We start from the raw sequence: 283,374 nt of genomic DNA on the forward strand, positions 1-283,374 counted from the left end.
CGAGCGCGCACGCGCACACACAGACACACAGACACACAGACACACACACACACACACACACACACACACACACACACACACACGCTTGAAGGGTCTGATAGTACAGAACTGAAGCTGCTACAACCTCCTCCTCTCCTCTCCCCCAGGCGCTGTGTGGCTGATTGAATCAAGTTGTCATTAGTAGCAGCTACCCATAGGTGTTAGGTACTGAGGCCTGACATGCTGCAGCCTGCTGCCTGGCACTAGTCTCCTTGTCCTCCATCTACGAATGAAGTGACTGAGACTTGGAGTGGTGTCAGTCACTGCCAGTGAGTAATCAGGGGATGTAGGAGTGTGGGCCCTGAGGGGTCGGGTGGGTGAGGTGTGGAAAATCCCTCCCTGCAGCCTTTGGCAGCTGGCTTTCCCCGCAGCCGTGACTTGCCTCTCACCCTAAGAGGGTTGCCCTGGCCCATACCCTCCCTCCAGCCAGTGCTGTTTGGAGTAGGAAGTATAGACCTAGGTAGCCCAGGAACAGCTACTTAGGAAAGGGAGAGCTTGAGGCGGACCTTGAAGCCAAGTTGATAATAAAGGGAACAGATAGGAAGACGACAAAAGCTGGGGATGGGCATCGAGGATGTGACAGGGGGACACTTGGAATAGGCAAGACCAGCCCTGGTAGCCGGAATAGAGGCCGGTGGGACCAGAAGCCAAGGCCAGGGAGAAGCCTGGCACAGATTCCTCCCCAGTCTGCCTTCCTTGGGACTCTCCATGTGACTCTGAGGCAGCTCCCGGGCGGGGATGGAGCTGGGCAGGGGTGGGTATTGAGGAAAAGAGACCCAAGCTGCACTTCCTTTGCCCCTGGAACTACCCTTCCTGGGGCTGTGGGGTGACCTAGCTACAAGCAAGCCCATCAATGATGGCAAAGAGGGCAGGGGCCAAAGAAGATGGGGACAGCATACAGAAGAGTCCTCGGCACCATCAGCCTCTCCTCGCGGCTGCCAGCAGACATGGAGGCCCCCCGGGGAGAGAAGCGCTGACTCTGACAGCCCTGGCCAGAGCTTACAGCCCAGCCTGGATCCCTAGCCCACCTCCCACTGCCTGGCGCAAGCCGCACGGCACCACTGGCCTTGAGCCAGGTTGTTGCCGATCAAGGAGCCCTGTGCTGCTTGCTGTGTGGCCTCAGGTGGCAGCTGTGGAGCAACCCCAAGCCTCTGAGCCCACTAAGAGGCTCACATGGCAGAGGGGGAGGTTAGCACCTCCCCAGACATGCCAGTACTACCTGACATGTTCACACAGCCTTTAAGAAAGTCGCAAGATGGGGTGTGTGTGGTGGGGTTTCTAGGCTCTCAACAGGAATGTTTTGGAATGCAGGCCATGAACCCTCTCAAGTGTCCCTCCAATGGTGACCTCCTAGCTACAATTTGGCACAGCCCATCTCCTCTTTGTTCCCTGTAAAGCCACTTTCAGTGTGTTGGCTGCATCCCTGGGCTTTGGAGACTGGACTATGTGACCCCGGGGAAGAAACACAAATGCTGTCATATTTCCAGGGCTCCCTGTGATGCCCTCAGCATGCAGGCTGTGGGGCAGGCCCCATCCTTTCTGAGGTACTGCCTGTAGGTTGCTTCCTCTGGGATGAGGGAGGCAGCACCTTCTCCAGAGGGCGCCAGGAAAGAGGATCAACCTCCAAGTTCCTGTCAACAGCCCCCAAGCACTTGGCAGGTCGCTCAGCCCCACCCCAGAGGCCTAATTACAGAAAACACTAACATGGCCTTCCTGTAGAAGGCTTGCCAGGGCGAGCACTCCTACCACCACCACAAATCTAGACAGACTAAGCCAGGAAAATATGAGCTGTTAGAACCCATGGTTCCGTGGGCAGGACCTTGGGTTCGAGCTCCCACCTTGCTACATAGCAGCCTGTGCTCTCAAACAAGTTGCTTAATCTCTCTGCTTCTGTTCACTCACCCAAACAGTGGGAATCCCAAACATGGTGTCTTTCTTTTTCCCAAGTTAGTTAGGCCCTCTACCAAAGCAAACAAACCGGGGCTGGAGAGACGGCTCAGCAGCGAAAAGTACTGGCTGTTCTTCCAGAGGACCCTAGTTCCGTTCCCAGCACCCACATCGAAGCCCACAACTGTCTGTAACTCCAGTCCCAGGGGATCCAGTGCCCTCTTCTGGCTTCGTGGGGCACCAGGCACACAGGTGGTGATAAACAGACATACATGCAGGCATGAAGAAAGAAAAGCTAGCAAATTGCTTTTGAAGAGCAGAGGGTGGGGCTGAGAAAAGGGCAAGGGGCCTGTTTAGACTGGACAGGAGGTAGCCGCCTCCTGGAACTCCATAGTAGTGAGGACCAGAGAGTCTGTGTGCACAGAGATGAAGAAATGACACTTTGTGGGGGATTGGAACAGCTTGAGAGGCAGCTGGGTGAGCTGGGTCTGACACGAGGACCTGTGCCCTGCAAAGGGAACGAGCATAACAGAGCCCGTGCGTTCTCGTTTGCTCTCTCATCCGTGCACTCAGTAGCTACTGGTCTGTCCTGGGTGCTGCCGAGACGCAGGCCTCCAAACCAGCTGTCCCCACGGGGCTGACATGCCACCTGGATTGCCCTTCGAGGTTAATACAAGGAAATGACAAAGGCCAGAGAGCATACCCAAGGAGCAGGTGAAGCATTCCTGGTGAACGACTCAGAAGGCGGGATCCAATTGGGTCCTCCTTAGATGGGACATGACCCAACTATACTGGTCAGGCTGGCTTCCTATACCGGTGTGGTGGGAGCATGCGCCGTCGAAGGAAGGCCCACCTCAGGCATGGGCTAAACAGCTGCACTTTACATTCTTCATAATTGCATCTCTGTAAGCAAAGTCCAGAGGAATCCTGAGCTTGCACTTGGGATGAGAGCTTGGCTCATAGCTGCCTTCTGTCCCCACTGCTCCCAGACTCCTGGGGGAGTTCTCTGCTGCTCCCCTGACAGCTGGCAGGTACCCCAGGCCCTATCATTTATATACGTCCCAGCACAGTACAGCCACTGATCCCACGGATGGGAACGTGGGCATGAGCTTGAAGGCCAGGGGCAGGCCTCTGTGCCCCCTGTCTTCTCAGGATAGGACTTGGCTGTCCTACCTCAAGCTGACAGAACAACATGGGGGCAGATGGGTACTTGGCAGACAAACACACCTGACCGACCTCCTGTCCAGACACTGAGAGCCCCCTGGAACAGGATGCCACCATGGGGTCACACATGAGATGGAGAGGCAGGCTTTCCTGCCCCAGAGGAGAGGTTCTTCACCCTGGAGTTTGTGCCTGTACCTTGGGTTCGGATCAAAGTTGTACACTCATGGCAAGCATGCAAGTGCCCTGAGAATATGTAGCATTGAACATTAAAAGCCATCAGGGTATGGGGACAGGGACACACTGTGCAAGAAAGGGAAACAGTTCATATTTCACTCCATTATGCTAAGTTTTCCCTCCTGCCTTTAAGTTATGTGGTACTGGGAACTGGCCCCAGGGCATTGTGACATGCTAGGCAATGTCACAAGCTAGACTGTATTACCTAGCTATAGCCTGGTCCATTCATTTTATTTCATTTTTAATCACATGTATTTACAGGGGGCATGTCAGGTCATATGTGGGAGATTGGGGGGCAACTTGTGGGAGTCAGTTCTCTCTTTCCACTCACACTTGGTAGCCAGTACCCTAACCCATTAAGGCATCTCACCAGGGCTCCATCCCTAAATTCGGAGAAAACGCCCCCTTAAGCTGCCTGTGCTGACCTTCATCTTGCCCTGTGAATGCTGGAATTACACATGTTCCCTATCATATCTGGTTTATGTGGGTTCTGAGGATTCATGCTTGTATGACAAGGGCTTAATGCAATGCACCATTGCCCCAGCCATCCCCACCTTTAAAAAGTTGTTATTATTTTTCAGATAGTCTCTCTGAATAGCTTTGGTTGCCCTTAAATGTGTGGCAGTCTTCCTACGTCTGCCTCTCAGGAGCCGGGATAACCAGCATGCACTGCCATGCCCAGCTCACATTCACCAGTTGAATGGACATCAGGTTATTTTCAATTTGAGATTATTATTATTATGGCCCAAGCAGCTATGAACCTATGAATCTGAGTGCAAATGGTTCATTTCTCAAGGGTTAATGAATATCAGTAGAGCCATATAGACAAGCACATAATTTAATATAAGAAAACACCTGACTGATTTTGACAGGGATGAACTATTTTGTGTTCCCATCCAGTGTCTAAGAGCTCCAGGGACTCGGCATCCTCACCAGCCTGTGATATCGACATCTTAATCATTGTGGCCTTTACTGCCGCAGTGAGGATGACAAACGATGACACTCTCATGTGCTTATTTGTCAGCTGAATCTCTGCTAGCACATGTTCAAGATTTTTTTTTTTTTGCTCATTTTTTATTGGGTTGTTTGTCTTATTATTGAGTTACAAGCGTTCGTTCTGTGCTCTGGGTACAAGTACTTTATTAGGTTTGTGTTTTTTGTCTTCGAAGGGCTGTAACCAGACCGCTAATAAAAACAACAACGATACCAATAAAAAAAAAAAAAAAACAAAAAAACGATAGCACAATCATTTCTCCTCGGGCATCAGCACCAATTACTGCAACTTCTGCCTTTTGAATAGCCAAGAGAGCCTTAGGGGCAGCTGCTTCCTCCTGGGCGATGGCAATGATGGAGATCTTTGTAGACATTTGCCTCTAAAACAACCAGTTTCACCAAGACTGCAGATACATGCTAGCCAGACATGGTGGCTCACTCCCCTAATCCCAGCATGCAGCAGGCTGAGGGGTGGGAGGACTACAAGGTCAGGGCCAGCCTGGATTTCATGGTAAGCATCCCATCCTAAAGCAAAAAAAAAAAAAAAAAAGCAACGAAAGCAACCACAAACAAAAAGTAGCTTTTTTTATTAATAAGAAAGCAGCTACAGGGCAGCTCGGCAGGTAAAGGCACTGGCTGCCAAGCCTGACAACCCGAGTTTGTTCCATAAGACCCACACAGTGGGAGAAAACAGACTCCCACAAGTTGTTCTCTGACTTCTACAAACATGCCCGGGCATGGGTGCCATTCCCACCTGTACCTCAACCCACACACAAGTAACTGAGTGTTTATATACATACATATATATGTGTGTGTGTGTGTGTGTGTGTGTGTGTGTATTGTTGTTGTTTTATCTTTAAAAAGGCTTTCTTGAGTTTCAGCTTGACTTTTGGGGGAGGGCCTTCATTTATTGCAAAGGCCCTCTTACTTTCTCAGTGTTGTTTTTTAGTCTATAGCCCAGGCAGCCTTGAACCCTAGGCAATCCACCCATTCTAGCTTCTCAAGTGCCAAGATTAAAGGCATGAGGCGCCATGGCCAGGAAGGCGTCTCTCTAGTTGTTGGGGTGTTTACTGCTGTGGGTTTTGAAACACAATGAATGAAACATTGGCCTTATACCCTGTTTACCAATCACCACGTGACCTGCCTGAACACACGCTTGCTATATCAAGAGAGTCTGTCCACAATTTGGACCAGCGGTCATTAGCGTTTACTGGGCAACAAAGGTCACTTTAACCAAACAGAAAGGGGTAAATATGTCTGTGGGAGAGAGCAAGTGAAAGGACCAAATCCTCACCTGCCACGACCAGGAGCCTGTCGACTGTATTCCCCACACCCAAGCACTGGGGTTAAACCTACAGCCTCACATTTCGTCTGCAGTCAGGATGCAGAGAGAGATGAAGAGTGGTGCTCGGGTTGTCTTCTCCTTTTTGTTCAGTTTGGAACTCTAGTCCATGAGGTAGCCAGCCTGATCTACATAGTGAGACCCTGTCTCAAAAGGAAAAAATAAGAAAGCAAAGTTGGGGGGGGCACAAAGCAAGTAATGCCCTGTAGTCTGCATCAGTGTGTGTGTGTGTGTGTGTGAGAGAGAGAGAGAGAGAGAGAGAGAGAGAGAGAGAGAGGGAGAGGGAGGAAGAGGAGAGAGAGGGAGAGAGAGAGAGAGAGAGGGAGAGAGGGAGAGAGGGAGGAGGGAGAGAGATAGAGAGAGAGAGAGAAGAGAGAGGGAGAGAGAGATGGGAAGAGAGAGAGGGAGAGAGAGGAGAGAGGGAGAGAGATGGGGAGAGAGAGAGGGAGTGAGGGAGAGAGGGAGAGAGAGAGGAAGAGAGGGAGAGAAAGAGAGAGAGGGGGAGAGAGGAAGAGAGAGATGGGGAGAGAGAGAGAGAGAGACAGAGAGAGAGAGGGAGAGAGGGGGGGAGAGGAGGGTGCTCTGTTATATCTGGTATACTGTTCAAGACCAGTAGATCAGTCCTCTCCATCAAAGCCTACATAGGGCATTGGCTACATTGCCCCTCATCCCTGGGCTGGCAAAGCTAAGGAGTGTGTGAGGCTTCCCTTTAGCATCCTTGGGAGGGCGGTGCTGTGCCCCTCTGGCTGGCTGCAGAGGCTCTTGCTGCTTCAGCCTTGCTTCTGCACAAGTACAAATTGCAGCAGTTGGTCTCAGTGCCTCAGACATCAGCAGGGCCAGCTGCCGTCTCTGGCATCGGCAAAGAGGACAGATCGCCTTGTTCCTGAGCGTGCTGTTTGTGCAGAGGAAGTGAGTGTGGGCGAGGAGGGAAGCAGACACTGTCAATCAGCCATCGGGCTGAGCACCCAAAGCTGCCAATCATGCATACATGCTGTGAGGTTGGAGATCCAGGACTTCCCTGCCGTGCAGGGACACAGCAAAAGCTGAAATCTCTTACCAAGGACTACACCTGCTATTTTATGTAATTCTGACCAAAAACTTCCCCGGGTTGATACTACTATTGCCCTACTTTACAGATGGGCACACTGAGGCAAAGAAAAAAATATATAAATGGATCAAAACTCTTTTTCTTGCAATTCTGAAATCTGGCCTTGCTATGTGAACCAGGCTGGCTCTACCCCTGTGATGCTCTTCCTAAGTGCTGGGATACAGATGCGGCCACCACATCCAGCTTGATAGCTTCTTGCTACAAGTTATTACAAAACAAATCCCAGGCCGAGCTGATGGAACAGACACACTCTGAGCTGGATTTTGGAACTTGACCTTCCGGCTCTGCTTCTTACCTCCCGAATACCCATCTCCTCTCTACTAAAGGGAAACACTGTCTCCCTCTTAGCGCCACAGTGACAGGTAAATGAGGCCAGAACTGTTCATCCACCTGGGGCCAACAAAATGACAACATTTTAACTCAATGTTGAATTTCAACATAAAAAAACAAATCAATCAAGAGGCACTCCGGTGGCCGTGATCCAACCATCTGAAAAGCACAAGGAGCCAGGGCATGAGGGGAGGTCCATGGAGCATCCAAAACCCTTTTCAACACAAGACAGAATGAAGTCAGCACTGTAGCTGGGATGGTGGAAGGCCAGCTGGGGCCCCAGAGCAGAGCTGGAAGCTGGTGTGCTGGCCTGCTTCTGTCTCCCTGGACCTCTACTTTCTCTTGAGCAGTGGGCACTTGTGACATGGAGAATTGTAGTCAGAATTGCAGGTGTCAGGAAGCGGGAAAAGCCGGCAGAGCATGGGTAGAAATGGGCTCTGGGGGCCCCATCCAGGCAGAGCCTGAACACTGCCAGGACACAGCAGGGGGTGGGATGGGGGGCACGCTGAGGACCCCAGGACAGCAGGGGGTGCGCTGAAGACAGGACACAGCAGGGGGGCAGGTTGAGGTCCAGCAAAGGTAGTCAGCTGGTATTAGCCGAACCCCCTTCATGGGCTTCTCCTTCACTCTTCTTTTTTTTTTTTTTTTTGCCTACTTGGGTGCAGGTGCTGGGGAAGCCCCAGCTGTCCCTGTCTGGCTGGCTCATACATTCATTCATTCATTCATTAATTCAAATCATTTACTGAACATCTTCTATCTTCTGGGTACAACTCTGAGGACTTGGGACAGAGACATCCTCACCCTCCTGCCATTTGCATCCTAACAGGGCACAAGGCAATGAACGATATATATATCATATATATATATTATATATATATGATATATATATTACATTTTTGAATAAAATATTATGTTATAAGTGTTGCGAAGAAGTAGGGCAAACCATCTCCCCACTCCCAGCAGCCCTTCTGAGGAGTTCCTGCTGTTCTCCCTCCCCTTGGGTGCTGCCGCATGGATGGGTCAGAGATACCTAGGGTGGTTCTCAGGCACCTGGGAACTTGCAAGAAATTCAGATTCTCTGGATGGAAGTTCTTGGATCAGACATCCAGCATCTTGATGCTTCTGAATGCTAAAGATGGGGAAAGATGGGCTTTGGGGACAAGGACACATGGATGCGTTCTACACAACATTTGAGGGATTAGACATGTGTGGGTGGGTCAATGGCTTATCCTAGTTCAGGCTGCTAAGATGAGCACCAAGCCAGGTGTGGTGGCTTATATCTCTGACACCCTAGTACTTGGGGGGCAGATATAGGAAATTAGGAGATCAAATCTAGCCTGGATTACATGAAAGCCTGTCTCAAAAGCAAAACAGTCAGATGTGGTGGTGCAAGCCTACAATCCCAACACTCAGGAGTTCAAGTCCAGTCTGGTCTAAATAGCAAATTCCAGTCCGGCTAGGACCATAAAGTAAGACTGCCTCAAATAAAATGCCCAACCACAAAAGCATGCACCACAACCTGGAACCTCAATCACAGCAGACATTTATTCTCATAGCTCTGCATTCTTCGAAGTTTAATATCAAGGTGCTGTGGGGTTAGTGTCTGGCAAGGGCCTCCTTTCTAGTTTGTAGACAACAGGTTTCTCTGCATACTCAGGCTACACAAGATCCCTTGGCTTCTCTCCTGTCTCTCCTGTAGGGACAATATTTCCACCTCCCCTGGGGTTGACAACCTAATCACGTCTAAAGCCTCACCCACAATGCCATGGGAGGGTCAGATTTCAACACATAACATTCGAGGGGACACAAATATTCAGTCCCTGCAGGAGGTGATGTTGAATATACTTCTCTATCAATGTGGGGCCATTCGGATCTGGAAGGCTCATGTGTTGAAGGCTTGGTCTTCGGCTGCAGGCGAGAGTGGGAGACAGTAGAAGCTTTAGGGAATTGGGCCTAGCTGGAGGAGGCGGTCATAGCCGTGGGCATGCTGATGAGCGAATATGGGGCCTTGGCCTGCTCCTCCTCCACGTCTCACTCCCTCCACTAAGCCCCCCTATTATGTTGCCTTACCACAGGTCTGAAAGTAGCTGGGCCAAGTGACTGTGGACTGAAACTGTTCATCACAATAAATGGCTGAGCTGTGTGTGGTTCATCCCAGCACGCAAGAGGCAGGCAGAGGCAGGTTGATTTCCAAGAGTTCAAGGTCAGCCTGGTCTACATATTGAGTTCCATATACTTTCAAATAAATAAATTAAAAATAAGCTGGGCGTTGGTGGTGCCTTTAATCCCAGCACACGGGAGGCAGAGGCAGGTGGATCTCTGTGAGTTCAAGGCCAGCCTGGTCTCCAGAGCTAGTTCCAGGATAGTCTCCAAAGCTACACAGAGAAACCCTGTCTCGAAAAAACCATAATAATAATAATAATAATAATAATAATAATAATAATAATAACAATAATAATAATAAATGACTACTTTAAGTCCGCTTTTCTGAGGTATTCTGTCACGTAACAGAAAATCTCACAGCCCAGTTTCAGTTAGGCACTCTGGGGGAGGGGTGGAGGTGGAGCGGGTGGACACTTGCGAAGAAAGCCCAGGCCACTGGACTAGGACCCTTTGAAAGAATCCTGCAGTCTGGCTTGAGGGGAGTGGGGCACTGAGGCAAGACTGCACATATGTGGGTCCTGCCTTGAGGCTACCAGAGGTGGCTACCTTGTGACAGATGCCCAGTGGCCGGCACAGATGATCCAATGGTCTTAACAAAGGGGTGATATATCTTTGAGCCTTGTACAAGCGCAAATGCTCTTATGAGGCAAAAAGACTGCCTTGAGGACCCACAAAGAGGAAAACACACAGAGGTCTCAAGTGCCTCCATCCTTCTGCTGGACTGCATCCTCAGGGTGCTGACCTCCAAATCCGGCATGAGTCTCCACTGAGCTGTCCCAGTGGCAGGTCAGAGAGGACTGGAAAGACCAGAAAATCAGTCTGCCTCTCCAGTGGGGTCACCTCAGCAGGGCTGTGTTGTTGGAGCAAATGTCGTTTCTTTTTTGGTTTTTCAAGACAGGGTTTCTCTGTATTGCTTTGGAGGTTGTCCTGGAACTCACTCTGTACTCCAGGCTGGCCTCAAACTCATGGAGATCCGCCTGCCTCTGCCTCCTGAGTGCTGGGATTAAAGGCGTGCGTCCGGCTAGCAAAAGTTGTTTCTTAATGACTCCCCTTCCATTCTCTGGAGACCCCGATGGGGACCCCTGCCCTCTCTCTTGGTCCCCACTTTTACCCTTTCTATGAGCCCTTCCTTTGTAAATAACACTCCTGGAATTTCCCTAGTTTTCAGGAAGCCATCTGTTTCCCACAGGGACCCTGACCGATGAGACAGCACCATGAATAACAGCGGAAACTAGAGGCCCTGACAGAAGCTGAGAGCTTGGGGCAGTGGGTGGTTAGGTGAAGGTGAAAAACAAAGTTAGGAAAAACCTGGAATGGAGGCAGTAGTGGAGGAGAAGGCCGGGCTGCCTGACACACCTGTAGGGCATAGCCCTGATGGAAAGACCCCTGAGACAGGGACTGCCACCTCCAGGTGATGGGATCTAACACAGGACAGGGCACAGAAGAGGTCAGGATTAGCCAAGGGATGAACTAGTGACTGCGGCATCCAGGCCTGGCTCTGGCCCCTCTTGCTGTTGGCACCTGGGAATGCCTAACCTGTGCAATGGCCCGTGGGGGTGGGGGTGGGTGGGGACTGAACCAGTCCTGGGCTGCAGGTTTGAGCCCTCCCTGTTCCAAGTAGGCATCTACTCTGCAGCCCTGAATGAGAGGCAGAGCCTTCCCAGCTCTGGAGGACAACTGGACCCCACGCCATCCAATCCAGGCCTTGCAAATATGAGGCGAGACTACGGAACACTTGCTAGGGCTTAGGTATTCAGACTTCATGCCTTATCCCAGAGGGACAGTATCAGGAGGCCTGCTTGCAGGCACATGACCTCTGGAGTCTAGAGCCTGTGTGCCATCTCCTGTCAGGAATACTCAGTTGACACTCAGTTGTAGTAGGACTTGCGGTTTTCCAATAGTGTCCTTTTGTTTGTTGCTTTCTGGTGGAGACAGCTGTTTGTTATGCTGTTTGTTAGTGAGTGCTGGAGTCAGCACTGGATACATGAGCATAGGCCCTTACAGAATGTTCAAGACAGTCATCTGTTGATGCCAACTTTTCATTCCATTTAAAATGAATATGTATTTTTACTATTTAAGAATTTTATTTACTTATTTATTTTGTTTGCCGAGACAGGGTTTCTTTGTGGCTTTGGAGGCTGTCCTGGCACTCACTCTGTAGACCAGGCTGGCCTCCAATTCACAGAGATCCGCCTGCCTCTGCCTCCCGAGTGCTGGGACTAAAGGCGTGCGTCACCAACGCCCGGCCGGGCCTGGTCTACAGAGTGAGTGCCAGGACAGCCTCCAAAGCCACAGAGAAACCCTGTCTCGAAAAAAACAAAAACAAACAAAAAAGAATTTTATACAATGTATTTTGATTACATTCACTCCATTCCTTCCCCAACTCCTCCCAACTCTACCCCTCCCTCACCAGCACTTGACAACTTTGTGTTCTGTCTGTCTGTCTGTCTGTCTATCTATCTATCTATCTATCTATCTATCTATCTATCTATCTATCTATCTATCTTAACCTACTGAGTCCAATTTGTGCTGCCTATATTGGTGGGTGTATGGAATCATCCAGGGGAGTAGGATTCTACACCTCAGAGGTACAACTTTAAAGAAGACTGTCTGTTGTGGAAGCCATCGTCCGTCAGTAGCACCTCAGAACTTGACTTGATCTTACATAGGTCTTGTGCAGGCAACTATAGGTGCTGTGACTTCATGAGTACAAGTGGCCCTGTGTGGCCAGAGGATACTGTTTCTGTCTAGTGCCAATCTGTGGCTCTTCCAAGGTGGTCACTAAGCAGTACGTGTCTGGTGTGTGCACATGTGTGTGGTATGTGGTGTGTGTGTGTGTGTGTGTGTAGTGTGTGTGTGTGTGTGTGGTGTGTGTGTGTGTGCGTGTGCACATGTGTGTGTGTGTGGTATGTGGTGTGTGTGTGTGAGTGTGTACGTGTGTGTGTGCGCGCGTGCACATGTGTGTATGTGTGTGTGTGTGTGTGTGGTATGTGGTGTGTGTGTGTGCACGTGTGTGTATGTGTGTGTGTGTGGTATGTGTGTGTGTGTGTGTGTGTGTGTGTGGTATGTGGTGTGTGTGGTGTGTGGTGTGTGTGTGTGTGTGTGTGGTGTGTGTGGTGTGTGTGTGTGTGTGTGTGTGCATGTGTGTGGTATGTGGTGTGTGTGTGAGTGTGTGTGTGTGAGTGTGTGTGTGTGTGTGTGTGTGTGTGTGGTATGTGGTGTGTGTGTGTGTGTGTGTGTGTGCATGTGTGTGGTATGTGGTGTGTGTGTGTGTGTGTGTGTGTGTGTGTGTGTGTGTGTGTGTGTGTGTGTGTGTGGTATGTGTGTGTGTGTGTGTGTGTGTGTGTGTGTGTGTGTGGTATGTGGTGTGTGTGTGTGTGTGTGTGTGTGTGTGTGTGTGTGTGGTATGTGGTGTGTGTGTGTGTGTGTGTGTGATGTGTGTGGTATGTGTGTGTGTGTGTGAGTGTGTGTGTGTGTGTGTGTGTGTGTGTGTGTGTGTGTGTGTGTGTGTGGTATGTGGTGTGTGTGTGTGTGTGTGTGTGTGTGTGTGTGATGTGGTGTGGTGTGTGTGTGTGTGTGTGTGTGTGGTGTGTTGTGTGTGTGTGTGTGTGTGTGTGTGTGTGTGTGTGTGTGTGTGTGTGTGTGTGTGTGTGTGTGCATGTGTGTGGTATGTGGTGTGTGTGTGTGTGAGTGTGTGTGTGTGTCTGTGTGTGTGTGTGTGTGTGGTGTGATGTGGATGCCCCGTGTGTAGCTGAGCACTTCACTAACATTTACTGTCTGCACTGTCATCAGTGGTGAGTTTCTTCATTAACCTCTCTGCTGCTCTAAGACACCTCTCTGGTGTGGTCTCAGATCTGTACTAATCTATGGGTCTAGAGATACAAGCTTAGAGGCCAGCTTGATACTGTGTTAGGGTCTTCATGGTTAGGCTTTGGTTTCCCGTTTAGAAGCCCACTTCTGATACAGAGAAGCTAAACTGGAGGTCAGAGGTGAGTGCTGAGAGGAGGTGGGGTGTGGAGTGGAACCCAGGCTGGCTCCGAGGTGAAGTGAGGATCCGACTGCAGGCTTGGGTGCAGACCCATGGAGACAAAGGAAGGAGAGGCCTGAAATGTAATCCTGGAAAGTAGCAAAGCTGTCGTCTCCCCACATGTGCTTACCCCAGACCCCAGCACTGCACAGAGGCTTAGGGGCCATCGTTTTGTTTCTTTCACCCTCCCTAAGTTCCATCATTCAAACCATACCCCAAACATAACCCCATTTCCCATCTCCACTCTCTCTACTTCAATACTTCTAAGTATTTATTATGTATACAACATTCTGCTTCCATGCATATCTGCACACCAGAAGAGGGCACCAGATCTCATAACGGATGGTTGTGAGCCACCATGTGGTTGCTGGGAATTGAACTCAGGACCTCTGGAAGGGCAGTCAGTGCTCTTAACCTCTGAGCCATCTCTCCAGCCCATAAGGTAATCAGCCAATGGAATCTCTCTCTCTCTCTCTCTCTCTCTCTCTCTCTCTCTCTCTCTCTCTCTCTTTGGTTTTTCGAGACAGGATTTCTCTGTGGCTTTGGAGGCTGTCCTGGAACTAGCTCTTGTAGACCAGGCAGGTCTCAAACTCACAGAGATCCACCTGCCTCTGCCTCCCAAGTGCTGGAATTAAAGGCGTGTGCCACCAACGCCCGGCATATCTTAAATTTTTTAAATGTTTTGTTTTAATATAGTTTGACTCAATTATCAAACAAAATGTCTTTATTGGACTCAAAATTCAAACAAAATGTAACAGGAGCCAACTGATAACAACATAATTTCGGATAAGTCTAAGTCCTGCTATGATGTGGAAAGAGTGGCATCCCCCTCTGGGACCTTCCTTTGAAATAAGCCCCTAAGTTCAGCCTAAGCATGAGAAAACCATCTCATACATCTCAACAAGGAACCTTCCAGAACATGTGTGGGCTGGTTTTTTGTTGACATGATGCAGCCAGGGTCATCTGGGAAGAACAAACTCCAACTGAGAAAACACCGTCAGGTTGGCCTTTGGACATTTTCTTCATAAGTGATTGATGTGGGAAGGAGGGCCCAGCCCACCATGGGTGGCCCTATCCTCCTGGGCAGGTTGGTCCTAGGTTCTATAAGAAAGTTGAGCAGGCCATGGGGAGCAAGCCCGTAGGCAGCACCCTCCATGGTCTCTACTTCAGCTCCTGCCTCCAGGCTACTCCTTGACTTTCCTTCACTACAAGATTTTTGTTTTGTTTTGTCTTTTTGTCTTGTTGGTTTTTTGGCACAGGTTTTCTCTGTGTAACATCTCTGGCTGTCCTGGAATTAGCTCTGTAGACCAGGCTGGCCTGAATGCACAGATTCCAAGTGCTGGGACAAAAGGCATGCACCACTGCCGCTGTCACCACCGCCCGGCTGTACTACAAGTTTTACACAGAAATAAACCCTTTCCTCCCAAGTTGTTTTTGGTCATGATGTTTATTGAAGTAGTAGAAAGCAAACTGGGACAGACCCCTTGACCAATACTTCTCAAAACCATCAAAGTCATAAAACAAGGAAAATGTTGAGAAACTGGCACCTAAAGAACATGCTGACTAAACAGAAAGTGGTGTCCTAGAACACACGTCATTAGGTAAAACTAGAAACCTGGGTGTGGAGGTGGTGACAAACACCTTTAATCCCAACACTGGGGAGGCAGAGGCAGGCGGATCTCTGAGTTAGAGGCCAGCCTGGTCTACAGAGGGAGTTCCAGGACAGCCAGGGCTACATAGAAAGATCATCATGTCTCAAAACAAAACCCCAAACTAGAGACCTGGAAAAAAGCTGTAAATGAACAGTGGTATTGTGATATGGGCTCATCAGGAGTAACAGATTGCCACAGTTAATTATTAGGTGTTAACAAGTAGAAGAGGGGCTGGGGAACGACCCATGTCTTAGTTAGGGTCTCTATCGCTGTGAAGAGACAACATGACCAAGGCAACTCTTATAAAGAAAACATTTAATTGAGGTGGTAGGTTACAGTTTCAGAGGTTTAGTTCATTATCACCATGGCAGGGAGCATGGTGGCTGGGAGTATGGCAGTGTATGGGCAGACATGGTGCTGGCTACATCTTCATCAGAAGGCAACAGGAAATGGTTTGTCTCACTGGGTGTGGTTTGAGCACATATGAGACCTCAAAGCCCACCTCCATAGTGACACACTTCCTCCAACACGACCACACCTACTCCAACAAGGCCACACCTCCTAATAGGACTACTCCCTGAGATTATGGGGGGCCAATTACATTCAAACTACCACACCCTGTAAATACCAGGACCCGAATTTGGATCGTAGACCCATGTAAAAACCTGGTACAGACCCACACACCTGCACTCTAGTGAGGGAGACAGAGACAGGCAGATCCTTGATGGCCAGCTAGTCTATCAGAATCACCGAGCTCCAGATTTAGTGACAGGCCTTGTCTCAAAAAGTAAGGTAGAAGAGCAAAGAGACTGCTCAGGAGTTACGAGCACCGCCTGTTCTTCCAAAGGACCTGGGTTCAACTCAAAGCACCCAAATGATGGCTCACATCCCCCTGTAACTCCTGTACCAGGGGATCTCATGCTCTCTTCTGGCTGCCATGGGCACAGGCACACATGTGGTGCACAGACAAACAGGCAGGCAAAACGCCCATGCACATACAATAAGATTTTAAAGTAACTAGAAACAGTAGGATGGAGAGCAACCGAGGCTAACACTCGGCGTCAACTCTGGACTTCACATGTGTGCGTACCATGTGCACACACACACAAACGTGTACACACAAACGCTCCTACACACACCCACAGTAAGAACAACAAAGATGATTAGAGGAAACTGGGCGGGAAAGTATACAGAGGGCCACACTTTACAGTGGCTCCACTGAAGAAGATTTTCACTTGATGTTGGTGCGAAGGGGATGTCACTCCAGTGGAAACGATATTTCACTTTTTGAGCTTTGAGCTTTTTGTGGACTATCCGTGTTCAGTTCAATACTCCAAGGCATTTCTGAACAGTGGGAGAGTCGGGACCCCGTCACCTGTGCCATCACCACGGGAAATGGGGGAAATGGCTCTCGTGTTCTGGGGATGGCAGGTCAACTAACTGCATCTCCCACAAATGCCGCTTCCCACATAGACATGCTTATTGGAAAACAACCCCAATAAGTGGAGGGGCGGCTGCAAAGGGGGCTCTAAATATTCAACTCTAAAACTGTTCTGAAAATGAGGTTTATTAAACAAACGAACAAAAAAATCAACACCTAATAGTGCAGTCTTACTCTGACTTGCCACTGTCCCTGGGGCACCGGGTTCCGGTCCCCACCTGCAGGTGTCTGGTGTTAGTGCTCAGTGGAACCCTCCCAGAAATTCCTTATGCAAATGTGAGTATATGCTGATCCCTTCCAAGAGCATTTTAATTTGCTTTGAAGGATATTTAATCACGTTTAATATACCATACTAGAAATGTACACAGACTCATCACCGACACCAACGATGACTGAGAATTTACCAGTTACTTCTCAGTGGTCCCTTCCCTCTGAAGCCAACTGTAGTCTAGACCTCTCACCTATTCTAGGATGCATCTCAGGACAACATGGGTATCCTATATAACCCTAATGCCTGCTTTATACCATTAATGAGATTCTGGTGGGTCTCTGATGAACTCTGGTGTAGATGATGGGAGATTTTGAGGGGTCTGTGGTGAATTTGTGTGTCTGTACTCCAGGAGCTGTTGGGAATGGTTGGGGCTTGAGGAAGTTAAAGCCTGGGGGGGGGCAATTATAAATGTGTTTGTTGAGTTACAAGGGGATGTGGCCTGATGCCTAGTGTGGCCTGTGGGATGGAGGAGAGCTACTGACCAGCCTGGCTTGGTATATACTGCCTGGAGGCGACCCTGGAAGGTAGAGGGTGCCACTGCAGAGGCCACTCTGTGCCCATGGGTCCTGCAGGTAAGAGTGTGAGGGGCTTGAGAGATGGTTCAGAGGTTAAGAGTACTTGCTGCTTTTCTAGAGGACCAAGGTTTCCAGCACTCATGTTAGGCAGCTCATAAGCACCTGTCACTTCAGCTCCAGACACCTGAAGCCTTCAAATGCATGTGTGTATAAATATACACAGGCCATATGCATAAAGTAAAGCTTTATATTTGTTTTTATTTTACATATGCGTTTTACTAGTATATATGCCTGTGTACCACATGTGTGTGTGCCCACCAGGACAAAAGAGGGGTGTCAGTTCACTGTAACTGGAGTTACAGTCAGTCATGGGTGGACATGTGGGTGCTGGAGATCAAATCTGGATCCTCTGGAAAGACAGTGCTCTTGGCCACTGAACTGTATCTCCAGTCCCTCAAATACATACATACATACACACACACACACACACACACACACACACACACACACACACACACACACAATGTTTTTTCAAGACAAGGTTTCTCTGTGTAGCCTTGGCTGTCCAGGAACCCTCTCTATAGACCAGGCTGATCTCGAACTCACAGAGATCCACCTGCCTCTGCCTCACGAGTGCTGGGATTAAAGGTGTGCACCACCAACGCGCAGCAACATTTTTTAAAGGTAAGACCTTGTGGTCAAGGTCCTTTTAGGAGAATGGGTGACATTTCTCTGGGCCTGTCTTTTGTTGGGCATGCGAGCTATCCCTTTACAACTCATGGACATTAGGTGCCAGGGCAGACTCTAACCCCCCACGTCTGCTTCAGATGGGGAATGCAAGGCTCAGAGAAGCGGCCCCGTGCCTGAGACCTTACAGGAAGTGGAGCAGAGCTGGACGTGGGGCCCAGGTCTCCTGACATTTAATCTAGTATCACTCATTTCCAAAACTTCCTCTTCTCCTAAAGCCCTGCTCCCAGAATGGATGTGTCACCGGCCATCCGTGGTCCGCATGAATTAAGTCTTAAAACCCTAGGGACATTTGTACACTGAACCTGCTTGCTAACGATAACGTAACTAAGGAATTCGCAGGGCAGCTGGCACATGCCACAAACTGCTAGGCGCATCTCACACATCACACCTGAGCTGCCCCAGAGAGGTGCGATTACCCTACCATATCCCATGACAGAGACGAGCGTGCCTAAGATCCCACAGAGAGGGTGTGTCAGCAGCGGGGTGAACCAAGTCTGTTCAACTGGAAAGTCCACGCTCTCATCACTAACCCCCGTGGCCTCTTAAGCACGGGCGTGGCTGCCCACGAAGGGGGCCGGTGTAACCCTGGCCTCCTCCCTCTCTCTCTCTGCCCCCACTTGGCAGCAACCTCCAGCCCGCCCGCCCGCCAGCCACTCAGAGAAACAGACGGGCTACAAGCTGCCCCTGACCAGCACCTGCTGCCCTCTCCAGCGGCTGGGTCCTTCCCAAGGCGATCTCCCCCTTTGTGTGGGGTCGGTCACCCACCGGTCTTCATGTTTCTGGAAGCCCATGGAAGTTTAAGTCCGGTGCAGTTCATCAGTCGCTGCGTCTCATCCGTCAGAGTCGAGGCGGATGGCCCAAGGTGGAGCAGCGCTGAGAAAGGGTGCCGGCCCGCCCGGCAGCCGCTGCTGACGGTCTGCTCTGGTCTCTGTCCCTCGGGCTCCCAGGCCGGAGGCCACAGTGGCGAGGCTGACAGAGCCCTAAAGGCAGACCCTGACGACGGAGGCTCGACGCTGGCCTGGGACGTCCCGGCGGGACCCCCGAGGATCCTGGCACAGGTGGGCACGGCTCGCATGCAGGGCTGAGGCTGAAACCTGTGTGCTGCGTCCGGGAAGGCCGAGCTGGCTCGGGCTGCGGCGGGCGCGGGGCGGAGACGCAGGTCCCGGGGGCGCATGGCACCGGGCGAGCGGGCGGGCGGGCGGGCGGGCAAGCAGTCTGCTATGTGGAGGGAGCGCCCCGCGCCCGCCTCAGCCGCTGCGGCCTGCAGCCTCCCTTACACGGCGCGGCACACCCCGGGGGGGGGGCAAGCTACGATCAGAGGTCGGCGGCCGGCTCGCCGCGGGCCTCCGGATCAGCGGTTCGAGTCCCCGGCGGTGGCGACACTGCGGGACCCACCCCCTCCCCTCCTCCCCCGGCTGCCCTTCCCTCTCCGCCCTTCCCTTTCTATGTGTCCGAGGTGACCCTGAGCCGAAGTCTCGCAGACTCGGGGGTCCGCTGGGGGGACCCTCGGCGCCCCAACACCCACTCGGCCTGCTGGCCCGGGAGGGGGCGGGGCCGGCGTCCGCAGCGCGCGCCCCTCCCCCGCCGCCTGGAGCGCGGACGCGCACGAGCGCGCTCTCACCTGGCGGCTGCGGAGACGCCCCGCCCCCTCATCTCGCCCCCACCATCGGACCAATCAGAGGCGGCGTAGGCGGGGGGGGGCGACGCGCGGGGCGGGGCCTACGCAGCCGCAGGGTGAGCCGAGCGGTGGCGGAAGGCGGCCGGCTTGAGCGGCGGCGGCGGCGCGGCAGGCGGCGGCTCTGTCGGCCGCAGCCGCCGCCGCCGCAGGCCGCAGGGCCGCCGCGGGTGCGCGGCCTGTGAGGCGGCCGGAGCGGCGTCCTGTCAGGCGGCGGCGCGGCGGGCGGCGCCGCGATGATGCCGGTGGGTGGGGCGGGCGCGCGGTTCCCCGGCCCGCGCGAGGCGGCTGGGCAGGGAGGAAGCGGGCGGGCGGGCGGGCCGAGGGGCAGGTGGGGGCGGCGGCTGTCAGCGGGCGGCGCGGGTGGCGGGCGGGACCCGGTGCGCGGCCTCCGCAGAGCTGCAGGCTGCGCGGGCTGCGGCGCGTCTGCCCCTCCTGGCGAGCGAGCGAGCGAGCCGTGCCTCGGTTTCCCCTCGGCGCGGTGCGAGCCGCGGCCACGGCACCCGGCACCCGGAGGCGGCGGCGGCGGCGTTCCCACGCTCGGATGCTCGTTTCCCTTGCACTGGCCGGGACGCACGCCGCGCGGGGACGCAGAGCCATCTTAGGAGTCCCCCGGCCGAGGCTCCCGGGGGTGCTTTTGCTCCACCTGGCGTGAGGTCCCTGTGACCCGAAGGTTGAGCCTTTGTCCTGCTCTCACGGATGCCTTTGGCATCTTCTTTGGGGTTGCCACCCTCCCTGCCTTTCCCTTTCCCTGCCATCCGAGCGGCGCTGGATGCTGGATTCTCCCTTTAATTTTTTTTTTTAAAATAGGCTTTTTGTGAAGGATAAGCGTCGTGATTAATGAAGAAAACGTGAGATGGATTGTACCCAGCTGGACGTGTTTTTTTTTTTTTTTTTTTTTTGAGTGTCTATTGAGTAAAAATCTCAGACATAAAGTAACACACAATCTTTTTTTGTTGTTGTTCGTTTGTTTTCAAAGTGCTGGGGATCAAACCTGAGCTTTACAGGCTAGGCTAGGCCAGTTTATATGTCTCCATATCCACCAAAAAAAAAAAAAATTAAGTCTGCGTGAAAGATCACGTTTCAGAGGGAGAGTGTAGTCTCTGCATATTTGCTTGGATACTGACGTTCTGCTATGCTTGCTCCCAAGCTCGTTAACTCATGTATCCCCGCCTCCTTTTCAAATAATTTCCTGTTTCTTGATGATCTATCCCCCCCCTTGAACTGATGTGTGTGGAGTTTTAGGATTTGACCTACTTGATCCTTAAATCCTTTGGCGTTAGGCTTGTTAATTCTAAACTTGTGTTTAAACGACTGTCTGGTAATAGAGCATTAAGTGAGCGTCGGAGAATCTGGGGTCAAGTAATTGTTCTAGTACTTTTTAGCAATATGACCTTGAAAGAGCTGAGGTCTGAGTCTGAAATTATCTCTAAAACAGGGATTTATAAAACCTGTCAGTATTGAGGTGTGATCCCAAAGATCAACCAGGATGTATTTCAAAAGTGTTAAACAGAATGTCATGCCTTATTTTTAATATTGTTTTGAGTTTTCAACTTGTAATTTTAATCTCTTCAAGATATACTTAAGCAATTAATTATTTCCTCCTATTTCTTACTGGCTGAATGTTGTGGAGGCATTGCATTTTGGTATTTAGAAAGCAATTTCAGCTAAGACTGGGTAGTTATGGTGATAATGCATTTGCACTATAATATTGAAGATTATCAAATATTTGGCAGGTTTTATCATTGTGTAGTGTTTAATTATAAATGCCCTGTTAGGAAACCTGGAATGCTTTTTCCATATGTTAGCTCAGACATTTTTGCTTATATCCTGGTGATTGGAGTTTCCAGTCAATGGTAACAGACTTTGTTTTTAGGAAGTTTGTCTAGCCTGGGGATTGGGATATTTATTTTAAAAACTCAAATAGTGTTTTTTTTAAAGCAGATCTTTTATGAATTTAACACTGCTTTTGTTTTTAAGACACTTTGAGAAACAGATGGTAGTCTTCTTATCCTTCGCTTGTGTCTTTTACTTATGTATTTCCTTCTTTATGTCTGAAAATATGACTTGTGGGATTGAGTACTCCCTATGTTAACACAGGTGGAGATGTCTATAACTTCAGTAGAACTTTTAAGAACATACCTTTCTTTCTTGATGGTATCTTACACTCTGTATCCAAAGTGGAGATGTGATTTCTTTTTCTAGCTTTACTGTGTATTTGGTGTCTGTCATCAAGGTGAATCATCAAAGATTCATTCTTATTTTGTGGTTGTACAAAGCAGCAGACTGTTAGAATGTAATGCACGCTAGGATCAAATGCAATTTAAAATATCCTAGCTAAGGCCGGGCGTGGTGTCTCACACTTTTAATCCCAGCACTCAGGAGGCAGAGGAAGGGGGATCTCTATTATTTCGAGGCCAGCCTGGTGAACGAATCGAATTCCAGGACAGCTAGGGCTGTTACACAGAGAAACCATGTCTCAAAAGCCACCCCTCAAAATAAATAAAATATCCCAGTTATTATAAAAATTAAAAAAACAAAGTATTTCTCTTCATATCTTTTTGTTAACTGAGTTTTTCTGAATTTTTATTTTTAAAATTACATTTATTTGTTGTATATGTACAATATATGCATACATATATTGTATGTATGCAGAGTACCACCATTAAGTATGCAGGTCAGAAGGGGACTTACAGAAGGTTCTCTCCCTCCACCAAGTGGGTCTCTGGGATCAAACTCAGGTTGTCAGGCTTAATGGAAAGTGACTTCACCCTCTGAGCCATCTCACTGGTCACTTGAACTATAATTTAAAAAAATATCCATCTCTAAAAAGAGTAACCAGTGTGATGGTGGCTTTCTGTTGTTGTTTCTCACAATGTTTCACAATTGCTTACATAATAGGCTATTATTTAGCTGTTAAGAAAAATGATATTCTGAAATTTTGCAGATAAATGGATGGAACTAGAAAAAAAATCATACCAAAAGAAGTAACCCAGGCCCCAAAAGACAAATATTGTGTGTTTTTTTCTTATCTGGATGTTAGCTTTAGTCTTTTGATATTTATGCTACAATCCACGGAAGTTAGGCACTGAGGGGGAGGAACAGATCTCCCAAAGAAGAGGACACAGAATATAGTTCTGTGGAAGAGGATTACATTGGGAGGGGAAGGCAGAAAAGTGTAAAGGAGGAACATGGAGAGTGACCACTAACACTAAAGGCCATCTGAGAAACCATATGGGAAAAATCCTACTACTCTAGAAGCTTCCTAAAACACAGACATATGAAAGGAACCTAAATGGAGTCACAAAGTAATAGGGGAGACGGTGCTCCAACTAGATGTCGTACGCCACCAAGTAAACCCTCATGTTACATCTTGTTGAGTTGTTGGCCAAAGGGACCCAGTGGAAATCCCCAAACATCACAGGCTATTGCCAAGGCTATTCAGTACTCTCCACAGTTTGATGGTAAGGCCCTATTGCTGAAGATAACACTTATGTCACAGAATGTGGAAAAGTTGAGCTGGCGCCCAACTAGAAGCTCAACCCCTATTGACAAACATTCATGGTACTGGGAAGTACTCCACATGCTATTGGAAGAGAAAGTAACTGAACGCATCCATCGCCTAGCTACAGTCCCTGAGACCTACAGCAGCAACCTGCCTGTGAGACATAGTAGCACATCAGTGGCACAAAGGTTATGAGAGTAACCACTCACTAGACCCCCTCCATGTTGAGTGAAACCCTTACCTGACCCTGCTAAAGTGACGAAGAGCCCAAGACTAGATAGGCCACAGGCCTAGGGGAAAATCTACTATTATTCTGTTAAAGGAACAGCAACATACTGACTTCTGATGATAAACTGCTATATGCATAGATCAATGCCTCACTCAACCCACATCAGAGGAGCCTCTGTTCGCAACTGGTGGGAATTAACATACAACTCGACAGTGTGCATCGAGAGATAGAGACACGAGAGCACTGGGTGCTAAATGGGATGTCTTCATCAAATCCTTCCACTCAGGGATCTATGCAAAAGAGGAGGCAGAGGTGATGGACAGCACCAAGGAATGGCTGTTTTCAGACACAGCAGGACTGATGCACATGTGAACTCACAGGGACAGGCAGCAGGCAGTAAGACCTCCATAAGTACACACCACACTGAGAGGGGAGAGTGAACGCATAGGGTTCTACCCCTAACCAAGAAGCCACCTGCAATTCATACCCACTGTCAAAGGGAAAATCAGGTTTTTACCAGTGGAGTCTCACTGGGTTATATCAACCACACTTCAGGGCCCATGCTCAGTAGTTAGCCAATTCAAAACAAAGTCTACTGTGTTCTTGTTTTTTTTTTTTTGTTTTTTTTTTTTGGAGGGGGGTTATTGGTCTTTTGCTTGATTTTTTTTTTTTTTCGAGACAGGGTTTCTCTGTAGCTTTGGAGCCTGTCCTGGCACTCACTCTGGAGAACAGGCTGGCCTCGAACTCACAGAGATCCGCCTGCCTCTGCCTCCGGAGTGCTGGGATTAAAGGGGTGCGCCACCAATGCCTGGCTTTGCTTGATGTTTGATCTTCGCTTTTTTTTTTTTTGTGGTGTGTGTGTGTGTGTGTGTGTGTGTGTGTGTGAGAGAGAGAGAGAGAGAGAGAGAGAGAGAGAGTGTTGATCATGCTTCTTTTGTTGTTGAAAGGGAAGAACAAAGCTGGGTGGACAGAGAGGTGGGAAGGACATAAGAGAAATTGGAGGAGGGGAAAACAATCAAAATGTATTTTTTTAAGATTTTATTTTTATTTCTTAATTATACAGTCTATACAGTCTTCTGCCTGCATGTCAGCTGAGGGCACCGGATCTCATTCAAGGTGGTTGTCAGCCACCATATGGTTGCTGGGAATTGAACTCAGGACCTTTGGAAGAACAGTCAGTGTTCTTAACCGCTGAGCCATCTCTCCAGCCCCAAAATGTATTTTTTAAAAAATTACTTTCAACAACAACAAAAAAATGCATTTCCTAACCCTGCCCCCAAAGATAGTTTGCCTGAGGGGCTGGAGCGATGGCTTATCTGTTAAAAGCACTGGCTGTTCCTCTAAAGGACCAGGTTTGATTCCCAGCACCCAAGTACCAGTTTCAGGAGATCTAACCCTTTTTCAGATCTCTGTGGTTGCCAGGCATGCATGTGGCACATAGACACGTATGCAGACAAGTACACACATAAATGAAAACAACAAGACTTTTGTTTGCCTAAGGGAAAGGAGATATTTAAAGAATACCCTAAAACCCAGTTAGGCCTGGTGGCATTTAGGCCGTACCTACACAACTTCAATAGAAATAAGAATATTTAGTTAAAAATGGAAGCCTTCTTTAGAGCATGGAGCAGATAAAAATGTGTTTGTGGAAAGAGTGGCATTTGGGAGCTGGTAAACCTTTTTAAAGGGAATGGGACTAGGTTGGTTATCCCCTTCCCAAAGGAGGCTAACAGGAAGAGTTACAGCTTTGAGAAGGATGCTTTGATAATGTTAGTCCTGGGCTCAACTATCCCTTCTGACTAGCTGGTTCTGTTGTATTTTCTCTTAGGAGCCCTTTCGCTTACTGTAAGGTATGGGTTATGCTCATTTGTAGTTATATTTAGCTCTCGTTAAACAAACATTTCAAGTTTTCAGTGAATGTTTTTCTTTTCCCAACAATGTAGAACTATTTTAAGGTACAGAGTAGGTATTTCTCCTTGTAAACTGTCCACTGTCACACAGGTGACAGAACCCTGAATGGAAAATACTAGAGACTTAGGTTTTAACTCCCTGCTTGGTAATTGTGTGACCTTTTGACCTCAGCTTCTCATCTGTCAAATGACTTGGACTTGGTAATTTCCAAGTATTTGTGGTTAGGCTGGTAGTTCTTTTAAAGGAGAAATATTCATGAAGGTGACATTCATTTTGGCAACATCAAAGACCAAAGCATCCTCTTGCATGGCAACCTAGTGTCAAGGAACTCTGTATAATGGGGCAGATAAGGAGAACTCAGATGTGTGATGCTGTTGTTAATTATTTAGTTGATTGCTCAATAAGCTTGACTTTATATACTAATGAGTAGAATCACACTCAGGATTGGACAGGACTTTTTATATTCTTGTTCCTTTCAAATTATACATATAAGATGACTTAAAAATATTGTATTTCTGGACTACTCACAAATACCTAAAATGAGAAGCGCCACCTCAGTGATCCAAAAGTGTTTTGTGTTAAAGTCTCCAATGCCATTTTTCTGAACATAAAATACTGTTAGGTGGAGAACTCTTCTTCGGGCTCCACTTGAGCCTAGAAGCTTTGCGGCTACAATTCAGTTTAGTGACAGTGGGCTCTCAGCAAATGGTGTTTGTCCTTGTGCTAAGGCAGTGTGGCAGGCTTTGTGCTGATGTCTGGAGAGCTGAGGTTAAGGAAACTTGGCCAACTTCTCCAGGCTAATAAGTGGTGAGGCGAGGTCTAACAACAAAGGATCTGACTCAGACACCTTTGCTTCTAGTCTTTGTGCCAATGACTGGGGAGTTCGCCATGGTCAAAGGATGTTGCCAGAGGTGCTGGTAAATGGAATTTGGCAAAAAGTTTTTTTCTTTTATGCTTGTGTTACGCAGACCTTAACATTAAAAAAATCCTAAGGCGAGTTTCTTGATAAGAAGTGATAGTTTTCTCTGCCATGCCTTATGTTTGTGTATGCTTCCTGTCTTAGCATCCTGCAGGGATGGCCGAATATATGCTTTGTAGTTACTGAAGATTTTAAACATGATAGGAGCTTAAAATATCACTGGGCTATTATGTTAAAGTTACATAACTGGTTGTCAACATGCATCTTTGTGTGTGTTTGCCCAGATGGAGAATGGTTTCTCAGCAAAGTGTGGTTGGATTTGGGTGCCATGAAGTGCTGTTGCCATAGTTATTTCACAAACTCTGCTTCTGTGGCCCAAGGACTAGTGTAATCAGGTTCTATTGTGACATTTTCTTGGCTTGGTTGCCTTGCTTTATTTTGCTGCAAAGATAGCTTTATGACTGTTATGCCTACTAATTGATAAGCAAAAGCTGCTGCTACTGGATTTTGTAAAATAAAAGCGCATGGTGACATCATGAAGAAAGTAAAAGACCTGAAAAATGAGAGGCAGTCTTGTTAGGATTAATATATGACATCTGAATTTTTGTCTCTGTGTAGCTGCTCTGGCTGTCCTGGAACTTGCTCTATAGACCAGACTGGCCTCAAACTCGGAGATCCACCTGTCTCTGCCTCCTGAGTGCTGGGATTAAAGGCGTGCACTGCCACCGCCCAGCTTAGACAAAAATGTTAATGGAAGGTTTGGCACAGACATGACTGATACCGAGTGCCATGGTTGTTGTCATCATGGCTCAAGCAGATGCAAAGACCATGTGGTAGGAGTGCCCTGTATGCCGGCCACATAGGGAGACATGTGACTAGAGCAGAGTGAGTGAGGGAATACTGGGAGCCTTGGTTAGAAAGGCTCCCAGTGTTTATGAAGGGTGAAGAGGAGGGGTAGATGATATTACTGGTGTACTAGGATCTTAAAGGGCAGTGGGGGGCGCATTTCTGTTTTAGGGAATGAAACCCAGTCCTTAATGCCCTTAAGTAGTTCTGAGCTGCAGGCATGGCTAAGGTGACTTCACTGGAGCAGGAAAGCATGTGGACGCTGGTGTTAGCATTTGTTGGCTCTGTGGTTTTGGGAAAACTTACTTGACTCCTTACTCCCTTTTTTAAAAATTTTCAGCTATTATATTTAGCTCTTGCTGTCCTGGAACATGCTATGTAGACCAGGCTGCCCTCAAACTCACAGAGATCTACCTGCCTCTGCCAGCCCAGTTCAGGGATCAAAGGTTCTTTATTTCCTAAGTTAAAGATAATAGTAACCTTTAGGGTTGTTAGGATCTCCTAACTTACATAAAAGGTACCTGGCATGTAGTAAAAGCTCAGAGGCATGCAGCTTGCTTTGTCCACGTGTATGTTTTTGTTGCTGTTATTTTTAAGTGTGTGTGTGTGTGTGTGTGTGTGTGTGAGAGAGAGAGAGAGAGAGAGAGAGAGAGAGAGAGAGAGAGAGAGAATGAGAATATGAGATTGTGTGACTGTGTATGTGCCACAATGTGCTTGTGGCATTCAGAGGACAGAGGACAGCTTTCCAGAGTCATTCTTTTCTTCCTCTGTGGGCTCCAGGTATCCCATTCATGTCTTAAGGCTTACAGAATGAGTGATTTTTACCTGCTATGCTAGTTAGGGTCGGCTGGGAGTCTCAGTTTAGAAAAATGCCTCCATCAGATTGGCCTGTAGGCAAGTCAGGAGGGCATTTTCTTGATGAATAATTGATACTGGAGGGCACAGCCACTGTGGGTGGTGCCAACCCAGGGCAGGTGGTCCTGAGAAAGCCATGGAAAGCCAGCCAGTGAGTAATATTTGTCCGTGATCTTCTGCTTCAGGTCCTGCCTACCTTGAGTTCTCTTCATGATGGACTCTAAACTCTAAGTTTAATAAATCATTTCCACCCTTGCTTTTGGTTACTGCGCTTTATCACAGCAATAGAAACCTGTGGAGCCATCTTGGTTGTGCAGGTGTTTTTCTTTTTTTAAATGAGAGAGACTTTAATTTACACACCATTTTTAACATGTATAATTCAGTGATTTTAGAGTATGAGAAGGTGGTACAGTGTGGCAGCTCTCGCTTTCAGAATATCTTACCTGGTGTGTCTTTGCACTGCAGTGAGAATCCCTTATCTGAAATGCTTCCGACCAGAGTTTCAAATCTGGCTTTCCTTCTTCTGGATTTTGGAACATTTCCACACATATAGATCTTGGGAATTGAGCTCATGCTTAACGAGATTTGTCGTTTCATATGCATCACACCTGTAGACTGTAGGTAATTCTATCCAATGTTTTTAATGCACCAGTATTTTGACAGATCTGTCACAAGTCAGATATGGAATTTTTCACTTGTAGCTTCATGCTGGTGTTCAGTTTTCAATTTTGGATAGGGTGCCCAACTTGTACCCGTTGCATTTGCAGCCTTAAACTTGTATGTGGTTCCATTTCTGCCTTCCAGGAGAGGAGAGTAGGGATACTTTCATTTTGTTTTCTGTTGTGCCTCTGCCTAATCCAGTGACTGACACATGTTGGTATGCACTAAACATTTGTTGGAGGAAGGAAGAAATGACATGTAGAGCATCAGGTCACGCCGTTGAGTGTGTATGGCTGCTTGCGTGCCTGTGAGAGCAGAGTTGGAGCCTGCACACAGTGCAATCAGATTTCTATGGTAGGAGATACATTCTATACTTGATCTTAGTCAAAAGGCTGAGAAACTATAGAGGACTAATTCTGGAGCCAGTGCAGGGTAGAAAGTGTGTGGAGAAAGAGACAAAGTGCCAAATAAGAGAGCACAGAGGGTAAAACACTTGCCGCCAAACTTAGACCTGAGTTTGGTCCCTAAGGCCCACATGGTGGAAGGAGAGAATCAGCTTCTGAAACTTGACTTCTGTAGCAGCACTGTGGCACTTACATGCAGCCCCTCTCCCATCTACAGCCCCAAAAATAGTAATAATAAATAAAATGTAATGATATATATTCTTAAAATGTACCTTGAGAAAAAAAAAGTAATAAGATCAGTTAAGAGAGCAGAGGACGAGAAGGGGTTAACAGCACAATAGCTGTACTAGAGTGTGCTGAGTCTGAGTGCTTGTGCGTGTGTGCACGCACGGTTGTGTGAAAGGAAGGAAGTACAGTGACTGGAGTGGAGGATAACGGGCTTATTGCTTCAGCAGCTGGATTTGCCCTTCCTTTAAGGTAGAGAGTAATCAAAGCAGTCATATAAAGGGCTGTGAGAACCAGAGTTTTGATTTGGCTGTTTGAGATGTGGGCTAATCCAGAAAGATGTTACTCTTAAATCTGAAGGTCAAATAAATGTATCAGGAAAACAAGTCTGTCCCTTTAGACGAAGTAGCTTTTCATTCTGTGTGTTTGGCATGAAGGGTTGCTGCCTGGGCATTGGTCTGTACACCTCATCTTGTACTTCCTAGTTTACACGGTCAGTTTCTTGGGATGACTAACCCGGGGTTCCAGATCATGGCTGGATAGGGCTCTTTCATCTTGGTATTGAAGCACCTAACAGTTCTGTTTGTTTTTTTTTTAAAGACAGGGTATCTCGAGCTAGTTTGGAACTTGAGATAGACACACACACACACACACACACACACACACACACCCCAGGCTGGGCTTGAACTTGAATCCCCTACCTCAGATTCTACTTGGGGAAATATTAATAATGTAAAGCCACACAGCACAGTAGTTAGCTGGGCTTCAGAGCCATAGTGGCTTCTGATTCTGGCTTTGCCACTCACTCTGCTGAGGCCTTGGATAGAATATGTAATGCTTTTGTGTCTTATCTGCCTCCTCTTTAGAATGGGTTTAATGGCATGTTTCCTGAGGCGTCAGGCAGTGAGGCTTCTCTGGTGCTGGAGTATCAATATTTGTTATAAGCACTCAGTAAACATCTGCTCTTATGTTTTCTGCTGCAACCAGGAACCTTTGTGGAGATAGACAGACACAGTTGAGATTCCACTTGCAGTGTGCTTCTGCTCTGTGTGCTGAGGGAAGCTACAATAACATTGTAAAGTCTACCTGGTTTGATAGGACGGGGAGAGCATAGTTTCCTTTTGTCAGAAGTTAAAGTTTGTCTTCCTTTTCTAGTATCTCTGTTAGTCAGACCCAGTGCAGAACCAGAGTAGTGCACTTCACCAGGGTTCTGATAGGAGCTGGTAGATGGCACCTCCCAGACGACCTCGCAGGAAATGCCCCTCCTTCGATGTGCTTTTTACTTCCTTTAGTGCAGTGCCTGCCTGCTGTTTATCTCTGGGCACTCCAGGAAAGCAGGGTTCTGTTTTCCTTTCCCATTGCAGTGTCCTTAGTGCTGAGGACATTGCAGGCCCCCAGTGGTGTGCAGTAAGTTCTTGTTTACAGAATGAGCTCAACAGCATTTGGGATGCATTAATTATATGCTGGGGCTGGCCCTGCTTGAAGTGAGCTCATCGTGTAGGATGCAAACAGAAATGCCATTTGAAAGATTCAGGCATCAAAGTAGCAATTGCTGCAGAGTAAGCAGCAGCAACTCTCTCCCTGCAGCTTTCCATGTTGACACGGGACATTCAGAGGAATTCCTGAAGGATGAGGAAAGAAGGTGGAGGTGATGGAGCAGGGTTGTCAGGTAGAAAGGCTACAAGTCAGAGAGAGAGGACTAAGATGACAATTGAATATGTAATAAAGGAAAGTGCCTGGAACCTGAGGCCAGGGCAGGTAGGAGAGGAGGGGATGAGAAAGCTAGGTGGAGGCTGGAGTTTTAGGGCCAAGTATAACCTGCATAAGAGGTCTTTTTGTTGTTTTGTTTGTTTGTCTGGTTTGGTTGATTGGTTGGGTTTTCAAGACAAGGTTTCTTCATGTAACAGCCCTAGCTGTCCTGGAACTAGATTTACAGATCAGGTTGGCCTCAAACTTACAGAGATCTGCCTCCTGAGTGCTGGGATTACAAGTGGGCACCACCACTGCATGGCTTGCGTAAGAGTTTGAATTGGCCCGCGTACGTGCGTGCGTGCGTGTATGTTTGTAAAATACAAGTTACCGTTTGATTGTCCAGTTCAGTGGCAGGGAATACATTTATTGTTCAACAACTATCACCACTGCCCATCCACAAAAACCTTAACTTTTCAAACTAAAACTACTGTTGAAGGGCTTTTAAGCTGAACTGAGGGTTCTCCAATTAAAGCTGGTATGATTGGAGTTAGAGAAAGGAGTCTCTTGTAGAAATACTAGGATCTCTGAGCCATCAACATTGTTGTCAGATCCTCAAACCCCCTTACAGGATCGTCATTCTTTTGTGTCACACCACTCCAGTGTACCTAGCTTCTCAGGCCTGGGTGCTGCAGCAAGGGAGCTGGAGACAGACCTTTGCAGGGCTCCATCTCATCCTGGAAGTCACACGATGGCATGGCTTCAGTACTCGGGGAGGCTGTAATCTGAGGTCTAAGGGGCAGCCTGGCTTGTTAGTACCTGAGGCATGATTACAGATCACACAGGGTGTAGTTAAAGCTCCTTATGGATGCCTGAGTCATCAGAAAAGAGTAAACCTTGTCAGTGATGTCTACCGCTGGTGCTTTTTAGATTACTGTGTGCAGTAGAACCTGATGGAGCTACAAGTATAATTTTATAGTGTCCAGGAGCTGAACAGAAAAGTAAAACGATTTGTTGTAATTAACCCTTTATAGCAATGCATTTCAACATGTAGTATCAAAGTATTAGTGACATATTACATCCTTAGACTGAGTCTCAAATTCCAGAACATATTTTACACATAAAACCCATCTTAATTCATGTTAACCACATTTTTAAGTTCCCAGTGGCCATTTTTAAGTGGTTAGTGGCTATCAGATGGCCAGTGTGGTTTCAGATTGTGGTTCAGGTAAAAGGGCCAAAGCTCTAACTGTAAAGAGAATGCTATCAGTCCTATAGCTGAATTCCTCAAAGATTTGATGGGAAGGGTTTTTTGTTTGTTTGTTTGTTTGTTTGTTTTTCAGACAGGGCCTGTTTATGTACCCTTGGCTGGCCTGAAAGTTGCTATGTAGACTAGGTTAGCCTAGAACTCACAGAGTTTCCTGAGTGTTGGGATTAAAAGTATACAGCATGTTCGGTCTGGAAGAGCTTTATTATAGTTGTTTTCAGTTGCTAACATCTGCTTTGATATTTGTAGACTGTCAGTCACGATAGTGCAGTAATGAGGGAACACACACTTGGGGGAGGCTCTCATTTCCTAGTAGTGTGATCTTGGATGGTTACTTAATTTCCTTTCGTCAGTTTCCTCATCTGTAGAATGAACAGCACAGGACTAACTTTGTTGTGTTTGGGGGTTAAGAGAGCTGCTGCTGTGTAAAGAACCAAGATCCGGCATTTGACAAGCACTAAAGATTTGCTCCACAGTGCTTAATGGTTTTGAGTCAGTTCGCTTCAGACACATTTTTGCTTTGGAGATTGCTTAGATAAGGACTTACAAGGCAAGTTTTCACAGGTGAAGAAAATGTTACATTATCCTTTTATAAGGATCTTTTTAATTGGTGTCTTTGGGTAACTAATTTTCTTGTTTGCTACAATATTTGAGTCTATCCAACAACTATAGGAATAGTATAATTAATGATTAAATGATTTAGGATCTAATTAAGGTATAGGAAAATTTTGAAGGGATGATTTAATCAACATTTTAATTGCCAGTACTGTAATAATTAAGCTGTTCTTTCTCTCTGAAATACTTTATTAGCCCTACTGTGTCTGGGGAGACTTCCTAGTTCTATTTTTCTCAATTAGTGTATTCTAACACACTGAATTATTTTGAGTTTTACTTTCTACTTTCTACTCTTTGTAAGTAAAATACAAAAGAGTGGCAGGAATACAATCACAGTGTATTAGCAGGAAGACAGGAGAAAAGGTCCTCAATTACTTTTCGGAATGAGACAGGCAGGGTGGATAACCATGTCATGGTGTGGCTGCTTGTCTGGTCAGTTTGTCCAGACTGCTGTGCCTAATAGGGCCGTCTTGGCAGACTCCTTGCCGCCTGGCGCTGCTGTTTGCTCTCTTCTCTGTCAACTGGAGCACTGCCTGTCCAATCCCCTGTTCCTGTCCACGGCTAACTCCTTTCCTGCCCTGCCTACTGTTGCTTCCTATGGGAAGTCCTTCCTGATCCTGCAGTCTGGAGCAGGGCTCCTTCCCATGGGATCTCCCGGCACTTGGCAACTCCATGTCATAGTTCTCTGTTCTTGTAGGTCTCAGATTCAGGGGGGCACTAAGACTTGGGCCAACCTTACTGACATTGTACCTCCAGAATCTGGCTCTGTGCCAGGTTGGACTCAATAAAATTTTCCTAAATGAATAGAGAGTGATCCTGAAAATACACCCCGTTTGTGTTACATACAAAGTAGCAGTTTGTTTTGTGTGGGTTTTGGTGTTTTCCTGCCTATTGTACTACAGGCCTTGCTATGAAGTGACAAGAAATGAAACTAGAGAGCTGAGTTTTAATCTTTTTATATGGGCGTTTGCTTGTAGAATTGAACACAATTCAAATATCCTTTTTATTAGGGAGAAGCTTGTGGTCCAGATTCTTTTGGAGAATTTCCAGGGATAGATATGTATGCCTATGGGAGTAACTTGGAGGGGACAGTGAGACTTTTAAAAATAACAATAGGGGTATAAATAAATGTGTATATATACATATACATATAACATATACATATATATGTGTGTATTGTATATACATATACATATAACATATACATATATACATATTCATATGCATATACATATACCATATGCATATATATGTGTGTATATACAGTAGCAGCTAAGTGTTGTGCTGCACATCTTTAATCCCAGCACTCAGGAGGCAGAAGCAGGAGGGTCTTCATGCGTTCAAGGCCAGCTTTAATTTACATAATAAGTTCCATACCAGCCAGAGCTACAAGTGAGACTCTGTCTTTAAAAAATAAAAAGTAGCAGTAGTAGTTGCTCATGTTTTGCTTTAAAATTACTTTTAAAAAGAAGTATTTGTGTATGTGGGGATGGGATGATGTGTTATGGAGCCCATGAAGCCCAGAAGAGCACTGGATCCCCTGGAGGTGGAATCACAGGTGCTGTGAGCTCAGGTGCTGAGAGCACATACTTGAAATTGCTGAGCCTTCTCTCCAGCCCCTACTCATGTTTTTAATGTTAAAGTCAAAAGAAATTACATCCCATGACTGAATTGAATAGAAAAGTGAACTATTCTGTATTGCCAGCTTTTTTTGTTTTTTTTTTTTTTTTTTAATGTGACAACATTTGTTAATTTCAAGAATTTGTTCCTGCCTGGTGGCGGTGGTGGTGGTGGTGGTGGTGGTGCACACCTTTAATCCCAGCACTTGGGAGGCAGAGGCAGGTGAATCTCTGAGTTTGAAGCCATTCTGGTCTACACAGTGAGTGCCAAGACAGCCAGGACTATGTAATGAGACTCTGTCTCAAAACAAAACAAAACAAAACAAAAAAGGTGTAAGAACATTTGCTGATGAGGCTTCTCTTGAGGTGGGGTCTCAGGCTAAGTTACATTGGTCCTAAAATCTGTGACTCATTGGCCCTGCCCTGGCCATGTACAAGGCAGTTCTATGCTAGTTGTTGGATACTTATTTTCCAGAATATGTTTGTGTCAACTTTTTCATAGGGCACTGAGAAGGGTGTGAATGGCCCATTAGAGAAGACGAATATAGTAACCCCAAAATGGTTTGCGCAATTTTACTGTGAGCACACACAATCGTAGGTACTAGTGCTTAGAGACACTATTGTCTTGAGGTGTTTTCAGTTCTGTAGTAGAATCATGCAAAACACATGCATGGCTGGGTAGGAGGAGTATTTGAGAATGTAGTCTTGAGAATCAGGTAATCCTGGTTTCAGACCTGGTTGTGCCACTTACTAGCCCTGTGACCTTTGGTTAACTTATATAACCTTCTGGTACCTATTTTCTAATTTGCAAAATAAAGTAATAGTGCCTGTCTCAATAAATTATGGCATGGTCATATAGAGAAAAAAATACATAGCCTAAAACAAAATATATATGTGTACTCCTGTGGGAGCATGCCCAAAGTGTTCCATTAGCTAAATGATAAACATTCTACTTACTGTACCCTTGTTATTAAAATACCAAGAACCTTTCTCATACAGAAAAAGGTATGAAAAATATATACTGACTGTGAAGTATAAGTTAAAAGGAATTTCATTTCCTCTGTTGTTTGTCACCTTCAAAAAATTATGTGTTCTGACTCCGGATTGACATCAGGGAAACCTACATAGGACCAAACTAGGCCCTCTGAATGTGGGTGACCGTTGTGTGGCTTGGGCAGTCTGTGGCCATTGACAGAGGGACCAGGATTTATCCCTAGTGCTTGAACTGGCTTTTTGGAGTCCATTCTCTTTGGAGGGTTACCTTGCTCAGCCTAGATATAGTGGGGAGGGCTTCATTCCTACCTTAAAGTGAAATGCCAGACTTCTTTGACTCCTCATGGGAAGCTTTACCCTCTCTGAGGAATGGATGGGGGGGTGGGTGTGGGGAGGAACAGGAGGAGGGGAGGGAGTGGGAACTGGGGATGGTATGTAAAATGAGGAAAGATTGTTTTAAAATTAAAAAGAATTATTTGTTGTCATTTAAAATTGGTATGCTTTTTGTTATTAGTTGATCATTTACATACTTATTTGTATATCTGGACATTAACACAGGATCTTGTACATGCTAGGCAACTACTCTACCACTGAGCTAAACCTCAGCCTTTGTTTTGAGACATTGTCTCAGTATAAAGCTAAGTTGGCCTCAAATCCATGATCTTTTTCTTACTCAGCCTCTTGAGTTTTGGAATTATGAGTATGTGCTACCACAGCTGGCTAAGTGAAAAGAAAAGAAAATCTTTTTTTTTTTTTTAATGTATTTGTTATGTATACACTTGTCAGAAGAGGACACCAGATCTCATTACAGATGGTTGTGAGCCACCATGTGGTTGCTGGGAATTGAACTCAGGACTTCTGGAAGAGCAATCAGTGCTCTTAACCTCTGAGCCATCTCTCCAGCTCCAAAAGAGAATCTTTTACCTCAGGCTTCTGACAGGGTTGAGACATTCTCTGTGGACAGTGCTCAGCAGTAGATCTGACACCCAGGAAACCAATGGATCAGGGTTAGTACAGGTTCTTGTTGGAGATGGCTGCTGAGGTAGAAGGCTCCTGGACAGTAGAAATGGTGCTGGTATGAATTTCTTAGGTCAGTTGGTTCCTCAAGTGTAGGATCTTGGTTATCAGGTGGGGACTAACAGACTGTGCGCCTTAGCTGCCTGTATGTGAAGTAGGCCACATGCAGACCTGAGCTCAGTTGAGCACACAAGAACACCCCCTTTCTTTGTCTCTCCATCCCTCCTACCCCGTTCTCTTTGGAGAACAACAGTGCCTATTTACTTTGGAGAGGCCTGCCAAGTTGTGCCAGTCTTAAAAGATTTTTGGGGTTAAAGAGATGGCTCAGCAGCTAAGGGCACTTGCTGCTCTTGCAGAGTGCCTTGTTCATTACCAATACCAACATGGTGGTTAAAAACTATCATGCCAGTGCCTCCCCTTCTTTTTACCCTCTGTGGGCATCAGTCATACACAAAGTACACATGCATACATCTGTGCAGGCAAAGCATTCATACACGGAAAAAAAAACTTTAAGCTGGGCGTTGGTGGCACACGCCTTCAATCCCAGCACTAGGGAGGCAGAGGCAGAAGAAACAATTTGTTGTTTTTGCTAATTTGGTTTGCTAGTTTGTGAATTCGAGGCCGGCCTGGTCTACAGAACCAGTGCCAAGATAGGCTCCAAAGCTACACAGAGAAACCCTGTCTCAAAAGAACAAAACAACAACAGCAACAACAACAACAACAACAACAAAAAACAAACTTTCAAGTATTTTAAAGATACTTGGGACCTAGTACCCCCATGAACAATGTCATAAGTAGGACTTCTGGAGCCATGTCTAGATTTAGCATCTGTTACAGGGTGAGGAATCGAGTCTGCATTTTCCTCCATTTAAAAAGGGTGGGTGCGGTTGATGAGCCAGGCAGTGTTTGTGAACATCTTTAATCCCAGCACTCTAGAGGCAGGCAAATCGCTTGAATTTGAGATCAGCCTGGTCTATAGAGTGAGTTCCAGGACAGCCAGGGCTACACAGAGAAACCCTGTCTTAGGAAAAAAGGTGCAGGAATTGATGTGATCTACCTCATTTACTTGCATGTCATAAGTAGTGCCTTGTTCCTTTCTCATTAAGGAAGGCCGGGAGAGGGTTTGTTTTTTTTTAATTATGTGTATGAAAGTGCAGGCATGTAAAGATCAGAGAATAATTTTCAGGAGTCAGTTATCTCTTTTCACTGTGAGATTTGGGAATCAAATTTAAGTTGTCAGCCTTGTGTAGTATGCACTTTACTAGCTGAGCCATTTCACTAGCCCGAGTGAAATTTCAGTCATGTCTGACTTTTAAAAGACTGGCAGGGGAATAACCAACTGTTTTAGTGCTCAAAGTTGTTGTTAGACATAGAAGTTAAAAGGGGAATGGTTTGAGAGAGCATGGAGTTAGGGTCTTGCTGTGTAGCCCAAAGTGGGCTTTAACTTTTTTTTTTTTTTTTTTTGAGACAGGGTTTCTCTGTGTAGTCCTGGCTGTCCTGCTCTGTAGACCAGTTTGAGGCTGGCCTCAAACTCACAGAGATCCACCTGCCTCCCAAGTACTGGGCTTAAAGGTATATGTCGCTGCCACCCAACAGCCTTTAACTTTTTAAATTATTTTTATGTGTATGGGTATTTTTCTTGCATGTACATTTGTATACAATATATATATATATATATATAATGACTGGAGGCCAGAAGAAGGTGCCAGATCCTTCAGAACTGGAGAAAGACCGTTGTGAGCTGCTGTATGGGTACTAGGAATCAAACCTAGGTCTTCTGGAGGAGCATCCTCCCACTTCCATTTTCCTTTCTTTCTTTCTTTCTTTCTTTCTTTCTTTCTTTCTTTCTTTCTTTCTTTTTTTAGTTAATTTAATTTTGAGATGAGCTCACTATATAACCCCGAGTGGTCTGGAACTCTCAGAGACCTGCTTCTGCCTCCCATAGTGCCTTAAATACACTTGTGTGCCACCAGCCCATCTTGACAGAATATTATCTGTCAGGGTTTGTGCTAAACATTGCTAGACTTTGGCATTTAAGAATTAAGCAATTGAAGTCTGTAAATGTGAAAAGGAGACAGCTTGTGCTGAGAATCAAGACATCTAGATTACAGTCTCGGTTTATTACTGAAAAGTTTATTGATCTCTGGGCTGCTTTCTGTTCCCTCACCTTTAACTGGGAGCAGGGTGTTGTCAGATTGTTGCCTGTCTGGCTCTGAGATTTCATGGCTGATCTAAGTGTTTAAATACTCCCAGTATTTCTTTGTTGAATTGAACACCTTTAAAAGGATTAAGATGAAACAATCACTTCCTTGATCACTAACTCAAATTAGCAAAAACAACAAATTGTTTCTTCTTTTACACTCACACAAACATTAGTTTTAAGAAATTGAAGAAGCAGCCGGGCTATGGTGGCGCATGCCTTTAATCCCAGCACTTGGGAAGCAGAGGCAGGCGGATCTCTGTGAGTTTGAGACCAGCGTGGTCTACAGAGCAAGTGCCAGGATAGGCTCCAAAGCCACACAGAGAAACCCTGTCTCGAAAAACAAACAATAACAAAAAAAAAGAAAGAAAGAAAGAAAGAAAGAAAGAAAGAAAGACAGAAAGAAAGAAACAGGCTAATTACAGTAGTTGGGAGGATCTCTGTGAGTTTGAGGCCAGCCTGATCTACAGAGGGAGTTCCAGGACATCCAGGGCTACACAGAGAAACACTTCTCAAAAACAAACAAACAAAACAAAAACAAAACAAAAAAAAAACCCAAACCAAACCAAAAGAAATTGAAGCATTTAGATACTGTAGTCTCATATTTGCTGCTTAAAACGAGTGCTTTTCTTTTAATGAACTAGTACGAAGGCTACCTTTTAGTTTTGTGTTTGAATATGGATTCTTATGAGGACATCCTGAGTGCTGAGCCAATAATAGCACATGGAGAAAACTATTCTGTGGTATAGAAAAATCTAAGACAAAGAGAAAGGTGGTCTGCCCTCAGTCTCTTTCCCTCTTTAGAAACAGCAGAGGTTTTCACAGTGGGCAGCAGGACTTCCCTGTGTTTATTGAACTGAGGAGTGGCTTGACCTTGGGCTGGTGGGAACGGAAGGGCGTTTTTACAATTGCTGTGCTTGCTTCTCTGGCCTGCCCCTTAGTGGGCTGACGCAGGGTTTGCTGTCCTCTTCCACTCCCTTCCCTAGTTAAACTCTACACTGCTGGCAGAGCAGATACAGGGCTTGTCACAGCCTGGAAGCAGTTGGCTTCAATGGAGCAAGGACAGTGTTGCGAGCTGTTACAGTTGCTGTGGTGCCTAGACTGAGCATTGAACCTTCATAAAAATGTTCTCAGATTTCTCTTTGTAAAATGATAATAATTTTAAATGTGGTTGTTCTCTGAGTGTGTGACACACATGCACATGTGCAGTTTTGCATGCTACAGCATATGTGTGTGGGTCAAAGGACAATCTGAAGAAGCTGTCAGTTCTCTCCTAGGGATGGAGCGAAAGTCCTCAGGCTTGGCAGCAAGCACCTTTACCTTCTGAGCAGCAGAAAAACTCAGGGTAAATCATTTGTTACAGCCCCACAGAGTGCGCGCATGTACACACTCATGCACACATGCGCGCGCATGCACACACACACACACACACACACACACACACACACACACACACACGAAAAGCCAGACAGCATGGTGTTTGGTTGGGGCAAGAAAGGGACAGCTCTGGAGACACTGGCAGCAGGGGTACTAAGGCCCTCTCTCGATAGTGTGCCCCTCTTTTGTTGTAATCTACACACCAGTTAGCAGACACAAGGGTGTCAGAACTTGCATCAGGGCCTCCCCAGCTTCCTTCTCTGACAACATCTCTGGCACTGTCTTGCACTCTTACACTAGCTCATCCCTAAGGGGTTTGTATCTGTGTCTCAGCACAGCAGCCAGAATGAGCTGGGAAATGGGTGTCACAATGTTCTGCCCTAGAACCCTTCGGGCTTCCTGTCAGCCTCTCAGGAAAGTCCTGACACATGTCTTACTGCCCTTCTCCTCCGCGCTAGCGGCTCCTGCAAAGCTGGGCTTCTTAGGGAGCCTCACTCAGGCCTGGCCACCGTCCCTCCTGAGGTCTCCCACTTCCTCCCTCACATGCTCTCCTTTCACACTGTGGTCAAGGCTGGCTCTGCCGCCTCCTGCAGGGAGGCATTTCATGTTTGTAGGGGTGGGGCAGGGTCCTGTGGAGCTGAGCTGAGCGTGGCTTTGAACTCTTTCCTCCTGCCTCTGTTTCCTGTGTGTTGGGTTATAGGCACACACTACCATACCTGGGTTTTGAGTTTCTCTCTAACTACCTTCTTTAACTGAAACTACTCTGTTGTCCATCAGGTTTACTTGCTCTATGTTTTTCCACAGTGCATGCATCACCTGCTATACTGTATGTTTTACAGTGTCTTTCCCTCACCTTAATACAACTGCACAATTCATCAGTGTAGTCCCCAGCACGTAGTAGGCACTCAGAATACCTGTGGTACAAAGAGCAGGTTTTGTTTTTTTTTTGTTTTTGTTTTTTGTTTTTTTTTTTTGAGTGAGCAGTGGTAAGAAGGATGCACCCCATACAACAATAAACATGCTTTCTGGAAGCTGAGTCCTGGAGCAGAGGGGATGAACTGACTGTGAAGGCATCTATCTCAGTTGATGTCACCAGGATTTCTGTGAGGAACAAATGCACATGTGTTTTATAGGCACTGAGAAAAAAAAAAATGCCTCTTTTTATCCACTGTGAAAAAGTAGGGCTGCCTGACTACCAGCATCCAACAGTTAACCATTCACAATACAGTAATTATAGCCATGTAATAATAGGACAACTCATATGTAGCTGTGTGTTTTATTAAGTTGGAATATAGAATTTTTTCTTTAAAAGGTATGGAATGGGAATAATTTCTACAAATCGTTTATGGATTTTTCTTGAACTCATAGCCATGTTCAACCCCTGCCTCCTGAGTGTGGGATTAAAAGCAACCGCCACCATGTCCAGTTATGCATGGGGTTTATGAGGACCTTTGCTACCTGAGCAGACCCAGACCTCAAGACTCAGGTCAGGTCTGTACATCAGCTTTGATGGGCACAGGCCTGTATTCCCAGCAACTTGGGAACCTGAAGCAGGAGTACAAGCTCAGGGCCAACTGGGCTACTGAGCAAGTTCAAGGCCAGGCTGGGCAGCTTAGTGGGACATTGACTTTAAATTTAAAATTTAAAATTTTAAAAGACTAGAAACAGTGGTAGAGGGCTTGCCTGCCTAGCATATATAATGTCCTAGGTTTAGTCCTCAGTACTGAATAAAATTGCATTCACAGAGTAAGAAGACATCAATGGCTTTCTCTCATTTTTATTCTTCAGTAGGAAGTTTCTCTGAAGCAGTGTGGGCTGTTGACTGTTTATAGTCATACTTTAAATTTTTTTTTCATAGCTACATGTATATTATGTATATGAAGTGAGTTCTTTAATTTATAGAAGTTTGGCTTTTTGTTCCTATCTGGTAACTTTTGTATAAAACTTACTGTACAGTTTCATGGAAATGAAGAACTTGTCTGGTTTGGTTTTGAAGTGATTGTGAATATTTTAGAACTAGCCAAGCAGAAGCGTGTGCTCTGAAGCCAACTTTGGGTCAGCCCTTACTTTATGATTCTTGCTCTTGTGACTTTGGACAGTCTGGCCTGCCTTTAGGATGGATCTCCTCAGACACTGGCCCACAGGCTGTTGTGACAGCTAAATGATATAGCAGTAATAAAAGAGGTCCTCCTGCCCCCTTCAGTAAGCACTAAAATGACAATAGCTTTTTAATACTAATAAATGACAGAAATCCTTTGGGGTTTTTGTTGTTGTTGTTTGGGCTTTGTTTTGTTTTGGAAGGGTGCTTTTTAAGACTGGGTTTCTCTGTGTAGCCCTGGCTGTCTTGGAACAAGCTCTGTAAACCAGTCTGGCCTCAAACTTAGAGATCTGACTGCCTATGCCACCACATCTGGTAGCTGTAAAAGGAGTTGTTAATTGGTCTAAATAATAAAAACCTGGAGTCAGATATAGAGGAAATGTTAAAATTTCATAGAATATGTCTTGTCAATATTATCAAAATTTGGGGAAAATTGTAATTCTGCTATACCTACTCCTAACACAAAAATAGTTTCTCTCTCTCTCTTTTTTTTGTCTTTGTTTTTTGAGACAGGGTTTCTCTGTGGCTTTGGAGTCTGTCCTGGAACTAGCTCTTGTAGACCAGTCTGGTCTCGAACTCACAGAGATCTGCCTGCCTCTGCCTCCTGAGTGCTGGGATTAAAGGCGTGCGCCACCAGCGCCCGGCCCACAGTGTATTCTTGATCCTATCCACAGTTGCTATTGAAAGTTGCTACCTCTTATGGAACACACCTAATTAGGGGAAACTCTATCCTGCCATTCTGTGGCAACAGTGGCATCTGTCTTGTTTCATGAGGTGTCTTATGGAGGTTCTGTCATCAGTGCCCAGTGGAGTGTATCAAGGCTTCCAGGTCGTCTGCTTAGGCATTTTCTCCGTGTAAACGGACAGTTTTCAGGCACTGGCTTGTGCTCCACATTGCACTCTTGCTTAATTTCTTATGAGAAATATTTAAAAACAATAGCTCACACCCTTATAAGCAAATTCAAAGTGTTATGACTTTCAAGAGTCAGTGTACACCTAAAAGACATTTCACAGTCTCTCATAAAATAAGAGAGGAGGTATTTGGGGGTTTACTTTCCTTTGGAAGCTGTGCTTTGGTTGTTGTGGATGCAAACCTGATTCTGTAAAAAGTTTCTTTAAGGGTACAGTTTTGGTAAGTGTCTTTTTGGTGCTAGGCCTGCATGCCTGCCAAGCGTGCATTCTGCCTCTGAGCTATAGAACCGTAGCCTAATTGTCTTTATTTTAAGCCCTGTTTTCCAACTACAAAAAAGAGTAGTGAATTTTTGTTTTTGCAGACATGACAAAATGGGATTAGTGTTACTGTAAATGTATATTATAGAAAGAAATATATATATATATATATATATATATATAAAGAAATAAACAATACAATTTGTTGTTGTTTGAGAAAAAGTCTAGCTATGTAGCCAAGACTGGCTTCAAACTCAGGATTCTCCTGTCTCAGACTCCTGATCACTGGGATCATGGGCCTTGATACCATGCCCTACTATCAATAACTGCTTCAGTGAAAAAAATTATTAATAGGTTTAATTGGTATAACTAGGTATGTTTAATAAGTCTTATTGATACGAATCATATACCATAAAATTTATCCTTTCAATATATTCACAGTTGTATAATCATTACCACTATCTAATTGTTTAATATCTTTATCTCTCAAAAGAAACCATGTTTTTACCAATGCTTGCTTGCCATTTCTCTTTCCCTGCAGCTCCTGGCAAGCCATATTCTGCTTCCTGTCTCCGTGGGTTGTTTTATTCCAGGCATTTCATATGAATAGAATAATTCATTTTGTGACTTCCTCATCTGACTTCATTTGCTCTCTTTCCAAGGGTTGTCTGTATTGTAACCTTCATTTCTTTTTCTGGTCAGATAATGTTCTAAGTTCTGAGCATATCACATGTTATTCAACCATTTTAAGTTTGAGCTATTGGGACTGGAGAAATGGCTCAGCAGTAAGAGTGTCTGCTGTCCTTTTTGAAGATGGTACCAACATGTGGCGATTCACAACTGCCTCCAGTCCCAGCTCCAGGGGATTAGTCAGTCCCTCTCTTCCGACTTCTATAGGCATGTATACACAGGTGCCAGACACAGAAACATAGGTAAATTTTTAAAAATATCACTCTTAAGTTTGAGCTCTTTCTAATTTTGGCTGTTAAAAATGATATTGTGAGTTTGAGTTTATATGTGATGTACATATGTAATTCGCTTGGGTATATATGTATATAGATAAAAATACATATGAGGCAAGAGTATAGTAAAATGATAGCACACTTGCTAGCATGATCCCTTGGTTTCATCCCCTGCACCACCAGAATAATCATATAGGGCTGGACATGGGGGTACTTGCCTGTGGTTCCTTCCTCTTGGAATGCCAAGGTAAGAGGATCACTGTTATGATAAGTCTTTCCGCCAGCCTCCCGAGCCCCACCGCCATGTGGGTGCCGAAATAAACACATAGAGATTAATATTATTTACAGTGCTGCTAGCCAATGACTAGGATTTCTTACTTGCTAGCTCAGTCTTAATTATCAGCCATAACTACTAATCTATATCTTTTATAAGGACTTACCTTATCGAGGACACCAGCTGTATGTGTCTTCTTCCTGGGATCCAATCACTTATGTCAGCCAGATGGAGACCAGCCTGAATGACAGAGAGAGGCCCAGTCTTAACACCAATAAAAACACTCAGTGGTTTCCTTTCTTCCTTCCTTCCCTTTTCTTCTTTTCGAGATAGGGTTTCTCTGTGTGGCTTTGGAGCCTGTCCTGGAACTCATTCTGTAGACCAGGCTGGCCTCGAACTCTGAGATCCGCCTGCCTCTGCCACCCAAGTGCTGGGATTAAAGGCGTGCACCACCATTGCCCAGCTCTTCTGTATTTATTTATTTATCTATTTATTTTTATAAATGAGTGCTCTGCATGTACACCTGCAGGCCAGAAGAGGGTATCAGATCTATTATGGATGGTTGTGAGCCACCACCATGTGGTTGTTGGGAATTGAACTCTTGAAAGAGCAGCCAGTGCTCTTAACCAGTGAGCCATCTTTCCAGCCCCTTCTGTTTTTGATTTTAAGGTACTGGAGAAGTGGTTTGGAGAATTGTTTCAGAGTGCCTTAGCTTTGGAGTCAGGCAGTGAGTTGAGTTTTCTCTCTAGTACTTGTTAGCGCTGTGACTTGGTTGTGTTATTTAACCTCTCTGAGCCCCTTTTCCTGGTCTGTGAAATGAAGAGTGTGGCTGTAGGGCAGGGTAAGTACGACATTGAGAATGTGTAAAGCCCACAGCACTGTACTAAGGAGACTGAAAACTAATAGAGGTAGTGATTTTCCTAGTGCTGTGACTCTTTAGTTTTATGCAAGTTCTGTTGTGTTTCATGAGACCATCCTAGCACTTTTTCAAAGTATTGTATTGTGGTCTTTACAAGGTAACTTAGTTATTATACATATATCTCCCCTCCACTTCTACATATGGTCACAATGTCTTCATGTATTCTTGACAGATGCAGTATACTGCCGTCTTTATTTTATAAAGACTGTTTTATAGCAATTTTAGGAATCCTGAGGTCCTTAGCTTATGCCAGGCTTTACTCATGATAGTGTACAGTTTTCTGGGTTTTGACAAGAGTGTGATGTGTCCACACTTCTTGTGTCATTCAGAACAGCTTTGTTGCCCTAGAAGCAAGCCCTGCAGTCTTGTTTAGTTCTCCCTTTCCCAGCCCTCTAGCCAGTCCTGGTTCTATTGTTTTGCTTTTCCAGAATCTCGTATAGCTGGAATCCCAAAGTATATAGCCTTTCAGACCAGTTGCATACAGTAGCTTATAGTTAGGGGTCTTCCTTGTCATTTTGTGGTTTAATGGTAATACCCTTTCATTGCTGAGTAATAATCCATTGTCTAAATGTGTCACAGTTTGTTAATACATTCATCTACTGAGGAAGGATAAATAATTATTTCCAAATTTTGACAATTCTGAGAACTGGTACAGGCATCTATGTGGAAATAAAATTTCAGTTTGTTTGAGTCAGTGCCACAAACATTTGTGCTAGATCATATGGGAAAAGTGTTTTTGAGGAGGGGTTTTGAGGCACTGTAGCTAGACAGGCCTGGAACTTAATTGTGTGATCCAGGCTGGTCTTGAACTGGCAGCACAATCTTCCTGCATCACCAACCTCCCAAGTGCTAGAATAGCAGGTGTGACCCTGTTGTCTTCTGAAGTGGCTATACCATTACTGTGGCTGAGCTCCTTCTGCTCCATGGCCTTAAGTGATGACTTGAGCAGAATTAATAGGACTGTCTTAGTTTGGGTTTTATTGCTGAGAAGAGACACTATGACCACTACAACTCTTTTTTTTTTAGGATTTATTTATTATGTATACACCATTCTTCTTCCATATATGCCTGCAGGCCAGAAGAGGGCACCAGATCTCATTACAGATGGCTGTGAGCCACACCATTTGGTTGTTGGGAATCGAACTCAGTACCTCTGGAAGAACAGCCAATGCTCTTAACCTCCGAGCCATGTCTCCAGCCCAAATTAATGGGTCATGCTTTTTGTTGTTGTTGTTTGTTGTTTGTTTTTTTTTGTTTTTGTTTTTGTTTTTCCGAGACAGGGTTTCTCTGTGGCTTTGGAGGCTGTTCTGGCACTCCCTCTGGAGACTAAGCTGGTCTGGAACTCACAGAGATCTGCCTGCCTCTGTCTCCCGAGTGCTGGGATTAAAGGCGTGCGTCACCAACACCCAGCCACTACAACTTTTATAAGAAAACATTTAATTTAGGGGGTTTGCTTACAGTTTCAGAGGTTCAGTCCATTATCATCATGGCGGGGAGCATGGTATGTGCAGGCAGACATGGTGCTGGAGAGAGAGCTGAAAGTCCTACATCTTGTAGGCAACAGGAAGTCAGCTGAGGCACTGGGCAGTACCCTGAGCACAGGAGACCTCAAAGCCTTCCCACATAGTGATGCATTTTTTCCAACAAGGCCATACCCACTCCAACAAAGCTGCACCTCTTAATAGTGCCACTCCCTATGAGATTGTGGGGGCCAATTATATTCAGATACCATAAGGACTATTGAGGATTTAGTGTTAGGGTCATTTAACAAACTGGTGTTTGTATGCCAGTGTTTTGGCATTGGCCATTCTGATAGGGGAGCAGTGAATCTCATTGTTTTAATAATAGTTCCCTTATGACCTGTGGTGATGAAATATTTATATATATGCATATATGGCATTTCTATGCTGTTTTTGCTCAGATGTCTGGTCACATCATTTGCCCCTTTGAAAAAGTGTGTTGTTTCAGTATTGAATTTTAAGACGTTTCTGTACACTTTGCAGATTATCTTCTCAGTCTGAGACCTGCCTTTTCATTTTCTTTTTAGGGTGTGTGTGTATTTGTTTTTGAGACAGGGTTTCTCTTTGTGCTCTGGCTGTCCTGGCACTCTCTCTGTAGACCTTTAATACAAAAGGAACTAAGTGAGGTGAAGGGAAGCTATTAGTGGTGTATTCTCAAGGATAATGTGTACCAGATTTTACCAGTTCAGATTGGTAAAGTGAAATTTTTATAGGATAGAGTGTGTGTATACATAAATGATGTATGTTAGAAAAAATCATGTAGCCCAGTCTGCCCTCAAACTCACTAAGTAGTCAAGGATGTGCTTAATCCTCCTACACCTACACCCAAGTGCTGGGATCACAGGTGTGCACCACCTATCTGGTATGGAATATATTTTAGCGTTCTATTCTTAAATAAAAACAGTGATTTTAGCTTAGTGATAGGGCTGTTGAGGACCTAATGTTAGAACCCTTTTATGGACTAGATGCTACTTGTGTTTAAATATACCTGTCTTTTCAAGATGTGAAATAGGCACCTCTCAGACTCAAGCTGATTTATTTTGAAAACTTTTCATCACTCTTATTAAGGCCGTTCTTCCTGTGAAACATGATCAATTTCCAGTAATAATTATATCTTTTTAAAAAATTGAAATGGGTCTCATGTAGCCTAGGCTGTACTCAGATTCTCTATGTAGCTTCCTAAGTACATTACCATACCTGACTTAACCTCATTTAGAGTTATTCCAAATATGGTATTGTTCCCCATTGCCATGCAGCGCCACCTTGTGGCAATATGGAATTTGTTCCAGACCTCCAGATGTCTATAACTAGACAAGAATTATAATCTTTTTTTTTTTTTTAAGATTTTATTTATTTAGGAATACTTTTGCTTCTGCCTCCAGAGTACTGGGATTAAAGAAAGGCATGTGCCAACACACTCGGCCCACCTTGGTTTATGAAACACTGTTGTTTGGCCAGCAAGTGCCAGTATTCTAGGAGTCATCACCTCCTTAGTGTTGGTATTACAAGTATGCTACTATGCCCTGGTTATTTATGTGGGTTCTGGGTATCTAATTCAGGTCCTTGTGTTTACAAGGCAAGCATTTTATTGACTCACCCATCTCCCCAAACCGGTTACTACTTTTTGGAGGGTATGTATATGTGAATGTGTTTGTTTATATACACACACATATATGTGCGAATGTGTTTGGAGACCAGAAGTTGACATCAGGATCTTCCTCTGTTACTGTTGTGTTTTGAGGCAGGCTCTGTCATTGAACCTGGGGTTGGCCCTATATTGCTAAGGTGGCTGGCTAGTGAGCTCCAGGGATCCTGCTGTCTCCATTCTTCCAGTGCTGAGATTCTGTTGCACTTAGGCCTTGGTTTTTGTTTCTGAGACAGAGTTTCACTATGTATCACTGGCTGGTCTAAAACATGCTGTTTAGACTGGTCTGGTCCCAAACTCACAGACATGCCTCTACCCAGATGGCTGGGATTAAATATGTGCACCACCATATCTGGCTGTCCTTATTTTTTACCTTTGATGAAAGAATAATGAAGGAACTTTGGATGCTCTCTGGAAAGCAGTTCTCAACCTGTGGGTTGTGACCCCTTTTGGGGTCACATATCAGATATCCTGCATATCAGATATTTACCTGATGGTTCATAACAGCAAAATTACAGTTATGAAGTAACAATGAAATAATCTTAGGGTTGGGCTCACCACAACATGAGGAACTGCATTAAAGGGTAGCAGCATTAGGAGAGTTGAGAACCACCGGATTAAAGGAAATCTTTAGTTTAAATTGTACCCAAAGAGCATTGCTGTTTAAAAATTATTTCCAATACTGTGTCTTAAGAATTATGTCAAAACAGCTGAATCCTTGTTCTAGATTAAAAAGAAAATAGGTCAGGCAGTCTTTATTTTTTCAAATGTATTAGGATGTATTTTTGCTTGGTATATTTAAGGCCATTTGTTTTTCTTTTGCTGTGATGCTTAAGTTTATTTCTGGGGGCCATTTTTTTAAATGAGTTGAATCTTTAGTGTTTGGTTGGCAATTTTAGGGGCTCTTTATAGATTTAGATTAGCCATTTATTTGTAATATGAGCTGCCAATATTTCCCCAGTTTGCTTTGTAAAAATTTTACATTTAATGTGCATGAATAACCAATCTTCTTGTGATTCTGGCTTTTGAATTATTAGTTAGAAAGGGCTTCTGTACCAAATAGGTATAAAAACAGATTTACTTAGGGTGTGTTCTAGAGTTTTCTTCTTTCTTGTTTGGTTTAGAACTTTTATGGTTTTAGGAGTTATATCTATGATAGGGCTGGAGAGATGATGACTTAGTGGTTAAGATCACTTTGTACTCTTGCAGAGGACCTGGGTTTGATTCCCAACACTTACGTGGTGCCTCACAGCCATCCATGACTCCAGTTCCAGGGAAGCCTTCTGACTTCTGCAGGAACCAGGTGTGCGTGTGGTACACATACATACATGCAGGCAAAGAATTTGTACACATAAAAATACTAATTTTAAAATACTTGATCTAGAAGCAACTTTTGCCAGTGTGTGAGATAGGGAGTGAGTTCAGTTTTTTTCAGATGGGGAACTTTCATTTATGAAATATCCTTCTTCCTACTTGGGTTTGAAGCGTTGTGTCATTTATAATTTTCCCCTTTGAGATGGGTCTGATTATGGGATGTCAGCTTGTCCCACTGATATCTTCGCATTGTGTTTTTTTTATTTTTCATTTATTATTTTGTATTGGGGGAGAGGTGTTGGTGTGGGCATGTGTGTCATGTGTGCATTGTCAGAGGACAGTTTCTGGGAGAATGTTCTTTCACCATGTGGTTCCCCCATCAAACGCAGGATTGAACTCAGGCCATTGCCCTTGGCAACAAGAGCCTTTACCACTGAGTCATCTCAGCAGCCTGGAATATGATTTTTTTTAAGAGTTTTAATTTTATTTTATGTGTAAGAGTGTATAAGTATGCTGCTTATATGTATGTCTGTGTACCACACACATGCTGTGCCCACAGAGGTATTGAATCTGTGTATCTGAAGTTATGGACAGTTGTAAGCTCACATGTGGGTGCTGGAAATCAAACTGTGTTTGCTAACATAAACAGTTAAAAATAGTAAGCTCTTTATATGAGGAATCTGAACTGTGATTCTAATCTTTTCTCTCACAGATGATATTAACCGTGTTCTTGAGCAACAACGAACAGATTTTAACAGAAGTTCCTATAACACCAGAAACCACCTGTCGAGATGTCGTAGAATTCTGCAAGGAACCTGGAGAGGGCAGTTGCCACCTGGCTGAAGTGTGGAGAGGAAGTGGTATGTTCAGCAATCCAGTGGTGTCTACATACAACTCAGTATGCTCAAGTGGAAACACTGCTGTGACTTCCAGTTACCTGTGGTAGAAAGGAGCTGAGTAACAAAAGAGAAACCGCTGTAGTATAGGGGATACGATTCTGTAATGTGTGACCACCTTAGTGGCTTAGTGGTCTGTGTGGACTCGTGTACCACGCACAGCATGGCTTCTGAGGTCAGAGGATGACTTTCAGCAGTGAGTTCTATCATTCTATGGATCAAACTGGCACCTTTACCAGCTGAGCCACCTCCTTGGCCCATCAGCAACTCCTTTTAATGTTTTTGTGTGTGTTATGTTGAATGTTACGGTTCTGGGGATGGAACCCAGGACCTTACAAATGCTCAGTACACACTTTATCACTGAGCTGTACCTTCAGCTCTTTTCCCATCTAATAATGTCAGGAAGACAACATGTGGTGTAAATAGTAAGTCCTCCTTGAGTAGTATTAAACTGAGAATAGTAAAACCCTATTCCTTATATTGAAAGACTTGTTAGCAATCAGGCAGAGGAAATTCTCAAATGTAATAACTGTAGAATTCAGGAAACTGCAAGTTTATACCCCAAAGAAGGAATTTAAACTGGGCATATGGGTGCAGACCTATTTCCTATAATTCTAGTACATAAGGTGAAGGATCAGGAGTTCAAGGTTACACTCTCCTACATAGTGAGTTTGAGGCCATCCCAGGCTACATGAGGACCTCCCCCCATCTCAAACAAAACAAAGCAACAACAACAACAACAAGTAAAAGCTAAAAGAAAATAAAGAAGTGGTTGAATTTAGAAAGAAGGTATCAGACCCCCTCTTGCAAGGCCCCAGTATCACAGAGAACTTTTCTAGCTCTCTGTGCATATTTTAATTGTTCATATTTTAAATAGGGAATGACATTATGAAAATAATGCTTAGAAGAAAAATACTTGGCCAGGTGTTGGTGGCCTTTAATCCCAGCACTCGGGAGGCAGAGGCGGATCTCTGTGAGTTCGAGGCCAGCCTGGTCTGCAGAGCGAGTGCCAGGATAAGGCTCCAAAAGCTACACAGAAAAACCCTGTCTCAAAAAACCAAAAAAAAAGAAAAAGAAAAAAATACTTGGTAACTGAGGTATGAATGGGTCTACATTGGATACTGAGAGAGTGATCAATTGAACCATGTTGGGTTTGAGGTGATAAAAAGATAGATGTACAAATGGAAATGTTTAAAGAACCCTTACAGACGATCAAGTATTATTATTATTATTATGTTGTTGTTGTTGTTGTTTGAGGCGGTGTTTCTCTGTGTAGCCCTGGCTGTTCTGGAACTTGCTTTGTAGACCAGACTGGCCTAAAACTTAGAGATCCGTCTGCCTCTGCCTCCCAAGTGCTGGAATTAAAAGCATGCACCACCATGCCCAGCTATGGGGCTATTATTCGAACTACCACAGACAGAAAACTCAGTACACAAAGGTATGGGGTTTCCCAAAATGTAAATATAAGTAAATAGGGCTTCAGGTAAAAATCCTACCTTTTGAAAAAAGATCTTGACCACTTGCTGATAAAATACATGTGAGAGCAAAGGGTCAAGAAACATAAGATGGGGCTGGAGAGATGGCTCAGTGGTTAAGAGCATTGGATGTTCTTCCAGAGGACCCGGGTTCTATTCCCAGCACCCACATGGCAGCTCACAACTGTCTGTAACTCTAGTTACAAGAGATCTAACACCTTCACACCAATGCACATAAAATAAACTAGTTTAAAAACACAAGAAATGTAAGATGGTTTTTTTGAAACCCAGCTTTGTGATGAGAATGGAATTTCTATACAGCACTAATAATAGTTGAGTGGTCTTGGGACGATTGATTATTCAAATAGGAAAAAAATAGTCACACCTTTATTCCATATATAGAAATCCACCATGAGCAAGACTTTCAAATTTTAGAAAGGACAGAAGAGAATCTGTTTTTTTTATCTTGTAAAAGAGAATGAATTATTATATTAAAAAACTGGTAGCCCTAGCTACTCAGGCCAAGGCAGGGGATGGGAGATAGGAATGCCTCTTGAGCCTATAAGTTCAAGACTAGTCCTGTCTCAAAAAAAAAAAAAAGTGTGAACTAAAATTGGAAAAGACTTATAAGTACTTATATTTTCATTAAAAAAAATTTTTGGCCTGGCCTGGCTCACGCCTTTAATCCCAGCACTCAGGAGGCAGAGGCAGGCGGATCTCTGTGAGTTCGAGGCCAGCCTGGTCTCCAGAGCGAGTGCCAGGATAGGCTCCAAAGCTACACAGAGAAACCCTGTTTCGAAAAAAAAAAATATTTTCATTTTTCAAGGCAAGGAGTGCGGAGATGGCAGAAGGGCACATATAGAAAGATTGATGTAGGTTTAAGACCATCCTGGTCTACACAGTGGTGGGCCACCCAGGGCTGTTCGTTCCAATAGAAAGAAAACAGTGAGACCCTGCTTCAGACAGACAAAACCAAAACCAAAATAACCAACCAAGCAACAACAACAACAATGGGCAAAGTCTGGTGTAATAGTTTGTGATTATGATCCCAGGGCTGAGGTGGTGGACATGGGTCCCTGACTCACTGGCTGACTAACGTAGCCTATTAGGCAAGCTCTATCAGGGAGTCACCCTATCTCAATAATAATAATAATAATAATAATAATAATAATAATAATAATAATAATAATAATAATAATAATAAATTCAGTGCCCAAAGAATGACACCCAAAGTTGTCCTCTGGGCTACATAGGCAAGCATGCACACAGGCACAGCAGTAGCCTAGCATATGTGAGGCTCTGGTTCAGTCTCCAGCACTGCAGAAATAATAATCTCAGCACTCAGAAGGCAGAGGCAGGCAGAATTTGGCTTTTTTGTTGTTTGGGTTTTTTTTTTTGTGTGTGTGTGTTTTGTTTGTTTGTTTGGTTTTGTTTGGTTTGGTTTTTTTCTCTGTGTAACCTTGGCTTTCCTGGAACTCAATCTGTATACCAGACTAACCTTGAACTCAGAGATCCACCTGCTTTTGCCTCTTAAGTGCTGTCTGTCAGCTTGAGGCAGGCAGATTTACGTAGTGAGTTTCAGGTCAGCCTAAGCTACATGGTGAGATCCTGTGTCCAAGTAAGTAAGTAAGTAAATACATTTTAAAAATCCAAAGATCAAAAGAAAAATGTGTACTCAGACTCCATTTGTTTTTTAGGAAGGTAAGGTTCATTGCTTCTGTTGTCTCAGAAATATCTGGAGTAGGCCACAGAGAAGGGAAACAAGAAAATGAAACAGCCACATTCGTGTTCTTTATCAATCAAATGATTGGTAAAAGAACATTCTGTTAATAGTTTTTGCTTCTTTAAAATATTTGGGGGGCTGGTAAGATGGTTTAGCACTTATGAGTACTGACTACTCTTCAAAAGGACCCAGTTCAATTCTCAACACTCACATGGTGGATCACAGATGCCAGGAAGTCCAATTCCAGGAGGTCTGATGCCCTCTTCTGACCTCTGGGGGCATGCACATATGTAGTACTCAGACATACATGAAGGCAAGACACTTACAATAAAATAAACCAACCCAATATTCTAAAAAAATATTTGAAATAGAGTTTAAACTGCCAGCACTTGCAGAGGCCGACATTTACCAAGTTAATAATCTGCCTGCCTCTGCAGGAAGTACTCTGGTGGACCTTTGGTCATCTATTGCCATGTGTAACATTTTAATTAATAAAAATGATATAGCTGGTTTGTTTCATTCCTCTGAAGGGTACAATATATACTGCTTTGTGATAGTAACTCTTTAAAGACGTGTTTTCATTGTTCCCTGTTAGACACTGGGAGTTTACTCTGACATGTATTATTGTGTTTGCGCGCGCGCGTGCGTGCGTGTGTGTGTGTGTGTGTGTGTGTGTGTGTGTGTGTGTGTGTGTGTGTGTGTGTGTGTTTGTGGTGTCACTGTCTCGTCTGTGGAGTAAAGTGTGGTCTTTCTCCTAGAGCGCCCCATCCCCTATGACCACATGATGTATGACCATCTGCAGAAGTGGGGACCTCGAAGGGAAGAAGTGAAATTCTTTCTTCGACATGAGGACTCTCCAGCTGAGAGCAGTGAACAAGGTGGATGACATGTTTTCTTCTTCAGTCCCTTGTGAACTTTTATCATACCAGTTAACTTTAGGAAAAATTATTCACACCTTGTCTTCCTTCACTCAAAATTGTTGGGAGAGAGAATGTGTATTCCATGTACCTTTGACCTCTGCAGTTGCAGATTTGAGTATGTCACAACCAGTAGGCACAGGCTCTTGCTTTCTTTTGGGTCACCAAGTTGTTAAGACAATACATTCAGATATGACAGTGTGTAAACATGCAGTATGCAAAAGAGATTAATTTTAATAAATACTACATAGGTCAAACATCTAGATTTTAAAATAAAACCTTGAAATAATAAGGGGAAAGGCTATGAGAAAAATTTCTAATTTTAGAGTGTACCAAGCCTTTGTCAGTGTAACATCGCACTATAAAAGACAAGACCAGTAAGTGTGCTATTTAAAACAAAAACATAGCCAAGAAGTGGTTACACATCTTTAATTCCAGCACTCAGGAGGCAGAAGCAGGTAGCTCTCTGAGCTCCAGGCAAGCCAATGCTACATAGGGAGTTCCTGCCTTAAAAACAAATAAAAACAGATAACAAAAAAGAAAAAAAAAAAAGAAAGAAAGGAAAGGGAAAACTGAAGACTGTAAGTACTCTGACATAATTAAAGTAATAGTCCACAACATAGACCCTCCTGGTTCTTCTGAATTTTAAACTGTGAAAACACACACCTGTTTTTAACTTAAATTTTCTGAAGATAAGGGAATTTTTTTTCCTGATACATAAACACTGTAAAGTTAAAAGATTTTATTGTATTATAGTGATTATAGGTGACCTTTGGTATTAATTATAAACTCAAAAAGAGGTAATTTTGTAAAGAAGGATTCCTTCACTACAAGTTACCCTTCTTTATTTATTCATCCACTCATTTGTCTATCCATATTGACACAGGTTCTCTCTATTGGCCCCTGGCTGTCCTGGAACCTCTCTGTAGACCAGGCTGGCCTCCCAAGTGCTTGGATTAAAAGCGAGTGCCACCATGCCTGGCTGCCCTTCTCTATTTGTATTCTGTATTAAAGGGAATTGCTCCTGATAGCTGAGCTGGTAATTTGATGTAAAATCATCTTTCTTTTTCTTTTTTTTTTTTGGAGACAGGGTCTCACTCTGTATCCTTAGCTTGCCTGGGACTCAATAGGTAGACCAGGCTGGCCTCAAACTCATAAAGATCTGCCTGCCCCCTACCTCTGAGTGTTGAAATTAAAGGTGTGTATCACCACACCTGGCAGTTAAAACACACTGTTTGTTTTTATATTTATTTTATGTATATGTGTGTTTTGCCTGTATGTCTGTGTGTGCACCACATATGTGCCTGGTGCCTTCATGTGTGTGTGTGTACCATATACATGCCTGGTGCCCTCAGAACCAGAAGAGTGTCAGAGTCCATGGGACTTGTAGTTACAGAAGGTTGTGAGCCACTGTAAGGATATTGGGGAATTGAACCCTGGGCCTCCAGAAGAGCAACCAGTGCTCATAACCACAGAGCCAGCTCTCCAGCCCCAAGTTCAAACACGTTTGAAAGCAAGTCAGTTTCTTGCTTGACTATAAATTTCATGTTTGAAATAGAGAGAGAGAGAGAGAGTGTGTGTGTGTGTGTAAATTAAAGTACAAGAAGCAACACATGAAAAGACCAATTGCAAAACATTTTTAACTGTACTGAGTCTGATATTTTTACATTATGCTCAATAAGTATGCAAATAAATGTCAAAAAGCGTAATTATAGTTGTTATTTTTCTCATTTCTGTGGTGAAAAAAAAAATAGCTGGGAGCTAAAGAGATGACTCAGCAATTAAAAGTGCTTACTCCTCTTCCAGAGGACCCGAGTTCAGTTCCCAGCATGAAGAAGATCAGGAGGCTCACAACCACTAGAAACTCCAGCTCCAAGGGATCAAATACCCTTTTCTGGCCTCTGTGGGCACACACACAAATAAGAAATAAAACATTTTTTAGAAGGCGAAGAGAGATCTTTTGGGGGCTGGAGAGACATCATCTTAGTGGTTAAGAGCACATACTGCTTTTACAGAGGACCTGAGTTAAGTTTCCAGACAACAGCCAACAGCTGTGTGTAACTCCACTTCCAGGGCATCCAGTGCTCTCTTAGGGCCTCTGTGAGTACTGTCCTGATTGCGTGAACCCACACAGACACTTACATATAAAATTAAAAGTGAAGAGGGATGACACCCAACTCTTCACTTTTCATTTGGGTTCACAGTTTAAGACCTAGTATATCCATCATGGTGGGAAGGCTGCTCTGTCTGCTGTGATGGCAGGAAGCCAAACATGAACACTCTCCATCTTTCTATTCAGTCCAGAACCCAGGCCCATGGCCTGTTGGTGCACACATTCAGGGTGGGTCTTCCCACAAACGGGGGTGTTTTCAGGCTGCTTCTAAACCCAGGTAACAGTGTGGATGAGCCATCACAGTAACCCTGATCCTCTCTTCTCTTCAGGTGGTCGTCAAACCCAAGAGCAGAGAACTCAGAGAAATGTAACGAGTGTACCTGGAGAAAAGCGCACTGAGAATGGGGTGAGTTATGTGAGCTAAACTGATTCTTTTTTGTTTTAGTATGTTTGCATACTGGTCACATACAGGAGTACTTGAGTTTGTGAGCCTGTAGAACAGTGGTTCTTACCCTGTGGGTCTCATACAGATTTTTACATTGCGATAACAATAGCAGAATTACAGTTTTGAAGTAGCAATGAAAATAACTTTATGGTTGGGGGCCACCACAACATGAGGAACTGTATTAAAGGGTTGCAGCATTAGGAAGGTTGAGAACCACTGCTGTAGAGGCCTAGGGACAACTGCAGTGTTGTCTCTCAGGACCTGGCCACCTTGTTTTTTCAGATGGGACCTCACTGGTCTGTAACTTTCCAAGTAGACTGGCCTGACTGGTCAGTAAGCACAGGAGTCTGCCTTTCCAGCCCTGAAACAGAGTTGACCAGACAGGCTGGTTTCATTTCTTCAATGTTGATGTTCTGATCATTCCATCAGGATTGAAGAACAGTGAGAGAAATTCCTTCAGCATTCTGTGTAGCATTGGAGAGTAGGTTCATATTATGGTCAAGGAGACATGGAAGGCATCCTTTTTAGGAATGCTGGCATGCTAGAAAAGACAACTAGATAGGGAAATTTTCAACTTGGTCTTTTTTGGAAATTTTAGTAATGATTTTTCTGAATAATTACAAGACTAGAGGATTAGTTTAGTTCTTTCTCACTCTGCAACTAGACATTTAACCTTGGGCAAGTGTTTGGCCTAGTTGGCTACTGGTAAGAATGTGGTGTCTGGAGGGAGAGGCTGTACACACTGGCTGCGTGACTCGAATACTGACTCTGTTTGCCTCTCAGCTTCCCAGCTTATCAGTGATGTGCTGGTTTTGTTTACATCTGTGAATGTACAGGGTGAGGATCGCTTATTCAGTGTGTTTCAGAGTTCATAGTTTTTCAGATTGGAAATACTATGTAGATGTCATTGGTTAACTATCCCTAATCCAAAAATAAGATTAGAACTCAAAAAGTGTTGGATTTTGAACTTTTGGATAAGGGAGACCTAGTCTGAATTGCCATTGCCACCACCACCACCTCCTTCTGAAGACTTATTTTTATTTATGTATATAAGTGATTTGCCTGCATGTAGGTATATATGTACACCATGTGCATGACCAGTGTCCATAGAGGCCAAAAGAGGGCTTCAGATCCCCTAAAACTCAAGTTTTAGACAGCTGATAGCTGTCATGTGGGTGCTAGGATCCAGGTTCTCTGAAAGAGCAACAAGTGCCCTTAACTGTGAGCCATCTCTCCAGCCCCAAATCTCTGCTTCTTTGAATTTGTTTAACCCACATGACCCCCATCTCTGCAAAAGGTACTAGCCTCCTACCCCTTCTTCTGTCTTTCCTCTTTCTAAATTGTAAGCATCATATAACTTACTTTGTCAAGGTTTACAATATTTATATACTTTATCTAGTTCTAATTAATTACCATTTTATACTTTGTCTGCAGAGTATTCAGTGTGTTTTCCCAGCATATATGGGGTTCCTTGTCCACCGCCTCACGAACCAAGAGTAGTGTCATATGCCTGTTAACTTCAGCATTGGGGGAGTGAAGACAGGCAGGGTCATTGGTTCAAGGTTCATCTTTGACAGTATCATGTGTTCAAGGTCATCTGGGGTAAATGAGACCCTGTCTTAAGAGAGAGAATTCAGGCATGGTGGTACATGCCTTTAACTCCAGCTTTTGAGAGGAAGAAATAGGTGGGTTTCTGTGAGTTTGAGGCCAGTATGGTCTCTGCATATTGAGACCCTGCCTGAGTCATAGAGGAGGGAAGGAGGGAGACAGAGTATAACCAAGTTAATAATAGTTTTCTTAAGTTTTATAGATAGCCACCATGGACCCTGTCTTAGTTACTTTTCTGTTGCTGTGAAGAGACACCATAATGAAGGCAACTTATAAAGAAAGTATTTAATTGAAGGCTTGCTTACAGTTTCAGAGGTTGAGCCCATCACCATCATGGTAGGGAGCATGGCAGGAGGCGACAGGCATGGTGCTGGAGCAGTAGCTAAATGCTTGCATCCTGGTCCACAAATTGGAGGCAGAGAGACTGGGACTGGGCTTGGCAATGCTTTTGAAACCTCAGAGCCCACCGGAAGTGCATGCCTTCACTAATAAGGCCACACCTCCTCCAACATGACCAAGACCAAACCTCCTAATCCTTCCCAAAACATTCACCAACTAGGACCAAGCTTCAAATAAATCAGCTACCACAGAGACATATGGATCATAATTTCTAATTGCTCTTACTAAAAAGCATTTGTGTGTGTGTGTGTGTGTGTGTGAGAGAGAGAGAGAGAGAGAGAGAAAGAGAGAGAGAGAATATGGTGTGTGCACATGCATATAAGTATTTGTCCCTGACTACAGGTCAGAAGACAGACTCAGGTGTTGGTCCTTCCAGTCCATCTTCCCTTTTGTTGTCCACTGCTGTGTACACCAAACTAGCATGCCTGCTGGTCCAGGACTCTCTGCCCCCATCTCTCTGTAGGAATCATGGGATTACAGCTAGCTCTACAAAGGCCAGCTTTATGTGGGTTCTGAGGATTCAGACTCAGGTCCCCACACTTTAGGGGTAAGTGCTTTCCCCACCCACAGCCATCTCCCCAGCCCCACGTCTTTCTTCCTGCTTGGTTTCAGTGTCATGTTCCTTGTACCCCTCAGAAATGCTGATGTTAGTTGGGTATTCCTCTTCATTCCATCCGGTCTCTAAAGAGTATTTCCTACATCCTCATCTGACAAATTTGTCCACTCTAAATCCACTGTCATGTAGAGGGCTCTAAACTGTTTCAGGAAATCTGTCTGTCTCTGTCTGTCTCTCTCATCCATCCTCATCCTGTGTCTGTGACAAGGCCTCACTGTTCAGGCTTACCTCAGACTTGCTGTATAGCCAAGGATGACCTGATCTTCCTGTCTCCACCTCTTAAACGCTGGTATTACAGGCCTGTCACACACCTGGCATCTCTTACTCTAAGGTTCCCTGACACAGCTAGATGTGGCAGCACTTGCCTATATTTCTACCACCTGGGGAGTAGAAGCAGGAGCATTGCTGTGAGTTCAAGGTCATCCTCGGCTATATAGTAAAGTTCTAAGCTACCTTGGGCTACAATAGTGAGACTGTTTCTAAATAAATAAATAATGTTTGGTGGAATATGTGATCGTGTAAATGTAATGGGATCTAAAGCAGTGCTCATGTGACTGTTCCTTTATCAGGCAGCATTACCTCCAGGGCACAGCCATAGACCACAGTAAGAATTCAGAATTAATAGCAGTTTTGAAATTCCTTTATTACTTTTTTTAGAGTGTGTGTGTGTGTGTGTGTGTGTGTGTGTGTGTGTGTGTGTGTGTGTGTTCATGTGTGTATTGTAGTGAGCATGTGGAGGCCAGAGGACAACTTGGGGAGTCAGTTTTCTGTGTCAACCATGTGGGTCTCAGGGATGGAACTCAGGTCGTCAGGCTTGGTGGCAAGTGTTCTTACCTGTTGAGATAGCTCAACAGCCCTGAAAACCTTTAGAGTTGTATGATTTACCATGACCTGGGCTTCAGGCGTTCTGACACAGATATACTGAGTAGATGATATATTAAGAGTGAGGAGGATGAATGACATATGGAGGGGATCAGAGCAGTATTCCTATGTGTAATAAAGGAAAAAGGCTAGTTTTTATAGGTCTTGTGATCTTCCTTGATCAATAACATTTAGACCTGAAACTAAAATTAAAAGTGTTTATGCAGCTGGAGTGATGGTTCAGCGGTTAAGGGCACTGGCTGCTCTTCCAGAGGACCCAGGTTCAATTCCCAGCACCTACACGGAGGGTAACAGCCATCTGTAACTCCAGTTCCAAGGGATCTGACACTCTTCTGGCCTCTGAGGGAACTGCATTCATGTGGTGCACAGATATACAGGCAGACAAAACACTCAGACACATAAAATAAACCTCTTTTTAAAAAGTGTGTTTGTGCCTTCTACAAGAGCTTGTAATTAGAGGGAAGCCTGAGATCCAGTCTAGAGGACTAATGCTGACAGCATCACATCAAAGATGTTTTAGTAAATTCTATAGCATGCACACCTGCCTTTCATTGCTTCTGCACTTTTACACACATTTTTTAATTAACCCGATGTTAAAAATATTTCCCATAATTCCTGTGTCTGTCCTGGCTAGAGCAGTTGCATAGTAAATGCTCTGCCTTGTGGGCTGAGACCAGAAGAGCACATCACACAGCCGCTGTGAGGAGAAAGGGTGTGGACTGGAATGGAGCGGATGCTGAACTGGTGTGAGTCAGGCCCATTGGCAGCTGCTCAAGCAGGTGCTGGGGAACTTCTGCTCTCTGCAGACTGCTGGTCCAGGTGGTGCCCTGCCTGGTATAGAGACACTTGCTTTAGTCTGTGGTGTATTCTGTGTGGGGTTCCAGAAACCCTAGGTTCTTTGATTTGATAGAAGTGCTCACAGAGATGACGTCTGTTTTGAAAGAACACAGTCCATCAAAACGTGTGTGTGCTTTGGTAGAGTCCCGGAGCCCTTTGTCCTGTTTATTGAGCCACCCTTGCTGAGAACACCAGTGCTCCTGCTGTACTGATACATGTCCAGCGTGTGGCCAAGGCCAGTAGATATACCTCATTTCTTCTAAATGTTACAGGTTTAGCTCATATTAAGGCCTATGATCTATTTTGAGTTAATTTTTGTGTGTGGTACTAGGTATAAATCTAGATTCATTCTTTTGCACGCAGGCAGAGACAGACAGACAGACAGACAGACACATACACACACACACATACACACACACACCTCCAGTTTTTCCAGTGTCATTTAATAAAATACACTATCCTCTCACCTGTTGAATTGCCCTGACACTTTTGATCAGTTGCATACAAATGTCAAGATTGACTTTTGGAAGTAATTACTAATGTGGTCACTCAGTCTTTATTTTTTTATGTGGTACCAAGGACTCAACTATGCTTGTCAGATAAACAGTCTAGGAAAAAATTCAGACTTTAGTTACTGTAGCAAGAACATGGAGGGCAGACACAAGCCAGGATTTCCCTGCTTCTGAAACAGCCTTTGCTTAGTCTGCCTTGTGTAGAAGCTTGTTATTTAGTTCCCTTGCCAGAAATTCATGTCACAAGTCCTTGTGATAACTCTGTATTGTGCCTGGGATGCTCATCCAGGGTCACTTCTGGCTCAGGCTTGTCTCAGATGCCATGTAGTTCCTTGCTATTTGTGCACAGTTGCTATGTGCTCCTGGACCTACTTTGTGTTGTGTGTTATATGAGGTCAGAAATTTCTGCTTTCAGTTAGTGGCATCTGGGATTGAATGAAACTTGGAATAAATAAACTTCCACTTATAAGTGAGGCTGTGCACATTTATTTTGGTTTTGTCAAACTCACTGATTCTGAGGATTAGTATATTTTATAATTTATATATTATATAATTTTATATTATTATAATTTTATTTATAATTATAATATTTTTATATTTATAATTCTAGGAAGTTCTCTGGGTATTTTATCTTCCTCTTTTTTTTGGGTCTTGATTGGATACCTGTTTTGTGTTGTGTTCTGCATCCTTTGATGAGGGTCATCTTTCAGCTGATGAATTTGGTTTCATTCATATCTGTTTGGTTGCTTAGTACATACAAGGCTGTCTTAATAATTAAGAAAAAAGGAGACAAAGTCTTGGAAGAAATACTTGAGAATCATATGCTTGATGAATAATTTATATAGAGAGTATATAAAGAACTCTGAAAACTGAGTAAGAAAACAAGGGGCTGGAGAGATGGCTCAGTGGTTAAGGGCACTGACTGCTCTTCCAGAGGTCCAAAACAAGGGGCTGGAGAGATGGCTCAGTGGTTAAGGGCACTGACTGCTCTTCCAGAGGTCCTGAATTCAGTTCCCAGCACCCATATGGCAGCTCACAGTTGTCTGTAACTCCAGCTCCAGGGCATCTGATACCCTCACACAGACATACATGGAAACAAAACACCATTGAACATGAAATAAAATAAATTATATATTTTAAAAAAGAAAAAACCCATGTTTTCTTTTGTATTTAAATTTTTCATACACTATTTTGATCATGTTTTCCTCTTCCTCCAACTCCTCCTAGATCCTACCCACTTAGTTTTGCGTTCTCTCTTAGAACAAAACACCCCACAAAACAAACAAACAAAAAACAGTAAGACCAGAAATCTCAAAGTGAAATGAAAAACAAAACAAAAAAGCACATAGCATTCATTTTGTATTTGCCAGCTGCTACTGGGCAGAGCCTGCCCTGGAGTATTGTCAATAAACCCAGTGAGACTCCATTGGAAAAAACTGATTTTCCCTTTGCTACTAGTGCTTACCAATTGTAGATAGCTCCTTGGTTTGTGGGAAATAACCCTATTTTTAGAAATTGGACATGCTTCACCAAAGGAGATACATGAATTCCCTGTTAAGTACGTGGAATTGTGTTCAGTATCATCAGTGTTCAGAATACACACTAAAATCATTGGAACACCTGTTGCTAAGAGATTGCTGCAGAGACGGCTGCTCTGAAAAGCCTTGTTCCCTGTTTCTGTTGTGTCCTCACTACCACCCTCGCTGCATGATGCTGCCTCCTCTTCCTCTTCTTTCTCCCCTCCGCCTGCCTTCCCCCACGGTGGGCAATTTCTCTCTGCATTGGATCACCGGTGTGCCCCCCCCCAGTGCCCCCCCTCATGTCAGATGCAGCTGTGGACAGGAGCTCCAAGATCCACCACCAAGGACTTGAAGGAGAAGGAGGAAGTTGTGGAGGAGGCAGAGAATGGAAGAGACGAACCTGCCAGTGGGATGCTAATGAGGAAAGTGAGGAGCAGGAGGCTGACAAGGTAGATGAGGAAGAGAAAGCAGGTGGGGGGAAAGGATGGAGACGAAGATGAAAGGCTGAGGCTCCCACGGGCAAGCGGGTGGCTGAAGATGGTGAGGACGATGATGCTGACACCAAGCAGCAGAAGGCGGATGGGCATGACTAGACAGCAGAAAGGAAAGGCTAAACTTAAGGCCACCGGGACCTCTTCACCCTCCCATCTCAGAATTTAAACGTGGTCACCTTTGAGCAGAGGAGCAGGCCCCACCCACCCACAGGGGGAGTGTCACTCACAGATGACATGTGCTGTCCACCACCCCACGAAAACCACACCATGAATTTGCAGAAGAACCAAAACTTCCAAGGCCCTGCATTTTTTCTTAAAAACACTTTAAAAGGAAAATTTGTTTGTATTTTTTATTTACATGTTTGTATTTTATTTACATTTTATATTTTTGTACATATTGTTAAGGGTCAGCCATTTTCAATTGATAACAGGTGACCAAACCAGCCTTCAGAGCGCTCTCTGTCCTATTTCTGACCTTACTTGTGGTGTGACCATGTTCATTATAATCTCAGAGGAGAAAAAAAAAAAAAACTTGTAAAAAACCAAGAACATAAATAATCTTATTCCAAGCATTCCAGTGGTTAAAAGGGCCAACATAGATAAAAGATTTCTCTTTTTTTTTTTTGTCTGTAAAGTCGCTGTTTGTTTATTTTTTTAGTTTGGCCTGTTTGATATGTGTGTGAAACAATGTCCAACAATAAACCAGAATTTTATTTTTCTGAGTTGTTCTTTTATAAAAAAAAAAAATGATATACTTCTGTCAGGGAGAGGAGAGGCAGAAACTCTGAGACGCTGCTAGGTAGGAGTGTAAACTCTATAATGTGCAAAGCAGTTTAGCAGCTTGGAACTGAAATGTCAATCTGCCATATAAACAATGCCAGAGAAAGAAGCAAATCTTTTGTAGACTTGTGTGTGAATGGCTACAGCAGCTGCCAGAGAGCCATATCCAAGATGGGCAAAGCCTGGAGGCAGATGGTAGCCATGGTGTTCTTTCATTGCCCAAGGTTCTGCCTTCTGTTGATTGCTCTCTTTGCTCAGTGAAGCTTTTAAGAATGGCAGAACACACATACACATAAAATAAATTAATAGAATTTTAAATGTTTTATCTTGCATTTAGATGGTTACCGTGAGTATAGCACAGGGTGTTCTGTCAGCCATGCTCTTGGAAACAGTCAAGCAATCACTCTGGTAATTTGCTTATGGTTCTCATTAGAATCTACATGTGCTGTTTTTTTGTTTGTTTGTTTGTTTTTTGCTTTTTTTTGAGGTCTCTCTATGTAGCTCTGGCTGTCCAGAATTCATTATGTAGCCCTGGGTAGCTTGAGACTCAGACATCTGCCTGCTGGGATTAAAGGTGTATGTCACTATGCCTGGCTTCTTGTGCGCTCGCTCGCTCTCTCTCTCTCTCTCTCTCTCTCTCTCTCTCTCTCTCTCTCTGTCTCTCTCTCTCTCTCCCTCTCTCTGAGTGTGTGTGTGTGTGTAATTCTGTATCTGAGTGCTTTGCATGCATACATGCCTGTGTGCCTGGTGCCCATGGGTGCCAGAGGAGGGCATCAGATCCTCTGGAGTTAAGACAGTTGTGAGCCATCATGTGGGTGTTGGGAACTGAATCCAGGTCTTTAAAGAACAAGTGCTCCCAACTTCTGAGCTATCTCTTCAGTCCCTTGTTTATTTCTTTTTTATTTTGAGCTATCCATACAGAAAGATGTATAAAATATGCAGTTTAAAAAAAGATACTCAGAATTATTTTTGGTTTTGGTGTTTTGGGGTTTTGTTGTTTTTGTTTGTTTTGACAGTATTTCTCTGCATTGCTTTGGAGCCTATCCTGGAACTCGATCTGTAGACCAGGCTGGCCTCGAACTCACAGAGATCTGCCTGCCTCTGCCTCCCGAGTGCTGGGATTAAAGTTGTGCACCACCACCACCTCATTTTTGTTTTTTGTTTGTTTTGTTTTGTTTTGTTTTGAGTTACTCAGAATTTTATCTTGGAAGAAATTTCATGAAGGAAGTCAACCTACCCTGTAAGAACAATAGTAGGACTTTGATAACCATGTGACTTTTATATGTGATCTTTAAAATACCATGTATGCCTCTAGTGAAATATTAAAAGCGCTGTGCTACCAAAAAAAAAAAAAAAAGTTACTCAGAGGCTCTTGGGGTTGCCAGTCAGGATTAGAATTTCTTGCTTTATTCTTTTAAAGCCAGTCCTATGTCGTTTGCTTTAGCATTACAGACATTAAGCAAGATGCTTGGTGAAGGTAAATTTTAAACTTCTGTTCAGATGTCACACGTTGTTTTTAGAGACAGAATTATAAACAAATCATAGTTCTGTAAAAAATGCAGCAAATGTAGAACAAGGTATCAAAATTAGCTGTGGTTCAGTTGACTGCAGCAGAGGCATCATTAGAGATCAGCAGAGGGAGCAACCAGAGATGGGGAACGAAGTGCAGGTGCACCAAGAGCTTGCCACTCTGAAAGCTTAGATCAGATCTCTTTTTGAGACAGCTGTCTGTTGTCTAGGGGTCTTGATTGGGTTTTTCTTCTCTGCAGTTGAAGATTAAAAAGTAGGAAAAGTCCCAAATGCAACAGGGTAATGGCAGGGGCGGCAGCAGGTCTCAGACACAGCCTACAGCAAGAGCTGAGGAAACACACACACAGCCAGGCACAGGGAAAGAAAGCCGAGGGGGACGTGGGAAGCTGAAGCCCAGGCTCTCCTTGAGGCCAGGGGTTTAAGGGTCTCCGAAGGAGGCCTTCCTTTCTCAGCTTAGGGTTGGTTGGTCAGTTTGAACCAGACAGGGAGGCTGGTAGATCCACAGCTTTGGGGTAAAGATGTAGGACCAGACAACAGGCAGAGGCTACAGGAAGCTCACTATTTTATTGTCTAAGCCTGGCCCTCTCCTTGTAGAGTAGAGCAGAAGCACTGAAGACCCACACTGCCAAAGGCCACTCGGAATTGCCCAGCTTGAAGGAACAATTGGTTTGAGTAAACTGATGCATTTTTCCTGCCTGAAATAATATTAGAATTTCACCTTTCTCCCCCCTCCTCTCCCATTATCTCCCACGCCTCTCTCTCTGTATCTCTTTCTTTCTTTAAATGGGACTTGTGAATGTAGCAAGATGATGCTTTGGGGACCTGTGTTAGTTACTTTTCTGTAGCCATGGAAGAATGCCCTGGCAAAAAAAACAACTTAATAGGAGAAAAAGTTTCTTTTTGGGTCGAGTTCATCATTATGGGGAAGGCATGTGGTGGGAACAGGAGGCTGGCTGGTTAGATTCATCTACACACAGGAAGCAGAGAGAAAACAGGAAGTGGGATCAAGCTATAAAACCTCAAAGCCAGTATAGTACTTCTTCCAGCAAGGTTCTGCCTCCTAAAGTTCCGTAACACCCCCAAGCAGCACCACAACCTGGGAACCAAGTGTTGAGACACAGAAGCCTATGGAGACATTCCTCATTGCAGTCAGTCACACAGGACAACGGGGCCATGTGGGGGCTGGAGTGGAGCTGAGGTCACCAGGTCAGCACAAATGTGCACTGCTCTGCTTTTTAGACAAGGTCTTCTTCCCACATCCCCTCTCTCTGTGGCGCTTAGCATCAAATCCCTGGCCTTGTGCATGCAAAACAAGCTTTCTACCAACTGAGCTATTCCTGGTCCCAGAAACAGGCTCTTGATCTAATTTTCCCTCCCCACCTCTGTCTCTTTTTGGGGGGGTTCAAAACAGGGTTTCTCTGTATAGTCCTGACTACCCTGGAACTCACTCTAGATCAGGTTGATCTAACTCACAAAGATCCAGCTTCTATATATTTTTTTTTAGATAAGGTCTTGCTTAGATAGCCTTAGCTGGCCTAGAACTCTGTGTAGCAGCTCACAGAGATCTGCCTGCCTCTGACTCCTGAGTGCTGGGATTAAAGGCTTGTGGCACCACTACCTGGTCAGAAACAGGATTTTAATAGCCCAAGCTAGACTTGAACGGATTCTGATCTTCCTGTCTTGGCTTCCCAAGCATGCGCACCATCAGGTTTCACATAGCAACACCTTTTTTTTTTTCCAATTTGTTTTGTTTTGAGAAAAGATCTCACAGTGTAGCCCTGACTAGCCTAAAAATCACTATGTAGACCAAGCCTTAAACCCACATCGATCCACCTTCAAGTGTTTGCACGAGCGCACACCAACACACGCGCGCGCGCGCGCACACACACACACACACACACACACACACACACACACACACCTAAACTTAGCACCTCCCAAGTGCTGAAGTTAAAGGTGTGAGACACCATGTCTAGCTTTGCCCGTTCTTGTCTTTCCATTGACTCACTTCCTTTTTCCATCTGGTCTCCCTTTTACTGTGATGTTTGTTTTGATGATCCAGTGAGTTTAATTAGATTTGCTCACATGATCACTAATGAGTTAATTCAGGAACATGGGCATTTACCAGTGGCTCCTGAGTCAGCCAACATTAACTGTCAGCAACTCTTCAGGAAGGCATGTAGTCTGGTGAACCCTTTCCATCCGTGACAGGATGCTGACAGGCCCAATTGTATGCAGTTCCCCTGTAAGTAATCACAGATGCTGTGAGACCGGAACACAGCAGCATATCACGCCCCCAGTCAGTGGTCTGTACACTCTTCCCAACCCTCCAGCCCTTACAGTCGTTATTCTTCTTCCAGGATATTCCCTGAGCCTTGAGAGGGGTAATAAAGATAGTCCATTATGGCCAAGCATTCGATTGTCACTATTCTCTACATTTGGGCCAGTTACAAGTCTCCATGGTCACCACTTACCACTGGGAAAGGAAGCTTCTGTAACTGAAACTGATAGCACTGATCTCTGGGCAGCCTGATGGTCACAGCATGCGCATTTAGCAAGACCAGTCTTAGCTTACCTCCTGGGCCTATCATCTCTAGTCATGGGCTTTTGACCAAGCTTAAAATACCAGGCATAAACTCCCTCCACAGAGCAGGCCTCAACTTCTGTCAGAAAGCAGTTGGTGACCCTGCTTATCTGACTTAGAGAGCAAAGGTACCTACTGCCGAACCCGAGGACCTGCATTCAGTCTACAGGATGGAAGGAGATCTGCCTCTAAATCATCCTCTGACTGCCACCATGTCATGTGTATTGACTAATTAATGCAAATACCTAACTTTTAAAAGAGGCAGGCTCCACATTGTTCTTTCAGGGTCTTTAGATAAAAGAATAATCTTCAGATAAGAATGTTGAACAAGTCTTGGTTTGTGTTTCCCTGGAGTTTAGAGTATGCTCAGGTAACCCTAGGAGTTGAGGAAGAGGCAGAGCTGGTGGTATGAGGGCTTCAGCTGGAGAGATGTACAGCAGTTAAGACCCAGATTCAATGCCAGCACCCACATGGGGGCTTGCGGCTGTGTCTGTAACTCTTCTTGCCTCTGTGAGCACCGGCTGTGACTGGGATGCACAGACATACATGCAGGCAAAATGTCCTTATACATACAATTAAATCCAGAAGGTAGGAAAATAAGGGTGCCAGACCTTAGGGGATCCTGAGTGTATGTGTAAAGGTAGGAGGAATACGGAGTGGGGATGTGAGGGGTGCCGTTACAATACAGCCTTCCGGTTAGAACTGAAGGGTTCAGAGGCAGAGAAGCCCATAGCATGGGACTCTCAAGCTGTTCTGAGCTTCCAAGCTGTTCTGAGCTTCCTCCTCTAGCTTGTCCCCCCGAGTCGTCGTGCCCCCCCACACACACACACATAGACACAATAAGTACATCACGCACATGATGGGGCTCACTGAGCCACACTCCGTGTGAACAGTTAAAAGCACAGGCTGTGTGCTTCTGCTTGGTGTCTCATCTGCGAGACTTGTATGGGAAGAGTCCATGGCCAGGTGTCTGTCACACTCTCTAGTATTTCTTTTTACGCAGCATTTTCTGTCGGGTAATAGGTGGGCCACACAGAGGGTTTTTAATGAACATTTGCATTTTAGATTCTATTTGTATTTCTCTTCTAGAGCAGGTGACAATGGAATGTTTTTTCTTGATTGTCACCTGCATATTTACTTTCTTGGTTGTTTGTCCTTAAATATTAGGCAACCCCATTTGATCAAATATACCTGTTAAATCCCTATTGAAAACAGAATAATTTCATTTATGCACATCTGCAAATGGTCACATAATGTTGAGTTCTTTATTAAATATACTATCTGATATTTATGCATTAGAAAAATACTTAGAAAAATTATACCTGTTACTTACCTTTAATAAAAGTGATCACCAGATAGAAGTTCTTGTAAAGAAAGAACTAAGTTTTATTCTTCTAACTCCTAGGGAACCTATGTGAAATTGAGCTTCATATGAATTCTTTTTCTCTGTGCAGCTTTGGAGCCTATCCTGGCACTTGCTTTGTAGACCAGGCTGGCCTCGAATTCACAGAGATCCACCTGCCTCTGCCTCCCGAGTGAGTGCTGGGATTAAAGGCGTGCGCCACCAACGCCTGGCGCTTCATATGAATTCTGGCAGTAGAGAAAGGTAATATGCAGAGCTAAATACAGACCGATGAGTGCTTTTTGTTCTCTTTAGGTTGGAAATCCACGAGTTGAACTCACCCTCTCAGAACTTCAAGATATGGCAGCCAGGCAACAGCAGCAAATTGAAAATCAACAGCAAATGTTGGTTGCTAAGGTAATTTCATAAGAAACATCATTCACAGTGTGTATTTTTTCAGCTGACCTTTCGGATTGAGGTTCCCTTCGTGGGTGGTCAGATGGGGCTGTGCTAGGAAAGTGCTGAGCAGTGGTTATGATGCGTTGTGCATCAAAGCAGAACCTTTGGTCCTCGGTACACATGCCCATCACAGAGTAGGAAATGGCTGTTCCTAACCAAATGGCAGACAGATGTGGAAAGAAAAGATATTTCCCATTGTTTGTTCCAGGTTCCCTAGGTGTGACCTTTGCCGTGTAGTTGTTTTACTATCCTAGAGAAGACAGGAAGTCTGACGAAAACTCAGGTGGGGCCCTGGAAGAGTGACGGCCAGTTAACATTAAGTGTGTTAGGGTTACTACAGCGTGGGGGAATGGTTAGGATTCCTCATACACACAAGTCCTGCGTTTGTAGGTAAACCCCCATAAAGTAGGTTTGGGAATTTTCTAAACCATGGTTTAGTTATGCTTGATGATCAACTAGAAAAGAACAGGGCCACTACCCATCCCTTAATGGGTTATTCGTGTGTGAATGTCTTAAAGTGTGCTGCATCCACTTTCAAGAGAGCCTCTGAACAGCCCAGCTTGGGTTGTCGTCCTCTTTTGTGATGTTTCTTTACTTGTGTGTGTTTAGATGTATATGTGTGGGTGGCATGTGTGCCGTGGCACAGGGTGGGGCAGAGGACAAGTTCTTGGAGTTGGTTCTCTCCTCCTACCATGTGGATCCCAGGAGATGAGCTCAGGTTCAGGCTTGGTGGCAAGTGCCTTTACCCATCTGGCTACCCTGATTGTCCTCTCTGTAGAGAGAGTGACTCAGTCACAAAGTGACCAGTCTTGTATTTTTCATTTGTTGTATGTAGTTCACTGTTCTGACTGCTTATATGTAAAAGAGAATTCATTGAACTTGTCTAGAAAACTGGTCTCATTAGGCCAACAAGATGGCTCATCCTGATGCCTGAGTTCCATTCCTGGGATTCATGTGGTGGAAGAAAAGAAAATTCCTGCAGGTTACCCTCTGACCTTCACACGCACACCATAGCACACTTATACTCATATTAAAAACAAACTTGTCTCGAAGCTTGTTGTACCTCAAGGATAAACAGTATTGTAGAGCTGGAGAGATGACTCAGCAGGAAGAAACTATTGTTACTTTTCCAGAGGACCCAAGTTCAGTTCCCAGTACCTGTATCAGACAGCTTACAAGGGCCTCCAGCTCCAGGAGATCTAACACACACACACACACACACACACACACACACACACCACACACACCACACCACACCACACCACACACAGACACAGCACACACACACACACACACACACACACACACCACACCACACCACACCACACCACACCGAGAGAGAGAGAGAGAGAGAGTAATGAAGAAGAAACTTTGTGGATATTTTTCACAATGTAAATCACAAATTATTATCCAACCTAAACTATTTGATCATGAATTTGTGTACCTTTGCAAAGTTTAGATTTTTTTGTTCTTCATTAGGAACAGCGGTTACACTTTCTAAAGCAGCAGGAGCGTCGCCAGCAGCAGTCTATCTCTGAAAATGAAAAGCTTCAGAAATTGAAAGAACGAGTTGAAGCCCAGGAAAACAAGCTGAAGAAGATCCGTGCCATGAGAGGACAAGTTGACTACAGCAAAATTATGAACGGCAATCTGTGTATGTGCCTGCAACCCATGTGCCCACACACCCAGGCACAAATCCACATGGCAGTTTGCATGTTCTAACAATTTACTCTCACCTGAAGTAAAGAGGATGGAATTAATTGGGTCAACTGACTTTTTAAAAATCATATAAATTCTCTGCAAAAAAAAAACCTCATGAAGTCTGAATAAGATTGTGTTCTAGTATGGTATTGTTTGAAATTAATTTCCTGTTTTAAATAGGAATTTTATTGTGCATTTTATAGGGCACAATATAATAATTTGAAGAATGTGTATTGTTTAATCAGGACATTCACATTTCTTTCTCCTTACATTTTACAAAAATGTAAAAAATTTTTGATAAGTGTATGGTGATTTTTGCATATTTATGACATGTAGTTTGTTTTAAAATAGTTCTGGCCCCTTCTGCTATGTTGGTGACATCAGCCCTTTAGACTGGTGTCAGGCTGCTCCAGGGACTATAATGAGTAGCCAATGGTCAGTTAAATCACCAGGTGCTTCTTGTACTTCTGTGTGAGTTCTGGTGTTTTGTTCTGTTCATTGGTTGGGTTTTTGTCAGTTTAGCGAATGCCTATTTAATGTTATAATGGGTAAGACTTTCACAACAAAGCTTTTATTTTGCTCTCTGAGATTCTGAAGTACCTTGGCCAAACTAGCTTTTCTATTAATTCCCTAAAGAATACTAATTAACTAATACAAGCATAATTATTGACTTTGTGAATAGTCACATCATGGATTTTGAAATCTGTTGATGTATTCTGAAGCTGGGTAAGCTAGAACACTGGCCTGGTAAATATGAGACTTGGGGTTTCTCCAACCGTAGCTTCTGGAAGGAAAAAATCTGTTTGGGTTATTCATACACTATCTTTTTTATTGTTTGCATATACTTCAATCTAAGGCTGGCATTATATAACACCAGAATTATATATAGAAATGAAGACAGAGTATGTCCCTTAAATGACCATTTTCCTTTTTTGGTAATTACAGCAGCTGAGATAGAAAGGTTCAGTGCCATGTTCCAGGAAAAGAAGCAGGAAGTTCAGACTGCAATCTTACGAGTTGATCAGCTCAGTCAGCAACTAGAAGACTTAAAGAAGGGAAAACTGAATGGGTTCCAGTCATACAATGGCAGGTTGACAGGACCAGCAGCGGTGGAGTTAAAACGACTATACCAAGAGCTACAGGTAATTGTCTGAGTCTGGGGCCTCGGCCTTACTTAGTGGGGACAAAACATTCAGATTTCAGTGTCTGGCTTGGAGAGATGGCTCAGAGCTCTTGTACAGGAGACCCGAATTCAGTTTCCAGCACCACATGGCTGTTCACAGATATCTGTAACCCTACTTGCAGAGGATCTGATGGCCTCTTCTGTTCTGCAGGCATTGCACACACATGATGCACATACATAAAAACAAAAACACTCATATACATTACCTAAAAAAATTTCCACTTCTCAAAAGCGGCCTGACATTCAGCAGGTTTTGTGATTTTTTTATTTTTTTTATTTTTTTATTTTTTTTAGCACTTGCTATAACAGGTACAGGGTCCTTTCCTGAGGACATTGCACTACAGACAAGACCTGAGCCACTGTCGGTGTCACCCTCATTACCTTACCAGTCCGTTACATTCTTAAGCAGCTGTTAAGTGTGTATGATTTTAAAGGCTATTTTTGGTGAGATATGTTGTGAGGCTGTTTTGGTGAGGGAGATTTGGGGCTGTATGTTAAGTGTTTAATGTGTTTTGCCTCCTGTCTTGTTTACATGCACAAATAGAAATGCATGAGTGTGCAAGCAGTGTGCTAGGGTTACAGCTTATGAGGAGTTTACCAAGATAATTGCCTCGTCTTCTACAAGAGATACATCTGCTTCATTTTTTTAAAAAGTATCAGCTACAGGGGATGGTGAAATTGCTCAGGGTTAAGAGCGCTTGCTGCTCTTCCAGAAGAGCATTTTGATTCCAGTACCCAGGTCAGGTGACTCACAGCGGCCTATAGTTCCAGCTCCAGGGAGCCAACACCTCCTCTTTTGGCATGGGCAGGAACCCACACACACATGGCATAAACTTGCACAGACACATACATACATAAATAAATAATAATAAAATAAATATTGGTTATAGCCCCCCCCCCCCCCCCCGTGAAGTGAGTGAGTGCTGTGGTTTAAATTTAGAGCTATCTTTGTAATCTTCCTGTTGCTTCTTCCATAGTTAAAATTCCTCATTTGGTGGTCTGGGGTTTGCCTCCTGGATTCTGAGGGCTGCTGCAGGAACTGCTTCCCAGGATTCTAGACTTGGCCTTATAGAGCACTGTTGGCCCTTGTCCTGTATGTGCTTTGAAGACGATGATTAGTTGAAGATGTGTATCCCGTCTTTGTTCCATAAGCACTCTGTTGAACATGAACTCAAGACCAACCTGTGTACATAGCAAGATCCTGTCTCCCAAAAAAAAAAAACAAAATAAGCTGGGCGCTGGTGGTGCATGCCTTTAATCCCAGCACTAGGGAAGCAGAGGCAGATGCAGGTGGTCTGCAGAGCGAGTCCAAAGCCACAGAGAAACCCTGTCTTGGATTAAAAAAACAAAAACAAAAAACCCTACAAAAACCAGCCAACCCTGGGATGTTGGTCAGTGGTAGAGTTCTTGCCTACCATTATTTATAAACTCCTGGGTTTAACACCTCCCACCCCCTCACCAAAACTCAAACAAAAGCTGCTTGTGTGCTGGACCTTGCTTCAAGGTGACAGGACATCTGTGCAAACACACCCACACTCAGCTGCATTTTCCTTGCTCCCTCCTTTCCCTTCTTTCTTTCATCTCCCTGGAAATGAGCTTTTGACACCTCCCTCCCTCCCTCCTCCCTCCCTCCCTTCCCTCCCTCCCTCCCTTCCTGTTTTGTTTGTTTTATTTTCTTTTGTTTTTTGTTTTTGTTATTTGAGACAGGTTTTCTTTGTGTAGTCCTGGCTGTTCTGAAACTCACTCTGTAGAGCAGGCTGGCCTGGAACTCAGAGATTCTCTTCTTCCTCTTTAATACTAGGACTAAAGGTGTGCACCACCATACCCAGCTAAAACTTTGACTTTTTAACTAATATAAATATATTTTTTGACTTTAGAAATTGTTCTACTTTATTAAAATAAAAGGCAAACATCCTATCCATAAATTCTGTTTTCTAAAACAACTTCAATGGGGTTGTCTTGTTGAGAAAACACATTAATATTAAAAGACAAAGAGTCTTACACTTCTAGGTCACTGCCAGGTTGTAGGGAGCTTGCTCTGCCAGAAATCAAAACCTAGAATTGAGTATTCTCCAAAGCAGAAATAACAAATTGTGATTTCAAGTAACTCTCTGCTCTAACATGCACAGCTGCCTATCAGAACAACTGACCTAAGTCAGAACTGCCCAGCAAGAAACAGAAAAGATAAGTCAAGACATCGGAGATTGTGGTATAAACTATTAGTTCCTTGCTGTCCTTCCTACACTCTTGTAGTTGGTGTTTTTACTCTTTGCTCACACACACACACACACACACACAATTTATTACTTTAGAATGTCTGGCCTTAGCTTGGCTTATTCTAGCCAGCTTTTCTAACTTAAATTATCTCATCTACCTTTTGCCCCTGGACTTTTATCTTTATTATTCTATATCTCTTTCTTTCCTTCTTGCCCTGTGGCTAGTTGTGCTGCTGGGTGGCTGGCCCCTGGTGTCCTGTCCTCCTTTCTGGATCCTCTTGTTCTCCTATTTATTCTCTCTGCCTACCAGTCTCCCCGCAACCCCATCCTTTTTCCTGCCTAGATACTAACTGTTCATCTCTTTATTAGACCAGTCAGGTGTTTTAGACAGGCACAGTAACACAGTTTCACAGTGTTAAACAAATGCAACATAAAAGACTGCAACACATTTGCATTAAACAAATGTTCCACAGCCTAAATGAATGTAGCACTTTTTTTGGGGGGGAGGGGGTTCTGAGACAGGGTTTCTCTATTGTTTTGGAGCCTGTCCTGGAACTCACTCTGTAGACCAGGGTGACCTTGAACTCACCCCCTGCCTCTCAAGTGCTGGGATTAAAGGCGTGCGCCACCAACACCCGGCAAATGAAACACATCTTAAATAACATTCCACAACATTCTATAATCCTATAAAGGGTCTACATTACTATAGCAAAAATATTTATCACTAGCCATGAATTTTGGAATCAGTTACTATCTATTTGTAACATAGGGCTATCATGTTACATGGCCTGGCCATCACATGTCCACAGTCCATTTCTGCATTTACAAATAGAACTTTCATGATCTGCATAAGTACACTTGTCAGTGAAGACATGACACTGAGATGCACCCTAACACCCAGGATCTGGTGTTTGGCAGACAGCACTGTAAGAGAAGTATTGTAGTCATTTTTATTTGAGTGACTTTATATAACAAAATCAATCCAGAGGAGACTTTGAAATGTACATTCAGAAATGGTTACAGACATTTGTTTGTAGAAACTGGGTTTCGTATGCTCCAAGTGGGCCTTGAACTCGGTATGCACATATCCAAGGGTAGCCTCAAATTCCAGAGCTCCCTGATTGCACCTCCCAAGTACTAGGGTTGTAGCTTATTTATTATCAGTCTAACTTGGTATTTCCATTTGATCTCAAAACTCTTCATGCATTAGCGATTTTATCACATGACTCTTCTGCTAGTTCACAGATCTAGTTCTAAGTTTTTGAAAAGCAAATGAGTTGTCTGCTAGGAGCTCTTGTGTCTTTTTTTTTTTTTTTTTGAGTCTCTCACTGTGTAGCCCTTGCTGGCCTGGCCTGGAACTCAAAGATGCACCTGCCTCTGCCTCCTGAGAGCTGGGGTTAAAGATGTGTGCCAGCCTACACAGTTACTGTGAGATCTTAGCCAACTGCTTTTTAGAATGCTTTAGTCCACTTTGTGGGGATTACACTTCTTAAAAGTGTTGTCGTTTGGATTTATGGAATCTTAACACTTACAGCTGTGTAGATGACCATCGTGCTGTGGCCAGAGCAGACTGGCCCTGAAGAGACATAATGCTTCTTTTTGGTTTTTTGAGACAGGGTTTCTCTGTGTAGCTTTGGAGCCTGTCCTGGCACTCGCTGTGGAGACCAGGCTGGCCTTGAACTCACAGAGATCTGCCTGCCTCTGCCTCCAGAGTGCTGGGATTAAAGGCGTGCACCACCACCACCACCACCACCACCACCACCTGGCTTGAGACATAATGCTTCTTGATTCACATGTGGAGCTCCTGTGGGACTTTGCCTACTAGACACCTGACAGGGTGTATTTAATGCAGCTGTTAAGTTATATTCTCTACTTTGCAGATTCGTAACCAGCTTAACCAGGAACAGAATTCCAAGCTCCAGCAGCAGAAGGAGCTCTTGAACAAGCGCAACATGGAGGTGGCCATGATGGATAAGCGGATCAGCGAGCTGCGTGAGCGCCTTTATGGCAAGAAAATCCAGGCATGTGAAAGAGTGGGCGACTGTGAGCTAAATCGCTCGCTATTAGTGTTTTATCTGCAAGTTGCCAGTTGTTGCTGCACTGCTGGTGTGTGCTGAATCCCAGTACTTAGGATATGGAAGCAGGAGATTTGGAAATTAGGGGCCAGCCTGGGCTACACAGGGGGAGTGTGTCTCAACAACAAAATGTTGAACAAAATGCTTTAGAGTTGTATTTTCAAAAATCCTTGCTATTCTAAATTTCACAGATAGAAAATACTATGAACAAAAACTGAAATAGTGCAGGAATATCCACAGGGAATATGGCAGTCTTTCCCCTATTCTCCAGAGCTCACTTAATTCAAACACAAAGGTAAAGAAAAGCGTAGGATTTCCAGTGGAAAGGGGATTACGTTAGTGTAGTCAGTCTGCGCCTTGCCTGAAGTCACTATCTCATTCCTTCAATATCTAACACTGTGCCATGGTTCAGGGTCTGCCTGTCCTTCACCACCCTCCTTGTCATGTGGCCTCCCAGTGTGAGTGGGAACCAGCACTACCCCTTGCGTCTGACTGGAGGCCCCATCCAACCTCTCTACCCCATCGGAATTTTGGGCCGATGTCTTCCCTGCCTGGATTCCCACACACATGCTTAGACAGTTTGGTGACAGAGATGCCCTCTTGTCAGCCTCAGTCGCCCTGAATGATGCTCTGAGGAGGCAGGTGTGGGTGTCATGGACTTTGCCCAGCTGAGGTGGGTTTGGAGGTTGGTGGAAGACGAGAACTGGATTTCAACAATCTGTTTCTCATAGAGAGTTTAAAGGTCAGTAATAGTTTCAGATGGTGTTTTTATCTCAAGATTAACAATACAGAGACCATGATGGACAAGATTCTGTGTGCTTATTTATATAGAGTAGTGAAGAGAGTTCTGACAGTCTCTCACTGAACTTAGTATTTAATCTTGACTCTGATTCATCCTCATTGCAGCTGAACCGTGTGAATGGCACATCATCACCACAGTCACCCCTGAGCACATCTGGTCGGGTCGCTGCTGTGGGTCCTTATATCCAGGTTCCCAGTACTGGGGGATTTCCTCTTCCCGGGGACCCCGTAAAGCCCCAGTCTCTCAGCATCGCCTCAAGTGCTGCCCATGGAAGATCCAAATCTGGTAAGTTGCCCCAGTCCTCTCCTCTGGGAAGAGAGTGGTGTGGAGGTGGCTGGCAGCCCCTGCCTCTATATTTAACCCAGGTTCTGCCCCCCCCCCACAGGTTTCTGGTCTCTACAAAAACAATGGCCCTAAAACAAGAACAAATTATCTTTACTGATCTGAAGGTCTCCACCGTGCTCCTCAAACTACAAATAATAAATTAGCAGGGCGCATATAGCATAGGCTTCTTTATCCCTGAGAACTATGACTCTGGGGTCTGAAGCTAGTTAAGAGCTGCCTTCCTATAGACAGTGCTATAGCCGTTCCATCTTCATCAGTCAGAAAATCCTCAAACTTGGGTTAGGTATGGGTTTGGCTCAAAGCCGTGGATTGGTTCCTCATGGAGCATGAGGTCAGGGCCAGGAGAGGAAAAGAAAAAATAATAATAATAATAATCCATAAATGCTTTGTTTGGTCTTTTTGGTTGACCACTGTGATGGCTCAGGCCTCCAGCACTATGCTCTGAGTGTATACACTGCATGTTGTTCACAGGCATGGGGGCTCTTATGTGGAGAGTGTGATTGTTTTTAAACCAGTAGAAGGGTGGTGACATGCTCCTGTGATCCCAGTATTCAGAAGGCAGAGGTGAAAAGATGGCTCCAAGTTCAAGGCCATCCTAGGCTGCACTAGGAGACCCTGTCTAAAAAAATCAAGGTTTCACGCTGAAGAGATGGCTCAGAGGTTAACAGCACTGGCTGCTCTTCCAGAGTCCTGAGTTCAGTTCCCAGCAACCACATGGTGTCTCACAGCCATCTGTAATGAGATCTGGTTCCTTCTTCTGGCCTACAGGGATACATGCAGGCAGAATACTGTATACATAATAAATAAGTAAATCCTTAAAAATAAAATCAGGGTTTCCTTACAATAAGACTTTATGACTAGGGTTGGCCTGTATACACAGAATCAAGAATCTGTATCGCATAGTAAATGTGCATATTAAATTTGTGAAAATATTGTTCTCCTGATTAAAGCCCATGTTTTGAGTCACCCCCCCCCAAGAATTAGTAGCTAGTTTATGGTAGTCTTTTGTGCTGCTTGCTTGCCTTTTTTGGGGGGCGGGGCGGATTGTGTTTGAGACAGGGTCTCACTGTGTAGCATAGCCTTGGCCGGCCTGGAACTCACTATGTAGAACAGCTGGCCTTGAGCTCACAGACTCTGCTTTGCTGGGAAAAATTCATCACACCAGGCATTTTTGCTTTCTGTTGCTTGGCACCTACTACGCACGGTAGTATCTGCCATTCTGGCTCCTTCTGACTGTAGCCAAGGGGGCTTCCCCCACCTTCATGGGCCAGAACCCCACTCAGATGGGTTCTGTGTTCAGGTAAGAGGTGTGTGAGTCTTGTACCCTGCTAAGTGTGTATGAATGTTTCAGTGGCGAAAGAGCTGTGTCCTCTTCTGCCCCACTCCCTACTTCAGTGTCGTGTAGCCTCATAAGGTGACTAGAAAATGCCTTTAACCTCAGTCTCTCCATTGTAGCTGAAAGCAGCTTGCACGGGTTTCCTGTGTGAAGCCAAGCTGGGCTCAGGACCTCAGCTGTGGAGCTAGGATGAGAAAGTCTCCTTAGGGGGACTCTGGTCCCTGGTTTGCTACCCTGGTTCTGTGTTACACAGATGGCTACAGTAGATGTAGAGCGATCAGCACATGGACAGTATCAGACCTGGACGTCGGGCCTGAGTGCAGCTCCTCACAGCACTTTGCAAGCCTGCTTGTAAACTGTATGTCATCTGATAGCCTTATCGGGGCACTTTTGATCTAGAACACAGACTGAATCAACAATCAGTTGTTTTTCCAAACTGACAAAGGACTGCTAACCGCCCCTGTACTTAGAAGCAATGCTGTGCCGATAATAAATACACCTGTCCCTTCTAATCCAGTTGTGGATTGTCATCCACAGTCAAGGTCGGGCACCAAGTGACAGTTGCTGGCATAGAAAGGGTTATATTATGGATGTGTGTGACAGGAGAATTAAGAGGAACTGCTGGGTGGAGTGGACAGAAGGAATTAAAGTTCTAGGCCAGGCTGGACACGTAATGAAATCTTATCTCAGAAAAAAAAGATTGAAGGAGATTTTCTGAGTTGCTTCTGAGACTTGTTTCTCATCATAATTGAAGGTCATTGGCTTTGTAATACAAAGCACTAAGTGGCTACCTGTGGTATTTACCTTGTCCTGAAGAAAATCTTTGTTTCTTGGCCTTCTCATGGCTGCTTCCCATAAAACTTCCCGTTGCTGTGGGATTTCTGAGGCTATTGGGCAGCCTCATATAATCCCATGACCCTGAGAGCAGAAAAAACACTCTCAGCCACCTACTACACCGTGGGCCTCTAACTGGCCTTGCTTTCCTAGTAAGTTTCTGAGTTTTTACCTGGGTGCCTCTGGTGAGTTTCAAACAGCACTACTCTAGTCACCCACCAAAAGGGAGTGAAAGGTCACATACTTGTCAGAAAGATGCTGACAGACTGCAGCAAAGTGATAGTTTGTGTTAGGGTTTGAAATGTCTCACCAGTGCTGGGCTAGCCCTGCCTTGGAGCTCTGAGACTTAGCACTGTAGTCACAGAATGGTGCAAACCAGCCAGAGAATGCAGAGCCACTGGTCCCCCAGGTCCTGCAGAGCATCCCAGAGCAGCTTACACTTAGGACTTGCAGCAGTTATGACAGATGAACCTCTTTGCTGCTGTTCATTTCTCCCCACCCCCACACCTGGCTAATTCCTGCCCACACCTGGCTGCTGTGGGATTAGAAGCCGGCAGCCAAAGCGCCCACACCTGTGCCTGTCAAAAGAGCAGAGGCCTAAGTCAGGGCATACAGCTGACTCACAGATTCAGGCCACTCGTATGCACCCCTTTTCAGTTTGGAAAATGCTCTATAATAAACATCTCTTCTGAATTTCCTGGAAGCTTGGGGTTGATGATATGCTTCCTAATCATTGCAACAAAATATTAGCTGCTGCTCCTGCTGCGGCCCAATCAAAGAATTTGAACTGGTCTCTTGTGGTCACAGATTGTTTTAGAAGGAAATAATCCCTCACATTAAAGGAGAAATTTTATTCTAATAACAGAAATCATACAAATCAAATTTGTTATGAAGTGAAATGATAAGTCTTTTCATGTTGCTGTATGTGGCTGTGTGTATAAGCAGTGCCTGATAGGTAAGTGCTGCTGTGTTCTGTTCTGTGGATGTATTCCAGGGTGAGGCAGCCCTTGCTGCAGTGTTGGTGAGTGGTGGCCACAGTGGCCAGATGAGAGCCAAGATCACGCCTTGGGCTTATGCAAATTAATTAAATTGTGGGCTTTTCAGCAAATTAATAAGCATGCGGGTATTGGTTGATTGGTTGGGTAATGGACGTCCCAGTGCTGAGCTCATTTCATCATCCTTTCCCTTAAATCCTATGCCCTTCTCAAGCTAATGATGGAAACTGGCCAACATTAAAGCAGAACCCTGCTTCAGCAAAGTCAACTCAGATGGCTGGTGGAGACTGGAAGGACTCAGGCATGGAGGGGGCCCTAAAGCAAGGTGCCATCTCAAGCCAGCCTTTGCCCTTGTCAGCGCTAGGAGCTACAGAAAAGCTGGTAGGTCATCTGGCTTTAATCTGCCCCAGTGAGTTTTCCTGCTCGAGGTCAGCTCTGTTACTGTCCACCGGACCAGCCACTGGGTCTTAGGGGCCCAGTGCAGACCGATGATGAGCCTGATAGTGTGTCTTTTGGCCTTCTGAAGGCTTATAAACCCTACTGTGTGCTGCTGTAAATGGAAATGTGCTTAACCTTCCAAAGAGTAACTTCATGTTTTCTTCTTATGAATTTAGGGCGTCGAGATTGGCAAAGGGCCACCTCCCATCCCTGGTGTAGGCAAGCCACTGCCCCCAAGTTATGGGACATATCCAAGTCCTGTGCCCCTGGGCCCAGGATCAACAAGTTCCCTGGAGAGGAGGAAAGAAGGCAGCTTGCCCAGACCTGGTGCAGGCCCACCAAGTCGGCAGAAACCCGCCCCACTGCCCCCAGCAAGCAGCGCTCCCCAGCCTGGCTCCTCGCAACAGATTCAGCAGAGAATCTCAGTGCCACCAAGTCCCACATATCCACCAGCAGGGCCGCCTGCCTTTCCAGCTGGAGATGGGAAAACTGAGCTTCCACTGACAGTGGCCATTAGGCCTTTTCTGGCTGATAAGGGGTCAAGGCCACAGTCTCCCAGGAAGGGACCTCAGACAGTAAATTCAAGTTCTATATACTCCATGTACCTCCAGCAAGCCACACCACCTAAGAATTACCAGCCACCAGTGCATGGCGCCTTAAATAAGTCAGTTAAAGCAGGTATGCTGGCTGTATACTCTCTGAAGTGAAGGAAGTTATCCCTTAATTAGGGTTCTTACATAAAGTACAGGGTGTCAGTTGGGGATGGAAATAAGGAGGCAAAATACAGAGTAATTTTGAAGGCAAATTATACTCTCTGACTTTCTGCCTGGGTATCTGCCTATCACTTAGTAGTAAATCCAGAAGGATAAGACTTCTGGATTTTCATTTTTCTCCTGCTTCAGGGTAACTTCTGCTGTTAGTTATCCAGTGATTAGGGGATGGACCTGCTGGCCACCACTAAATCAGCATCCTGGGCATGGGCAGTGTGAGGAGCTTCCAGCAGGGACAGCCTGGAGTGGATGACTGAACAGGGACCTTCTAGGAGGGCAAGTAGGAAGATTGAGCTCCGTGAAGTATGCAAAGCTGTGCTCTAAGAGTTTCCCCACCTAGCTGGAGGGTTCTATGGGCCAGGTCAGGGCTGCAGCATCCAAACTTGTAGTTTGATCCCTGGGTGTGTTTAGCCATCACCTGCCAAGGACCTCCCAAGTAGTGTGATATGTGGGCACGGTTCTGGCCATGGGAGAAGTTTTTGAGCCACAGGTCAGATATGTCCTGCTCCAAAGAGGTATGTATATTCATGTTGCCTGAGTCAGACCCAGGCTCAGATGCAGATTTAGTGGATTTGGTGTTTTTTCCTTGGCCAGATTAGGTCAGTAACCTTTTCTTTTTAAAGAGCCTAGTCTTGGAACCAAATATAAAACCCAATTTGAAGGGAGTGAGTGGTGGGTCTTGGAAAAGGTTTCTTGAGGATTCAAAAACCAGAACCCACCAACAATAGTAGCTTAAATGTCATCAAGTCAGTGCCAAGGGAGGAGATGCTGTCATAGCAGCCAGGATGAAATTGTTCTGTCCTCTGTTTCTCCTCCAGTGTATGGTAAGCCTGTTCTACCGTCAGGGTCAGCATCTCCATCACCTTTGCCATTTCTTCATGGGTCACTGGGCCCAGGCACGACACAGCCTCAGCCTCCTTCAGAGTGCGCTGAGAAAGAGCCAGAACAGGAAGGCCCTCCTGTACCTGGAGAAGGCAGTACTGTGGAAAGCCTGCCTCGGCCACTCAGTCCCACCAAACTCACACCCATTGTGCACTCGCCACTTCGTTATCAGAGTGATGCGGACCTGGAAGCTCTGCGCAGGAAGCTGGCCAATGCACCCCGACCCCTGAAGAAGCGCAGCTCTATCACAGAGCCAGAGGGCCCTGGGGGGCCCAACATCCAGAAGTTGCTATATCAACGCTTTAACACCCTGGCTGGTGGCATGGAGGGTACCCCTTTCTACCAGCCCAGCCCTTCACAGGACTTTGTTGGCACTTTAGCAGATGTGGACAATGGAAATACCAATGCCAATGGCAACTTAGATGAGGCTCTCCCTCCCCGGCCCACAGCCCCGGTTCCTGATGAGCTTGCCCCATCCTCAGATGCCAATGATAATGAGTTACCTTCCCCTGAGCCAGAGCTCATTTGCCCCCAAACGACTCATCAAACTGCTGAGCCTGCTGAGGACAACAACAACAATGTGGCCCCAGTACCCTCCACAGAGCAGATCCCAAGTCCTGTGGCTGAGGCTCCCTCGGAGGAAGAACAAGTCCCTCCAGCTCCACTTTCCCCCGTCGTCCATCCTCCAGCAACATCTGCGGTGGGTATCCTTGCTAGACCACAGCCAGGCATGCCCTTGCATGCAGAACTAATGTGGGGACAGGATAATCAGATGATCACAGACCAACAGTCCCTGGTAAACTCAAAGTTGGCATTGACACCAGAATAACAGACAGATGGAGAAGTAATGAGCCTCCATGAGGAGGTCAGTATTGACAGAGCACAGAGGGTTTGAGATCATCTCAGGGAGTCCACACAAGGCTTTTTTTTTTTTTTTTTTTCTTTTCTGAAACAGGGTTTCTCTATGTAGCTTTGTAGACCAGGCTGGCCTTGAACTCAACAGAGATCCACCTGCCTCTGCCTCCCCCATGCTGAGAATCATAGCTGTGTGCCACCACTGCCCAGCCCACACAAGGCTTTCTTAATGGGATCTGTAGAGATGAGCTGACTCCTTGGGCAGACTTCTGGTTCAACATTGCAGCTATCACTGTCTCCCACTAATCTTCCTAGGAGTAGCCAGCAGCCCCACCTGGCCATTAGGCCCTCAGAGGGCAGTCACCACCGTTGCTCCTGGGGAACTCCTGCCCTAGGTCCCTGCCACCCCTCCCCACAGCTGTGTCTTGGGTATGTCAACTGACACGAAAATGCTTCCTTCCCTGCAGAGCAAACGGACCAACCTGAAAAAGCCTAACTCGGAACGGACAGGGCATGGGCTGAGAGTGCGCTTCAATCCCCTGGCACTGCTTCTTGATGCGTCCCTGGAAGGCGAGTTTGATCTGGTGCAGAGGATCATCTATGAGGTGAGCCACGCTCCCACACATGCTGCTGGTGGTTTGAAGGGCTGGTTGTCATGTACTCTGTGTCCTAGGTGGAAGACCCTAGCAAACCCAACGACGAAGGGATCACCCCTCTGCACAATGCTGTCTGTGCTGGCCACCATCACATCGTGAAGTTTCTGCTGGACTTTGGTGTCAATGTAAACGCTGCTGACAGTGACGGATGGTGAGAACCCATGGTGGGTGGGGACTGGGAGGGCTCAGCTCGCTTTCCCCTATCTTACAAAAAGAAATGATACAGGTTTGAAAAAAGTGAGCAGGAGGTGGTGGCACACATCTCTTATCCCAGCACTCTGAATCGATCTGAGTTCAAGGCCGGCCTGGTCTAGAATGAGTTTCAGGACAGCTAGGGGTACACAGAGAAACCCTGTCTCAAAAGACAAACAGAAAACAAGTAGAAACTTGGGACTCCAGAGACAGGCGGATCTCTGTGAGTTTGAGAACAGCCTGGTCTTCAGAGCGAGTGCCAGGATAGGCTCCAAAGCTACAGAGAGACCTTGTCTCGAAAAACCAAAAAAAAGAAAGAAAGAAAGAAAGAAAGAAAGAAAGAAAGAAAGAAACTTGGGACTCCAGAGATGGAGTCATTGGATGCTCTTCCAAAGGACTCAGGCTTACTTCCCACACCTGCATGACAGCTCATAACCATCTGTACTCCAGTCCCAGGAGATCAGCTGACACCCTTGTCTGGCCTTTGCATGCAGGCAGAACACCCACACACATAAGATTAACAAACAAAATACCTAGACACTTGCCTGGCACACAGGTATGGTACCTTCATCAAAATTCTTGGAGGTTTGTGTCACACAGGGGCCAGGAAGCCCTGGGTGGTGCAGACTACACATTTCCCCCTCTGGTTTTAGGACACCGCTGCATTGTGCTGCCTCTTGCAACAGTGTCCACCTCTGCAAGCAACTGGTGGAAAGTGGGGCCGCTATCTTTGCCTCCACCATCAGTGACATTGAGACTGCTGCAGACAAGTGTGAAGAGATGGAAGAGGGTTACATCCAGTGCTCTCAGTTTCTGTATGGTATGTGGGAGCTTGTGGGCCTCAGTGAGCAGATATCTCATGCTTAAGTGCTCACTGCCTTTACACTCACCCCCAAACATCTGAAAACTCCATTTGTATCTGGCTGGGTAGTACACACCTACAATCCTAGCACTTGGAAAGCTTTACAGACCACAAGCCTGACCTATATAGTGAGACTCTGCCTTAAACAAAAGTCACATTAGGAGGATTCTGTTCTGATTGCTGAAGAGTAAGAACACCCTGGATTCAGGGGAACAGTGAGTACAGTGGTCCACACCTTTAATGCCAGCACTCGGGAGGCAGAGGCAGGTGGGTCTCTGCGTTCAAGGCCAGCCTGGTCTACAGAGTGACAGCCAGGGCCACACAGAGAAACCCTTTTTTTTTTTTTGGGGGGGGGGTGCCCTGGGGTCCCAGGAGTGGGGGCTGTGTCTAGCCACTGGTCTGTGACTGCACTGGTCTACACACTTGCTGCTGGGTCCATGCTTTTAAGCAGGGCTGCTCCACTTGTGTGCCAGCTTGGGGCCTTCTACACACCTCAAGCATCTAGCAGTGAAAGGCACGTCCTAACTAAGTTGCTGTATCCAGTGTCAGAAGTCTATGAGCTCAACCAATCCTCCATTAAGCAGGTACAAGTCACTGGTTCCACATAGAACTCTGAGAAGTTACTGTGTGTGGCCTGGTGGTACAAGCGATAACAGCCAAACTACAGTTGCTACTGAACTCCCACAACAAAGGCAGCCAACAAAGGTCTTGGGCATTAATGAAGCTGGGAAGGCCCAACGGCCCTGGCAAACCCATCCCATGTGAGGAAGAGGCTGCCATCACATAGGCTCCTGCTAAGAGAAAAAGGTTTCTCAGCAATGACAGCACAGGCCTGAAAACAGACCCTGTGTGATGTTCTGCTTACAACACCCAAGGTGGAAGCCACCATGTGCACGCATCGGGTTTGTTGTTGCTCGACATAGGCACTTTTACCTCTGTCACCACCCTCTGCTAATGCTGACATCTTTTTTTTGGTCCCAGGGGTCCAGGAGAAGCTGGGAGTGATGAACAAAGGCACTGTGTATGCTCTGTGGGACTACGAGGCCCAGAACAGTGATGAGCTGTCCTTCCATGAAGGGGACGCCATCACCATCCTGAGGCGCAAAGATGAAAATGAGACTGAGTGGTGGTGGGCTCGTCTTGGGGACCGGGAGGGCTATGTGCCCAAAAACTTGCTGGGGGTAAGCACTCGGCATACTCAGTGCTTAGACACTGGAAGTCAGCTGGCCTTGTGCCTGTACAAAAGTCACAGACTTTCAGGGCATAGGTTCCGTTCTGCTGGCAGCATAGAACAAAGCGCTGTTGTCCAAGCCCCCAGTCCCTGGAGTCTGGCTTTCCCACATGGCAGAGCATACGGAGGCTAGAGACCAAGACCATCAGGGCCACCTGGAGTTCTCCAGAGCTGGGTGTAGTAGCGCACACTGTAACCTAGTGCTTGGTTGTTTTTGAATTTGCTGTTTTTTTCATAACCCCTTCCTTCTCCTGAGCTGATGCCTGAACCCAGGGCCCGAGCAAGCACTCTTGCTGAGCTAAATCCCCAGCCTCTGTAATCCTAGCATTTGGAAGGCTGAGGATAGGAGGGTTCAAAAGTTAGGTGCCAGCCTGTAAAGTCAGCTGTGTGGGTTGTCAGCCAGGCTGCATCCATAATGGTGTCTGTCCTTTAACAGAAAGGCTGCCTCTGCTCTCAAGTGCTGTCATAAGCCTGGCAGATGCTTCTTGTTCACTTGGCAAACCTTCCCAGCTGCCAAGGCATGAACCAAGCACAGGTGCTTACATTGTCACAGATTTTCAGGTATAATAAAAAGAGGGCCAGGATCCTCAGGGTCTCGGTGGAGGGACAGCTGAGGTTAGGCCTGAGCAAGCACATTTTGCAGAGAATGCTGAGGTGACAGGAGAGGAATATAGAGGCCAATTCCTTCTCAGTCACCTTTTTGCCCTAACTCTTGTCTGTTGCTTCTCAGTTGTATCCACGGATCAAGCCCCGGCAGCGCACACTTGCCTGAACTTCCCCTGGAGTACCAGTCTCATTAGCTCCCAGGAGCTACTAGAGAGGGTTCCAGCTGCCCTGGAGGAACAGAAGCTAGGACGGCCTCACGGTGCTCACTTTAGCAGACGGACAGTATCCACAATGTGAATCCCAGCTTCCCAGCGCAGTAACTGTGACAGGTAGTGCTCTGGCCTTCAGAGGACTGCATTTTTTGCCAATTACTGTAAATCCAAGTAAATACCCAGCTTCCAAAACACCCACCCCTGTTGCCAGTAAGAAGTCCTGAAACTATGAACCTTGCCGGTTGCCAGTGAAGACAAAGCTCTGACTGACTCGGCCCAAAGGCCCCTTCTCATGTGTGACGTCTCTGCTCTTCAGCAGAAGCAAGCTGCTATCAGGTGGCATTGGCTACAGCCCTGCCCTCCTTGGAAAGTCTGAAAACATCACTCTTTCTCACATTCCTGCCCACAAAATTTTCTGTTACATTAACCTGATGACGACATGCTGCGGTGGGACTTGCAGGCCTTGGCACATGGGTCATCTTTAGCCCCTTTGTGGCAGGGAGTTCGTTCTGTTCCGAGTGCAGCTAATCACAGGAGTCTGGGCACTGCCCAGGGCAGGATAGTCAGCAGGCAAACTGGGATGCAGTCACTGCAGCTGCATTCCAAGTGATGCAAGCTCTATACTCTGGGGCTTCAACCCTGTAGACAGGCTTTTTATACACCAACATTATTTTTCAACTAGGCCATTGAAAACTACCAGAATTGTATTGGAAACATTTCTTCCTCATTGAAACACAAGCCCCAGGCTTTATTTTTCATGTGTCTTGTGCATAACTGCGTGTAAATCCGTGTGTAGGCTCTGGGAGCAGTGCTGTAGTCAGCTGCCAAGTAGTGACTGTGCAGGGCGGCGCCGAGAAGTGATGCCCTCCCTGTGTGCAGCCTCTGCCATCCCAACACCACTGACACTGTGTGACGTGCACAATAAACTGCTGTCTCACACCTGGCTGTGAGTCTTGTGTTCTGGATGCAGGACAGACGCACAAAGTGAGGCTGGAGCCTGCTGTGTACTTTCAAAATAAGTTTTAATCATATACTTTATATACAAATTACTGTACAGTCATTTAATAAAGTGAAAAGTAGAAAACACAAGGCTGATGCCTTCCCCTTAGTGACATAGAAAAGGATTGTTCATTGCCCCAAGTTAGCGACAAAATAGACGGAGAGTCATGAACAGGCTAAGGCATTGTAAACCGGCTATTGGAGATAGGCAGAGACCAATGCTAAACTAGAGGCCTGAGTGACCACCACCTGATTTGTTTCTGTGGGAACGGAGCCAAAAGTTTAATAAACCTGGGGATTTATAAACATGGTATATAGGTTATACTCAAACTGGTTTAGTACTGTAGTGCAGCCTCTCCCAACCCTAGTAAGTACCAACAATACAACACAAGTTCTCTAAAGCGTTAATCAGCTGTGTGCATATTGCACTAGGTAAGTGAGCACACACAGAGCAGAGCCCTGAGTGCCTCATCAGGCAGGGGCAAGCAGCTTGGACTTGGTAACCTGATGTGCTGAGTTCAGCTCCCTCGCAGTCACTGGTCTCGTGATTCATAGAGGAGCTTGGTTGCCTGCACAACACCATAAAAGCATGCTTGGTTCTGGGCCTGACCACACGTGAGTCACTAGGGGCACCTCAGCCTCCCCAACCCTGCCCATGGTACCTTGTGCATGGCTGCCAGCCACGCTGCTGCCTGTCTCTTGCTGCCATTTGCATCCTCTCCAGCCATCAGCCGCAGCTGTGTTGCAGCCTCTGCCCCTGGCACTGTGTACTGCAGGAACATGCCTGTGGCTCGAGTGCTGCCTGCTGGAGGAGGGAGACGAGGTGTCACATAGGACCATAATGCCCCATGTGCTGCTCAGGAAGCAGCCTTGCTGGAAACACACAGTGGTAAATGATACCCGAACCTGCTCTTGCAGAGACCCCATGTGCACAGAGAACGGGACCCCAGGACCAGGAGAAACTAAAGGCACCATATCATAAGCTTTTCATAGTCCCGTTCTCCAACAGTCTGGAAGCAGCCACGCCTTCTATATCCATGGCATTCTCCTCCCAACCTTCAGAGAAACCACGTGCATGCGTGTGTTCATTCCCATGTTCTCTCTCTCTCTCTCTCTCTCTCTCACACACACACACACACACACACACACACACACAGACAGAGAGAGAGAGAGAGACACACCCATCTACAGCCAGAGTAGAACAGTAAAGTACAGAAACTACTTTAGGAATGGCCTGGCCATCAGAAGATACGCCAAGCAGACAGTTACACCTGCCATGGCTTCACACTTAGGTTGGAGGGCACAGCTGAGTATACTGTTAACGCAGGAGCACAGACAGACTACCCTGTCAAGTGCTGTTCTTCCACAACTCACAGGATCCCCTGGAGAACACTGGGGGGTTCCATCTCTGGGCTATGACCAACTGCTCCAAGCATGATTTGAATTTAGGCTCTGTCCTAGGAACAAGCCTCTTAAGACAGATGAGTCCTGTCAGGCATGGTTACTAGACTTCTTTCTCGTGGTGACTAGGAGGAGAAAACACTGCGAAATGACCCACCTCTAATCAGACATTAATTCTAAGTCAGAGCAGCCTGAGCCCCGTGGGCATACAGTCCATAACCAAGAAGAAGCCTGACATCCTTGCCTCCAGTAGCTCTGGCCCAGCCAGAGGCTTTCTGCCTGACCCAAGCTGTTGCAGAACTTCCTAACCAGGCTATGTCTACCATCAGCTTTGTTTGGTTTTTCGAGACAGGGTTTCTCTATGGCTTTGGAGGCTGTCCTGGAACTAGCTCTTGTAGACCAGGCTGGTCTTGAACTCTCAGAGATCCACCTGCCTCTGCCTCCCGAGTGTTGGGATTAAAGGCATGCACCACCAACGCCCGGCTCAGGAACAAGCTTTTGTCCACAAAAATGTACTGCAATGTGGCCATGGTCACCGTTTTGTGCTTTGCATGGCCATCAAAATTTTTCTCCCCATGGGGGCTGGAGAGATGGCTTAACAGTTAAGAACACTTACTGCTCTTGCAGAACACTTACTGCTCTTGCAGAAGACCTAGGTTCAGTTCCCAGCACCTAAAAATAGTGGCTCCAACTATTTGTAACTAGGGGTCCAACACATTGCCCTGCTCTGTAAAGGCACTGGGCATGTGCATGGGACATAGACATACAGACATTCATGACCTTTAGACTGCCTGACCCTGCCCTTCGCACTAGGATATCTTCAACCAGCTTAATGCTCCATGCACTTCCTTGTATCCCATTAGCTGGGCCCCTCTTACCACTGCCTTCAGTAGACTGAGATGGAGGAACTGAGGGCCAGGGATCCCTGGAGGCAAGCTACTGGGTACAGCGATGAAAACTGTGGGCTGGCTTGTCAACTCTTTGGTAACTTCTCCTGGGAAAGGACTGGGCAAACTACTTTATGCTGTCAGGACACACTCACTCACACTTTATAGGTTCACATATTGGACCTAACACCTACTAATCAAAAGAGAGAAACCCAACTTTCAGAATCCACCCCAAGGGACAGAAGCAAAGTGGCCAAAGGAGGAGCCACAGCATGCTGGGAGGAGTGACCCAAGGAGGACGGAGGCTGACCTTCAGAGGCAAGCAGGCTCCCCAGGAGGCTGGTGTAAGTGTGAATGTCTTTTTCTACTTGAAGAAGGTAGGCAGCAGTGCAAAGAAGAAACAACCGAGAGTCAGTCAGAAAATGGAAAGCGAGCTGTGTTAAGTCATAAGTCAAATCTGCAGGTTCAGAATGCGATGAGCAGTCCAGTCAGTGGGGGCCAGCTAAGACTGAAGCTCACCAAGGACCATGGTGCACAGATGTCTGCAGGAGAGGCAATGACAGCAGTCCTGCAAGCAGGCTCCAGGTCAGCCCCCTGCATTTGGAGCCCATGGACAGTACATGAGATGATCGATGACCCCAGTGACAGGATACCATGGGCACATCAGGCCAATCTCCCTCGTTATCCCCTCTCCCCTCTGCATGAGTTCTAAAGTTACTGACTTAATACAAGCCCCAGTGAGGAGCATGGCAGGCCATCTTGGGACCAAGTGCAGTTCCTCCTGTTGCCCATATAGGTACTAGAGAGCCTCCTGCTCAGGAAAGGCATATACCTCCAGGAGTGAAGCCTTCTGTGAGAATCTGCACAGTACAGACATGCGCAATCTCAATTTCATGATGGCTGTCCCCGTCCAGAATCAAGCATCTACAACAAACAAGAGGGACAGTCATGAGACTGAGGCCTGAAGCCTGTGAAAACACTGCCCAGTACCAGCAGGACTTCACCTCTTACCTCTGGTTGTTGGAGAGACGACAAACCATGGTTTCAGGCTTCTCTGAGTCCCCAAAAGTAACAAGGAAGGTAGCTCCTTGGAAGACAAAACCAAACAGCTCACACAGGACCTACTGCTCCATCTCCCCGCCCCCACACCATATGCTCAGGACAAAAAAGCCTTCTTCCTCCATTACCAGATGGGAAAGCAAAGGCTGACACAAATACCAGCCTTGTGTAAAGTGTAAAGGATCCCTTCAGTTAGGCAAAAAGGCAATAATGAATTAAGGGTCTCAAAAGCTAAAAAGACAGTGCTTGGGGCTAGAGAGATGGCTCCAGGTAAAAACACTGATGTTCTCTCAGAGAACCAGATTCAATTCCCAGCGCACACATGGTGGCTCAGAACTGCCTGTAACTCCAGTTCCAGGTGAGCGGCTCACTCTTCTGATCTCTGCAGGCATGAGGCAGACACATGGTGCACAGACATCTTGTAGAAAAAATACCCATCCACATAAAACAGAGACAAAGGCACTGCCATGCACACAAAGCTGTAAATTTTGTTACAGCCTTCAAAGATGGCAAGTAGGGGAGTTCATCATCAAGGCCCAGTCAGATAACTCTGGAGCAGACTGGGCAAGACCACTCAGCAGAGCGGAGGCTGGCCCTTGCCTGTGGAGTGCACACAGGCCAGACCGGCGGCTCGGAGGCTATGCTGTTTGGCAGAGCTGTGGGAAGCAGGCCCCACCCCAAAAGAACTCCCTTCTCCCTCATGCTCCTGGGATGCTCCTCAGAACCTGCACCTGTTACAGTTTGTCTGCAGGCCTCTGAGGGCCACAGCCACACAGGCTTGACTATCAGTGACAGCCTGCCATCTGGGGAAGGTGCTGCTGAGCTAGGCTCCCTGGCCATCTGGTGGGTGGTAGCACCCAGTCAGTCAGGCGGACATCTTAGCACATTTTTGTCTCTGAAGTCCATCTCTAAGTAGGTCCAAAACAAAGTAGAGGATGAGGGCAAGACACCATCTTGGAGCAGACCCATTTTAAGCATGGTTGAGTGGACATGCTGTCACTTACCACTCAGGAGCACCTTGAGCTGCTTGTCGTAAAACTCAGCCTCGCGGTGAGACACCAGGGCACACTCGGCACACTGGCGCACTGGGTCCACAAAGCACATGCGCCGAAGTGGCACCTTCTGGCTGCAGCACCTGTCACAGAAGCACTTCCCACAGCGGCGGCAGTGGTGCTGAGGAGGGTGGAGGTTGGGCAGTGAGCACAGTCAACACAGAAGCACCAGGCCTGCCCCGCCCCGCTCGCCACAACTGTCAGGACCCCCGAATGCATCTGTAGCTGTGTGTGTCACCTCCACACACACCCAGTGTGAACACAGTGGAGCTCTGGCCTCACTTGGGAAAAATGGTCCAAAAGGGCCTCCTCGACCTGTGTGTGTGTTGCTAGGGTTTGAACCCAGGGTCTTGTACATTTGAGGTGAGCCATTCACTCACTCAGCTACAACCCAAGCCCATAACTGCCCAGCTCATGCTGCATCTGAGCCTCCTCTGGAGCTCCATACTGACTGCTGGGGAGCTACGCCAGTAACTGAAATAAGAGTATCAAAATGGCCTGCCTGTAAGATCTGCTCCTCTGGGGAACTGGGCTTTCCCCAGAAAGAACTGTGTCCTACTGGGCCCTGTCCTCCAAATACACACATACACCACCACCACAGCCTCAGCTCACCTTTCTGGTGATAAAGTCAAATTTGGCATCACACTGCATACATCTTGGACACTAGAAGAGAACATGGCACAGTATTATAACCCAGCTCGGTCACTTGGCAAACTGTTGAAGCAGAGCCAACAGGTGCTGGGAAAGGCTGCTAAGAAAGCCAACTTCCCGCAGTGGAAGCAGCCTGCAGGGGCAGACTATGGAGCAGCAAGGCAGGACAGCCCCAGCTCAGTATCCAGCTCAGAAGCCAGACAGGACTGGTCAGACCACGCCCAAGGCTCTGGGTTAGGAGAGTAGCTTTAAGGCTGCAGGCCCCCGCCTGAATGCCCAATAGCCAGTATTTAACGGGCGCAAAGGCATACAGTTTGACGTTTTTGCAGGAGTTCCGATTCAGAAGGGCTTGATTCCTGCAGACTCCAGGTGCAGGGGCAGCTCATTCTAGCTGCTTCACCCTCCTCCTGTTACAGGAGCCCAAGTTGAGTGCTGTGAAATGAACATGACATTCCACAGCAGTCAGTGACCTCCACTGGGGAAAGATGTGTCCACCCTGATGTACAAAGGAAAGTATGGGGATCTTAGGAAGGGGGACTCTGGACAGCTGGGATACAAGGCTGACTGAGAGCATACCTGATGGGCCTGTGAAGAAGCTAGAGCAGAACATAGGATGAAAGGTGACAAAGAGGCTTACGCACAGGAGAAGAAGGTTCTGAGACGGGACTGTCGAGAAAATGGTGTCCTGTGCACATGGGATTTGCACATACAGAGGCGGGAGAACGGTACAGACTAGGATGTCGTGAAAGGTACGGGGATAGTGGTGGCTGCACAGTGCACCTCCACAGGGAAGAGGGCCGAGTGCTCTCACAGATTCAGAAGCAAATAGGGTACGCCAACCCAACGAGTCTGCATCACACTTGGTTTCTCCCACTCTATAAACCCTCTTTAGGGGCTATTTCATAGCAAGACCCCAAACAAAAGTGTCCTCTCCAGATGACCCAGTGCCATCAAACCCAGGGGACACCAATGTCTTCAGATACTCTGGGGACCTCGATTCTGTGGCCACTAGCTGGTTATTTCAAGGGTCAGCACAACTTTAGGAAGTACATTCTCTTCAAAACCTCATAGCTCTGCCAGAGCCTGTGACAGGACACAGCCCGAGCTGCTCACTCCACACTAGAAGGCTGGATCACACAGCAGGCAAGGACAAATAATGCTAACTGTGCACATGGAGTTCACAAGCCCAAGACACAGGGTGAATAAGTCAGAAAGGCTGGTGGTGCTGGTGGGAGGCCTGCTCCAACCACACACAAGAACAGAAATGAGCTAATGCCTGTCCCTGGACAGCAGACCAACCAGGGGAGAACACTCATGCCCAGCCGAGCCCGCTCTGCAAACTGTCTGCTCAGTCAGTATTGGAAACACTCATGTTGGGAGCTGAAGAGATGGCTCAGCAGTTAGGAGCTCCAGCTGTTCTTCCAGAAGACCTGAGTTTAGTTCCTAACACTGAAACCAGACGGCTCACAACTGCGGATAATCCCAGCTCCAGGGAAATGGATCCCCTCTTCTGGCCTGTGGACACCTGCACTTGCACCCACATAATTAAAACTAAAAAGGTTTTAAAAGGCTCGTGTTTACCAAACCTGACAACCATACATGTGTAGGGCTATCTGCCCAGGTGGCCATGGGATTGAGGCTGTCTAGTCTCCACTGGGGGAGTGAGGGAGTGAGTACCCAGCAGCCCTGGGGCTCCTACTGAAGAGGCTGTGGGCACCTTGGAAGAACCAGCTGAGGACCAGAGCCCTGAAGGATGGTCATAGCATTTCTTCCCAAGTATCCCAGGTGAGAATGCTGCCTCATGAGCTTCCCACTCATGGACAGCCACTGTTGAGCTGTGTCTGCAGTGCCAGCTGAGAACATCGTGTTCCGTGTACAGGTGATCTTCCTGTACGGATGGCCAACTCCAAAGGCACCAACCCCCAGATCAGGGGAAGGCTCTGTCCTGAACTAGCCTCCTGCATGCTCTAGAGGGACATGAAGGTGACATGATATCACCACCGCCAGTGTCCCTCAGAGTATCCCCACTCACACCCAGGGGACGGTGTTTAAACCTGGTTCTAGAGGAGTAATTCCAGCCACAAACAGTCTGCTAACCCATGGAAGGAGACTTCCCCATGAGAATGAAGTCACCGATGTGATGAACTGTCATAGACTTGTCCTAAGTCCCATGCACCAAGACGCCCATAGTCCTGGAACTCAAGGCCTTCCAGCCTCAGAAGGTGCCAGTGAGGCTGGGCCAGGGCCCCTTTGTGTGCAAAGTGATGGGCACACCCACCATGAACAGAGATGCCAAAATCCCACCCCAGGGAGCATCAGCCATGGTGACAGATAGTTGTAAGGGTTCAGACATTCTGCTGGTCTACCCGTCACCTGCAGAATGCACCCAGGCAGTACCCTGGTCAGCCCAGGAGCAAAGGACCCATTTAAAAGAGACCTCCACCCACTCATGCTCTCTCTTTCTCCTCTCTTCCCTGCTGTTCCCCTGGGGCAGACAGGACTTTTCCTGTCTCCCTCTTCTTTTCTGTCCTCTCTGTCTCTGTGTGTCTTTACCTCTGTTCTCTTTCCTTCCCCCTTCCCTCCCCTTTCTAATAAGACTTCTCACTATGCTCTGTCTGCCTGGCATGTTTGTCCCCCACCTCAGTCAACTTCATCTGCCATGGAATCCACCAAGGTCCCCTGTGCGCTTTATCATAACAGTAGTTATGACCTGAAAACAAGGGACGAAACAGAAAAGTTTCCTGAGATGGGAACGAGGAACTGCTGAATATTGAGGGCACACAGTGAGGGAAGATTCCCAGTGTGGAGAACGTCCTTCTCCTCCAGTGAAGACAGTCAGAGAAGACACATCAAAAAAGACATGGGATCAGAAACGGCAGGTTAATGGGCTGGCAGGGGTAGCACACACCTTTAATCCCACACTTGGGACAGGTGGATCTGAGTGCAAGTCTAGCCTGGTTTACAGAGTGAGCTCCAAGATAGCCAGGGATACAAAGAAACCCTGTCTTGAGAGGAAAGAAGGGAGAGAGGGAGAGAGAAAAAGGGAGGGGGAACAGAGGGGGAGAAGGGGGAGACACGGGAGGGGGGGAGAGATATAGGAACCTAATGGGCCAGGAGTGGTGGTGCTCTCCTTTAATCCCAGCACTTGGGAGGCAGAGGCAGGCGGATCCCTGTGAGTCTGAGGCCAGCTTGTTCTACAGAGCGAGTTCCAGGATAGCCAGAACTACATAGTGAGACTCGCAAAAAAAAAAAAAAAAAAAAAAAAAAAAAGAGCATATCAGTATTATGGGATTAGAGATGGCTCACTAGCCTGCTCTTCCCAGGAAATATAAATATATATATATATTCAGCCGGGATGTGATGGCGCACGCCTTTAGTCCCAGCACTTGGGAGGCGAGGCAGGTGGATCTCTGTGAGTTTGAGACCAGCCTGGTCTACAAGAGCTAGTTCCAGGACAGGCTCCAAAGCCACAGAGAAACCCTGTCTCAAAACACACACCTTTTTTCCTAGAAAAAAAATGACAGAGTGGGCCATATTTGACCTTTTCATCTCATGGCTGTTTCAGAGGGCTGTGAGCCTGACAAAGCTTGGCATTCGGGCTACTCACGAGTCCCTGGCTATGCTGGTGAGCACACTGTGGCCTATCAGAGGCTTGCCCTGTGTGGCTGCAGCCCTACCAGCACAGGCCTGGCTTTCTGCCATGGCAACATGACAAGAGTGAGGCAAGGGACACAGGCTCTGAATGGCCACCAGGAGTCTTCTGCAGCACAGGCCAGCAGGTCTAGGTGGAGCTGGGACCACACAGAACAGAACCTCATCCTGAGTGCTTACCAGACGCCCACTGATCCCAGGTCCTTGCCACCCACACGTACTAGAAGCTCTTCACTGCTCTCCCTGGTGCATCAGCTAGGTGATGTCTGGAGGGTTCCTCCTCGGTCCACTGACAGCCTGACCTATCCCAGCTCTTGGCCTTGTCATAGGCAGATTCTGGAAGATGCCCACACAGAAAAATGGCACAGAGGCCGGGCGTTGGTGGCGCACACCTTTAATCCCAGCACTTGGGAGGCAGAGGCAGGAGGATCTCTGTGAGTTCGGGGCCAGCCTGGTCTCCAGAGCGAGTGCCAGGATAGGCTCCAAAGCTACACAGAGAAACCCTGTCTCGAAAAAACCAAAAAAAAAAAAACAAAAAAAAAAAGAAAGAAAGAAAGAAAGAAAAGAAAAAAATGGCACAGAACATGGACCATTACTAAAAGCCTGCAGCTTCTCCCTTCAGCCTGGACCTACAGATCATGTGTCAGCTCTAGGGTTGGCGTATGTGTGCTCCACAGAACACACAGATGAACGGCTGCTTGGAGGAAATGCCTCTCTGATGAGGAGGCCCACTTTCTCAACTGGTCCACCACAGAGGCCAACAGCACCCAGCCTTGGCAGGGGCATCTGAGGAATCCTTGGGACCATCCTCAATGTCCTTTCACTGTGGGAGAGCAGGGACCCTTTGGACACCACTGCAGCGAGGACAGAGGCACCAAGATTTCCCGAGGTCCTACCAGCCTTAGTGAGTGCCACTGGGCCAATCACTGAGCCACTCAGAGCTTCTACGTTTCTGACATCCATGGCTAGCATTTTATTTCCTTGTTGCTCTTGCACTGGTTTCTGGTCTTGGAAGCCATGCCTGGCACGTCCCAGCCTCTGGAGCTGTCCAAAGGCCAGGCAGCAGCTGTCGGGGACCTTTGCCCTCCGATTCTCATCTGTTCATTAGCACTCTGCAATCTGAATGGCAGCAACTCCCTGCTACAATGTGGTGTCTTCCTTGACTCAGATGTCTACAAGAACTACACGGTGGTCACAGTTTCATTAAACAAGGAAGCCACAGTACCACCGGAGTAACTATATTTTTATCATCCCTAGGCCACCCTGGCCTCAGTTACCCTGGCGAAACACGCAGCCATGACAGGAGAGCTTTGGCTTGGAACACAACACACACAACCATCAGAAAACAGCTTTCAAGGCATGGTAGAATGCTGTGTTCAGATCAGTTGGAGGTCAACGTGTGTGTGTGTGTGTGTGTGTGTGTGTGTGTGTGTGTGTGTGTGTGTGTGTGTACTCCCATGTGGAAACCAAAGGTATTTTTGGAGATAAGGACTCTTGTGAGTTTTTTTTTTTTTTTTTTAAGATTTATTTATTTATTATGTATACAGTGTTCTGTCTGCATGTAGGCCAGAAGAGGGCACCAAATCTCATTACAGATGGTCATGAGCCACCATGTGATTGCTGGGAATTGAACTGAGGACCTTTGGAAGAGCAGGCAGTGCTCTTAACTGCTGAGCCATCTCTCCAGCCTGTAAATGGAGTTTTGTTTTTGTTTTTGTTTTTTGGGGGGTTCTTTTTGTAAGTGGAGTTCTTAATTGGTCTAAGTAATAAAAACCCAGAGTCAGGTATAGAGGAAAATGCTGATCAGAGAGAAGGAGCAGGCCACGTCCACACCTTACCTCCTTAGCACCTCAGCAGACAAGACAGCAAGTTCCTGCTTCTCCCTGCTTATATCTGTTCCCTCCCAGCCACCTCACTTCCTGTCTGTCTGTATAGACCTCTATGGTCAGCTAGTGGCAAGCTCCATTCTCTGACCTTCAGACAGGCTTTATTTGTACAAGCAAGATGTCACCATCGCCTCTCAGTGGACTACAGTTTGCCAAGCAGGGTAGGCTAGCCGTGGTCAGTGAGCCCCAGGAGTCTGCCTATCTCGGCCTCCCTGGTGTGGAGGATCACAGGTGTACTCTGCCATACCCAGTGCTCCCCTACACACACACACACACACACACACACACACACACACACACACACACACACACTCTCTCTCTCTCTCACACTCTGTAGTGGAATATTTAGGATCCAGTGTGACACGTTCATTGCTGAGTGAGCAAACCCCTGGCCTGGGCGGTGATGCTCCCCACTACTTGTTAGCCCTGCCAGCTCTTCTGAACTGGTCCTCCAGCTGACACTGCCCCCACCATCCCTGATGCCTGTGGTTCTGCCCTGCGGGTACCGTACCACCTGTAGCTTCTGGAATCCCAGTTCCTCCCTCACAGTCCCACTTGTCTCTAGATGGCTTTGGTCCTAGGACCCAAAGGACCCCTGAGGTCTCCCTGGCACCCTCTTAATGCAGAGCTCCCTTTCCTGTCTTTGGCCTCTTCCACGCCTGAGGGTTGGAAAGGGCTAAAGGACCCTTTAGTCTTCATTCTCCACCATGGCTGTTTTTTCCTCTTAAAAAGTGGAGGTGGGAAAACAGCTAGAGGTGGGAAAAAAAAAAAAAAAAGGCAAAGAAATGTAAAAGCAAGAAGTAACAATGGCTGGTGATTCTAAGGGCCATCCTGCTCCTGAGTCTCCTCCCAGGCTGCTGTGCATACAATCTGGCTGTCCCCACCTCCCTCCTAAATCCACACTGTCTTCTCCCTCTGCCACCACCCTCACCCACACTCACAGGTCTTTCCTGTAACCCCCCCTCTGCTCCTGGCTCCCCTCCTCACACTCCCAGTGCAGGAGGATCACTGCAAGCCCAAAGTTACTCACTGCTTCATGGTGAGCTTGGGAACAGCTTTGAGATACATAGTGAGGGCATCTCAAAAAAAAACAAAAAACAAAAAACAAAAACACAAAAGAAACTGTGCTTATTCAGAAAATGGACAGACTTTTAAACAAAATAATTTTCCTCATTTCATTAATAAAAGAAATTTCAAATTATCAGCCCAGCAATTTAACATGAAAAGAGAATAAAGAACTAACAGTGGATAAAGCTATAAAAGTTAAAATCTTGCCACACAACCAGCCCTGAGTAAGTGAGGGGCCTGCCTGGGGCAAGCAAGGACGTCAGGGGAGCAGGCCAGCTCCTGCAGCTCCTCCCTTGTCTGGGCCTCTGTCGAGCATGACACAGCTATTTCAGTAGACAAGAGAATACACTGCACCAAACCCCCAAACTCACAGCCTCACTTCGGGCAGCGAGGCTGTCTGCAGCAGGTGTCTCACTCCACACCCGGTGTCAGACATCTGTTGCAGGTCACTGACAGGCAAACTCAGCCACCACACTGACCCCAGAACTGAGACCAAAGGAGCAGACTAGGCAACCCATACAGCCAGCACCTCAGGGACCCCACATGCATGGCCCAGGAACAGAGACCAAGGACAGACAGAGACAGAATTGGATTGAGCCTCTGGCCAAGGCTGGACAGACAAATTCACCAGGACAGACCCTACTCGTGGCATGGGCGGGACAGACTGCAGTGCAGTGACACCCACTCAGGGGGGTCTTCTGGCTAAGTGAGACAGCCTTGGGCAGCAAGAAACAAGAGAGGTCGAAGGCAAAACCAGACCTAGGCCAGGGTACTCAGAAGGTGGAGTGCCACGTCCCTCCATGGTGCACACTTTAGGGGCCCAACACCCCCAGCTCTTTGGAACTAGCCTTCCACCTATATCTTCAGGGACATCTGACAGCAGATAGGAACTCACAAGGCTAATGTAGTCTCAAAATACACTGCAGGCTTAAGTGGGTGTTTAAAGAAAGTAACTATAAAAAGAACAAGGTTTAAGGACTAGAGGGATGGCTCAGAGGTTAAGAGCACTTGTTACTCTTGCAGAGGACCTGGGTTCGAGTTTCAGCACCCACATGTTGACTGACAACCATTTGTAACTCCCTGTCTGCATGTATCCCTGCAGGCCAGAAAAGGGCACCAGATCTCATTACAGATGGTTGTGAGCCACCATGTGGTTGCTGGGAATTGAACTCAAGACCTCTGGAAGAGCAGCCAGTGCTGTGCTCTGAACTTGAGTCATCTCTCCTGCCCCAAAATAAATAACAAAAACAAACAAACAAACAAACAAACAAAAAACAACAGATTTTAAGACAAACAAACATCTGTCTTCCCCTGGGAAAGGAGAGATGAGACAACCCTGAACCCCCTGTCCTTTCTTCAGCGCTGTGTAAAAATTGCCACCATGGCCAGTGCCCCAGGCTCTGGGTCACAAAGATCAGTTAGTCTAGCTGGGCCTAGTGACTCATGCCTGTAGTCACAGCTTAGGAGATGAGCAGAAGGATCACAAACTCAAGGCCAGCCGGAACTACTGAGTGAAATCAAAGGCCAACTGGACAACTGTGGGCCTCTGTCTCAAAACACAAACAAACAAAACAACAATAGAAAGAGGGCCTAGCAAGATAGCCTCAAAGAGAAAAGTGCTTGCTGTCAGACCTGGGTTCAATCCCAGATCCCATGGGAAAAGGAAAAACTGACCCTCAAAAGCTGTCCTCTGACTGACTTCTACATGTGCGGGATGGTACACGCATGCCTGGAGGCAGGCGCCTGTGTCCACACGCACATACATATACCTACACACACACACACACACACACACACACACACACACACACACACACACACCATATTCACTTATACACAATGAGAAAAAACTAAAGTTAAAAGAAGGGGGTGCTGGAGCTGGGCGTTGGTGGCTCATGCCTTTAATCCCAGCACTTGGGAGGCAGAGGCAGGTGGATCTCTGTGAGTTTGAGACCAGCCTGGTCTATAACAGCGAGTTCCAGGACAGCCTCCAAAGCCACAGGGAAACCCTGTCTCGGAAAAAAAAAAAAGGGGGGGGTGCTGGGGAGCCAGCTCAGTTGGTAAACTACTAGCCACACAAGCATGAGGACTTGAGGTAAGACTCCCCAGAACCTAGGGAGCCCCAGAAGCGGGCACAGCCACATGCACCTAATATCCCAGCACTAGGCAGGTGGAAAAATGGAGATTCCTGGAGTTGACCAGGCTGCCAGTACAGCCAATAGGTGAGGAGATCCAGGGAGAGACCCTGTCTGAAAAAAGATAAGACAGTGAGTGACTGAAGAAAAGAACCTGAAGGCTGGCCTCTATTCACATATGCACACCCACACGAACGCCAAAGACAGTAGCCAATGGTTGTTTAAAAAAATCAAAACAGACAAAAAACAGTTCAGGAGCTAAAGAGATGGCTCAGCAGTTAAGAGCACCTGCTGCTCTTGTTCAGTACCCAGAACTTACACTCGGCTCATAATTCCAGTTCTAGGGGACCCAACACCCTCTTCTGACCTCTGCAGAAACCAAGCCTGCAGGGGGTGCACAGACAGACAAGAAAGCAAAGAGCAGACACACACACATAGGCAAGACACGAGGAAGACACGAAATGTCAGTGGGCTGAAAGAGGGCTGCCTGAGATTGTGGTTCCATCTCAGGGACTGCTCCCGAGTTTTCTAGTTTACAGAGCTGTCAAACAACTCAAAGAGATGAATGGAGACCTTCCTCCTGATGTTTATGCCGATCCCAGCCATGGGACTGAAGCCTCTGGCCAGCCCTGTCACAGGACTGCAGCTCCCAGAGCTGGGACACACAGGGAGGCTTCTGCAGCCTTTGGAAGAGTATGAGGTGAACTTTACACTGTAATCCTTGTAAAACAACTGTGAAACCCCAGTTCTTCCCAGTCAAGCCAAGAACCACCCTCCCCCAAACCAACTAAGATCACAGGCACAGGCCCCTGGGTTCAGCGCCAGGGCAGTTTGGCAGGCACTCCAAATCCCCATAAGGCTGAATTGGGTTCTGAAGCACCGAGCAGAGCTCAGGCCAGATTCCTGACTGGACTGTAGACTAGCCACTCTCCCTCCAGCAGGCCTGGGCAACCCCTCTCCACCCTACCTCCTGAGGGAGCCTGTCACCTATGCTTGTCCACGCCATCTCTTCCAGCCCTGGTCACCCAGCCAAGTCCTTTCTGCCTGACCTGAGACACTCGCAGAGGCCATGCCTCCTAGGTCACCTGTCAGAGAGCCTCCCCTCCCATCCTGGCATGGACATGGAGTTTCTGCCGGACCAGACTTTATGAGGATGCACCAGAAACAGTAAAATTTTCATCAGGTAAAAACACCTAACATAAAGGCTCCCTTGGAGCGCAACAGGGAAAATGTTGAGAAAGCTAGTCTATAGCCAGTGGTCTAGCAATAATGAAAACATTTTCCCAAGAGCCTCAGCTTCTGTTCCTCACAAGCACTGCTTCTCACCCCCAACTGGGCTCTCCTACCCCACACCCCCACGCCCTATTTTAAATCTGCGCTTTACTGGGCTCTCCTGCAAAGTTATATCTGCCCAGCTCTGGGTGTTACACTGAAACTCATTCACAACAAGCACTTCTGCCCACTAAACCATCTCCCCAGGAACTGATCTTTGTTGTTTTGAAACAGCTGTGTAGCCCAGGCTAGTCATAAAGTCTCTACTATCCCGAGTCAGCCTTCCAAGGGCTGCAGTTACAGAGTTCAGGCTGTGTCCCAACACTACCCCACGTCCACCCCTTACTTTTTTGGCGTTTTAAGACACTACTCACTGTATAGCCCTTGCTGGCCTGAACTCACTATGCAGACCAGGCTGGCCTTGAACCACACCTGACTTAACCTTACCATCATGCAGTTCAGGTGTGGTAAAAACACTCCGTGTTGGCTCAATTATCTTTACAGACATGAACGAAAGCAACAGTCTGTGTGCACAGATACCTAAGTGCAAAGATAAAGTGCAGAATTGGAATGGCACAACCCCGGAGGGCAGGGACAGCTCAGTGACACACTTAGCATACCCAGGAATAGTCTCCAGGGCTCTAAGAAGTGAGAACTGCCATGAGCCTTCTCTTGAGGGACTCTCAAGAGATTTCAGAGTGGGGGGGGGGGGCAAGGGCAGCCAGCGGCAGCTTCCAGCCCCCAAAGCCCACTGTTCTGAGAACAGTGGCCCTGGCTCTAAGAAGCTGCAGGCCTCGCCCACTTGTGAGCAGCTGATTAGAGCGATGGAGGCCAGGTGTGGAGCAGAGGGAGGAAGATCTCAGCGAGTTCAAGGCCACCTTAATCTACACAGCAACTGGTAGTGCACGTGTAACACCAGGCATAGGCAGGCAGATCTATTTGAGTTCTAGGCCAGTGTAGTGAGTTCCACAGTCAGGGTTACATAGTAAGGACCCACTTTAAGGAAAAGAATGAATGAAAGAATTTACAACAGCCACTGAGGTGGCTCACGAGGCAAAAGCACGTGCTGCCACACCTGAGACCTGAATTCCAGCCCTGGGACCCACATAGTGGAAGAAGGAAAACGATCTTCCAGGAACTGTCCTCTGAATCTACGCAAAGGCGCGCACACACACACACACAGGAATAAACCAATGTAAAAAGTTTTCTTCAGTTTTCGACAGTCACCAGCACTGACCGAGCGTGCCTTTTAAACATACTACGCGTACTCTGAAACAAACTCGCCTGGAGTGCCTGGAGTGCGCCCATTTTTTTCTCCCACTCCGAAGCCCGCAAACCCCCCCGGCGCCGCACCTCCTCGACCGGCTGGAGGCCGACTCCCTGCCCGTCGCTGCCCGCAGACTCACTCGGGCCGGCCGGCCGGGCCCTGGCGCCGCTCCACCGCCGCGGCTCGGCACCGCGCAGCCAATGACCGCCCCACGGCGGGACGGCGGGGACGGCGGGGACGGCGGGGACGGCGGGGACGGCGGGGACGGCGGCCGCGGCCGAGCGCCCGAGGGCGGGGGCGGGAGACGCCCAGGCTCCGGCCGGGACGCCGGGGTAGGACGCACCTCTTTGTCCGGGACCCACTGCGGCTCCTCCAAGCCGAACGGGCTTCCGAAGGCGCGGTGCTCCGGCACCATGCGCAGGCCGCTGGGCGAGCGCACAAGCTTCTTGGCGTCGCGACGCGCGGCCACCCCCGAGGACATGTCTCCGCCTGAGCCCCTCACCGCACCGCCCGCGCGGAGCCAATACAGGGCTGGGCCCCGCCCCGCCCCGCCCCGCCGGCACGATGACAGCGCCGCGGCCCAATCCGCAGCCGCAGCTCGGAACAGGAGTCAATCGGAGAGCGGCGTCCTCTTTGGCACCGCCCTACTCCAATCAGCTCAAGGTCCCCGCCCCTGCTGCCGGCCACCAATCGGCGGCGAGGGTCGGGGGCGCCCTCCGCCCCTCTCGAGGAAATTGCGACTTCCGATTGGCTAATTAATCAGCCACGTAGCCTACTCTTCGTTTCTGCTGGGTGGGGCCGACTCAGACTCCAGACGCTCATTGGAAGAGAAGCTTCAGATGGGCGGGGCTTCCGGAGCGGGCGGAGCGCGCGGGAGATCTCGCCAGGCGGCCGAGTCGGGACGGAGCCGATCGCGAGGGGCCGGTCGTGGGGCCACGCAAGAGGCCCGAGGACACGGTGGGTTTCGAGCAGCCCAGGCCGCGCCCAGAGAACGATCTTCCGCGGCCGGGCGTCCCTTCAGGCCGTAACAGGGCTCGGGGGAGTCGAACCCGCCCTCCCCGCCGGTGCCTCCAGTAACAGCATTAGGGAGCGCGCCTGTCCCAGGCCAGCCACGGCGTGACAGTCGCTGCAGACTTGACCTGTGACTTTCTTGGTGGCGTCCTTCTTTTATTTGTTTTAACGGTTTATTTATTTATCATGAAACAGTGTTCTGCATGTATTCCTGCAGGCCAGATCTCATTGCAGATGGTCGTGAGCCACCAGGTGGGTGCTGGGAGTCGAACTCAGGACCTCTGGAAGACCAGCCAGTGTTCTTAACCACTGAGCCATCTCTCCAGCCCCATATCCTTTTTTTTTTTTTCTATCGAGACAGGGTTTCTCTGTGTAGCCCTGGCTGTCCTGGAACTTTATATAGACCAGGCTGGTCTTGAACTCACAGAGATCTTCCTGCCTCTGCCTCCCCAGTGTTGGGATTAAAAGTGTGCGCTTCCGCAGCCACCACTACCGCCACCTCCCGGCGTTCTTAAGGACGGGATGTCACTGTGCTTGTAGCCTAGGCTGGCCTTGGACTCTCAGCTGCTCTACCTCAGCCTTCCTAGTGCTCCTGCAGGAGTGAAACACCACGCGCATCTAACCCTCTGGTTTCTTTGGGTAATTGACTTTGCTCCCAAAACAGCAACTTGTTCACTCTCTGTCACACGTGTTGTACACGCATATACACACTTAGATGCCTGTTTGGATGTTACTGATGTGTGCATGGGTGGCAGCCAGAAGCTGATGTCCGATGTGTTACTCAATCACTCGCCTTATATACTGAGGCAGGGTTTCTCTTGAAGCCCAGGTTCACAGATCGGCTGGTCAGCCTGCTCTGAGGATGCCCTATGGCTGCCTTCTGAGTGCTGGGATTACTGACAGGCCACCATGCCTGCCCAGTACCAAATCTCCACATCCTCAACATCCTCACACTTGCACAGCAAGACACACACACACACACACACACACACACACACACACACAGTGCTTCTTGGTATTACCATTTGAACCCATGCGTGAGATTGCAATGTATTGTTGGGCACATACTTTGTAACACTGGACTGGTCCTGCCTCTCTTGTTCTCTGAAGAGGTGTGGTCCCGGTCCCCCACCCCCACCCTTCACAATCCCAAACTCACAAAATGTTAGAGAATGCTGAGTGAGACGCATGCATGTAGACCTGGACCCATACATGCCCCAAGAAGTTAATTGGAGGTTGAGCACACGCGCGAGCTTTCTTCTCCCAAGTGAGCCTCAGGCACTACCACCTTCAGGATGTCAGGGACAAATTTGGTCTGTGCCAACCTCTAGAGTGAGTCTAGGCTTCTGAACTGCCCAATCCTTAGGATGATGGAGCAAACAGAAGCCTCATCCTGGGCTTTCATGGATGGTGTTCCCAGGACAGCGACACCTGAGCTCCACCCTCAGTGTAATACCTAACTACACTGATAACCATGGAGCTGAGCGCTGTCCCATTAGGCTCGAAGTGTCACTTTCTTTCTTTCTTTCTTTCTTTCTTTCTTTCTTTCTTTCTTTCTTTCTTCCCTTCTTTCCTTCTTTCTTTTCTTTCCGAGACAGGGTTTCTCTGTGGCTTTGGAGGCTGTCCTGGAACTTGCTCTTGTAGACCAGGCTGGTCTCGAACTCACAGAGATCTGCCTGCCTCTGCCTCCCGAGTGCTTGGATTAAAGGTGTGTGCTATCACCGCCCGGCTCTAAGTGTCACTTCCTAACATGCCCACTCCCACAGGTAATCCAAGTTGATAGCAAGCACCTTGAAATTTGTTGTCGTCACTGTGTCTCACTGGAAGTTTTTCATGCCCGTGGTGAGCCCATTGAGGAAATGGACTTGGATCAACTGGACCTAAATCCCAGAATTACTGCTGCAATTAAGAAGGGTATGTTTCTGAAGAGGACAGCTATTCTCGTGGGTAAAACAAGCTGTGGGAAGCTGCTGGCCATCTGTGCACTGCCACCACCCGGCCCGCTCTCTCCTTTTCAAAGACCATCTCAGGTCTTTAGTTATGCTGTGGGCCACTCTGTCTCTTAATGGGCACCATTCTCACCAGAGTTCCTGAAGGGCTGTGGCTGCTGTGGCCAGGCCGCAGCCCTCATCTTTATGGCAGGTCTTCCTGTCACTGTGTGAACCGGGTTAATACACCTGCAGTTATTTTTTCTTTTCTTTCTTTCTTTCTTTCTTTCTTTCTTTCTTTCTTCCTTCCTTCCTTCCTTCCTTCCTTTCTCTCTCTCTCTCTCTCTCTCTCTCTCTCTCTCTCTCTCTCTCTCTTTCTTTCTTTCTTTCTTTCTTTCTAATTGTATCTGGGTGTCACTGTATGGCTCTGTCTGGCCTGGAACACTGTGTCTGGCCTTGAATTCACAGACATCCTCCTGCCTGTCTCCCAATGCTGGGATTAATATTTTCTTCTTTCAACTGGTTTGAAAACAGAAAGTAAATCCAAGCCCAGAATTAATTTCTTTATCCTCCTCCCCAAGCAGCCGGGCCTTGGGTTGTTTAGCTGTGAGATGCCTTCCACTTCCTGCCCCACCCTGGCCTGTCTGCTTCCAGGCTCTGCTTGCCCTCCATCCCCCTTGTCTACCCTGGCCTGGCCTGGCGTGGCGGCTCTGAGTGGTTTTCACGTGGTCCTTTCTCCATTTATCAGTGTCAAGTCAACTCCAGGGCTTTGTGCTTGGTAACAAGCACTCTCCACATCACACCCCCAACTCTACATTCACGCTTTTTGTTTTGTTTTTAAAATACAGGGTCTTGCTGTGTAGCTCAAACTAGCCTTGAACTCCTTGACTCCAGCGATCTTCCTGTCTCAGCTCCCATGTAGCTGGGACTATGGACAAAGAGCGGGATGGGGTGACAGTCACATCCTCATAGCACCCAGGATTTGCCCTCACCTCTGGTTCCTGTTGCTGCTGACATGAAAGTCAGGGCCAAGTCACAAGGGTGCAGCAGCAGGCTCCCTTCAGTAGGCCCCTCCCTCCCTCTCCACCCACTGGTTACACTACCCAAGATTTCCTGGGTGAATCCAGTCACCATCACTGGTGTCCCCAGATCTGGAGGCCCAGCTTTCTCCTCGCCTCCCACCCTTGCTGAGTGCCCTGACTTACCGTGCTCTGCCTTTGCTGTGGTTTGTCTGTGTGGCTTCAGGGAGACTGAGGTCAGTGAAGGAGGTTCTGTGCTACTCGGGACCAGACCTGCAGAGGCTCACCAGCCTGTCCACCCACGATGTGCAGCACCTACTGAGAGTGGCCGCTCTGCACCTCCAGGGCAGCCGGGTCCTCACAGGTGAGCAGGAGAGCGTCAGCTGGCTGGGGTGAGGGGTGACACAGGCCTGAATGGGCTCCAGACTCTGTCTTGGGAATGACCTCGCAGCAGCTGCCCTAGCCCATCAGTGTCCCCTAAGACAGGTGGTCCAAATGACTTATCCAGAGCACACAGAGCAGCGTCCTCTACAGAGCCTTCCTGGAGTACTTGCACCCAGAGGAGGCCCTCACAGGAAAGGACCAAGTTGGGGCCCCAATGGTGTGAGAGGGCCTGCCACTTCAGGACATGTCATCCATGTGACAGCTTTGCCTCACTGATGTCTGGCCAACCTGAAGCTCATACTGCTCAGAACTGTCCCCATTCAGTGTCACAGGCTGCTGCTCATTTTCTCTTCATGCTGAAGCTGTGCAAGACTACACAGACCCAGAACAGTTAGCTGAGGGCACCCTGCCACACCATGGAGCTTAGACTGGCTTCCTTGCTTCCTTGCTTCCCCCCTGCCTCCCTTTCTTCATTCCTTCGGTCTCTCTATGTCATTCTGGCTGTCCTGGAACTCTCTTTGTAGCTCAGGCTAGGTTCAGATTCATGAAGATACATACCACTACACCTGGTCTGGGTTTGGATTTCTCTAGCAGCTTGTGCCCACTAGGGACAGGCTATATCTTAGAATATGTGTGGCACCCTGGGAAGTGTGACAGGGACAGACTCTTACGTACACATTGTACTCAGCCACACGGCCAGGCCGCCTGCCCTCCGACCGGCCCGTGTGCTTCGCCAGTCCTCCAGCCACACCACATCTGAGACCAGCACTTCCTTAAAGGCCTCATGCTCACAGGCCCTAGCAGGCGGGCTGTGGGCAGGGCACAGGCCAGGCAGGAAGCTGACCCCATGCTCCCCGCAGCACTGCAGCTGTTCCAGCAGAGGGAGAGCTTCCCCGAGCAGCATCAACGCCTGAGCCTGGGCTGCCCAGTCTTGGATCAGTTCCTGGGTGGCGGCCTGCCCCTGGAGGGCATCACTGACCTGGCTGGTCGAAGCTCTGCAGGGAAGACCCAGCTGGGGCTACAGCTCTGCTTGACTGTGCAGTTCCCACGACAATATGGAGGCCTGGAGGCTGGTGAGTGGGGAGTAGGGAAGGCAGGGGCTGAGGCAAGTGGCACTCAGGCACCTGTCCTGCTCAGGGGGACTGCTTTCCTCTGAGGGAACCAGTGCTGTCTCTTGGGTGATTTCCTATGGTTGACTCTCTTCTTCCTGAAGAGCAAGTGGAAGGTGAGGCTATACTTAGGCTGTGGGAAGAAGCAGGGGCACCAGCTGACCCTGCAGTCACCACACAGCTTAAACTGAAGCATCTCACCCCTGCGCTCAGGCCCGCAGAGCCAGAGGACATGTGGATGGCTCTGACACAGGGAGGCTCTCCAAACTACCTGCCTGGTCCCTTGTGGGCTGATGGTCACAGCTGCCTGCAAAACAGGCCAAGATCTCTGCCATTTGTGCTTTAGGTCCTATGCCCAGGATAGGGAGCAGGGCTAGGGATACCACAGCCCCACTTCACATTGCTTTCTGTCCCAAAAGCAATAACTGAAGGAAGGCTCCAGTGTCCCTGGTCCTCATCACAGCTTGTCTTGTACAATAGCTACTCCTGGAGGCAGTGGCAGTGGCATTTCCACTGAGTCTGTAGCAATTAGACATTAGCCTCTGATGTGCCTTCTTCCCAGACAAACCCGTTAGACCCAGAGCCATTTCAAAAGTACCTCTTGCCTTTAAAACTGTCACCCAGCTGTGGCACTCCACACCTGTAGCCCCAGCCCTCAGGAAGATCAATGCAAGTTGGAGGCCAGCCTGGCTCCACAGTGAGTCTGGCCTGGAGAGTGAGACCCTGCCTTAACAGAACAATTTCCATATTTCTATTTGTAGCCAGAATATTGTCAGCTGTGCATCTTCCTTTTGTGGGTGATCTTTACTTTCTTTGGTTTGGTTTTTTCAGACCTGGTTTCTCTGTGTAACAGCTCTGGCTGTCGTGGAACTCACTGTGTAGAGCAGGCTGGCCTCAAACTCAAAGATCTACCTGCCTCTGCTTCCCTCAAGTGCTGGGATTAATGACTTACGTCACCACCACTACCTGGCTGATCTTTGCTTTCTTAACTGGGTCCTTTGGAACATGAACAGTGTTATGAAAAACATTTTTTTTTTATTATCTGTGGTTTGATGCCTTTGGCGAGTTCTAGAACTAAGCATGTATGTTGCAAGAATCCCCGCACCGTCTATGGGAAAGACATTTCTCAGCTGAGGGACAGGTATCTTTGTTAAGAACCTGCTGCCCACAAACACAGGGTTTCCTGCTAGTAGCCCAGCTCTTTTCAGCTGCAGGATCTGGGTGGCCCTAGGCCCAATAGTGTACTACACAAGGACTGTTTGTGTTCTGGGTGACAGGTGTCTGTGCCTGGTCATCCACTCTCGTACTTACCATGGCATCAACAAGCAGACAGACAGGCAGGAGCATGAGTTGTCCTGCACCTAAGGAATATGTCCCAAAGTCCCTTAACCCTAGTGATCTCTGCTTTGCCCAACCCAGCAGGGAACTACAGAGCAGGAATAAGCTAGCAGGGTATCCAGGAACAAGGTGTGTGTGTGTGTGTGTGTGTGTGTGTGTGTGTGTGTGTACACTCAGGTATCAGGGTAGAGAGCTAGCCTGTATTCTAAGGGACCAGCAACATAGCCGTGAGTGGGATAAGAACCAAGTTGAGCCTGCTGCCCTTTGGGGTGAAAACTTTCAAGGGACAGAAATAGACACAGGCAGAGGCCACATGTGGTTTTGCAGCCACAGGCCCATTTCCAGTCCTTATGCACACCGGTGCTCTGGCTTCCCAGGGGCTGTCTACATCTGCACAGAGGATGCCTTCCCCAGCAAGCGGCTGTGGCAGCTCATTAAACAGCAACAGCAGCTGCGGACGGATGTTCCTGGGGAGGTGATCCAGAAGATCAGATTCAGCAACCACATCTTCATCGAGCATGCGGCCGACGTGGTGAGTGTCTGTTTCTGCTCACACATGGCCCAGTGTCTCGGCCTGTGGTGCAGAGACCAGGCTCAACTCAATATACCGCCAGGGTAGAGTCAGGAAGATATGTCCAGCGTTAAGAGTCTGGAGGATCAGGCTCCCATAGGGCTGAGTCATGGTGGAAGGGTTCTATCTAACCCAGCAGCTCTCAGCCTGTGGGCCACATATCAGATATTTACATTATGATTCATAACTGTAGCAAAATTACTGTTATGCAGTAGCAACAAAATAATTTTATGGCTGGGGGTCAGCACAACATGAGGAACTGTATTTAAGGATTGCAGCGTGAGGAAAGTTGAGAACCACTGCCAAGCTAAACACACTTAGCAGAGAGCCTGCCGCCCCGTCGTGCTGGGTTGATAAGTATGGTGAAGTCTGCTCCACAGTCCTACATGTAGGCAGCACTGTTACTCCTTAGCTGGAATTCAGACCTAACTGGCCCCTGAGCACTATCTGTCCATCTACCTAGGAAGAAGGTGGGGAGAAGTCCTTCCTGGGTGTGTAGCAAAGGCATCCTGTAGGTTGGGGGTCCAGGGCCCTCTCCCTGCTGCTGCTCACTGTTGAGGCTGCCTCAGTCTGGGGCTTACCTGCTGCCAGAGGAGAAACTGACCAGCTAGGCTTAGCAACAGGAAGCAGGGCCATGCCTAGCGTGGTTGCTCAATTACAGAAGCTCCTGTCTGCAGGGATGGGTGACAACCGAGGTTCATTGAGGAGTTTGGAGAAGGGACTAACTCTGTATCCCGAATACAGACGTGCAGAATGAGTACCCTCGGCATGCCCATCTAGGACATCACTGTGGCTCAGGGGAGTGTTCCGAGAGGACAGCAAGCTGGCTCACTGACCCCAGAGCTGCCCTTTTACCAAATGGCATGCACACAGATCACTCACACGATAGTAAAAAGTTTACATTTTAAAAAAATAGTTGCTGGATAGTGGTGGTGCACACCTTTAATCCCAGTGCACAGGAGGCAGAGGCAGGTAGGATCTCTGAGTTTGAGGCCAGCCTGGTCTCCAGAGCAAGTTCCAGGACAGCCAGGACTACTCAGAGAAACCTTGTCTTGGGGAAAAGCAGGGGAGGGAGATAGTTATGAACAGACATTCATTCTGGTAAACGATAAGGCATATAAACTTTTAATTTTAAAAAATGTACAATAAAAATACATTATCACACACAACACAGAGAACTAAACACATGAGGAGTGCCACAGGACGGCCAGGCAGAAGCAGCAGGAGCCAGATGTATCCTGTCCCGGGGCCTCCCAGGAAGGGACAGGGGCAGGTCACCGACCTTACTGAGTGAGAGCTGCTCTCCAAAACCCTCCTAGTGGTGTGGTTATTAGTGTGTGCTCCGCAGCACGAGGGCAGGGGGACTAAGTTAGCACTGGGCTCCCAGCCGCAGGCCCTCCCAGCCCCACCATGGCCTTCACAGGGCCAGCTCTGGAGCCATACTCAGCAGCATCATGGTGTTTAGAGCAGGCCAGGCTCAGGTCACTGCAAAAGAAAGCTGCAGGTCAGGCCACCACTGGGAGCTGCTCCATCCCCCCCCTGCCCTGGGGTCTGCCCAGCAATGGGCATGGTGTCAGCCTCCCTGGGGCTCAACAGGACCTGGACACAGAACCTCCCCTCTTCTGTGTGAGTCGAGCAATGAGGACCACACCTGTCCTCCCACACCTTCTAGCCATTCCCGAGGTACCCAGGCCCTGGCTGAAGGAAAGTGCAGTCACTCACGTTAGTGCTAGCGTCTTCTAGGCTGCTGCTGTCGTTTTCCACACAAAGAGGCTCTGCTGGGGACGCCCTAGAGAGAAGTACAAAGTTTCACTCTGGGCTGGATGAGGGAATCTGAGAGTTCCTCACAGTTGCTGTGAGTCAGTGTTGGCTACCTGCTTGGGCAGCCAGAACTGCTTATGACCCTGAACTAGGAACAGTATGGAGGTCCTGGCTGCTGTGGCCATCAGCAAGGCTGTCCTCTGACAACAGCCATCTACCCTCTCCATACAAGCCTATCCTGCCTGACCTGGGCCACTCAGCTAGTCGTAAGTCACCCAAGCCTAGTGCCAACAGGGCACAGTGGTTCCCTGCCTTGGGGAGATACAATTGTGCCCTTAGCCTAGGTTCCTGGAGTGGGCAGCAGGGGAGCTGACCCCAGTGTCCTCCCTGCTCTTCCCCACTGGAATATTCTCCAGGGTGTAGCTTTATGTGGCTGGTGCAGGGTTCCAATCCCTTTAGGAGCGGATGGTACCTCAGGAGTGCAGAACACACTACCAGACCACTAATCCACCCTACCACCAGCAGGTCTGACCTGCCCATCAGCACAAAGACTAGGAGGACACCTAGCCCTTCCCCCAGCACCCTACTCGAGTGGGGCCAAGCAGGGCTGCTCTCCAGACCAGTCTAGTGAGGTGATCGTGTCAGCCGTGGAGCCGTGGCTGGGTTGGGTGACCTCAGTATCTGCAGTGGAACCACTGGGAGGGACAGTCACTCTGATGATCACACCCCTCCACAGGACGCAGGGTGAGGGTCTGGGAGACAGTGGACGATACGCTTATGAGAAGAGACTAAGAGTGAAGGTGCAGGAATGAGTCATGTGTCCTGCCCCACCCCCACCCTGTGGGCGGGAGGCAGCCAGTGTCAAAAAGCTGCATGTCAGGGAGTCAAGAGCAGATGGAGGCCACTGCCAGGTGTGCCAGTGTCGGCCACCATGTATGTCCCTTACAGGACGCCTTGCTGGAGTGTGTGAGCAAGAGGGTTCCCATTCTGCTGTCAAGGGGGATGGCCCGCCTGGTAGTGGTTGACTCTGTTGCTGCCCCGTTCCGTTGTGAGTATGATGCTCAGGCCTTGGCCACCAGGGCCAAGCACCTGCAGTCTCTGGGAGCCGCGCTCCGCAGACTGAGCAGTACCTTCCGGAGCCCTGTGCTGTGCATCAACCAGGTAGGTGAGGCAGGGGAAACGGAACTGACTGGGAAGCAGCTGAGGTGGCTGCTGCCATTGACCCTCACTTGGGTTTTCCCAGGTGATGGAAACGGTGGAGGAGCAAGAGTCTATGCCCAGGCCACTGGGGTGAGTATGGGCACCTCAACATACTGGATACTGGAGTGGGGTTGGGATCTACAAACAGCAGTACCCACTTTGTGTCTCAGGGCCTGGGATGAGCACCTCTCTCCAGCCCTTGGCATCACCTGGGCCAACCAGATCCTGATGAGACTGATGGTTGACCGGGCACATGAGGACGATGCCTCCATGGGCTTACCCAGAAGCCCGGCACGGACCATACGGGTGCTCTCTGCCCCGCACCTGCCCCTCTCCTCCTGCTGCTACACGGTCAGTGCGGAAGGCATCAGAGGGATACCGGGAACCGAGTCCTGCTAACAGTAGCTCTGGTGGATTAGCCTGACCAGGTCCCAAGAACTCCTGACTCTGGTGAGTCCTTCCTGCTGTGGAAACCCTGTGGCATTTGGCCCCACACTGCCCTTTAGAGCAGGAGTTCTCAACTGTGGGTCAAGACCCCTTTGGGGGTCGAGTAAGTCACACGAGTCACCAAAGACCATTGGAAAACAGATTATTTTTACCTTACAATTGATAACAGTAGCAAAATTGCAGTTATGAAGCAGCAATGAAATAACTTTGTAGTCGGGGTCCCCACAGCATGAGGAACTGTATTTAAGGTCACATTAGGAAGGTTGAGAACCACTGACTTTGCTCAGGGCTCTGGCAGCCTGGGGGTGTCTGCTTGGGAACCCCAGAATGATAAGGCTCCACTCTTGCCTCCTCTGCTTTCTGCCTGGGGATGAGTCCGCAGTGGGCCTGGCAGGGTGCTCTCAACACACACAGCACAGCACACACACAGGCCACATGGGGCACACAGTAAGGACCTCCCTACTGTGAGAGAAGACAAGCAGGCCCTGACTCCAGAACAGTCTCAAGGAAAGGGGGTGGGACTGGCCTAACCCTGGTTGTCTCAGGTGCCTCAGGCGGAGCAGCTCCAAGCAACTTAAAAGGGACACAGGGAGGAAACAGGTTTGTGTGTCCTTGCTGAGGCCTGGCTACGTGTCCAGCAACTCTGGCTTGGCAGAGCATCCAGACTGGAGAGCACTACAGAGCACACAACAGCAACACACGTGCTCAGTGGAAGGCAGGCCTGGTAACATCTGCTCCACTTCTGGATTTGAGGCTCTACAGTCACCAAAGCCCCTGAAGACAGCGCTGTGGCTTTGAATCCATCCTGTGCTTCCAGATCCCTCCTGGCAGCACAGGCTTCCCCCAGCAAATGGGCCCACACAGAGGCACGGGCCTCAGCAAAGAATCCTGTGGCTCCAGTGGTGTGTGACTCTGCAAACCAGGACGTACAGTGTCATGGTCACGGTCCTCACTCAAACAGGTGTAACTTACGGTATATACCACCACGTCCCCAGGATGGCCCTACCCTGTACAGAGCTCATCAGACCATCGAAGCCACTTGTGGCCCCCAACCCTTTTTTGGCAGTTCTGGAGACGAGGGTCTCCTACCCCCAAGGCAAAGGCTCTCCACTGAGCTCTAGCCCAAACCCACCCAATACCCTGGAAGGTTTCAAACACCGGCATAAAGAATGGGGCACAGCTCCTTGGGGTGGGGGTAGTTAAGACAAAATGGCTTCTCTGCAAAACTGGAGGGCTTTATATCAGAAAATAAAACTTTATTTTGTAACAAAGTATTGACAATTCTAAGTTGTTTTCTAAGTAGATTGTATTGGAAATTAGAAAACACGGTTCCAAAACAGGCACACTTAGAAGACATGCCCAAAGGGTCCGAGGGCCGGTATTCAGCAGCCAGGTCAAGGGGCCCGCAGGTTCACCTGATAGATCAGAGTGTCTCCCGGGATCTGGAGCCATGCTTTCTCCAGCGCTGGGGACAGTATCTCTGCACTTGCTGCAGCCAGCTAGCTGCGCAAACCACTCCTGCCACCATGAGCTGGTGGACTGTGCCACCTGCCCCCCGGCATTCTGTGCCATGCGACTGCTCAAGTCCGCACCACAGGTCCAGTCAGCTCAAGAATGAGTGCAGGTGAATGCAGGAGACTCAAAAGAGGCTCCCGGGCCCGTGTAAACCGTCAGCGCACATCGCTAGCGATCATTTCATATACACCCTACACTGACTTCCTCAGGCGGAAGAGCTCAAAGGGTAAAGGCACCTGCAACACAAACTGGCAACCGGAAGGAGGAGCGAACAGGATGTGGTTATCCTGATGCCCGCATGCAGAGCCATGCTTGCACACACACTGACTTTCTTCCAGAAAATTCCCATCTGAACCCTTCCAACACTCCATGCCCAGGACCACACACCAATCTGGAAACATCTACCTGCATAGCTGCTGTGCCCGCCACCCATCAGCTTCCCTGCAATAATCACCGCGGGTTGTTGACCCCACCATAAAGCACGTGGTGAAAAGGGACACTGACCCCTGCTTGTCTCCTGAGAACATGAAGTGAAACAATCTTGACATTGTTGACTGCATACAAGTTCCCAGGGTGCGCCTCTGCAGGACTGTGTCTAACTAGTCAGGCCAGCCAGCTTGCTCCAGGACTCCCTACCTTCTGCAGGCTTGGATTCCAGAAGGCCCCATACCCACCAGGTTTTTACCTGTGTTCTGAGGGACTCTCACTCCTCACACTTGAGTGGTGGTGAGAGCTTTGCCTGCTTAGCCATCTCCCCAGCCCCAACCCTCGTGCCTTTCCCAGGACAGGGTCTCACTGCTGGAGCCCTGGCCTGAGTGTTGGGATTAAAGTGCATGGGCTAAGAAACCTATGCCCGGTTGTGATCAGTTAGTTCAACACCACTGTACTCAGACCAGCCTGGAAACCCATGTTTTCTAAGAACCATGCAGTCCAGTGTTAGGCTGAGTGAGACAGTGCCTGCGTCCTGCATCCTGCGCCCTGATGGAGAGTCACAGTCCACAGCCCCCGGCCCTGTGTCCTCTCAGCCTCAGGGTAGCCTCACACACTGACCTGAAACACTATCGCCAAAACACACCTGTGTGCTCAGCATCCAGGGATGCAAGCAGAGGGGCCTCCAGACCATGGGCACAGGGCCACCCCCAAAGCTGACCTGGCCGCAGCAGAGGGTCTAGAGCTCTGAGAAGCAGCTCCCCTGTGCACTGCTTCTCCATCTCCCTCCACACGCCAGACTCCCAGACAGACCACAGCGAGTCCTGGTCAGAAAGGGAAGTATTTTAAGCATCTGATTCTTGACAGTTCTTTCACAGTATTCAAATTTTAAATAGATCTAGGTGTCATGACGGGGTGGGTGGCAGAAGTCACACACGGCAGCTGATCTACACTGTGTGCCTAGGCCACCAGCTGCGGCCTAGCTTGCCTCCCTGGCCACCGTGCTGCTGGCTCTGGTCAGCAGCCCCAGGCATGGGTGCAGATCAAACAACAGAATTCTGGGGCATGGCTGCCAGGCAGTTTTTATGCAACAGCCTCCAGATGTTGGTGGATGTCCCCATCGAGAAAGAAAGCCCACTCCTGGGCAGACTGGAGGAGCCGCCAAGGTTTCAAGGGTGTCAGTGTTCCAGGCCTCTGAGGGATCCTATCTAGTTCAGCCCCAGCTCTCAGTGGGCTAGGCCAGTGTGGCCAGCACTCAGTGCTCTCAAGTCTGCCAGACAATTATTTCATTCCTGTGTGAAAAAGCAAATGGAAAAATTATATTTAACCAATACTTATAAGGAGGTCACCCTCAAACAATGTTATGCATATAAAACGCTGAGTATGTGGGTTTACAGGTATAGCTCAGCACTTGGGCGCAGCTCTATGGGTGTGTTTAATGAGCAAAAGGCCTCAGTATGTGCATCCCAGCACCAGACACCAATCGCTAGCTCCCAGGCCAGGTATACCTAGAACACACCGTTCCATGCCTTAGTGCCCTTCATCTTCTGCTTAGGGCTAGGGTGACAGCTACACTTCACTAGCTGAATTTGGGCCACTGAGAGAGCTGTGGATTTATCAGGTGAGATGACCATGGAGTCTGTCACCTTAGACTAAGCTCTATATGCCAGCACAGACATGTCCTTCACAATAAGTCCCAGCTGCTCCAGCTCTTGGGTATGCTCAGAGCACCCACGAAACAGGGCAGGTTCCAGGGTTGCTAAGGTAATGTCGACACCCAGTGGCCAATCCAGATGTCTAACAAAGAGGCAAAGCAGAAATGCTACTCTGGCTCAGAAGGAGACGAAGCTCTCGCCTGGTGCACGTGTGTGCAGCTGCACAGGGCTATGATCGTAAGCATCCGAATGACAATTACACACTTTTCCATCACACAAGGAGACTGATCCAGCTTTGACACTACTTGAGGTGACTATAGCTCTAATATTCTTAAAAATGACTACATCAGTCTAGTGGTATTCTGAGGGCATTCCCAGGGATGTGCCATGAGACACTCTACATAAAAGCCCATCACGGTGGAGCCTGCTCAGACCCAGTGGCTAGGGTACAAGCAGGGCAGGCTCCTTACCAGGAAGCAATCTTCTGTGGCTTTGCCGGGTGGCAGTGGTTCACACCTCTAAACCCAGCACTTGGAAGCAGAGGCAGGCAGAGCTCTGTGAGTTCAAAGCCAGCCTGGTCTACAAAGAAAATTCCAGAAAGGCCAAGGCAGCAAAGTGGCCCCTGCGTACCTTGTCTCTGTCCCATGACACTGGAAACTACTAGGGTCTGAGTGTTCCAGTACAGCCACGCATGAGTGCTGGGATTAAAGGCATAGATGCACACCTCAGTTTTACGTGTTGTGTGGCATATAACCCAAGTCACTGAGAAACAGCATGTAAACCACCCCACTCCATGAGGGATGGCCACACAAGGCTGCTGCTGTTCAAGGACGATTCCACGCACTCTCTCTTGAGCAGGGCATTCCAGAACTGACCGCACACTAAGAGTCAGTCTCCCGAAGAACAGAACCACCACTTGGATGGTGGGCCCAGCCCAGGCTTGCGGGTGCAGACCTGCAATCCCAGCTACTCAGGTGGCTGAGACAGGAGGATCACAAAGTCAAGGCTAGCCTGGGCTACAGAGTGAGTCCCTGCCTCAAAATCCAAATAAAAAGCTGGCAGCTGTTAGGTCTCAGAGTGTCCGTGTATCTACTAAGGAGCTGGACTACAGAAGGGTTTGTGGCCACTAGACAAAAGCCAGCATTCCTCGGGGACTCCAGAAATTGGTTCCGATCTGCCAAAAAGGAGTCATTTCCCTTACCTCTGGCTGAAGGGACACAGGGCTACCTGTGGCGCCCTCTGAGCACATCAAAGCCCATGCAGGTCTCCAGGCTCCACAAGTACCTGTCACACATTTCCCAGCAGCGCTGGTCTCCTTACCACACACTTGATTTGTCCACCACTGGACCCTCTCTCTCTTGCTATCTCCACCTTTCTCTCCTCTCCCAACTCCCTGGCCATGTCCAGTCTGCTCTCTTTTCTCCCTGCTCTAGATTCTTCCAGGTGTCTCTGGGTATTTCCTCTCTCGTTCACAATAAAAACCTTCCCTCTAGGAATGCAGCAGCGAAGCTGGCAGGTCTTTGCTCTGCGCCCTCACACACAAGCTCAACAGTGGGGCATTTGCCCAGCACAGGTCTGACCCTGGATTCTACCTGAGTACTCTGGCCAGCCTGAGAGAAACAGGCCAGCAGCCACCAAGCTCTCCCTCAATGCTTGAAGAAGTGCAAGTGTGTACCCTCTCAAGCTTCCTACAACAGACGCTGCCTTGCTGACCCTACAGACATCTAGAAGCGCTTCATCGCAGGGGCAGCTGGCACAGTTGCCCTCACAGCCAGAGGCCAGCACAAGGCAGTCCGCCTCACACACTTCCAGGCAGTGTTCAGAGAATGCATCTTCCAGGTGTTTACGATATCATGAACACTCAGACCCTCCAGGACACAGCTGGCCAGCACACAACTACTAATAAGAATCAAAGTGCGCCTCCTGCCTCAGGCCCACCTGTATCCCAGAATCCACTATGAACCCAAAGAGACTTCTGGAGGGACAGCAGCCAAGAGTGTAACACATGCACACGACGGGCTGCACCTATCGTAGCCCAATGCCCAGCTACGGGACCAGGCAGGGAGAGAAATACGGATCCTCATATAATGACACTGAGAATGATAGTGGACCTTTCAGAAAGCAAACACCAGCAGAGTGGTTTGGAAAACAACTCTAACTTCCAGCATGGTCTCCAAAGGCCTCTGCAAAACTCACAGCTCCAGAGTCCTAAGCACAGCGGTATCACAGACAGCTTGTAAAACTGCATTCCTAAGCATTTCTACGGAAGTCTGGGATATAGAAAATGGCTGACAAGGCTCCAGAGAATGTCCCCAAATGCGGGACAGCTGGCATCACAAAAGACAAGGCATGGGTAGTTTGTCATGGAGCAGCAGAAGCCCAAGAGCCCTGGCTGTGTGCCACCTTTTAGAAAACCCCTTTGACAGCGTAGATGCTACCGCCCGAAGCCATGACTTACGCACCTTTCCTTAAACTCAGGGAAGCCCAGAGTTTTTTTAAAAGCTACAGTTTTTGAAAAGCCTTATAACAAAATCACAAAACTCAAGCCTCATTAAAAACCTCAAAAAAACTCATTGTTTATCCCATAATCCCTGCCTGCATTAGGAAGATCATAGCTTCCATTCCGGAAGGTGAGTTGTAACGAAGTTAAGCCAATGTTAACTTAGAAACGATATCGGGGACTATGTCTGCTGACTAGTGGCTTTTGTAGGGCTGTGTGCGTGTGCGTGTGTGTGTGTGTGTGTGTGTGTGTGTGTGTGTGTGTGTGTGTGTGTGTGGTGTGTGTGTGTGTGTGTGTGTGTGTGTGTGTGAGTGTGTGTGTGTGTGTGTGTGTGTGTGTGTGTGTGTGTGTGTGTGTGTGTGTGTGTGTGTGTGTGGTGTGTGTGTGTGTGTGTGTGTGTGTGTGTGTGTGTGTGTGTGTGTGTGTGTGTGTGTGTGTGTGTGTGTGTGTGTGTGTGTGTGTGTGTGTGTGTGTGTGTGTGTGTGTGTGTGTGTGTGTGTGTGTGTGTGTGTGTGTGTGTGTGTGTGTGTGTGTGTGTGTGTGTGTGTGTGTGTGTGTGTGTGTGTGTGTGTGTGTGTGTGTGTGTGTGTGTGTGTGTGTGTGTGTGTGTGTGTGTGTGTGTGTGTGTGTATGTGTGTGTGTGTGTGTGTGTGTGTGTGTGTGTGTGTGTGTGTGTGTGTGTGTGTGTGTGTGTGTGTGTGTGTGTGTGTGTGTGTGTGTGTGTGTGTGTGTGTGTGTGTGTGTGTGTGTGTGTGTGTGTGTGTGTGTGTGTGTGTGTGTGTGTGTGTGTGTGTGTGTGTGTGTGTGTGTGTGTGTGTGTGTGTGTGTGTGTGTGTGTGTGTGTGTGTGTGTGTGTGTGTGTGTGCACATGAGTGTGGGTGCACTCTCCTTTGTGCACATGGGTGGAGTCCCAGGTCACCTTCAGGTGTCTTCCTCGCTCTCTTTCCACCTTATCTGAGACAGTCTTTGAACCTGGAGCGGGCCACTTTGGTGACTGGCTAGCCAGGACACCTCCAGCACCCAATTTTCTCTGCCTCCCACTTCGTGAATGCAGGGATCTGAACTCAGGTCCTCAGGCTTGAGCAGAAAGCACTTTACACACCATTTTCCCAGACTGGTTTTCTTTTTAAAGTATATGTGTGTGCCGCGTGCACGCGCACACACACACACACACACACACACACACATACACACACACACACCTGTGCCATGACGTATGGAGATCAGAGGGCAACCTGTAGGAGTCAGTTCTCTTCTACCGTATGGGTCCTGAGGGCTGACTGTCCTGGTGGCAAGTCCCTTTAACCCCGAATCCATTTCATGGGCCCCCCTTTTACTTTTTGAGTGTCACTGTACCCTATGCTGGGCTCTGGAACGCCGAGATTACGGGTGTGAACCACCATGCCTGGCTCACTTGTCACCAAGGAGGCTCTCTCTGAACAGAATCGAGGCACTCCACCAGTTCCCTCTGAGCCTGACCAGCCGGCTTCCCAGCTGCTTCTCAACCTGCCCTGGAAAGGTTGAGCACCCAACCCTCGGGACCAACTCTGAGCCCCAGGGAGGCAGCTCTGCGGCCGCGGTGCAGTACCGCATGCTGGCGGAAGAGGGCGCTGAGGAGATAGTTACCCAGGGTTCCTCGGCTCACTGTCCCGTGCACTTCCTCCCTTCAGCTTCCTAACCAGCTTCTCACTGCTGCGTCTAATGGAAGCCCGGAGTTTGCTAAAGGAGCCACTGCGCTTTAAAGATCCAGTGCCATCCTGAAAAACACGTGAACAAGTGTGAAGCCCTGGGTGTCCCCTCTTGCCCCACGCTCAGCCCGATGACCCCAGCTGCTGCCAGGCACGGGCTGGCAAGTGAGTCCTGCTGAAGCCACCAGACTGCGGTGTGCATGAGCACGTTAAAAACAACCCATGACCAGGAACCCTTTGAAAATGAAGGATCCCAGCAGAAGCAGCCATATTCCCAAGGAGAGCGAGCCCACTGCTGTCTTAGGACAAAGGATAGCACGGGGCCAGGAGAACTAAGGCCTCTCCCAGCACGGCCAGCCACGGGGATCCGTGTTGCACAAGCATGTGTGCACCGGGCAGGAAAGTGGCCAGGGCGCCACACCTCACGGAGACAAGGTCCTCCCAACAGACTCGCGCAGGGAATTAGATGCGTCAACTCTAAATGTGGCTCCAAGTTTTTAAATAAAACGCTCATTTTTAGGCAAATACTAAAAGTCCTGAGACACCTGTAGGGAGTGAAAGAGCAGCCAGCTGTCCCCATAGCCAACCAGACACTACAGAGACACCCGGCAGAGGCTGGACAGGAAGTCAAATGCAGAGTGGGAACCCCTCGCATAGCAGCGTTTATCTCAGAGCGGTCCCTCAGGGAATCTCAGGAGCCGCTGCTGCATCCCAGAAGACTGAGAGATGTACAGAGCAGACAGACGCAAGACACAGGTCAGTTGGAGTGAGTTTATTAGAAGTTAGAAAGACACAAATACACACATCACAGAGCACTTAAAGATTAGTAGAGAAAAGCAGAAATGCCAAAATCCCACACCAAGACTACACAGCAATCTACTTCAGTGTGTCCTGGGGAGGCCCTGGGCAGGGACACTGGCCAGGTCTGTAAGGACGACAGGGAGGTGCAGCACATGCCTCACTCTACAGCTCAGTGACTGCACAGGTCACTATCATGCCACTGTAATAGACCTGCGTGACACTAACACCTGTCATCAGGGTGAACGGCTACTCTCTCTTAACTGTTAAACTTGCGTGTTACACAGTAAATGGGTTTATTAACACAGCTGATATTTCTAAGTACATATCTGGCAAAGCTACATGTATCCAGAGATCAAGACCCCAAGGGACAGCAGCACCGAGAGGAATGGCCAGTCCCGGGGTGCAGCTGACAAGCTCCTAGGGGCTGCTAGACACAGCGGGCAGCACTGGAGGGGCCGGAGCAGGCGCTGCCCGTCATGCAGGAGCAGTGCGGGGGGCACCGGGCGGGCGGCTAGGCCTGTCAGACAGAAAGAGAGAAGCAGGTGAGGCTGGAGGAGACAGCGCCACAGGCCCCGCCCCACAAGATTGCTCTACAGTATTTCTAGGTCACAGATCTCAGCTGCTCGTACTCAGCGACCTGGCACTCCCTGCTCTACCAGGCTGGCACAGCAGGTGCTGGGTCCAGGGCATGTGAGGAAACTGAGGCCAGCTTTCCGTAACTGTTGAGCACGCACCAGCGTTGTGTTAGAAATCTCCTCAGTACTTACTATGGAGAGTTCCACAAGTTTGGACAGAAGGGAGATTTGGAGGTGAGGGACAGGAAAGGCCGAATGTGGAAGATGCCATTAAACTTCTCCTGTCTTGCTGCTTTCTCTAAACCATCATGGACTCCCCGCAGCCTGATGACTTTCAGTCTCTTAAAAACACTAACATCCTAGACATGTCGAAAACTTGAAGACCCAGTGGCTTTAAAAGTTGACAGCACATGTGAGACATGCAGATGCCTCCTGGGTCTCCCAGACTTTGGAAAGGCGCACAGACAGCTGGGCCTGGCCGCCCGCTCGCTCAGACTCACCATGGACGCTGAGCAACTCATTTAACCAGCCCGAGCTTCATCTTTCTCATCTTTAAACGGAAAAATAAAACTTGTTACCAATGCCTCCTGAATGCCAGGGGGACAGAACACATCAGTTCCCACTGTTTGTCAAGAGAAGATGCTGAATGGTCCACAGCTCCCCACACAGCAAGAGCCTCCTGCCCGCATGGTGCTGCGCCCGTAAATGCTGGCCTCCCTCCCTGGGTTCAAATGGATGACAGTGGACTCTTCCTCAGCCACCCCACCTTGCTCACTCAAGTGGCAGCAGGCACGTCTACTCCTGAGGCTCATTCCCTCCCATCCCATGGATGACCTGAGCACCTGCACCCAGGTGGGTGGGTAATGGGCCATGTAAAACTCAAGCAGACAAACACCATGAGCATGGTTCAGGCCTGGAGCCTCATGGGTTCTGACACTGCTTTATACAGCCACAGACATTCACACTGCATGAACCCTTTTTAAAAATCACACTTATTGTGTGTGTGCACTTACATGTAAAGTGCACGTGTGGAGTTCAGAGGATAATCTGTCCACCATGTGGGTCCTGAGGGTTAAATTCAGGTCACTTAAGTGACAAGTGTCTTTACCCACTGAGCGGTTTGCAAGCTCTTAAAGTGGGTTTCTGAATCACAGACTATACTGATTCTAGTATTATCTCTGTACAGTAGAATTGAGGGTGGCACTTTCATAACTTCTTTCAATATATTCTAGTTGCCTTCTTAGCATAACTTCATAAATAGAAATCTCTGCATTAACAGTTGTCTCATATATTAAAACTTGTAAAAGGCAAGCCAAGCCTGGTGGCACATATCTTTAATTCCAGAGCTCAGGAGTCAGAGGCAGCAGATCTGTGATTCCAGCCAACCAGGGCTACTGTAAAACCCTGTCTCAAAAAACAGAACTAAAAACAACAACAACAACAACAAAACAGGTGGCGCACACCTTTAATCCCAGCACTCGGGAGGCAGAGGCAGGTGACCTCTGTGAGTTCAAGGCCAGCCTGGTCTACAGAGAGAGTTCCAGGATAGCCAGGGCTACACAGAAAAGCCTTGTCTCAGAAACAAACAAACAACAACTTATAAAAGTCAGGCACTGTGGTACTGGTCTACAATTCCCACGGCTGGGGAAACTACCACAGGAAGGGCGTGAGTCTGACAGCACTGTCTCAAACAAAACAGTAAAACAGGCAGGGACACAGCTCAGTCAAAGAGCCCCTCCTTTACATGTGGATTGGATGGTTTAATCCCTAGTACTCAGCACACGCCCACACACACACACACACACACACACACACACACACACACACATGCCCACTCACTCACACACTCACACACTCACACACAGACTCTCATACACACTCACACACACACTCACCTACACTCACACACACCACACACACGCATGCACACAGAGACACACGCCCACTCACTCACACACTCACACACGTAGAAACAGCACAAGTGCAATGTGAAGTAAGCGGAGGCAGGCAAGAGGCTACTTCTGAAGGGCTTAGGAAAAAGGGCAGCAAAGATGGAGGCTGTCCTTGGGGGCTCAGGGCCCACAGAGAACTGAACATGTGTGCTGCATGTGTGACCGTCAGGACAACCGTCAGCAGAGTGATTTTACACAAGACAGCCCAGTGCTGCTCCACGCCGGCTGGGACGCAGTGCCCATGGCTGACACACACTTCACAACAGACACAGAATCCCACGGATAGAGGCTAAAACAAGGAAACTCACTTTTACCTAGAAAAGAGTGCATGGCCACAAAGCGCCTACTTTCTCAGAAATGCACTCTACTAAAGACCACCGCAATGGCAGTGCCTGCTAGAGCCCCAACTCATCCCTCAGGAAGCCTGAGGGAGCCCCGTTTTTTGTGGGGTGTCATCACCATCAGCACTATGCACACTGACGAGGGAGAGCTGTATTCCCAGACAGGTCCCAGGCAGACTCAGAATGCCCCATGTCTTCATGCCCTAGCTCTCCTCTGCTAGCACACAGGCCAGACCTTCCAGAGCCGTGGTTAATACCTAGCAAGCCATGTCTGTGACAAACATCATCCTGTTTTAAATGCGACTTCTGAACGCTGAGGAAAAGTTTTGAACCCCATATGAATGGTGCCCGTGATTCGGTCAATCACCACCTTGTTCCTGGGAACACACTCTGGCTGACTCTGTAACCACCAAGAGAACACAGGATGGAGCAGTTCAGTATTTTAAAGAGCATAGCCAGGCAGTGGCAATGCAAACTTTTAATTCCAGCACTTAGGAGTCAGAGGCAGGCTGATCTCTGAGATCAAGGCCAAACCAGTCTATACAGCAAGTTTCAAGCCAGCCAGGGCTATAGTAATAAAAAAAAAAAAAAAAAAAAAAAAAAAAAAAAAGAATGCATATGGGCAGGATATGATACAGCTCAGTGGAAGGAACTTGCTTAGCACATGTAAGGCCTTATATTCAATACCCAGTAGCACATAAATACAAAAGCAAAATGAAGTATGATTTTAAGCTAAGCATGTTGTGTGCAACCGTATTCCCAGCAGCCAGAAGGCTGGGGTAGGAGGAATCTATATTCAAGGACAACTTGGACTGTATACTGAAATTCCATAAACAAGCTATGGACACAGTTCAGTGATAGCACACTTGTCTAACATGCATGAAGCCCTGAGTTCAATCCCTAGAGCATACATGTATACACTCACATGCAAGCACAAGCACACTCATGCGCACACACACACACACACACACACACACACACACACACACTCCACTCTGAGAGGAACTGCTCCATCACAGCCTGGCAGGGAAAGTTCCAAGTACCCTCTCCTGCAAGAAAAAGCATCACCACTTCCTTCCCATGTGTCCTCCAGGCAGGTGTGGAACTCAGCTAGGTCACTGGCACTGGACGCACATACATACAGACCTAGAAATACTGTCTCAAGAGAGAGTTCCCCAGAACTTCACTCAGGAGTACTAAAATCTGTAAGCAAGCCACTGGCCACCAAGCAGGACAGGCTGTCTGGACAAAGCATGCAGGAACGGGAGAACCGTGTACGTACAGTACATGGCTCCCACAGGACAGGCATGGGCAGGCAGCCCCGGGCCTCTGCTGCAGATTGGGACCATTGCCCAACAAGGCTCAAATCAACGTGGATGCTGTTGGCTGTCTTGGCACAGAAAAATCCAAAACAAGAAAGCTGCTACACAGAGAGCGAATGTCCCTCCTGAATCTGGCTACTAACTTTTGCAAATGATGCATAATCAAGACGCTGGCTCCTCCCAAACTGCTACAACTCAGGAAATTCTAAAGACTCAGTCAGTCCAAGGAGGACTCTAAGAAAGTCCCAAGCTACAATTTGATAAAAACCACACACCGACAGCTAGCCATACCACCAGTGCAACTTCAGGCTATCAGGAATACCCCCAGCGAGCTGAATCTGCTCCCACTCTCCTTGAAAATAGGTCCAAAGACACCAGCTCACCATACGAGTCTTCACTCACGTCCCATGTGAAGGCCACACGCTGCCCACAACCCCAGGTAGAAAGCAGTGGTAAGGATGTCCCAGGGAAGGCCAGGAGAGCAGGCCCACACAACCCTCAGACACCGGCTAGTCTCATGGACCATGGAGGTGGAGTATACAACAACCCCTAACGCTGCTGCTGAGCTCTCTCTGGAAAACAGTTCCCACTGGACAGCATTTCCCCTCAAAGCTCTCTAACAGCCCCAGGGCAGCCTCCTCAGTGGCGTCAGGAGCGCTGAGTTAGCAAGGAAATGGACAGGTTAGGAAAGCTAGTTAGTTGTCAGCCATAGCCATCCCTAGGTTTGCACAGCCAGCATGCTCAGTCAGCAAGCACACATGCTCTACCAAAGGCCAGTCGGCTTCCATAGATTCCCGTGAGAACCACTGCAAGCAGCAGAGCTTCAGCATTAGCAGAAGTTAGGAACTTACAGAAAGCTTCCCTGATTAATTTGCAAAAAATGGAGAATCTAGCATGAGACAGAACAGCCAGCAAGTGCTGCTGGGGGCAGGCGGGCGGCAGCCCGAGCGCGTCAGCCGCGCGCTGTACTTACCCCGTTCCACTCTACGCTCATACTCACTTCCTCCCCGCCGTCAGGGCCACTCTCGTACTTGACCACGTCCGAGTGGAGACTCTCCCGGCTCCTCCGCTTCTCCATGTTCTCAGGGTCATTCAGCACTTCAGCCACTCTCTGTTTGTGAACAGTGTCAAGACCCTGTGAGCCAGGCAGGGGAGAGCGGTTTGACCTGTTAGCACTTACATCTCGGAAGACCTCTCAGACCTGGGACAAAGAGTCAGATTCCTTTACTTTTTGTTTGTTTGTTTTTGTTTCTCGAGACAGGGTTTCTCTGTGTAGCTTTGGAGCCCATCCTGGAACTCACTCTGGAGACCAGGCTGGCCTTGAACTCACAGAGATCTGCCCGCCTCTGCCTCCCGAGTGCTGGGATTAAAGGCGTGCGGCACCAACGCCGGCTCTACCTGCACTCTGAGCACTTTATTATCCTCTAATTATTTACTGTTGCCCGCCACAGAGCCATGCGGGAGAGGTCAGAGGGCATCACCGAGTCAGTAGGTTCTCTCCTTCCACCTTCATGTAAGTTTATGGGGCACAGAACTCAGGCTGTCAAGCCTGCACAGCAAGCACCTTCACCCAGTGAGCCCTCATTATCTCAGTGGCCCCAAAGATACCAATCCTTAAATTGCCAGAACAAACTCAGATCAGTGGTTCCTGGGGATGGGCTTTGGGCTTTCTATGGTCACAGTGAGAGGTGTGAGTTACGGGTCCCCAAAGCTCCTGAGCTTTGACACAGGACTGCACACTGTCCCCCACGTAGGCAAGTTGGTGTAATGAACCCCGGTACTTTCAGCACTTGGAGGGCAGAGAGGAGGATGAAGAGTTCAAGGCCAGCCTGGTTATGTTAGGCCTACATTTAAAACAAAACAAGTGCTGTAAGCAAATAGTGAGCTCCAGGTAACGATAGCCACACTAGAGCATCTGGACTAGAAACACAGCTAAGTGCTTGCCCAGAATGCACACTGGGCACTTGGGAGGGGTGGGCAGGAAGACCAGAGGCTCAAGGCTGACCAGTCTGTCTCAAATAATAACAAGTAACCCTGGCACCTTCCCATCTTTCCCTGTGATGTGTGACAGGATGCTTCTATGACAGGACCTGTCCTATCCCTGGTTGCTCTTCCAGAGGACCCGGGTTCAATTCCCAGCACCCACATGGCAACTCATAACTGTCTGTAACTCCAGTCCCGGGGATCTGACACCTTCACACCAATGCACATAAAATACAGTTAAAGGAAAAAACACTATGAGAGGGTGATGAGAGCATCCAATCAAAACACAGGACACAAGCGCATGAAAAGGCCACATTGATACCCAGGCTTTCCTTCTGGTTTGTCTTGGAGACAGGGTCTCTCTACGTAGCCCTGGCTGTGCTGGGATTCACTATGTAGGACAAGGCTGGACTCAGACTCACTGCCAGGTGCTGGGATTACAGGTATATGACACACCATGCCCAGCAAATCCATGTTCTTTTGTTTTTTTTGTCTTTTCTTTTGGGGTCTGTTTTTTTGTTTTGTTTTGTCTTTGAGACAGGGTCTCTCTATGTAGCCCTCACTGGCCTGGAATTCACTATTTATACCAGGCTGTCCATAAACTCACAGAGATCCTCCTGCTTCTGCCACTGAAATCCTAGGATTGAAGGCTTGCACTACCACGCCCAGAACCAGATGTTTTTACATTTAATTTTTTTTGTTTGTTTGTTTAAGATTTATTTATTATGTACAGTGTTCTGCCTGCATGTATGTCTTCACGCCAGAAGAGGGCACCAGATCTCACTACAGATGGTTGTGAGCCACCATGTGGTTGCTGGGAATTGAACTCAGGACCTTTGGAAGAGGAGGTAATGCTCTTAACCCCTGAGCCATCTCTCCAGCTCTATAGTTCATTTTTTTTTTATTTGTGTGTGTATATGTATGACCAATCAGGGTTACAACGCAAAACCTTGCCTCCCAAATAAATAAAAAAAAAAAAAAAAATAGGTAGGTAGGTAGATAGATAAGATAGACAGACAGACAGATCTTTTTTCCTGCAGTCAAGTCCATAGTCCTATGCATGTGACAAGTGTCCTCACAGAGCCTGAGCCAAAATCAAGCCTTCAATTACAACCACATAAAAGGTCATCATGTTCCAACACACGAGTCTGCAGAAGTGTCAAGCACACCTGTTTACGTGACCTCATGGCAGCTTCTTCCAATGTCTCTGCAGCTTCAAATTTCCCCTGCCGTCGGTAAAGTGCTCCAAGGTTTTTCAAAGTGGTTGTGACAGTAGGACTGTAAGGAATACACAAACACAGAACCATTATGTGCAATGCCCAGGACAGCTACTACCAACAGCATGTCTGAGCTGTGTGTTTTAGTGACAATGTGGTACCTCTCCAGGAATGCTTTGGTGCAGGACACTAAGGACAGTGATTTAACATTCTAAAATATGTTCTCTACTCCAGCAGCCTGGTGCTCAGTGCTGTTAGCCCCTACGGCTCTCTACAGAACCCCAGAGCATTCTCCCAGAGCCTGACCGTGCACAGTCTGCTGGCATGGCCACAGAAGTATGTGGCTAGTCTACCCAGTGGTCAGCACATTCCCCTGCAGGCAAAACTTGGTCTGTGCTGGGCATATCTCAGAGTCTCACCCCAACCTCCTGACCTGACAGCTATGGCAGACAGTTTGTAAAGGAAGCAGGGGCTGGGACACAGGACATGAGTGCGGCCTCATTAGACAGAGAAGTTTTGCTAAAAGATGGAAATAAGGGACCACGGACATGTTCAGTGGGTCAAGGGCTGCACAAGCATGAGGACCCGATTTTGGGTCCCCAGTGCTTACACCTTCACCCAGTGAGCCCTTGGACAGAGCCAAGCATGGAGATATGCCTGTACCCAGTGCTTACACAGAGCCAAGCATGGAGATATGCAGCACACACACACACACACACACACACACACACAGGGGCATACACACACACACACACACACACACAGGGGTACACACACACACACACAGGGGCACACACACACACATGGGCACACCCACAGGGGGGCACACACACACACATAGGGCACACACACACACACAGGGGCACACACAGGGGCACACACACACACAGGGGCACACAGACACACACACACAGGGGCGCACACACACACACAGGGGCAGGCACACACACACACACACACACACACACACACACACACACACACACACACACAGGGGCACACACACACATAGGGGCTAACAGCACTGAGCATCACAAGTAGCCTGACATGATGGTATGTATGCCTGTGTGATCCTGGCACTCAGGAAGCTGAGACAGGAAGATGAAGAGCTTAAGGCCAGTATAGATTACACAGCAAGACACCATCTCAAGATAAATAAAATCAGAAATAATACAAAGCTGTATTCTGAGAGGTACTGTCCCCTTGCTGATGATGCAGAAATAAAGATGGCACCCTGCAAGTTCCTCAGTCAAGTGCATGAGAGAAGGAAACATGAATCCCATCCATTGCAGTGAGTGTGAAGGGGACCCAAAGGAAGAATTTGTGACAAACTGGGGTCCGACAAGTTTGCCTGATGTAGGGCAGTAGGACACTAAAGGGAGCTAAGCAAGGGAATGTCCGCAGGGTTCTAGGCCAGCAGCAGGCATGGGTGGGGCACATGGCCCACAGTGGACCCCACCCTTTTCCCAGAGCATCAAGGGCACCCACACCACCCTGTGCAGACAGAGGCTGGACAAGGGCTGGCTGCCAGGCCCACAGCTGCTGAAGGCTCTTCATTAAGTGTCCCCTGCTCCTTCAGTTAAGTGTTTGTAGATAAAGAACATTGATGGCCCCACCCACCCAGCTGTAGTGAGTTGTGTCCAGGTAAATGCAAATGATCTCAGTGACAAAAAATAGGTGTTTATGTTACTTTAACCTCTTTTTTTTAAGGCAGGGTCTCACTTTGCAGCCCTGGCTAGTCTGAAACTCCCTATTCTAACCTCAGACTCACAAAGATCCCTCTGCATATGCCTCTCACACACTGACTTAAAGGTATGTGTTACCGTACCCAATTGCTTTTTTAACTTTTTACTAATTATTATTATTATTATCATCATGAGTAATACATGTGTGTAGGCACACATGAACATAACCCTCTGGAGCCTGGCTGGCAGACTTACCTATCCACTTTGCAGGCTTTGTACCAGCCACCGTACTCTCCAAAAGAAGTCCCGTCCCTCTGCTTTCCCTAATTGTAACAGAGAATGGAGTGAGTGGAGACTGGCTGCCGTGCATCCGGCTCAGAGGCCCCGCACACAGCCAAATCTTACTTTGCACTCTTCTCTCTCTTCCGCGTGCATCCAAATGGGCTTGTTTTCATCTAGGGAAGAAAAACAACATAGTACTTTATAAATTAAAGAATAAGAAAACTGGAGCCGGGCGGTGGTGGCTCATGCCTTTAGTCCCAGCACTCGGGAGGCAGAGGCAGGTGGATCTCTGTGAGTTCGAGACCAGCCTGGTCTACAAGAGCTAGTTCCAGGACAGCCTCCAAAGCCACAAAGAAGCCCTGTCTTCTCAGGAATTTTTTTTCGTGTGTGTGTGTGTGTGTGTGTGTACACATGTATGTTTTGCATGTATGTGGTCACACACGTGTGGGAGTATATTCGTGCATGGGTGGGCGTGCACACGGAGACCCCAGGTTGGCGTCTGGAGTCCTCCTATCACTCTTTCCGATTTGTTCAATGAGCAGGGTCTTTCAATAAACCCAGAACTCAGGATACAGTTTGTCTCTCTAGCCAACTTGCTCTAGAGATTTTGTTTTCTCTGCTGAGGCTGGCTACCAGACTGTCCAGAATCTCCACAGGGCCTGAAGATCTGAGCACAGCAAGCACTTGCTCACTCATCCTCTCCCTAGCCTAGTTTTGACTGGTCCAGTTCACCCTGGACACCAGAAGGAGATGGCTATAAATGTCTTGCACTGAGACTGTCACATAAAGAACGCATCCTTACGGGACAGATGTTGGACTCTGGAAAACATTCATGCATATAGAAGTAATTTGGTTTTTGGGGGGTTGGGGTTCCAGACAGGGTTTTTCTGTGTAGCCCTGGCTGGCCTTGAACTCGCAGAAATCCGCCTGCCTCTGCCTCCTGAGTGCTAGGATTAAAGGCGTACACCACCGCCTACCAAAATTTAAAATAAATAAGTACTAATTAATAGAAACTCCCTCTGGATCCATCCTGTGAACTTCCTGCACGCTCATAATTGCCTTCTGAATGTTTCATGTGACACTTTGTAAAGGAAATATTTAAACAAAAATTTTTTACGTCAGCTATTTAATGTGTATTTATGTATATGGGGCGCTGCCTGCATGTACACCTGCACACCAGAAGAGGGCGCCAGACCTCATTACAGGTGGTTGTGAGGCACTGTGTGCGTGCTGGGGATTGAACTCAGGACCTCTGGAAGAGCAGCCAGGGCTCTTAACTACTGAGTCATCTCTCCAGGGCCTGATTCAGCAATTTCAATTCTATAAAATACGTATTTCACTGCACATCCTTCCAGAGGTACAGGCAGAGGGTTAGCAGAGCAAGCAGAACTACCCCGGTCTCCTGAGGCACAGACTGGCACCAGCACAGCAACACTTCTTCCTCACACTGTAGGTTAAACACCTGCAGTGCCTGGAGGGTTATGAAGTAGACGGGGCCTTGTCTCCTGTGACAAACAGCTCAGCAAGTCTAGCGCACAGTGGGGAATCTGTATTTGTCACCAGTTCCCAGGGTGGCCGGAAAACTAGACAGGATGAATCCTGGAGTTGATGGCTTCAGCCGTGTCTGAAGCAAGCATAGATGCTGTAGAAATGGACTGTCACACAGCTGCTGACAGCACCCAGGCATGCTGCCATCAAGACCCCTCGCTAATGTTCATTCACTGAGCAATGCAACAGCAAGCAAGCTCCCAATGGCATGCCTTCTTTTATAAATTGTCTTGGCCATAGTGTCTCCTTCACAGCAATAGGACAACATAAAATATTATGTAAAACTTTTTGAAAAGGGGCAGTGAAATACTATGGGGACTGGGGCATTATCACCAATTTCCAGCTGGAAACACTCTTTTTAGTACATACAATTAACACATTCACTTAGAATACATCTTACCATCCACAGAACCAAACTCCCGTTCGTGTGCACGGGTGAGGATCTCCTTGTACAGCGTTTCTGCTTGTTTGAACTTCCCTTGTTTCAGATAACAGGAGGCCTTCAAATAAAACACAGCACTCAGTGCCTTCGCACAGAAACACGGCTAGAGGTTTATCTGCAGCTGCCTGTGGCCCATCTGGACATACCAGGTTATTCTTCGTCTTGGCCACATTGGGGTCATCGGGTCCTAGCTTTGTCTGGTAAATCTCCAGGGCCCTCTGGTAGTAATACTCCACCTCCTCATACTTGCCCTGGTTCTGGCACAGTAAGGCCAAGTTATTTAACTGCTTGGCTACATCCGGATGATCCTTTCCCAGAACCTGGGGTTAAAAACACAGTGATCAGAAACACCACCATCCATTCCACTGTCCACCCTCCTGCAGGCCAATCTTCTTCTGTTTTAAACATTTATTTATTATGTATACACTGTTCTGTCTGTCTGCATGTGCACCTGCACACCAGAAGAGGGGACCAGATCTCATTACAGATGGCTGTGAGCCACCATGTGGCTGCTGGGAATTGAATTCAGGACCTCTGGAAGAGCAGCCAGTGCTCTTAACCTCTGAGCCATCTGTCCAGCCCAGACGGATCTTCTAATGTATAACTTGCCATGCTCCACATGCAGGCTGGAAACCGCAGGGGACTCTCATACCACATCACAACAGAGTGGTTGGAATCTAACCTCAGCCTGAGGGGAGGGGAGGGGAGGGGAGGGGAGGGGAGGATGCTGCACTCACATCCTTAGCTCCTTTATTTTCAGGTGGGAAAACACAGCTGAAACAAGGTCTCATGATCCCCAGGCTGGGCTCGAACTCACTATGTAGACAGGGATGATCTAGAACTTTAGACTCTCCTGCCTCTGCCCACCAAGTGCTGGGATAACAGGCCTGAACCACTGGCTCTGTTTGTTTTTGTTTGTTTGTTTGTTTGTTTTGGGGGGTGGTCTCACTCTTTAGTGCATGCTAGCCTGGAACTCAATATTTAACCCAGGTTAGCCATGAACTCGTCAATCCTGCCTTGGCCTCTCAGGTGCTGGTATTACAGGGTTAAGCTTCCACACCCTTAGCTGGTTTGTCTACTTCATGGCAGGTGCCACCATGGAGCTAAGGAAGCTGGGTTGGTGAAGGCTTTGGTTACCTGCGTTACTATAAAGTCCCAGCTGACTGCCTTTCTCCAGTCAGCCCCTTCCCTACGTCTAACGCCAGAGTCTTCCCATCCTTCCCTAGCTACCTCATAAGCAAACCTGATACTCTTTTATGGCAAGTCTCACTGCCAAAAATCATCTTGCTAATCCTTTCCTTGCCTAATCCTTCCCCTAGAATACAAGGAGTGCAAGGGTTTTGTGTCTTTCCTACCCTCCTTTGAAAAGGTGCCTGGCACAAGAGGAAGAACAAACTCACACTTAATTCCCTCCAAACCCTGGTCAAGCACTAGGCAGTGGCGCATGCCTTTAATCCCAATGCTCGGAGACAGGCAGGTGAATCTGGGAGTTCCAGGCCAGCTTGGTCTACAAAGTGAGTTCCAGGACGGCCAGAGCTGTACAGAGACACCCTGTCTCAAAATCGCCGGCAAGCAAACTGGCCAAGCCCTGGTCTTCTCAGCACGATGCCTCAGTCATGCCCACACCTTTGCACGTGCCCTGCCAATCCCCGCTTCTGAAACTGTGAAGTCAGAAAGCCCAGACTCAGCCTGAACACAGCTTCCTGGAAAGCTGACTCAACACTCCAAGCCCGGGCTGGAGGAGCCCTGCCCCCTCCCCTCCTGAGGCCCCATCCTACAGGTGACACATCCTGGGACCTGACCGGTCAAGGGACTATGCTCTTGCCAAGCAAGCAGTTTTACATGAAGCACTTTAATAAATTTGGTATCTATCTATCTTCCCTTTCTTCCTTCCTTTCTTTCCTCTTTCTGCCCCAACCCTTTCTTTGAAACAGGACATTGCTGTTTTCTGCAGACTAGTATCCGGCTTCTGAACTTAACAGAGAACTCAGACCACAGTCATGTGCCAAGTACCCACCCAAGTGGCAGGTCACCTTCCAGGTCTTCTAGCCCTTGACCTCTCTTTGTGCTGACCCTGCTTCTGACCCCAGCCCACACAAATGTGACATTTTCATTTAATAAGTGTGCAGGTGACTAAACAATACAACACTGTCTAAGCAGGCTGGAGAGATGGCTCAGTGGTTAAGAGCACTTCATCTCTTGCAGAGGACCCAAGTTTCATTGTGTAGCATCTGCGTGGCAGTTCACAACCATCTGTAACTTCAGTTCCAGGGGGTCCAATATCATCCTCTGACCTCTGGGGAGGCTATCCATGCATGTGGTACGTGCCCATACACATAAAATAAAGTGAATAAATCTACTAACAATGAAATATCTATATATTTGATAAACCTTGCCATCTGGCTCAAAATTAAATGATCACTCCCCAGTATCACTGATAAACAACTTCTTCAAGAAAACCAAGCTGGGGCTGGAAAGATGGCACAGTGGTACTTGTCCAGAGGACCCAGGTTCGGTTCCCAGCATCCACATGGCAGCTCATAACTGGTGGGTAATTCCAGTTCCAAGGGATCTGGTGCCCTCTTGTGGCCTCTGTTGACACCAAGCACATATCTAGTATACATTAATGCTTGTAGGCAAAACACTCATACACAGAGAATAAAAAGAAATCTTAAAAAGAAAGAAAACCACCAAACTCAATTGTGACATTCAGTCCCCCAGACTATTCATCCTGTCTAGTTTTCTGTCCATCCTGGGAACCTGTGACAAATACAGATTCCCCACTGTGCGCTAGATTTGCTGAGCTGTTTGTCACAGGAGACAAGGCCCGTCTACTTTATTACCCTCCAGGCACTGCAGGTGTTTAACGGACAAAGTGTACAAAGTGTAACGAAAAAGTGTTGGTGTCCTGGTGCCAGTCTGTGCCTCAGGAGACCGGGGTAGTTCTGCTTGCTCTGCTAACCTTCTGCCTGTACCTCTGGAAGGATGTGTAGTGAAATAGGTATAGTTATTTAAGATGATTTATTTGCATGATTGTTTTGTCTGCATGCAAGTCTGTGCACCACATGTATCCTTGCTGCCTACTGAAGCCAGAGGAAAACTTTGGATGCCCCAGAACTGGAGTTAAAGATAGCTGTGAGCTACCATGTGGGTGCCAGGAATTGAACATGAGTCTTCTTTAAGAGCAGCCAGTGCTCTTAACCCCTAAACCATCTCAGTAAACTTATTCTTGTTTGTTTCTTTTAGACAGTCTCTCTATGTAGTCCTGACTGTCTTAACTCTGTAGACCAGCCTGGCCTTAGACTCAGAGATCCATCTGCTTTTGCCTCCTGAATGCTGGGATCAAAGGCGTGCCTGACAGTAAACTTATTTTGGGGAGCATGGGGGGGGGGGTTGAGACAGGGTTTCACTGTGTAACAGCTCTGAATGTCCTGGAACTCACTGTATAGACCAGGCTGGCCTCAAACTCACAGAGATCCACCTGCCTCTGCCTCCTGAGTGCAGAAATTACAAGTGTGTGCCACCACCGCCAGCTATAAAATTATTCTTAAACTGAAATATCTTTAATGACAACTGCACACTGTTAAGGAGGAAGTGTCACCCCAACCCTGGCATCCATATACCCAAAGATGTTATGGGATGTTATGGTGGGGCTCTACCCAAGCCCCCTCCCCCATCTCTCCAAACCCTGCTGCAGCTCAGAAAGCTCGCCCCAAATGATGACCCCTCCCTCAAATGCTCAAGACCACTGCCACAGGGTATGTAAACCACCCCCCAGAGAACAGACTCGTGGTTTTTCTGATTTCCCTTTCCCGTCTCCTCTCTGGGAGGCTGGAAGGCCACCAGAAATGTTGTTTCCATTAAACGTGGGCTTTTTCTAATGTGGTTTGATGTGGTCTGATTTGGATTGTTGATCAGCGGAGAGGCTTATCCGGTGTAGCAACTTTTCTCACACCACCACTGAAATGCAGAGAGGTTGCGATGCCCACCTCACACTCGGCACCTCACTTCCAGTCAACAGCAGGCACAGCAGGGCTACACATAGGAAGCTGCCATCTCTCTGCCTTTCCTCCTGAGTTACGGTGAACAGGAACACCGCCAGTGTTCTCAAACTGTAAAATGACCCCACCCCCACCCCGGAAAACTAAGAACCTCTGCTGCTTCATACCTTCTCTCTAATCTCCAAGGCTCGTTTACACAGCGGCTCCGCCTCCTTGTACTTCCCTCGTTTACCATACAGTACTGCGAGGTTGTTGAGAGTTGCTGCCACCTGCCAAGACAGAGGGAGGGCCCCATGGAGCTGCTGTGAGAGCTACCTCAGGAGGGGGAGGCCCAGACCCGCCCACATGCATGGTGTCACATCACAGGGATTTCCTACACAACCCATTACTGAAACCAATGACACAAAGCAACATGATCTTGATTTTTCAATTTTTCTCAAAGCCACAAAGCCAACCAAACAGACCTCTGTGCAAATCTAACCAGACTCTATAAAAAGACAACAGGAATCTTGAGAACAAATCTAGAAAAGGACATGCAACTTGATTTTGGATCAAAGTGAAGTGAGCCAGTGATCTGAGGAGGTGACTTCACAAATCAGAGTTGACCCGGTGTGTGAGCATGTGACTACCTGAGCAGGCCCTACTGGTGCCATCTGGGACAAGGTGGCTCTCAGGCCCTCCCTGCTGAACTCGACATTGGCATGAGGGGAAATAAAGTGTAAGCATCTGGAAGAAGCAGAGATACACACCGCGGGGTGATCTCTGCCCAGGGTTTTCTCACGGATAGCCAGGGCGTCGTTGAGCAGATTGGCTGCATCTTTGTACTTGTTCTGATCCCTAAACCAAAACACATGTCAGTCAGTGTTCAGCTGGAGGTCACTAAACCCACCCACCTGTTAGTCAGCAAGCCACTGATGAAGCCCCAGCCTTCAGGCATGCTAAGCCAGGTTCAATCTTTGTTTAACAATTTATCTTTACTTTATGTTCATTTGTGTTTTGTCTGTGCGAGGGTGTCAGAACCCCTAGAACTGGAGTTATAGACAGTTATGAGCTGCCATGTGGATGCTGGGAATTGAACCCAGGTCCTCTGGAAGAGCAGACAAAGCACTTGACCACTGAGCCATTTCCCCAGCCCAGAGCCTGACTCTTTCAAATGCAATTTTGAAACTCCCTGCAGTGTTGACCTAGGGAGGCAATCCAGAGCAGTGAAGAGAGCCTATGTGTGGACCAGACAAGGATTCTTTGCCAGAAGCAGTCAACCCAAGCCACAAGTTGGTAGAGACCCATACCTGCCCTAGTCCTGCTCAGTCAGTTGCTCAGAAATTAGCCCAACACAGTGAGACTGAAGCCTAATAGGAAATTCAGATTAAAAATGAAAAATTTGCCGGGCATTGGTGATGCCCGCCTTTAATCCCAGCACCCAGGAGGAAGGGGCAGGCAGATCTCTGGGAGTTCAAGACCAGCCTGGTCTACAAGAGCTAGTTCCAAGACAGCCTCCAAAGCCACAGAGAAACCCTGTCTCGAAAAACCAAAAAAAGAAAAAAGAAAAATTTATGGCCAGGCAGTGGTGGTGCACACTGTAATCCCAGCACTCAGGAGGCAGAGGCAGGACAATCTGTTTGAGTTCAAGGCCAGCCTGTTCTACAGATCAAGTTTCAGGACAGACAGCTGTTTCACAGAGAAACCCTGTCTCAAAAAACTGTGTGTGTGTGTGTGTGTTCTCAATGAAATACACACTGAAACAATACCTGACAATACTGATAAGAAGAAATGACCAACACTGCCCACACAGAAGCACTGTGGCAGTAGCAAAAGGGTGTAACACTCTCTAAAAAGCAGGTGGGCAAAGTATTAGGAATCAGCAAAGGGCGTCGGGCGTTGGTGGTGCACGCCTTTAGTCCCAGCACTCGGGAGGCAGAGGCAGGTAGATCTCTGTGAGTTCGAGGCCAACCTGGTCTACAAGAGCTAGTTCCAGGACAGTCTCCAAAGCCACAGAGAAACCCTGTCTCTTGGGTTGACTGCTGCTGGCAGAGGAAAAAAAAAAACAAAAAAAGGAAAAAAAGAATCGGCAAAGGTTTACAGGAGACCCTGTCAAGGAGGAAGAACATCTGAATCTCTGAACAATACTTAGAGAAATCCACCTGTATGTTACAGTGTCAGAAATGTACTGGAAAGATGGCTCAGTGGGTAAGAGAACTTGCTCTTGTAGAGGACCCAGGCTTGGTTCCCAGCACCACATGGTGGTTCAGTTCCAGGAGACCTAACAGCCTCTTCTGACTTCCAAGGGCACTGCAAGCACACGGTGCACAGATACGCACAGGCAAAACACTCACACATAAAATAAAATAATTTTTTAAAAAGTCAAAAATGGCCGAGTCGGTCAGTGAACGTGTGGCTATTCAGGAGGTGCTGGCCCAGTGGCTACAGGCAGCACCTTCTCAGGTCCTGACACGCAGCCAGTGAGCTGGCCGACTATTCTCAATGAACCCTGGCTGTCCGAAGTGGATGGAAGGCTGGAAAGCTGTTTCCCAGCCCGGTTCAAAGCTGCTTCTCACAGACTAGCACAGGAACCCAAGGACTAGCCTGTACACCAGGGCCAGGATGTTCAGCATGGTGGCCACATCGGGGTGGTCATGGCCGGAAGTCTTCTCCAGGTCCTCCAGGGCCTGCTTGCAGAGGGGCACGGCCACCTCGTAACGCCCCTGTGAAGCATACTGGATCACCAGGTTGTGGAGCGTGCGCAGCCGTGCCGGGATCTCGTAGCCCCCCTGCTGGGCGGCGGCCGCAGCGCTGCTGTGTTGCTGCTGGACTGCACAGAGAAGGGTGTGGCAGAGTGGTTAGGACACAGCCGCTCGCACTGACCCTCATCCTAGTTCCAAGTTAGCGCTGACGCCAATCCAAACTGTCCTGGGTAATCCCTGAGCAAGCCAAAAGAGAAGCAGTGTCTAGGGGATAGCACCCTGTAGACTGACAGCATGGGGTTTCTCCAGGTAAGAAATTAAAGGAAAGGTAGGCAGCTCTGATATCTTTCACCTTGCAAAGACCCATCCATCTACTCACTGTGGTCTAGCCCCTATACTAATATTGCAACACACACCACTTTAAAGTTTGGAAGACAGGCAATCTCCCATCATGGTGACACACACCTACGATGCCAGCACTGAGGAGGACTGAGGTCTGGGCTAGCAGATGGCTCAGTGGTGAAGAGCAGGCACTGGCTGCTCCTTCAAGGGACTAGGGTTCAGTTCCCAGCACCCACATGGCACTTCACAACCAGCTGCAGTTCCATTTCCAGGGGCTCTGCCCCCCTCTTCTGACCTCTGCGGGTACATATACAGACATGTGAATGAAACACCGTACACAGAAAATAAAAGTTTTCAACCTTAAAAACAGTACCAGGCGCTAGGCATGGTGGCGCAGTCCTTTAATCCCAGCACTCTGGAGGCAGAAGCAGGTGGATCTCTGTGAGTTCGAGGCCAGCCTGGTCTACAGAGTGAGTTCCAGGATATCCAGGGCTGTTAAATGGAGAAACCATGTCTTGAAGAAAAAACAAAGTCCCAGGCTAACCTGGGCTATCACAGTAGTCCTTGTGTAAGTAAACAGCAACCCCACAGGGTAAGTACAGGTGCTGAAAACTATTACAAGAATGTCCCCAGGGAGAAAGCAGCACCGCTGCACACACAACATGTCTGGTGGCTCAGCCACACACTGGCAACTCACTTCCTTGTCCTGGGTCATCCTCGTCATTTGGGAAGAGGTCATCCAATGGCTCTTTGGTAGAATCAGAGTCTTTGTCCTCCTGCAAGAGACCAGAGCATAGAGTCCACATGCTGCCTGGAAGTCCTCAACATACAAGTTATTTTTATTTACTACACACCACACAAAATAGCCAGTGTTTTAAGAATTAAATGTATGATCATCTGCAGCCTGGTTTATCCATCAGTTAGTAAGGAGCAGTAATTTTACTAAACTTGCCTACCTTGCACAAGGCCTGAGACTAGATACGCCCCCCCCCAAAAAAAAGTAAAGAAAAGAAGTAAAAGAGGGTTTGCTAGATTGAAACTGAGGAAACTTAACTATAGGCCGTGGTGTGATAAGACAGACCCTGCCTACATTCTAGACCTGAGACGCTTCTACTGTTTTCAGATACAGCTCTAGCAGAGAAGGAAAGTCTTGCTGGAAATCAAAACTTAGCAAGCAGGAAAAAAACAGTGCACTATATTTCCCAGAGTAATACAGGGGAGGAACTCCCTGTCCCATGCCTAGAGTGGAGTACACTAGGGGTCCCAAGAGGAACTAAAAACCTGTCAGTTTTACATAACTTCAGATTCCTGCATAATACACACGGCAAGAATAGTGGCGAGGCACGGAGGAGAAGGACAACCTGACCAGGTACGACGGGATCGTCAGCACCAGGGGCAGCATTGCCTCTGGAGGGATAAAGTGCTAAGCAAACCTCCCTTCTAGACAGCCCCATAGGGATGCCTTCTTCAAAGATACCACACCATGCAAAACAAACAACTGAGACTGCTCAAATGAAAGCTGGCCAGCAGGGCAAGAACCAGGGCCACATCAGAGGAAGAGCATTCGCTTATCTCATGCAAAGCCCGAATTCATCTCCATCACCAAAAACACAGACACCTACTCAGCTGCACCAGAATGCTACTAACAAATCCCCCACTCAATGGGGTAAAAAAAAGGGTCAAAGAAAGAAAAACAATGACATGGAAGCCTAGACACAGCAAACTGGAAAGCTGAGTCCACAGACCTGAGCACAAACATCAGTAACTAAAACTGTGATCAGAACTAAACAGCAAACTCCCTGGTTAGAAGCAAAGATTTCCTTTCATTACTGGTTTTTCCAGACAGGGTCTTGCTATGTAGTTCTGCTGGCCTGGTACTCACTATGTAGACCAGGCTAGCCTTGAACTTTTCTCCTGCCTCTGCCTCCCAAAGTCCTGGGATTACAGGCTTGAGTCACCACACCTGGCCAAGACTTGCTTTTAGATGGCCTATGGGCACTTCCTGAGCAGAGCATGGCCACCACACTTGGCCAGAGCCACTCACCGAGGGAGAGATGTCATCGTCATATTTCTTCAGCTGGTTCATGAACTCCAGGTGCTTCTTCTCTTCCTCCAGCTGAGCCACGGACTGTTCACTCTTCTGCAACTTCTGCTGCGTGTTGGCCAGTTCATCCCGAAGCCACTGGTTCTCCTGGCACAGACGGCGGACCTGAGCGCGCAGTTTCTGTTTCTCCGACTCCACGGCATTCAGGTGATTGGACAGGGCCATCATCACCTGACAAAAGATATTTACACACTGCAGCCTTTGGAGGAGCCTGGGCACACGTGTGGGCTTGCAGCTCCAACTCACATTCACAAAGCTTTCTCTGGGCACATGTGAACAAGACCTGCCATGAGTTCCTCCTCTTACCCTCGGCACACATTACACACTGAAGTATCTACTAATCTCAAATATTTGACATTGGTATGGATTTTTATATACTGATACAAATTTAAGGTTATTTTTGTTATACCATACCATATATATGTTTCTACTCTTGTTTAAGGTATTGTACCTATGTTAGCTAGGCAGTGGTGGCGCACGCCTTTAATCCCAGCACTCGGGAGGCAGAGGCAGGCGGATCTCTGTGAGTTCGAGACCAGCCTGGTCTACAAGACCTAGTTCCAGGACAGCCTCCAAAGCCACAGAGAAACCCTGTCTTGAACCCAACCCCAAAAAAGGTACTGTACCTATGCAACTCATTTAAAAATGTAAAGTTCTAGTCCTTGAAAGCTATTATTACAAACTATTTAGAATAATAAAGAAATGCAGGTTAGTAGTTAGTCATCTGTAACAATCAAACTTGTAGTCTTGATAGGTATGTTTTCAAGGCCAAATACAGGTATGTTTTTAGACAGATGGTCTTCAAATACTTCAGAGATCTACAGAATATGACATTTATGATGTTTTAATAACTGTTTTCATGACAGTTGAGACACATCTGCTCCTGACAGCACCAATCTACTTCAAAGAAGATGATGGGCATCAAAGAAACTCTATATGGAGTTTGCTTTCATTCGTGACAAAGCTAGCCACTGGGCAAGAAACTGCCCTGGCCTCGACTGCTGACAGTGGGCTGTTCAAACTGGACAAGCAGGACACAAAAGACAACTGCCAAACTCTGCCAAGACAAGGGGAGGCATTTCTTCAAAATCCCTGCTTTACAGGAAAGTCTGTCATATATTCTAGGCCTACAAGCCAAAGATGGATGTCCCAGCATTGCAGAGGAACCTTGGGTGGCTGTCCAGGCAGCCAACTGTCTCTCATTTCTGTAGTTTTGGAAGTTGCTTGCTCTACTCTTCCTGTTTACTCAGGTAATATTTTATCCTTCACGGGTCTCTGATGGGGTTGAAGACTAGATAGTTATATTTTTACAGTTTTCCTTGTTACCAAATTCAAAAAAGAAACTCACAAAAGAGATGCAAAGTTTATAAGGTTGAGAGACATAAAAGCTCAAGCTATTTCTCTAAGAAAACATTTTAAGGTTTAAAAAGATAATTTTAGGCTGTTAATACAAATTATGATACAAAGTGGTTTAGGTATAAAACTCTGGACTCATCAAGAGAGGATAGATAGTAAGAATAATTTCTCCAAACTTGTCAAATACATGGATTGGACATTGTTAAGTGTAACTCTTACCTGATAATTGCTCTTACTGTATATAGTTTTACTATGTTAAGAGCTAAAAACTTTCCTTGAGGTTTTGTTTTGTTTTTCAAGACAGGGTCTCTCTGGCTGTCCTGGATTTTACTCTGTAGTCCAGGCTATCCTTGAACTCATAGAGATCCATCTACCTCTACCTCCGGAGTGCTTGGATTAAAGGTGTGCACCACCACCACCACCTGGCAAAACTTTTCCTTTTTGTTTAGACAAAAAGGGTGAAATGTTGCAGGATATTGGGTTGCACTGTGGTATTCTGAGTCTGTTAATAAAGTTAAATCTTGAATCAAGGGAAAGAGGCCACGACTAGCTGACAGGAATTATTGACAGAGATTTTAGAGGGCACAAACAGACAGAAACAGGAAGTGATGGGGGGGGAACTTGGAGAGATTCTCTGTCTTTTTGATCTGGGAAGGAGGAGAGAGTTGGCTATTATTCCTCTGCTGCTTTCTTGAGCTACCAGGTTTATACCCCAATATCTGACTCCTGAGTTTTTATTAATAATAGAAAAATTGAGGTAAACACTTCACTGGGTGGTGACTTTCTTTATAAAAGACAAAACTGGTAATCCAGAAGCCTGGCTTCTGTTCATTCACTAACTGCACCAAGTGCCACTCCTCAGTGCACTGAATCTGAACTAGGCTTACTGACAGGGCCACACATATGTCTCCTCAGGAGAGACACACATGTTTGCACTGTCCTCATCTCTATGTCAGAGGTATTGGAACACTAGAAGCAACGTGGCCCTGGGTTGCTGTGTGCTGACAGGCCCACACCTATGCTCTAAGCACATTCAGCGCTCACTAAGTGGCGCCCACTGGTACCTGCGCCTCACTCAGGCCAAGCTCCAGCATCTCCAAGGACTTGCGGATCATGCTGGACTTCTCCTCCACCAAGTTGCTCTCATCATCCTTCTTCAAGCACTTCAGTGTCTCCAGCAAACTCTGCAGGATGGAGTTGTGCTCATTCTTCAGAGCTTCCAGCCCCTGGATCACCTGCTTCGTTTTAGAAATGATTTCATCTTGCGTAAGCTTCTCCAGCTTCTCTTCCTGTATGTACACCATTGTGGACATGCTGTCATACATTCTAGAAAGGAGAAAGAAAGTCAGTCTGTTATAATCTCTGGATGCTGCATCCTCAAACTCTGAGCAGTGGCAATTATAAATCACGGTTCACAGGGCTGGAGAGAGGGCGCAGCAGTAAAGAGCACTTGCTCTTAAAGAGGACCTGGGTTCAGTTCCCAGCACCCACATGGCAGCTCACAACTGCCTGTATCTCAGGGGATTCCATGCCCTCCCTGGCCTCTGCTGGCATAGACACACAGATACACACACACAGGCAAAATACCAATGCACATAAAATAAAAAGAAGTAGATCTTTAAAAACTGTAAACCAGGCGGTGGTGGTGTACACTTTTAATCTCACACTCAAGAGGCAGAGGCAGGCAGATCTCTGAGTTCCAGGCCAGCCTGGTCTACAGAGTGAGTTCCAGGACAGCCAGAGCTACACAGAGAAACCCTGTCTGGGTGAAGGGGGTCCTATAAAAATTTTCACATGTGAAAATTAACAATGTGCTTGTACTTTCATTCTTGAACATTCTATGATACAGTGGCTTTGCATACATGAATTATTCTGGTTTGTAACTGAATACTTTTATAGGTAAATCAACAATAACTGAAATTCATGCCAAATATAAAGTTGCAAAATACTTCAGTGGGCATGGCTTCTGAATGTTGACAAACGTTATTCCACAATGAGATGCAGAATGGATATTAAACTCTTCTAACATTTTTGTTTGCTTAAAATCAATTGCTATAAAATTATTCACATGTGCCAAGCAGTTGTGGCACACACCTTTAATCCCAGCACTGGGAGGCAGACGCAGGCAGATCTCTGTGAGTTCGAGACCAGTCTGGTCTACAGAGCGAATTCCAGGACAGCCAGGGCTACACAGAGAAGAGTCCTTACCAAGGCCATGTTCTTGTCAGTGTATTTACTGTGCACTTATTTAGCCATGTGGTTCCAAGGCCACTAGTACAAATTTGTACTGTGTGACAAGCTAGGAAGAGAGTATGCTGGCCAAAAAATGACTGAAGTTTGCTAAAAAAACAGGTGTGTTGTGTGTGCTCTTCACCTGGGCCCTAGTCCTGGTACATGGCGTGTTTTGCTAACAGAATGTGACATTTTAAGACCAGCTTTCAATGAAGATCAAACTGTAGGTGTAATCAGGTTCCCATGAGCTAAGAGGAGGGCAGGGGCCAGGGTGAAGGGTATAAAAATGTAGGCCTTCTCCCTTGGCTCCCGAGCCCTGACAGCAAAGCATTTACACATTATTTCTCAATAATAAACATGCATGTTTTATTTTTCCCATACAAAATGATTCAAGCATTATACCAAACTTACTCTCAGCTAGGCCCTAGAATACACACCACTTGGTAAGAACCTGCCCCTAGGGACACAGAGGCCACAGGACAAGCTACACAAACAGCCCTGAGATGGTGTCTAGACAGGGAGCACAGTGGGCTAAAGAGAAGCAGCCAATCCCTTGGGTGAGAGCCAGTCTTATCACAGAGCAATTCATGACAGGAAAACGTACCGGCAACAGAAGTTGAGCCTGAGCCTGAGCCTGACACGGACTGCTGGAGAACACAAGAGACCACGGACCTCCCTAAGGCTCAGGCTACACATCAAAGCCAGGCCAAGGCCTTGAGTTTCATCCCCCAATATGCGCACACACACACACACATACACACACAGAGAGAGAGAGAGAGAGAGAGAGAGAGAGAGAGAGAGAGAGAGAGAGAGAGCGCACAGAGGCAGACAGACAGACAGACAGACAGACAGACAGACAGACAGACAGACAGACAGGAGAGGGTGGGGGGAAGCAAGGAGAAAAGAATTCCAAAGTATCCAAATGCATTTGGAGGCGATAGCTTTCTTAAGAAGCCAGACAGGTGTGTTGGCAGATGGGCTGTGACTCCAGGGGGACAGGCACTCAACGGTCAGCTGACTCACTTGTGGGGCTGTTAGGAGCATGCTCTCAGAGGCACCAGACACAGGAGTCCCCAATAACCAGACCAATCTGCTAACCAGGCGAAAGGACGGAAGCATGTCCCTGGTAGGCAGCAGCCTGACTTCTGCAGACATGCTTCCCAAAATGAGACTCGATACTTTGAGTCCCTTCTTTGCCAGATTGCTCCAAATTTTATTAGACAGTCTTTTTCTGCCCCCTGAAGCAAAATTTCCCTCCTTGTAAATTCTACACATTGCGTTAATTTCATCCTTCTCAAATACACAATCAAGGCACAGTGGTTCACATCTGTAACCCTAACACAGAGGCTGAAACAAGGAGGTCGCTGTGAATCTCAGGCCAGACTGAACTACAGAGTTTTTAACATTGTCTCCACTAACCACAAGTAATTAATTTAAATAAACATGAAATGTCTTCTGCCTAACACACACGATACATCACACATAGCTCTTAGCTCACAGGACCCACAGGCACACCTTGGTCAGACCAATCCTGTGTTTCATGCCAGTCACCACAGTATAAGCACAGCCCCGGTGTCACTGTGGGGTGAGACATGGTGGCATATGTCCTTAGATGCCTACCTCTCCCTTGTAAGCTAAGTAAGCTGCTAGAAGCATTGCTAAAGCAACTGTCTATTAGGAAAGCATAAAGGTGACACTCCACCTTCAATACCCATGAAAACTAATTCCAGAGTAATGAGATAATTAAATGTGGGGAGTTTGTGTTTGTAGTGTTCAAACCAGAATCTGGGTCTTGTGCATGCTTGGTAAACAGTCCTCCACGCTAAATACGTTGTTGTGTTGATAAAGCTTTCCGCCAGCTGCCATGTTAAGATCTCAAGTAACACACAAAGACTTAAGTGTGGGTAGTGGGCGTCACCTGTGCCAGCCCCCACGTGGGCGTGGCCAGCGTTTCCCCCTACATGTTGTATTGGTTTAATTTGGGGGACATGGTCTCACAATGCAGCTATGGCTGACTTTAAACTCAAACCCTTCCGGGAGCATCCCTGCCCTCAGGCTGGCGTTAGAAGCATGCACCACTCTGCCCAGCTCATGCAATCAACCCAACCCAGGGCTGCGTGTACTCTACCAACTGAAATACACATCTAATGTGGGATTTCTTTCTGTATGCTGTGAATATGTGTTGCTCTCATTGGTTGACAAATAAAGCTGCTTTGGCCTATGGCAAGGCAGGATATAGCCAGGTAGGAAATGCAAGCAGAGATACAGGAGAGATGCCAGCAGCTACCCAAGGAGCAACATACCAGAGCACCAATGGTAAGCCACGGGCCACATGGTAATACACAGATTAGGAGGAATGGGTTCATTTGAATGTAAGAGCTAGCTAGTAATAAGCCTGTGCCATTGGCCAAACATTTATAATTAATACTAAGTTTCTGAGTGATTATTTAGAAATGGCTACAGGCCGGGTAGGATAGAAAAGTCTCTGGTTACAAACCCCCAAATCAAAAAAAGTTTTCTTTGCTTCACGCTGATTTCCTGACTGGAGATACTTCAAGGGCGACGCCTCAGGCTGTATCCAGCAGCTTTCAGCTACATCCCTCACTGCTTCTCAAGTTGTCCTTGGGGGGCTCAGCCAGGACCTTGATAAAATGTTGGTCCTGGGGGCTGGAAATTGTGTGGTTGGTAGAGTGCTTGCCTATCATGCACAAAGTCTCAATCCTTAGCCTTGCCAAAACAGGACATGGGGTAATTCCAGCACTTGGGAGGTGGAGGATATTTAGTATATTTAGTTCAAGGTTATCTTTGGCTACAAAACAAAGCTAGCCTGGGTTACATGAGCCCCTGTCTCACTCAGTAGCTAAAAATACTTGCCCATGCAGACGACCTGGGTTCAGTTCTACAAGACAGCTCAAAACCATTGCTAACTGCAGTTCCATGGGCTCCAACACCCTCTGCTGGTTTCCATGGGCACTGCATGCATGTGTACACACACAGGCAAACACACACACAAAACAAAACTGATCTTTAAAAGTTAAAATACAGACCTACAAGGTTTCCAGTGGAACCCACTACAAAGCCATCTGTGGTACCAGTGACTTTTAGCCCTAGCTCAGCCAGCCAGGGAGTTCTTGTCCTCAACAGTCAAGGCCAGCAGCCATGAGCCGTTGAAAATAGATCTCTCTCAATTCAACCCCTTAAGGTTAAGGGATGGAGACAAACAATAAAATCAAAATCATCCAGAACAGTAGGGGTGGAGCTCTGGAGAGACGGCCCAGCAGTTAAAAGCACTGGCAAAAGCCAGGTGTTGGTGGCACACACCTTTAATCCCAGCACTCGAGAGGCAGAGGTAGAGGATCTCTTGTGAGTTCAAGACCAGCCTGGTTTACAAGAGCTAGTTCCAGGACAGCCTCCAAAGCCACAGAGAAACCCTGTCTCAAAAAAAGAAAAAGAAAAAGAAAAAAAAAAAAAAACAAAAAAACGGGATCCCTGCCTTTATGTCCCTTAACTCTAGTCTTCCACTAAATGAGCTCCCAAGAAGCCCACAGCTACCCCTGGGTTTTCTGATTTGCTTTTTATTTTCTTTTTTGTATATGTGTACATTGTCTCTGTCTCTGCAGCATGTACCTGCAGCACCTTTGGAGGCCAGAAGAGGGTGGCTCGTCCCCTAGAACCAGGGTCCACTGCAAGAGCGGCGGTGCTCTAACCACTGAGCCACCTCTCCAGCCCCCACTATTCTCTTAAGCATGTCTCCCTCCATCCCTAAACCTGCACGGCAGCTTTTTTTAATTCAAGCTTTGCTTCAAAAAAAAAAAAAAAAAAAAAAACTTGAAAATAAAACAAAGTTGTAATAGAGAAACTGCACCTCCACCTCTGAGGGCACATAATATTTCTATTTTGTATGTGTGCACACGTGTGGACACGTGTGGGCACGCATTAATATGGAAGCCAGAGAACAGCCTACAGAAGTCAGTTCTCATCTGCTACTACCATGTAGATCCCAGGATTCAAACTCTGGTTGTCAGGATTGCCAGCAGACACCTTTACCCGATGGGCCATCTCGCTGCCCTTACTTGGTTTTGAACTGGATCTCACCATGGAGCCCTGGCTGGCCTGGAACTCTCGGTATAGACCAGGCTGTCCTTGCACTCACAGAGACCTGCCTGGCCTTGGCTCTCAAGTTCAGATATGAAAGGTGTGCCATAACCACCACCATAACCAGCTCAGGAGAAACGATTTCATACCACATCACGCTGAAGAGCTCAGAGGCAATGGCTCCCACTTAAAGACGAAGCCAGCTGAGTTATGCAAGACAAACTCGCAGAAGGCTAAGGCATGCAAACATGTCGCTGTGAGACTGTAAACCACAGTGTTCACACCCTCCCACTCGCACACGGAACCAGCCACGCCAGTGCCATGAAGTGTGTCCCATGCAGTCAGAAAGTACTGCAGAGCCATGCATTTTCCAGCAACTGCTGCGTGCTGCTGGAGCCTTGTGGCATCCTCTCTCCCCAGCCTGACAGTTCCACTGGTCATTTCTTGTCTGATGAAGAATTCAGTGTGTTCAGAGGGTCTATTCTTGGTCCCATGTGACAGTAGCCTATTTTTATTGAGACAGAAGGATCCTTCCTGTATCTAAAGGTTTAAGAAAAGTCTAGACCATCCGGTTAGATTTGGTGCTCACCTGTGAAAACAGTAAGCAGAATGAGTGTGTGTTAGCAATGCGTCTGTGTGGACTGGGCAGTATGCTGTTCAGAGTGGAGGGAGCTCACACTGTCTGTTCTATTGTGACCCGTCACAACAGCTTGTCCCAGCTCTTCATTGTAAGTGGGGACCACGTGAAATGATCTGCAGGTTTCTTATTTTCATAAAATGCAAGTAAGAAAATGCTCCAAAAAACTACATAGCCCATGGTGGCCTGCCAACTGTGAGACTGTAAACCAGTGTTCACATCCTCCAACCCGTACCCTGCATGCTCTTTCAGGTGGCACAGCTAAGGATGACCTTGAACTTCTTTTGAGAAAGCTTTTATCTACAACACACACACACACACACACACACACACACACACACACACACACACACACACGGCCAGAGGACAACTGCTGGAGTTGGTTCTCTCCTTCCTTCTACCATGGGTTGTGGGACAAACACCCAGTTAGAATTAGATTACAGTGTGCATCCACAGATGAGGTAAGTGTCAAAATTACAAAATTAAACAAAGACCTGGCAAGCCCATCTGATATACCTGACACAAACTGAAAACATATGTTCACACAAAAAGTTGCACACAAATGCTCCAAAAAAATAAAATGATGGACAGATAACAAAAAATAAATGCACAACTCATAACAGTAGGTGTGGAAACAACTCAAAAGTTCATCAATAAACAGACAAACAAAATGTGACCCATCCCTACAGAGAAATATTTCCTGTCTATAAAAAAGCAACAAGACAATGTATGGTGGTATATTGACTTCAAGGCCAACTAGGGCTACATAGTAAGACTGTATCTCAAAACAATAATAAAAAAATGTTAAAGGGGAACTTGAAACTAGGCAAAATGTTGTTAGGAAATACTGCATGATGAGTTAGGAGAGGCAAGAGGGGGAGGTAAGTAGGGGGCACAGAAGGCTTTGTTTGTTTGTTTGTTTGTTTTTCGAGACAGGGTGTCTCTGTGTAGCCCTGGCTGTCCTGGAGCTCCCTCTGTAGCCCAGGCCTCAAACCTGCTTTTGCCTCGTGAGTGCTGGGACTAAAGGTGTGCGCTACCACTGTCTGGCTAGATCTACTGATTTTTATTTTATGTGTATCAGTATTTTGCTTGTGTATGTGTATCTGTGTGTTTATGCACTACGTACGTACAGTGCCTCCCAAGTGCTGGGATCAAAGGCATGTGCGACCACCACCCAGCCTTTCTTTGCTTAAGGGGTAGGCAGGCTAGGCTGGCCTCAACCGCATGGTCCTTCTGATAGCCCCTTGAGCACCCCCTCCTGGTGAGAACCTCCTCAGCATCTTCCTTAAGAATAGGAATGTAGCTCAGTGATAAAGCACACCTAACATCCCTTGTTCATCCTCAGCACTGTTAAATATCAATCAACCAATCAACCAGTCAGTCAGTCAACCCCTGAATACTATCAGAGGCAAGAGTGCTCCACCTTCATGGCAGAGGGTCACCAGAATCCGGTAAGTCCGTTCGTAGCCCTCACAGACAGCATTTCCTCTATCTAACCTCTTTCTCTAATCTAATCTACCCTAACCCTTTAATCTCCTCTCCTAAATCTGAATCATAACAATGAGCAGAAGGAACTCAGTAGATAAGAGTAGCTTGCCTGGTGCCTGAGTTCAACCACTGCATAAAACTGGTGAGGTGACAGGTCTGTAACCCCAGTACTCAGAAGGTGAAGGCAGGAAGACCAGAAGTTCAAGGTCATTCATTCTTGGCCACACAGCAATTAAAAACCAGCCTGGGTTACATGAGAACTGTCACAAAACTCTCTCTCTCTCTCTCTCTCTCTCTCTCTCTCTCTCTCTCTCTCTCATCCCCAGAAATCCATGCTGACCAAAAATACACAGAAATCTATAAAGTAAAATGTGTATAAATGAAAGACCCATGATACAAGTCATTACAATGAGTTTCCAAGCTAGCACCAGACTGGTATGAAAAGATCATCCTCTTGCCTTCTGGGGTTTTGTATAGACAGGGTGCTGCACACTTTAGTCCCAGCACCTGGGCGGCAGCAGTAGGTGGATCTCTGAGTTCAAGGCCAGCCTGTCTCTGACAGCTAGAACTACAGAAAGAGGCCCTGTGTAGGTTCATCAGAATCACAGGTTTGGTTCCAGGCCCCTGATCTCTGCTGCACTATCAACACTGGGCCCTCTCTGGGACTCTTTAGACATCCCATTGTTTGCCCTTGTCATGGTCATGGAGATCCTATAGCCCTGGGTCCTCAGGACCGTGGTGGTGTGCGTGTCCTGTCCCCACCCAGTCCTCTCCTCTGTACACTGCCTGCCTCCTCCCGCCACAAACTCCAGCGAGTCACAGATAGGGCAGATGTTGAGGAGGGTGGGTTACACTGCAGCTTTCTTTGTTCTTTTTTTCCTTTCTTAAATTTTGTTTTACTTGGGGAGAGAGGTTGCAGGGGCAGAGGGTGAATGGGAGGGAACAGGAGATGATGGCATTGGGAAACGTGATGTGAAAGATACAAGAATAATTTTTTTAAGTTTTAAAAAGAGAGACTGTGTAAAAAGGCATTTTTTTTTTTAAACCAGGTATGGTGGGTCAAGTCTTTGATCCCAGCACTGGAGGCAGAGGGAGTGACTCTCTGTTAAAGGCCAGCCTGATCTACACAATAGGGTTTCAGGACAGCCACAGCTACATAGTGAAACCTTGTCTCCAAAAAAAAAAAAAAAAAAAGCCACACACAAAAGCAGCCCAACTGACTTTTCAATAAATGATCAGCAATGAAATCATAAAGGTTTTATTTATGTATTTAGGAACAAGCACACATACAAAGAATAGACGATGTGATTTGGAGAGACATGGGGAGGGTGCACAGAGGAAAGGCTAAAGGGGAAAAGGGGGAGGGAGAAAATGATGAAACTATAGTTTAGTTTTTTAAAAAAAACATTTTTGCCTGGGATGGTTGTACATGACTTTAATACCAGCTCTCAAGTGTCAGAGATCCGCCAGTCTCTGGAATTAAAGGCTGGTACCATCATGCCCAGCTTTCACTAGAAAGCTACAGGGGTCAGGATGCCCTGGCAGCAAGGCAGGCCAATGGCACTTTGGTCTCCTTCCATGAGGGGTAAGGGAGGATGAGGAGACCCAACAAAAACCTGAGTAAGCAGTAGTGACCTCCTGGAGGCCACTCCTCTTCCCCCAGGGTCTCAGGCTGCGCTCCCTTAGGCTCCCTTAGGGGCACTCCGCTGTGCTGGCTGCGGGAGGCGGGCAGTACCGCAATGCAATGCTGATTCACTCTCAGGTCCCCATCTCCAGGCTTGTCCTTTGTCTTCAGACCTGAGTCTGAAGCTAGTCCACTGGCCCCCACAAGCACCTGGAATTCACCATATCCAAAAGTAAACATCATCTTGTCCTCTCCTCATTCTCTCCAACATGGTGGGTGTCACCATCCAGTGAGTCACCAAAAACCAAAGAAGCTATTCTAAATGCATTCTTTCAACAAACACTCAGGAAGTGCTGATTGTCACCAGGCACTGACAAAGAAGACGGGGATGAAATCCCACCCTTGTGGAGATAGACAGTAAACAAAATCAGAAATGATAAACTGGGGAGTGGAGAGACAACTCAGCAGTTAAGAGCATTTGCTGCTCACAATCACTTAAACTTCCAAGGGATTGGCGCCCCTTTCCATTTGCCTTAGGCATCAGGCATGCAAAACACATTAAAAACAAATTAACCTTTTTTTAAAAAAATGATACAACAGTACTGGGGTAGGGGAGCAGCTCCAGCCACTGTCTGAATTCAGAAGCACAAGGCTAGGGCGGGTCCTCCTAAGAAGCTCACCCTGTCCCAGCGCCACCACACCCACACCGTGCTCACATGCTTACATGCCACCTGGCCCATCTCTCCCAGCTGCTGGAGCACCTCCTAGGGCTGCATTCACATTTCCTGCCCTCACCTTCCCTCACTCCACCCCCTGGGGCAGGCCTCATCCCACTCTCAGGCCTCATTTCCTCCCATCAGGGCCACACATGGCCCATCTGCACTTGCCTCTGAGTGTCCTCACCACTCATGCTGGGTCTACCCTCTTTGGAGAACTGCCCTTGCCAGGGTCCCTGACAGCACAACTCTGTGGAGTAATTTCCAGCAGCCAGCAGTCAAGAAGTCCACAATCTTGTTATTCTTTTTGTTCTTTACTTTGTTTGAGGCAGGGTCTTGCAGCCCAAGTTGGCCTCAAAACCCTCCTGTCTCACCCTCCAGGGTGCCGGGAACATTTTACTCCACACTGAATTTGACAGTCTTCAGGATGGTAGCAGTCATTTCTGTTGCATGGTCTGATTTCTGATAGTCACTCGACTAAGAACTAAGTCACTTCCGACTTCTCTGGCTAATTGTTTTAAGTCAATCATGTCTAAAGACTGCTTATGGCCATTCAGAGATTTTCTTTTTTTGGGGGGGAAGGGTTCGAGACAGGGTTTCTCTGTGGCTTTGGAGGCTGTCCTGGAACTAGCTCTTGTAGACCAGGCTGGTCTAGAACTCACAGAGATCCAACTGCCTCTGTCTCCTGAGTACTGGGATTAACGGCGTGCGCCACCAACGCCCAGCCAGAGATTTTCATTTTTCCCAACCTAAAAATACATGCTTTAAAATGTTTAATTTTTTAAAGATTTATTATTTATGTGTACTCTTGCATAATTTTCCTGTGCACCAGACTACCTGGAACTGGAGTTGGAGACAGTCTTAAGCTGGGTGTTGGGAACCAAACCTGTGTCCCTCTGAAAGTACAGTAATTGCTCTTAACAACTGAACCATCTCTCTAGTCCCAAGAATGTATTAATTTTTAAAAATAGAAACATTGAAATTGAGAGTACTATTGATTTGTTTGTTCTCGAACTGAGGAAACGGGACCTTTTCAATGTTAGGCTAGTACCCTACCCCCAGCAACATCTTCTGCCTGACTTTATTTACTATGGATTATTTAAGATGTATGTACCTCAGCTCTTCCATCTTTGCACCTGGAAAAATCCAGGACTGGCTTCCATGCATGTCTACACTTTGTTTTTGTTGATATGAGAAGGGACATATGTAGCAGGGACAGACTTTTTACTGGTGGCTCTCCTGCCCCAGCCTCCCGAGTGGAGGGGCAAGAGTTATTCCCTTCTTGATGATTGCTTTTAAAATGCACTGCCAAAGGCTGGGCGGTGGTGGCGCACGCCTTTAATCCCAGCACTCAGGAGGCAGAGGCAGGAGGATCTCTGTGAGTTTGAGACCAGTCTGGTCTACAGATCGAGTGCCAGGACAGCCTCCAAAGCTACACCAAAAGATAAATAGATAGATAAATAAATAAATAAATAAATAAATAAATAAAATGCACTGCCAAGCCAGGTGCTGTCGGGAGGTCACCACTAGGTTCCAGCCCTCTTGGTTCCACACAGGGCCAAGGCTGGATGATCTGGAGGTGGCCCACATAAACACCAACTCTTTAAATAGTGCCACTGCACTGTTACAAACACATAGAGCACAGAACAGTAAGTCAAATTTCCTACAACTGAGGCTAGTGGGCAGTCCATGTAGCAGGCTTAGGAGACTCCAGCTTGGTCCAGTTTCCCAGTGGGGTTTTCATAGTCCCATCACAACGCATTCCGGCTAATTCTGATCTGAGGCTTAGTCATGCTGTATAAAAAGCCTTGGAATTTAAGTAACGCAAAGAATCAAAAATGCAACTACCCCTCTACATAGCAGTTTAAATAGTACATAATTTTTTGTTCTCAGTCTCCCTGCACCCCCTGGTGTTTCTGTATAGCCCTGGCTGCCCTGAACTCCCTCTGGAGATCTACTGGCCTCAAAGGTTTTGGCCACCACCTCCCTGGCCTCTCTAAAGATATCATTTTTGCAAGTACACCAGATCACCACTTAATATGTAAATTTCCAACTGTTTAAATAATAAGACAGTAGCCGAAAGTGACAATTCCAACACAATACACCTGGAAATGGCCTGCAAAGTTCGTGGTCATGCCATCCACTCCATCACACACCAGTATTACTTTTTAAACGCTTTAATTTTTTTATGGGAGGGGGCTCCATATGTAACAAGGAAAAGCACCCCATGCTGGCCACCTTCAGGTCGCCAGGGAGATTCCACACCCGGCCACTGAAAGAAAAGGCAGGCTGGCCCCTGGCCACAGACCACAGCATGACAGCACGCCGCCCAGGGCGGTGCCGAGGAGAGGTGGGGGCTGGAAGGGCGGGGAGGCCTAAGACAAAGCCAGCCGGGTGACCCGGGACACACGCCACCGCCGTCTCCCCGGGACCTCAGCATCAACGCTTTGGGACCCTAAGCCCACAGCTGCCATTAAAAGGACGTCTGCACCGCGGGGCCTGAGTCAGGGCGGGGCCCTAACACAGATGGGACAGGAGTGGAGCGGAGGAGGGCGGAAGGGGCAGGGGCCCGAGCCCAAGGTGCAGCGGGGAGGACCGAGCCCCGAGCCTGGAGGGTCCGGGGCGGAGGGGACAGGCGCAGAGAGATGACAAAGATCGCGGACAGGGACAGGGACAGGGACAGGGCAGGAGCCCAAAGCAGGGGCGCAGGTAGCCGGGGACACGGGCCGCGTCCTGCAGGAGCTCGGGGAGCTGGAGAGGGGCCAGCGGAGGGGCGACAGGAACCCGGGAGGACGGGCACGGGGTGAGCGGGGCGGGGAGGGGACCGGGCACGGGGTGAGCAGGGAGGGGACCGGGCACGGGGTGAGCGGGGAGGGGACCCGGGCACGGGCGGAGCGAGGAGGGGACGGGCACGGGCAGCGGGACCCGGGAGCGAGGAGGGGACCCGGGCACGGGCGGAGCGAGGAGGGGACCCGGGCACGGGCGGAACGAGGAGGGGACCCGGGCACGGGGTGAGCAGGGAGGGGACCGGGCACGGGGTGAGCGGAGCGCGGACCGGGCACGGGGTGAGCAGGGAGGGGACCGGGCACGGGGTGAGCGGAGCGCGGACCGGGCACGGGTGGAGCGGGGAGGAGTCCGGGATGCAGCCCGGGAGGGCGGGGTGCGGATGCGGCTCTGCACGGCGCTGCACGGGGGGAACACGGGGAGGCCCGGGAGCCTCGGCCTGGAGGATGCGGGCGAGCGGGCGAGCGAGCGAGCGGGGCGGGGCGGGGGGGACGGGGCCGCGCACTCACCGTCCGGTCGGGAGCGCCGCGCTCGTCGCGCTGTCACGGGCCCAGGCCGCGCAGAGCCCCGGCCGCCTCAGCAGCAAGCAGCGCCTCCGCGGCCGCGCCCGCAGCATCCTCGCCCCGAGCCGCGCTCCGCAGCCTCGCGCCACCGCTCCGCCGCCGAAAATGGCGTCGCCGGCGCCGCGCCCGCCCCACAATGCCGCGCGCCGTGACGTCACCCGCCCTCCCCGCCGCCGGGCGGGGCTGCGGGGAAACTGAGGCGGGCGGGCGAGCCGGCGAGCGGCTGGGCAAGGGGTCGGCAATCCGGCTCTCTCCAGAAGCCTGTGGTCCCCCCCCACCCCCCGCGCGCTCCTCTGAGACTCGCCCCTCGAGGGACAGAGGACGGCAAGGATGCCAGGCGAGCGGGGGCGAGCCGCGCAGGGTGGCTCGCCCGTCGACCTCCAGCCTGGGCCGAAGGGCAAGCAAGCTGTCCAGCTCGGCTCCGGCGGCTCCCGGGCCGCACACAGCCGCCTGGCACGCAGCTGCAGGCCTGAGTCAGCGGCAGGCGGGAGGGCACGCTGAGTCAGGGCCAGGCCCGGCTCGCCTAGACCGGCTCGGGAGCCCTCCCGGTGCCCGCAGACGTCCCCGGGGAGCCCGGGGACATTACTGAGGGGTCTGGGCTGCCAACGCCAGCCTCCCCTCCGTGGGACCCGCCTCGGTTTCTGCTGGCATCGCCCGGCACCTGCTGTGCTCCGCAGCCCTGACTGACACCTGTCAGCATCAGGGAGGCACGTGCTTTCGGTCTGAACCGGCCGATCCAGTTACTTTGACATCCAAAAAAACAAACAAACAAAAAAAACACAAAAAATCAGACTGGTTAATAAGGGACAGCTCCTGTGGAGAACACAGCAGCTCAGATTGGCCTAAAGAGAGGCTGTGGGTCACGGTCAAGTAAAGCCCCGGCACACAAACTACTGCTTGGATGTTGTGTCGCCGCTTGTTCAGTCAAGACGCCTGCTCCTGGCCAGGTGCCCTAGGAAAGAAAGAACAGGCTAAGCAGGAGCCCACTTCCGTCCGCCCATCTGCCCCCTCAGAGCCCTGGATACCCGCACGCCTCTTTTTTTTTTTTTCTTCTGTCTCTTGCCGTCACTTTATTCATGCTTTAGCATCTCGTTCTTTTGCCCCTTCAACTGAAGTCCACTAAGCTCCCACGGTCCTCATGGGAAGACCCAGGTGTGTAAAGTGGCAGATGGTGTCTGCCATTCCAGTGAGGGTGCAGCAAGACTTGCCAAAACGGAAAAACAGGCAGGTGACGGGGAAAGGGTACACAGCCCAAACCCCAAGGTCGGAAAAGTGTGCTGACAGCGAAAATAGACGAAGGAATGGACCCACGAAGCCAGCACAGAACGCTGCAGGAAAATCCTGAGACAGGTTGATCCCTGTTGTGTTGTAGGGGGAGAAAAGACTTAGCTAGGTGTGGAAGTGGTGGCGCATGCCTTTCATTCCAGCACTAGGGAGGCTGAGGCAGGTGGATCTCTGTGAGTTTGAGACCAGCCTGGTCTACAAAGCAAGCTCCAAAACAACCACAGATGTTACACAGAGAAATCCTGTCTTGAAAAAACAAAAATAAAAGACCAACGCTGCCACAGCCACACACCCCTCTCAGCGCCAGGGTAAAACTCCTTAGCTTGGTCTATGGTCTACAAGGCCCACGGGACCTGGTTGTGCTATCACCCTGTCCATAGCTGCCCTCACCTATCCTGAGGTTGCCCCCACCACACCTAGTTTGGTGTCCACCTGCCTAGAATGTTACATGCCTCCTGGGGAGACAGAGACATCTGTTCAGGGCTGGAGAGATGGCTAAACAGTTAACAATGTTTGCACCCACACTTGGGAAATGCTCACAATTAGCTGTAACTCCAGCTCCAGGACATGTGTGGCCCTGTAGCCCTCTTCTGCACTCTGACACCTGCACACATGGACACACACACACACAAACACACACATAAATGAATATGAATCGTTGAAAAGTATATAAAAAACTGTTCGCCACCAAATAGTTTTCAACAGACCAAAGAAAGAACTCCGTCCTCATCCAGCTGAGCCAAAGAGCTTATTAGGGTTATTTACAGAAGCAAGAATGACTCACACACACCTATACCACCCAAAGTCCACCCAGCATGTGTGACAGCTCGGAAAAGGCGCAGGGATGGAGTCCCTAGCACCTCAATATACCCAATATCTCTCAAGACCATGGACAGCCAGGGGCTGGAAGGAGTGATCACTGGACTCTTGGGTGAGGGTCTGGCACCTCTCCCGGGAGTGGCAACAGCTCCTTCCCATGAATCTAGCCAGCAATGTATCATCTTGCTTCTCTCAGGACCATGCCTGCAGAGCCAAGGTATTCTGCAGGTCCCCATAGCAATCTCTGCTCCTCCATGGCCGTGGTCATGTTATTCCCACGGGAATAGTTAAACCACAACAAGTGTTCTTCTTTGTCCCCCAGTAACTCCAAGACTCAGGCAAGAGTCACTTCCTCAAGCCTTCTATGACCATGCCAGCCTGGCCAAGGCCTCCTCCAGGCTGCCACCTGTCCCTTCCCGTACTATGAAGTATGGTAGTTGACACAGCTGTTTGTCCCCTGACCTGACAGCATTAGAGCAGAAGGATCCTCACAGCCTGGCCTGGCACCTACCACAGACCTGCAGGGTATGCGGCTGGGCCAATGAAAGAGGAGGTCGAGCTGACTCTTTGCCTCACCGGCTCTGGCAGAAGAGACACCCAAGCCATTTGAGTCCTTGACGTCTGTCATGACTCTCAGAATTCCTGCCAGTTCTTAAAGCCATTAATGGCTGAGGTTGCCCCCCGAGGGAGGGGCTGACCAAGGCAAAAGGCAGAGATGCTGTGCCCTGCTGCCCAAATATTTGGCAGGACAGCTGCTGGCTGCTGGGGTGGAGCAAAGGAGTCTCTATAGTCGGCCTCTGAGACCAGCAGCCATCCTCGCTTCTTTTCTCATTTCCTCACTTGTCTTGTTTGTTTGCTTGCTTGTTTGTTTTTAATGTTTTGAGATAGTGTCTCATGTATCCCAAGAAGGCCTCAAACTCATCATGAGCTGAGGATGACCTTGAACTTACAAGCCTCTTGCCTCCACGTCCAAATTCCGGGACCTTGGACATGCACCACCACACCCAATTTATACAGTGCTGGGGATTAAAAACAGGGTTCTGTGCACACTAGGCAAACACTCTACAAACTGAGCTACATATCCAGCCCTGTACTGTGTCTGTTGACCCTCTGGCCCTCGGTGCTTCTAACTTGGAGGCTGGCAGAACAAAGGAGTCATGTCCCGCGTGAGCTCAGCCTTGGCAGTGAGAAAGCCTCTGTAGGCTGCTTTGGGCCAACAGACATTTCATCTGCCCATCCCAGTGAGCCTAGAAGAACAGGGCCCTGGGAACAAAGATGGGGTTACCAGCCAGGGCAAAGCCTTAACACCCCACTGGAGATCCCTGAGGCTCTGAGCATCCCTGGGACCAGCTGAAGGGGTGGGGGGCTGTGCCATCGTGGGGCATCAAGGGACCTGGCCAGCCCTGCTTCCTATTATATGATGCTCCCCACTGGGGTTGCTCCAGCTGCAGCCGGCTGGCTCAGCAAGGATAGGTACTGCTCATGGGTACTCTTCTTTGCAGTAAGGGCACAGCATGGGGGCACTACCTCTCTGCTTCTCCACCCTAACCCTTCCCAGGTGGAAATGTGTGGTCCCCTGCCCTCATTATTTCCACTCCTTCAGCCTCTGGCCCTTCTGCCCTGCTCCCAAGCCCAGACAGATCAATAAGCTGCTTGGAGATGTAAATCAAGGCTGGGGTTCAACTGGCAGATTTGATTTCTGTCCTAATTAGCATTACTATTGCTGTGATGAAACACCATAACCAAAAGCAAGCTGGGGAGGAAAGGGTTCATCTGGCTGACACTTCCATACTGCTGTTCATCACTGAAAGAGTCAGGACAGGAACTCAAACAGGGCAGGAGCCTGGAGGCAGAGATGATGCAGAGGCCATGGAGGGGAGCTGCTTACTGGCTTGCTCTCCATGGCTTGCTCAGTCTGCATTCTTATAATTTTATGCCAAGTTCCTGAGACCCCAAAAAACACCAAGGAGCCCACTCACTGATGCAAACACATAAGGTTTATTGTTAAGTTACAAGCCTCAGCAGGGACCCTGTCCAGTAAACTGGCACAGCAGCTGCAGGAAGAGGGTGCCTGGCCTCAATTGCAAGGGGTTTATAAAGGAAAACACCACAAGCAGGGTGGTACGTACCTTGGCTGTTCATGATTGGGTAAGAGTAGGTGACCTTTGGATTCATTGACGGGGTCTAGGGGAATTTCAAAATTGTTACTAACAGTTGCCCACAAGGACAGTTGTGACGAGAAGATGTTATTTACTAAAATTAGTCATTGCCTGACCACCTGGATGGGGTCATTTTGACCGGAGTGGGCACAGCTTGGGTGCTCCTTGGAACTGTTTATGGTTCCTTGGCTGGAGCTGAATCAGCCGTGTGCCACGCAGGGAATTTTTCCAGGTGGCTTTTTCTGAGGATGGAGTTAAGAAGGAGGAGGAGGAACAAGAAGAGGAAGAACTACCAGGTAGAAATAGAACAGGTTGCTAATTTGCTTTTTTTTTTTTTTAGTATTCTTTTTTTAATTTTATTTATTTATTATGTATACAACATTCTGCTTCCATGTATATCTGCACACCAGAAGAGGGCACCAGATCTCATAACGGATGATTGTGAGCCACCATGTGGTTGCTGGGAATTGAACTCAGGACCTCTGGAAGAGCAGTCGGTGCTCTTAACCTCTGAGCCATCTCTCCAGCCCCTGCTTTTGGTTTTTGAGGCAAGGTTTCTCTATTTAGCCTTGGTATCCTAGAATTCATTTTGTAGACCAGGCTGGCCTCAAACTCACAGAAATTTGCCTGCCTCTGCCTCCCGAGTGCTGGGATTAAAGGTATGTGCTACCATCCCACTAGGTTACTAATTTTTAAAAAAATCATATTTTCAACATAAATATGGACAGGTACCTGTCTTAAGAGACAAGAGGCTGAGGTTGTCCACAAATACCCAGGAAGAGAGGAAAAGAGAAGTAGGGAAAGAAGAGAGGGGAAGGGTGTAGGAGAAGGAAGACACAACAGGAAGAAACCAGGGGATGTTAGCAGCAAGGGTTCCATGGGACACTTCAGAGCTCAGTGCGTAGATGGACCTCAGGCTGGGAGGGAGCTGGAAGGCAAGAGAGGGAGTGGTGGTGACCAGCTGGAGGCATGCAGTCCTCTCCTGACCTAGGCATCTTGCTATGTGCAAAGCTCAGGGAAGAGTCACCAGGCACACCCATCCTGGTATCCGGCCCTGGGGCTAATCCAGCTCCTGCAGATCACACCCTTTCTAGTCTAAGGCTTTAATTCTAAAAATGGAACTTCCAGGCAGTTTTCCTTTTGCAGAGTCGGAACTGGCTAGCTCAAAGCTCCAGGGCTGTTGACTGCAGATCACCAGTGCTGGGCTGAGAACCAGCAACAGTGAGGCAGCCTGGCCAGCTCTGGGCCGGTGTGCACAATCCAGCTTCTCCACTGGGTGCCTGCATCCTCTGAGAGAATGGTACCTAAGGTTCCCCCAAGCTCCGCAGGCCACCACATCACTTCCTGCCTGTGACTCACATGATTCTGGAAACACAGGCCCTAAATATATGCATGTATGTCATGGAGGCCTGTCTGAATACAGCTGGGGAAGAAACCCCAACTTTAAGAGTGATACCGCCGGGCTGGAGAGATGGCTCAGAGGTTAAGAGCACTGACTGCTCTTCCAGGGGTCCTGAGTTCAATTCCCAGCAACCACATGGTGGCTCACAATCATCCGTTATGAGATCTGGTGCCCTCTTCTGGTGTGCAGATATACATGGAAGCAGAATGTTGTATACATAATAAATAAATAAAATCTTAAAAAAAAAAAAAGAGTGATACCGCCAGCTGAGGGTATCACTTTAGCCCCAGCACTCAGGAGGCAGAAGCAGGCAGGTCTCTGAGTTTGAGACCAGCCTGGTCAGCAAAGGAAGTGCTGGGAGAGGGCCCACTGCCTAGTACAAGGAAGGAGGTCCCCTGGGGCCACCATCTAGGGATGAGACAGATGACTGCCACACAGATAGGGCTGACTGCGTGTGCAACCTGAAGCTCCTTACACACTGTGTGCTCAGAGGCTGCCTCAAACTTGCTGGGGCTGATGGTGAACACCTGATCCTCTTGCCACCATACCCCAAACCTACCAACGTACGGATTACCATGCTGGTAAGCGCTATGACGTCCTCCTTTCTTGTCCTCCTTCTAAGGCAGGGTCACACTATGTAGCCCTGGTTAGCCTGGAACTCACTTTGTAGACCAGGATGCTCACAGAGCTCCTCCTCCTTGGGCCCCACACCGGGAGGGGGTTCCTTTTAAGCTCTAATCAACTGCCCTGTAGCTTAGGCTTCAGTGGACACTTTGTCCTCAAGCTTCCTTTAGTGTCCATTCTTTTTGTTTGTTTGTTTGAGACAGAGTTTCTCTGCAGTGCTTTGGAGGCTGTCCTGGAACTTGCTCTGTACACCAGGCTAGCCTTGAACTCACAGAGATTTGCCCACTTCTGCCTCCTATGTGTTGGGATTAAAGGCTTTCACCACCACCACTCTGCCTTGTAGCCAAACTTTCTCTGTCCTGCCAGCCAACTCCCAAATAACCACACAGAGACTTCTTACTAATTATAAGCTTAGATGATAGCTTAGGCTTGTTGCTAACTAGCTCTTACAACTTAAACGAACCCATTTTTGTCAATCTACACACAGCCACGTGACTCATGGCATTTAGCTGTCCTCTTGCATGTCTTGCTCCCTCTCAGTCTGGCTGGTGCTTCTACCCTTTTTCTTCCCAGAATTCTCTCTGTCTTGCTCTCCTCCTCCTGCCTAGCTATTGGCCATTTAGCTATTTATTTATTTAATTTTTTTTTTTTTTTGGTTTTTTCGAGACAGGGTTTCTCTGTGGCTTTGGAGGCTTTCCTGGAACTAGCTCTTGTAGACCAGGCTGGTCTCGAACTTACAGAGATCCACCTGCCTCTGCCTCCCAAGTGCTGGGATTAAAGGCATGCGCCACCACCGCCCAGCCATTTAGCTCTTTATTAAACCAATGAGAGCAACACATCTTCAGAGTATACAAAAAGATTATTCCACAACACATTGTATCTATTCTTAACTTATTTTTAGTTTTTTGCTTGTTTGTTTTATTTTGAGACAAAGCCTTACTATGGAGCTCTGGCTTCTGTTATTTGCTAGGTAGACCAAGCTGACCTCAAACTCATGGAGATCTGCCTGTCTCTGCCTGAGGTCTGGGATTGAAGGCATATACCACCATGCCTAGCAAATTCTATTATTAATGAGACTAAAAACCCTAAGAGGGGCCCCCAAATTCCCAAGTATATCAACTCCATTGAGACTCCCCAAAATTTCTAGCAATACCTCTTTCCTGCTGTCTAAGTCTTTAATTGGCTGAGAAATTAAACCAATCCCTACACCCTAGACAGGATCAAAATTCACAAAGACCCAAATGTTTCTGCCTCTCACAAGCTGGAGTTAAAGGCATGCGCCACCACACCTAGCTTTTCTGGTTTTTTGTTTGAGTGTTGAAACAGCATTTTATTCTGTAGCCCAAGCTATTCTCAAACTCATGGCAATCCTCCTGCCTCAGCCTCCCTAGCAGTTGGGATTACAGGTTTGTGTCATCAGAACCATTATCATCAGGCTGTATATCCTGCAAGTCTTGCCGCAAAGGTAGAGGCCTGAAGAGTCCTGAGGAAACTTCCAGCTGTGTAACTGAAAGCTCTACCAAGAAATGGCATTCCTGCTATGCTATGGTGGGTCTGGGTTTCTTTGCATCTTGTTCATTCTGCCTTTCCCAAAACTGTATCAATGGGATAGTGTTTAGTGGCATCAAAGTGGCACTGTCACATCTTTCATAATGACAGTCACCCATGTTACTCCTCTGTGGAGTCACCGTCTGCCTGTAGTTAGAGACTTGGCCTGCTCTGCTTGAATATGATTAGATCTTCTAAGACAACATCTGGTGGCCTCTGCTGGGCTTTCGTGAGTCATTCAAGTAAATGTGGTGCCTCAGAGTGTTTCATTTTTGTGTTGCTAAGGATTTTTAGTTTTTATTATTTTGATGTTTTGAGACAGAGTTTCTCTGTGTAGCCCTGGTCATACTGGAACTCACTGTGTAAACCAGGCTGGCCTCAGACTCACAAAGATCTGCCTGCCTCTGCCTCCTGAGTGCTGGGATCAAAGGTGTGCATCACCATTCCCAGCTTGTTGCTAGGGTGTGAACCCAGGGCCTCCCTCATGTCAGAACCAGGCCCCTCTTTGCAGTTTAAAATTGCATTTTCTTTTTTTTAAGATTTTATTTATCTATTATGTATACAACATTCTGCTTCCATATATATCCACACACCAGAAGAGGGCACCAGATCTCATAACGGATGGTTGTGAGCCACCATGTGGTTGCTGGGAATTGAACTCAGGACCTCTGGAAGAGCAGTCAGTGCTCTTAACCTCTGAGCCATCTCTCCAGCCCTAAAATTGCATTTTCTCCATGACTATGCTGAAAAGTTCACATGCTAACTGCACATTTGTATATCTACCTTAGGTTTGCTTATGAAACACAGGGTCTCGTGTAGCCAAGGCCTGACCTCCAAGTCGCTATGTAGCCAAGGGTGACCTTGAACTTCTTCTTGACTCCACGCCCACTAGATAGGATATGTGGTTGAATGGAACTTGGGGTTTCATGTATGCTGGGCAGGCCCTCTAGGAGCCAACACATCCCTAGCCCACATACCTATCTTGTGAAGCACAGACTCAACTCTTTGCCTTGTTTTTTTTTGGGGGGGGATGGGGCTCTTTTTGCCTTTATTTTTGGGCTCATTACATAAACCAAGCTCATTGTCTTCCTGCCTCAGCCTCCCGAGCACTAGGATTACAAGCCTCACCTATACGCCTGGCTTAACCGCCCCTATTTTTATTGCAGTAAACTACACCCAATGTGCAATTTACCATCTAAATCATTATGAGTATTTAGCATTATTCAACACATTAACAATTTATAACCGTCCTCATCCGCCTCCATGCTCCTTCTCATCTCGTAAGTCTGACTGTGAAGGCCCAGAGTGTGGCTCAGTGGCAGAGCACTTGCCAGCGTGTCCAAATCCCTGGGTCCAATGCCCAGCACTGAAAAAAGAAAGTTGGAATTTGAACTTGGAATAGACATCATGAAGACAGAGATCGTTTGCGGAGACCACAATTTAATGCTATGGACAGAAAAACAACAGCATCACAGAGGTTCTGAGGAGAGAAAAGCAGGGTCTACAATAAGTGTGTGGGGGGTGATCTCTTCTACCTTTTTTGAGGACAATGGAGGTGTCACAACACAAGACTGCAGTCAGGCGAGTTTCCTGGCAGGAGTCAGGGAGGAGGGAGCGAGAAGGACCAGTGGTCACTAATACCTCTTTTGATAAAAAGTCACTTCTCCTGGTGAGAGACCCTGATACCTGGAAGTCTGCTGGAGTCTGGTAATACGTCAGGATTTCTCAGTAGGGTACCAGTACAGTGTAAATTCTGCTCTGCAGCAGGGTTGAGCAGGGGCTGGAGTCTACACGGCACTCCCGGAATTCTGCTGAGGGTGTTCCTGGCAACTCTGATTCTGCCGTCTGCCACTATGACTTGGCTACTCTCATACATGGACTCATACAGCTTAGTGTGTGTGCTGCTAGGATTGAACCCAGGCCTTGTGCAGGCTGGGTAAGCTCCCACCCCTGAGCATCATATCCTCAAATATTTCTCTTTTCTTGGTGTGTTCGCAGCCGTCGCCTTGCCACCTCTCACTTGCCAAGCTCCAGCCGAAGGAGAAGGGGGGTAAGTGAGGAGGTGCTCTTACCATAGCTCTTACAAACAGACTGCCCGAAAATCCACCGGTGGTAAAGCACCCAGGAAACGACTGGCTACAAAAGCGGCTCGCAAGAGTGTGCCCTCTACTGGAGGGGTGAAAACACCTCATCGTTACAGGCCTGGTACTGTGGCACTCCGTGAAATCCACTGAACTTCTGATTCGCAAGCTCCCCTTCCAGCATCTGGTGTGAGAAATTGCTCAGGACTTCAAACAGATCTGTGCTTCCAGAGTGCAGCTATTGGTGCTTTCCAGAACGCAAGTGAGGCCTAGCTCGTTGGCCTTTTTGAAGATACCAACCTGTGTGCTATCCATGCCAAACGGGTAACAATTATGCCAAAAGATACCCAGCTAGCGGGGGCTGGAGAGATGGCTCAGAGGTTAAGAGCACTGACTGCTCTTCCAGAGGTCCTGAGTTCAATTCCCAGCAACTACATGTTCACAAACATCTGTTATTAGATCTGGTGCCCTCTTCTGGTGTGCAGATAGACATGGAAGCAGAATGTTGTAGACAAAATAAATAAATAAAATCTTAAAAAAAAAAAAAAAAAGATATCCAGCTAGCACACCGCATACTCGGAGAACGTGCTTAAGAGTCCACTATGAGGGGAAACATTTCATTCTCAAAAATTTTTTTCCTCTTCCTGTTATCAGTAGCTCTGAATGTTAGATATTTTTCCATGGAATCAAAAGGTACCTAAGTATATGATTGTGAGTGGAAAAATAGGGGACAGAAGTCAGGTATTGGCAGTTTTCCCATTTTCATTTGAATGTGAATTTTTAATATAAGTGCAAGATGCAAAGCATTAATGCAAGCAAAATGCTTCAGTGAACACATTTCAACAGCTCAACTTTATAACAATTATACATAAATCTGTTAAAATTTTCTCTGTGTAGCTTTGGAGCCTATCCTGGCACTCGCTCTGGAGACCAGGCTGGCTGGCCTCGAACTCACAGAGATCCACCTGCCTCTGCCTCCCAAGTGCTGGGATTAAAGGATTACTATGCCTTGGGAGGACATAGACTCTGGACTCTTCTCTTTGAGTTTCTTTCACGGGTTGAACCTGGAGCCTCCTTAAGTGGCTCTTGAGTGACAAAACACCAGAACTCCCGAATCTGGCTCCAAGAGCTATTGAAGTGTGTAGTGGCACAAGCTGAAAATGTCACTTGGAATGTGGGGGTTCAACACTCAGTTGAACTCCCAACGCCACATGCCAGTGAACACAAATCCACAGTGAGGCCAAAACTGGAATGCCACGTGTGTTTCCCACGAGGAAAAAGGGAGGAAAAACAGCAGCAGCAACCACAAAAACCAACAGTAGAGCTGGACGTGGGTCTCCGGTGTTTCAGCATCTCTGCCACCGTGTAGCCACTCCACGATGATCCGAACACTGCAGGCCCCTGAGAGTCTCTAGTGTGAGCTTCCTTATGCCTCCATCTTCACCCCAGGACCGGCCTCCTGTCTCCTCTGCAGGAGGCACCAGGAAGATCAGGAGTTCAAGGTCATCCTAGCTACACACAGCAAAGCCAGCCTGAGTTACATCAGACCTTGCCTCAAAAAACAAAAGGAGAAAGGCATCGGGTGCAGGTGGCTACAGCTAGGATGAAGGACCCTAACAGACACATACCTCCAGCCACTGCCACCCAGGCACAGATGGAGAAGACAGCCCACCTACACAGAGGCATAGTCAAAGTCCATGGACCAGTTGTTTGGCTCCACTGTCTGGCCCTTCAGGACACAACCTGCCAGGAGGGTGGAGCATACACTGAGTAACAGTAACCGTGGGGTTTGTTCTGCGCAGGCTAGCGTGGTGCACGCTGAATTTTCAGTGTGGAGATGGGGAGCTACTGTGGCCTGAACGCTCCAGCCCTCAGGATTCCCTCTGCAGAACCTTCCCTCAGCAACCATGGACAAGGCACAGTGCCTGTGCTGATCCAGTCTCCTTTCTCATGAGTGTCAGCCAGACAGAAAGCATCGCCCCATTTTACAAATGGAGAAACGGAGGCTTCAAGGACACTGGTGGTAAGGCCTCAACTCAGATGTGATTACTGGACCACTGTGATTGCCACATCACTCCAGGGACGTAAGCCTGAAGCTTCCAGAGTTCAGGTCCAAGTGGCCTTGGGCAATTTATTCTGGCCGTCTAGCCCATCTTGTCCCAAAGTCCCTGAGCATGCAGGCTCTGTTCCCACCCCTCCCACACAGGAAGCTCCACCTTTCTCTGGTCTGGCACCATCTGTCCCCTAGCACATGCCCAGAGCCCTCTTCTTGGCGACTCAGTGCTAATTATGGCAGTATGTGTCCTGGGGCTCGGGTCCCCTCAGCTGAGAATAGTAGGAGCCTCTCTCTCAGTTCTGAGGGCAAGAGGTTGCCACCAAGCAGCTGGGGAGTGGGGTCCCCTAAAGCAAGGCTCACCCTCTTCTCATGCTCCCTTCCTGAGCTTTTGTTGATATTTGAGACAGGGTCCCACTATGGAGCCCCAGAACTCACTCTGTAGGCCAGGTTGGCCTGGAAACTCACAGATCGACTGCCTCTGCCTCCTAAGTGCTGGGAATACAGGTGTGTACCACATCTGTCTTTAATTTTATTTGCTTATTCATTTGGGTGTGTGTAGTCATGGTCAGGCTATGTTGAGCGTGTGGAGGTCAGAGGACAACTTGTAGGAGTTATTTCCTTCTGCCTCTTGGATCCTGGGGATAGAATGGAAGCCGCCAGGCTAGGTGGCCAATGCATTCATCCACTGAGTCACTCGCCAGCCAGCAATCCTTTTCACAGTTGTTTAATAATATATTCTGGGGAGGGCGTGTTGCACAGCACTCAGAGGGCAGAGCCTCTCTGGGGCTTACCACACTGTCCTTGCCTTCTGGCAGCATGGCCACACCATGACTCTCAGATGCACAGACTCCCAGTGATTCCCAAAGTCTGTGGAATGACAGCTTGAGTCTAACCACCTGCCTGTCCACAAGGACCTCTCTCCTCTCTCCTCCCACAACACAATGGCCACCCTGCCCCAGGCCACTGCAGGACACAGCAGCTGTGCCTACTCATCGGTGTCCTCTGGAACTCCCTGCCCTTGCCATTTGTTGGCCCTGTACTCCCTAACCAAGTCGCCATTTTCCACAGCACTTAACATCCTGTGGCAATCTGTGTAATTTACATACCTGTTGCACACGATCCTCCTGCCCTGTCATCTCCCACCTGTTCTGTTGTTCACCTATGCTCTCCAGCGCCCGTAGCCATGACTCGGAGCCTGCCTGTCCTCTTGCTTGCACCAGACAGCAGCTATGGCTAGCTCTGGTTCCCAAAGTGCACCAGGGCACAGTTCAGTCTGAGCACTGAGACCCATGTCCTGCCTTGAGGCTATGAAGGAGACCCAGGAGCCTTCCCGGGTTGGCTCTGAGGGTGCCATGATCCACATGAATACAATTCTGACGACCCCTGACAGGTTCTCATACCTGCTTCCTATTACCACTGGGTGGAAGGATCCAGGCACTGAAACACCTACCACTTGACATGTACATTTGTTGAAGGCAACAACAGAGGAACAGGCTGGGGACCGAAACAGTCCTGGGTCTGCCTGACAAGATGATCAGATTCTGATAGCCACAGCCAGATGTGTTTCCAAGATGCCCTACTAACTGGATGGAAATAAGGCTAGCCACTGTGTGGGAGCTGACTGTGTGCAGGAGGTACCAACTATTTTTTTTTTGGGGGGGTTGACTTTTTGAGACTGGGTTTCTCTGTGGCATTGGAGGCTATCCTGGAACTCGCTCTTGTAGACCAGGCTGGTCTTGAACTCGAAAGAGATCCGCCTGCCTCTGTCTCCCGAGTGGTGGGATTAAAAGCGTGTGCCACCACTGCCCGGCTGAGGCAACAACTTCTGTCAGAATGGACACAGCATGCTAGACCCTGCTGCTGGATGGCTTGGCCATGGAACAAGCTCGGAAGGTCAAACGATATGTCGGACACAGTTTTTATTAAAAACAAAAATGAAAACAAAGGTTCCTTCACCTAGGACTGTACCCCCAATGACGATCCTCCCCAGACCAGCCCTTTGGCTGCACAAGCTCCTTGATGCAGATGTGGGGGTGGATGGGACAAAAGCAAACATATGCGTTCTCCAGGGCCTCTGGCAACATTTAGGCCTGCTTTGGGTTTTTTTCACCCCACAGTTGGCTGGAGCCTGTCTCAGTGGGCAGCTCCTCCCTGGGTGCCAGTGTGTGCTTGGGGCAGCAGACCGTCAGCCCGGTCCGGGAAAAGCCTCCTCTGGCCACCTACACTCTGTGTCCATTTCACCCTCCTCCAGCTGGGCCCCGTGTACTTTTCCACAGAGGACTGACTCAGGACCAAGTGGAGCCAAAGCCAACAATCAATAGCAAGCAGTTTGGAAGCAGCAGAGTGTTTCTAGACCAATCGATTATTTTGTGACAATGTAAAGTAAGGAAATAACATTCTTGGCAAATGACCACACTCAGTAGCAACTTAAGAGTCACCGGGAGTTAGGTTCTGTCTTTTCTGGAAATGGTTCTGGGGGCCCAAGCTCTTCTCAGGACCTGGTGGGGAGCCCTCACCACACTATCACTGCTTGGGGCTGTGGTGCCAGCTGCAAGCATTCGTCCCCTCACTGCAACATGGAGGGGACTTGGGGACACTTGGCTGTGAGGTCAGCCAGTCTCAGAAACTGGACACTGGACTGCACATGGGCGAGACCTCGGGAACCATCAGATCCATCGGACAAAGGCAGAGGCAGAGTGCGGCTGCCAGGGCAGAGTGACAGGCAAGGAAGTGGAATTTAGGAGGGGCAGTTTCTTTTGGGGGAAATGAACAAAATCTGGAGTTGGTGATGGGTGATGTTGCAGTCACGTGACAGCCACAACATGCGTGCGTGTGTGTGTGTGTGTGTGTGTGTGTGTGTGTGTGTGTGTGTGTGTGTGTAGTGCCTCAGAGCCCTGTCTTCAGACAGTGAGTTGGCTGCTGAAGGCAGGACAATCAGGAGTTCACGGTCAGAGGCTGGGTGTTGGTGGCCCACACGTTTGATCCCAGCACTCAGGAGACAGAGGCGGGCAGATCTCTGTGAGTTCGAGGTCAGCCTGGTCTACAGAGTGAGTTCTAGGATAGCAACAGCTACATGGTGCCACTCTGTGTCCAAACAACAACAAAAAGGGTTCAAGGTCATTGTGGGCTACAGGCTGAGTCAAAGCCAGCCTGGACTATATGAGCTCTTGATTTCAAAACAAAAAGTAGCAAGTGCTTAGACTCATTTTGTTTTTTTTTTTGTTTGTTTTTTTGAGAAAGGGTTTCTCTGTGTAGCTTTGGAGCCTATCCTGGCACTGGCTCTGTAGACCAGGCTGGCCTCGAACTCACAGAGATCTGATGCCTCTGCCTCCTGAGTGCTGGGATTAAAGGCGTGCTCCACCAATGCCCAGCGAGTCATTTTGTTTTCTACTTTTTGAAAAATGTACTGTCTGAATGGACTTTGGGAGCCCATTCCCATGGAGGGATACTCTCTCAGCCTAGACACACAGGGGAGGACCTAGGCCCTGCCCCAAATGCTGTGACAGACTCTGAGGATCCCTCATGAAAGGCCTCACCGTCCCTGGGGAGTGGAGGGGGTGGAATGGGGGCAATCATTAGAGGACATGGGAGGATGGGAGGGAGAGGGAAATGGGATTGGTTTGTAAAGTAAGATTGTTTCTAATTTAAATAAAAGTTTATAAAAAAATACAGTCATTTAGCTGACACCCCCCAAATGTATTGTCATTGTTGAGGAGTGAAAGAGACGGGGGAGAGAGAGGGCGAGCACACATGAGCACACCTGCCTCAGCACAGGTGTGGAGCTGAGAGGAGACTTTGAAGCCAGGCTCCCGCCCACCGTGAGGCTCTATCTGGCTGCTCTGGCCTTGCTCTGCACTCTAGGCTCGCCTGGCCTATGAGCTTCTGACTGACGTTGCACACTTCACTCCCTCTCAGCCTCCTGACATCTCTGAGGTGCTTCCCATCAACCTGGAGGCAGAAGAGAAGCATCAGGCTGCAGGAGAGGCCCTGGAGGAAGGGGACTTCCTCAGGACAACCAGAAAGGATTTAAGAGGGAGGTCTCTTGGAGGGGTCAGACGGACAGGCAGAAACTGGCCGTCCCCCTGGGGCACTCCCAGTGTCCCACAGCAGCTAGAGCACAGGCTACAGAGGTGCCAAGAACAGCTGACAAGGTCACCTGGGAGCTGGAGAGATGGCGCATAAATACAGAGCACTGGCTGCTCGGACCTGGGTTTGTTTCCCGGCACCCACGTGGCAGCTCACAATTGTCAGTAACTTCAGCTCAAGGGATCTGATGCCCTCTTCTGGTTTCCACAGGCACCAGGCATGCACATGGTACACAGACATACATGCAGGCAAAACACTCACAAGCATAAAATATCTTTTAAAAGGTCACCCAGGTGCTAAGTTGCAGTGACAGCTGTGGGTGTCCGAGTTTGTGCAGATTTTGGCAGCTGGCAAGGTGTGGGAGGCTGAGGGGAAGACAAGCCTACAGGAGAGTTGGGGTAGGAACACATAGGAACAAAGGGGTAGGATGAGGCTGTGACCCCTCAGGGTGTCTACACTGAGAAATGATGCTGGTTATGGATCAGGCTAGAAGCCAGAGAAAGGGGTACAGGCTGGACCTCTTGAATGTGACTTGACAAAAGTTCCAACTGCATCCTCCAGATCTCATGGTGCCCTTTTGTAATCCCTTTATTAAATCATAAACAATATGTCACCATGCTGAGGCCTGAGGATGGGGTATTTGAGTATACAGTGAGATTCTGTCTTAAAAACAAAAAAAAAAAAAAAACTTGTCTTTTTAAAAAAGTGTGAGAGGTGGTGCCAGAGTTAAATGGTGATATCCTGATTCAAAATAATAATAATAATAATAAAATTAAAGCCCCACCACCAGGAACAGTGATCTGTTGTTGGCCAATGGGATTCCATGGACCTTGAAGAATTACCATGAATACTCTTGGTTTCTTGGAGGGTATTCTTGGTTCCTCTCCAAGAACTCGATGGTAAGACCCTATTGCTAGAGACACTTCATATCTGAGCCTCAGAACACAGAGAAATCAAGCTGGTATTCACCTGGAAACCTCAGTCCTGCTGGCTGTTTTCAGTGTTGGAAAAAGGCAGCCAATTATCTCACTCAGCTGTGAGCCCTGTGAGCCGCTGTAAGGATGGCCTAAGGAGACGGGCCCGGTGGTGCGATAATGGCATCAACGGTGGCTCTCAGAGTGACTAAGCCCAGTGTGATTGGATTTAAGGCCTGCTCCATGAGCTGGCCTCCATACCAATACTATCCTGCTCCATGTACCTAGTATTAAAACGACTCCTAAGGACTTAATGGATACCCGTTGATCAGTGCATCTCTCGACCCTCATCAGAGAAGCTTCTATTTGCAACAGATGGCAGTTAACACAGAATCCTCAACTAGTCAACCTGTAGAGAATGAGAGGCTGTGCTCGGCCCTAAATGGGGCAGTAGATATCATACCCTTCCCCGAGTCTCAGGGATCTTTGAGGAAGAGGGAGAGGAAAGACTAACAGTCAGAGGCACCAGCTGTAGTGCAGCACTCGGGAGGCAGAAGCAGGCGGATCTCTGTGAGTTTGGGGCCAGCCTGGTCTACAGAGTGAGTTGCAGGACAGCCAGAGCTACTCAGAGAAACTCTATCAAATAAACAAATAAATCTTAGAGATTGTGGGTGACTTAAAGGAAATGGCATGTTCTGGATACATATGAACCCACAGTGACAGATGACAGCATGCACAACACCTGTGCAAACACAAATCTCCTGACAAGATGCCAGCACGGAGGGGAGCACAGGGCCCACCCAGCGGTGGAGCTCTTGGCACTTGACAGCTGCTAGGAGAGGGTGGATCAGTTCTCCTCAGTGATGTGACTCCCTGCTGGGTGCGTGACACCCCAGGGCAGGTCCTGCTCCTGGGAGCTGTTGGACAATAGGAACTTGGGAAGGAAAAAAGGAGACAACTCAAAGTTGGGTGGGAAGGGAGGGTGGACATCACCAATACAGTGTTTGAAATTCCCAGAGTTAAAAGTATATTTTTAAATTAAACAAGTTAACAGGCATTAATGGGAAACTAGCGGAGGGAAAGGGCTGGCAACACACGAGCCCCAGACACTGCAGGTTCCCGCTTCTATTGGAAAATGAACCCTCTTCATGAGACAAGCTGTTTCCTGTGGCCGCACCTTCCCGCTCTGCTTCCTAAGCAGAGGGTGTCACCGTGTGACTTAGAAACTGTCACGGGGGGGGGGTGGTTTTATATTCCTGTTTTAAAAAGCAAACCGGTAGCAAAATATACCAGCAAACACAAAACTTGGTCCTCCCACTTCCCATATCTGTTGCAAGTTTACGGGAACCATCAAGGACAGCAGACGGGGACTGTGCCTGGCTGCTCTCCTCTGGGCTGGAAGCTTCAGTACTTCAAAAGCTGTCCCTTCTCACACAGGTCTCGGCTTTCAGGGCGGTGGGAAGACTTGGCTTGACCTCAGGGACAAAGAGTTAAGGCTCAGAACAATGAGAAAAACCTGGATGCAAGCCTTCTCTGCATCCGGTCATGGGACGGAGAGTGTCCCTGGAAGGCATGCCAGAGACCTGTCATTCCACAGGGCTCCTCAAGCCTGCAGAGAGGTCCTTCGGGAAGACATCACTGTTAGTCACTGAAGCTTCAGCATTTTGGAAGAGACATTTCAGACACTGAAACCAGAGCCACCCTGAGGCCACACCAGGTTTTGCAACCTGTGTACTGTTGGTAGTCTAAGGCTCTGAGGCCTAGAAGCAGAACCAGGCTTCCTGCATAGCACCAACATTAAGTAAAGGCCTATGACCAGATTTCCTGTTATGAGTTATGTAAGCCAGCCAGGGCTCCTGTGTTTCTGAAGACCACACCAGTTTCCTTCCTGGGAGACGACGAGCAGATGAAACGCAGTGTCATGAAGCACAACCCAGCACAGAGGACAGTCATCGTTGTTTTTGAGACGGCCTTTTATTTATTTACTTTTGGTTTTTCAGGACAGGGTTTCTCTGTGTAGCTTTGGAGTCTGTCCTGGCACTCACTCTGGAGACCAGGCTGGCCTCGAACTCAGAGATCTGCCTGCCTCTGTCCTCCAAATTCTGGGATTAAAGGTATGCACCACTACCATGCAGAGATTGTTGTTTTGTTTTGTTTTGAGACAGGGTTTCTCTGTGTAGCTTGGGAGCCCATCCTGGCACTCGCTCTGTAAACCAGCCTCAAACTCACAGAATTCCACCTGCTTCTGTGCCTCCCGAGTGCTGGGATTAAAGGCGACAGCCACTACCACCCAGCTTGACATGACTTTTAAAATCAAAACAAATTTTATGGTCAAGATAACTGCAATTAAAATTTATTTGCAAGTATTTATGATCTTAGGAGGCAGATTTTAAGACCTATCTAGCCGGGTGGTGATAGTGTAATGTAAGCCTTTAATCCCAACACGCAGGAGGCACAGGCAGGTGGGTCTCTGTAAAACTGAGGACAGTCTGGTCTACAGAGGGAGTTCAGTTCCAGGACAGCTAGGGCTGTTATAGAGAGAGAGACTCTGTCTTGGAAAAAAACAAACAAACAAGACCCTGCCTTTAAAAAACAAAACAAAAAGTGTAACATTTCTCATGGAGGTATTCAGTGCACTTACCAGGATCAGCACAGGACAGTAGACAGACTTCTGAGACAAACTTCACACAGATCTTTCCGATGCTGGAACTCTCTCTCTCCTGTTAATCCCGGAGCACTTGTCATCCCATGACCCACAATAGGATAATCTCAAGGGACTTGACCCCCAAGGGCACATACTCCTGTCCATCCACAGTCCCTGGGGCTGCCTCTCTGTTGACAAAGCCAGTAAGGCCTTGGCCTGAGGAAAAGGCCTGTTTGCTTCTGCTCTGCTCCTGTATTCCTCCTCTTACGTAACTCTGAGAACACCTGACACAAACAACTTTGGTGAGGAAAGATTTATTCTGGTACAGGCTTTCAGAGGGTTCACACCCCATGGGGGAAGACACGGCACTGCAGAGAAGTGTGCCCCATGGTGACCGGAAGCCAAGAGTGAGAACAGAGATACTGTCAGACACAAGGCACCTCCAAGGATCTGCTCTTGGTGAGCTACTTCCAGCCTGGTCTCCCACATGTTCTAGAACCTCCCAAAACAGTACCAGCAGCGGGGACCAGGGATCTATCTGCTTACTAAGGTCAGATCCTAAGATCAAGGCCATGAGCGATGCCTTCCCACAAGCCTGAGTCCTCTGTGAAAGAGGCAGTTCCTAAGCTTAGTGCTTAACATCACCAAAAGGTCCAACCCAGAGGAGAGAGGCCAGCAGAGATGCCATCTGCCAGCCTTGGTAACAGATTAGTTTAGGCTTTCCGCCTGGCTCATGTGAAACCACTCTTCAGAGACAGTAGCGGCCCTTGGTCCTGTGAGATGGCTCCTCAGCGGCTAAAGGTTCTCACCACAACCTGCTAGCCTGAGCTCAGTCCCTGGGACCAATGTGATAGAAGACAGTGACTCCTGTAAGCTGTCCTTTGGTTATACACACACACACACACACACACACAAACAGACACACACACACACACACACACACACACACACACACACACACAAATACTCCCATACACTAATAACTAAAAAAGGAGGAGGAGGAGCTGGTAGCTTTGGCTTCAACCTGAGGGGCTGGGGTAATGAGTCTCAAGCCCCTGTTACCTGTTGCTGAGTCCTGTGCTTGTAGCTACTGCAAGCATCTGCACGAGGCCAGCAGCTTCTCCTCAGCTGCAGGGACCAGGAGTTTGTTTCCAAAGGTCCCTGGTTCCAATGCTACCACCCCTAAATGACTAAAGCTTGCTTTAGTTTCTCTTCCCTGAAACAAACAGCTTGGGATCAATGCCACCCTCACACAATGTATATACCTGGATGAGTCACCGAGTCACCAACTGAGGGGCAGAGCCCATCTGTCCAACAATGCCAATGTACCTGTTTCAGGGTGACAATTCCGGGACAAATGATCAGAGCACTGGTGACATGGGATCTGTGTGGGTGTGGCAAGGCCCATCAGTAGCAGCACACAGGGTGACAACATTAGCTTCCTGCTGCTGACTAATTTCCAGAGACATCAACATAGAGGAGGAAAGGGAGCGGTCTCAAGTCCAGGTCAATCGGCTCCCCAATGCCTTGGATGGCTGGTCAAGTACCACCTCATGTCAAGAAGCAAGGGGCAAAGGAGGCTGCTTACTTTGTGGCAGCCAAGAAGCAGAAAGAGAGAGAGAAGGGGCTGGACTCCTCCTAGCCCCTACCTACCGAGCCATTGGGAGACACCCAATGGGAGATACCACATCACCTCACACCTCTCTCTCTCTCTAACCAGGGTGATGGTGGCTGCCATGCAGTCTCTGGAAGCTGAGGGGTCACCTTACTTTAAATGATGACATCACTGTGATCACCAGTGACATTCCTGCATCGGGGCTTGGATCCCAGGCTCCCACCACCACCACAGCCAGCTGAAGGCCACTGGTCTAATTGTTTCAGTGAGACTTTATTCATAGTTTGACACCGCTGTATTCTGAATTGGTATAATCCACGACACAGACAGTAGGCATACAGTGTACCCACAAGAGCAAACCAGCTGGGATGCAGTCAGGAAAGGCCTGAGCATGTGCTCCCTTACAGCCTCCAGGGCCCTCACAAACGGGAGCTGGGTGCTGGCGGGTCAGGCCCAGGTGGGCTCCTAACTGCTTGTCTTCTTTTGCTTCTGTCTGAGCTTGTTCCACATCCTCTCGAGCGCCACTTTCCCCATGAAGAACGTGATGGCAAAATTACGCTTGTACCAGTCTCTACAGAGAAAGAGAGGCACCCAGTCAACCACAGGGACAATGCCTGACCAGACAGCAGCTCCCCTGAAGGGATGGTCTCCTGACTCCCTACCTCCACCCCAACCGGCCACACACGTCTATAGCCCAGTATCCTTGTATGGAGGACTCCAATCTTCCTCTGGCCCTTACTAAAAGATTCCTGAGACCCTCCCTGAATCCAGGGCCATTCTAGATAGACACTGTGGAACACAGCCTGGCAGGCATCCGAGGGACAGGAGGGTGTCCTGCCTTGGTCTAATTTATACACAGACACTGTGTTCCCCACTAGGAGGCTGTCTGGCCACAGGCCCCAAATCCCTTTTCCGGGGCAATAGGTCTCTATCCTCATACAAAGCCTGGTGGAATCTGTACAAGGAAGATGCGGCCCACAAGTCATTCCATGGAAGTCATTCACTAGTGGCAATTTCAGATCTAACAGTGAAGTCTGGAGGCTTAGTGGACAGAGGAAAGGCACATGTTAGCCCTAGTGCAAAGCCGCCCCCACCAGTTGTTCCCGGCCCTGAGCTACTGAACCACTTCAGCTAGGGCTGGATCCACTGAGTTCTTGGACTTCAGTAAGGAAGGTAAGAGAGGAACCAGAAGAGTCCTGAGAGTGACAGCACAGGTCACAGAGTGTAAGTCCCCCAGCTCCATCTACACGAGAAGCTAACACTCACTAGCTGAAGCAGCACTTTCAATGACAAGCAACACCCGGAGTAAAGAGGAAAAACTTGGAGAGCGAGAGGGCGCTCCCCCAGGTCTCAGGCCAAGGAGAGCCACGCTGTCTGGTGATGCAGATGACCTGACCTGGCCATGTAGGTGAAGAGCCTCCTGAGAGCAGCTGTACACACAGAGCCTGTAGGGGGCAGCCTGGCTCTGTGTGCACAGCCTCCTGTGGCTGAGTGACTTGTTCACAGACGGGGGGACACTGACACTCATCCTGCCTTCACTGTCACCCGTGTTCTCTGAGGTCTTAACTCTGGCCACAACCAGTCCTGTCATTGCTATAAATCTCAAGTTGCATCTTAACTTTTAACAGATACAACCAAAGGCTAAGACGATTATTTAAAAATCAGATTTATGAGGCCAATCATGGTGGCCCATTGATGTGGGAGGTCCTTCTGTATGCTGTGAATATGTGTGGCTTTTATTGGTTGATAAATAAACCTGATCTGGCCAACAGCCAAACAGAATACAGCTGGGTGGGAAATCCAAACAGAGCTACAAACAAAAAGAAGGCAGTGTCAGGAAGATGCCATGTAGCCACCAAAGAAATAACATGCCAGAACATTACCGGTAAGTCATGGCATGTGGTGATACACAGATTAGTAAAAATGGGTTAATTTATATGTAAAGCTAGTTAGTAATATAACTGAGCCATTGGCCAAACAATTATAATTAATATTAAACCTCAGAGTGATTATTTTATAAGAGGCTACCGGGACTGGACAGAACAAACAAAAGCTTCAATGTACAGCCTACACCTTTAATCTCAGCACTTGGGAAATGGAGGTAGGCAGACTCAGTGAGTTTGAGGCCAGCGTGGTATACACAGTGAGTGAGACCCTTTCTCAAAACACAAAATCAACAAACCAAACAATAATAGTAACAAAAGAGCCACATAGCAGAGGCCTGGTCCACATAGCAAGTTTTAAGCCAATCAGGCTTATACATGAGACCTTGTCTCAAATTAAATAAATAGATAAAACAGGGGCAAAAAAGTCACCCCACCTTTAGATACCCTGTCCAGATATCTCAGGACTCTGTGGAACTCCCAATATTCGGGGCTGAGCTGACATCATCAGGCTACTGTTTCAAAGGTCTTCAGCCCCTCCCCATACACATGTAGCCTTCATAGCCAGAAGAGACCCATGAGCTTTCGTGAGTACTAGCACAGACACGAGTGTGCACTGACATTTGCTGTCCTCCGCATGTACGTTTGGGGAAGGCTGTCTGACTCTGCCTTAGGTTGCATAGCCTTGCTGGTCCCTGCACGGCTCTCCTGTGGCCTTTGGCCTCTGCTGAACTCCTTGTTTCCATGCAGGCCATGTCCTGACTGACCTCACAGCTCCAAGGAATGACACTTGCTGACCTAAGGGCCAGGGGTGCCATGGGTGCTGTGCACACAGGAAGGGTGACAAGTTTAGCTAAAAAGGCAAAAAGTGAAGATCACAAAATCATGTGACCTCCACCTCTACTGAACACACGGAAGCTTTAAACTAAGGTAGGAAGATAAGCAACTGCAGGTGTGCTAGCTGAGCTTTCGGGAAGCCGCAAACACTCACCGGTTATAAGACATGTGCTTCCGGAAATTCTTACTCAGAAACTCCTTATAAAAGTCAGCCATCTCCTCTGCATCCAGTGTTGCTCTTTGACCTGGAAGTAAATCACAACTTAATGTAAGACTCGAGGAGAAGCCGCCTGTGATGGTGTGCATCTGTAACCCCAGAACACAGGTACAAGTCAAGGTCAGAGGTCATAGGCCAGCCTATCTCAGAACTACAAACACCAGGGGCCTGTGAAATGGCTCAGTGGGTAAAGGTACTTGCTGCCAAGTCTGAAGACCTGAGTTGAATCCCTGGGACCCAGAAGGTAAAAGGAGAAAACTGACCCCCACTGATTGTCCTCTGATCTCCACCTGCAGGCTACGGGATGTGCACCCCCCACACACACAAAGTAGAAGGTTTCAAAGATTCTATTTTCTTTTCTTTTTTTTTTTGGTTTTTCGAGACAGGGTTTCTCTGTGTAGCTTTGGAGCCTATCCTGGCACTCGCTCTGAAGACCAGGCTGGCCTCGAACTCAGAGATCCGCCTGCCTCTGCTGGGATTAAAGGCATGCACCACCAACGCCCAGCTCTATTTTCTTTTTTAATTATGTATATATTTGTGTATCTATTTGTAGGTCTGTGCACAGTGAGTAGGCAGAGTACTTGCATAGGCCAGTAGGTGTTAGATGACCTGGGCTACAGTCAAGGTAGCTGTGAGCCACTTAACATGGTTGCTGGAAACCAAACTGAGTCCTCTACTAGAACAGTAAGAGCTCTTAAGCACTGAGCCACGGCTCCAGTTATTCCTTTCTATGTTTATTTTATGTGTATGGATGTTTTGCCTGCACTGTACATATCACTTATATGCCTGGTGCCCACAGAAACCAGAGAGGGTGTCTTGGGCCCCTGGAAGTAGTTACAGCTGGTTGTAAGTCACTATGTGGGTGCTGGGCATGGAATATAGGTCCTCCATGAGAGCAGCCAATGCTCTTCACTGCTGAGCCTTTTTTCCAGCCCAGTTTTTCTTGGTGTTGTTTTGTTTTTTAATGTTAAAAAAGAAAGAAAGAAAAGAAAAGGCAAGACTGGGGTTGTGGCTCAGCTGGCAGAATGCTTGCCCAAAGCCTTGGGTCTGAGCCCCAGAGTCACAAAAACCAGGGATGGAGGCAGGAGAATCATAAAATCAAGTCATTCTGGATCAAAAACAAACAACAAACAAAAAGACCCAAAACAAAACAAAATGAAGGCCCAGCAGTGGTGGGTGGTAGCACATGCCTTTAGTCACCCTCAGGAGGCAGAAGCAGGCAGATCTCTGTGATTTTTGGAACAGCCTGGTCTAAGAACTAGAGTAACTCTGTCTTGAAAAACAAACAAAACAAAAACCCTCCAGAATGCCTGGAGGCATCTGGCAAAGGCTTCAGGGAGGGGTGCCCCCAGCCAAGAACCTGTCTGAAGATAGAGGTAAGACACTGAAAGGGGAAAGTGAGCCCTGACAGAAAGGTGCAGGGCTGTCACAGTCTGAAAGAACCAAGTAGACCCTCTGTAGGCAGACCTGTGTAGGGGAACCTGTAGCCACGGCTGCTTAGGGGCTGGCTACAGGTGTGCCTACAACCCTCCTCTCCGCCAGCCCATGCCCCGCTGGACAGCCCTATGCTGAGGGCAACGCTCAAGACTGGCTCCACTCCACACCTGCTCTTCTGTGTTCAACCACAGTCCACCTCCTGTTAGGCATGTGTGGATGATCTGCCATCATCTGTGCCTCAGTTTACCACAGGATGCAGGCAATGGTCTGTGTGTTGTGCATCCCTGCTAATGCACAGAGGAAGAACCAAGCCCTTGTGAGCTCAGCTGTGTTATCTATCCATTATGCTGACCACACACAATACTTTATGCACATGGCTCCTTTCTGGCTCAGCCTTCCTGCTGTCCCTCCACATAAAGGACTGTTCTGAGAACACCTACACACACACACACACACACACACACACACACACACACACACACACCACACACAAACACACACACCAGACACCACACACACACCAGACACACACACACACACACCCACACACCCACACCCACACACATACACACACAAACACACCGACAGCCCCCCACACACACACACACACATACACACACAAACACACCGACAGGTGCCCACTCTCCTTCCTACTTTCCTGCTAGTTTTCTCCAAGGGTCCACACACTGGAAGTGTGGTGTGAACCTGCCAACCAACCTGAACGCTGACCCTGCTCTATTGGCTTGTCAGCTCCTAAGGACGGGAACCAAGTTCTGCTCCACCCACCCCACCCCAGCGGCCTGCCTGTGTGAAGATGGGTAGTACTCAAATGAAGTAGGGGTACCTACCACCTGAGAGGTAAGGGGAGCCAAAGGCTCAAGGGAAGGTGAGTCGCCAGCTGGTCTTAAAGGACAGGCACAGGCAGGTGGCAAAAGTAGGACCAGGATGGAGCCGAGTGCACAGCCACTTTCAGGGTAGCAGTCTTAGCTGATCCTTAGAGAAGGGAGTGCCCTCTCCTCCAGCAGCACCTCTGGGCCTTTCATAGGGACTGTCAAAACAGAAAAGCTGTTCCCCTGGCCACAGCAGCACAAGCTGTTTCACTGGAGGGACAGACTCTCACGGGTTGACCGTGTAGACGTATCTCGAGCAAACCATCACCACAGCCCAGCCTCACAGCAGCGTCTCTGAGGCTTGGCAGTATTTGGAGAGCTGAGAAGGGACTCTAGGTGGCCTGGCCATTGCTGTACTCAGTGTAGACAGGGAAGGGTGAACTGCAGGGTGGAGGCAGGCAGAGCTGCCCACACCTGATGCTTCCCCAAGGGGCCCTCAGACAGGTCTAGGGTTACCTCACCCCAACACCTCAGGCCAATGATGGGACAGTAGGAACCTGTAAATGCTTGACAAGACCTTCCTGCTCTACCCCTCTTGCTATTAAACTTAAAGCAAATCGGAGCAGGAAAGCAGGGTAGAGAGAGGGCTGGGGAACAGGAAGGGAGGAGGAGGAGGGAGCCATAACAGAGGGATGGAGAGGGAAAACTCACTTCATTACATCATTACTGAAAATGTGTGGGAGTCTCACAAATGCCATCTGACAAAGAGGATCTGTCTCCATGGCTCCCTCTTCTCTAGACGCACAAACACTTGTGCAGGCAAAGAAGGGGGGTGAGGGGGTGGGGAGAACTCTTTCCTGACCGTAGTCGACAACTGAAGCCAGGGCTTTCTGCTTTCTGCACCTAGAGTTAGCTGGTGCATTTCCCACAGAGCAGTAGAACTTGAAGAATTTCCAGGAAGCAGGTGGCCAGCCGCTCTACCTGGTCTGCAATCACATGGCATCTAGACACCCCCACTTTGCAATTAAAGAAAGCCTTTGCTGAACTCACTGCTCCATAAGAGCTTCTTAGAGATAATTCATAGCTGCTGCTTGCTTTCTTCTTTACATGTCATAAGGGGCGCAGCGAGATCCTTCTAGAAAAGGGCTAGGGACTTCAAGCTGCCATCAGCCACCAAAGCAACTCCAGCAGAACTGAGGGAAACTCCGCTATGAATTCAGAAAGCAGACTGGCTCCTTGCTGCCTGAGCTGTTTGTTACAGCGAGCTGCTTCCTTTTCACACTCAGTCGCTTGTCCATAGGTGCTCTTATTAAGGCAAACTGGTTGCAGTCTGTTTAAAAGTCCCAATGGCCCATGTCATCTTGGCTATAAACACCACCCATCTGCCATTCATGACAAACTGTGTGTTTCCTGGACACTGACCCCTTTGTCTGGTCAACCCCTGGGCCTCCTCCATCCCCGGTTCCCATGGCAGCAGCCAGGCTCATTCAACACAACCCCATCTCTGTTGCTGACCCACAGCCCAGCATGGCTGGAAGCCGGCCTGCGGCTGGCATCACTGGACAAAGGAATAAACAGGGAGGCAGAGGGCCAGAGTGCACCAAGCAAGAGAAGGGCAGGACAATGCGCGAGTTTTAGAAAGGAGTCCTGGGGTGGCCCTGCCCCCATGCCCAGGTCCTCAACAGCACCTGCTACAAGTCCCTCACAGGAGCCCAGCTGTTCGGAGGCTTTCAGCCCTGTGCTGCTGCTGTTTGGGTCTGGAATGCCTCCTGTGCCCTAAGAGGCAGACTGTGTATAACTTTAGACTGTGAAGTCGAACAGGAGGCCCCTGGGTCACTATGTGTGCTTTCAAGGGGGACTGGGGGACCTAGGTCCCATCCATTTACAAAACTGGGTCTTTTTTAAAAAATTACACAATTTATTTTTTATTTATGTCCCCCGGTATTTTGCCTGCATGTATGTCTGTGTGAGGGTATCAGAAACCCAGGAACTGGAGTCACAGACAGCTGTGAGCTGTCATGTAGGTACCGGGAATTGAACCCAGGTCCTCTGAAAGAGCAGCCAGTGTTCTTAACCACTGAGCCGTCTCTCCAGTCCCATGATTTTGTTCCTTATTGTTTGTTTTTCAAAACAGCATTTCTCTGTGTAGCCCTGGCTGTCCTGACTTTGTAAACCAGGCCAGCCTTGACTCACAAGAGATTTTCCTGCTTCTGCCTCCCCAGTGCTGGGACTAAAGGCGTGCACCACCATCGTCTGGATCAGCTTGACTGTCTACCACTAGAAATGCTGGCTTTAGCTTCGAAGTCTATCAGTAGCTTATGCCTAATAATTTTTTAAAGATATATTTATTTATTTATCATGTATACAGTGCATGCCAGAAGAGGGCACCAGATCATATTACAGATGGTTGTGAGTCACAATGTGGTAATTGAACTCAGAACCTCTGAAAGAACAGTCAGTGCTCTTAACCCCTGAGCCATCTCTCCAGCCCGATGCCTAATAATTTTTAAAAAAATTATTTGGAGCTGGGTGTTGGTGGCGCACGCCTTTAATCCCAGCACTCGGGAGGCAGAGGCAGGCGGATTTCTGTGAGTTTGAGACCAGCCTGGTCTCCAGAGCGAGTGTCAGGACAGCCTCCAAAGCCACAGAGAAACCCGTCTCGAAAAACCAAAAAAAAAAAAAAATTGGAATGTGTATTCTAGAAGGAATAAATCTATTTTTTTTTCTTTTACATCGAAAGCAATTCATTTTTCCAATATAACTTCCTAGACAACCCTCCTGTGACCTCAGCTCCTGGGAGTCTCCAAAGAGCCCTACATGTTAAGTATTTCTGAGCACATGTGTGTTCTCACCTACCGTGTCCCCTCGCCCATTTCAACTGCTTCAGCCTGGTAACTCTTTGCTTAACCCCGACAGAACAGGATGTTTTTAAGTGTGTATACATTATGGAGGCTATATCTAGCTAGCTAACAGGAACCTCCCCAGGCTGTCACTGTGGTGAGCAACTCCACATCCACGCTCAGCAGTTTCCAAGAACACCTTATTAACTATGCTGCTCCTACCCAACTGGGATTGCACGTCCTCCACGTGACTCTGAACACCGCCAGAGTGGTGACTCTGTTCTGTCCCTCTCCATAGACAATCTGTCCTCTTTCTTTCTTTCTTTCTTTCTTTCTTTCTTTCTTTCTTTCTTTCTTTCCTTTATTTCTCTTGGTTTTTTGAGACAGGGTTTCCCTGTGGCTTTGGAGGCTGTCCTGGGACTAGCTCTTGTAGATCAGGCTGGTCTCCAACTCACAGAGATCCTTCTGCCTCTGCCTCCAGAGTGCTGGGATTAAAGGCGTGCACTACCTGGCTCAGTCTGTCCTTTTTCATTGCCAAGTTAATTATAAATGTTACTTAAGGCCAGTCTTTCAGTACATAGCAGAGTCACTAAGAAGACTGTCATGTTCACAGGGATCAAAACAACTCTCCTGTTACAAGAACGGCCAATCTCTATTGAGATTAGCAAGGTCTTCTGACTGCCTTGGGTAGAATCTATTCTTTCTCACTGTGTGGTCTCAGGTCGGGCACTCACCCCTAGTTAAGCCTCAGGTTCACCATACATCATTTGGTCTTTCTGGTTGACACATGGAAAGGACTCAGAACAGTGCCTGGCACTCCATCAGGACCAAACTGACCTACCATTCACTCCCACACTCAGTGCTGGGTACAGCGTCCTCTTCTGTTGCTGACCCGCTAAGACACTGGTTGTCGGCACAGAGCAATACAAGCGGGCTAGCACCCAGACTACTCCTCTTGAGCCCTTCTCCTGAGGAAACCAGGAGAGTGATGGCACTTTGAACCCAATGACAGACTCAGCTTTGGAAGTATTTTTAATGGCTCTGGATTGTCCATTAGAATATTTTGATAGTAGGTATCTACTTAACAAACAGTATGGTGTGTTAGTAAGGTCTAACTTCAACACTAAGAGAAAATGGCCAAGGCTATTTTAAGTAAAAGAAATGGCAACCCAGACCTGGTGGCAAACCTTTTTAATTCCTGTACTGGGGAAGCTGGACTGAATGACTACCATGAACTCAAGGTCAGACCCAGCTACACAGTGAAACTTTGTCTCAAAAAACCAAAAGCCAAACAAACAAAAAGGAAACAAGCAAATCCAGCTGCCTGTGGTCTAGTTTCCTAGATGGACAAAGACCATGTCGTGAGGCAGCAGAGCTGTCCTGAGGGCTGGGCGGATGACCACACCTTTAACGCCAGCACTTCCGATCTCTGAGTTCAAGAACAGCCAGGGCTACATACTGAGACATAGTCTCAACAACGCAAATCCACAAAGGGTATGCATTTGGGGTAGAACAGTCTAGCTGTAAAGCAAAGAATGGATTTAAAGAATGGGTTGACAAAGGACATTTAGAGGTGAAATCTACTTTTTGTAAATTAGCCCAAGCTCTCTGTGTGCTTTACAGCAGGCTGACCGGTGCCAGCCGATGCGCAGGTAATCACAAGGCCCTTTACAGAGAAACATAAGTTAGCTTCTGGGAGCTGGTTGGGGACAGGAGTGGTGGTGCACACCTTTAATCCCAGAGCTCAGGAGACAGAGGCAGGCAGATCTCTGTGAGTTCGAGGTTGGCCTGGTCTACAAGAGCTAGTTCCAGGACAGCCATGGCTACATGGAGGAACTCTGTCTCAAAAAACAAAACAAACAAATAAAAAAGACCAGAAGCTGTGGAAAACTGAGACACTGCAGTGTACAGAGAATTAACAGGGGCCTAACTTCAACAATGGTTACAAGACAGGGATGCAAAAGTGCTGGCAAACACACAGTTCAACTGGCCTGATTTAGAGGAAGGCTAACAAACAGCTCTCTGCTTTCCAGCCTGAGAATTGATGCGGGAATCCAGGAGAGTTGGGAAGATGGGAAGATTAGGTGATGGGGTGTCTTCTGTACATACTGTTCTCTTATTGGTTGACAGATGAAGCACTATGGCCACTGAGGCAGGATGATGGGTGGGACTGGGAGACAAGGAGGATTCTGGGAAACATCGGCAGGGTCCGTCACCATGGAGGATGCAAGAGGAGTAACAGTCCAAACTCTTCCTCCGGTAAGAAAAGACCACGTGGAAATACTTAGATTATTAGAAATGAGTTAATAATTTAGACAGAGCTAGCCAATAAGAAGCCATCTTCAGCAGCCAACAGTTTCATAATTAATATAGCATCTGTGTGTTTATTTGGGGGACAAGGGCCACGGGACCTGCTGGGCCAGAAAACTCACGCCTACAGTTGGGAGATCACAGAGGCCTCGTGACCTTGGCTTGAAGTCACTCATCAGAAGGACAAAGGGATGTGCTGTCCAATGGCTGAGGCTTTACCTACAATGCTCAAGGCCCTGGATTCCATTTCCAGTACCATACAGAAAAAGGAAAATCAAAGGAAAAGGGAAGCCCTAAAGTCCGAGAGGCTGTGATGTCTCCTGAAGGAGGGAGAAAGAGGAGGGAGCCAGGAGCTTGTGGGAAGATGATGGTGCGCGCGCGCGCACACACACACACACACACACACACACAGGAAAGGAAATCTCCTCAGGCCAGTGAGACAGTAAGGACAGGACACAGAGGTTATCTGCCCCTCCACCTACCTCAAGCTCACCCCTGCATGAAAGTCCCTTCCTGTCTCTCTCTCTAAACCCCGTCCACTCAAGAGAATCCCCCAACAAAGGGAAGGTACCAAAAGCTTCCTTCCCTGAAGTTGCCAGCTGCCCAAGTCCCTGCCTAAAGCAGTCAGCTTTTGACCACACACTTGGACAAAACCCAGTTTGTGGCAGACACGTCATCACCCCTGGTCTACAACCTATATAATCTCCCTGCTTTAGTTCAGGTGTGTGACTTCTCTGGCCTCGATCTCTGGGACTGGAGAATCTGCCCGGGAATTGCTTTGTTCAAATAAACCTGTGGTTATACTTTTTCAGTTCAGCTTGATCTGGCTTACTACATCGGCAGAGAAACCTATTTCTTCAGACATTAACACAGCACAAACTTACTGACCTGACTCGGTTCGCAGGCCCAAGCCTTTAGCTTGCAGTCTTGAGTAAATGAATTCTTCTTTTTCCTGCAAGACGACCATCAAAACTCTCTTAGCCAGGTGAACTTGGGGAGTGGAGACAGGGGATCAGGAAGTCAAGATCATTCTCAGCTACGAGATTGAGCCCACCATGCCTACATGAGACCCTGTCTAAAAAAATCAAAATAAGAAAAAAATTAAAACTCAACAAGCAACTGTCTTCTCAGCAGGAGTGGTGGCACATGCCTGTAACTCAGCTACTCGGGAGGCTGAGGCATCAGGGGTAACTTAACACGACTCCATCTCAAGGTACAATTAAAACGCTGGAACTATAGGACACCACCTGCCTAGTGCAAAGTCCTAGGCTTAGTCCCCAGTACCAAAAACAAGGAGAGAATGGTCTTCTTTAGCTTCCTACTTTTCTCAGTTAGAGCACAATGCTGAGAGATTTAGAGATTTCCTGAGAAACATCACACCTCAAAGCCTGCTTTTTAAAAGATTTATGTATGAATGTCTGCATGTATGTGTACAGCTTGTATGCAGTACCTGAGGAGGCCAAAAGAGGGCAACGTATCCCTGGAACAAGAATTGCAGCTTGGGGGGCTGGAGAGATGGCTCAGAGGTTAAGAGCACTGACTGCTCTTCCAGAGGTCCTGAGCTCAATTCCCAGCAACATACATGGTGGCTCACAACCATTTGTAATGAGATCTGGTGCCCTCTTCTGGTGTGCAGATATACATGGAAGCAGAATGTTGTATACATAATAAATAAATAAAATCTTAAAAAAAAAAAAAAAAGAATTGCAGCTGGTGCCAGGCAATGGTGGCGCACGCCTTTAGTCCTAGCAACTCAGGAGGCAGAGATAGATGGATCTCTATGAATTCAAGGCCAGCCTGGTCTACAAAGTGAGTGCTAGGACAGCCAGAGCTACACAGAGAAACTCTGTCTGGAAACATATAAACAAAAATAAAAGAATCTTGAACTCTCATAAGTGACAACCTATGACAGCAACTTTGCATTAACAGAAACATCATTCAGGACAGGAACTAGTCCTGGCCCCTTGTTAATTCTCTTCCCAGAAAATCTCAAACTCTGTGACTTACAATGGCCAAGGTGTCTTTCACATAGTTACGATGGTTAAAACAATCTTTTGATCTCCTTTTGTTTTATTTTGAGACAGGGTCTCACTATGTATCTCAGGCTATGAAGACCAGGCTGGCCTTGAACTACAGATCTCCTGCCCTTGACTCCCAAATTTTGGGATTAAAAGAATAAATCACAAGACCAGGCTGCTAAAGACACAATTAGGAAAAGACAAGCCATTCAATATATTCACACATCCCCAAACAGAACAGCAACCATGTAAATGCTGAAGACTTAGTGCCCCCAAGTGGCTGAGTGATTGTTCTTCACCTATCTGAACCCCACACTTACCTTATTAAAAGTCAAATTCTGGTTTGCCCAGAACTGCTGGTTCCATTCTTGAGTTTCTTGTCTCAATTCTCTGAGCCTTTGTTCCAAGGGGGACTCGTTTTCAGGAACATGAAAAAGAACTGGACGAAGGTTTGAGTATTTATCTGGGGGTCCTATCCAATCATGGCAAGACTGTCTTGGAGGGCAGAATCTTGAGACCTTTAAAGAAATGCATGGGGTTAACATGCAACTAAACCCGCCCCTGGATTTACTGTTATAAAAATTAACATCTATTTATTCCAGGCCCTCAACATCTTATTCCATGAAAGACTACAATGTATCCAATCATTTTTCCTAATTTTGTTTGGTTTTCCTTTTTGGTTTGGTCAGACAGGATCTAACTATGGCCTCAGCCTCACAAGTGCTGGTCGACACTAACACACCTGGCTTAATAAACATTATCGCCATTATACTGTTCACCAAGTGATGCTGAAACAGTTCTACATCTGACAGAGGAGGAGACCAGGTTTAGTGGGCAGGCCTGTCACTCCAGTTCGAAAGCTGAAACAGGATCATAGTTTGAAGCAAGCCTGGAAAATTTAGTAAACTGTATCTAAAGATTACAAGTGTAAACAAAGGCACCACAAATAGCTCTGTGGTTACAGTGTTTGCCTAGCACTCCCAAGGCTCTTGGTTCTATCCCTACAACATCCAAAAAAATTTGTGTGTGTGTGTGTGTGTGTGATTTTGGTCTTCTGAAGATACTACTGAGGCCAGGTGATGGTGGAGCACGCCTTTAATCTCAGTATACAGGAGGCAGAGGCAGGCAGATTTCTAAGTTTTAGGCCAGCCTGGTCTATAGAGTGCATTCCAGGACAGACAGGGCTACCTACTGGGTTTTCACAGGGGTGCTAAGGATCAAAACCTAAGCCTTCCTTGACCAATTAAGCCATCTCTCTAGCATTCCAAAGGCTTCTTTCCCCCTTGTGCCCATGTTGGTGCGTGTGGTATGTGTACATGTGGGCACACTCATGTGCACTGTGCATGCAGAAGCCCAAGGCTGGCACTGGGTGTCGTCCCTTGTTGCTCTCCACCTTGTAAACTGAAGCAGGGTCTCTTGCTGAACTTGAAGCTCAGTTTCAGCTACTCCAGGGATGGTGTCTGCTTCCCACATGCTGGGATTACAACAGGCAATTACACTCATTCTCATTTACAGGGATCCTCAGGCTTCTGCAGCAAGCACTTCACCACTGAGCCCTCTGCCCAAGCCAGGCTGACTTACAGCGACTACCCTGCCACAATTGGGTGAGGTCCAGAAGCCCTAAGTGAGCCAAAAGTGGAGAGTGGTCTTCACATCTCACGTTCTGGGGACCCCAGCAGGCGAGCTCCGGAGTTTCTGAAGATCTACCCACAAAGGCTCAAACCTGGGATTGCAGGCAAGTAGGCAGGCCTGGGGTCCTGTGTGTGAACTTGTCAGGAAGGTGAAGAGGCGGAGTCAGGCAGGTCAGTGCTAGTGGGAACAGTGGAAAGCTAAGCTTGGCCGGGGAAGACAGCAAACACAAGGGACTGGTGAAGTGCTAAAACAACCAGTGCTGCTGAAGACTGCCGGACACTTCAGAAACCCTGCACAGTCCACACGCTACAGCCCACGCTGCCCTTCAGCCACCTGGTCTCCTTCTGCACTTCCTGCCAATGGCTTCAAATCCCTACAAGGAGTTTTCACTGCGTAGAAACATGTTCTTTTCTTCTCACGGACTTCATCTGCATCAGGAAATGTTTAAAGAGCCACCCCATGTGGACCTTTAATCCCAGTACTCAGGAGGTAGAGGCAAGAAGAATTCCAGACCAGCCTGATCTACTTAGCTAGTTCCAGGCCAGCTAAGGACATACAATGAGACACTGTCTCAAAAACAAGTGAGAGGCAGTCAGTCCCAGCAAGCACTCTCTTCCTTACTGCCCTGCACAGCATGGTAAGCCCAGGATTGTCAGACTCCCTGCTTCAACAGATAGACCTGTGTAAGAAAAGTTCCAGTCACCCTGCTTTGCAGAGATACTTATCTTTGACCATGATGGGTTAATTCCTCTGCTTTTGCTACATGAAAATACTTTGTGTCTTTGTTCACCAAGCAGGTGCTATTAGAAAAGAAAGCAAAAGGCTTGGGGGAGGGAATAAAACCCTTTTGTAAAAGAAGCTTCCCTTTGTAGAGTGAATAATTACTATAATTTAAGCTCTTATAGTGCAAGAACATAATGCCTGGTTTCCTGGAACGTGGACAGGAGGGCTGTGCATGGGAAGGGGGGCTCCTTGTGGGCCATGTACCCCGCAGGGAGTCAGACAAGAATCCAACGTTTTCGAGAGGCAGCCACCCTGCCACTCCGGCCCCGTTTCCCAGCTCTCTTCTTCCAGGCAGTGCTGCACAGCCCAAAGCCAGGGTGGGAGATGGGACAACAGAGAGTGTGTATACTTGCTGGAGGCTTCTGGCTTACAAGGTTCCTCTGAGATGAGAGCACAAAGCCTTCACTGGAGTTGGGATGCCCAGCCCCCTACTGCATGAAGAAAGGTGATACACAAACCAGCAACCCAAATTCAGCCAACACAAAGACTGTCCCATCAGGTACACAAAGCTTTAATACTAGGAAAAGCAACACTCACAGAACCTCCTGCTGTCCTGAGTGCCATCTGCAAGGGAAAGCATGCATTAGCACCATCGCAGGAGTCTCCTCCCTGCAGGCCTCCATGTCTGCTGCTTTGTGACCTTTGTCTCTCCTACCGTCTGCAAGTGGGCACTGCAGTGCTGTGTGTCTTGGGGTGACTATTGCTGTGATAAAACACCATGACCGGGCTGGAGAGATGGCTCAAAGGTTAAGAGTTCAATTCCCAGCAACCACATGGTGGCTCACAACCATCTATTATGAGATCTGGTGCCCTCTTCTGGTGTGCAGATATACATGGCAGCAGAATGTTGTAGACATAATAAATAATAAAATCTTGAAAAAAAAAAGATTAAAAAAAAAAACAAAAAAAAAAAACACCATGACCAAAATCTACTTGGGTTTAATTCACTCACAGTTCCGAATAACAGTTCATTATCAACAGTGATGGCAGAAACCAGGAACCTGGAGGCAGGAGCTGAGGCAGAGGCCAGGGAGGTGAGCTACTCACTGGCATGCTCCACATGGCTTGCTCAGTCTGCTTTCTTATAGAACCCTGAACCACCAGCCCAGGAATGGCCCCACCTACTATGGGCTGGGTCATCCCCCATCAATCACTAATTAAGAAAATGCCTAGAAGCTTACCCACAACCTTATGATCTTATGGAGGCCTTTTTGTTCCATAGACAAGACTGGCCTCCAACTCACTGAGATCACCTGCCTCTGCCTCTGCTGGAACTAAAGGCATGTGCCACCAATGCCTGGCCTGAAGGCATTTTCTTTTCTTTCTTTTTTTATTTTTTTTTTAAGATTTATTTATTATGTATACAATGTACTACCTGCATGTATGCCTGCGGGCCAGAAGTGGGCACCAGATCTCATTACAGATGGCTATGAGCCACCATGTGGTTGCTGGGAATTGAGCTCAGGTCCTCTGGAAGAGCAACCAGTGCTCTTAACCTCTGAGCCATCTCTCCAGCCCCCTCCTGTCATTTGACTTTAGCTTATATCAAGTTGACATAAATCTATCCAGCACACTGCCTAAGGACCTTATCGGTGGCGTTTTCCAACTCCCAATTCCCCATAAAAGCTTACAGTACTCTGACAGGAAGCTCCTCGAGGGGCCCAGTTTCAAGCTGCAGACTAAGTAAACTCCTTATGCATTTTCTAGAGGGAAGTGGCAGCTACAGTAACATAGTAAGGTGTTCAGGAACCCCACATTTTTATTGGGGGGGGTCAACCTGTTTTCCTTCATGACTACCTACAAACACCCAGGAGCACCAATTACCATATGAAACCTGCCTGCAGTCACCTGTGTGCCTCAGGGACCCACACAGGAAATGACAGCACTTACTAGACACACGACTCCATTGATGCTACAGCAACATATCACACAGCACGGTTTCCAAAAATGCAGAGGTGGCTTCATCAAGGGCCCTGTCTGTGTCCCATGATAAAAAAATATCAAAATGGCCTGATCTTGGAAAAGTCAGGCCCAAAGGTCCAGAATGGTCTCCTAGTTGCAGAAAAGTTTAAAACACAATAAACAATCCCCAGAATAGGAAAGGGTGGGCTCCTGCTCTTTTTTTCTTTCTTTTTTTTTCTTTTTGAGCCAGAGTTTCTCTGTGTAGCCCCAGCTGTCCTGGCACTCACTCTGTAGACCAGGTTGGCCTTGAGCTAACGTTGGCCTCTACCTCCCAAGTGCTGGGATTAAATACGTATGCTATCACTCACCAGCAACATTTTAGGAAGTTAAAGGTGAAAAAGGATTTCATATAGCCTCAGAATTCTATGTAGCTGAAGCTAGCTTTGAACTGTTTCTCCCACTTTAGCTTCACGAGCGATAGGATAATGGGCATGAGCCACTATGCTTGGCTGACTAACGCTTTTGAGGAAAACCACAGCAGTGATGGCATACTTCAGGAGGTATGGTTCCAGTAGTGGACAACAGCCCTGTCCTGTACACAATTATTTTTTTTCTTTTGTAAATGATGAAGGTGTAAATGTCCTATATCACACTAAACTGTTGCTCTTGGGCTGGAGAGACGCAGTTTGGTGATGAAGAGCACTTAGCTGCTGTTCTTCCAGAAGAGCCAAGCTCTATTCCCAGCACGGGCATGGGGGCTCGGGTAGCTTGAATGTAACTGGCACCCATAATCTCATAGGGAATGGCAATATTGGGAGGTGTGGCTTTGCTGGAGTAAGTATGGCCTTGTTGGAGGAAGTGTGTCACTGTGGGGGGGGCTTTGGGGTCTCCTATATATGCATGTATGTATGTATATAGGTATACATATATATGCTCAAGCCACACCCACTATCTGAGTCCACTTGCCTGCACAAGATGTACAACTCTCAGTTACCTCTCCAGCGTCATGTCTGCCTGCACGCTACCGTGTCCCACCATGATGGTCATAGACCGAACCTCTGAATTGTGAGCCACCCTATTAAATGTTTTCCTTTGCAAGAGTTGCCATGTTCATGGTTTCTCTTCACAGAGATAGAGACCATAACTAAGACAGGGGCTGACTATCATCTTTAACTCCAGTTCTAGAGGATCCAACACACTATTCTAGCCTCTGCAAACTCCACATGCACAGATACACGCACAGGTAAAAAACTTACACACATAAAATCACCTCCTAGCAGGTTGTGGTGGCACACATCTTTATTACCACACTCAGGAGGCAGAGGCAGGTGGCTCTCTGAATTTGAGGCCAGCCTGATCAACATAGCAGTTCCAGGACAGCTGGGCTACTCAGAGACACACTGTCTCAAAATATATAAGAACAAAACAAACTAACAAACAAAACCCAAAACTTGAAACAACAAAAATCCCGCTTAAAAATAACCAGGGTTGCTGTGTGTCTGAGGCCTTAGCCCTGAGTAACCCCTCCTGGTGGACACCATAACCCCAGGACTGGGAAGCTGGAGGCAGAGATGAGGTCAAGGTCATCCTCTGAGGCCAACAACACCGTCAAAGACACAATTGAAAAGCAACAGTAAAGAGAGACCAGGACAAAGTTATGTAGGTACTAAACGTGGGTCTCCTTAAAGCAAGACAACTAAAGTGAGCTCCAGGACAGGCTCCAAAGCTACACTGAGAAACCGTCTGGAAAAAAACAAACAAAAATGTCTGCTTTTTCTTTTCTTTTATTTATTTATTTTTTTTTTTTTGAGGAGGTTTTTGAGATAGGGTTTCTCTGTGAAACAGTCCCGGCTATCCTGGAACTCTGTAGACCAGGCTGGCCTCAAACTCAGATCCGCCTGCCTCTGCCTCCTGAGTGCATGCACCACCATTCCCGGCCTTAGACTTTTTTCTTGGGGAAGGGGTGGTTAAAGATCTATTTATTCATTATGTATACAGTGTTGTGCCAGCATGTGTCCCTGCAGGCCAAAACAGACACCAGATCTCATTAAAGATGGTTGTGAGTCACCATGTGGTTGCTGTGAGTTGAACTCGGGGCCTCTGGAAGTGCAGATAGTGCTCTTAGCCTCTGAGCCATCTCTCCAGCCCCATTTTTGATTTTTCAAGCTAGAGTTTCTTTGTGTAGGCCTTGCTCTGTAGACCAGGCTTACCTCAAACTCAAGAGATCCACCTGCCTCTGCCTCCCAGATTCTGGGATTAAAGGCCGGCCAACATGCCCAGCTTTAACGTTACTTTTTTTGTTTTGTTTTGTTTTTTGAGACAAGGTTTCTCTGTGGCTTTGGAGGTTGTCCTGAAACTAGCTCTTGTAGACCGGGCTAGTCTCGAACTCACAGAGATCCCAACGCCTCTGCTTCCCGAGTGCTGGGACTAAAAGCGTGCACCACCACCACCTGGCTTTAATGTTACTTTTCAGACTTGCTATTTACAAAGGACTTTGCAAGGCAACAATCTATCTTACAATCATTTAATAGCTCAGGAAACAAAAAAAAAAAAAATACGTAGTAACACATAAATTGCCCTTAGGCAAAACTGTTTCCTTTTGTGCCACCTAATATTTACCGTAATTGGACATTTAGATCCTAAATGTAGTCAGTGTAGAATTTCAAAAGTTCTGGATTGTAGCCAGCTCCCTTAGCTAGTCATCCCCACTGCTATCTTCCAAAGGGCGAGCAAGCAGCATAGACTTGCCACTTGGGTCTATAAAACGCTGAAGTGTTATCCTGAGGACCCAGACCCTGGGTAAGATTTACTTTTTGTTTGTTTTGTTTTGAGACAGTGTCTCACTTGGTTGCCCTGGCTCCAAGTTACTATGGAGCTGAGCTTGCTACCCAGACCAGGCAGGCTGCCTTGTGAGTTAAAGGCGTTGAGCCACCACACCCGCAGCAAGACTCTCTCTCTCTCTCTCTCTCTCTCTCTCTCTCTCTCTCTCTCTCTCTCTCTCTCTCTCTCTCACACACACACACACACACACACACACACACACACACACACACACACCCCAAAGTAAATGCTTGGCTGAGTTACATTTCCCCTCCCCAAACATGTTCAGACACCTGTTTCGTTTTTCCTTCTGCCCAAGGACTAAAATTCTATTTTTCTAGAGACAGAAGTGAAGGCTTGTCTGTTTCTCGTGCCAGGGAACCGAGCCAGAGGCCAGGAGCCCGGGCAACAAACCTTAACTGGAGACTAGACAGACTTCAAAAGCTGTAGTTCTAATAAAAGTGTTTCCGAGACGCAGCATAACAGAAATGGAAATTCACACAGCAGGCACATTTTGCAATTCTTAATTATCTCCCCCACACACCTTTTTTTTCCCCGCTGCGGCCCTTTAATTATTGCTTAAGCAAACCTCGCCAGCCTGTGTCGCCGGCCTGCTGGCAAATGCAGTGCGGGCAGCCATGGGCGCTGTCTAGTGCTCTCCACCTGAAGCCTCAGCCATCACTCTCACTGGCCCGGGCCTCCCTTAAACGAAGCACCGGCTCGGGAAGAAGGGCGGCGGGTTAAACAAAAGCCGAGCGCCCGGCCGCTTTCCCGGCTCGCTGCGGACGCGCCCTGCGGCCTCTGACGCTGCGCGACTGTTTACAAACAACGCGCGGCCCGAGCCGCCGCCGCCTCCAGACCGAGCCCGGGCGCCTTCGCGCAGCGGAAGTGAGGGCGCAGCGCGCCGACAGCGCTTCACGCCGGCTCCGGGGACGCCCCGCTCCCTCCCCGGGCGTCCGCTCACCGGGCTGGACGCCGCATCCCTGCGCTCCGTGCCGCGTTCCCGGGCCAGCCGGCCGCCGCCGCCGCCGCTGGACGAGGAGCGGACGAGCGGCCGGACGAGCGCTCCGCTTCCGGGCCGCAGAGCCGCCATGGCCGGCGCGCGGCGCGATCGCGACAGCGCCGCGGTCCGCTTTACGGCAGCGTCGCGCGGGCGGCGGCGGGCGGCGCGGGCGAGGCCGACCGTGCGCTTTCCCGGAGAGCGGCGGCGGGCGCGCCCGGGGCGGGGCCCGGCCGCGTTTTTCCCCGGGCTCGGAGCTGGGCGGCCGGCCCCGCGGCGGGCGCCGCCTCGGCAACGCTGCGGAAGTGCAGGCGGAGGAGCGCGCGCGATGGCGCGAGCGGCCCAGGTGAGCGCAGCGCAGCGCGGGGGGGGCGCGGGCCTCGTTCTCCCCGCCGCCGCCGCTCCCGCGCGCCCATTGTGAGGTCAGGCGGCGGCGCGTCGGGCCCGGCCGAGACGCCCCGGAGCGGCCGCCGCGGCCAGTAGCTGCCGCCGCCTCCGCCGGCCCCTTCACCGGCCGCCCGGGTCAGACCTAGCCGGGAAGGGCGAGGGGGATGCCGCTGGGGGCCCCGCTCCGGCGCCGCTCCCCGTGACGGGCCGGTCTCCCGCCTCGCCGCCCTCCGCGGCCGCCAAGACCGCCGCCGCCCGCACCTCTCCGGGCTTGGACTGAGTTCTGTGGCCGGCCCGCCGGAAGTGAGCGGTTTGACAGAAACCTGAGAGACGGAACGAGCGAGCGAGCGAGCGTGGGAAAAGCTCTAAGCATGCTTACGGGGAGGCGAGTGACCCAGCTAATAACCGCACTTGTCACGCTTTCTGGCGGGGGCCCGGGTCGGGGCAGCAATGGGAGTCGAGGGGGGCGAGGACTTCGTGGAAAGGACAAGTCCGGTTGGGCCTGGGGCAGAACGGTGGCCCGGTGAGGAGCCCCGGAGAGCGCCCGATGACTTCCACAGGGGAGCCTCCCGCCCCGCCTGCCGCTCCCAGTCGTCCTCTAGGGCGGTGGGAGCAGAGGAAACGGGGTTGACGCGGATGGTTTGGCCTCCGTGAAAGTGTGTGCGTGTGTGTGCGTGTGTGCGTGTGTGCGTGTGTGTGTGCGCGCGGCTCACTTTGATTCCCAGGCCCAGACATCCACCCCAGACTGGACAGACTTCTCCCTGTTTTCGTTTTGCTTTTGAGTCAGGATCTCACTGAGTGGCCCGGGCGGGTCTTGAACTCCTAATTCTCTTCCCTCTGCCTCCCTGGCGCCGGGCGTGTTGGCACATTGTTTTGTGAAGTGCTTTCCCGAGAGGGAGTTAACATGTCACATCTCCTCTTTCCTCGAGTATGTCTTCCAAATCTATAAATAACGACAAAACCTTCCGTCTGTGTGTTTTGGTGCTTGCCCGGGTGCCAGAGTTCAACCCTGCCCCCCTCCCCCCAGACACACCATTTCTGTGGTGTCCTTCTACTTTGTTTTTTTTGAGGCGGGGCTTCTCATGGCCCGAAGCTCCCCAATCGGAGTAGGCTAGCTGGCCAGTGAACCACAGAGTCCACGCGTCTCTGACTCCTGGCACCGGTGGTGTAAGTGAGCACCATCTTGCCTGGCTTTTACGTTTTATGTGCACCGGTGTTTTGCCTGCATGTATGTGTGTGCATCACATGTGTGCCTGGCGCCTGTAGAGGCCAAAAGAGGGGATCAGATCACCTGGAACTGGAGTTACAGGTGACCAGGAGAGGCCATGTGGGTGCTGGGAATTGAACCCAGGTCCTCTGGAGAGCATCCAGTGCTCTTAACCACTGAGCCCTCTCTAGGGCCCTTGCCCTGGCTGTCTTTGCATGTGTTCTGGAGCTCCAACTGGAGCACTTGACTGACAGCTGTCTCCATAGCCCCAATTAATCCTTTAAAAAGTATGCCTTTTAAAAGTGAGTTTAAAGTGGGTTGATCTAACTGTCCTGCAGAGACTGTAATAAGTTACTCTTGCCGTCTTTCAGTGCTTGTGAAACTGAACACAGAAGTATGGATATGGGAAACCAACACCCTTCTATTAGTAGGCTTCAGGAGATCCAAAGAGAAGTCAAGAGTATAGAGCCTCAAGTGGTTGGCTTCAGCGGCCTGGCGGATGACAAGAATTACAAGAGACTGGAGAGGATTCTGACGAAACAACTTTTTGAAATAGACTCTGTAGACACAGAAGGAAAAGGAGACATTCAGCAAGCTAGGAAGAGGGCAGCGCAGGAGACAGAAGGCCTTCTCAAAGAGTTGGAGCAGAATGCAAACCACCCACACCGGATTGAAATCCAGAACATCTTTAAGGAGGCACAGGCCCTTGTGAAAGAAAAGATCGTGCCCTTTTACAGTGGAGGCAACTGTGTGACTGACGAATTTGAGGAAGGCATCCAGGACATCATTCTGAGGCTGACGCATGTTAAAACAGGAGGGAAGATCTCTTTGCGGAAAGCAAGGTACCACACCCTAACCAAGATCTGTGCCGTGCAAGAGATCATTGAAGACTGCATGAAGAAGCAGCCTTCCCTGCCGCTCTCTGAGGATGTGCACCCTTCAGTTGCCAAGATCAATTTGGTGATGTGTGAGGTGAACAAGGCCAGGGGCACTTTGATCGCACTTCTGATGGGCGTGGACAGTACTGAGACTTGCAGGCACCTATCGTGCGTGCTGTCAGGGTTGATGGCTGATCTAGATGCTTTAGACGTGTGTGGGCGTACGGAGATCAGAAATTACCGGAGGGAGGTGGTGGAGGACATCAACAAACTACTGAAATACCTAGATTTAGAAGAGGAAGCTGACAGTACACATGCATTTGACCTGGGGCAGAACCATTCCATTCTGAAAATAGAAAAGGTGCTCAAGAGGATGCGAGAGATAAAAAATGAACTTCTCCAGGCTCAGAGCCCTCCCGAACTGTACCTGAGCTCCAAGACAGAACTTCAGGGCTTGATCGGACAGCTAGATGAAGTCAGTGTTGAGAAGAACCCCTGCATCCGGGAAGCCAGGAGAAGAGCCGTGATTGAAGTGCAGACCCTGATCACGTACCTGGACCTCAAGGAGGCCCTGGAGAAGAGGAAGCTCTTCCCTAGTGAGGAGAACCCCCCACACAAGGCTGTGTGGGATGTCCTTGGAAACCTGTCAGAGATTCAGGGTGAAGTCCTCTCGTTTGGTGGAAACCGAACTGATAAGAACTATATCCGTCTGGAGGAGCTGCTGACCAAACAGTTGCTGACCCTGGACGCTGTTGACCCCCAGGGAGAAGAGAAGTGTAAGTCTGCTAGGAAGCAGGCTGTGAAGCTGGCCCAGAACATCCTCAGCTACCTTGATCTGAAGTCCGACGAGTGGGAGTACTGATGGACCAGGAGCTGCTCCTGCTGGTTCACACTTTATCTGCTTTTAGAGAGCTTTCAGCTCATGGAGCCTAAATGTAATTTCTATGTGCATATTCAATCTCAGTATTTATGATTTAATCAAATTATATGCAGTATTTCTGCTGCTTTTGATGTTGCAAAACGAATATCATTATAGCACATTAACTTTTCCATTTGGCTCGTTATGCTTACAATGTGTGCTTTGTGTTGTCGACTTTGTGTGTTTCGATGGGAATACGAGAAGGGCAGCACTCCTAATTTTTAAGTGGGTTATGCAAGCATTAAATGCAGAATTAAGAGTCTAACTCTAGCTAAACTATGAGGAGGAGGAAACTCGGCCTGACTGGGAATAAAGTCCAAGTATAAAAACAATACAGAGATGTCTTATTACACTAAACAAAGCTTGGCCTTTTAAGTTACAAGGCCTCATTGGTCCTTCCACATTTTATGGGATGGGGTTTTTGTTTGGGTGGTCTGGTTTTTTTCCATAAACATTTTTGCTTGGAAAAAAAAAACAAAAAAAAAAAAACCTGTCCTTTCATTTGAGAAGAGGGAATCTTAGTGTACAGCACACAAAAAGATTAATGGAACCAAACAACCAAAACTTTGAGACTGCTTGAGAAAGGGTAAAAACATCAGCTATTCAATACCTTCAGTTTATTTTTGCTTGTGAGATCTCAACTAAAATTCTCCTTACTTAAAAAGGCTAGGAACATTTAAATGACGCCAGTGGCCATCGCTGTCTCCCTGTAACCCAAGGAGGAAACCTGTAGTGTCTGGTGTCAGGTCACCAAAGCTGAGGGGCATCTCCCTGGGGCATGAGTGAGATACATGTCTCTTGTCAGTTACAGCTGTAAAATAAGCATGCCCATTAAACATGATACCAGTTACACCATGACACCAGAGACTGCTGGTGATCCAGGGGGACCTGGTCTCTGCCGCTGGCATCCTAATTATCACCTGTACCTACCAGAGTGAGCTGTGGGTGCTGATGATACTGGCAGGAGGGCTCCTCTCTTGCCTGAGAATTCATTAGAACCTCTCAGTACATAAAAGGCTTTATTACTTGTTTTGTCCTTTTTGTGTGTGGGTTTTTTGTTCGGTTTGGTTTTTGTTTGGTTTGGTTCCTTTGTAGCTTTGGAGCCTGTCCTGGAACTCTGTAGACCAGGCTGGCCTCAAACTCACAAAAAACCTACCTGCTTCTACCTCCCTAGTGCTGGGATTAAAGGCGTGGGTCACCACCACCCAGCTTGTTTTACCCCTCTCTTAAAGGGCATGTGTGTTTCTGTGACTGTTTTCTAAGTACCCAGCTTTATGGTTGTCTATTGATGCAAACAAAGGAATTCCCCAAAATTCTGCAGTGCCTTGACAATGTGGGTCCCAGCATCATGTCTAATAAACCCCATTTTATTACATGACCCTGTGAGAGCCACCCTTTTCAACTTTGGTGAACTATGTTGTTTTGGGGTTCCCCCCACACACACACAGAATGTAGATTTGGAAACTTTGTAAGGAAATTCTCTTTAAACTTGTAAAACTATGACGGATGAATAAATTAGCTTAAGTGCACCATTCACAGAACAGTGGGTCCCCAGAGCTTGTGGCTCCTCACCAAAGTCCCTAGAGTCCTCCATTTGGCCAAAGCAGTGTGCTGACTGCTCTGTGTTACAGCTTTAGAATGCCCTTCAAGTCTGACTGCAGGTTTTAAAATTGAACTCTGGGTAATCTTAGTACCTGGAAGTCACTTCAGGTGCACCTTTCCCTTTCCGAGAGTGGCCCATCAGCCTTTCAGTGTTCAGTGTCCTGATGAAGCAGACTTTGTCGGTTTTTCGAGACAGGGTTTCTCTGTGGCTTTGGAACCTGTCCTGTCTTGTAGACCAGGCTGGTCTCGAACTCAGAGATCTGCCTGCCTCTGCCTCCCGAGTGCTGGGACTAAAGGCGTGCGCCACCACTGCCAGGCCAGACTTTCTTTAAAAGTGGTTTTCTGTGACCTGCCAAGACACCCCACACTGCAGAGCTTGGAGCCTTGCCAAGCTCAGGGAGGGCCCCCCCCCAAGTGAGATTTCCTCTTGGCCTTTGGGTACTGAATGTGGTCACATGACCTTGTGTGGCTGTTTGGAGAGGCTTTGTCTCCTGTTCCTTGGACCCAATTATAAAGAACACTTCCAAAGTTAAGACTCTGACTTCTTACCCTCGTGTGTCACTGTGGACACTTCCTGGACTTTTTCACTTGGGCTCACCGCTGTAGTAGTTTTGTGATCATATATGAAGAAACTGCTGCAAATAAAATCTGTTCTAGGGAAGCGAGGCCTTTGTCGGCATTAAACCATGCCATCCCTGTCTCTGAAAAAAAAAAAAAAAAGAATGGCAAGGAATATTCACTGTCTTCCCTGAAATTTGGATGGCTTTACCATCTGTCCAACTAGATGAATGTCTTATGACAAAGTCACTGTTAAATGGAATAAATGTGTCTATTCAGTTCAGTTTAATGCTTTATTTTGCTAAAAATGCCTCTAGATTAGCAGTAATGAAGTTCAACAGTTTTTCTCATCTCATTTTTAAAGAGTTTTTTTTTTTTGTTTTCAATTTGAGGCTGGCTTTGAACTCCTGACCTTCCTGCCTCCACCCACCAAGTGCCCTGTCACACTTGGCTTCTTGCTGGTTTAATGCAGTGTCCCCTAGATTTTTGTTGTTGTTTTGAGCTTCAGCTAATTCTGTACATACAGATTGTGTTTTGTTTTTTGAGACAGTAGCCTGGCCTGCTCACACTTGCAGTGACCCTCCTGCTTCAGCCTGCTGAGGGTACCAGTGTCTGTCACCAGGGCTGACCATGAAGGCCTGGCCATTTTTAACTGATTGGATATTTCCCTTAAGAAGTGCAGAAATGGGGGCTGGAGAGAGGGCTTAGTGATTAAGAGCACCAACTGCTCTCCAAAGGACCTGGGTTCAAGTCCCAGCACCCACATGGTAGTTCACAACTGTCCAGTTCTAGGGGACCTGACACCCATGGCAACACACCAATGCACATTAAAAAAATAATAATTAAAAAATAATTAAAGATAATAATTAAAAAAAAAACCCTGCAGAAACAAGCCAGACAGTGGTGGCACATGCTTTTAATCCCAGCACTCAGGAGGCAGAGGCAGGCAGATCTCTTGAGTTTGAGGCCAGCCTGGTCTACAGAGCGAGTGCCAGGACAGTCAAGGTGACACAGAGAAACCCTGTCTGGAATAACAAAATAGAATCACAGAAGCATCTCCCCATGGTTTTGATGTGACATCTGTAATCCAGAAGTGTTCCCAGAACACTAGTTCCCACGTCATCACTGGTAACCATGTGACTGTTGTGTTAGCGTGTCTAAAAATTTCGGTGTTCTCTTGACATATACACATTAGCTAACCCCTTAATTATTGCTGAAATAAAGCAAAGCTCTCAGCTCTCCTTGGTGTGGAAAATGGATGAGTGCAAAGTGTGTGTGGTGGACTCTGCTGGCGCTCTACCTTGTCACTCATGTCTTGTGTGGCTTTAGGGACGAACCCTTTATGAGCCAGGCAACTTCTTAAGAGTTAGCCACAGTATTGTATGGAGGTAACAGCCTTGGCTGTTACCTAAACCCCAGGGCTTATGATGGGCCTGGCACACTGCTGCTTCGTTGCACCGGAGTTGCCTTGTAGAAATGAGAAGGGGCTGCAGGATCTGTTCTAGAAAGATTGTCTTCCTGAGGATCCTTAAGAAGAAAGCTTAGTCACACTGCTACTTGTGAAGCCTGTGTGTGCCCTCCACACACATGTCTCACACACACACACACACACACACACACACACACACCACTGGAAGATTGGGCTCTGGCCTTGGCCCAGGTCAAGGGCTGGCTATTCGGTCTAGAACCAGATAGCTATACAGTAGTGCTTCTCAACCTTCCTGACGCTGCAACCCTTTACTACAATTCCTCATGCTGTGGTGACCCCAACCATAAAATTATTTTTGTTGCTACTTCACAACTAATTTCAATGCTGTTATGAATTGTGATGTAAATATCTGACGTCATCCCTGTGAAAGGGTCATTTGACCCACCCCCCCAAGGGAGTGGATACCTGCTGTGCTAGGAGCTATATGGAATTGACCACCCCGGGATCTGGAAGCTCAGGTGGCAGCCCCACAGGACAGTTGAGCATGGGACTAGAGTTCCCTGGAGCAGGGCAACACCCAAGCAAGCTTGTGCATGGCTCCAGTCCAGTCCTGGAAGCAGGGCTGGGTTCCGCCCTTCCTGGTTGGGACGTGTCTGAAGCCATCTACTTCCCATGCTATAATTAGATACTTTGCTGGTTAATCTACCGTTACCTCCCTATGGGGCCATGCTTTGTTTCATATAAATTCCAAGTTCTTAGAACCTACTGCTGCTTGTTTAGTACTATCCACAGATGGTCACTCAGTCACATGACCAAGGGGAACGCAGGACAATAAAGTGCAGGTCCACATAAATCAATTTACCTGGGGAAAGGTGGCGGTGTACACCTTTGATCCCAGAACTTGGGAGGCAGAGGCAAGCAGATCTCTGTGAGTTCAAGGCCAGCCTAGTCCACAGAGTGAGTTCCAGGCCAGCCAGGGCTACACAAAGAAACCCTGTCCCAAAACAACAACCTGGGAAGTCATAGCAGTGGCTGGTGTGTAGTCTCTAAGAGAGGAGGGTTCCACCAACTCACCGCACAGCGTGGACATCAGGCTTGGGAAAGCTCCCACTGCAAGAACACCGGCAAGGTAGGTAGACAACACCCCAGAAAACTAGGGTTCACATCCCAGCCCTGCCTCTGAAAGCCAGAGCTACTGATGAGCCTCTTAAACTTTGACTTCTGGAGGTGTCACACTTAAGGGAGAAGGGTCAGGTGACTCATGAATGGGACATTTAGCTAAGGTGTCACATTGTTCCAAGCTACCAAGTCAGCACTAGCAGCATGGGTCCCTTTCACAGAAGACAGTGCTGAGGCTCCCCTGCTGTCTTGTCTTCCAGCTGCGAGTCACATCCATAGAAATCACACCACCGTGGAGTTGTGAACTAGAGAGGGTGCAAGGGCCTCTCCAGAGCTGCAGGGCCTCAGGCTACCCATCGAGTCCCACCGACCTTCACTGCACTCCCTTGACCCATTTCATCCGCTGACAAAAAGCCTTTGAATACTTAGGCCCTTCCCTTGAAGCTACCGGCTTCCTGGCAGCCTGAAAGCTGCTGTTGTCTCTAGTCTCACACGCCTATATCTCAGGGCAGTCATTTGAGGTCCTAAGACATGGACCTGGGTAGTCCTGAGTGAACAGAGGTGAGAGTCATGGGCAGCCAACCTGTTTGTAGCCTGGGCCCTGTTGCTTTACCCCACGTTGCCCCTTCCCATCTCTAGGTCTGAGGCTGTCTCTCCCTTCACCATTCCAGCACTGGCTTGCTTGTCCCTGGCCAGGCTGCCTTGCCTTTCTTTCAAGCTGGCCTCTGCACCTTGTAGCCCCAGGGCCTGGTAAGAATAGACACACGAATGCCTGTCGGGTGAGCTGTTCTTTAGGGTGGTGTCTTAGCACTCGCCAGGCTCTCAGAAGATACTTGACTAATAATTCAGCAGAGAGCACTTTGGTTAGCCCTTCGTGCTGCTCCAGAGAGTTTGCAGGGCGCAAAGGACCTCCTCTCTGCCATCCAGCTCTCTGGTGTCACTTGTCAAGGGCTATGGTGAGATGCAGTGTGTGTGTGTGTGTGTGTGTGTGTGTGTGTGTGTGTGTGTGTGTGCAGGCGAGGGACCTAGGCTGCCAGGTGCATTATTACGGGGATGGGGGAGGTGGACAGAACCAAAACCAAATAGGATCCAAGGCTAAACTATCTCCTGTACTTGCCTGCCCCACTTGGGAACCTGACTCATGTGACGTGTGTGAGCCCTGAGCTCCAGGATGCCCTACTTGTTATCCCTGCCATGCCATCCCACAAGCCTGTGGCAGACAGCCCAGCCCCATGGAGGCTCTTGTCCTCAGGAGTCCAGATTCCACCCACAGCTGCAGAGAGCTTCAGTTCCATGTGGCTATCTGGTGGGCAGAGACAGGTGGCTGTCACTTCAGATCCTGGAGTTTCCACTAGGAAGGAAGGGTCAGCCATGCCTCACCCAGAGCCTCCCTGGAGGCGAGAGCCTGAGAGCCTTTGATAGACTCTGCACCCTGGGTGACACTCTGTTCACTGTGGTGGTTCCAATCCTATTTTGGGGCAGGGTTTCTCTGTGTAACAGCCCTGGCTGGCCTGGAACTCACAGAGATCTGCCCACCTCTGCCTTTGAGTGCTGGGATTAAAGGCTTGTGCCACCATGCCCAGCTGCCTTGCAGTGGCTCTACCGTACTGCGGAGTCTGTTTTCCTCCCTGGTGTCTAGGGCTGCAGGCCTGCTGGGCCATCAGGGCAGCCCCTGACCTGCTGAGGGCCTTTTGGGGGTTGCCTGGGGAGGATTCAGGTCTGTAGCAACCACGTCAGTCTGTGTCTCACTGTGGCTGTACCAAAGAACAGGGACCAGTGATCTTTGCCAGGCTGCAGGACAGCATGGCCCACCCCATTTTGGTTTCTGCCACCACCTAGGTGGGACACCCCCAAAGTGCCTGATGTCCCCCCATGTGCCTGTTTCCTGTCTAGAGACAGGGTCATCACTAATGGTTGTTGGATGGTTACATCCATAAGGTACCAAGGTAGTATCAATCTTGGGGCACCCTGGCCACACAGCCTCTGCTGTGGGAGTGCAGATGTCTTCCTGACCTGCCCACCTCTGTTCCCCTCCAGTGATGCCCAAGTTTGCCATCCCCTAAGCTTTCTTCCTTCACCCAGTGCCCTCCCCAAGGAACTGAGGGCAGAGGTTCTGTGGCTTGGAGTGTCCCCAGGCTGTGGTGGCAGGCATCTTCTCCCTGCTCATCTAGAGCTCCGTGGATGAATAGCTTAGGTCTTAAACAACAGTCACGGCTGTTCTAGGCCAGGAGAGGTGCAGGCAAAGGGTCCCAAGCCTGGCTTTACAACAAACAGGAGAGAGCAGAGGCTGAGAAAGCCATGTTCTAGGGGTCAGGGCCAGTGCTGCAGCTGAACACAGGCCTGCGTCACTCTCTCAGGTGAAGTGGCGATTCTTAATAGAAAGGGATTTCAGGGCAAGCCAGTATGGAGCAGAGCTTGAGTTTACTCAAAGGAAATTTTAAACCAACTGCTAAGCATTGGGGTTGACAGAGAAGACCCCAGGGAACAGATAAGAGGCACTCATGTGTGGTTGTGGGCTTCTCGGGAATCTCACTTAAGCAACAGTTTTAGTGGCTTCCTCACTTACAGCTCAGTTGGTTGCTAAGGAACCACCATTCTCAGTAAATGGATCACTGGTTTTTGCTGTGCATGAGGTGGGTTAGAGCTGACGAGGTCAAAGCTGAGGCCGCTAAAAAAGCTGTTTCTACACCAAGGTTTGTGGTCTTGTTTGAGAGTCCTAGAAAAATTAGACTATATATGCAAAGGTCACTATCCCCTCAGGCCTGGCCTTAAGCATGGGTCATCATTATTTTAACTTGTTTAATCTTGTATGGGTACACATACGTTATTGTGAGTGCAGACACGCCTGTGCCAAGGCCTGTCTGAATTCAGAACACAACCTCCAGCTTAGTCTTAACCTTCCCCCTCGCTTGAGACTGTTTCTTGTTCAGTGGTGCTGGGGGTCCCCAAAGCTTCTGGGAATTCTTCTGCCCCCCCCCCGGGGGGGGCTGGGATTACAAGTCTGTGGCACTATGCCCAGTTTACCCAGTACTGAGGACCGGACATGCTAGACATGCCTCTTCCAACTGAGTTACACCCCAGCCTCTGTTTTAGTATTCATGTCTGAAATAGCCCTATATAAAGACAGTATTGTTTTCATAGCAAATTTTGTTTTTGCCAGAATTTCTTTTTATTTTTGGTTTTTTGAGACAGGGCTTCTCTGTGTAGCCCTGGCTGTCCTGGAACTTGATCTGTGGACCAGGTTGGCCTCAAACCCAGAGATTCACCTGCCTCTACCTCCAAGTGCTGGGATTAAAGATGCCCCATGCCCAGCCCTGGCTAAGAATTCTTGACCTGACTTCAGCTGGTAAGAGGCTTCAGTTAAACTCCGCAGTGGGGACTCCTTAGCTTCCCTCATCTCCCACCCTGCTTCAGGGAGTACTTGGCCATGGTGGCAAATGAGAAGAAGAAAAGGCCCCGTAGTGTGGCTTTCTTTGTCTCCTCATCTTCCTGTCCAGGCCTGGGGCAGGGAAGGTGCCCAGGGTCCAGATGGCAGACTGAAAGCATAGTAAAGAGCCATCTGCCCGCAATGGGCCCCATGGCCCTTCCCCAACTCAGGCCTGAGCCACAGCAGCTGTCTTGCCCTTGCTCACAAGGGCAGAGGGCTGGCTCTGGCTACAGAGATGGGGTGGAGAATGGGGAGGTTTTTACCTGGTCATAGGAAGCCCTGGAAGAGATGGCTCCTGACTTTCCAGTAAGTGGAAGAGCCCAGCAAGGGCCTGCAGGCAGCCCAGTTGCAGCCTCCTGCCTGGATGAGTCACCTCAGACCCTGATGGCATAAGATGGTTTGGGTCCCAGCTCGCTGGTCAAAACCCTGTGATGCTTGCAGACAGGAAGTGCTGTGAGTGTCGCCTGAGGCAGGCACTCTGACAAGGCAGGCATGGGTCCTGACTTGATGCCACAGGTGCACCAGGTGACAGGGAAGGAGCCCCGTCTACAGGGGAGGCAGTAAAGGCCACCTTAGGGACACCCCAATTACAGGCCCCACAGAGGCAGGCATCCCACTGGGAATGGCTATTCCCAGGAAGCTCAGAGCCCAGGCCCACACTGTAGAGCCTGGGCGATCTCTGGGGAGGGCCTGGCTCGGATCTAGACTCCTGATGAGCAGAGGGACATTTCAGGACAGCATACTGTGTTAACTGTCCCCACTGTGGGGCCAGGGAGACGGAACCAAGGGAAGAGTCAGAGCCAGGCTCTGGAAGAAAGACAGTGAAAGGGGCACTGGGGAGGGAAGAGCTGCCAGGGTTTGGCCCGCCTGACAGTAAGGGTTAGTCAGTCACGGGACAAGGTGTGTTTAACAGAATAGCCGGGTGAGCTGGGTATTCAAGGTGCACGGAGCCTCATGGTCCAGGGCCAGGTACAGTCCATGAGCCTGGGGAGCACAGCACTGCATTTTTCTCCGTAGCCTGATGCTGTCTGTAAGCTGGTGGCAACAGGCCCCTCAGTGGCCCTGACCCCAGTTCTCTGGATGCATGTACCTTTTTCTTCTGACAGCCCAGTCTCCATCTTTCCAGGGAAGGCCATCTTCTGGTTCTCACTCCTGACCAAGGCACCCAAAGGAAAAACAGGCGCCCCAGAACCAACATGGTTACAGGAGAGCTCCTATAGGTCAGGAGTGTGTGTGTGTGGGGGGAGGCGCTCTGGAAGAGCATGCAAGCATTAGGAGCTAGCCGCCATGTGGTCGGATGAGAGTCTGCAAAGCTGGGTCCCTGGGGCCTTTGGGCTGGGGGCATGCCAAGGAGGATGTCTAGATTCTGAACCAGAAATATCCCTAGAATCAGCCATGGAGGAGGTGGAGGGCCTAGAGCAATGCTTTGGTGATTAAAAGCTAAGAACATTGGCTATTTTTCCAGAGGACCCAGGTTCAATTCCCAGCAGTCACATAGCAGCTCACAACCATCTCTACCTCCAGTTCCGAGGGACCCACCACCCTCTTCTGACCTCCAAAAGCACCAGCACCCAGTACCCATGGGTGCACAGAGATATAAGCAGACAAAACACCCACACACATAAAATAAAAATGCTTTTTTTTTTTTTTTTTTTGAGACAGGGTTTCTCTCTGTAGCACAGGCTGGCCTGGAACTTGCTCTGTGGACCAGGCCTGCCACTGCCTCCCGAGTGATGGGATTAAAGGCATATATCATCATGCTCAGCAGTAAGTCTTTGAAAAATAATGAGCCAAAAAACAAAACAAAGAAACCAAACAAACAAAAACAAAAAAGAAAAGTTAACAAGTCATAGGCACAGGCCCCCATCTCCAGCCCTGTGTTACCAGGGGCAGCAGCCTGCACTCAGCTCGTGCAATGCCAGTCACCCAGCCTCTGTCTCTCCATCTCACATTCCTTCCTCATATGTAGATGGAAACCATCTTTCTGCCTCTACTAGGCCAGCACTCTGCCACTGGGTCATATCAGCAACCCCCCCTTTTTTTTTTCCTGAGACAGAGTCTTGCTAAGTTGCCTAGCCTGGCCTTGAAGCCACTCTGTTCCTCTGACGGGCCTTATAGTCCTCTTTCATCAGCTTCCTGAGGCAATATTACAGAATTCTTTACCCAGGCCCAGCTGGTCAGGTGAGTTTCTTGTGAACAGTCACCCAGTCACCAAGAGGTGACAGGAAGAAGCTGACCAGGAAGAGGCCTGGCTCTCTGACTCCTCCCTGGTTCCAGTGTCTCCTAAACCGCCATTGCTATGGACTTGCAGAGACAGCCTCTCCTTGCCAGGATGTGCAGAGGGCACTCCAGACAGTCCTGGTTACACCCTACCCCCAGCCTATATCCATCCTACTGAGCATAGAGCCCTTGACCTTGGAGCATCCTCAAAATGCATACCCGGCTCTTCAGTACCGTGTTCTTTCCTATGTGACCACCAGGAGGCACTCAAGGCCAGTTTTTTCATTGTTTTTTTCTTTTAATCTGAGCACAGGCCACCAAAAATGGACAGGGCCCAGCCTGCCAGTGCAGCTGTCAAGCCTGGGCCTCCCCTGCTGCGTGCACCTGTCCCAGCTGATGGCGGACGAGGTGACTGCGATACCACCTGGGCAGCAGCCCTGTGCCCAGTGCTAGGTGGCGCTCCAGCTGCACTTGTGGTGACCGCCCACCATGAGCAATTGCAGGCTGGCATGCAGCCCTGCATATCTGGCAGCTTTAACTCACTCTAAGATTCCAGGTAGCAGGGGGGTGGTCTCCAGCCCTGGCCCTGCCTGCCCCGCTCTCCAACAGCTCCCATGTGGCCCCATTGTCATCAGGGTGGTGAGACTCAAAGCCTGGGCGTGACCTCTGGGTGTGGGGCTAGAAGGACAGATCTGTGCTCCCCCCCCCATATTACACAGGCTGTTACCTCACCTAGACTCTGGCCACTCCCTTATAGGTTGCCTGTGACCCAAACCAAATGTCACTCCCTGAAAGCAGACAACAGCCCTCAGCATGGGCCCCTTGGCCTGTGTGATCTACATTGAGGCTGGGAAGTCCCCCTCTGTCCTTTGGCCAGGGAACTTGCCCTGCCCCACAGGGGGTTCTGCTCCATGCTGAGGATCAAGGGTAGGAGAGACGGTGAAGCCGGGCAGGACACAGGGGCAGGAGGCCAGGAGCTTGTGGTGTGGGACATAAAGGTGGAGGTACAGGAGGAAGATAGGGCTGGTCCCCCCATTTTGCTAGGTTGCCCCCAGTGATCCTGAGGCTTGAGGCCCTAACAATTTCTTCTTCTACTCCAAGCTTCAATTTCCTGTCTCATTTAGGACTCCTGTCCCTTGAATCCTGGGTTGGTCTCTCCCTCCCTCCCTCTCTCCCCACCTATAGCTTCTGAGTCTTAGCAAGTGGATGCCTGGGGTTAAGCAAGTGGAACCCTGGCCAAGGCCGCTTGCTCTGGTCTCAGCAACCCTGTATTGGAGGCTGGAGCTCCAATCGACAGGGCCACCTAAGGAACCTAAGCCCCTGGGACCTGGTGCTCGCCCAGCTTCACTGAGCAATCTGTGTGTGGCTGTGTGTAATGTGCACATATGTATGTGTGTGAGTCCATGCCAGTGTGCAAATGTTAATGTAAGTGCAAGCATGCATTGTGTGTGCTGTGTGGGTATGCTTGTGTGTGATATGTGTGTGTTGTGTATATGTGGGTATGCTTGTGTGTGATATGTGTGTGTTGTGTATATGTGGGCATGCTTGTGTGTGTGGAGGCAGAGCACATGTGTGTACTTGCATACGTGTGTGTCAAGGCAGGGATGGGGAAGATTGAGAGCAGCCCCTGACTGAGGACAGGCTGCGCTTGGACTGGCTCGAGGTGTCCTGGGAACAGGCCCAGAAGGAAGCTTGCACAGGCAGGCGATGGCACCATAGCAACGGAGAACAAAGTGCTGGCCTACTTACACCCCACCCCCACTCCTCCATCTGCTGGGGGGCAGACATAGGGCCTTTGGGGCCCTGAGGACTCTGTGCCCCTGGCCTCTGGGAGCCCAGTGCCCTGGAAGCTTTGGCCTCCTCTTGGCCTAGCTAGGCCTGCAAGACTGATTCACTTTCTTCATCCATAAATGGGTGAGGAGTGGGTGTGTGGGGAGGCCCAGCACCCTGTAAATGTCCCTGCCCCTGTGTGACATGAGGCACAACGGTTTTGAAAGATATTAACAGATTTCCCATCCCCAGAATTTTTGGTGGTGATGCGCAAATGCAGCACCGGGGTGTCTGCCACCCTTCCCCCAGTCAGGATGTTATCAAGCTGGAGGAGCTTCCTGCTTTCTCTCACTGGACCTTCAGGCCCTTGATACCCACTCCATCCTCTAACTCCAGACCTGGGCTCAGCTCAAGATAGGAGGATGACTTCTGGGACCTGGCGAGTGCTCTGTGCCACCCCCCACCCATCCTGTGGGGTCTCCAGCAGAGTGCAGCAGGGCTGAGAGCCAACAAGTTCTCAGGAGGCTTTGTGAGCACCCTGGAGACAGGAAACCCGTGGCCTCGTGTCAAGGACCAGTGTTACTGGACACTATCCACAGAAAAGCAAATATTTTCCTGACTTCCTGTAGCCCCCAGAGGCCTGTGTGGCCCCAAGTTGCTGTGGCTCATGGTCTTGTGACAGGATCCCCCCCCCCCCCCCCGTCTGTCCGAGCCTGGAAGGCAGTTGTGACCTGCAAGTCCCAGTTCTCCCAAACTCTGGGAGACCCCCCCCATCATCATTTACACAGCCTTCTGCCTGGGCCAGTGCCCAAGAGCCACCTATAATCAGGGGGGACGGATGAATGTGACGGGGGACAGGTGGGTAGTATCCCTGTGCGTGGGGGATGTGTGCCCTTCACAGGCGCCAGCTGCAACTGCACTCCCCGGCCCCCCTTAATTTATGCCATGAGGAGGGCCAGCCACTCACTGGTCCCCCACTTGGCAGCGGCTTTGTCCCCAGGCGGATTCCCAAGGGCTGCCTTTGGGAAGAAAGGGCCCTTCTCTGGTGGATGGTGAGGTCACCAGGATGGGCCCCACAGGCACAAAGGCCGCAGCCCCCCCCCCACACTGGCAGCTGCTGCTTTGTCCTCAGCCCCTGGTCTAGCAGAGACCCTGCAAGGCCCCAGCTCAGCCTTGGAGGGGCCATGGCTTCCTCTCTGGAAAGTTCACCAAGTGGAGGAGGGGCACAGCTCTCCCCCTTACCTACCCCGATCAAGTAACACCTGCTGGGGTAGGCTCCACCCAGAGACCAGGCTAGGCCAGAGGCCTGGTCAGGGACTTGTGTAACTGTCTGTCCAGGTCCTCAGGACAAGCTGGCAAGCTCCAGAAGAGGTTGAGGGAGATAGCCTGAGGTTAGATGAGCTATTGGGGCAGCTTGTCTTCAAGCCAGAGGTGGGCTCTTGAGCAATGACCCAGAAAGTGCAGAAACCAGAGTTCCCTGCCTGGGGCACTGGTATGTACGTGCAGGGTGTGCATGTCTAAGTGGTGGGAGGGGATAGGCCTGTGGTTTTTCCTTGTGCCGCTCTAAGGAGCTCCAGGAGCCCAAGTGGGAAGCTCCTGAGTGTACCCCAGTCCACATAGGCCTGGGAGACTAAGGTTGAGAATAAGGTTTCTGCTCAAAGCCCCAGCCAGGACCCCAGGAACCCCAGCCGTCTTTGGCATCATGGCTTCTCCTCCAGTGGCCACAGGCAAACCCTCTCTGAGGCTGCACCAAGGATTCTGGGGCTAGGGGCCAGCTTAGGGAGACCAACAATGGGGACAAGAGGGTGGCAATAGCTGTTCTAATACAGCAGGGAAGAGGTGTTCCCAGAACATACCATGATGGCCAGTGCCTGCCAGGAGCTACAGTCCATCCACTGGGTAACTACTGCATGCCCAGCTCTAGATGGGGAAGTGGCCATATTTCCCTAGGAACACACAGGTCAGCTGAGGAAAAGGACAAGGGGAGAACTATCATCCCAGGGGAGGGTGCCTGGTGGCTCTGAGTGTGTGCACGCGTCTTGGGGGAGCTTCCAGGGTAACGAACGACCTGGTGACCAGACCTAGAAGCTCAGAGATTGTCATGGGTGGGGATGACAGCCAGACGGGGGCAGGCTGGGGTGATGCACAGTCCAGTAACAGCCCTGCCCCCCACTACCAATAGTTGGCAGCACCCAAACTCCAGAACGCCTTAGCAGTCTCCATGGAAGGAGGAGGTGAAGCCTGAGGGAGGAAGAAAAACTCCTGTCTTAGGCAGGAGCCAGGAACATGGGACCGACCGTCATGGTCTGGACCTACTGGGCTCAGGTAGGGGCTGCTGCTAAGGGTCCCTCCCAAGCAGAAACTCAACAGTGCCCACCTGTTTTCTTTTGGTCCTAATGACAAACTGAGGCAGGATTCCACCAGCGTTCACTCTAAGGAACCCATGAATTTTTGGGCTTCCTCACAGAGCACAGTTGAGGGGTTGTGTACAGGGAGGTCTGTGGCAGCTCCTCTCCCAGCAGGGGCTGGCCAGTCAGCCCTCCTAGTCTGTCCTGGCCTGTATGCTGTAGCCACTCCTGCGGCCAATTAAGGCAGTGTTGCTTACAACTCAGGTAAGAGCAGATGGCTGCTCAGATAAGGGTCTCGTGACTCCATCCTTCCATGAGTAAACAGTCAACAAGTCCAGCTGGAATAATCATTTTGCAGGTTGCAGGGTGTGGCTGAACGCCCCAAAATGGCAGTTGCTTGATTCTGAGGATAGCCACACACAAGGATCTCCTGTAGAGGCATGGGTCCACCTACAACTCGAATCCTGGACTCCCTGACTCCTTCAAGCCAGGCTCTGTGGGAGTGAATGCCAGGTGTGCTCACTTGGGACCACAGGAGCTAGGGACAAAGGCAGGAGGAGGGGTAGAGGGTAGGGTAGGCTGGCCACCCCGAGACAGGCTGCAAGAGCCCAGTGAGGGGCTGGCCTGTGGCCCTCACAGGGAAGGAGGCCACATTGAGCATCAAAGGGCCCACAGCCAGTTGTCTGGGTCTCCTGAGGGGAATAGTCACAGCAGAGCTTGGATAAGGGGACACTAGTGGCCCAACTGTCCCCTTCCTCACTGCCTGGTGCCCTGAATGTCCACTGCTTGTTCTGTCACTCCCACTGTCTCCACCCCACGGCTGGGCCCTACCACCCACAATGGGAGCCTGCATTCCTCAGCAAGGCCAGGACCTGAGCAGGCCCAAGCTTCGAGAAGAAGCCAGATTGGGGGAGGGTGCTTATTTATCCCGCGCATGTCCAGTAGCTCAGAGTAGCCAGTGATCTGTAAGCCCAGTGCTGTGTGACAGAGGCTGCCAGTGCAAGCGGCCAGGCCACTGCTGAGCACCAGGGGCTGGCTCCTGGCACAGGGCTACTTCCTGTGGCAGCCACACAAGCTCTTCCCCGCTTCCCTGTTGACATCCTCACTCTGGGCAAACAGTGCGTTTGACAGGAAGTGGCTGCATGGGTACTTTAAAGTGGGTTAGGAGAGACTACCCGGTGTCAAGTTAGTCTCACTGCAACACAGGCCGGGCAGGATGATGGGGGAGCTCCACCGTCCACAAATTAGACTGCAGGAAAGTGGGTTTCTGGCAGGGCATAGTTCATGCCTGTAATTCCAGCACTCAGAAGCAGAGCGGGAGCACTGTGGGTTACAGGCCAGTCTAGTCTTCACAGGTAGACACCCCGGCCCTTGCCAGCACACACATTCTTTTTCAGGAGGAACAGACCTGTTATTGGAGGCTGGGCTACAGGGTTATAGAAGGGGGCAGGAGCCTCCAGGCCCTCTGTGCCCTACCTGTGCTCTCTACCCTGCAGGGCTAGGATGCATGGACGTTTTGGGGAAACATCCCAACTCACAGTCACACTTGGAGGAGAAGAGGATGAGTGCCCACAGTGAGTGACCTGTGCTGGGGACAGGGCCACCTGCTTCCATCTGCCCCACAGCCTGTGACTACAACTTGAGGGATTCCTAATGAAAGTGAGGCTTGGGGCCAGGTGGTGGTGGCACACACCTTTAATCCCAGCACTGGGGAGGCAGAGGCAGGCGGATCTCTGTGAGTTCGAGGCCAGCCTGGTCTACAAGAGCTAGTTCCAGGAACAGCCTCCAAAGCCACAGAGAAACCCAAAGCAAAAAAAAAAAAAGCCAGGCTCAGAGCAGGGACTTTTGGGAGCATTTTACCACAGAAATACATTCCATAGCTGAGAGAGGAATATATGGGGCTCAGCCCACCCAGCAGCAGCATGAGGGCCTGACTCTACCCCTCCCATGGAGCCCTTCACCCAGGTTACTTTGAGGTAATGCTGAACTACCATATCCTCCCACTAACACCATAAGCACTGTGACAAAGTTGTCATGCCTTAAGCATTCAAAAATCAATCCATTTCAGGCCAGATGGTGGCAGCACACACCTTTAATCCCAACACTTGGGAGGCAGAGGCAGGTGGATGTCTGTGAGTTTGAGGCTAGCCTGGTCTACAGAGTGAGTTCTAGGACAGCCAGGGCTACACAGAGAAACCCTGTCTCAAAAAACAACAACAAAAAACAAACAAAAATAAACAAACAAAAAAGTAGAAAAAGAAAAGAATCGATCCATTGCAAGTTTCCTGGTAGTTGCCTTATGAAAGAAAGCGCTTGGAAACTTGGGCTGGAGGAACATGGTATTCAGGAGACAGAGTCCTGGGGATCCGGGAAACTTTAGACTCTCCGCCCCTTTGGTTTTCTGAGACAGGGACTCTCAATTGAGAAAATGCTTCCACGAGATCAGGCTGTGAACAAGCATGTAAAGCATTTCCTTCCTTCCTTCCTTCCTTCCTTCCTGCCTTCCTTCCTTCCTCCTTTCTTTTCTTTTCTTCCTTCTTTCCTTCCTTTTCTTTTCTTTTCCTTCCTTCCTTCCTTCTTTCCTTCCTTCCTTCCTTCCTTTTTTTGGAAGAGTTTCTGTGTAGTGCTGGCTGTCCTTTAATTTACTCAGTAAATCAGGCTGGCCTCAAACACTAGAGATCTGCTGCCTCTGCCTCCTGAATGCTGGGATTAAAGGTGAGCGCCATTATACCCAGCTAAGACCTTGTCTCAAAAAAAAAGCAAAGCCACCATTTGGCTTTCTTACCGTGGGACCACAAGGTCCTTGCACAGCAATAGAATATGAGTTTCCTAAGAAATCCTAAGAGATCCAAGATCTCTCAAACTAATGCTTTTGGGTCCACTTGCTTTTGCAAGTGTCTTTCAGTAGGTAAAGACACTTGCAACCAAGCCTGACAGACAACCTGAGTTCAGTTCCTAAGACCCACAAGGCAGAAGAGACCCAGTTTCCCCACATATCATCCTTTGACAGCCATACATGCTCACACAACCACACACAAATGCACAAAACAAACAAAAACAACCTGACTGGGTCCAGCTAGTCTACATTTTCTAGGTGCGGACAGTGCGGACTGTCCTGCCATAGTGGGAGGAAGTCTGAGGCTGCTCCTTTGTGGCACAGCCTGGGTCAGCTAAGCAGGTGGAAGCCCAGGCCGGAGACTCTGGCAGGGAGTCCTACTGGGCAGGCTATACCTTGGTATTGCCAGAGCCAGGAGAGGTATTGAGCTCTGCAGACACTGACCACCTCCTCCAGAACGCCAATTCAAATGGTGAAGGACACTGTTCTAAGTCTTTGTCCCTGGGACTACAGATCAAAGAGGCTCAGAGCATAAGGCTCTGGCTAGATTACTCCAAGTTCAGCACTAGGAGAGACCCTGGAGACTCCCCACCTAGCCTGACACCCGCTGTTTGCTGGGACATGGCGCCTCGGGAGAGGCAGAGGGATCTGGATGTGTAGACAAGGACAGTGAGTCTGTGGAAAGTCACGGCCACAGTGGAGCCAGGGCAAACCTTCTGGAGTTTTGTGGAAATGTGGCTGGGCCTCAGTGAAGGCCACTGAGACCTGAGAAACTTAACCCCAAAGTCCTTAAGGGAAGATAGCCCACTACATCTATTCCTTCATCCACACAAGCAGGAAACAGTATGGACTGTGCAACTCTCAGGATACAAAAAGCTAGGCTGCCCTGAGGCAGGGGCAGATCCAGGCTCTGGCCCCCCAGATAATCCCTATCCTCACCTGTGAGGGGCACCAGGGTTACTTTAGTTTGAGGGGGAGTCTGAGGGGTCCTGGGGAGTGGAGAGAGGAACAGGATGGGCAGGGGGGCTTGAAGTTGCCATTCTGTGTGTGTGCAGCTGTCCGTCAAAACCAGCTTCCTCTCACACTCTTCTAAAAACATGCCCATGACTGCCTCCCCCCTCTGTGAAGGGACAGATGTCGGGGGGAAAAAAGCTGATTATTGTCAAAGGCTGGAGGCTGTGACCGGAGTGCTTGGTGAGCGTGACCCAATTCTGAGCTATTCTCAGCCTGGTGGGAGCCAAGTTATTCCCTCCCGCTGAAGATCCCGCCTTGGAGGCAGCCTGACTTTGAAACGCCCTCGTCCTGGCAACAGACTCAAAGCAGGCTGTCCAGGCTGCTCTGCATGGATGCGGTCCTGTTTGCTGATGACCCATGGGCAGAGCTCACAGACCCTGTGGCCTGGTCACAGGCTGCTGGCTTCTGCAGCTACATCCCAGGGCTAGGGAAGGGCAGAAAGGGCTTGCTCTTTTATCCTCTCAACCAGTGACCTGGTATTCCTTCTTATTCTCCAGGTCAGGCACAGGATCTGCTTCAACCAGGGACTAGTGGAGCATCTCTGGGCACAATGAGACCAAAGGCTCTGATGGCCCCAGTGCAGCTGGGCTGGGACCTGCTGTACCTAAACTCGTGATGCGGGCTGGCACAAGTCCCAGCAGGAGAGGCAGCCAGCAGCAGCAAGCTGACATGGGCTCTGCTCTACCCCAAGCCTCTCAAGAGCAGGTCTGTCTGCCGTTCTCACCCCTTGGGGGTTACTTGTTATCCAGCATATCCACAGCAGCAGCTAGGAAACTCCCTGGGAAACTGTAGAGGTCAAGAGAGAGAGAGACTGCCTGCTCACGCCCAGCCCAGGCAGAGCTAGTCAGCTTCAACACAAGAAAAGCACAACCAACGCCCTGACTTTCTCTCCCATGGTCTCGATGACTCAAGGGCCCCAGAAGTGCACAGGTCATTCAGAGTGCCTGCAAGGGCTATTCTGCTGCCTGGAAGACAAAGGTACATCTCAGATGGACCAGAGATGGAACCCAAATTCTGACCTTAGATTCTCAAACAGATGGACGAGAGAGGGCTGAGCTGGGCACAGCTCAGCTGCTAAGGCATTTGTCTCATTGAATGCCACAATCAATCTGAAACTGACATTATAATCCCCATGCTAGAGAGGACACATGGGATTCCTGGGTTACTGGCCGGCCAATCGCACCAGATTGGTGAGCTCCAAATGAATGAGACCCTATCTTAAAGAAGGCAGGTGGTATTCCCAAATATACCTGTGGCTGTTCTCTGGCTTTCACACATACACACATACATGTACACATGCTCACAAACACACACATTTTTACTAATTTATTTTGCAGGGAGGGGCAGGGGTGCTTGTATGTCCCATGGTGCACATGTGGAAACGAGACAGAACTGGTTGTCTCCATCCACTATGTGGGCCCCAGGGATTGAAGTAAGATTATCAAAGTTTGGTAGCAAGAGCCTGCCTTTACCTGCTACTCCATCTTGCCAGTCCCTCACCCCCACCCCAAAGAAGAGCTTCTTCGAGCAGGCAGCAGTAATCAGTGGCATTTTGCAAGCTGACTGCCCCAATCAGTGACATGACACACTATATCCATAAGCCACGAGGCAGTCCCTGTCTCATCCCCACAGGGAGGTGACTCACCACCAACCTGGGGGTATATCAGAGACAGAGCCTAACCCCATCCCTGCATGCCCAAGGGCAGACTGCCACCTGAGCTCTGCTGCCAGGTCAACTCTATAACCCCGCAGTTCCTTCCTGGGGTGGTCTTTCCAAGCATGACCCACATAGCAGAGTCAAAGCCCTGCTTCTCTCTGTGGCTCATCTCTCCCGCTGTGTGTCTGGTTCAAGCAAGTCCAGCTGTGGACATTGGGCACCGACATCTCCCAGATGCTCCTGTGACCTCAGAAGCTTGGGCCTGATGGAGGCCCCTCCCTAAGGAATGAATCTCTTATTTAATTGGCCAAGCAAGAGTAGCCTAGGCTGGCCTCAAGTCCACAGGTTGTTCATCAGCCCGTCCCCTTTGGCCTTTGATGTACAAGCTGGGCATAGAGTCTTCCCACCTGTGTAGCATTTACAGTTGTTTGGCAGGGAGCACTTCTCCTGTGAGTCCCCTGGCAGTCTGCTTGCTCCCAGGATGAGGCAGGAAGAAGCAACAGTACAACGGTACAATGGTCAGGAGGTTCCAGGAGGCTGAGAAACCGTAAGAGTCAGAGGTGCACCCTGAACCTTGTACCACCCACACCTCTGGAGACCCAACACTAGATGGCAGGGCACAGCTCACAGGTGGCTGAGGAGGAGGTGTACCCCATAGGAGAAGCTGACTCTCTGGGCCCAGGAGCTTGCAGCAGGTGAACCAGCACTGCACCTAGGGATGCATCCCGGGTCCCCTGGCTGGCGCTGCAAGTCAGCCTTTGGTCAAGGTGTGCTGCTGTCCTAATCACAGCACAGGAGGCTGAGCCCCGGGGACAGATGTGAGAGAGACCGGAGGGCCCCACACAGGAGTCAGGTGGCCACCCTGGATTGGCTAACCCTGGGACCTTTGTCTTGGGGGCTTCCATGCTGAGGCAACCCTCAGCCGACCAGCACAGTGTGGGGCAGAGGGTGGCTGAGCTGAACATTCCCGGGTGAAAGTCTGCTAAAGCAATCAAGAAGGGGTGATTTACCTATGGTGGCGCACACCTTTAATCCCAGCACTCAGGAGGCAGACAGACAGGCAGAGCTCTGATTTAAGGCCAGCCAGGGCTACACAGAGAAACCCTGCTCCAAAAAACAAACAAATACATGAGGAAGAATTAAGCCGAGCCTTAGAGAAATGAGATTCATGGCTAAGTTAAGTGCCGGGTAGAGATCCAGTCTGGGCTGGGCTCAGAGGTGAAGTGGGGTTGGGTTAGCCCCCCAAGACCCAGACTACAAAAACAGAATTTGGTTATCCCACAGGACTGTAGGCAGATTGGGTTTTTCCAGCCTTGGCCACATACCCTCACCCAGGCCTTGGCAGCTCACAAGACATTTAGTCTTATGAGCCCCACATGGAAAAAAGACATCCTGGGCCTTATTGGCTAGCAGCCTATGTGTTCCACAACTGAGCAGAGCTCTGCTGCAAGGCAACACCATCTCTTGACTTTTACTTGTCCAGGAGCCCTTCCTCAAGGACAAAGTGCGGGTGTGTGGGTGTGAGGGAGGCAGGCAGGGTAAGCAGGGCATCAAGGGTGCACAGGTCATCCAGCTCACGACCTTTTAGGAACTCCTGGCACTGAAGTAACCTACTTTATGGTGGACATGGCCCAGGGACCCTCTCACATCCTCCAAGCTAGGCATTAAGTTAAAGCCGGGACCAGGCCCTGAATAGCTCTGAGGGCACACAGGCCTCTCGGGCTATAGAATTTCCATTCACAGGTGACCTACAGTTGGCACTGCACAGGGAGCAGGCAGCCTGGGAAGTCACCACCAGGAACGTTGAGTTAGGTCCTCGAGGGAATGGATGTGGGAAGGAGTGGGGGTCAAGAGCCCTGAGCTACCACTCCACCTCTAGGAACAAGAGGCCCTTTCTCCAGCGGGCGGAGGTGGCCATACACTGTGCCTTTGTGAAACGTCCTGGGCTGCTATCCTAGAGCTTGGAGTCCCCACAGTACCGACTCAGGATGGAAAGAAAGGACAGAGGTCAGGACGCCGAGTTTGGGGCAGTGGGCCCGGACAACAGCTAAAAGACAGCCAAGCCCTCCAGCAACCAGGACAACAGTCAGGACAGCAAGACAAAACATTTATTGCTCCACTAGGTAAATCAGGGGCCGATATGACATGGGAAGTTCTCCCAATGGCTGACTCCATGCAGCAGGAGCAGCTGCAGGGCAGCCCTGTGCCAATGTGATCTGGGCCCTGAGACTCCCTTGAACCTAGCTACATACCAGGAATGGACACCAGGCCCAAGGCGGCCCATGCAGCAGGTCTGTAGCCAGGCTCCTAGGCCATGGAGCACCTCAACCCTAGCTCCAACAGGGGCTTGACAGGTCACTGGAGGCAAAGACCTGTGCTGCTGGACTCCCTTTCCACAGGATGATGGCCCAGACAATGGCACATCAGGGATTCTGGGTACAAGTATGCTCACGCATGGCCTGTGAAACACTCAAGACTATGAGGTCACCTCCTTTGATCCCTAGGCCAGCCTGGTCCCTCCATCAGCCCTGGGGAAGTACAGGAGTTAAGGGCAGGATGAGGCTTTGCACAAAGCTCTGGCCCACCAGTGGCTAGAACCTTGGACCAGGGACAGGACAGGACAGTCCCCTGTAGGTCAGCCCAGGCTTCAGGCAGTGCCCAGAGCTGCCTCGGCCCTCAACTTGTACCATTTGGTCTCAACACCCAGGGGAGCCTATGGCAGAGGAAGCTTCATGTTGACAACAAAGAATGGCCAGGATGAGCAGTGATGAGGTGGAGGCTTCCCTCTCAGAAGATAGGAATGCCTCCCTGCTCAACAGGGCCAGCCTACTCACCCCCCTCAACTACCCAGGAGGCCCCTGCCCCACCCTGCCATCTATTTCTAAACACAAGCCCCACAGGCAGCGGCTGGCCATATAAGGTAGCCTCTGGCCTCCTTGTTTGCCTGTGATACTCCTGCCGAGGCCCACTATCCTGGAGTCTTCGTGGCAAAAGTCAGGTAGCCAGTGTGGCCCACAGTCTCCTTCATGGGTGTGCCACTACGGAAAGGGCTGGCATCAGAGCCCATGCTGACCTCTAAGTCACTTGCCCCCAGGTCAGGCAAGGGCAGACTGACGGTGCGTACATTGTAGACCTGTGGCAGCACCTCCAGGGTACTGAGCTCTGTGAAACCATGGGCTGCCAGTGCCTGGCATGTGCGCTGCACTTGCTCAATGCATGGAGAGAAGGAACAGAAGCGCCCACCTGTAGGAGCAAGACACGGGGTCAGAGGGCAGGGTCAATAGCACCCACAACCCGCCCCGGGCCTGAGGCTGGCTGCCAGGAGACTGTAAGCTGGTAAGCCAATGAGCTATGCAGGGGCCTTGGGAAGTTGTAAGGTTGTACCCTACCTGATGGCCACACTGGGACAGGAGCCCAGGTCAGCAGCCAAGCCCAAACCCAAGGTGCCTGGGTTTTCCTAGCTGCCAGCAGGCATCGCCAGTCTGCCTTGTAGGAGGCAGCAGAGGGCTGGGGGTCAGGGCTGTCAGAGCCATGCCCAAGAATAGCTCTAACAATAGGGTAGCATGGGGCGGTGTGTGGGCTGCCGCTGTCACAGGAAATTAGAGGCTGTCGTTGGCTCTTGGGAACAGGAGGAGCCTAAAGAGAGCACAGTCTGAGCTCCTCCTTGCTGCCTCCCACTGGGGAGGCCCACAGGCTTCATGCAGCCTGCCCAGAGACTGTGAGAGTGCCCTCTCCATATCCTGGCAGGGGATTATGAGCAGTCAGGGCAGGGAAGGAGTGTGTACAACTGTCCCTGGGCCTGGTACCCACAGCGCTCCCTGACACAGGACACCTGGCAGGTATGAAGTAGTAGGTGGCCTGATGTCAGTACAGAGCCCACTGACACTGAAGAGCAGAACACACCACATACTGCACTCCCGGAAGCCACCAGAGACAGGCCGTGTTAGCAAATACCAGACACACAAAAAAGGCACCTAAGCACCCAGAGCAGGAAGATCTGGGGACGAGCCCAGAAGAGGGCACATGGGACCAAAAACCAGGCACAGGTGCCTCTGGATGACTCTGCAAGGAGGCTAACCTGCCTGGACCTCAATGGGGCTCGACCAGCCAGGGCCCTGTGTCAGGGAACCTTCAGGTGTGGACCCCCAAGATTCTCTTCCCAGCTCTAAGCCACCTCAGCAGACACAAGGGACACAGGGATCTGGGCAGAGTTTGAGGCAGCAGGAGGGCCTGGGCTCCTGCCTGTCTGAGAGGCTCCCCCACCCTCTGTACGGAGCTGGGAGGAGAGCAGCCCTGGCTGCCAAGCTGGCTTCTTCTCCAGAAAAGGCAAAATCCCCGGGACTCACTAGCAGCCTCTCTGGCTCAGGGCCGACCTTCTCCAGGCCTCCCTACTGCCCCGCCTCCACAGCGTCTTCCCTAAAAGGGTCCAGCTGCCTGGCTCTACAGCATGGGTGCTGGGAGTCGGCAGGAAACAGCTGGGGGTAGGGGGACTGCCTATGCCCTCCATATTGAATACAGGCCTGTCCTGTCAGGCAGATCTTATCTGCACTTGGATGGTGATGCCAAGGCCCTAGGGCCTCAGTGATTTCCTATCTTGGCCAAAGAATGGGACCCATCTTCCCAGAACCCTGGTCTCTATCCAGCCCGAGGCAGTCTTCACTTTGTACCAAAAGGAGTCCTGGCCTGGCTGTTGCTACTGTGAGGCCGACAGGAACCTGGGTCTCCCTGGGTTCCAGATGACCCAGAAGCTCAGCACACCCCACTCCCAACACCACTGACACACCTTCAACCTTGAGGGCATCCCAGGCATGGCCCACAGTTTCCCAGGGTGATGGAATATCCAAGAAGACAGCATCAGCCACGTGGGTGACACCGAAGCCACTGCGGCAAACATCCTGGGTGTGCACCGTCACCCACTGGCTCACACGATGCTCCTGGAACTCCTCCCGGGCCTTGTCTGCCCGCTGTTGGTGGAACTCCACAGTGTGTAGGTGGCCAGTGGGGGCGATGCTGCGGATGATGGCGTGGGAGACAGAACCACTGCCCGTGCCTGGCAGGACGAGAGGAGAGGGTTGCAGGGTCATCTGAGGGCCCACAGGCACCCATAAACAGCTCCCTCTTTGCAGCCTAAGGATACAGCTGGCCCCAGGGTCACAGGTGGGTGCCACAGCACAAGCTGCACATCTGTTCTGTGCGGCCTCAGCCCTGGGTTTGGGATGCTGGACTGTACAGTGTGGGCTCAGGAGAGGATGGGGCAGCCCTACCCAGTGTGCACACAGAGCAAGTTGGAAGCCCAGATGGGCTAACACAGGTGAGTCTGGGCAGGGCTAATGCTGGCCTGTTCTATCCTGACCTCGCCTCTTCTAAACTACGGTCAACCCATGGTCTCGCTGACAGCTGTCTACCTTAGTTTCTACCTCCTCTCATGAGTTCCTAGACTCAGGTCAGTGCATCCTCCCCAACCCCACCAAATCCACCCCCACTACACAGGGGCCATCCTATCTGCTTCTGCCTGAAGTTAGGTGACCTAAAGCCAACCTGCTCCACCCTCCTGTCAAAAAGCCTCCACTCAGTTGGACTGTGGTGCACGCCCTTAATCCCAGGCTTAGGGTGGGGTGGCAGGGGCAGACGCAGGCAGATCTTCATGAGTTCAAGGCCAGCCTGGCCTACAGAGTGAGTTCCAGGACAGCTAGGGCTACACAGAGAAACCCTGTCTCAAGAAAAAAAACAAAAAACAAAAAACCCTCCACTCTAATAAGCAGGGCTACCCTTCTTCACCTGTCTTTTATACTCCAGGACCTGGGCTAGCCTGTCACCATTTATCCCATACCTGCCCCTGCCACAGCTCCAAGTACGCTTCTAGCTGTATGTTTGCCCTCTTTTTTTTTTTTTTTTTTTTTTTTTTGGTTTTTCGAGACAGGGTTTCTCTGTGTTGCTTTGGAGCCTATCCTGGCACTCGCTCTGGAGACCAGGCTGGCCTCGAACTCACAGAGATCCGCCTGCCTCTGCTTCCTGAGTGCTGGGATTAAAGGCGTGCGCCACCAACGCCTGGCTTCTCTCTCTCTCTCTCTCTCTCTTTTTAAAAAAGATTTTATTTGTTTATTATGTATACAACATTCTGCTTCCATGTATATCTGCACACCAGCAGAGGGCACCAGATCTCATTCAAGGTGGTTGTGAGCCACCATGTGGTTGCTGGGAATTGAACTCAGGACCTCTGGAAGAGCAGTCAGTGCTCTTAACCTCTGAGCCATCTCTCCAGTGCCCGTTTGCCCTCTTAACCCCACTGTAGCCACTGTGGCAGTGCTCTTATGAAAAAGCTGGGCTCCTCCCAAGTCTAATCACTCCAAGACCCAGGGTTGACCCGCACTGCAGGGGCCAGACTCCAGCCACCCACCATAAAAAGACCCTCTCGGCTATGGCACCTCCAATCGCCATTGATTGCTCCCTCCCATCTCTGGGCCTCATCCCCCAGGTCCCTCCCTCTATGTTATCTGCTGACGCTTGTCCTTCCTCTGTTCTTCTCACCACTGTCAATCAGCTCTACTCTCTGCGCAGAGGTGACGCTTGCCTTCCCATCCAAGGGAGACTCCAGACTCCTGACAGCCCTGTGAGGGGTGCTCCTCTTGCCTCCTTTGTCCTCACTTTCTGCTCCAGCCACAGAGGTCTTCTTCCCAGTGTGCACCAGCATCGTACTCCTACCTCTGAGCATTTGCACAGCTCTTCTTTGGCTTTTGCTAGTACCTCATCATTTGTAACTCAAAGGTCACCTCAGATCCCTGACTTCCTGAGTTTGGGAGATCCCACTAAGTCACCCTCAAGGGAGCATTCCTGGTTATAAGCTTCTTACCCACCGTCAGTTTCACTGCCTGTTCTGTCTTTTTTTTTTTTTTTTTTGGTTTTTCAAGACAGGATTTCTCTGTAGCTTTGGAGTTTGTCCTGGAACTCAATTTGTAGACCAGGCTGGCCTTGAACTCACAGAGATCCACCAGCCTCTGCCTCCTGAGTGCTGGGATTAAAGGTGTGCGCCACCAATGACAGGCATGTCCTGTCTTTTGAGAGCAGGCACTTGGTACCACATGGGAGCAAAGGAATGTGTTGACTGAAAAGGGGATGAGGGCTGAAAGAGGATGGTGCCTACTGCAGGACATGGAGAGTTGTTAGGGCTGGCTCTGAATTCTGCTGTCTGCTGTTTCCCTCTGAAGGGAAAGAAAGCAAGCAACAGGGAGATCGGGAACTCAAGACTCTGAACCCGTTTTCATAGCCCACCACAAAAATGCCACCAAGGTGCCAGGCGGTGGCAGCATACGCCTTTAATATCCCAGCATTCAGGAGGCAGAAGCAGGCAGATCTCTGTGAGTTTGAGGCCAGCCTGGTGTGCAAAGTGAGTTCCAGGACAACCTCCAAAGCCACAGAGAAACCCTGTCTCAAAAAACCAAAAACCAAAACAACCAACCAACCAACCAACAAACAAAAAACAGGACACAAAGGATGTAGCCACATCTGGTCCAGGAATCATTCTTGTTGAAGAGACATGTCTAGATTGCTGCACGGAGGGGCCACAGTATCCAGGGGCGTATATGAGAGGAAACAGCTCCCAGGCACTTCTATCAACCCCCTGGAACAGAGTTGAGGGCCTGGCTGTGAATGGGTGTGTGCAGAATTTTCACTACAATGAGCTCTTGGGGTAATGAACCTCCCTCCAGGAAGGGACAGCTGGCCTAGAGATGAGTGGTCAGCACCTTGGCCAGCACCAAGCAAGCCAAGACCCCCCACAAGGCACCACCGCGGCCTCCTCTTCCTTCTCCGACCCAGGACAGTCCCCACCAGATGTCACTTCTCTGCTCTGTCTTTACTCCTGCAACCACACCCTCCCCACCAAGTAGAGAACAGAAAGCAAGTAATTCAGCACACATCTGCAGGAAGGGCTAGCTGCAAACAAACAGTCTTAACTGTGGTAGGTCTGACTCCCACTTTGATGTAGGTGCTCAGCTCTCAAGACACCAGAGGAGCTCACCTGACTCACAGACCACAGAACCGGGTCGCAGCTCCAGCATCATGGTGATTAAGGCAATGTCGGTGGAGTAGAGGATCTGTGTGCGGTGGGGCAGGTTCACAGTCCAGAGCTCAGGAGTGGGGTGAAGCACGTACACCCAGCCGCCTCTGCTGCAGATCACCTTGGAGCCAAATGGGCGGCCAATGAGGTCCACCGAGTGCCGCAGGACGCCATGCCGGGTCTGGGTCTGTGCCCCACGCTGCACACGCACTGCCATCATCGAGCCATGGCCCAGCGACAGGATGGCTGTATCGCCTTCCTTGATCAGCTCCTCGTAGGCCACGAAGCTCATGGTGCTAGCATCTACCAAGCGTCCGGGACCTGGGGAAGGGGCGTGTGAGCGTGAGGCAGGGCCAGGAGGTGGGATGAGGGTCTGCGGTCTGGGTGGAGAGGTCTGCGGGGCCTGGGTTCTGGCCAGTGTGGGTGCGGGCAGCTGACGTGGTCGGCCACCCAACAGAGCTGCACTCTAGCCTGACATGCGGAGCCCTTTTAGAGGACGGACACGTATGGGAGGACACACGGATTCTCCCCAGCTGAGGCGGAGGCCCCGGAGAGGCCAGCAGAGGCGCCAGCTCGCCGACCTGCAAGCCGGGATTCCGCGGCGCCCTTGCCAGGGTGCCCGGGAGGAACAGCCCGGGACCTGCAGGCTAGCCCGGAGCGCCTCTCGCGCCCTAGCCGCTTAATCCAAGCTCGGAGACTCACCCGGCCGCTGCCGGCTCTCTGCTCCACACGTGGCTCCGCAGCGGCGGCCGCACTTCCGGTGCTTTTTGATGACGCCAACGCCAGCGCGGGGATCGCCGGGAGCCTCTGCGCTGTCCTCTGCGCGCCCCCAGAGGACGTTTCCTGGCTCCGTCCGTGCCCGCGCCCGGGGCGGCCTGAGACGTGCGAGCCCTGTGCAGAATCAAAGTCCCCCCCTCGCCAGCGGCGTGTCCGTCCGCGTGCTGCCCTTCGGGGCTCCCGCCCTACCGCGCATTTGACAGCTGTGCAGGCCCAGGCCTCCCTGCGAGGCCACCGGGACGTTTTGTTTTTGCAAACACCCTGCCTGAGCTCCAGGACGAATCCTAGAAAGTGGAGCCCGAGAGCAGAGGCAGGGCGCCCAAAGGCTTTGCCAGGGCCGGGCCAAGCATAAGGAGCAGGGCTGGCCTGGAATAGTCTGCCAAAGTGACCCCAGGCCGGGTCCTGCCCGAGGGGGCAGGGTGGGGGAGGAACTGCTGGAGACAGGCAGAAAGAAAGGGGAAGCTGGAGCGGGTGTTGTGTCTCAGCAGAGCTGATTCAGAGCCCCCATGGGCTCCTCGTGAAGAAGGAAGGTTGTTCCCCGGAGTGGAGGGTGTGCAGGGGAGAGGGGAGGAGGGATGGGAGGGGAGAGCGAAGCCTTTCTGTAGTCCTCAGCTGTGGGCATGAGGCTTCAGCTATCCACAGAGCAGCAGGGAGCACCTCCAGGCTGCACTCTGCAGCCACCGGGCTACTGTAGCCTGGTAAAAAATGGGGGTGGCCCAGCCCACGAACATGCCTTTTCTAGAGTCCTGCTGGCCTGTGGGGATCCTCTGGGGCCAGACTAGCCAGCATGTGTGAAGTCCTTGCCCTAGAAACCCAGGTGCCTGACATTAGGCCGCTTCAGGTCTCTGCCCTGACTGGCCTTGATCCGGTAGCTTGGGAGGATGCACAATGAGGCTTTTCTGGATTCCCATGCTGTGGAGTCACAGCTTTTAGCTGAGACATCCCAGCCCTGTCCTTGACTCGGCAACCTGTGTTCTGGCAGGCTACCCTCACTCCCTTGATGGTGCACGGCCCAGTCCACACCCTAATTGCTTCTCCAGAGGGTTAGACTTCCCACTTCTCCTGGGAGCTTCCTCTTCCCCCAGCCTCTCAGCGGCATGGAGACCAGGCCCGATTGTGGCTCTACCCAGCCCATGAATGAGCTCAACAGGGGTTTTCCCTTAGTCCCAGCTGTCCACTGCTGGCTTGCCTGTCCCTCCCGTGTCCCTTCTCCAGTCTACCTTCTCAAAGCTAGTCATCTGCCATGACTAGCCTCAGCCTCCCTGAGAGCCTAGCTGGTGTGTGCGGCGGGGGGAGGGGCTTCCCAGGTTCTCCTAATAAGAACAGACGATGCTACATGTATCCAGCTAACTGTCGTGTCACTGAATCCTACCCTACAATCTATGATCACTTCATAGATGGGGAATAGAAGGTTCATTTGCCTAATGTCATACACACAACAAGGTTCAAACAGGATTGAATTTTGTCTTTGAGACAGTTTCCCTATGGAGCCTTGGCTGGCCTGGAACTCACATGCTGGCCTCATACTGGGAGACATCTGCCTTCCTCTCCCTACCAAATACTGGGATTAAAGGAGTGTGTCACCATGACCTCTGGGATTGGAATTTAAAGGCTAGCTTCAGGGAACTTGAAGGAAGGAGCAGGAATAGAGGCAGGCTGGAGGTAAGGAACCTGAAGATGCCTTTGAGGGAGGCTGCTCTGCCTGCGCCTCTGGCAGGGTCTGGGTTGCCAAGAGTTCCCTCTGAGCCAGGTGGTGGTGGCGCACGCTTTTAATCTCAGTGCTTGGGAGGCAGAGGCAGGTAGTTCTCCAAGTTTGAGGCCAGCCTGGTCTATAAAGCGAGTTTCAGAACAGCCAGAAATGTTACACAGAGAAAGCCTGTCTCAGCCTCCTGTTTCGCTGTGTCCTCCTGACTCTCGCCAATTTCCTCTTTGTATTCCATGAGCAAATGAGCAGAGATGAAGCAATGCCCCTCCGCGCAGATTAAGAATGGTCTCTGGAACCTAGAGCCTGGCCCTGTCTGTGCCAGCACTTGAACCATGCTCTGTGAATAAAAGACTTGGGACTCCTTTGAGGCCACTTCCAGGCCCTGTGGTTAATGTATAACTTGGTGTGATTACTTGGTGTGATTTCTACGGAGATGGAACCATAAATCTCCTGAATGATGTCACCCAGCTCCTTTCCCGAAAGCTGCCAAACCAGCTACTATGATTCTCAAGGAGAGCAGAGGGTTGTCCAGAGTCAGGTCTTGGCTGGATTAGCCCTCACCTTGTTCCCTTGCTCTGAGGGTCTCCAGAACTTCCAAGCAACACCCTCACGTACAGCGGGGGCCTCACACTGATATTGTGATCTGAAGGCTGTGAAGGTCCCTTCATCTATCTGCCCTGCTGTCATCTCTACTACAGCTGTGTAGCCACACTGCTCTGTGAGTCTGCACAGTACCACAAGGGCAGGCACCCTAGGACCATTGGGGGATACTTGGGCCTGAGCCAGCACTTCTTTGTCTCAACAGCCAATCTTCCTTTCTGTTTCTGTAGTGGAATGGCAGAGAGACTAAAGGCCACAGGGGCCTGTTGCAGGGCTGGGTGTGGCTCACTGCTGGTGTGGACAGCCCTGCAGTCCTGCCTTCTGTACCTCAGCTTTACTAGAGTCCTGGCCTTGTCCATGCAGGGAGATGGAGGGGGGAGGGGGGTAAGGTAGGAGGCTGAGCAACTGTAAATGATGGCAACAAAGAGGAAGCCCTGAGCCCCCTTCCCCCACCCTGGACACCACATTTGCTTCCTCTCTATTTCTACAAACAGAAACTTGAGCACTCGGGGCTCAAGCAGATCCAGCTTCCCTGACATCGGTAGGTACTGGGTCGGCAGCTGCAGACATTTCTGAGAGGGGCTGAAGGGCATAGAATACAGGAATTACAGGCTTATGGCACACCTGCTGTCTAGCCAATGGATTTTTTTTGAGACAGGAGCTCATGGAGCCCAGGCTGGCTTTGAACTACAGATCTTCCTGTCTCCACCCCATCCCCACGTGCTGGTCCTTATCACCACCACACCCATGCTTGTCTCCACATATTTTTTGTCCCAGAACTCACTGTGTTGACTCTGCTGGCCTTAACTCACAGAAATCCACATGCTTCTACTTCCTGAGTGCTGAGATTAAAGGAGCTGGGCACCACCATGCCCAGAACATACCTTCTTCTTTTTTTTTTCAAGACAGGGTTTCTCTGTGTAGCTTTGAAGCCTGTCCTGGAACTCGCCCTGGAGACCAGGCTGGCCTTGAACTCACAGAGATCCGCCTGCCTCTGCCTCCCAAGTGCTGGGATTAAAGGCGTGCAACACCAACGCCTGGCTAGCTATGTTGTTTGTTTGTTTTTTGTTTTTTTGTTTTCAAGATAGGGTTTCTCTGTATTGCTTTAGAGGCTGTCCTGGAACTCGCTATGTAGACCAGGCCTAGTCTCGAACTTCCAGAGATCCACCTGCCTCTGCCTCCCAAGTGCTGGGATTAAAGGTGTGCGCCACAAATGCCCAGCACACATACCTTCTTATATGGAGTTTTTTCTTTTTTCTTTTTTCTTTTTTTTTGGTTTTTCGAGACAGGGTTTCTCTGTGGCTTTGGAGGCTGTCCTTGAACTAGCTCTTGTAGACCAGGCTGACCTTGAACTCACAGAGATCCGCCTGCCTCTGTCTCCGGAGTGCTGGGATTAAAGGCGTGCACCACCAACGCCCAGCCTTACAGGGAGTTTTATTTGGCCTAAAAATAGTGACTTGATCTGGGTGTGGTAGTTCAACCCTATAACACCATAACTGGGGAGCTGAGACAGGAGAAGCCTGGTTTGCAGGCTCTTGTCTCAAAACAGAAGCGGTCCAAGCTGGCCAAGGCGAGTGAGAGAACAGGTGGAGTCCCCGAGTGGCTCTGAGGAGAGAGTACAGCCCCACCGCAGCTTGGCTTTCCACGCTTGCCCAGACAGAGGCGGGCAGGGCCGCGAGTTCTTTGCTCCAGAGCCTTCTGCTGAAGCACCTGCACATTCTCTCAAGCCTGGAATTCCCTCATCCCTCCCTCATTCCTCATTTGCTCGGGGCAGCCCGCCTCCAGCAGAAAGGCAGTGATCCTGTGCCCCGTGCGCATTGCATCTGGGTACCTGGGCTGGCTCATTGTGAAAGGAGCGAGGAATTCTGTCAAACAAATGCATCAGGATAAGAAGTTCTCTGGTTCTTGCTTTATTTGTGCAGCCGCGAGTGAGTGAGGGCTCACTCGCCCCATAAAGCCCCATAAAGCTCACGTCTGCTGTCTGCTTTTTACCCACGGCACCATCCACCACCATTCTGCGCCCTTTCTACCAACGGCCAGTGTCCTCCCCATCTCACAGATGAGCTTCAGGTCCCATGCGACCGTCTCTCTCCCACTGCACATTTACAGATCTGTTGGCAGAGAAGGGACACTGTCCTTTCTACAGGCTGGATTCCTAGAATTCCTGCGATTGTTAGGTCATGGAGTTAGACCATTTTTTTATTTTAATAAATACTGCCAAATTACTTTCCAGAAAAGATGGAGTGGCTGGCAGCTGCAGGCGGGGTGCAAACGCCTGTCTTCACACATTCCAATTTACAGTTGGCACTGTCTGGGGTCAGTCTTCTACAATTTCCCACACCTGGGTGTGTGGGGCTGGGGGACAGAGACTGTTTGAGCGTGCTGGTACCCAATGGCGAGCTTAGTTTTGGCTGATGCTTTCTCCACTCCCAGTTTGCCTGCTGACTGTAGGTGCTGTCTTTGTGGGTGGAGTGGTAGGAACCGCTCCCTGAGGAAAGGGCCAGGGAATGGAGGTTTGGATACTCGAAAACAGCCCCTCAGAGCTCACTGACTTGAATCTTTCAGGGTTTGGGTCCAAGGGTGTTGGCTCGGTTCCTTAGATCCCGCCCAATGTCAGAACACCCTGGGTGCTTCGGGGCTGGACCACAGCCAGACTGCGCCTCTGGTGCTGCACAAAGAACACCCAGGAGATGCCCGCGGGCACCTTGAGGAAGGTCAGTGGCTCTGTGCCATTTCGTACGGCCTGGATGCAGTGGGTGGACACCGGTCCCTAATGTTAAAGACCTGGAAGCCCTCAACAGGCCCCCTAGCCACCGCGGTCTGCCAGACAAGGCAGGAGGAGGGGAAGGCAGGAGCCCCAGTACCAGCTGGCTTTCCAGACTCAGTTTCCCGCCCCGAGGCAGTGTGTATGAGGAAGGTCCAGGATAGTAAGGGATTGGGCCTTCGTTATCCTGTGCCAGCGCCGCGGGGATAGCTTAGCTGCCCGGGGTCCAGACTCGGGGATCGCTGGGGTGGGCGGCTAGGGGATATCGAGGGCTGCTGCCAGGGACAAAGCAGCGGCACCACCCCAAAGCGCGGGCCAATGGAATGAATGGGCTATAAATAGCCGCCAATGGGCGGCTGGCGACGCGCTCCTTAAGAGCTCCGGAGCAGCGAGCCGCCGCTGTTCGTCCGCGCTGCGCCAGGAGCTGCCCAGGCACACTGCGCCCCGCTCCGTCCGGCATCCCGGTGAGCGGGTCCCAGGGTCAGGGGGGGCCGCGCGGGGCGTCACGCGGAGGGGTGCGGGACCGGGGCGTCCTTCGCGGCCGCACTGCGCGGGGCGCGCACCGCACCCACAGGGGACTGGGGATGCGCAGGCGACGGGCGCAGAGGATGCGGAGCCCGCTGACCTTGGCGGCGCCCGGGGGAAGCCTCGGGGGTCCCGAGCGACCTGCAGGTCCCCGGGGGCCGGCGGTGCGCACAGCTCCCCTGACCCTGCGCTTCCCCGCAGCCCGCCGCCGCCGCCGCCGCCGCCGCCATGCCTTTCTCCAACAGCCACAACACCCAGAAGCTGCGCTTCCCGGCCGAGGATGAATTCCCCGATCTGAGCAGCCACAACAACCATATGGCCAAGGTGCTGACCCCCGAGCTGTACGCCGAGCTCCGTGCCAAGTGCACACCGAGCGGCTTCACGTTGGACGACGCCATTCAGACCGGCGTGGACAATCCGGGTATGCGCACCCCTGTGAGCGTCAGGCTCGCGTCTCCCCGACAAACCCCCAGGACGAGGGTCCCCCTGCCCTTCCCGCAACCTCCGGCGGGCTGGGGTCCGGTCTTCCCCCTTCCCGCGCTGCAGAGGCCTCAGCAGCTCGCTCCAGCCTGGCGGTGACGTCAGTGTCGCCGCGCCCCTCCCCCAGGCCACCCGTACATCATGACCGTGGGTGCGGTGGCGGGCGACGAGGAGACTTACGACGTGTTCAAGGACCTCTTCGACCCCATCATTGAGGACCGGCACGGCGGCTACCAGCCCAGCGATGAGCACAAGACCGACCTGAACCCCGAGAACCTGCAGGTGAGGGGCGGCCGGGCCGGGCCGGGCCGGGGAAGGGGGCTGGGCGCTCACTGCCGCCACCACTGTGTGTCCCCAGGGCGGCGATGACCTGGACCCCAACTACGTGCTGAGCTCGCGGGTGCGCACGGGCCGCAGCATCCGCGGCTTCTGTCTGCCCCCGCACTGCAGCCGCGGGGAGCGCCGCGCCATCGAGAAGCTGGCGGTGGAAGGTAGGGTCCGGTCGGGTCGGGTCGGGTGTCACCGGCGCGCGTCTCCCCGGGGCACGGGCAGGGTCCCGGGTCCAGCCTCCAGCGGGGGCACTCGCTGCCTGCGGAGCGGCGGCGGGGGGCTCGCTCGCCCACCGGGGCCTTGAACTCTGCACCCCGCAGCCCTGTCCAGCCTGGACGGAGACCTGTCCGGCAGGTACTACGCGCTCAAGAGCATGACCGAGGCCGAGCAGCAGCAGCTCATTGACGACCACTTCCTCTTCGACAAGCCCGTGTCGCCGCTGCTGCTGGCCTCTGGCATGGCCCGCGACTGGCCGGATGCTCGCGGCATATGGTACGAGCCCTCCCCGCCTCAGCCCTCGGAGGGTGGGGTCAGGCCGGCGCTCCTGGTCCCCTGCCGCGTCAGCCTGTCCCAGCCCTCGGCAGGTGACCTTGGTCCCGCAGGTGTGACATGCCTGCGCTGCGGGAGGCCGCAGTCTCCAGGGACTCAAGGGTGGGGACCGGTCTCCCGGGAGCCGGCGCTTCTTGTTTTCTCTGCTCCTTCTCACTCCCGACCCGCAGGGACTCTGCCAGGCGCCGGTGACGCAAAAGCCTCCGCACCCGTCCCTCCGTCCCCGCTGGGCTCCTACCCCTGCGGACTGTGAGGGCGGAGGTGTGGAGGTGTGCTTCCTCCGCTGGGGTGGGCTGCTCCCCTGCTCAGCCCCTTGCAGCCACACACCGCGCGATTGGTGACTGGGGTGTGTGAGTGAGTGTGAGATTGATTGGTGACTGGGGTGTGCGTGTGAGTGTGAGATTGATTGGTGACTGGGGTGTGCGTGTGAGTGTGAGATTGATTGGTGACTGGGGTGTGTGAGTGAGTGTGAGATTGATTGGTGACTGGGGTGTGAGTGTGAGATTGATTGGTGACTGGGGTGTGTGTGTGTGTGTGGTTCCCCGCTCGCCCTGCCTTCCTCCAGTGTGGGCTTACTTGGGAGTGAGTCTTGTGACAGCCACACTCGCTAGAATAAGCACCTCCATGACTTGGGAAGCTCTTTGTTTGAGGTCACCTACCTACGGTGTCTTTGGGTGAGATCTAAGACCGTACTGGGGGGGGGGAGCGCTTTGGCTTGACTGTACCCCTCCCCTAGGCACAATGATAACAAGACTTTCCTGGTGTGGATCAACGAGGAGGACCACCTGCGGGTCATCTCCATGCAGAAGGGGGGCAACATGAAGGAAGTGTTCACCCGATTCTGCACTGGCCTCACCCAGGTCACTCTGAGGGCTTGGTGCCGGGGAGGGGTCGGGGCAGATCCCAGAGTCCACGTCTCCCTCCCGGGGTCCCTGAGGGCTTCCAGCCAGGCTTCCCTCCGAACTCTGCCTTCTCCACCTCCAGATCGAAAATCTCTTCAAGTCTAAGAACTACGAGTTCATGTGGAACCCTCACCTGGGCTACATCCTCACGTGCCCATCCAACCTGGGCACCGGGCTGCGGGCCGGCGTGCACATCAAGCTGCCCCACCTGGGCAAGCACGAGAAGTTCTCGGAGGTGCTCAAGCGGCTGCGGCTTCAGAAGCGAGGCACAGGTGAGGGGCCGTCGTCACAGGTGCGGGCAGAAGGTTCGGGTTTCCTCAGTCCTGCCCACCTGCCTGTCCTCTGTCCCCCCAGGTGGTGTGGACACCGCCGCAGTCGGCGGAGTTTTCGACGTCTCCAACTCGGACCGCCTGGGCTTCTCGGAGGTGGAGCTGGTGCAAATGGTGGTGGACGGAGTGAAACTGCTTATTGAGATGGAACAGCGGCTCGAGCAGGGTCAGGCTATCGATGACCTCATGCCTGCCCAGAAGTGAAGCCTGGCCCTCGCCACCACCAGCCCGCCGCTTCCTAACTTAATACCCGGGCAGCGCCCGCCATGCATCCCTGATGTTTGCCGCCTGGCGGCCGAGCCCTTAGCCTCGCTGTAGAGACTTGTCGCCCTGGGTAGAGTTTATTTTTTTGATGGCTAAGCTGTTGCTGACACTGAAATAAACTAGGGTTTGGCCTGCCCTGAGTTGTGCCTCTACTTTCCTAGGGACAGTGATGCGGGTGTGTGGCTTGGCCGTTAGTGTCAACTAAAGATGGCATATATTAGGTGTATATGGTGGGGAAGGAGGGAGGGGCTCTCAAGGCTCTCCATTCCAGCCTGAGCATCTAAGGACACTCGTGCTTGCAGGGTGGAGCCTAGTGTTTCCTCAGCTCCAGTCAGAGGGAGGGAGTCAGAAACTTGACACACTCCCAGGTCCTTTCTGCTGTCTTCACCGCAGCCTGAGGATTATAGTTCCACCCCTGCTTCCTCTCCCCTCCAGGCCCATCCCTCTCCACCTACTCCAGCTCCCAAATAACCCTTTCTCCCCCTGCCTCCTAAAGCTTCCATCCTCCACTTGGTCCCTAGGCCCAGCCCTCCAGCTCCATCCAGATTGCAGCAGGGTCCTCCCAGTCTAGTTCCTTCCATTTGCAGCTTGCTCTCCAGGGCCCTGGTGGTTGGGAGGAGGCCGCCCTCTCCCTGCTCCCACTCATCCAGTTTTTGTGCCACGTCATCTAGGAGACAGGATAGAGACTCTGCTGTGACCTATCCATGCGCAAGTCAAGGGAAAGGGATTCCAAGGCTCTCATCAGGGGCCCTGGGCCGTCTAAAGAGACATCTTCCTGGTGGCTTACCCAGCCGGGCCCCTTGAACAGATCTGGCCCACATTTGAAAGCTGAGAAAGGACCACGTCAACCCAGGGGCTGGAACTACAGTTCCCCACCCCCACAGTGCCTCTTCCAAGACGTTAGTCTTGTGCTGCCACCTACTGGTCATGGGCATGACATGCTTGCTCACTAAAGATCTTGGACATTAGGACATGGCCACCTCAGACTCCAGGCCCAGAACCAGTAGGCTGGAAGGCAGCATTGAGCTGTGAGCTACAGAAGTGTGTCCCAGCTGCTTCTGTAGCCAGGTTCCAGCTATGGTCTCATCTAGGTGGTGTGCAGGCTGGGGAGGGCCCTCGTGTGGAGCATGACCTCTGGAGTACTTAATGTCAGAATCGGAAGGGCATCCACCTCATTGGATAGGCTGCGCGCAGGACAGCGCCAGTCCCCTGAAAGTGCAGAGGGCCCGGGATCTCTGCATGCCTCCTTAGTGTCCAGGGATAGCACTCCTCTCCTTGGATGCCCTAATTAGTTCCCAGCTAGCACTTTTGTCAGGAAAGCCTGGGCCCCAGACTAGACTAGGATGGGGGCTGGCGCAGCTGCACTGTAGACTTCAGTTTGGTGACAAACAGCAGCCTTGGAAGCATCTCCATGTTTTTGACAGGGAAGGATGCAGGCAATAAGATAGGGACAGTAGGCACAAGGGGACATGTATGGCCCAAACTCTCCATGTCTGCTGCTACACCCTGAAAACCAGAATGACGAGGTGAAACACAGTGCCCTGCAATGAGGTCTATCTCCCCATAACTACGTAGCCCAGGCCTATGAATTTCCCAAATGGAACACTCACTGACTGCCCTTCCTCCTGCACCTTGAGCCCAGCAGGTTCTCCTGTTGGTTGAAGCCCCTTATCACCAGCAGGGTTAGGGCCAATTACCTCGACTGTGGCTGGGATGAGACAGACCCCACTACACTGGAAGTGGGCACAGCCCTGAGCATCTTTCTCCCCTACCAAACCCTGAGGATGCAGAGGGCTGCAGCCAGAAACCTGACTCGTCTAGGCAGGCCTCACCACATTCCTGGTGCTTGTATCCCGGCTGTGCTGCGACTTCCACTGTAAGCGGCACTGGAGCTGGGGCCCAAACAGGGTTTGTATATTCACCACTCGGATGGCTCCTCCTGCCTGCGCTCACCACACCTATGGGACTTCTTCCCAAACCCACACAGCCTTCCTCTTCCTCTGGATCTGAGATTCAAATGAAGTCGCTGGGCTTGGCTTCCCCCTGCTGGGGTGGATGGAACCTGGGGGTGGGTGTGGAGAGGAAGGCGCTGTGCTCCTAGGCAGCAGGGGTGGAGGCACAGCTCCCCAGGGCACCCTGGTCACGATGCCCATCCCACACACCTGGGAACACCCTGATTTCTTGCCAGAAACAGCCAGAGAAGGATTTCAAGTTGGAGCCACCAACACTGCTTGGGGTAGGGGTAGTCCTTTGATGGCGTGAGTGCTCTGTCCACTGAGACATCTTTAAGTGGGGTTCCTGACATCTAGCCTCCCTCTCCCCCATGTTACTAGAACCCCCCAGACCCCACCTTGGTGCTGGTAGAATTTCTAGACATGGGCCCAGGAAGACTGCGATCCTACAGAAATAACTAGGAAAGAACTGGTCAGGGCTGTTTACCTGCAAAAACAAACAAATAAACAAACAAAAAACAAAAATCAAAACCAAACACACACATACACACACACAAACCCTCAGCCAACCCCACCCCTCCTACTTCATGCAGGCAAACTCCACACTGCTGTATAGACAGGCTGTGGAAGCAGAGAAGCAAGCACGGGTTATAAAACAGCTCGTACTGAGATCCCACACAGATTATGTATGGAAAAACCCCCAGAACAGTCGTCGGCTGTGGGTGGTGGGGAAACAGGTGATTTCCTTCTTTATACTTCTTTTTCCAGATTCCCTCCAGCTAACATGTATTGCTTATATAAGGCAATGCTTTTTGCCCTGTTGAGGGTCAAACTCAGGGCTTTGCACATGCTAGCTAAGTGCTCTGTCACTGCGCTATGTCCCCAGCCCTCTTTATGTCTGAGATGACTTTGAACTTTTGATCCTCCTGCCCCCACGGACCAGTGGCTGTGGGGGCTTTGCACTAGTTAGTATTCTGCTGACTGAGCTAAGCCCCAGCTCTGCCCCAGTAAAATTGGGAATGTTTTTCTTTTCTTTTCTTCTATTTATAAATTTTAAGAATTTAGTGTGTCACAGTTGGTGGAACCCTCCCCTGATGGGGAAACTGAGGCTCAGAAAAGCCTAAGTTTAGGTGGAGTGGGGCTCAGGTTAGCCTAGTTAGGGGCTTACTTTCCTTACTTTCCCTGCTCTTTAACTCTTAGGGCTTTCAGGACTCCTCAGGGGTGGGTCCTGCTCCTCCCAGTAGTTTAGAAGGCTGCAATTGCCCAGTCCCTTACACTGCACTTTTCTGACCCAGCCTGGTACTTAACAAGCCTCCCAGATGCCCAAGGCAGCTACACATTGTACTCACGGGGTTTCAACTTAAATCTGTCTTCTGCCAGCAAAAAGAGAAGCCACCCGACGAGTGGGAGACAGCCCAAGAAGCAAGGCTTTTTTACCAGGAGGCTGGGTCCCACGTCTGAGTCAGGCAACTTCCCGCCTCATTTTAACACTGCTTTCTGCTTTGCTGAGGACACAGAGCAAGGGCTTTGGCTGGGGCTCAGAAGCCCTGAGTTATATGCCTTGTCAGATACTGTCTCCACTTAAAAGCTGAACAGTAGCTGGGTGTGGTGGCACACACCTTTAGTCACAGCACTAGGGAGGCAGGTCTGTGTTTGAGGCCAGTCTGGTCTACACAGTGAGTTCCAGGCCAGCCAGGACTCTAAGTACTCATGGCTTATGGTCGGTCCCCTGGTAGCCACAAAGTTTTGGTCTTTAGGTTGGCTAGGACTAAGCTAAGATTGACATTTAAGCAGCCACCTTGGGATGTGAATAAGGCACATGGCAGGCCGGAACCTTGTGTTAGTGCCACCCTAGTCACTAGGTCCTAGTGGAAACTTGTGAGGTGCTCAAATCACTCCTGGAAAAAGAGATCAACTGGGACTGTGGTCCAAGGCTCGAAAAGGCAGCTTCAGCACAGAGCAGGGCTGCCTGGAGGTCACTGGGGTTGGAATGTGGGTGGAATGAAGACCGACCTGGCTCTGGGTGGCCTGGAGGCCTGTCCACACTTAGATGACTCATTAGATTGGTCCGATGGTGTCAGGGTCTGTTTGGTGGCTTTGTGTCTAGCTCACCACAAGGCTCCATTTTGCATAGTCTACAATGCCTATACAAGCAAAGGGGGTCCCTGCTCCAGTGGACTCTGGGCCTGGTTCACTTTCTCCTTAGCCTGTGTTCTTGGTCATTTCTTCATCCTGGTGCTGACAAGCAGTGTGCTCACCACACCAAGCTTGTTCCATTTAAAATAAAGTCTAGTTCAGAAAACAGACCTTGACCACTCACTAGCCCTGTGAATATGGAAGGGGCTCGGATGGACCAGATGGTCAGACATAAACGTAGCTCATCCCATCCAGACCTGGACTTGTGGGCTCTGGCCTGACAGGGACCAACTGTGCTGCTGCCTGGGCCAGAGGCCTCACCTCTTCCTTAGTCCTGGAGAGAGAAAGGAGGGACCAGGTACTGCTTTTCTCTGGCCTCCAGTCAAGGATGACAAGACTTCTTTAGCAGAGTCCCAGTGTTTGCTTAAGCTCATTAGTGACATCTCATTCCATAATGCAACCCTGCAAAAGGTGTGGGTCACTTACTGGGACCAGAGAAAAGGATGAGCAGTGTGGCTGCTATGGGTGACAGAAAGGGGTCCCTAGGACTCACGGGTTGGGGGGAGCGGTGTGGCTAGTGGGCTGGGGCTCAACCCTGGGAGAGCTGAGCTGTGTGTACAGGAGTCTGGCCTGTAAGAGGGTGGGGAGTGGCAGGGTAGTCTGGATTGGGGCCTCCTGAGGTTGGAAGGGCCGCTTTGAGGCTCCTCTACCCAGGACTTCTGGTACTGTGCCAATGAAAATGACTATCTGCTACTTCCACGACTGCTTTGAGAATGTGTCTGCACGGCCCACGCCTGCTGGCAGCTCTCTTGAGGAGGCAAGCCAGTGCAGATCTTGTTCTAGAAGGCGTGGCAGAGTCAGGCTGCATGTCAGGCCTTTCCTCCAGATCCCTGGAGCCAGTCAACCCCTACAGTGGGGTCTGTCTTGGTCTGGGAACGGCATAAGGCATACGTATTCCCCAAGGAGCTAGGTCACTCCCTGCTGAAGTACTAAGGACAGAATACCCTAAGAGAAGTGCATTGTCTCAGACATACCTAACTGGGAACTTGCTGGTGTCATGGCCCCACAGAGCATGCGTGGGAGATGAGCTGGGCTCTGTGCCCGCTTCCCACCTAGTGTTCCTCCCTCTAGACTCACCGTGCCTGGCGTCTCTGCCTTTGTCCCACTGGGGCTACCAGTCTGCCCCTCTCAGCCTGGATACTGAGCTTCTCAATAAGGGAGTCTACATCTTGTCCATTTTGTATCTCTAGGATCAGAGTAGCCCCCTCCCTTAGCCATCCCTCAAAATCAACAAAGAGATACATTGTATGACTGGCAAAGGGCCAGGAGCAGTTACCTAACAGAAACAAAATCTCCATTTTCTTTTGTCTTCTGATTTTAATGCAATCTTCAATACTTGAGTCCTGATACTTAAGCTCCCAAGACAGAAGACTCTGTGGGGCAGTTCAGGAAGTAGATGTCCTCTAGGAAAAAGAAGGAGCTGTCCAGCTTCCTGCGTCCCTGGACAATGCTGAGGGTCTGGCACTGAAGGTGTGACAGGAGGGAGGTACAAAAGATCAAGGGATGGGAGAGTTCAGACACTGGACATGGCTAGAGCGTTAGTATGCACAGGGCCAGTCAGGGCGAAGGCCACAGCAGTACTTGTTTCTCATTTATGTGCATTGGTGTCTTGCCATGGGTGTTAGGTCCCCTGGAACTGGAGTACAGTTGTGAGCAGCCATATACGTACTGGGAATTGAACCTGGGTCCTCTGGAGGAGCAGTCAGTGTTCTTAACCACTGTTCTTAACACTGGCCCCTCCATGGGGCCCAAGGGCCAGGGTTACTACTTTTTAGGTTGAGATCCAAATGGTAGCTGGGCGGTGGTGGTACACGTCTTTGATCTCAGTGCTCTGGAGGCAGCAAATGTTTTTTTTTTTTTTTAATAATTGATTTAACTTCATTTTATGTGCATTGGGTGAAAGCATCAAGTCCCCTGGAAGTGAAGTTTTAGATGGTTGTGAGCAGACATGCTCTGGAGGAGCAGCCAGTGCTCTTAACCATTGAGCCATCTCTCCAGCCCTCGAGGCAAATGTTCTTAACTGCTGAGCAATCTTCCCAGTCCGTTTGTCTTTCTTATAGTGAGACTCCCAAAGGCCCCCAATTTAATCAATGACTTATTTAATCAATAAGTAAGGAGCTCTGGGCTTGCAAGCAGACAGCTTAACCACAGCTGACACAAGAAGATCCACAGCCAACCAAAGTCAGTGCCAGGGGGAAAACAAAACAAAACCACAGTGGTGCATTTCCTTGGCCAGTGTTAGGTCTAATCCACAGTTCAGGGTGAGCCCTGGGACAGATCAGGCTTTCTCATGGAGGAGGGCCATGGGGGACATGGCCTGTGATGTGAGGAAACACTGGCCCCTCCATGGGGCCCAAGGGCCAGGGTTACTACTTTTTAGGTTGAGATCCAAATGGTAGCTGGGCGGTGGTGGTACACGTCTTTGATCTCAGTGCTCTGGAGGCAGAGGCAGGCAGATATCTGAGTTCCAGGCCAGCCTGGTCTACAAAATGCATTCCAGGTCAGCCAGGGCTACACAGAGAAAACCTGTCTCAAACACCCCTTCACTTGAAAAAAACGAAATCCAAATGGTACAAGACACCGGAGATGGATGATAAAAAGTAGGTATCCTAGATGCTTACATCGTCATTCCAGTATTTATGAAGACTGCATTAAGTTTGGGACTAGACCAAGCCACATGTCGAGTTCCAGCACAGCATGCCCTGCAAAACAAACCAAACATACAAAAAACAAACAGCAAACTGCAAAATCATCAAAAGAACAGGCAGCTTGGTGGAGGTCAAAGCGACAACCTCTGGGTCTCCGCCCACTGTCCCACAGGAAGGGCTCTTATGGCTGGAAGTCAGGATGAGATGGGTAAACCGACCCCACAACTGTTGCCTGTCTGGGGAGGACGGGGAGAGGCCATTCAGCCACCGAGGCTGTCCTGCCCCTTTGAGACATCTAGAACATCTTTATCACTTCTGCACACCCCCACTCTGCACCTCTGGCTGGCGCTATTCTAGGTACTGGGGATGAAGGAAAAAGGAGCTGAAGCTCCTCCACCCTATGTGGCCTTACACTGTAGGGTGGGGAGGGCAAACGGCCCACACTTGGTAGACTGTTTAAAGTCCACAGTTAATTGTGGACTGCCAGTGTGGGGAACAGTCCTGCAAGGAGCACGTCTGAGGAGCAGACAGCATCCCACTTGGCTACACCTGTGCACTAGGCTCACTGCCTCTCCCCCGGCCCCTCTCAGGAGGACTTCACTGTGAAGTCCCACTGTCCTGAAAGTTGATTTGTAGATCAGAGATGATCCTGAATTTCCTCCACTCCCCCAAGTGGTTATTTAAATAACTGGCATCCAAACCCAGGCTAGGATGTGCTCTGCTAGAGTCGCGCCCTGGCACATTCTGTCAGGGCTCTTGCAGAGTGGCTCTGATGTGCAGGCTGGCTGTCTGGTCCTCGTCCGTCCAGCAGGCCCAAGTTAGATGTTACTGTCTTTTTTTGTTTGTTTTGTGAGCTAAGGTCTCATTCACTGTGTAGCCCTGGCTGGCACGGAACTCAGAGATCTGGCGGCCTCTGCCTCCCAAGTGCTGGGACGGAAGCTGTGCCCCACCACAGGCCGTACACTGACTTTTGGAGGTGGTGGGTGGGAGGGTTAGAACTATCAGTGTGCAGAGTGGAGTCTGGACTGAGCTCAGTGGCACCAGCATGTTTAAGGCTTTTGATTCAACCCTCAGAAAACCTCCCCCTCCCTCTCTCCCTCAAAAACAAAACAAAACAAAAAAATCCAGTGTTTGCCAGGCAGTGGTGGGTGGCCCACACCTTTAATCCCAGCACTGGGGAGGCAGAGGCAGGTGGATCTCTGAGTTTGAGACCAGCCTGGTCTACATAGTAAGTTCCAGGACAGCTAGGGCTATAAACAGAGGGAGAGGTGGAAACCTTGTCTGGGGAGGAGCAGAGAGGCAAAATATACAATGCTTATCCAGACATGGAGGTACACTCTACCAATAGTTTAAGATAGCTCCAGGCTATATGAGGTACTCTCTGAAAAACAAACAAAAACAAAAACAAATCAAAGGAATCTGTACATCAGCCTGTCAGACCTAGCACGGCACACATGCCACCCACTCTCTTTGTGTCCTAGTCAGGGTCTTGTTCTGAACAGCTGTCTTGAAGAGCAGTATGTCTGCTACAGGACTCGTGAGCTGGTGTACTGGGACTACTTATGACCACACCAACCATCTGAGGACTGAGAACAGAAGCGTGCACCACCACAACAGGCTCTAATTCATTTTCGGCAAAGGTGCTGGCCTCCGGGTAGAATGCATTTTGAAATGGTCCCGCTTCAGAATGGTACTCCCTCTCCCTGGGCCTTTTCACACCCGAGACCCTCTGCTACGTCAACCAGAGGGAAGAAACGGGGCACCTTTGCATAGACTGGTTGTCTGCTTGCTTGCAAAGAATGTCATATACCTCAAGCTGCCCTTTAGCACCTGACACTTGCCCCCCCCCCCAAGTGCCGGGGTTACATGGAGCCTCAGATCTCTGCACAGTAGGCCAGCATTTCTGGAGATGAAAAGAAGTCCTAGGAGCCTGGTGCTTTTTTGTTTGTTTTGGTTTTTTTTAATGATAGGAAAGTTAGCATTTTAACCCTAGTCAGGGGACCATACTGCCTGCCAGGTTCCCTAACTAACTTGAGATACTCCCAGAAAGTAGACAAGAAAAAAAAAATTATATGGCATTGTCTAGGTCTGAAACGACATTCAATATTAATGCTTTATTTTGGACTTTGAAGAAAGGACATGTCCGTCACCCCCCTCCCCCCCAATTTGTGATACAGCAGACTTCTAGCACCATACTGGCTTTGAGAATATAACAATGAAAAAGCAGTTAACAGCCTTTTTTTATTTATTTATTTATTTTTTTGGGCCCTGGCTAGCATGCTACCTAGACTAGTCGGGCCTCAGCTGAGAGATCTATCCTCCTCTGCCTCCAGAGTGTTGAGATTAAAGTTGTATACCATCAGACCCAGCATGAACCCCATTTTAACAGACCTCTCTACCTGGGTATTGTCTGTGGGGATGTCCTGATTGTATTTCTAGGGCAGGATTCTTTCTCCCTCCCCATAGGGTTTCTCTGTGTAAAAGCCCTGGCTGTCAGGGAACTCAGAAAATCGCCTGCCTCTGCCTCCCGAGTGCTGGGATTAAGGCATGCACCACCACCCACCGCCATGCTCCTAGGGCAGGATTCTTTGAGATGGTGTCCTTACTAGGTAGTCCTGGTTGTCAAGGACCTCGCTACAGAGATTGGCCTACTTTGTCCTCCCAGGTGCTTTGATGGAAGGCACTTCACACCACACCTAGCAAGATTCATGGAGCAAGAGCTAGTCATGACCCTTAAGGAACAGCTCAGAAGCGCTGCCTTGATGAGGAAAGTGCTGTTTAGCAAAGATACAGAGACCAAGAACACCACTGAGCACAGTCTGCAGGTGTAACTCAGAGAAGTCCATGTGTACCTGGACAGTACCCACTCTTCCACCCTGGTGGGCCCTGTGACCCTTTAAAACTTAAAAAAGGGTATAAACACAGCTGGCAGCAGGTCGAGAGGCCGGACACCTCCTGGCTTAGCAGGGCACTTCTCTCTAGAGGCCTTGAACCCAGGCACTAAGAGATGGATGGTTTGGCTTCAGGGTCCCAGGGCAAGCAGCTCCCCTGCAGTCATAGCAGACGTGTTGCTACTGTACTGCTGCTTGCGTGGCCTCTTCTCCCGTGACCCTCTCTTCATGATGTCAGGACTGCATTCCAGCTCTACTCAGTTTTTGTCGTCACCCACAAAGTCCTAAGGGCCCTGGGTCTCTCCCCTTTGTTTAGTCATTTGCTTCTTTCCAAACTGCTCTTCTGGGGTTCTTCCTCTCCCAAGCTTCTTGCATTTCGGTCCACAGCGGTCCGCGCAAACAGTCACCTCTGCCTTTCCCTTCTAGCCCTGGATCAATCAAGCTGCCTCACTCATGTTCTCAGAGTCCAGCTAAACCCTGGCCATGCTGTCTGAAGGCATCTGCTGGGCTTGCTTGTCCTCCATCTCTCTCCCCTTATGATGGATTCCAAAAACAGCTGCCAGAATCTTTTGCAGGCCTTGGGGACCCGTGTCCTCTGGAGTTCTCAAGATGCTCTGAAATGTATTCCACATCATTTCTCATTATAACCCATTCTAAGTCCTCACTTTTTAAAACAGCTATGTGTGTGTTAATATGCATGTGGGCACAAGTGCCCACGAAGGCCAGAAGTGTTGAATTCAACAGTGAGCTACTAGATATGAACGCTGGAAATTAAGCCGTGGCCCTCAGCAAATGCAGTGTGTAATCCTAAGTGCCCAGCAAACTTCCCACTCCTAAGCTCCCACTTCTTGTTTGTTGACTGACTGCTGGAATGTAAGTTTCAAGGAGACAGGGATCTGTATTTTCACTCATCCATGTGCCTGATCCCAGGAGACAAGACAACAAACAGCTGTGATTTAAGTGCTAGTCCAGATTTCCTGCCCCAGGTAACGCCCACCAATCAATCAACAACTAACTAACTCAATGCAACAATTTCCCTGTAACATTAAAATGTGAAACTAAGTGTCAAGTTCATTACCCTTCTCTGTATAACCATGTGGGTGTCGGAAAAAGCTGTAGGTCTGATTCATATGTGAATCACAGGAGTGAGAGGACTATCATGTATTGCATGGAAAAAACCAGCTCAGTGATGTCAGGCCTAGTGTTTCCTCACGGGAATACATGGTCCTCAGGACTAAACAGCTACCGTCCCTCCCCAGGGACCAGGAAGGCTGTGAGAGAGGGTGCTACGGACCTAAAAAGCTGGGGTCTATCCAGAGCACGCAGCACTCGGTGCTTTCCATGTGTCAAACCCATGGTGGGGGCCAGCAGCATGCATGCTTCAGGACTGCTTAGACTGGGGCTTCAATACAGCATTAGGAGACAGTGCAAGGTTTTACTGAGAAAAAGTGAATTTTTAATTGTCTTGTGAATCTACTTAGAAAAACACACACAAGCAATGTTCACAACTATAAATTTAAACCTTTTGCACTAAAAAACCAAAACAACAAAAAAAAAACCCCAAAACAAAACAAAAAACCAAAACCACAAAACAAACACAAAACCACAGGCATGAACTGTAAACCTGTATTAATTATCAACTAGTCTTAAGGTTAATTCTTAGCAGTTATTCAGTATTTTCCTTCTTGGCAATTGCAATGTTTTAGCACCAAATGATCCCCCACAGAGGTACTAGTAATGCTGGCTGCCAGTGTCAGGAGATGCTTCCAATACAGTGCTCCCCACACCCACCATCCACTCACACCACACACAGGAGTCACGTGCAGATGGGTTACACTCTGACTCCCCGGGCAATGGAAACGAGACAGAGGCACGGGGTCACAGACTTTAATGTAGTGCATTCGTAGAAAAGGCCAGCCTTCGCTCCCAGGCGTGCTCTCATCCTCAGACTTTAATGTCATGATTTAGAAGATGCAGACGTTATTGCCTAAATATTACTCTATACATTTCCATCAGTGTTCTGGAAAACACCTTAAATTGCTACTTAATTTACACCATAATTACTGGGTTACAGCTTTAGCTCATTGGCAATTTTGGAAGCAATATTTTTGAAAGCTATGGATGTCCCTGATATCCGTTTAAACCGGACTCCATTCAGAGACAGTCTTGGCAGCTTACAGACTTCCATTTCCCACTGCACCAGGTTCTCTGCGTGCCCGTCGCCATGGACACACAAGAGCAGGAAGCGCTCCCTCTGTTCATAGTCGCAGTTATTGGCGTCCAGCACTTTGCGGATCTCCCGCATCATGTCACTGGGATCCATGGAACTAGTGGTTTTCATGCTCCAGGTGAAGCGCAGTGAACGAGGTTTTGCCTCTTTGTTTTCATCCTTTTGTTCCGAAGATACATTGCGACTGAAATGCACAGGGGCAGGGTGGTTTTTAATTGCACTGGAAAAAGAACCTTTTCTACCTTAGCTAGTTGGTTACCCATTCAGCACAAATGACAATTGACCCCATGCACCTTACATACACCTAGAGGCTTACGCCTTTATCCCCGACTGCTAAACATAAAGACTGCACACACACAAAAACCTACCTGGCTGGAGAATGTTCAGGAGCAACCTGGACTGGAAATCCTCTGAAATCAGGCAAAGCAGAGACAGAGTCCACTGCTGCACTGGGGCGAGTGCTGACCTGCAACCTCCTGCTCTTTCTCCCACAGCTTCTCTGTTACTATACTTATGCTTGCCACAAGTTCCACAGAAACCAGTGCTCAGAGGTTGACTCAGAATTCCCAGCTTAGTATTACTGCTCCTTAGTTAGATGCTGAGTGCACAGCTAGGCCAGCCATTCTCTGTCACCACCATCTACCTTGTTTCTTTATTTGTTTGTAGTATTATTTATTTATTATTCTTTACTAGATGAGTGCTCTATCTGTATGTAATCCTGCATGACAGAAGATGGTTGTGAGCTGCCATGTGCTTGCTGGGAACTGAACTCAGGACTCTGGAAGAGCAACTCGTGCTCTTAGCTGCAGAGCCATCTCTCAAGCCCTTGTTGTTTTCTCTATTTTGTTAAAATTCCAATTTCATAGTTGAAAATATCCAGTTCATGCTCCTGTGGTACCAGTCACTCAGGAGCCTGAGAAAGAAGGATCACAAGAGCCCAGGAGCTTGAGGTAAGCCTGTGTAACAGTGAAGCCCATCTCAAAATAGGCAAAACCAAACTCTACGAATACCACAACTCAGATGATCTCATCCTAATAAAACAGACAGAAAAATGAAATGCTACAGCCCACTTGTCTGTGGAGAGTTGAGATGACTGGTCTGCAGGAGCCGAGGGCTCAAAGCACAGCTAAATTGCTACATTAGATACTTGCAGGTCACACAGGCAAGCACAAGCTTGGCAACATTTTTGGGATCAGGAACCCTTACTTGAGGAGGCAAAAACAGCACACAAAAAAAATAAATAAATAAAAAAAATAGGGCAGTCTCCTGGAGTCACAGGAAGAAGAGTAAGACAGGGCAGACCAGGAGGACTGAATACCCACAACTTAGTAAAGTTCAGTGGAATCAGAGGCAGAGATGTGTGTTTGCGTGTGTGCTTTCCTTTTTTGTGGAGATGGGGTTTCATGAGGCTCAGACGGCCCTGACCTCCTGGTCTCCCTGCTCCACATCCCAAGTACTAGGACTACAGGTGTATGCTACTGTGCTTGCTGAGTTTTGTCTTGAATAGGGACAATGCTACCGAATGCACAGAGGCAGGAAGTGCAGAATGCAATCAAGACCCATCATATTGGGTCAGAGTGGCATAGATAAAACCACTGGTCCTTAGAGAGCGCTTGCATGGCAAACTTTATCTCTTTCCATACCAGGAAGTAGGTTCCATCATCACCTTCCTGTTGTGGATGGGGCAACACATAAGGGAAGGCAAAGCTGGCTCTAAGATGGGACATGCCTGGGAGGAGACCCTTGAAACAGCAGCTGACACAGTGCCCCAGGCTCCATGGGCAGTTGGTCAAGCAGCTGGTGCCAATGAAGGTGTTCACACGGACCTGCTGCATCATCAGGACTTGCCGTGGAATGCACAGCTGGAGGCCTACTACAGAGATGGAAGCCTGGGCCCATCTGGGATTCCATATTCACACAACGAGAGCTACAGTTTTTATGCAAACATACAACTTACATAATCATCATTTTAAAAGAAAACACCACCTCCCCCTCCCAACCTTATTCAAGGTATCAAGACATAAATATGAAGTGGGGTTGAGCTCAGGAAAGCGCTCATGGCACACCAGTGCCCTCTCATGGCTGCTGGCATGCAAAGCAGTCTCCTAGGTCCAGAAAGCAGACCCAGCAGCCTCAGGAATAGTCTAGAACCAGAACCTTGACACTGCCCCAACCAGGCCCACTGCATTTAAATGAATAAGCAGAAAACAGCACTGAGCTGCTCTGCTACAATGAGGCAGTCAGCAATTACAATATTAGAAATAAAGAGTGTCTCCCTCACCTTGAGCCCTCATATCTCCCGTTCCTCTCATATTCAGTTGGAAGTCTCAATGGACAGAACGTGGAAGCAAAGGAAAGTGGAAAGAGAAAAGAAATCTTACACGCTGTCCACAGTCACCCGTTCATCAACACAGACATCACGTAATGAATTAACTCAGCCTACGCATTTCAGTTAGCACAGAACCAGTTCAAACTACCCCTCCATATGACGGCTGCTGCTGGATTCTCCGTGAGACACAGCCGTGGAAAGGGGCAAGCTGTGCCACATCAGTTTTCTTCCTGCTGTGCACACTCATGGCTTTGGATCAGAGCTGTTCTGTTCTGTGTTCTATTACCACGGCACACAGTATACTTTCCATTTAAAAAGAAACGAGGTTATCAGTAGACCTCTGCATTCAAATATAACACATTTGTCCAATGAAAATTTGCTATTTGGGAAAATCACCCATCATGAAGAGGCACTTGGAACAAATAGAAAGTATTTTCCTTCACTTTTTCAGAGATGTTTCATAAACAAAACTATGTAACCTGGCCTTCCTGACAGGCACAGGCAGGCAGTAACTTAAACCCCATCACCAACAACAGGGTAGCCCTGACTGGCTCACAGAGGTTTGCCTGCCTCTGCCTTCCAGGTGATGTTAAGACGTGCACCATCATGCCTAGCTAGGAAGCAGCCTTAATGGCAGTATTTCTACTTTATACGTGCACATTCCAAGGACACCAACACCAAAAGCATTAACCCAACTGGAACACCACTTACTATCATGCTCTGGAGGATTTTATGCCCATTTCCAACGTAGAGTATTAGCCACCTCGTCATCTTACAGCCTTTGCCAACTCAATTCTCAGTAAAACAAAAGTGATGACTCATACAATTACCACTTACCTTCTGCATGCTTGAGGCTAAATCATTAATTGTACACTCGATTACTGAACATATCATTCTTTAAAAACAGCAGCATGCTAAGTGCTATTAGTACCAAGACAGAATTATATGGATGCTAAATCATTCTACTGAAGAAAGAGTGCACAGGGCATGCACAGGCCTTCTGCTGAATAGGTGCCACAATTCCTTTAATATGCCCCAAAGAGTTAATCTATTTCTCTCCAGTTTCCTTACAAGGATGTGAGAATTTAGTTCTTAGCAGAAAGTTTAGTTTTAAAGAAAACAACAACAACAACAACAACAAAAAAAAAAAAACAAAAAACAGGACCAAAAAGCCAAACCTGTTGTTAATTGCAGGAGCCATTTGGGGAGGAGGGTGGGGTGAGGATTGAAAAGTAAGTGTATATATATAAATCCTACCTTTTGATAAACCTGAATGACATGTTTCTAAAAGAAATTAAGCCAAAAAAAAATTAACAAATTAAACAGAAAATCTAGTTAATTATAGAAAGAATAGAAAGAAAAAAAACAAACAAACAAAAAAACAAACCAAACACATGGCTCCTCTTCTGGCCAATAATCAATAAAAGAAACATTTGTTGAAAAAGTAAAATTATTATAAACACTTAAATTTTGAGTATGTGGTCTTTTAATTTGAAACATAAAAACATGTTTAGCCATAATAACTAAATTCATTATAAAACTTTTAAGATAAAATTCAGTCTTTAAAAAATTATCATGATCGTTATGATGTTATTATTATTAATACAGAGTCTTACTGTATATATCAAATGCTGGTCTTGTACTTGAAAGCTGCTTCCTCCTGAGTGCAGGGATTAGAGAGACCTGTCACTACACACGCACACTCAACGTCTTAAAGAAATGAAATGCCCTTTGCAATGCACTTATCACTGAGCTATATGTGATGGCATGGTCCTAGGATCTAGCATGGAGGCAAGGAAGGAGTGCTATAAATTTGAGGCCAGGTCGTGCTCCAGAGCCAGGGCTACACAGCAAGATCCTGTATTAAAAGGGGTGGGGCTGGTAACACTGCTTGGTAAAGTGTTAGCCTAGCATGCATGAAAACTTCACTGATCTCCAGTACTTCACAAAATGGGGGCATGGCTGGGCAGAGCTTTAATCCCAACACTCAAGAGGTCTTGGAGATATGAAGAGCAGAAGTTCAAGGTCTTCCTTGACTACCTAGTCAGTTTGAAGATAGTCTGGGGTACACGAAACCTTGTCTCAAAAACAAAACAAAACCGAATGCAACAATAACAAACTGAAGGAGACTAGTGGGCTGTGCTGAACAGAGTCTGACAAGATCTTTTACACAAAAAGCACCTATGGGCAAGTGTAGGCAGGAAAGACCAATGTTGCAATGGACAGTGCAGACACACATATTCACCAAACAGTTTTGGATTTTTTCTCTTTGGTTTGGGATTAACTTTGTACTACTTTTAGGGAAGTCCCAACTCTTTTTTTTTTTTTTTTTTTTTTTGGAGACAGGGTTTCTCTGTGTAGCTCTGAAGCCTATCCTGGCACTCACTCTGGAGACCAGGCTGGCATTGAACTCACAGAAATCCGCCCGCCTCTGCCTCCCGAGTGCTGGGATTAAAGGTGTGCGCCACCAACTCTTGGCGGGAAGTCCCAACTCTTGATCGTGTGTATGGCACTGTCATCTGTAACTGTGCTGGGCTCCATTCATAGCTATCCTAGAGTGCATGCAACATTGGAGCTACAGGTTGGACACGCTTGCTTAGACAAACTGAGCAGACAATGGTACACAGCAGGGTAAATACTTCGTAGAAGACTGTGCATGTAAAATATATTTCGGAAATATTATTTCAAAGTGATTATTAGTCCCCATCTTTCCAGTGCTGGGGCCTTATGAATTATATCTACATGCCTAGACAAGGTATTTCCTTCCTTCCTTCCTTCCTTCCTTCCTTCCTTCCTTCCTTCCTTCCTTCCTTCCTCTTTTCTTGCTATCTACCTATCTGTGAGCTGTCATGTGGGTGCTGGGAATTGAACTCGTGTCCTCTGGAAGAGCAGTCAATCTCTCAACTACTGAGCCCTGGAACACAGGTTTTCTAAAAAAGCAGTAAATGCTCAACCACCGAGCTGTTTCTTCAGCCCCTCACAAAATTTCTAAATGTTAAGTCAAAAGTTACTGTCTAAGATATATGGAAGACAGAGTTAAGACTTGTACTATGCTTGGGATCATGTGGACCAGTCTGAGATGCAGAAACATCCGTGTCTGGGCTGGAGCTTATACTACCTGTAGGGTCGGGCAGATTTATTGGTTCATCTTTAAGTGTGTGTGTGCATGTGCACACTTGCCATCAGATACTTCTGAAGTTCTAGTTACAGATGGTTGTGATTCACATAAAGTGGGGATTAGAGGCCGGGCAGTGGTGGCGCACGCCTTTAATCCCAGCACTTCGGAAGCAGAGGCAGGTGGATCTCTGTGAGTTCGAGGCCAGCCTGGTCTACAGAGTGAGTTCTCGGACAGCTAGGATAGTTACACAGAGAAACCCTGCCTCAAAAAATACCAACAAACAAAATAAAATAAAATAAAGTGGGTATTAGAAATCAAATTTCTGTGGTTTACAAGCTCAGTTTGATTTTTTTTTTTTTTTTTGGTTTTTTGAGACAGGGTTTCTCTGTGTAGCTTGGCGCCTTCCTGGCACTCACTCTGGAGACCAGGCTGGCCTCGAACTCACAGAGATCGGGCTGCCTCTGTCTCCCAAGTGCTGGGATTAAAGGGGTGAGCCACCAACGTCCGGCTTCAGTTTGATATTTTTAACCACTGAGTCATCTCCAGGGTTGGGAGACTCTACTTGTGGAGTTACCTACAGCTCTCCAAAGCCACAGGCTGACTGGTTATACTCAGCCCCCTTGCCTCTCCTTTGTAGTATTTAAGTGTCGACTTCATGACCTTTCAGGCATTATAACTTTAGCATGAGCAATTATTGTCAAGAGGAAGATAAAGAATTTCAACTGTAGTAACAAGGTTTTGTTTTTTAACATTTATTTATGTATATGAGTGCTCTGTCTGAATGTACACTTGAATTTGAGTAGAGGGAATTGGATTCCAATGTAGATGGTTGTGAGCCACCATGCAGTTTCTGGGAATTGAACACAGGACCTCTGGAAGAGCAGACAGTGCTCTTGGCTCAAAACCCAGCCCCCATATTTTGGTTATGATTATCACCATTTTTGGTTTTGGTTTTTACATTTTTTGAGACAGGGTTAGGAAACCCTGTATAGCCCTGGCGGTCATGGAACTCACTCCATAAACCAGATTGCAAATTGCTCTTGAGGTCAGAGATCTCCTTGCCCCTGCCTCCTGAGTGCTGGGAGTAAAGAAAAATACAAGAATTCTTGCATTCAGGAGGCAGAGGCAGAGGCAGAGGCAGAGGCAGAGGCAGAGGCAGAGGCAGAGGCAGGCAGATCTCTGTGAGTTCAAGGCCATCCTAGTCTACAGAGCAAGTTCCAGGACAGCCAGGGCTATATAAAGAGAAACCCTGTCAAGAAAAACAAACAAAATTCTATCTTAAATAAAAGTAAAAAATAAAAAAACTGGGAGTGGGGTGGTAGGTGAGATTGCTTGGTGGTTAAGAACACTAGATACACTTACAGAGGCCATAGGTTTGAATCCCAGTACCCACAAGGTAGCTTACAACTATGGGCAACTCAGGTTTCAGGGAAGCTGTGGGCATCAGACATGCAGATGTACATGCAGGCAAAACATTCATGCACAGAAAGTTAAGTCTAGGGGCCAGAAAGATGGCTGAGTAGTTAAGAGCACTATTTTTCTTGCTCTTCCCTAAGTCCTGACTTTAATTCCCAGCACCCACATGGCGGCTCACAACCATCTATAACGAGGTCTGACGACCTGTTCTGGCATGCCAGTGTACACGCAAATAATAATGATGATGATGATGATGATGATAATAAACCCAAACTACTAGGTGTCTATAAATTGTAAAAAACGATTATATTTTGTTTAAACCAAAAACCTTAATATAATTTCTGTTCAAACATTGTAGAATCTAATTAGAAAATGGACAGACAGCCCCTCCTGAACCTGGAGAACAGCACGGGACTCACTGGGTTGCTTCTGTAGCCAGGCAGACTTGGGTCAGACACATTTCTAGTGTAGGATATAAAATTGTGCCCAATCTTTCTGAACCTCACCTTCACTTGTCTACAGACTGGGGAACATCTATCCGTGTACACAGTAGACTGTGGGGATGAAAGGTAAGGTGGAGAGGACTTGGAAACAGATTGTTCATATAGGTGTAAATATACTCACTGTACATGTAGAAATGTATGTATTACTTATAGAGATACCAAACGTAAAATGTGTATGACACAGATGTTCATATAATATACAAACATATATGTATGTAGAAAATAACTGGGGGGGGGGGCTGGAGAGATGGCTCAGTAGTTAAGAGCTGCTCTTCCAGAGGACTCAGGTTCAATTCTTAGCATCCACATGGCAGCTCACAACTGTCTGCAAATCCTGTTCCAGAGGATTCAATACCCTTACATAAATGTACAAGCAGGCAAAACACCAATGCACATAAAATGTAAGTTCATAAATTAAAAAAAATATCTATATAGTCGGATGTGACTTTGAATACCTTTACCCCTCTACTACTTGGGAGGTAGAGGCAGAGGCAGATGAAGGTCTATCTCTGTGAGTTTGAGGTCAAAATGGTTTGCATAGCAAGTTCCAAGACAGTGAGGGCTACACAGAAATACTGTCTCAAAGAACAAAATGAGAGCCAGAGACTGTTTGGTGGTTAAGAACACTTGCTCTAGCAGGGGACCTAGGTTTCATTTCCAGAATCTACATGATGGTTCACAACAATCTAGAATTCCAGTTCCCAGGAGTCTGACATCCTCTTATGTCCTCTGGGGCACCAGGCACGCATGTGGTACACAGACACACATTGGAACAAACACTCGTACACATAAACAAATAAATAAATCTACAAGAACAAAAGACAATCCAAAATAACCAGAAAACCCAACCCAAACAAACTATACATGCACAGATATCCTATACAGCTTAGCACACAGTAAGTCTTCAAATGTTAGCTGGCTTTTTCCTTTTAAAACATTTTATGTTTGTGTCTGATTATCCATGTATATGATGTGCCTGTAGGCTGTGTGTGACAGGTGTCATCTCAACAATCCAGTTTTCGACCTTTTTTCCCCCTGCATGGATCTATGCTCTTTTGTTTTTTCAAGACAGGGCTTCTTTGTGTATACAGACCTAGCTGTCCTAGAACTCACTCTGTAAACCAGGCTCAAATTCAGAGATGTGCCTGCCTCTGTCTCCTGAGTCTTGGGATTATAGGTGAGTGCCACCACCACCTGGCGTGGATCTATGTTTATGTGGTGTGTGCAGAAGTGTGCTCAGAGGTGAAAGGACAGTATCAAGTATCCTGATGCATCATTTTATATCTCATTCCTCTGAGACAGAATCTTTCTCCTTCCTTCCTTCCTCCATTTTCTTTTGTATGTACAGGTGTTGTCCACATGTAAGTGCAACCCACACAAGCCCTGCACGTGGAGGCCAGAAGAGGCATTAATGATGAGGATCTGAGGCTCGGGAACTGGAGTTTACCTAACGGAAAGCGGACATGTGGGCGCCGGGAACTGAACCTGGAAAAAGTACAGTGCACAGTAATTCTCAGTGGTTTTGTCTCTGCCCACCATAGCAGTGGTTACAAGCATGAGCAGCAACTCTGGCTTTTTATGTGGGTCCTGGTCCTTATGCTTGTTTAGGAAGCACTCTTGCTGAGCCCACCTCCATAGCCTTCACATGCTGGTATTTTAAATCAATGACAGTCTTACATAACCAGAGAGCACAAGGGAGACAAACAAACTGAAGGATTTTTGTGATGCTCAAGTTATTATTTAAGTGTCAGTCATGGGGGCTGGTGAGATAGCTCAGTGGGTAAGGTACTTGCTATCAAGCCAGACATGGAAGGGACAGATAGCTTCATATTTAGAGACAATCACAGTCAAAGTGTTTTTCTTGAGGACTGCTAAGCTGCAATAGATATGTCATGTGGACAGATGTGTGAACAATACAAACAACAATTAAAGAATAACTCTATTCAAGCGCTAGACAACTTTTAGTATTGTGAAGAGATGCTGAGTTCTGTAATTCTACCTTAATGCTTAAAGTCTAAAGGTGAATACAAATGAGCTAAGCAGAGAATGAAAAGGACCCAGGCAGCAGCTTCACGAATTAGGAAAGACACCTTTTCTCTTTGTATTTGCCCCAACAGAAGAACCAGCAGCCCATGACACTTACCTCCTTGTGAGTTTTGAAGTTAATTTACTAAAAAGATTAGTGGAACCTCGGCTTCGAGTCTGGGACAATGGTGTGGCTTCGTGGGACAAGCTGGGTGAGGCAGGTGGGCCATTATACGTTGCGGTTCGCCGCTCTCGAGGTTGGCCGTGGAAAGTGCTGCGGCTGGCCGTGCCTCTTGGGAAGCGAATCCGATCTGGGGTGGTGGCACTGCTAATACTGTGGGTGGAAGCAACTGGAGTTCTCTGGTCTGGAATAGTGCTAGTAAAGCAGAAAAAGAGATGTCTTTGTTCCCAAAATTGCATATGAACACAATATAACTTCTACACATAGTGAAGTCAATCAGCCACTGTGAACTGAGATCCAAAGGGTACTTTAAAACAGGACTTAGGAGCAAAAGGGAAGCTCAGTGGGAAGGGATATCAAAGGGACAGGACAAAAGACAAAGCTGAAAAGGGTTTAGGGTTACCATATACATACATTTCAAGGACAAGATTAACATAGGGTGAAGAATGACTAACTCAAGCTTTCCCCCTCTACTTCCCTTTCAAGCTGCTCACACACAGAAAACTGTGCCACCAAAAGGAAAAAAAAAAAAAAGGCTTGCATGTGAAAAGGAATAGGCAACCAAAAAATTTTCAGAAGCACACAGATGGCATAAATATAAAATCCCACATGCTGAAAGTCAGTCAGGGTAGGGATTTCTTATACTCTGTAGTATGCCAAGGCATGAAGACAGGCATATACATACATACAGACAACACAGACAAAATGAAACAGGGTGTGCTTACTGAAACTATAGGGAGAAAGAACATCTTGTGGACAACTATAACAAAATCTTGAACCACAAGATCCACAGCACAAACTTAAGCAGCAGTGGGTACACATTAGCTTCACGAGGAATGTGCATGTTTCTTACATAGCCTTGAAGTTATCTCCTTCACTGTCTATTGGAGGTAACATCATCTTGGGGTGCCCAGAGGCTGACATGGACATCGACTTCTGATGTCTCAGCCGACAGGTAGATGTGGCACAGAGTGAGGCAGGGCTAGCTGCATAAGCGAACACTTCTGTCAGGCTGGGAGAGGGTTTGGGTTCAGGCAGAGGCAGAAACAACAGTGTGATGGAACAGTGACCGAAGAGCAGCCTGCTGTCTGTCTAATGCACACAGCTTCTCCCCAGACCCCTGCAGACCTCCAGAGACTGAGAATCTCTTTAACTTGTTTGGGGACTTTGGGCCAATTACTGGCCTGTAGTTGCTTTTGCAAATAGCAGTTTAAGAAGTTCATTATCTTAAAGAAAATAACAGTTTGTGTTGAGTTCTTCTATATGTGCCCTCTAAGCTCTGCCTAAAATTAAAACAGATCCCAAAGATGTCCCTATATGAATTTAGGTGGTAAACTCTAAGCTCTGCCTAAGATTAAAGCACATCCTAAAGATTTCCCTATATGAATTTAGGCAGTAAAGCAAACATGGCATAAGCCCATAGTACCTTTCACCTGCTCCCTTTAAATGAATGATTAAAATCATGGGCATAGAAATTTATTATTACACAGAGTATCAGACCTCATTTGAACAACACAGTTGAGAACCTTCCCACTCAGAAGACATTTGCTCCCTTCTCATCAAGATGGGAAAACTCAGCATATGGACTATTTATGAAAGAGTATCACAGTGATTTAAAGCCTTCACTGTTACCTTGCACACAACTTCAGACATCTCACTCACATAGAGTAGTACCTTAGTTTTCTCTTTTCACCTTTACATGGGTTCTGAGGATCAAACTCTAGTCACTAGGCTGGTATGGCAAAAAATGACAAATGCCTTTCACCTGCTAAGCTGTGTGTCTCATTGGCCTGCCTTGTGTACTCTGATCTGTTCAGGTCCAGACAGTGGTCAGCACATGTGATTGTCCTGCCCAGATGCTGGCGATTATTACCAAACTGGGAGGGAGGACTGACATGTGCGTGGAGCACAGCAAGGAGAGAGAAAGCAGGCATGGTTTGGACTCTCTGGAACACATACGTGGTCTTAGAGATCTGGGAGAAGGAAGGGGCTTAGGTGTAGAGCAAGAAGTAGCTACAAGGTCTGGCCCAATAGTCCAGGCAAGACCTAAAGGTACATGGGCATAAAGAGAGCATGTGCAGATACTCCACCTTGAAGTACAAGACCTAACTAACGTATAATTCATATTTTAATTATGAGCCATGTGTGTGTGGGGAGAGAGAGAGAGAGAGAGAGAGAGAGAGAGAGAGAGACAGAGACAGAGACAGAGACAGAGACAGAGAATGAATATGCCTGAAAACTCTAGTAGAAGAGGGTACTAGATCTGCAGCTTTGGTCCATTACAAGAGCAGTAAGTGCTCTTAACCACTGAGCCATCTCTCCAGCCTACCACCCTCTACTCTCGTTCCCACTTTGTTTTGTCTTTCTGAAACAAGAGTTTTGCTGTGTAGCCCTAGCTGTCCTGGAACTCACTATGTAGACCAGATCGGACTCAACCTCAGAGATCCAACTGCCTCTGCTTCCCAAGTGCTAGTAGTATTAAAGACATGCACCACCAGACTGGCAACATATCTGTTAGGTCCAACACCTTGATTTAGTGTTTGCTAAATTTCAAACAGATACAAATTCTCAAAATGACACATACATAGACCCTACACCAATCACAATCGATGACATATTCTAGAAGTTCATCAAGTTGGATGTTATAAAAAATTCAAAAGGGCCAGGTAGTGGTGGCACACGCCTTTAATCCCAGCACTCAGAAGGCAGAGGCAGGCAGATCTCTGAGTTCGAGGTCAGCCCAGTCTACAGAGCAAGTGCCAGGACAGCCTCCAAACCCGCAGAGAAACCCTGTCTTGAAAAACAAACAAACAAACAAACAACCATCCCCCAAACCAAAACAAACAAACAAACAAAAGGTGCTGGGTGGTGGTGACAGTGCACACCTTTAATCCCAGCCATGGGAGGCAGAGGCAGGCAGATCTCAGTGAATTTGTGGCCAGCCTGGTCTACAAAGCGAGTTCCAGGATAGCCAGGGCTGTCCCACAGGAAAAACCCTGACTCAAAAACCACCTCCTGCAGAAAAAGACCCTCTTACTTGTAAGAACTGTGATTAGATGTATGTGCCACCACCCCGGCCTCATTTTAGAAGTCTAATATAGTGGTTTTCTTTTTTCTTAGTTTCTTTTTTGGGGGAGGGGGACAGGATTTCTCTGTGTAGGCCTGGCCAACCTCTTCCTCCCAAGTGCTGGGATTAAAGGCATGTGCCACCACCACCTAACATCATGCTTGGTATTATCAGAGATCATTCCTGTGTTGGAATTCTATACAACCTCATATGGGAGACAATCCAGCATAGTTAAGACTAATAATGGAACGTACTGTTTTCACAAGTCAATGGGCACCAACACCCTGTAGTTCCTGTGTATTTTAAACGAGTAAAAGGAATTAAGATCTGTGGTTGAGAGAGGAGGCAATCATGATCTAGGATAGAGATCCATGAAACAAAAATGCCTAAAACATGGAAGCCATTCTCTAAGGACAGTTAATTCTTAAATGTTGGAGGCTATTGTTATGGGAGATAACAAGTTACTTGTTTCCACTACCTTAAACAAATTTGTTTGACCCATCTGCACTGGATGGGACATGTATGATCACATGTGGTTAAGAAATACTTAGGCAGGGCCGGGAGTTGGTGGCACATGCCTTTAATCCCAGCACTCAGAGGCAGGTGGATCTCTGTGAGTTCAAGGCCAGCCTGGTCTCCAGAGCGAGTGCCAGGACAACATCCAAAGCCACAGAGAAACCCTGTCTCGAAAAACAAAACAACAAAAACAAACAAACAAACAAAAAACAAAACAACAACAAAAAAGAAGTACATAGGGAAATGCAATGAATTATGGGTTTTTCTTCTTAAGCCCTTGCCACACTTGATTCTGGACCATTTTCTGGGGGACCTGGGCATGGACCTGGCTAGTATTTAATTAACACTTGCTTCAAATTTGGCTTTAAACTGTGGTAATGGTCTTATTCTCAATCAGTGGGATTAACACCTGGTCTATAGAGCATGCTCTAGGACAGCCAGAGTTGTTACAAAGAGAAAGCTAGTCTTGAAAACAAAACAAAAATAAGATTCAGCAATGATTTCAAGGAAGAGAAAAATCTCATGCAATCTCTAGGGGTTTACACCTGCTCTAGGCAAGTGCTCCACTACTGAGCCACATCCTAGCCCTGTCTGTGACAGTCTCACTCAGTAGCTGGAACTAGATTTGAACCATGAAGTACTTCTTCCTAAACCTCTTTGTAGCTGGAATTAAAGGCCCATGCAGCCATGGCTAGGCTTTACAGTTTTCCCCTTCATTTTTAAGATTGAAAGAAAGAAAAAGGAAATGCATATACAACATTTAAGGACAACCTGGGATAGAGGGGAGATGAAAACTAAAAACTCCTCAAACAAACAAAACCCACAGGTTCTGTCTGGCAGGGTGTGATATTGGGACTGTTTGGCTAAAGACAAAGATAACATCTTCAAACATCTGTCTAGTATGGTGATGGTGCATGTCTTTAATCCCAGCACTCAGGAGGCAGAGGTAGATGGATTTGAACTAAGAAAGTCTGTTTCAAAAAAAGGAAAAGAAAGCATTTGTCTGTCTTTTGTCATCTTCCTCCTTTTTGGTGTGTCAAACGTGGTGTATACCCCTGCTTGTCAAATGTTTTCTATCACTCTCTACCTTTTACTGCATTTTGGCTAGGCTGACTGGCTAGCCAGCCCCTGGGATCTGCCTGTCTATACCCCAGAGCGCTAGAGTTACAGGTATGCACAGCCATGCTGGGAATCCAAACTCATAACCCTCATACTCACAGAGCAAGTGCTCCTTATCTACTGAGTCATCTCCCCAGACTGAGCAAAGTATTTTCAATGAATGTTGCTGAGAGAAGCAAACATGCCCTGGTAGGATACAGGCAACACAACCCCCAAAAGAGGATATCTTCAGGAGAACATAGAGAGGAAACTGCAAAGAAATTAAATAAAATAAAGATAAGCTGGGCATGATGGCTCATGCCTTTAATCCCAGCACTTAAGAGGCAGGTGGATCTCTGAGTTCGAGGCCAGCCTGGTCTACAGAATTTCTTCCAGGACAACAAGGGCTGTACAGAGAAACCCTGTGTGTGGTGGGGGGTTAGGGGGTGGGGATTAAATAAAGACTTCTTCAAACTTTTTTCAAAGCCTGAAAGCGATTTAGAAAAAGTGAGCTGGTGAATTAGAAAAACAATTGAGAGGCTAAGTGTATGCACATGCAGACAGCCACAAAGAGAGAGCAGAGGTGGCTGTGTACCCTAACACTTTTACACCGAGGGTTTGTGCTTAACAAGCTTTCTTCTGCTTATGCAGTCCAGAGAATGGCACTTCCCACACTTTAAACTCCCAAAGAGAGTTTTTTTTTTTTTTAAAGATTTTATTTATTTATTTATTTATTTATTATGTATACAACATTCTGCTTCCATGTATATCTGCACACCAGAAGAGGGCACCAGATCTCATAACGGATGGTTGTGAGCCACCATGTGGTTGCTGGGAATTGAACTCAGGACCTCTGGAAGAGCAGTTAGTGCTCTTAACCTCTGAGCCATCTCTCCAGAGACAGTTTAGTAGTTTAACAACTAAGAAGCAAAGGGTCATGAAACAGCAGCTTTTGAGTCCCGTAGAAGGAAATCCCTAACAAAAATTCTAGGTTCTTCTGTTATCTTCTATTAAGTCACACGTGATCTCAGAAATCCTTGAAAGGGTTGAGAATGGAAATGTGGTAAAAGAAAGTCTACCAAACCCAGACGACTATGGAGAATAAAGGCTGGCAAGTGGACAGTGAATGAGCACACCTGCTACCATGCCTCATGACGAAAGTTTCATCCTCTGACCTGGAAGGGGGAAAAGAAAGACCACCTGCTGAAAAGTTGTTCTCTGACCTTTACATACGCAAGCTGAAGACTCAATGACGGACTGTCTAAATCAGGCCTGCGGGAATGCTTGTGAAAAGCTGTCTTAATTATATTAGTTGATGTGGGAGACTCAGCCCACTGGGTGTGAAGTCCCTGGGTTTGAGTCCTAAACTGTATGAGTAGAGAGAATCAGTTGAGTACATGCATTCAATTCTCTCTGTTCTTGCCTGGGGATGTGACCAGCTGCTTTGAGCTCTGCCTTGGTGGCCCCACAGACATGAGTGGACTATAGCATGGCTTTGTGAACCCAATAACCCTGTCACCTGTAAAGCAGCTTTCATCAGGATACTTTATCTCAATACTCTAGGGGCAAAGGGATTACTCCAAATTCAAGGACAGCTACTTAGATAATGAGTTCCGGGTTCTGAGACCTATTTCAAAACAGAACCAACAACAAAAATACAAACACAAACAAACCAGCCACCTACACAGAAAAACAAAAAGCCCCACAAAAGACCAGATTTTTTTTTCTTTTTTTGGTTTTTTGAGACAGGGTTTCTCTGTGTTGCTTTGGAGACTATCCTGGCTCTTGCTCTGGAGACCAAGCTGGCCTTGAACTCACAGAGATCTGCCTGCCTCTGCCTCCTGAGTGCTGGGATTTAAGGAGTGCACCACCAATGCCTGGCTGGCCAGAAATATTTTAAAAAATTCACTGATAAGGGGCTGGAAAGATGGCTTAGAGGTTAAGAACACTGGCTGCTCTTCCAGAGGATCAGGGTTCAATTCCCAGCACCCACATGGCAGCTCACAACTGTAACTCCAGTTCCAAAGGATCTGACACCATCACACAGACATACATGGAAGAAAAACACAAATGCACATGAAATAAAAATTGTAATAACATAAATATAATAAACATAATGTTACAAGATAAGTACAGCTGACCAAAAGTTCTAATAACACACGAACGGGTTTGATATTAGGGGTCTGACAGCTAACTTGATAGGATCTAGATTTGCTTACGAGACAAGCCTCTAGGCACACCTGTGAGGGATTATCTAGTGTGGTTCAGTGAGGTGGGAAGAATCATTTTAACTGAGGGAGACACCACCTCTTGGCTGGGTCCCAGACTGCAGAGACAGGAGAAGGTAATTTGAGCACAAGCACTCGTATCTTTTTTTGTAACCTGACTCTGGGTGTGGTGTGAGCAGCTGCATCAAGCTCCGCAGCCATGGCTTCCCAACCTGATGAACTATACTCTGGAACTGAGAGCCCAAATAAGCCCTTCCTTCCACGTTTTGTTGAGGTATTTTGTAGGAGAAGTAACTAACAAATATGCAGGTGGATCTTTCTAAGGCAGTCACAGAGGTCAATAGTCACACATGGTGTCTAAATAATGGGATCAAACAGACTATAACAAACCAATGTCACAAGACACATGTGGCAGTACACACCTGTAACCCTAGTACTTGAGGGTGGAGGCAAGAAAACCGGGAATTCAAGTCTCCAGTAAAAAAGAATGACTTCCACCCTAACCCAGCACTTTCCACTTTCCACTGTTAGCTGATCCCTGAGGTTTCACACGTGCATGTCCAAAAACAGCGTATTAATGCGCGCGCGCGCACACACACACACACAGCACACACACACACACACACACACACACACACAGACAGACACACACACACACACTGACCAAACAGTAGACACGATTCAAGCCAGAGGGCAGCAAAAGGCAATGTGAACTCATCTTGGAGTTCTCTGAGACTTACTCTGACTTTCCTCACCTCTCTGGTTTATTCTGTACACAGAAAGGTAAGCATTTAACAAAATCCCAAAACTAGATTTCTTTTTCCTTTCCCCCCAAATCAACAGTACTTCATGGTTTCTGGATCCATCTAATCCCATTTTCTTTTATACTCTTTTTCTGGAACAGGGATCTTGCTCACTGTGTAGAACAGGCTGGTATGGAAGAGATCATCGTGTCTCTGCCTCTCCAATGTTGGGACTAATGGCGTGTGCAACCAAAGCCCAGCTTCTTCTTTTTTTGTTTTTGATTGTACAGGTGCTCACATTTAGGAAATGTCCTGAGTTTGTAAGAGACAATCAGAGGTTGTACTTTTATATATGTTTTTGCCTGCCTGTATGTCTGTGTACCACATGCATGCCTGATGCCTGTGGAAACCAGAAGAGATAATCGGATCACTAGGACTGGAGTTTACAGATGTTTGTTGAGTAGCAGGTGAGTGCTGGGAATCAAATGTGGGTCCTCTGCAAGAGTAATCAGTGCTTTTCACCAGCAGCATCTCTCCAGAGCTCATTTTTTTATTCTTATTTCATAACTCTGGAAAGCTATTTGCATGATATGCTCTTCTACTTATGGACACACAAGTAGAATATTTAATATTTAGTATTAATATTTCAATATTTAGTATTAATAGTATAATATTTCAAGGCATGCAGAAGACGAACTCTCTGTGTACCTAGAGTCTCAAGTATATTCTCTGAGGGTGAGACTATGCTACTACTGGTGCTGGGAATTAAAGAGCTGCGCCATCACCACCCAGCTGAAATTATTATTATTGTTATAATATTAAGGCACTATACCTTAACCATATTCACATCTTGTTTAAAGGAGGAGCATACACAAAATCTCCATTTCCCCACTCACCGTTTTAAAAAAAAAAAACCTTAGCGGGGCTGGAGAGATGGCTCAGAGGTTAAGAGCACGGACTGTTCTTCCAGAGGTCCTGAGTTCAATTCCCAGCAACCACACAGTGGCTCACAACCACCTTGAATGAAATCCGGTGCCCTCTGCTGGCATGCAGGCAGAAGACTGTATACATAATAAATAAAATCTTAAAAAAATAAAAAATAAAAAAACCTTGGCATGCTAAAGTTTTTCTGAAGAAATTTCACGGGTTCAGCCCCAACCTTTCCTTGTCACACACAGTCAACCATAGGAGTGGATGACCTGGACAAAGAGAAGAATCTGGAATCCTAATATCTTGCTAGAAAAGAGCATTTTTTAAATTTTTAAATTTTTTTTTTTTTTTGAGACAGGGTTTCTCTGTGTAGTTTTGGAGCCTATCCTGGCACTCGCTCTGGAGACCAGGCTGGCCTTGAACTCACAGAGATCTGCCTGCCTCTGTCTCCCGAGTGCTGGGATTAAAGGCTTGCGCCACCAATGCCCGGCTTAGAAATGAGCATTTAAAGTTGACTTACCTTTCAAAGAATAAACAGTACCCTTTGTATTTTGATTATAAAGTGAGAAGTAAGACTCTAGCACTTATTTTGCCGGTAGGTGAAATCCCATACCTGTTTTCTTTGCCATTCTGAATCACTGAGTGTCTGTCGGCTGCAGATCTCTCACTGCAGACGTAAGTGTTCCGCCGTGTCATTCCACCAGATGCTGCATTACTCTGCAAGAAAAGGGCATATTTATCTTAGACCATTTGGTAATCACAATTTAATAAGGAATTAAAAAAAAAAAATTAACAATTTCTTTACGCAAACAAAAAACTTGGAAGAGGATGTTGTCTATGTATTTGAGGGTGTGCAGGTGCCAGAGGCTGGAGGTCAATGTCTGCTTCCTCTCTACTAACTGAGGAGTGTGCCCCGCTCAACTGAGAGCTCTTCGACTGGGGTTAGACTACTTAGCCAGCTTGTCCAAGGGACATTCTGTTTCTGCCTTTACAGTACTGAAATCATAGGCAGGCGGCCATGCCCATCTGACTTTTATGTGAGTGCTGGGGTTCTGAATCCTGGTATTCATACGTGAGTGGCAAGCATTTTACCCATTAAATCGTCTCCCGAGACCAACATGGTCATTCATAAACAAACAGATAAATAAAACAATGTATGTGTTTGTACACTCTTCCCATCTCCCCCCCCTTCCCCCCAGGAACTGAACTCTGGTCATCTGCAAGAAGAGAAAACACCCTTAATTATGGAGCCATTGTTCCAATCCCTTTTGTAAAAGTCTTTAAATAAATCTAGTAATTCCAACATTTGGGAGGCTGAGGCAGGAACATCTTTGAGTTTCAGGCCACTCTGGGTTATACAGTAAGCCCTTGCTTCAAAAGACAAAAGAAAAAATTTAATATAGTATTTTAAGGAGGTCTAATATATATGTAAAAATGTATACTAATATACATGCAAATAAAATTAGAACATATCTCCATGATGTTGGGAATTTGACAACATATTAGCAGACAAAGATAGTACAACTATGAACAAGCACTTCGAGATGGCTCAGTGCTTAAGAGCACCTCCTGGCTGCTCTTCCAGAGAACCTGGATTCAATTCCCAGCATCTACATGGTGGCTCACAATCTGTCTGTAACTCCAGTTCCAGGGATTTAATGCTCTTTGGGCACCACAAATGCATGTGGCATACAGAGAGAGGCAGACAGAAACAGTCATACACATTAAAAAGAAAAAGTACTAAAGATATTGTGAAAAGAATACATACAAGACTGGACATCCTTGCAAATCTTATGGCTGATCAGTGTCTAGTACTGAAAATACACAACATAATCCCAGAATGACAACTTAAAATGGGCAACCCAAAGGCCAGTAAGATGGCTCAGTGGGTGGTGTGTTTGCTCCCAAGACTGACAACTTGTGTTTGACTCCTAGAGCACACACAGTAGAATGGGCATATATGCACGGAGTATATGCATACACATACACACACAACAAAATGCAATAAAAAATGTTTGATTGCTTTTTTGAGACAGGGCTTCTCTGTATAACAGCTCTGGCTGTCCTGGAACTCCATTTGCAGACCAGGCTGGCCTCGAACTCAGATATCTGACTGCTGGGATTAAAGGCATGTACCAATACTGCCCAGTAGGTTCCAAACCAGTGGGCTTCATATTCGGGGCCTTTCAAAGACTAAGATGGGAAAACCTATGGCAGAAGCACACTCAAAAGGTAGAGAAACTGATAAAACCATGTCCACCGTCAACCTTTGTCTTTCTTACGAGTCTGTACAGCCAAGTACATACACATGCACACACAGTATAGAAAACTCTAGTCTACACAGATTTGTGTAACAGCTCTGGCTATCTTAGAACTCGTCTTTGTAGACCATGCTGGCCTCGATTCCTGAGATCCAGAGATATGTCTGCCTCTGCCTCCTGAGTGCTGAGATTAAATGCATGTGCCACCACCTCCAGGTCACACAAGACATTTTACACAAATGTTTACAATGCTATTTTTAGGTATAAAAGGTAGAAATAATGTAAATGTCTATCAACAGGTGATCAAATGAATGATAGTCTATATGTTCCATGAAATAACACTCAAGTTCTAAAAAGAATGAAGTGTTCATACATGCTATAACTTGAACTCTCAAAATATTACCCTGAATTCAAGAAACCAAACACAAACGAGTGTATGTATGTATTTAGCTCCATTTATGTGGAGTCATCAAAAAAGGCAGCTAAGGAGCCAGTAAATGACAAGTTATCACAGTTACAGAGTATTCTGTGGTGTTGAAAAGCTCTCCAACTTAGTTGGGCAGTGGCTCATGCCTATAATTGCAGCATTTAGGTGGCTGAAGTTGTCAGCCTAAGCCACAGACATGACACCATGTTTCAAACTCCCCAACCAACAAAACAAATCTAGTGAAACAAAAAAAGAAAACAAAAACAAAAAAAAAAAAAAAAAAAAGAAAAAGAAAAAAAAAGGGGGGGGGTCAAGTTCTTAAACATGTATGATGGTTGTACACACCAGCTACACTCTTAATTAGGTTGTCCTTAAACCTATGGAAGTCCAGATGCCCCTGAAACACAGACACAGGACAGACAGACTAAAGGAGGATGGGGCCCCACAACAATTTCACCAGGACTATGACAACACCAACTAAAGATCAGCTTTGGACTACAATCTGCTCAGAACAATTTCAATGAGCCCAACTGAGATGATCCAGCCTCAGACTACTCTAGCCAGGACTTGAGACAAGCCCTGAACTTTCCCATTATACAGAGACTCGACAAAAATGGTACAGCTTAACAATTAATCCAACCTTTTCTTTTTAGGATCCCTTAAAGATGCCATAGTGCCCAGACAGCAGGAAGTAACTTTAAGAATATGATGCATGATGGGTGGTGGGGGAGGCAGAGGCAGGTGGATCTCTGTGAGTTCGAGACCAGCCTGGTCTACAAAGCGAGTTCCAGGACAGCCTCCAAAGCTACAGAGAAACCCTGTCTCGGAAAAACAAAAACAAACAAACAAAACAAGGAATACGATGCCCACATTCCCAAAAGGTGGGGTGGGTGGTTTTTGCTCATTCAGAGGACTATGGAAATTGTTCATTGTTTAGGGAGATTGGTGACAAGGTGTTACTGGTAATGGGGGAAAAAAAAACAAAAAAAAAAAACTAAACATGGGAGATTAGATTCAAGGTTCTTGTTTTGAAAGGAAAGAAGAGGAATACAGATATGACAGGATACAAGGGTAGATTGGTGCCGGGCGTTGGTGGCGCACACCTTTAATCCCCGAACTTGGGAGGCAGAGGCAGGCGGATCTCTGTGAGTTCAAGGCCAGCCTGGTCTACAGAGCAAGTGCAGGGAGCGAGTGCCAGGATAGGCTCCAAAGCTACACAGAGAAACCCTGCCTTGAAAAACCAAAAAAAAAAAAAAAAAAAAAAAACCCAAACAAAAAAACCAAAAAACAATTGGATTGGACTTTGTATACTGTATACAAATATTGCATATTGATACAAATTTGAGATTAACTTTCTTTTTTTTATTAAAGTATTTTATTTTTTTAAAGATTCTATTTTATTTATTTATTTATGCAACATTCTGCTTCCATGTATATCTGCACACCAGAAGAGAGCACCAGATCTCATAGCGGATGGTTGTGAGCCACCATGTGGTTTCTGGGAATTGAACTCAGGACCTCTGGAAGAGCAGTCGGTGCTCTTAACCTCTGAGCCATCTCTCCAGCCCCAAGATTAACTTTCTTAAAACATACTGTACATACATTTCTAATCTTGTCCAAGGTATTCTACCTGTAGAGCTCATTTAACAATGTAGTGCAAATTTATAATACTTAAAAGTTATTATTACCAACTATATAAGATAGGAAACATAGGTTTGTAATTAGTCACCTGTTACAATGGAACTTGTAGTCACATTAGGTATGTTATCAAGGTCAAACAGACATATTTTATAAAGACTGGTCTTCTTCAAACACTTGAGAGATCTACAGAATATGGCATTTAAGATGTTTTAATAACATAGGTGCACCCCCCCCCCCCCACAGGGTTTCTCTGTGGCTTTGGAGGCTGTCCTGAAACTAGCTCTTGTAGATCAGGCTGGTCTCGAACTCACAGAGATCTGCCTGCCTCTGTCTCCTGAGTGCTGGGATTAAAGGCGTGAGCCACAAACATAGGTGTTTTGTTTTGTTTTATGACAATAAGAAATGTCTGCTCTTGGCAGCACCAGTCTACTTCAGAGAGGATGATGACATGGAAGAAACTCACATGGAGTTTACCTTCTTTGTGGCAAAAGTTACACTGGGCAAGAAAGTGTCCTTGCCTTGCTAACAGTATACTGTCCAAATTGGACAAGCAGGACACAAAAAAGAGAATGACTGCAAATCTTGCCAAGACAAGGTGGGACTGTCCTTCAAAATCCCACTTCACAGAAAAGTCTGTCAGAGATCCTAGGCCTATAGGCCGATGATGGATGCCCCAGTGATGCAGAGGATCCTTGGGTGACTGTCCAGGTAGCCAGTTGTGTCTGTCATTTCTCACATTTTCTGGAAGTCACCTGCTTACACTTCCTGTTTACTCAGCTAATAATATTTCCATTTCAGGTCTCTGAGGGAGTTGAAGACTAGTTAGTATATAGTTTTAATTGTTTATCAGACTCAGCAAAAAACTCATTAGAGAGGTATAAAGTGCAAAAGGTTGAGAGACATTAAAAGATAATTTGATAATGCAAATTAGAATAGAAAGTAAATTAGGTACAAGACTTTGGACTCACAAAGATAGAATAGATAAGGAGTTTTTTCTCTGAATTTGTCGAATGCAAATGGAATAGACATTGTTGAAGTAATTAGTGCCTGTATATACTGTATATACTTACTGTACTTACTGTATATAGTTTTTCTTATGTTAGTTGTAGCATTTTTGTATTAGACAAAGGGGAATTGTGGTGACATATTACTTATGATTAATTAAAGCTTGCCTGAGGGTTGCCTCAGAAAGTGTACACCACCACCACCTGGCCAATCAAAGAATTGCCTTTATAAAGATTTATTTATTTATGTATGTATTTATTTATGTATGTATTTATTTATTTATTATCCATGCAGTGTTCTGTCTGCATATATGCCTGCAGGTCAGAAGAGGCCACCAGACCTCATCAGAGATGATTGTGAGCCACCATGTGGTTGCTGGGAATTAAACTCAGGTCCTCTGGAAGAGCAGTCAGTGCTTTTAACCTCTGAGCCATCTCTCCAGCCCCCAATCAGAACCTTTAAGTGAAGATAAAGCTTTAATATATTGTGAGTGGATCATGTTCAGTGAAATTCCAAGAATGACTGGGAGAACATTTTTGGATGAATGTACCTCAACAGTCCGTATAGTAAAGACTTGATCCCTGAGGTGGGGCTCCTGGGAGGTAATAGAATATTTAGGAGGCAGGACACTGTGGCAGGGCGTGTCCATGAAGAGGATGTAGAGACTCTGGTCCAACTAGTCACTTGATTCCCACCTTCTTCTATCTCACGTCCACGTCCATGCATGAGCCATAAGCCTAACCCACCTTCAACTGGAACTAGCCCTGAACCAAGATATATATGCCTTTTCTCTTTTTAGGTTAATTGCCTCAGAATTCTGTTACAGTAATAAGACTATATAATTGTGCTGTGATGGGGGAAGTCCTTCTGTATATATGTTTTTCTTATTAGTTGATGAATAAAATACTATCTAGCCAATGAGGCAGGAAGACAGGCAGCACTAGGATGAGGAGAATTCTGGGAAAGGTAGGCAGAGAAGGTCCATCTGATCAGTCGCCATGTGGAGCCCGGGAGGGTAGGATGCGCCAGGCATGGTAAGATAAGGCCATGTAGAAATACATAGAATGATAGAAACGGGTTAATAATTAAGACAAAGTGTGCCAATAAGAAGCCCTAGCCACCGGGCAACAGTTTTATAATTAATATAGCATCTATGTGTTTATTTGCGGCTGAAGTGCTTGTGGGACCAGGCTGGTGGGGTGGGAACTTTCATCAACATTGCTGTTACTTACTATTCTTTATAAATAGGTAAATACTGGCAGTTGACAATATCGAGGATATACATTCAACTTGTGAGAAACAGGGTGAAATGTCACAAAAAATGGGGAAGAAAACACCTATCTTCTACTGTCAAGTGAAACTGAATTTAAAATGCAGGAGACTGAGTCAGGTGGTGGTGGTGCACACCTTTAATCCCAGCTCTCAGGTGACAGAGGCAGGGAGATCTCTGAGTTCAAGGTCTACAGAGTGAGTTCCAGGACAGCCAGGGCTACACAGAGAAACCCTGTCTCAAAAAATCAGAACAAAGCCCTCTACCCAAAAAAGTAGGAGAGACTGAAATTAAAGTACAATGCTACAACCCCACTTTAGAAGACATTTGGAAGCCAAAATACATTTTAAATATTTTATTCTGATTAGACACAATGCTAGAGGATGAAATAGACAAAACCCCTTGGATTTCCTTGTGAAGTTCTAACACCAAAACATAATGAAGGGTCCCTTTCTGGGATTTTCTATGGGTAGAAGGGCTGCACTCCTATCAATTTGGGGGGGAAACCATGCTGATAGATAACCTCAACACTGTTCATTGTTCTGTGCTAATAATAATTACCATTTCCATTCTCAGGAAAAAGGCCCTTGAAACTATAACAAGCAGGAACTACTTACTGAGGGACTGTACTAAGGTTAAGGACTCCGATCTGTAAGATTAGCATACCACTTAGTATCTTTGCTTCCCTTTTTTTACCTGTGGTTAGTTAGCCAGTGCAGAAAGGTCTCAGTGCAAACACTTTCCCTGGAGTACAGTGACTGTTGGCAGTGTGCACATCAGCTTCTGCCCAGGTTGCTTCTGCACTGCCACTATACAGATAGTCGTTGTCTCTGGGGTCTGACCTAGCATGGAGAATGTGCTGTGGCTGTCTGAGCTGGAGCTCTGGATAAATGAGCTCCAGTGCAACAGTGTCAAGAACTGGGGCTTCCTGGTCACTGGTGCTTTACAAAAGGGAGGAAGGACAAATTCATCCCTTCTGCCTGATGATGGTACCATGTCCTCACCTCTGCAGCACGTGGCAACAGAATGCTATCTTGAAAGCAGCAAAGACAGTATCCCCCCATTAGACAGTGAGTCTGCTGGAACCTTAACATTAGATTTTCCAGCCTCTAAAATTCAAGAAATATTTCTGTTTCTCATAATTACATCTCAGATGTTCTGTTATAGCAAGACGAATGAATTAAAAAACAAAACAAAGCTCTTTCCCAATCTTTTTCCTGCTGTTTCCATGGGGCAGACAGGACTTTTCCTGTCTCCCTATTCTCTTCTGTCCTCTCTCTGTCTCTCCCCCCCACTTCTAATAAAACTCACAGATAAAAAACAAAACAAAACAAACAAACAAACAAACAAAAAAAACCCCAGGGATTATCAAAAGAATCACCTACAATTCAGGAAGCGGGGCATATCAGCCTGGAGGAAAGAAACTGTAGGCAAAGAATAGAGAGTAAAATGCAGGGGTGAGACTAGCTGGGAAAAAGAAAAGAAAAGACTAGCTGCCTCCAGCCCCAAACACTGATGACTGCTCTCCTATACAACAGTACTTACACTGGGGATGGCAGGACTTTTCTTGCGCTCAGGAATATCTGCTTTATTGGGATTGCTTGCATTCCCAAGCATGGGACTGGCAGGGGCGATCCCCTTTCCTCCTACAGCTGTGCCGCTTGACTTTCGGGAGGGAATTCCATCTTCTTTGAGGTCGCTATCTGCAGTGCTCGTCTGACTCCTCTTTGGATATGCCACAACTGAAGGAATAGCTGGTCCAGCTACAATAAAGAGTTCACTCTTTAAAAGACAGAATGAAGTATCATACTTATTCTGTAAAAAATAACATTTTGTAAAACAATTTAAATTTCTATTCACCTGTAATTATTTATTTATTTTTTTGTTTTTGGAGACAGGGTTTCTCTGTGTAGCTTTGGAGCCTATCCTGGCACTCGCTCTGGAGACCAGGCTGTCCTCAAACTCACAGAGATCCACCTGCCTCTGCCTCCTGAGTCCTGGGATTAAAGGCTTGCGCCACCAACGCCCGGCTTTTACCTGTAACTGTAAACTAGTAAAATTTTCCATTTGATTATTAAACAAAAATCCTACTCTTAAAAAAGACCATGAAAGAATAACAAATTGAGTTGCCTTTCGGAAACAACACAGTGTCATTGTCTAGAAGATCACTAAACAAATTAACTAGACAAACAGGCATCATGAAGAACAAACTATTCTGGTACAGTCAGGCAAATTATAGCCTTTAGTATGAGATACTGTCATTTTGTCAGAATATGACAGCACAGATTTCATGTTCCATTTCTTTTGAAAATTTATTATGTCTTTAAAAAACCACCAATATCTGATGGGGGATTCCTTCTGTATGATGTGAATATATGTTTCTCTTATTGGTTGATGAATAAAGGTGTTTTGGACAATGGACAAGCAGGATTTAGCCAGATGGGAAATCCAAACTGGGAGAGAGAAAGGTAGCCACCAGGGAGGTGGGATGCCCAGGCATTCTCT

At 48.5% G+C, this 283,374-nt stretch overlaps 9 protein-coding genes across 54 annotated transcripts in view; 4 read left to right on the forward strand and 5 right to left on the reverse strand.

The window, feature by feature from the left end:
* Positions 1–19,782: 19,782 nt before the first annotated feature.
* On the forward strand, positions 19,783–90,086 carry Ppp1r13b (protein phosphatase 1 regulatory subunit 13B). 3 transcript variants are annotated; one of them, XM_035445317.1, is made up of 17 exons: positions 19,783–19,836; positions 50,537–50,684; positions 54,677–54,796; positions 57,278–57,354; positions 70,813–70,914; positions 72,436–72,610; positions 73,603–73,799; positions 77,937–78,077; positions 79,038–79,218; positions 82,658–82,824; positions 83,058–83,559; positions 84,470–85,233; positions 85,856–85,993; positions 86,062–86,195; positions 86,890–87,056; positions 88,080–88,279; positions 89,060–90,086. In XM_035445317.1, exons 1-17 carry the CDS (start codon positions 19,828–19,830, stop codon positions 89,099–89,101), a joined length of 3,264 nt encoding a protein of 1,087 aa, XP_035301208.1. In that variant the 5' UTR covers positions 19,783–19,827; the 3' UTR covers positions 89,102–90,086. The 3 variants fall into 3 exon arrangements, with proteins under 3 accessions (XP_035301208.1, XP_027272496.2, XP_035301209.1); XM_027416695.2 differs by lacking the exon at positions 19,783–19,836 and adding an exon at positions 49,754–49,813; XM_035445318.1 differs by lacking the exons at positions 19,783–19,836; positions 54,677–54,796 and adding an exon at positions 49,754–49,813.
* A 66-nt stretch (positions 90,087–90,152) lies between these two features.
* Zfyve21 (zinc finger FYVE-type containing 21) lies at positions 90,153–107,002 on the reverse strand. 6 transcript variants are annotated; one of them, XM_027416739.2, is made up of 8 exons: positions 106,819–107,002; positions 95,158–95,208; positions 94,498–94,666; positions 93,446–93,521; positions 93,267–93,358; positions 92,745–92,801; positions 90,809–90,951; positions 90,153–90,715 (listed from the first exon to the last, which is right to left on the reverse strand). In XM_027416739.2, the coding sequence occupies exons 1-8, from the start codon at positions 106,954–106,956 to the stop codon at positions 90,680–90,682; spliced, it is 762 nt and encodes a 253-aa protein (XP_027272540.1). In that variant the 5' UTR covers positions 106,957–107,002; the 3' UTR covers positions 90,153–90,679. The 6 variants fall into 6 exon arrangements, with proteins under 6 accessions (XP_027272540.1, XP_027272543.1, XP_027272541.1 ...); XM_027416742.2 differs by having other exon boundaries at positions 90,809–90,948; positions 92,745–92,798; positions 106,819–107,001; XM_027416740.2 differs by having other exon boundaries at positions 92,745–92,798; positions 106,819–107,001.
* A 326-nt stretch (positions 107,003–107,328) lies between these two features.
* Xrcc3 (X-ray repair cross complementing 3) lies at positions 107,329–118,517 on the forward strand. Of its 2 annotated transcripts, XM_035445339.1 has the most exons (9): positions 107,329–107,432; positions 109,253–109,400; positions 110,660–110,797; positions 111,678–111,890; positions 113,642–113,796; positions 116,545–116,757; positions 116,840–116,886; positions 116,967–117,246; positions 117,789–118,517. In XM_035445339.1, the coding sequence occupies exons 2-8, from the start codon at positions 109,346–109,348 to the stop codon at positions 117,193–117,195; spliced, it is 1,050 nt and encodes a 349-aa protein (XP_035301230.1). In that variant the 5' UTR covers positions 107,329–107,432; positions 109,253–109,345; the 3' UTR covers positions 117,196–117,246; positions 117,789–118,517. The 2 variants fall into 2 exon arrangements, with proteins under 2 accessions (XP_035301230.1, XP_035301229.1); XM_035445338.1 differs by lacking the exon at positions 107,329–107,432 and adding an exon at positions 107,899–108,125 and having other exon boundaries at positions 116,545–117,246.
* Klc1 (kinesin light chain 1) lies at positions 114,932–161,906 on the reverse strand. 26 transcript variants are annotated; one of them, XM_027416709.2, is made up of 16 exons: positions 161,748–161,906; positions 148,727–148,988; positions 146,247–146,477; positions 144,900–144,978; positions 143,763–143,988; positions 141,929–142,016; positions 141,347–141,448; positions 137,325–137,498; positions 137,137–137,236; positions 135,312–135,361; positions 135,162–135,229; positions 133,174–133,282; positions 131,022–131,132; positions 124,969–125,099; positions 115,558–115,624; positions 114,932–115,320 (listed from the first exon to the last, which is right to left on the reverse strand). In XM_027416709.2, exons 1-16 carry the CDS (start codon positions 161,852–161,854, stop codon positions 115,318–115,320), a joined length of 1,908 nt encoding a protein of 635 aa, XP_027272510.1. In that variant the 5' UTR covers positions 161,855–161,906; the 3' UTR covers positions 114,932–115,317. The 26 variants fall into 26 exon arrangements, with proteins under 26 accessions (XP_027272510.1, XP_027272507.1, XP_027272508.1 ...); XM_027416706.2 differs by having other exon boundaries at positions 130,995–131,132; XM_027416707.2 differs by having other exon boundaries at positions 131,022–131,156.
* A 21,452-nt stretch (positions 161,907–183,358) lies between these two features.
* On the reverse strand, positions 183,359–203,664 carry LOC100750367 (cytochrome c oxidase assembly factor 8). 3 transcript variants are annotated; one of them, XR_004770185.1, is made up of 6 exons: positions 203,507–203,664; positions 195,726–195,923; positions 194,276–194,339; positions 193,187–193,331; positions 185,908–185,998; positions 183,564–183,604 (listed from the first exon to the last, which is right to left on the reverse strand). XR_004770185.1 is itself a non-coding variant. In XM_027416747.2 (5 exons), exons 1-5 carry the CDS (start codon positions 203,633–203,635, stop codon positions 183,499–183,501), a joined length of 588 nt encoding a protein of 195 aa, XP_027272548.1. In that variant the 5' UTR covers positions 203,636–203,663; the 3' UTR covers positions 183,359–183,498. The 3 variants fall into 3 exon arrangements, 2 of the variants coding, with proteins under 2 accessions (XP_027272548.1, XP_027272549.1); XM_027416747.2 differs by lacking the exon at positions 193,187–193,331 and having other exon boundaries at positions 183,359–183,604; positions 203,507–203,663; XM_027416748.2 differs by lacking the exons at positions 193,187–193,331; positions 203,507–203,664 and adding an exon at positions 203,132–203,350 and having other exon boundaries at positions 183,359–183,604.
* A 66-nt stretch (positions 203,665–203,730) lies between these two features.
* Bag5 (BAG cochaperone 5) lies at positions 203,731–207,265 on the forward strand. Of its 2 annotated transcripts, none has more exons than XM_027416733.2 (2): positions 203,731–203,888; positions 205,508–207,265. In XM_027416733.2, exon 2 carries the CDS (start codon positions 205,533–205,535, stop codon positions 206,874–206,876), a length of 1,344 nt encoding a protein of 447 aa, XP_027272534.1. In that variant the 5' UTR covers positions 203,731–203,888; positions 205,508–205,532; the 3' UTR covers positions 206,877–207,265. The 2 variants fall into 2 exon arrangements, with proteins under 2 accessions (XP_027272534.1, XP_027272532.1); XM_027416731.2 differs by lacking the exon at positions 203,731–203,888 and adding an exon at positions 204,128–204,314.
* Positions 207,266–229,002: 21,737 nt separating this feature from the next.
* Positions 229,003–235,831, reverse strand: Trmt61a (tRNA methyltransferase 61A). The gene is made up of 4 exons (XM_027416738.2): positions 235,672–235,831; positions 234,931–235,290; positions 231,697–231,963; positions 229,003–230,156 (listed from the first exon to the last, which is right to left on the reverse strand). Exons 2-4 carry the CDS (start codon positions 235,259–235,261, stop codon positions 229,882–229,884), a joined length of 873 nt encoding a protein of 290 aa, XP_027272539.1. The 5' UTR covers positions 235,262–235,290; positions 235,672–235,831; the 3' UTR covers positions 229,003–229,881.
* Positions 235,832–241,198: 5,367 nt separating this feature from the next.
* Positions 241,199–244,334, forward strand: Ckb (creatine kinase B). The gene is made up of 8 exons (XM_027416737.2): positions 241,199–241,279; positions 241,542–241,761; positions 241,948–242,102; positions 242,179–242,311; positions 242,471–242,642; positions 243,436–243,559; positions 243,684–243,873; positions 243,956–244,334. Exons 2-8 carry the CDS (start codon positions 241,569–241,571, stop codon positions 244,132–244,134), a joined length of 1,146 nt encoding a protein of 381 aa, XP_027272538.1. The 5' UTR covers positions 241,199–241,279; positions 241,542–241,568; the 3' UTR covers positions 244,135–244,334.
* Positions 244,335–255,493: 11,159 nt separating this feature from the next.
* Positions 255,494–283,374, reverse strand: part of Mark3 (microtubule affinity regulating kinase 3) — an 88,590-nt gene continuing 60,709 nt past the window's right edge. For 3 of the 10 annotated variants that reach the window (XM_027416700.2, XM_035445345.1, XM_027416696.2), the window contains 7 exons: positions 282,415–282,632; positions 274,879–274,982; positions 265,621–265,878; positions 259,698–259,724; positions 258,393–258,437; positions 256,480–256,521; positions 255,494–256,295 (listed from right to left, as the gene is read on the reverse strand). In XM_027416700.2, coding sequence (XP_027272501.1) covers positions 255,950–256,295; positions 256,480–256,521; positions 258,393–258,437; positions 259,698–259,724; positions 265,621–265,878; positions 274,879–274,982; positions 282,415–282,632 — 1,040 coding nt within the window. In that variant the 3' untranslated portion in view covers positions 255,494–255,949. The remainder of the gene's footprint in view (positions 256,296–256,479; positions 256,522–258,392; positions 258,438–259,697; positions 259,725–265,620; positions 265,879–274,878; positions 274,983–282,414; positions 282,633–283,374) is intronic. The other 7 variants (XM_027416704.2, XM_027416703.2, XM_027416697.2 and 4 more) reach the window with 6 other exon arrangements.

This window comes from Cricetulus griseus, chromosome 5, assembly GCF_003668045.3.
Source record: "Cricetulus griseus strain 17A/GY chromosome 5, alternate assembly CriGri-PICRH-1.0, whole genome shotgun sequence".
NCBI classification, from domain to species: domain Eukaryota; kingdom Metazoa; phylum Chordata; class Mammalia; order Rodentia; family Cricetidae; genus Cricetulus; species Cricetulus griseus.

Coding starts and splice junctions, on each gene's coding strand:
- Ckb (XM_027416737.2), top strand. CDS start 241,569: ATGCCTTTCTCCAACAGCCACAACACCCAGAAGCTGCGCTTCCCGGCC. Junction 242,103..242,178: donor TGAACCCCGAGAACCTGCAG/GTGAGGGGCGGC, acceptor GTGTGTCCCCAG/GGCGGCGATGACCTGGACCC. Junction 243,560..243,683: donor TCTGCACTGGCCTCACCCAG/GTCACTCTGAGG, acceptor CTCCACCTCCAG/ATCGAAAATCTCTTCAAGTC.
- Ppp1r13b (XM_027416695.2), top strand. CDS start 49,769: ATGACTCCAGTTCCAGGGAAGCCTTCTGACTTCTGCAGGAACCAG. Junction 73,800..77,936: donor GACTATACCAAGAGCTACAG/GTAATTGTCTGA, acceptor TCTACTTTGCAG/ATTCGTAACCAGCTTAACCA. Junction 87,057..88,079: donor GTGCTCTCAGTTTCTGTATG/GTATGTGGGAGC, acceptor TTTTGGTCCCAG/GGGTCCAGGAGAAGCTGGGA.
- LOC100750367 (XM_027416747.2), bottom strand. CDS start 203,635: ATGGCGGCTCTGCGGCCCGGAAGCGGAGCGCTCGTCCGGCCGCTCGTC. Junction 194,340..195,725: donor AGAATTTGACTTTTAATAAG/GTAAGTGTGGGG, acceptor GTCGTCTTGCAG/GAAAAAGAAGAATTCATTTA. Junction 183,605..185,907: donor AAGCACATGTCTTATAACCG/GTGAGTGTTTGC, acceptor CTTTCTCTGTAG/AGACTGGTACAAGCGTAATT.
- Klc1 (XM_035445319.1), bottom strand. CDS start 161,854: ATGCTGCGGGCGCGGCCGCGGAGGCGCTGCTTGCTGCTGAGGCGGCCG. Junction 141,449..141,808: donor CACCAGTAGGGCCTGCTCAG/GTAGTCACATGC, acceptor CTGTCTTGGCAG/GTGGCAGCAACTCTCAACAA. Junction 137,237..137,324: donor CCAAGACGAAGAATAACCTG/GTATGTCCAGAT, acceptor TTTTATTTGAAG/GCCTCCTGTTATCTGAAACA.
- Zfyve21 (XM_027416739.2), bottom strand. CDS start 106,956: ATGTCCTCGGGGGTGGCCGCGCGTCGCGACGCCAAGAAGCTTGTGCGC. Junction 90,952..92,744: donor GAGCCTGCTTGCCTCTGAAG/GTCAGCCTCCGT, acceptor TCCCTCCTCCAG/CAGGCAGCACTCGAGCCACA. Junction 90,716..90,808: donor GGCTGGCAGCCATGCACAAG/GTACCATGGGCA, acceptor GGTGTTGTGCAG/GCAACCAAGCTCCTCTATGA.
- Trmt61a (XM_027416738.2), bottom strand. CDS start 235,261: ATGAGCTTCGTGGCCTACGAGGAGCTGATCAAGGAAGGCGATACAGCC. Junction 231,964..234,930: donor TTCTGTGGTCTGTGAGTCAG/GTGAGCTCCTCT, acceptor TCGTCCTGCCAG/GCACGGGCAGTGGTTCTGTC. Junction 230,157..231,696: donor GGATGCCCTCAAGGTTGAAG/GTGTGTCAGTGG, acceptor TTGCTCCTACAG/GTGGGCGCTTCTGTTCCTTC.
- Xrcc3 (XM_035445338.1), top strand. CDS start 109,346: ATGGACTTGGATCAACTGGACCTAAATCCCAGAATTACTGCTGCAATT. Junction 110,798..111,677: donor GGGCAGCCGGGTCCTCACAG/GTGAGCAGGAGA, acceptor TGCTCCCCGCAG/CACTGCAGCTGTTCCAGCAG. Junction 111,891..113,641: donor ATATGGAGGCCTGGAGGCTG/GTGAGTGGGGAG, acceptor CTGGCTTCCCAG/GGGCTGTCTACATCTGCACA.